General features: G+C 39.7%; 2 protein-coding genes and 1 long non-coding RNA gene across 5 annotated transcripts; 2 read left to right on the forward strand and 1 right to left on the reverse strand.

Annotated features, from left to right (window-relative positions):
• Positions 1-10,327: 10,327 nt before the first annotated feature.
• LOC311264384 (uncharacterized protein) lies at positions 10,328-150,935 on the reverse strand. Of its 3 annotated transcripts, none has more exons than XR_014623460.1 (7): positions 150,852-150,935; positions 150,589-150,641; positions 150,405-150,459; positions 97,324-97,420; positions 95,305-95,547; positions 94,643-94,703; positions 94,279-94,525 (listed from the first exon to the last, which is right to left on the reverse strand). XR_014623460.1 is itself a non-coding variant. In XM_084365217.1 (7 exons), the coding sequence occupies exons 5-7, from the start codon at positions 95,436-95,438 to the stop codon at positions 94,328-94,330; spliced, it is 384 nt and encodes a 127-aa protein (XP_084221343.1). In that variant the 5' UTR covers positions 95,439-95,547; positions 97,324-97,420; positions 150,405-150,459; positions 150,589-150,641; positions 150,852-150,935; the 3' UTR covers positions 94,279-94,327. The 3 variants fall into 3 exon arrangements, 1 of the variants encoding a protein (XP_084221343.1); XM_084365217.1 differs by having other exon boundaries at positions 95,314-95,547; XR_014623459.1 differs by lacking the exons at positions 94,279-94,525; positions 94,643-94,703; positions 95,305-95,547 and adding an exon at positions 10,328-10,541.
• Positions 150,936-153,836: 2,901 nt separating this feature from the next.
• lysmd4 (LysM, putative peptidoglycan-binding, domain containing 4) lies at positions 153,837-158,406 on the forward strand. Its single transcript, XM_084365216.1, has 3 exons — positions 153,837-154,019; positions 155,877-156,154; positions 156,261-158,406. The coding sequence occupies exons 2-3, from the start codon at positions 155,891-155,893 to the stop codon at positions 156,810-156,812; spliced, it is 816 nt and encodes a 271-aa protein (XP_084221342.1). The 5' UTR covers positions 153,837-154,019; positions 155,877-155,890; the 3' UTR covers positions 156,813-158,406.
• Positions 158,407-163,209: 4,803 nt separating this feature from the next.
• On the forward strand, positions 163,210-218,682 carry LOC311263660. Its single transcript, XR_014623378.1, has 5 exons — positions 163,210-163,541; positions 170,487-170,605; positions 175,585-175,710; positions 217,029-217,102; positions 217,323-218,682. It is a non-coding gene; the product is annotated as an uncharacterized lncRNA (long non-coding RNA).
• Positions 218,683-247,743: the final 29,061 nt, after the last annotated feature.

The following is a 247,743-nucleotide window of genomic DNA, read 5'->3' on the forward strand; positions in this document are numbered from 1 at the left end:
AAAGGTATGACTCTCTCCAACGACGCCCTAATCATTTCGTCGTGTTTGAGATAATGAAGGAATCAGTAGCAGATGGTTAGTGCACCATAAATAGCAAAGGTAATTAGAGAGCCTGTCAAAACAGAAATGTACTGTTGGTGCAGGTAAGAAAAAAAAATTGCAACCAATTCTATAACTGATGGCCCAAGTTTTCTCATGGGTGTTTCGCAGTATCCCTCAAAGAGCAGAACAGATGACTAGATTGTCTTTAGCAGGGAAATTGCTGGTAAGTTATTGTTTTTAAGAACGTTTCTCGGTGCCAGATGGAGTTATTGGACCCGATGCCAGACGTGGGAGTGTTATCGCACAGTTCAACAGGTAGAGAAATAAAATGTAAGTGTTTGCGGCAGTAAAGCGAGAAGAGTCTTTCAAACGAAATGCTAAGAGCAGCCATATGACTGCACGCTGCTGTATGGATGCAAAACATTTGTTCCAAAATTGTAGAGCAATACAAGTGATTACACGCTGACATTTCAAGCAAACAGTATAAATACAACATGATAATAATGCTTTGTAATCCTTTTGAAATGTCACGAGGAGTCATTCTTTGTTTATGTATGGGAGTGACTACGGAGCACTTCCCCGGTGAAGCTGAATGGACACCGTTTTGAAGTTTTGTTGAGATATTTTCCACATGTTGTATTGCAGCTAATGACCTTATAACTCAGGTTTGTGGACATTTTAAAACAGTACAGCCTGTGATTTATCTCGGTATAATGCACTTTAAACTTAACAAAACAGGCTTTAATAGAACTAAAGTACTTCTGTGCATGATCAACTTTAATCCCCGTTTGAACGTTGAGTAAAGTAAATAAACATGTATGTGGAGCTGCATGATTCATCGTTTAAATATGACGGCAGCTATTATTATTTCTGGGCTTTTTCTCCTGAATTGTTTTAATTGGACATTAGAATCTGGGTTACTGTTTTTCAGGTCATGCTCAGGGAGACTTGGGCCAAAATATCTTGGAGTAAAAGAGGGCCAAACTGTTTTTTCTGAATATTCCCTGTCCCCGTACAATGCGCCTGTGCTCTGCATAAACAGTATTGCTCCTGCAACATTTTTCAGTCCTCAGCCATTTCTGGGGCAAGCTCAGACCCCTGGGAGTTTACAGAAATATCCACAATATCAGTGTGTGAGTGGCTGTCTTATATTTTCTGAGGCTCACCTGTGTCGTCTCCACGGGCCACAAAAGTCAACCGGTGCTGCTCAACATCTGACAACATAAGGTTATGAAATCCGTCTTATTTGCAGGTTTTTCGAAAAGCTGTTGGAACATTTTTTTTAATCACACGTGTTGGCAATGTTTAGTTCAAATAATACAGTGTCTCTAACCCATAATACCCTGTAAATCAAAGCGATCTCATGACAGTTACACACATCATGTAAAAGTAACCAGATGTCACATAACGAGCAGCATTCACCCAAGTTCAAATCTACCTTAAAATCAAATTAAAGCTTTACATTCACACGATGCCGTTGCTGTAATCGGACATGAAAGCTGAAGGTGATTTTTCCAGGGACTTTGATACGCAATCCGATTCAGAGCATTCGACTGCTTTGCTGAAATTATGGATGGTAACTTTTAGAATGAGATGAACAAGCATACACTGTGGTTTCCCCGGGCTTTATTAAATTTCAGGGTCCATAAAAACTGAAATTAGATTTGCCTGTGTTAGCTTTGTACGTCTAATTCCACATGTTATATAGATCTCCTGTAATATGCAACAGTGGCAATGTGTTTCCTAAACATTGCTGACTAAGGACGTGTTTTTTTTTTGTTTTTTTTTAACAACAGTCATCTCATTAACCTACAGTAACAACACTGTGGGGCAAAGTTATGATCGTCACATATAAATGATTCAATTTGATTTTGATAAAATAAGTTTTCTGGTCAGTTTCGTAGGTCAAACTGCAAAAAATCCAAGCCACAGTTAAGAGTTTTAATGCTTTTGCTGCCATGCTTTTTAGACACTAAAGAAATACTTGTAACATTGTTGCTTAAATCCTCATACCTTCCCCTTTTCTCAGTTAACCATGTTTTTCAGTTGTGTCCATCCAAGTGTTAAATGCTGTTGCATAACACTGCCCATGAGAATTTAATTCCCAGAACCAACTGTTATGCTGTAACCAACCCTAATAGCTATTTTCTTCTATCTTTCTTTTATGCCGAAAACATTTACAATTAAAAAATAAATAAAAAATAAACAAAGAACTGGTTGAGCTTTGACACTAAACACTATCAACTCACTGCACAAGTTAATCTGTGTTGATAAGAGTCAGCCAAGACACGAGGAGACAGAAAGCTGTGTCTTTAAATCTTGGCAGGAACAGGATGTCATCAATTGTTGACAAAGGTTTTGACAGGTTGATAAGCAGAGCAGCAGTAATGCTTTATATCGGCCCTATCTGCAATATCAATTATTGTCAGATATATAGCTGCAATAGCACCATAACTAAAAATCAGAACTGAAGAAGCCTCTTAGATGAGAGGTGAAATGTCTTCAAAAACTAAAAAAAAAATTACTTTTTCAAATGGATCCACTGATTTCTAATGATCAGCAGTGACTGAAATCTTACAGTTGATCCCCCTTAACCTTTTTTCAAACATTTCTCATTGGTATTTGTGTCCTTTCAAAAAACCCAAAACTAAGCTAATAGTGAGTGCTGAAGCAAAGAAACTCTTACAGTCCTGCAGCATGTAACTTTGAACACTTGAAATGTCAGGCATAGCACAGCAAATTACTAATTTCCTGTCTGTGTGTATGGCAGCAGGAAGTTGGAGATACATCCTCCCCTCTGGCTGAAGGGAAGGAAACAGTGTGAATGGAGAGGGGATGTCACTGACTCCTCTGAAGAGAGTCAAGGCTTGACCTTGAAGCCTAGCTGACTAAACAGAGGACTTAAATCACTCAGGGCTGAACATGGACATCACTAGCACAGTCGCCTTATATAAGCTGGTCCTCTTATGGCTGATACTGTGTGTTTAATAGTCAAAACTATTTAAATACAGATTGCTGAAATAGTTTTTGTAAGTTGTACCAGCATGGATTTTACTGAAGACATTGTTTTGGATTTCATCAGCTGAAGCACATCTGTTGGTGTCACTTCATTGTCTAAACGGGGATTCTTTTAAATTAAATGCAGTAAGTAGGTTAATGCAGACAAAACAGTGACAGTGAACTGGATCTACATTAGGTGCTCATCCAGTTGAACAGACATGCTGTCTTAAAGTCAGTACTCATCCCACAAAACCTAACATGCTACATGTGTTGGATCATAAAGGAAAGAAGCAACTTCCTGGATTTATGAGCCTACAACATGGGATGAAACCATTTGGTTTTTATTATTCCATTTACTCTTAGCTGGACCACAAAGTGGTTCTGAGAGCCTGTTTTATGTATTCAGCTGCCTTCCCCTCAACAAGCATGTGGAGCCGCTTAAATAAACCATCAACCAGAGCACAGCTGCAACAACAACCGATCGATCGGAGGCAGGTTACCGTCTGAACACTGCGCCGCCAGCACGCTGGCTTCAGCAGGTGGGGTGGGAGTTGTAATTTGCTGCTGAAGGGCTTTTGTGCCTGCCTGACTTCAGAAAAACTGTAACTTGTGCCTCCCTTGATAGATAGCCATGAAGGCTGATAGAATGTGTGTGTTTGGGTGAGATTCGCCGCTGTATAAACAATCGACTCCCTACCTTCCACAACATCTGGGAACTCTCAAGTATTGAGGCAGAAACAAATAACCAGGGACTTGTTAGTTTCTGATTAGATTTTAAACAACTCATCATGGCTCATGGAGTTCCCCTCACTGCGCTGCGTGGCCAGTCAGACAGGAATACACGGGAAAGGAAAACAACGACAAGACTAAAACAAATGAACATGGAAGGCTCATCAGTATTCAGAAACGGCCGTTCATTAAATATCATAATTACACGCTCGTGTTTTTTTCTGCAAGCAGTCAAGAGTTTTCAACCAGTTTTAAAGAAAGCTTTTTCTAGTTACAATAAAGCAAACGCTTCAACCGCTGTAAAGACGGGGGCCTCACTGGCACGACAAAGATGGCAATCTCTCAGTAGTATTTAATTCCCTGAATTCTGTGTTCTCACTCTCCTTAATCTCCTCGTTCAAACAAACAAGCAGCATCAGATTCTTCTCCCCGTCGGTCAACTCAGTCATGTTTGCCAGCTCTCCTTGAATGAGGACTGTCCACATTATCAGTAATCCTCTTGTCTGTCTTCGTCTAAAGTCTGGGCGAGCATTGTGAGTAAAGTCTGGACCGTTCTTGGGCTTAGAAAAGAATAAAGGAATTCCCTTTTTTGCATTGAAGCTCACATAAACTGCATAAAGTTTTATCAGTTTGCAGAAGGAGACGTACACAGCGGTTTCAATTACAGCCAGAGACGGGACGTGTTGTAATGAAATCCATCCACAAGAACTGACTCCTAAGGCGAATCACTTATGATGCTTCAGTGGATTAAATATTGATATTGTTTTATTCTATTTAATGGTAACACATACTCTGAGTGTACATTTGCAGCCTTTGAAAATAACATCTTCATGCTTTCAAAACTTTTACCGGCGCAGATGTACAACCAACACGCCGCTGTTTAACACGATATCAAACAAACTCTCTCTGCCTCACACACCTTGTTGTACTCTAGCTGTGTATCTGCTGTCTGTGCATGCGTCTGACGTACGTTTACACTTTCTCTCGCACACACACACAGGCCCGCACAATCGTGTCGGCTGCAGCTGAACTTTTGCACTGCAGCATGGCGCAGGTTCTGCCCCTGCAAATCCGGTTGCTAGACAATCTAAGCCAATTACAGTACGAGGGCAAATGGTTAACCTCTATAATATACATTTCCCAGCCTCTGTCTCTGAGCTTGCTTGTCATCCCCCAGAGAAGAGTTATGCACCAGGGCCCAGTGTCCCAGGCGACCCAGTTTGAATTGGCTCAATTCATTAAGCCAGGACCCGTGCACAAGCCCGAGTTCACACGGCGAAGACACTTGCAGCAAACAGCTGCTGCACATTCCTGATGGGAGGGCCAGGCAGATGTCCAAGGAAAATCAAAGGGAGAGACAGGGGAAAGTTTATGAGCCAGCGTTTGCCAACCTCAATGAGAAGCTCTCCATCCCCTCCTCAAAGACAGGGTGCAGCTGGCGGAACTCGTGGCCCTGTCCTGTTTGCGGCTCCCCTGGTTCTGTCGCTCCCACTCAAAACACTGCAACAACTCAACATGCTGACAATATCAGTTGTCTCCTCAGTGCTCTCTATTTGAACCGCAACCACTTTGGCACATGCAGAGGTGGTCTGGCTCAGGGGTTGGAGTCATCATTAAATTTTATTTCTTTGACATTGTTACACTGAACCAATTCATTGCAACTTAAGATGAACAATAAAAGTTAAGAATTTGCAGCCGTTAGACGAAAGACTTACTGTACAAGGCGAATGCGAAACATGTTGTCTGTTGTCCTCTAAGAATTTGAAAATATTTAATTGAAATTTTTTAATTTCATTTTTCTCAGTAAAATTAAGTCAAGGATAAGATGGCATTGGGTTTTTAAAGAGGCAATCTGCAATTTTTTAAACCATATAAATTACAGGTATATGCTAAAATTAATGAGGATGGTACTGGATTTTAACATCTAAATTAGGGGTGTCGCGATATTGTGATATTTACGATTATCGTGATATCAAAAATGTAAATATCGATATTCTGTTAATAATACACATATGATGATATGTTATCATGTTATGGTTACAGACTCTCCGCCTCTCTACACTCGTATTTTGAGGTTAATTTATTTGCAAAAAAACACAAAGTTCAAGATAGATTTGACTGCTAGCATTTTTTGCCAAATTTCTATTGATATCGTGATAATATCGTTATCGCGCATTTGTCTGACCACAATAATCACGTTACAATATGATATTGTGACAACCCTAATCTAAATACAGATATATTTTATACATTGGTAAAGAACTTGCGTTTTGATAGGAAACAGCTGTTTTGTGTGCTCTTCAAATGATCATAATTGGAAACATGTGCCTGTGTTACTGCTGCATTTACAAAACCTACTAATACAAATTCTAAAGGAACATTTTTACAGTATCGCAGGAACAACTATTATAAAAGTGACAGTGGGCTGTGCTGTTGAATAACGTCGCCCTACCCTTGGATCATGGATGCCGCCTTTGAAGACAACTCTCAAATACCACAGTGCCTCCAGCACCGCACAGTCCTCCCATTCATCACTTCACAAACAAGGACAGGAGCATGGTCATGCTTACACTTCTCTCTCTGTGATACTTCTTCTTTGTCCTCCATGCCACCTCCTAACCCACTACTGTCTCAGCTCTATCCCTCTCCACCACCACCCCCCGCTCATCTCCACCCCTGCTCCATTGCACACAAACACAGCGTGATGCCAGTTGTAATCACTGTTGGACACAATTTCAGGGACAATTTGAAGACTATTTATTATCCTTGGTCAATAAAAAAAAAACAGGGGACAAGCATTTTCTGGATGTTCATTTGAAACCTATTGACAGGTTTATAAATGGATCACTGAGGTAGTAATTACTGTACATGTTTAGTCTATGTGTTTTTCAATTTCTATTAATTTTGGTTGCTTTTAATTTACACATCTAAAAGTCTCTCATATTCTCCTCTGATTTGTCACTCCAGTACAACCTGTATTACATTGCACACAGAGGTTTTTCATGTCCAAGAGTGAAACATACGCTCACTTTTTCCTGAAACATATAACCCCATACGGATAATTTAGCTGTAACACATAACCAGCATTTAATCTTCTTCTTCTGGTGAGTAAGCTCCTGCCTGCTTACTAAATTGAATATGAAGCCTGAGAGAGTTCCCCTGGGAAAAATAGTGATAAAACTACCGGTAAATGGTGCTGTATCCATTCGTGGCCTCTTCAGATTAGGTGGACGGGACAAACTCCCCTCCAGGGGAAAGTTCCTCAGCAGGGCTCCAGGTAACACAAACCTCTTAATCACACATGACCTGGCAGCTAAGCGAGAGTTAAGCAGCGGCATGGGGCCTCCCATAGTGTTCCCTCCCTTCCTACAACATCATTAGCAGAGGCACATGGTCCGCCTGCATCCATCCCAGTGTTTACAAACACCAGCAGCAGCAGCAAGCCAGGGAAACTGTGGCTTATTTTAGATATTTGCTTATGAGGAATTTGAAAGCCTCAGAGTCTATACTAAACTATCTGGATCAAGTAAATTCCATATCAAGCCAAGGCTTTGGTGTAAACATTTGTAATCTGTTGTGCCAAACCAGATTGCCACTGTTCGCTGCCAGTATGAGTCAGTTTTAACAAAATGGAATTATTGTTTTTCAGCAGCAAATAAAAATCATTACAAACACATAATGTTTAATGAGGCCTTTACAGCCTAACAATGGGGTGTTTATGTGTGTCTGTACAAGCTTGTATTGTATAGATCTCTCCGTCAGCACAGCGCACAGAAGTTCATTTATCAAAGCGAACTTTTAAGGGGAAAAATATCCTGAAGAGTGGTTGAAGGTTTATATGTCATCAGCCATTAGAGCGACCCGGGGTGGTGCTCATGTTAGAGGAACAGTCTGTGTGCCCTTGGAAGAAGCAGACAGAAGGTCCTCAAAATTTTGGTAGAAGGGTGTATAAATATAACATATATAACATAACATGTTCATCTGTGACCGGCGCGTGAAGGGCACCGCTATGTGTACAAATTGTATCAGCAGGGTAAGATCACAACCTTGGGTTAAATACTCACTATCCTCCATTATAAATTATTGGTAATTATATTGCTTGATTATTTTATGGATGAACAGGCTTCATGGCAGACAGGTTAACGATACTGATAGTGTTTTATCTTTTAGTGACCGCAAAATAAGGTGGTTTCTTTCCCTTTTTTTATCATGAATTTGAAGTACAATACGTATATACCAACAAATATTTACTAATTCAGTGACGTAGCTAACACTACAGTCATATAAAAACCAAATTATTCAATCAGCTTGGAAAGAGCAAGACAATCATCAACAATGCAGTTGGGAGTTGAGAAAGTTTCACCCAGTGATAGAAATCCTTGTTGTGTATTTAAAGCCTTTCAATGGGTGTGTTTAGTTTAATTTTCTCGAATTTTCTTTCCTGGATGTTTGTCAGTATATTAATTTGTGACAAATCTCTAAAAATAACCACACTTGTGGATCATCAATAGGGTCAACTAAATGTAATTATTATAAAAGATACAGTATGTAACACATGATCAATAGAGTAGTTCTAGAGATTCTATTATCTTTAGCAGCACTCTACTGTTCCCTAACCTATGTTAAATTATCTTTAAATCGAACTACAAAAGTCAGTGACTATTTCTGAGTGAAAGAGTTCACAATTTTGACTATTAGTATTAACGTGTCTCTATCACTGGTGATAAATCTTTTCGGGTCCTTGTCAACATCGTGCACTCCCTTATGTGAACAATCCACAAGAGCATCCACCTAAAACATGCTTTGACGTATTTGTGGTCACCTGCTTGTTGTGCTTGGGATACAGCATAAAATGAGTCTTTGCACTTATGATTGTTGGTGATATGTGAAATCAGGGTCTGCACCTGTGGTACATTTTTATGTGCAAAAAAAAATGTCACAAATGCCAAAAAATAAAAATAAAAATCTCCAAATATTGCAGAAAGGTTTTCACTTGGCTGATATAGAAAAGTTGGTGTGTCAACAACAGCAAAAAAGGGCAATGGAAACAGATTTTAGGTAGATAAAGCATCGGACTTAAACATCTGCAAGACTGCACCAAAAACATCAAAACATCAGATCTGTGTTGAGTGATGCGCAGACTTTACAACTAATGCATGAAACAAACAGACAAACAGATTCCCTCCATACATATTTTTTTTTCACCTCTTAAGGTTTCACTTGCGCTCATTGAATCACATCAACTTGTTGCACTCTCTTATTCTGTAATGGTTAAATGCACCCAACTGGAAAATTAGCGCCACCCGGGGCCAGATGCAAAAAACTCAGTGCAAACACACAGAGATAGAAATAGGGCATACGCATTATCTTCTTCAGATTTATAAAGCTGTGCAGACGTCTGAACACTATTTTGTAAACCACCACTTTTACCACATATTTCATATCCACCTCATCATTTCCCCCCCAGGTATCTATAGAAGACCATGTAAATACCAGGTCTGACATTTGTATGAGGTTATGCACATTCGGGCATGAATGCACATGGTTTTTGTCCATATGCATCGTTTATACACCTGGCCCTTGGTGATTCTCTTGATAAACCAACATGTAAGATCTGCATAACGGTAGTTGATAAGAAGCGCACATTAAGTTGCATTTCTTTTGCCGATTTTCTCAAAATTTGGTCCGAATTTTGCAATTGAAAAAATGCTAGTGCCATTCAAATGTTCATCAGCAAACTGTCAAAATGAAATACAATAAATATAGATTAAATCCCAGTGCCCTGAATATATTTTGAGGAAAAAGAGACCAAAAGTATATATGTTTTTCAGGCAACCTCTGCAGTAAATTCCTATAGCAGAGGTTTAATGGCTTCATGATGTAGTGGATACATAACAGTCGCTGCTTTCTTACTGACATCTGATGATTATTACATTAACATATATCATAATATCAAATAATAATGCATAATAGCGCTCCATAAAGATAATGTCTGAACATCAATTCTTTCAACAACACTGGAAGGTTGGACAACACTCCATAATGTAATTTGTAAATTTCAAAGTGCACAGGCTTTGGCAACAACTTTTGCAGAGGGCAAAGGCTAAAGGAGGTCTTTAAGACCTGGGGCAGTTGTTCCATGGGCTGGAATGCAGAGGGAGGCTTGTAAATTAGAGACCTAATGAAAACTCTCTGGTGTCCAACTGAAGCAATCATCTGGTTAGAATCAACCAGTTATTCCACTAATTTCCCCACCGCTCTCTCCATGCCCTGAATGCCTAATTTAGAAGAAAAGTGCATGTTCCATTTTACACACCTGCAGTTTGAACTCAGGACTGTGATCCCCTCTGCAAACTTTTACTTCACTTATTTTTAAAGCTTGGTAAAAACGGTAAATCAAAGTGAAGAAATCACATTTACCTAAAAACAGATGAATTGACCAACAAGTTGTATATAACCAGGGAACAAAATCTTTCTTATTTGTTTGATTTTAAAAGTTAATGATACAAATTATTTATCTACATCTTCTCACACAAACACAAACACTCAGACGATCAAAAATACAAAATGTTTTTATTTGAGATTTTAAATGATGAGATGGGTCATAGAATAAGTATTTGCCCCAAACAAGCTCTACAACGTCTCCCCAAAGACGTGGTCACTACCTTCCTTGGAGTTATTCAACCTTTCACCCACTGGGCCCCCCGAATCTGACCTTTAACCAGAAGTCATTTGCTGAAAATCTCCCTGCCAGTTTCAAACTCTGGAATCTGCAACACATTATAAGAGGAGAAGGGAACAAAGGCAGCAGATTAGAGGCCAGCCTGGTTATTAGTTTGCTGATACAGTTTTACAAGGGTCAAATGCAATGATAGGGAAAACAAGCTGAGGAAGAAAAGGTGTTTCAGCAGCTCAAACTAGAGGCTCCTAATAGAGCTGTAGAAAACGCTGTCATGGTACTGCAACATTTCTCTCCGAAGAAAAGGAAAACATATGTGTAGTTTACAGCTGGAAAGCTATGTTAATGTAAAATAAAACGGTTGTTTCAGAGAAATACAGTATACAATTTAAAGGTTTTTTTTATAATAAAAGCAGATTGTCTTTTAGTGCAGTTATGCTGCTGCATGCATGTGTTTTGTTTCCTTCCCTTCCTTCCGTTTTCAACATGTGGACTGAATATTAAATGTTAAATTTCTTCTGTTTTCACTGCTCATCTTTGCTTGCTTGAGACATCCTTGTGGATTTTGCTCCCCCTCAATCGGACATTATCTCAGTTAGAAAGTGTGTTTTTACCAGGGAGGGCGGCAGTGAGTGGAGGTGCTGATGTATTGAGCAAAGTTGCTTGTCTTTGCTGAAAGCTTTTGTTTCCTGGGGCTCTCTATTCATCACAAAGCCTTTGGTGGGAAGAGACATAAAGACAGGCTGTGACCCTGGTGTGAGCCCTTTGACCTCTGTGAACCCAAGGGGACAGATTTTCAGCAACTGTGCAATCACTATTAGTTGACCGCAGGGTCTGTAGTGGAAAATGGCTGGAGCCAGACAACGTGAATGGAGGGACATGGTGGGAAAATCTGGTAATTTATAGAAGTTGAGAGTCTATTTCAAAAGAGGTGATGGTGGATCAGCTGACATGTGGGGTCAAAGGTGATGTTTGGCCATGATTTCCTGTCTGTGTTACAGTAACATCTGTGTGTAAAGAGACGCCTGAGACTAAAGTATTTTGACCCTCAGGGGCATGATCGTGAAAAAAAAAAAAAAAGAAAGAAAAAAAAAGTAAACGCTACAGTTAAGAGTGGTGATGTCAATGACCGTGTTTGACATGAAGCCCTCTGGAGCTGCTTTTGGCAGGATAAAATCCTCACCCCACTGGAAAAAAAAAATCTGTTGTTTGCCTTGAACGATTGCAGCGCATTAACACATTATGATAGTTAATGTAGCATTAAATCTCAATGTAAACAGTTTGGGATAACTTACCATCGCAACTTTCAACACTTCACTTCATTAAATTCACTTTGAAAGACAAAGGACGCTCCTGTAAAATGGCTCTGGTCATGGCTCTCCTATGAGACCGGCTGTGATAAAGTGGATCGTTTTGGCTCTTGCACTGTCATCTACAAGTGTCCAAGTAAAGAAATACTGGGAGTCCCCAGCCCCAGGGCTAGCCATTAAGTAAATTGGCCTCTCTAGACCTATAGCTGTGTCACTGTCTGTGACGAGCTGCCACCTATTTGACCCATGGATAGGAGTCCAGTGCTGACCAGCAGCTGTTCTGTGGGCTTGTCTATCCAAGCCTGGGAAGTGGTTCCTAATTAGCCTCCCACACCCATAAATGTGTCCAGTAGGTCAGTCACTCCGCGCTCATTGATCGCTCTGATGTGTTCCGTGCTGAGGTTTGACTTAAGCGCCTTCATCAAAACGAATGAGAGGCAGTAGGTGACACAAGCGGTCTGTATGTGTCAATAAAACCCTCAGAGGTAAACATCTTATTGGAGGAAAATAGATGAGTTAGCTGGCACAGGTTTTTTATAGGTTTATAACATCGAAAAGTGTACAAAAAAAATGGTGTTGATTAATTTCATACGAGATGTGATATGTGATTGTAAAGGTGAAACAGGATGAAAATAGAATATTACATCTACGTTTCTATCGTCACCGGTGTCCCCTTCAGATTTATCTCTAATGTCCTATTACAGACATCATGACCGGGTCAATACTTCAGCAGTAGCGACCGCTGGTTATGACGGTAATGATAAATGGATGGAGCTACACTCAGCCCGAGCACAATATCATCTCTGGCGTGTCAGACACAGGGTTCTCTTCTACCGAAGTCACAGGAAACAACTCTTGAGGGCCTGCCCTCCACAATCAGTCCTCCAGATATTTTTCTCGTCCTTTCCTACCCTCCATGAGTTGTTTTTCTTTCATTTAGCTGGCCTCCACCAATAAAAATGCAAGCCAATTTTCCAGCGCATTAACCCAAGAGATCTTTAATACACAAGAGTTTTGGTGCAAAGGGGACGGCAAGGCCTCATGGAAAGATGGATGGGCCTGCCGACTAAGAGTGGGCAGTTTTCCCACTGCCCTGGTCTCAGCCTGGGACAAAGGCCTCATTGAGTGTGATGCTTGACATCAGCATCATAAACTAGTCATTGCTACAAAGACTCTGACACTTTAAAGTACCAGCTACTGCCGCTTTCTTTTCTCTCCTTGTTACAGCATTGCCTAGGCCAATCACGTCACTGGCAGTTGTTCTTTTTTTTTCTGTTTACGCCAGTACAAAGACTTTAAATGTAAAATAACGTCAGGAGGATTTTCTCTTCCCTTTCTTTGCAGTTCTTTCTACACTATTACGTAAATACACAATGTGCCACATTCCACTTAATCTTGATTTTGGTGACATCCTTGTTGATAAGCAGTCATTGCTGTGGTTTAGTGCCCAAACTGGCCAAACATACAGTAATGATGATTCATTACTAAAAAAAAAAACTATCCATGTATAGAAAATGTATAATGAAGGAATTTATGGGCATATGCAGGTTTGGCTTGAGGCTACATGCCAATGGGAATTATGTATTATGTGTAGAGATGGGACAATAAAAGATATTACTGCAGATCTCGATAAAGAAATCTCTATTGTTATTGGAATAATCGTAGATATCTTCACATGGATGACTTGAAAAAGCTGTCTAGCTTGCTAACTAGCTGATTTGCTGCAAGGGTGGAGCCCGCATCTTTCCAGTCATTGCAAAATCCTAAACCTGTCACCATGACTGACGGCACGGCTGGCCCATGGTGCCCCCTGACAAAAAAAGTTAAATCGTGTGGAAATGTATTCAACACTTCCACTTTGCACTCCCATCTCCATCAGCACAATATTCTTTCTTCACAAAATGCAAGGTCATGGGATTAAAGTACGTTCTAATCCCATTTCAAAGGTTTTAAGCACATTTTTGATGATTGCCAGTATAATATTGTTTATTGCAATTATTTTGTCCAGGATAATGGTGATGATGCATTTTCATATCGTCCCATGCCTAATTGTAAAAAGCAAAAGAGCCATTTATTTTCCAATTTCTCTTACTTCATTGCATCATTTACATCCAACAGCCTGATCACACTGGATCAGAATTTTCTGACCATATTTATTTTGAATATGTTGCTGATCAACATTAGTTCAACCAACTGAATAAATACAATACAATACATAATTGTCTTGATTATGGGTTCATTACAAGCCCTTACATTCCTCTAATTAGATTACTGTTTGCATTGGTTACATGAACATTATGGGCTCGTTCGATGTCTCTTACTGTTACACTGTAAAACAACTGCAGCATTATTTTAACAGAAGAGGATTATGCAACTAAAACAAAACAAAACAAACAAAAAAACCAAAACAGCTCCATAACCTTAAAGTCGTGGCATCAATAAGACAAGGAGATATGAGTATGCCCGTGTCGATGGAAGTCTGATCCTCAAACATGATGTCAGCTCAAAGCCAGTTTCAGATTCTCAATGTCATGGAAAAAGGCAAGGGTGCACTTTAATAGATTAAACACCAAGAGCCAGACAACTGTGCTGCCAGGGAGGTGCTGATGGATGCAGTCACATTTAATATGAATTCATGCTGGATTGCAACAAAAAGTAAGGACAGCACTGTATGAAACATAAACAGCATGGAGCAAATCTTTTCACATGGATATCTGAGAGAGAAAAAAAACACTGTTCTTGGAAAATATCAACAACAGTTAGCGGCTACTATAAAAACATCTGCAGACATGGGAAGTAAATATGAATGTAAAATTGTATTATGATACGCGCAATAATTACTCATATTTAAATTGTAATATTAAAATCGGACATTTGTATAAATAGAAAGGCAGAAAAATAAAAACAACCCTTATGATTGCCTGCAAATTTTAACTGAAATCATCAGCCCTGTGTCCACAATTCACTCTTTTACATTTATCTACATTGTCTTCATTGATCAAGTCATAATGATGTTTGACTTGAGGCAATAATTGCTCTCGAAGGCCATAGCTGCAGTACATTAGAAGAAAAAGCCTCTTAATAGAGAGGAGTGTGTGAGAAAGGCAGCAACTGTGTTTTTGTGTGTTTGTATCTGTTTGTGTGTGAGACAGAAAATGGGGGAGGGGGGCTGGCTGTTGCAGGGTGAAGCTCAAACTGAACTCATATACAGGGAAACAGCTGCTTCACATTGCTAACCCCTGGAACAATGTGAAGATAGTATGTTTAGACAGGTTTGGGCAAGAATGGAGGTCACCAAACCTTTAGGGGAGATGTCAGTCGTAGCTGTCAGCCATTGGAAACACACAGCACAATTACATTAGTCCTCACTGGCGTGTACTGCAGTTTTACTGTGCTCTAATCCTGCAGGGTAACGTAAGAAGAATTTGAACAAGAAATGAAATTTTCCTCCACTGGCTCCTGTTTATTTCCTCAGTGAGTTTGTTACAGGGAAGCAATTCACACTAAAGTGGCAGGCCACCTGTCACTGATGTTATTCTGCATGGATACAGAGGGATCCAAGTTGGTCTGATCACGGAGGCCTTACAGAAGGCAAAGACCTCAAAGAAGTGTGACACTATTCATCGTTGTGACCGACAACCTCGCAGCTGCCCCGTCGATCTATAGGGCGAAGTACTCCACTGTGTTTTTGTCACCTATTTACTCAGGCATGTGTAATAGATCCTTCATGCGTTTGGAAGAAAACTTCAAGGTCTGGAGATTATCACCCTTGCCAGCTGGCTCACATGTGCATTTGAGTCTATATTTAAATACAGTAAAATGATGAAGAATGAGTCGACAAAGAAACCATTACACATTGGCAAGCCAGTGGCAGCTTAAACATACTGTTCTGAGTGGGTCAGTTCAATATATTATCTCTGAAACAGTGTACTATCACTGTCCTGCCATGATTTATGTATCAAGTTCTGGTCTGTGAATTAATGCCTTTAAGTTGCTCATAATTTGAAATACTAAGTTATTTTATTATTAAAGTTTCACTTTTAATTAATCTTTTTATTGTCTAATTCTTAATAATAATAATTTAACTGTTATAATGAACTGATGAAGTGTGATAATCTTCTGAGATTCTTTTCGCCTTCACTCTAATGCTGTCCCGTCTTTTGAGTGACTGTGGCATTATTCTGTTAATAGTTATCTGTCCTCAAGTCCTTGACCTCCTCGAATTGTAAACACGTTTTTTACACCACTCTCAGCACTCTTTGACCAAAGGAGTTTTGTCGACAGTGGGGCCCAGAGATAAGCAAGCAGGGGCTGAACCTGTTCCGGCCTGCACTGCCCTCTGCAGCACCTCTGCTCCACACTCAGTCAAATTTCTCCCAGCGCTGCCGGATCACATGGGTTAATCTCTCCTGACCCCGACTCCTCAAAAGCACAAGCCTGGCTCTTTTGGACTCAGTCCCGGTGAGAGCGCAATGCAGTATGCCGTGGAAGCAGACCCCACACACATCCCCCTTGTTCACTGGCACCAGTTTGCGGACTTCAGAGTAGTGAAGATAAGGTACAAGAATGTCAGGAAGTCTGACACCAATGAGCGGTATGGTAAACAAACAGTTGCAGACGTCTGCCCGCACCCCCTGCTCCTTAACGACCTTCAATTCCACCCTTTTAAATGTCAAGATGTGAAATATGGTTCTTTGGTGGGACTATTAGTTAAACAAATCATGGTGCATTAACTGAACTGCCAAATATTTAACCATTAAAAACTAGTGTAACAATTACCAACATTTATTTTAGAACTATGTCATACTTTTTTCCTGTTTTTATTTAATATCATACACCACAGTTTAAATCTAGAACAACAAATAATTAATATTTTGAAAACAAAAATCTACTGAAAAATAATATAATACTTACATAACATATAATAAGATATACAGACAGCATTATGGTAAGATATACATTAAATATCAACAATAGTAAATCCGGTATTTTCTGCTTCAGTGTCATTTTAAAAAGGGCAGGTGTTAATTATACGTTACAAAGCTATAGTATGTCCACGAACTCATTTATATACATTGTGCATACATAGTCCAACAGTCCCACTGCAGCCCCTTGCCAAAAGCACTTAGTACATATCACACAATATTGTGTGTGATACATCCACAGAGGTTGCAGGTAGCGCTGAGAGGGAACACTGATAATTATATATGCATGGACGGTAAAAGGAATGGAGCGGGATTTCTATTGGGAGACCAACACTCTGATATCCTTCCTGGGTACTTTTGATCCCTCTGGTGTAGTGAAGCAAAAAGCCAATCATTCTTAACCACATAAAAGTTAACAGAGCATGGCCTGGTATTTAGCTTTATGTTTATCTATGTTATTAATGTGGGCAAGAGGAGCGTGGCCTGTCACTGCGGGTCAGATTGGCAGGTGTTGAGCTGTTCTGACGCTGTGATTTCACAGCCTCTTTGCTCTCTGCTTCAGGTGAGTGAAATGATGCTTGCTTTAATAGGGGACTTCAGACTGACATGTGTAGGAGTATCATATGCCTCAACAACAACAATTGCCACACCGGAATCGCCGCTTTACACTTTTACGTTCAAAGAATAAATAAAGCTGTGATGAATTGAAATTAGTGCTTTGAGTGCTGAAAAAAGATAATTCGTTGATCTGCTAAATGGACAGCGCTTTGAGACGAGATAGCATCTGGGGGACAAGTGAGTGGCGGTGGGAGAAAGGCAGATAAAGAAATGTGAGCACGTTTTTACGCATTCTCCGAAACCACAGGCAATCCTGATGAAGATGATAGAGGGAGTCTCTGATTAACCATCCGGTAAGCAGGATGTATGTCCCTGCCAAGGCAGACAAATGGAACTATTGTAGTGCTATGACAGTCTTTGATCATTTCTGTGTTCAGGGAGATATCTTCATCAGAAGTGCTCCTTGTTAAAGCTGTCACAGGCTAGCGGGCATAAATATTTGCACCGTATTAGATTCCATGGGCCATCAATATACAATAATTACATTGAACATATGTGCACCCTGAGGGAATTTTCAACATTAAAGCACATGATTTGTCTTACAACTTATTTCAATCTATGTTTTATTAAATCTCTTTTAAGATCTGAGGGAAGGGCTTACAAGTATAATTTTCAATTTAAATAGCACCTAATGTAAAAATGTGAGTATATTAATTTCTTATAATATCGTGTTGGATTCATATTATCATAAATTTGTGCTACTAAGGTGATTTGTCTGTGCTGTTTTATGTTGATTTTTGAGGCTGACGGACAAAAATGAAGATGTTGAACTGTGGACTAATTGACCTATAGCAGACAGCAGAAAACTTTTCACAGCCAGGAGCCCATCTGTATGGTTCCACTGAATATGCATGGGGCTAAGTACGATCTAGCCTGAGCCATTAATAATCTTGTCATCACAGCCTGGAACTCCAGTTATTCACTCATAGTCTAACTTATTTCCCAATCCTCTGGATTCTGACTACCCATTACGCTCCCACTACAAATGTCACAGTCGGAGTCAAAAAAGCAAAAACATACCTAAATGAAATCTGTGTTTCATTTTTCTTTAGTGGGATTAAATGCTCAAATACTTTGGAAGAGATTTACCCACATACATACAAAACAACTCCTGGCTGTGTGCAGAGAAGACTTTTTTTGTTTTCTCTTTTTTTTTTTTACTGATGCTGGTATGTGACTGTGTGTGAATGTGCATGTGGGAGCTGCCCTGGCCCTATAGTAAGCAACTATCAGAAGTGAGAAAGAAAGCAGGGGGGGTAAGAAGACTGACGCAAGGTAGCATTTGCAATTGGGAGGTTTTGGTTTCAGGCTCTCCAGTCATCAATCATCCCGGGCCTATTCTGTTCTTTGACAGCTCAGTACAAGGCTTGACATTTAACACTCACGACCCTGGACCAGGCTGTGCTCGAGACCAGAGACTTCAGAAACACAAAAATTGAATAGAATGACACTTTTCCCCTCTTCACTAAGTGGTAGAACTGAGGCAAAGCAGATACAAATTAATAATTCCCATCTGCAATACACTTCACTCTGGTGAAATTACTGTTTAAGGCCCCGTGTTCCCCCCTTGCCCCTTACTCTGACATACACAAAAGAGCTAAATGAGAAAGTCAAGAGGCCTCTAGGCCTATTAGAGTAAATGCTAGTATGTTTTTCTATGTGTGGATGGACTCTGTGAACTTTGTGAGAGGCAGCTTTGAAACTTACAACTCACAGGAGAGCTAAGATGTTTTCATAGCTCAATGTTTCAGTTAGCAATGCAGCATGGTGGAATCTGGATTAATTGTACACATTTCAAATTATGCGGGAAAATTTCTCTGCCCTTAAGCTAGCGCTGATATTACACTCAGCCAAATTTCCAAGGGGAAATGAGCTTATGTTTTGTGACCACATTTGGATTTCTGCCTTTCGGGGTCAGTAGGTCACTGAAAACAGAGTAATAATGTTGAAAAAACACTGCTCTGGTGATAACCCCACATGACCTGACATGAACTGGATAACCCAACACTATAGCCTAAAAAATACCAGATTTACCAAATTTGAACAGGCTTTATCTTCACAATAAGCACATCTGTCAGTCCAGAGATGTCACAATGTGACCTAGCGTACACTACTGAAACTGGTTCAGCAGCATTATATAACAAACTCCACGAACCCTCTCTCTCTCTCTGTCTCTCTCTGTCTGTCTCTCTTTCCCTCCATAACACACACATACACGTCCATGACCTGCGATAACTCGACAAAGCTCATGCTTTCATTTACACTGTTTTCTCTCAGGCCATACAAGCATGGACCTCACTGTCTTTCCTCCCTTCATGGATTTAGTGTGTGGAAGGCGATAACATCACCTGGACATCAACCATATCCATTCACTCTTATGTCAGGGAATTGATAGCTTCTTTTGGATTGTGTGAGCCACAGAAAATCTCTTCCATCTTTGTGTGCGATACGCTCTGCTTGCTGCATACTAAACATGTTGCCAGACAACTGGTCATGTCTTAACTGTGAAACTGGCAACTATTGTTCGTGCTGCTATTGAACATGCCTCTAACGACTCCAAGGGCAACCTTTCATCTTGCACAAGGTACCAGAGGTCTTAAACAGTTTCATATGTTCTTGAAGGCATTTGACTTTGTAATATAAGTCTTGAGAAAGAAAATTACAGGAACAATAAAAAAACATTAAAGTAAAAAAGTGTTGCAAAAAAGTTATTTTTTTTAAATTCTAATAAATAATGTTGTGCTTTACAATTTATCCACAGGAATATGTAGCGCAAATTTAGTCCTGCAGTACGTCACTTGTGCGTCTCTTGAGTGTTTCTGTCATGATTCTTAATTTGTCACTTCTTAATACATTCTGAGAGCCTACATACATGCATGACACACAAAATATGCAAGAGGCACACATGCATGCATGCACAAACATACAAACACACCACTGCACACTCTTTTCCAGATGATTGGTTGTGATGTCATCATAGAAAACCTCTTTTCTGAGAAAGATTCATCAGATTATGACCAAAGCCAAGCCTTTCTTGCAACACTCCACTAGCTGCACCATATGGTTAGGTCCTAAAGCCATGGGTGGAGGGTTTAATGACAGAGCGGATGTGCAGTGCACATGCCGAGGGATGTTGGGGGATGGGCTAAAAAAACACTCATCAAGTCTTTGGCCTGGAAAGGCTGCACAAGGTCAGCTGTGCGGCGGGGCAGGGGGGGTGGGGTGTTGGGGGGGGCCTAGTGTGAGGGAGCCAGACACATGTCTACAACAAAAGGCAGGTGACCAGGGCAAAACTTTGTATATGGGAAATGCAAGAGTGAACAATAAAATATTTTTTCCATGTAGTTTCTTTCAAAAAGCTATTCTTTATTTAGTATCCCATTATTTAATGTCCCTCATGGTGCTGACCTGTTTAGCAATTAATAACAACGTGTTTCCTCAAATACACGGGGTCGATAGTATAGGCACATCACCAAAATATAGAGACATGGAGATCCAATCCTCTTGGCAAATATGCACAGCTGCCAGTGAGGGGTGTAGGGATGAGTAAACAAAGATGGACTCATAATTAATGTTTACTAAGGCTGATGCAACTGCATGACATTTCTAGTACTGCACGACTTCTCTGCTGACCACAAATGATCTCTATAAACACTTTCTTAGTCAGACATCTCTCCGTCAGAGCTGAAAACATGTTTAAACACAGATTCTTAATTCTCTTTCCAAATGTGGCCGCCTTACACCTCATTTCAGCGGCTACATCGATCTGATGTCAGGAAAAAATATATAATTTGTAGAACAATACTGAGGTTGATTTGACAACATCTGATTCTCTGCCCTCTAAACATTATGAATATGTATATTTTAAACCCCCAAGTTTCAGAGGAAGAAATCACTTTGTTTTTTTTTTATTCGGTGCATACCACTACAGACACAGCTTTAGGTAATATTAGCCCAGCAGTGGTGAGGTGGGACATGGGGCAGCCTAAAGTGTAAGAAGGCAGGGCAAATGATTGATGGAGTTGTGGTTGGTCTATAAAGGTCTGCAAAGAGTGCTTGGAGATAATCAGAGAGAGGGTGTCTGCAGGCCTCATAACCCCCTCCCGCCCCACACACCTCCACCGCACACAAACATTCGCACACCCACCAACGCACACATACGCTGACTCAAGAGAGATGAGACGGGAGCTTCCGAATTATTAAGCAGACCGAAGCACTGATGATGAAATTCTGAAGGTTGGGCGTAACAAGAGGCACCTTACAAGGGTCACAACCTTTTCCTTGCTGGGTGTTTTGTTCTTTGTACCCCCCTCACAACATCACCTTCGCACCTCTGTGTTCACTGGGGGGCAGGTGAGTGGGGGAGTTGTGTTACATCCCTGTTTATCTGTTCATGACCTCTAGCCAGCAATTCTGCACTTGATAAGAGGAGGGCTCGCCTCATAATGTGCACGGCAGCTGATATCAGCCCTGTATCCTTGTGAAATTGATTACCAAGGCCCAGGGAGCGTGCAGAATATAATAAATAGAGATGACACATAAGGCACACATGGACTTGTAGGCTGATGGGTAACACTGCCTCAGCAATTACCTGCTACCCACTTAAAACAGGGGTCATGCAGGGCAGGCTGGCAGTGGAAGGAGTTATGGTTATTTCTTATTTTCTCTGCAGGGTAAGACTCTCTCTCTCTCTCCTTCTGTGTGTGTATGAGTCTCAAAGGTTGGGTGTAAAGACCTGGACAAGCTGTGGTTAATAACATTATTTCCATTGTGTATGATATATTATGAAGCATAACAAAAAATGTATGTTCATTACCAGTAAAAAAAATAGACTTATTGTAGATCGTAGATAATTTGGACTGCAGCCTGGCTCATCTCTCAACACCGCTGAAATATTATGTTGGTATTGATTCCATTATTTTTGTGTTTTTGCCTGTTTGATAATTTTTTTATGTTGTTTTTGTCATCATGAGTATGCTATAAATAAAACATGGCTCCACTGTGAACGGGCAAAGATCCTGAAAACCTGAATAACTGAGGCTTAATGGTAGAAGCACTTTAGTGGGAGTGAACAGGTGTCACGGAGCAGTGATAAATACGCTGTAAAAGGAGGCTCCATGCTTGTCCTTTCACCTGACCCCACAATTAGGTCTAGAGCAATTAAATCATTTGGGCCTCTTTATGATACAACTAACATACAGTACTTTTATCAATTAGTCCAATTACACCGGTAGCTTTCAACATGTTCTTTCTTACAGGCAGCTCCTTATAGTAGATGAGATTTAATTTGATTTCAGTGAAATGTTTATACATGTTAAGTTGTAAACTTTGTGATAATGTACAGACAGACAGACAGACAGACAGATTAGATAGACAGACAGACAGATTAGATAGATAGATAGATAGATAGATAGATAGATAGATAGATAGATAGATAGATAGATAGAGTCGTCAACATCATTATCAGAGCATCATTATGTAACTAGACAGCACAGTCATAATTATCATTGTAAGATTACAATGACTTTCAATATCTCAATATCATCTCATAACATTTACAGTTGAGACATTTTCTTAATCATCTTTAATCTGCATGCCCTTTATTATGCCACCAGCCGTCTAGTTACTGTTCCCACATCCGCAGAGAGACCATAATCACTGTGGTGGTCCTCCGACTTCAAGATGCCAGGGCTGTTTTCTTGTCATCAGCGACTGCTAATAATTAGTTCTATCACACCCCTCAAAACAAAAAAACAATTCATTTTTTCGTGACTAAATGATCTGCAGTTTTGATCGATGTAGTTTGCACCATGGTCAGTGAGAAGTTTGTCATTGCATAGTTATGTTCCACCATGTTCAATCAAATGTTTTATTGATGTCTATCCAATATGGTAATTCATTCCAATTAAATTAGAAAGAACTTTATTAATCCCGCATGGGGAAAATTCCATTTTTGCACTCTGTTATGAATTACACACATAGTCCCACGAACACAAACCCATGCACACAAACAAACACGTGACCTATAAGCACAAGCTATAAGTGGCATGTCTTACCAAACAATTTGCAAATCTAACTTATCTTTGACAACTCATTGAGAGAATATAGCAAACGTTGTTTCTCTCTGGTTACAAAACATCTGATTGATGCGTCTTATTCCTACTTGTTTATTGCATAATAACAAATAAAACAATCCATTACATGATCCTTGCCTTTTCAAATAACACCTATCTGACTATCATTTAAAAAGACAGGGGGGGTGTTGACAGGATGTAAGTATTCCAAAATAATTACCATAAAACAGGTTGGAAACACAAACAGGGTTATGAAAAACAGGCCAACCTGTTGTGATTTTGAGGAATTGTGGGAAAAAGAGAGAAATGCTAATTTCTCTTTTGTTAAAATTCTAATATTTTGGCTGATTGGTTGCAAAAGTTAACACTTTTTTGACTGGTAATCTTGTTTTTATTCAAATTAATACAGTAACAAAGTAACACTGTGATGAATAACAAAAAACTAGCCAACGCTGCAAACAACACATTGTGCTTTCAGGCTGGTGTTGGTTTTCAAAAGAAATCGACAACATTACAGCTGATTGTCTACTGCACATTCAATTGGCCCCCCTAAAAAACCCTGCATCTATTTGAGGTCTTAAAGTTTCCACCTGAGATATCTTAGCCAGTGTGGTGCATAATGTATGGTTCATTTCAAAACAGGCACTCCAGTTGCTTAATGTTAGCATAAAGCAGGCCATGTAGATGTGGTGCTTGCCGTTTCAATGAAGAAATCTGAATGGCTGTAAGCTGCCTGGCAAACCTTTATATCTATTTGTTCCACTTGTCTGGCTCTCAATGAGTTTAATCAGCTGAGAAGAAGCCGTGAGGGGGGTGTTGCCTTGCCCGCCCATACATTAGAGAGCCCCCCTCGCACCACACACTCACACTCAAATACACACAACCCCACAGCCCCATTCTCTGTGCATCGATGTGAGAGTTGAGGGTCTCCCTCTCCCCTGTTGCCTTACGGATTATCAAGTACACTTCAATTACTGCCGATCGATACACTTCTGGCTGCAAAAGGGAGTGTGAGGGAAATTAGACAGACTTTGGGTATGGCCGTGACTACAAAGCAATGGATTAACACTGATATGCATCTCTTCATTTACATCAGGAATGGGCCCATTCTCCATCAGCATACTGCACTCTCCTCTGCACGGACGTACATTCACATAGGCTTTAAGGGGACTTTTTGAAAGATTGCTTCTTTAAGTGCTGGGCAAGGTGAGGGCAAGCCTGTCATATACTGTAGGAGGATTAAAACCTACTGTAGTCACTTTGGGAAAAGAGCTACTGTAACCGGGCTTTTCTAACTGAATACAAGAAAAGAGGTCTTGTGTAGAACCATTAATGTCATCATGATAATACTATGTCTTTGTAGGTCTGTCTTGGGTGTGTATGTGTGTGTTGTGCTCCAAATTGGCCAGGACTCATTAAATGATTAAAGACACACTAATCCCAGAGTGCTTCAACACTAAGATTTATAATCCAGCCAGGTTCAAATATTTGTGGTAAAAGAGAAGAAAGGAGCATTTCCACCCTTAGAAAACGCGTGTCAGCAGATAATACAATGGCTGGCATTCGTAGGAAATAATGCCGGAGTACTCGTCCTCCCAAACTGAGAGGAAAGGGAAATGAAAGCAGTACTGTGGAAGAGGATAAAAAAGAAGTAAAAGTGTAGGAAGAGATAAGCAGTGGCTGTATCCCCCTGAGGGAGACTGTGAAGGTCTCCCAAGCACGGCCCCTGCCTCTGAACCCCCTCCAGGTCATCTGCCCTCGCTCTCCCACCCTTCCTCTCTACAGAGGCAGTAAAAACACTCCAACACCTGGGTTCCCCCTCAGCTCTGCGCGAGCTACAGTACAACGCACCTCCGACTACATTTTTCATCTGCAGAACAACACAAGCTCCAAAGAGCAAAGAGGGCTTTGTGATTATGTCTTGAAATAAAAACAAAATCTCATCTCTGATAGGTTATTGTGAAGGCCAAGTTATAATGACAGCCATTACAACATCCGTAAAGAGATTATTATTGACTGACCTTCAAACATTCCTCAAACATAATGTCATGGATGGTTTTTATTTAAAGACTACAAAGGCTACGGGGTTTAATCCAGACTTAAAAAAATTAGCCGTATGTTTTCATGTTTCAAATAAATTAGTGTTACAAAAATGATCATGTGTTCTCTGAAGCTTGTGAGCCACACAGTTTGTTTTGGTCGCGATAATTTGGATTTGTGTCCATCACCAAAAGCCTGCATTTACAAGGCCCGCTGAACCACGTCCACTTCTCTCATCTCAGGGTCAGAGTCACATTACACATTACTACCCAGAGTGGGAGTTCAGTTTTGCGTCTAAAATGGCCTCCCTCTCCAAATAAAGATGCCTCTCTATTGAAAGCTCCTCACTCCACCATGAATTTGGTCTCCCCACTCCCTCCCTCCTTCCCTCCCACTGCAATCTGTCCTGCCAGCTCCCACGGTTTGTCTTTGGAAGTGATCCGTCCCTGAGCGTTGAGCAGAGCCACTTCATGTTCACATCGGCCCCAGAGGCATTCCTGCCTGCCCACTACTCCTGCTTTCTTTTGTCAGCCAAATGGATACCAATTAAATCAACTGTTCTCCAATTAGAATTTGGAAGAATCTGTCTTGTTCAGTGTTCTAAATCCCACTGCTTGACTTCTTTCTCTCATGTAGCTCCTTTCCTGGAATCAGTTACAGAGAAAATGAGACTAGTTATTTCCTGCAATAGGATACTCCTGGGTTTCTTTGTTTTTTTCTGTGTGTTCAATATGTTAAAAGTGCATTTAGTCAAATGTTTACAGGCCTGTACACAAGGGACATTATTATGGTGCAAGTTAGGTTCGGGGCAATGGTCAATTGTGGAATAACAAATCGGGACTTTGTTACAAAAAAATTTAAAAAATCCCCAGACTATGGCAGTCATTAACAACAGTGATTTACCTGTACAATTTAACAACAGAAGTTTCTGTTTCCCTAACTGGTGAAAAATAGGATAAAGCAACTACAATTCTGCCCCTGGAAACATGCATATAAACTTCAGAAACATTTACTCATATACTGGCCTCACACAGAGCCCACTATTTGATTAATACAAGGAGGGGCATATCTTAATCTGCAGACACGGACAGCGAATGGCTTGGACTTGAGCCACGTCATTATTGCCTAATAGTCGTGTTCAGAAAGTATGCCCCATTGTGTTTCATACGACCAGGCAACACCCCCTCCTGCCACTCGAAATCACATCCAGCTAAACAAACCAGCAGGCCTGCTTCCTGTGGAGCAGCGATTCAAATCCCAGGCACTGGTTGAGCCCTGTGCAGCCTGCAGCATGCCACCATCCACATGTGGACCTCTCACCCTGTTACTTACTCCTCCAGCCTCAAATTAATATAACGTCAGTAAGTTCAGTTGTGCGGAACAGAGATTTGATTTTCAAATCCTAACTATGTTTAGATCACCTTCCTCGGTTTACAATACCCAGTTGTTAGCTTTAGAGTACTGTTAGGTAATCAGCCCCCTGCAGTGATTCAGCAGTAGAAATACCAATCAAGACCTCTCGCAATGTAAAGACAATAAAGCGAGTTAGTAAATGAGGCCAATGTGTTCTCCCTGATTTGCTTGTAATTTATTGAAACAATAATAGTCCCGATGGAACAACAAAAAGCTCAATCAACAAGTGGCAAAGCCAATAATGATAATTTAGGAATAGTTTCATGTCAAAGTAGCGAGTACATGAACCTTTTAGTTCAAACATTCAATCGTTCCTTATATAATTAAGCAGTTCAACAATTAATATTTTTATTATTATTTTATCTGAGAATAATTTAAAATCAGAAAAGGGTAATTGTGAGTGACTGTCAGGAGACTTATTTAATCAGTACAACTTATTCAGCTATACCCTCCATGAGAATAGCCAATATGTAAATAGTGTTCCTTGGACACTTCTAGTTTTGGATGTTTGACGGCCCCCTACTTTTACTTTGTTATGCTTATCTGCTTTAAGAATGGAGGCTCATTGTGTCTGAACAAAGGAAGCCCTTTTATGTCCATCACCGAACAAAGATGGTAACTGACATTGTGCAACAACTCAGTGAACCATTTCAAACTGTTTGCAGACTTGAGATTAAACAGCATTTGTGATTTCTGCATCCATCTCTTAAAACTTCTGTGGTTACATACGTTCATAATTGTGATGCTACCAGATCAGTAAAACATAAAAAATGTGCATTTTGTTCAGTAAAAATCTGATTGCCAATCAACAAAGAAGTAAACAAAATGTAAGCACTGTCTTTCCATGTATTTTTTTACCGGTGAATGTATTTATTTTTTTATTGTATGCATATTTGTGAAAACTGTAATCATTACGTATAGCAAAACACCTTATTTGGTCTTTATTTTGTATTGTTATGTACCATTACCCTCTTGTCAGTAATCACATCTGGCACTAACCATGTTGAAGGCAAATTTTTCTTCAGTACATAATTTGTTGTAGAGATAACACATCTTATGTCAAACATTAACTGATAGATGAACTAAATATGTGATATGCTGAACCCCCAGTTTGTACAATTTCACAAAAGAAAATATTGAAATTGACTATTTTCCAAAAAACTATCTACTACTAGAAATATTTTACTGTATGAAAACATTTATATTTTCCTCTTTGATACACAGCCTTTTGTAATGACACAATATATTTTTCATGGGTCAGTTTGTGAACCCAAGGAACTACATCAGAAATGAACTGAAATCCAAATAAAAACATGAAAGCAGTAGAGCAAACTTCAACAGAAAAAAAGACGGCAGTGCAGTAGACCACAACAGACTAAAATATAACCTACTGGCCATAATGTCATCTGCAATTTAATATGATTTTTTTCTGACCATCATTATTATTGTAATGTTTTATGCTTGTCAGTGGATTTTCAAACAATGCCCTGAATGTTAAGTTGACAAATTAGGATATTTCCTCCTATCCAGATAAAACATTGTCGGTCGGTTTATAAATATACTCGCTCCTTTTTCAACACTTTCCGACCCTCAACCTCAGAGCTGAACTTTAAAATGCCTCCAGTTGGGAAACCATCTGAGCTGAGCTCTTAATGAACGCAAAAATACAGCACTTGTTATTCCAGCTGTTGATACAGGCAGGTTACAGAGTGTGTAAACACAGGGAGTACATAATTTTCACTCTTCAAAGTAGCTTGATTTATATCATACAAAACATGTGCATAATTTGTATCGCATGGAGGACATTTGAAAACATTAGTGCTACAGTTACACTAGAATAGTATGCTATTTTGTCTCCTATAAGCAGTCACTGCCACCCACAGTTTAAAACCTTATTCACTGTAAGGTAAATAAAGCTACAATCACAGATTTTTTTTTTCCACTGACTAATTCCAGAAGAAGAAAAAAAGAAAAACAATTAAAAGTCCCTTCCCCTTCCCATCCAGACTATTCCCACGCATTTTTTGGCAGAGCTCTGCTGATGATCTCCAGAGGCTTTGCTTCTTGAGGAACTTGTCAGGAAAAGATCTACATTTCCCAGGGATGAGTGTGGGTGAAAGTGAGAAGGAAACTGCAAGAAAGAGCAGAAGTTTGAGTACAAGCCAAAAAGCGAGAATTAAAAGTGAAAAGAGGAGTTCATGTATTGACAGGGGGAGACATGGGGTTAAGAATTTGAGGACTGGGCTCAGGGAGCGGGGGGATTTGTGATATCCTCAGAGAAAGGAAAGAAAAGGCTAAACTGAATAGAAAAAATGGCACCTATCTGTCAGGGATCTCAAGCTGACTTTTGTATGTTAAAAGAGCTGATGGCATTAAGGCACCAAGGGAGAAATATAGATCCTTTAATATCACTTTTGTTCTTCAAACTGTGACCCACTGAACACAAGTGCATCCCTAATCAGTTTAACCCTGTTATACTAATTCAACTCTGTAGTTTCACATGATGTGCAGCTGACACAAGTGCCAGGCCCACTCTAGAGTCAGTGTGGCCTAAAGCCCAGGCTGGGGCAAAAGCCCCGACCTCAGAGGCATACTGACCTGGCAGGGGGACACCTCTCGTGGCATTTTGACATCAGGTTCAGAGACAATAGAAATCTTTCCAACAGCATCTTATAGACTCCTCAACCTGCCACTATTATGATATTATCCTTATTCAAATGAGGGTTCATTTCTTTTGTTTTTTGATTTGTCTTCGGTGACATTTTGTTGATGGACTGGGTCAGTCCTGTGAGTAGTGGGTCACAAGCTGACAGAAATGTCAAAACTGGTTTCCTTGGCTTTTCAAACACACACACACACACACACACAAACACAAACACACACCATGCCTGTTTGCATTATCTCTTTAAGCAAAGAGACAGTTGAATGACTGAAACCTGACATACCCAAACAAAAAACAGTTTATATGGCTTAACTTCTAGATTAAACTGAATATTTGTAACTGTTTCAAACTGAAATCATGAATGTTTACACATACTGTGGTTGAAAAAAAAATGGAAAATCATTTCTGCAGAGTTTAATACCATTTTGTTCTTCCCTTGTGGTTAATAACCCAACTCAAGGATTACTATCTTGTTTTCTTTCAGTCGGTCCAGTTCATCTCAGGGGATCTCAAAACTTCACAAGCCTAACAGGAAGTCACTGATGTCACGCCCGTTAAGTCAATAAGCGTTTGTGCATCAGAAGAGGCCCCTGCTCTCAGCTGTGGACATATTTATATAATGTAGACATGATGATTCCTCTTACTTAATGTGCTCTTTATCTTATTTAATGCTTTGATACAACAAAGCTTTTTAAAGTTTTATGTGTTACTGTGAGAATCTTTAGTTGGGCTTTGCTGAAAAGAAGGATTTGTTCCTGTTTGTTCTCAGCTTGTTGTGCTTGAGAATCTGGCTAAAGCCACTTAGGCTCAATGTTAGCATCACATCTCTCAGCAAGAACAAAACCATAATGGCAGACAGTATCTCAGAAACCTTCACCAACTGTAATTTTAACTTGGATTCAAACATCGACACTTGAGGTTGTGCCTGTTATCTCACGACTGGATCAGTGCCTTTTATTGTCTTTACCCTGAGATTTATACAAGTCAGAGTCATAGGCAGCCTTACTCATTTATCCTGTTCTTTTAAAAATGTGTGCCAGACGTGCCTGCAAGCTGAAGGCAAGAGGGAATTTTCAGTGTCATATAATTTTACAATCTTCTATTTTTGCATGTGGCTTCACCTCAAAACAAGAACTGCTTTAACTGTGATATCAAATAACACACATTGGCAGGACGATACCTAAACAATTTGGTCAAATATGCTTTCCATAAAAAAAAATGAACAAGCTCTCCCTTGAGACACATGGTCTGTTTTTTTAAACTGCCCATGGGCAAGCAAAATCACCCACTGAATAAGATCTCCTTACAGCGGCTGTCCTCAAAAATGTTGATGTTTGATGTGCTACACGTCATGCCGACAGTGTCAGAGCCTCATTACAGACCAATACATCCCCATCACTACGCTGCTGTTGTCAACTGAATGACTCAGAACATCAGTGAACAGGCAAACAGCTGGAGTTCGCAGACGGCCAGCAACTAGTATAGCCATACAAAAACATAGATGCCAGTGGATCATTAGGTTCTTGAGTCACACAAGGCTAAAGTACTTTACATGGGAAAACCGGATGTTCTTTAGCTCATCTCGAGGTACAATGAAGCAAAGTCATAGTCAGTGCTCAGTGGATGGACCACTACTCAACCAAGATAGGGAAGGTCATGTGTTCATAAAAAAAAACACAAACAGTCTACAATGACGTTAGCAACTCTGTGAGGCTCTACTTGGATACACGGCTGCATGCTACCATGCCCACAATGACAATCCTAACATGCTGCTGTTTAGCAGGTTTACTGTTTACCATGCTCACCATCTTAGTTTAGCATATTAGAATGCTAACATTTGCCAATTAGCACAAAACACCAAGGACATTTGGTAATGATGGTAATAACATTACGCATAGTATGCAGTGTTTCTCACACATTGACTAATTTGTGGCGCCACAGAATCAACACCGACCGCCACATATTGCGTTTAGTTTTTTTTTGCTTTTTTTAACGCTACTTTTTTTAAGGTTCAACCTTCAATTCAGCATACAACTGAAAATGGACAACATGACCCTGAGATCCACAGGTTACTCTAATGTATCCAAACAGATTTAGAGATTTAAAACCCATACTCAGAACTTGATACTCATCTGCTTTATTTATTAAATGCTTGAGAATTTTTTTTTCATTACTTTATGATGTCAGAGGGGAGATATCAGACATGATATATCTTATATATGTCTAATTATAATCACTGTATGATGAGGATGTCAGAGTATTGGATGCTGCACGCACATTTGTATTGGAAAGCAATGCTACAGCTGAACCAAAGCTTTCTAAAGCTCTACATAAAATTAACATTTGATAAAATTTTAACTAACTCTAACTAAAAATGTCAAAGAGGCAGTTCTGGTTGAGAACTAAGTGTTCAAGCTTTGGGAATTGTGTGTTGAAGTTAGGTTGTATTTTAGGTTTTTGGACACCTTGGCTTCTTTTTCTTTTGTGTGGTAAAAAAAACCTGGACACTCACTTCTTAGGTTTTCATATGTGTCTGCTGAGACAATCATTTTAAATAGTCCATTTAATTCAGTTTTCTTTATGACTAAATTGGTGACTTAACGTTGAACTATTTACTGGATGACAAACAACATCACAAAAAAATCTGAGATGAAATTTTGAAATTATTAAGGCTACTGCTTTTTTTTTTTTTAAATAAATGACTGGATGAATGAAAAATCAATGCACTGCAACCTGCATTGGAATCAGTTACATGCAAACCATCTGAGAATCAGTGAAATCTCATTGTTTTACATGATATGGGTCTTATGTCTCTACTTGGTCACAGGCCACCAAAGTGTAGTGCATGTCAGTTTGTCTTTATTAAGCAACAAGCAAGTTTAATCAATACTGGGGAAACTGTATGCTTTCTTTTCTCTAATGTGCCATTAAGAGCCATTCAGAGTGACTGAACAGTTGTCACAGAAAGTGGAGAAACACTGAGCAATCAATGATAGTTAAGAACTGTAATTTATCACCTTGCCACAACTGAGGGTTTGCAAAATGAGCCCTCCTGCTTGTAGGAGAGAATGTGTTGGGGGAAGCTTAGGCGATATGGTGGCCGAGGCTCACAAGGGTCAGGGCCCAATTACTCTTCATCTACTGCTCCTCATCACCACTGGCAGAAGCACAGTTCAATTGCTGCATTATCTAAGCATATCAATAGTGCGGAATTAAAAGTCATTGATTTTTTGCAAGTTTCTTTTTTTTCCCTTTGGTCAAAAGAAGGTAGAAGGACTGTTACACTGAACTGATGTCTTTAAATGAGTAAACGCTAGAGACATTGAAAATTGAGTGGGGGGAGCAAGTTCTGTTGTTCTTTTTTAAATATACTCTTAAATATGTGCAGAGTCAAAGTGAGTAAAAAGTCAGCTTTTTGGGTGACATGTCTGCCAATAATTTAATGCAAAAATACAATTTAAATTAATTACAAAAGTCCGTTCAGCTGGGCTTTAGTATACAAATAATATAGAAAAGCAAGATTGCATCTTTTATACTTTTTTTTATTTTGTTACACCCTCCTGGCTATGAAGTAAGTGAGAGTTCACTGTATGCTGGAGTCTCTATCATAGCCAGAGTAGACCTCGCTGTGAAAATGACCCAATAGACATAAATAAAGACGCTAGCAATCACACATCAATCACACTGTGCATGAACAGTCAGAATGACCATAGCAGGAAAGGGTTGAAAGGGCCAAAAAAAAGAGAGAAAAATTTCAATTTCAAGAGCATTATTATTTTCATTAATCATAGCCCTGCCATCAACCTATCCTTATGCCTTAGTGAGAGATCTATTATACGCTCCATTTAGCCTCAGCCATATTACCTCATATGTTTTCCTGGCTGACCAAATAAGACTTAAGAGATAAAACAATTTACTGTTCATTATGAGCCATGTCACTGGAATCAATCTATTAACCTGTGTTAACTGGGATGGCTGGCAAGATCACATGGACTGTATTGAAGAAAAGAAAATGGATATTTATGTTTTGTATGTCTACGGTCATAAAATGACTGGGCATTTAATTTGCCCCCTCCAACTCGGTGGATGGCTTTATTTTTCCGGTGGCCAAGGCGCCCTCCTCGCCTTTAAGCAGCCCCTGACCTGTGAAAGATTCTAACAAATTAGCTTCTATTGTGAAGCCAAAGGTGCCATCAATGAGGAGACGCTCCAATGCACCTAAAGTATGATGGTAGAGGCAAGCAACAGAGCAGAGAACCTTGACATGATTGAATTAACCCTTTGTAGGAAACGTGCTGATAAGGATGGTGTTGGAGGGTGGGTTAAAGGGCTGAATTGTTTGCCTCTTATGACAAGAAACAGGTGCCACGCCTGAATCTTACTTTCTAAACACAATGACTGGCAACAGATCCTGTAATTAGCTTCAAGGGATATTCCAAGTGTGATAATCCAGTTATTTTCTGTTCATGCTGTCATCAAAAACAGATCTGTGGAACGTCTGAGAAAAACAAGTCAGTAGTTAACAGTTATGCTAGCGCCTCTGTGAGACTGCAACATGCCCACAATAGCTATGCTAACATGTTGATGTTGACTAGGTATAATGTTTACCATGTTTGCCATCTTAGATTACCATGTAAGCAAAAAAAGTAAAACCAAATTTTGCGGCACTCCATCAAAAAGTTGTTCAGATGTTTCACAGCAAAAAATGTTAACCTGCTGGTGGCACCAGAGGAAAAGTCAGGGGATCACCAAAATAAGTAGGCTTCATCCTCTTGGTAGCATAAATGTTTATACAAAATGTCACTGCAATCTATATAACAAAAGTAGAGGACGAACCAACCAACAGACATTGTAATCCCTCCAAATGATAGCTAATAATACCTTGTGCATTCCATGAATGTGCTAAATCACGTTTTTGCAAACATAAAAAGCACACTACATAATATAGTGATGCTAAAACTAAATGGAAAGATTGCACAATTAAAGTATGACATTTTTCAAACCTTCAAAACTATGTCCTTAAATTTAGAAAGAAAAAAAGATGGACTTGCAATCTCTTTTACCAAGGTCTCTTTCCCCGCTCACTGTGGCATCACCATGTGTCATTCAACCTTGTATCTTAATTTACCTTTTGCTACCTTCATGGTCCCATCAAGGATACACATTGGCGCTACTGGAAGAGAAGTACAAATGATTCAAACCAACATTTGAAGCTTTTACAATCCATGCAAATTACTGTCAGGGAGCCTGATTGGAAAGTGCATGACAGCATAACTTCTGCATGTAACTTCTGAGCTTAACGTCCAACAAACAGACAGTAAGTTAACTGGAACTACCGGAGCCCAAGAGAAGCAACAAAACAAACAGGAATTAATGACCACTCATCTAGTGGTCAGGAAAGATCTGAAGGTTTATGTTTGTTTCCATTTAAGGAATTACTGATTCTTACTTTAAAACTCAAGACAAACCTACATTTTGTTTTAGCTTCTCACTACTAGTACAATAGGGATGGTCCAAGGAGGCATAAACTTTGGTCTGACAAAACTATGACAAATCTCCTTTTGAAAACAGGAAACAGGTCTACAGTACATGTTCTGAACATATGAGGAGGGTGGAAAAACAAAGCAAATTGTTACTAACCAGTTGCATTACCATATTACACACATGTTAGTTTAGCATTAATAAAATGTTTGTTCACGGTAATAGATTATCTATTTCAAGCAAGTAGGTACTAAAGTGAATGGAAATGAATGAGTGCCTGCATGGTGGAAGATTGAAAAACATTTGAACACTGATAAACATTTTTTAAAGTGAAGTTGGTAAAATGACAGGTAGTAATGTTAAGTATTGTAAATATGGCATGTTCTTACCCCTATGCTCAGTATGGGGCTATGGCCAGGGCACAGCTATAGGCAAAGAATACATCAAAGGCTCACAATGTGTTTTTGGCTATCGACTGGTTATGGCTAACCCATTTCTGAACAGTAAAAGGTTAAGACAGCTCCAAAAAAGGTGCCAACATACATTATATCACAATGCCAAAAAAATAATGACACTGGACTGGAATAGATTCATAAATATCCTTCTAAAATATATTAGATTCTGTTTGGATTCCTGTTTTTGTTTCATTGGATTGTCAAAGGATTTTTGAACCAGGATATTTAAATTATCATATTTTTAATCAGACTTCAACACCTGTGACACTTCCCATCATGGAAAGAGGGTGCCACCTATGAATTTATGTTTGGACAGAAAATTAAGTTCAAAGGTCACTGGCATGATCTGCAGGCTAACAGGGGGTGAAATGTGCTTATTTGCTTTTAAGTCAAGACTGATTTCATTAAGACTGGGAAAGGTCAGCATGACATGAAGAAGAGATTCAGCCTCTCTGGTGAGATCAAACCACACATCACTGAGTGAGCCACTGCTGCTTGAGGATGGTAAGTTGTTTAGGAATCTGGGTTTACTGGTTTGCATAAGGCCATAATTCACTCACCATGACTTCCTTACGAGTACATGACAACTGTTAAGTCACTAGTAGAGGATAGGTTTTTTTAAAGACTGATGTGATTAAAAGGGAGAACGTCTAAAAACAAAATGTTGTGTCTGACTATAAATCAAAAATAGGTGTTCATTTATATGGAAACGGAACGAAATAACCTGGCCTGCTGATTATTAAGCTATCACAAGGGGTAAACACCATTTAAAATCAAAATGTTAGCTGACTCTGGGCCTGAATGTCAGATGGTTTACCCAAGGAAATGTATGTACTTTATGGCTTTAGCAGCAACCATACAAAGGGAAAAAAATAAATAAAGAGAAGAAAGGATCCCATACCACGGTATTGCCTTTAGGGGACTAGGAGTGTGGAGAGGACAATGGGGTCAAAGCAACTTGATTTGTATCTTATGTCCTGTGGGACAAGAGAATACACCAGTCAAATCCAAGTTACCTGGCCTCTGGCTACCCCTTTGCTCCTAAACAATAAGCTGGGATACTAGTGGATGTCTAACCCAGAGGTGGAACAAAATGGTATGTGTAAGAAACAGAGGGATGGGGTAAGAGAGAGAGAGGGGGGAATAGGGGTTATGAGAGGTATGATTACCAAATAATTGTGAAGCTACTGAGGACCATTTTACAGTCAGAATGAAATATTTCAATGGTTGGTCATTGTCTTTGCAATGAACACATACTGTACATTTCCAAAAAGTCAGCAAGACAACTTGCAAATTAATGTAATGCCGAAACAAATAACCCCTTCTCCTATAAATTACACTTACAAAGAACAACTTCGCAACAGCAATTTGCCAAACTAATTTACAGCACGTCTAAAAGAAATCGTGCAGAAAGGATTAGGGTTTTTTTTAATCAACATATTGTCATTTTTTTGATAAACGCATCTGTAAAGCTGCAAAATGCTCGACGCTGAACCTATTAACAAAATATTCACCGACACCATATTTTGTTTTTGCTACACTAACCACTTTAATATTGATGCCTCTATATGACCAACATTAGCAAACGTGACCATCAGTGACAAGACAAGCTTTTTCTATAGTTATTCTTAATGCCTGCCTGAGTTTCACAACCTGAGGGAAGAAGCTACTCTGTAGTCCGGTGTTATGGCAGCAGATACTTCTGTTTTGCCAAACGGCAGCAGAGCAACCGGCTTGAAAAATTACATTTTATGTTGGTATTGGAACCAAGCTGTATCAGGCAGCTGGCTTATTATTGCGAAAACATTATATTTCAATGTTGATACCTTTAGCTGTACCTCAACAAAATGACTACTGACCCCAACCAAAGGGATATATTGGCCTAAATCCTATATCACAAAGGATGCAAACCAAACTCTCCATTGTCAAAGTCTTGCACTTTGCAAGAAATTGACTAATTGTCATACATTTCATATGTAGTGTTTTGAATTTGGTATTTTTGGTTGAAATTTAACAGTGTTACATTAAGTTCTGGGAAGTGTTAGTGGTTATTATCATTGTTGTTTGACATTGCATAATAAAAAGATTGATCAATTAATTGAATAAAATTATTCATAGATAGCGTAAATAATCGTTGCAGCTCTACATAAATAATCGTTGCAGCTCTACATTTGAGGTGCTGGTAAAGTGGACCCGTGATAGTGGGAGGCAAAGTTAATTGATAATACCTCAACGCAACTTGTCTCAGCTAAGCATCAAAATATTTTGCAACATTTAGTTTTGGAATTCTCCATTCGGTTGTTTAAAAATGAAAAAATGTGAATAAAAACAAGTAGATGGACCATAATGTCAAGCGGATGTGTTCTTTGAAGAAGGTAATGATGTCAAACTGTTAGGCTGTCATCATCATGGGCACTTTACTAATCAGATTGTGATCACTAGAGTGTTTTTGGTATCTGAACATTTCACTTGTTCACATAGTATTTCACAGTATTCAGAATAACAAAGCTACATTGTTGTGATAATTGTACATCTAATTCACTCTCCTTAAGCCTTTGTGTTATATACTTACGTATGCAGGGACGAACGAGCAAAGAATCAGAGAAACAGAGAAAATATGTGCAGTATTTCAAGCATGAATGACCTGATAAAAACACATTGTATATCCTTTTTTTCTTCATAATCCCTGCTCAACAGACAAACAAAAAATAAACAGATGAGGACTAAGATACCAATGTGTCTTAAAACACAGAAAGCAAATCTAGGCCAGGCTTGGTGAGGAGTGATTTGGCACATAAGCTCCTTGTAAGATATGCTCCAAAATATGCAGCCAAACATTTCATCTCTTGTGTTTCATCATTATCAGGTACAGTAATCAGATGCTGTTTAGTAGCACACTGACCATCACCCAACAGCATCCCCACTCTTGGCACAGCACCAAACATCTTTAATATTGTGAGTGAATTTATTGGACATCCCTGTCATCAAACAAGGGAATAATTAACAGAATAAAGAGGAACCCCACTCCAGGGGTATCATATTATGTCTAGAAATCACCAGATAGCAACAGTAACTGCAAAAACAACAAATACACTGTTGTTATTGGATATTTGGAAGTAATTGGTTTGGCCATTTCATGGATCTGACAGAAAAAATTTCACTTCCCCTTTTCGGCGCAGATATTTTTTGATAAAATCATGCTTCAATATACTGTCTGTCTATATATGAGAGCAAAGAGAATTGAAAATAGAAGTAATATAACTAAAAGAAAACTGTCTGAATTGAGGTTGTGTTTTTTCTTGTACCAGCACCCCAATATAACCTTAGTAAAAAAAAGTTATTATGCTAGTAATCTGCACCAGCTAGTGGCTTCAGTTTTTCTCAACATAATGAAATGTTGTATTAACATATTTGCAAAGTCACTCGCATACTGTATAAAATCTGCGAAATGTATTATCCTAGATTTTTCCACAAAAACACAATTAATGGTTTCATGGCCAAAGGTTGTTAGATTAGGAAACCAAGACACCTTTTTTTGTTGAGTTTCCATTTACCTAATGGAAACTTAATGAACTGTTGAACAACGTGGGGACTGAAGTGGGCATTTATGGTTTTAAAGATAATTCCACTGACAGATGACTGGGATATTTCAAGTTCATCAGCACTGCGTGACTGCATTTTCTTGCAGACAAGGAGCAGATTTTTGTACAAACCTTGATCTCCAGGGGTTATTGGATTGTTTCAATTTTTTGGTGAGGTGACTGCATCCAATCTTAGCTCCACCAGCATCAAAATATCCTTTGAGACTGATTTAATCCACTGATAGCTGTGTGAATTTTTACAAAACACTGATGTGATGAGGTACGTCACAAGAGGCAGACAACTTAAAATTATTAGGTCTACCAAATAGCAGATAAAGTTAGCATATACTGTATCTGGTGGACCATTTAGCAGCTTAAGCGCTAGATATTGTCCTTAGAAAACAGAGGAGACCTTGCCACCTTTGCCAGGTGGCCAGAGACATAACTCCAAATGAATGACAATGTTGCTCAATGTCTGCCAAATGTCTACATAGGCAACTGTGACCATGTTGACATTACAGGTCTATAAGGTGTTAATTTGTCTATTGTGTACCTACAGCGTGTTTCACTGCCCCCAATTGTCCAAAACAAAAATAAAAAACAGTCAGGTTTAACATGCAGTAGCAATAAATACATATATTTTTAGTGGTAGGGTAATGCCACCAATTAAATTTGTTTACAAGTCTTGGGGAGTACTACTGCATATGTGAAAAAAAGTAGAATAAAGCCTTTTTTTCTCCAGAGCAAGTTGCATGTAAACTAATCACTCCAGTGATGTCACTCAGTGGCTACATTGCAATGTGGGTAATGTAGGTGCCATGTTTTGACAAGCAGCCCACTGGTTGACCTTTGTACTCCTATATCACTGTTGGACTCACTATGGACAGTTTAAAAACAAATTACCAAAATCAATACAGCAGAACCAGAGATATCACCTTTTTTATTCCAGTCATTCTTCTTCCTTACCAAAACATAGCACCTACATTACCCACAATACAACTTAGCCATTGAGTGACATCACTGGAGTGATCAGATTACACGCAGCTTCCTCTGGAGCCACAAAAGGCTTTATGTTACTTTTTTCACATTTGCAATAGTACTCCCCAAGACCTGTAAACACACTTGAATGTGTAAAGTTGGTGGACTTACCCTTTAAATAAAATCTGCTTATCAACAGCAGTGCATTGCAGGGATCGACTGCGGTAGCTTGTCGAAACAAATTTTCTATGGACACAGGTGTAGCAGTAAATTGGTAACACCGCCAGTCAGTTAGCTGAACCCCAGAGGTAATTAAATGTCGAGATTCTCTTCACACTCTCCTAACCCATAGAGGGGAAATGGCTCTGGTAGCCTATTATCAAGCTATGATATGACATGACTCACATAAATAACAACCTCAACTAATGTATTTCTTTGCTTTCCTCTGCCATAAGACTTCATCAACTGTGTATTGATATGTTTTGGCTTCCAATGAAAGCATAATTGAAAGCATGGTGGAAAATCAATACAAAAAATATTACCTAGTTCAGATGAGGTTGTGAGGTCACTGCGGTAAGATCATGGAGCGACAAACCAACACCTAGGTTCATATCATCGATAGAGTGCAGGATAGAAAATTGGTAAAGAAAGAGATAATTACAGGACATCATGCACAAGGTAATCCTAATGTTATGGCGCATGATCATAGCAGATGTTACAAAGCAATATTTGTTTAAATGATCAAAACATCATGTTATCTGTCTTTTAGCAATATACTCCCCGTCTGGTTCATCCCTGTTACAGTTCTGTCTCCAACCAGTTACACTTGATCAGGAGCTTATTTATTCATGTCAAATTGAATCATAGACAAATTAGCTCCCATCATACCCTATTATCATTCATTTTGCTGTTCAATTGCTATTATTTCCAAAAGTGCAACACTTCATGACATTATATTTCCTTAGATTTCTACTAAATTGCTGGTACAGTACATTATCTTCCATTTCTGCTTCTAAATTGCCACTCTTCCTTCCACTTCAACTGGTCATTCCCTGACTGACTTTCTATTTTTGCTTGGGTTTATTCAAAAGTAAATTACTAGGGCAGTAACCAGTGCTGGACTCACCTATTTGTGTGTTTAATTGGCCATGTTGTCGCTGGAGTTAATTGGTTCTCTGAGTCCAGGTAGTTACTAAATGTTTGGCAGCATTAGAACCTCAGCACTTTTCCATTAATGGTGCGTGAAATGAAATGTTTGATACTGCAAATAAAATCAGTGATATTCAAGGATGTTATGGTTGGTAATGTGTTGAAACTGCCATTTAATGGGTCCTGGAAGATTGGGGTAGTGTCAGCCGGAACCGCCTGGGCCCTCTCCTGACATTGCTAGTTGCCTCTCCATTCCCTTAACGACTGTCTACACTGATTACACAGACCCCCCAAAAGCTTAAAGCTGGGGAAACAGTCTCTATTAGTAGTCCAATTAGAATCATTAGCATATTCTACTTCATTTTGATGCAATGATTATGCTGCACAAAATATAAACCTTATATGGAGGAAAATTACAGTCAATAAGAACTTTAAAGAAGAAAAAATAACAGGTCTGTTGAAGAAATTGGGAAAAACTCTCCAATAGTAACAAAACTTCTTCATCTTTCATACTGTAATGAAAGCTTAGGCTGAAAACAAACATTTTTCATCCGGGAAGCAGTGAAATCCGTGAAAGACTGACAGGGGTAAATGGTATGGTAAAATAAGTGGAATTATGCTTCTAAGGTTCAAACATAGTGGATATTGTCTTTAACGGTTGTTCCAATTATTATAATGTATAAAATAAGTCTTTTATCATAGCTTGTGATTGATAATGAATATATAAAAAGAACATGAATAAATACAACTGTGAATATATGTCTTTAAAGTGCTGCCCATTAAAATATCTGAGCAAAGGGATATGTAAAAATGCACACATGCACGAAAAGTAAAGACTTGGCCAAAAGGTGTCTTTTTTCAATTGGATATAAGATAATGAAAATATAAGATTTGCGTTGATTCTCCTTGTTTCATTGAATTTACCAATCAATATCTAATGAAAGAGAGAACTCAATGTTGAGTATAACCAAAGGCAACCTTTTGAGAAAATGTATCTCCACAGGTGGTTACATGGTGGTTACTTGCAGACCACATGTCAATAAGGAAATGCAATGATCAGTGTAAAAGTAACCGAGGTATAATTTTTCTTTAAAGGCAATAACAAATATGGATACTATAAGATGTAAACTGTGATACCGTCACTCAACATTTTCACCCAGCATCAGCACCACTCTTTAATATGTATATCAAACATTGCTCTGTGGCATTCTTTGCCAATACTGCTTGAAATGAGTTGGTGTCATCAGTCAACATGATATTGATTGATCTTTACAAATAATGAACAATTAGTATATAGATATACAGTAATCTGACTATTCCTTGCACTGGAATCAAGAACCGAGTAATGTAAAGATGTGAGTAATTCTGATTCTCATGACAACTCTGACAATGATAAATGGTGAAAACAATGCAGGGCTATTTGTGAGGGAGAAGGGTGACAGACAGGTTTTAATGAGCACAGCGGTGTGACAGTATCAGGTGAGAATGGAAATGAGGCCTCAATCTATCTTTGCAAAGGTTATGTCCCTATTTCATAAGAACACAGTACAACCAGACAGTCTTTTGCTCTGTAATTGATTTCCTATTTTTGTGCCACTAAATGGACACTGTCACAAGGAAAATCAGCCTCTTCCAGTTTAAATCAAGTCTTTTGTGTTTTCTAACAGGACTACAAATTGACATGTTTTTCTCTCTTTTTTTTTCCCTTTTTTTTTTACTGTGTTAATAGAGAAATTACATTTTAACATGCATATAATGCTCGTTTTATGAATTAGAGTGCTCAGTATTCAGGTTAATTTTACTTTTTACCCCAAAATGTATAAATTCATAGTTTATATACAAGTTCAATCTTGAGCTATGTTACCCAGTGGATATTTCTAGTCCACAATATAGCTAATAGTTAATCCATTCAGAAGAACAAGCTATGTGACATAGAATATGTGTCATGGGAATCAATGTAAAATGTTAAATTTATGACTCATAATTCCTGGGTCATTCATAATTAAGTTGAATGCCATTGATAAGGTAATGCAGCATGTCACCCATTGAAAAACCATAAATTAGTGGACCTATGTGCACTCAAACTCACATCCATGCAGACATGTAACTTTGAACTGCAACTGCACCAAGGTGTAGTTAAGGTGTAGTACAAACTCTGACAGAGAAACAGTAGGATCAAGTATGACAAGTACAAATGCTGACATTATTAACACAATTAGCAAGTGCCTGTTTATCGATAACAGAACTGAAACACCTTCCAATTAATCCACAGAAATAAATCGCGCCTACGTTAATAATCGCTCAAGTCATTTTTTTAATCAAAAATGCCAAACATTCCTTGGCTCTAGCCTATCAAGTGTAATGATTTGCTGTTTGTCTTTGTCTGATGTGACAGTAACGTGAGTATCTATACATTTTGTATCATGTGTTAGAACTTTACGAGATTACAATAGGTTATTTACACTGTTTTCTTTTAAATGTCATAGTCTGGCTTAATCTGAGAAATAGCTTGTAAATTAATCAATAATTAATAATTTGTTATACATTTGCTAGTTTCAGCCTTAATTAAGAACCAACATCACTGTTATTCATTCAGTTTTCAGGTTACAAATAGGGTAGAAAAGAAAAGCAATATCGAGAAGAACTACTATTTCACAAAAATGTACGCCACTATGCATCTATTCTACTGATAAAGTGTATTAATAATAAGGTTACAAACAAGATGCATGCAACATCTACTGGCATTGCCGTAGAAGTTAAATATATACCACAGTGTAGATGTGTTGATTTGGAAATTAAAATGAATGAATGAATAAATAAATACATAAATGAGTCTTTGGTAGTTAAATCTGATAAGAGCCTTATCACACCTTTGGGTTGCCTATGAAGTAAAGCCAAGGAAATACAGGTTAAAGAACACAGTGAACAAATAAAACACACCTACCGCCTCCCCTAGGGTTTCACCATCTATATAAACCGTATAAGACTTTTTAAACCCTAAACTGTGTTTAATTGGTCCAACACATCTGTCTTGTTTATTTGTACTTGGGTAGGTGAAGGGCTTTACATGATTCTGGTTCAAATATCAGCTGATATTTATTGAGAGAAAGGACCTCTAACTTGTGTATAAACTGGTAAACATGCAGGCAGGAACACGGGTCTGTTCTTTGCGATAAATATTCAGTTGCTGATGACTGGACAAGATAACCAACGTGTCTTCAGAGGTTATCAGGGAGGCTGCCACATTTGGATATATTTTATCAGAGTTTATCTGTTATCTGTTTAGCTAGTGGCTACCACAGAAATCAGAACAGGGGAGATTTTGAATCAAAATGAGATTGTACTTAGTGAAATCAATATATATCTCTCTACTTAACCTTTTGTGTAATGCATGGACAATGATGCTACATTTTCGTCTGCTTTTTAAATGTTAATTGAGCATTTTGTAAATGGTTTGAAAGTAGTAAGCAATGGTCATCTCGCTAAAATGTCTTGCTTATTTGTATTAAAGAAATGTCAATTATGCCTTACCAAATAGTGTCATCAACATCAATATGTTGTATTATATATCAATAAAATACATATACAAGGACCTAAAGGTTGAAAGCTGGAGACTATGAGATTACCAACATCATATTTAATAAAAGTCATTTGTATATCCCCACTGATCTGCTTGATGAAAAAACACATCAGATCTGTTTCCATCGATAAATAAGTGAATGAAGTAGATACAAATTCTATTTTCTATCACCTACGCTTGGTGAGAGAATAAAATTGTAATTAATAACACATCCAAGAGCCAACATCTCAGATTTATTCTATACCTTTTTGCCAATTAGGCCTTTGAAGGTGGGACCTCTTTTGAAAGAGGCTTTTAGATTAATCATATTATCTGCAGGTTCTGAAACAAGAATGGTTCTTGACCTCCTCTTCCATAAGAATCCATTATCTTAAACTATCACAGTAATCCTGGCTTTGGGAGGGGAGAGAAGGAAGCAAGAATCAAGCCTAATAGATAGCAAATAAGATTAATCTATGATCTAAGTGCCGATTACACTTGGACCTGCCCTTGAACACTCAGGTGTAACCTTGAGATCTGCATCCACTCTTAACCGGCAATTGGATTGAAAGTCCCTTAAGGGCCTCGGGTGGTGGAGGGGCACTTTGCCAAGACCTTACCCCTGAGAGATCAAAGGCCAGGCAGCTTAACCCTTACAAAACCGAAGGTGTTAAATATCATAGGTAATGGCTGGTTATAACAAAGCTATGGAAACCATTCATTGGTGTACGCCCACTCTGTGTTATTGGGCGCTACTTAAAGCATATTTCGAATGCCATTATGTACAGTATCTATTCCCATTAAGTGGGATATAAAAAATGATAATACCCTACTGGAATTGTATGGGATTGTTTTATTTGTAAACAGGAATATACAAATTTAAGTACATTAAATTTATATGAATTGCAATGATAATGATGATATTTTGCGAAATCTTAAACATGCTGCTTGGATGTATTCTTTATTAACCACAGAAAAAGAACAGGTAGTAGTAGGTAGACATTTGCCTCTGCTCTGAATTAATTGTTTTGTGATGGACTGTACATGTTTAACATATGGAGATCAATATGTAAGACTTTCACTCAAGGTTCAGATCAGCAGCACGAACGAACCGTAGACAAACACAGACTTGCGGATCGATGCTCCTCTCAGTTTGACTCTGAGGCTGACTATTTGATTAATCTGCCGGGGCGGCCGGGGAAGAGAGACCAGGCATACAACAGCTGATAGTTTCATGCCATTAGGATGGCTAGAGTAATGAAATTTCATTTAATTTGTCAGGAAGAGAGTGCTAATGTTAAAAAGCTTTTGGGTAATAAAAAAAGTCTTGAGAGATGTGAAGGAAAGCCTTAAGTAATTACTCTGTGTATCTTGGGTCCTCATGATGGAATATTTACATTACTGTCATGGAGGTCCTAAGAGTAATTAAATTAGTGAGGTGGGTAAGCTCTTTATTCCTACATTTTTCTAGCCTTTTTGTGAAAGAAAAGACTAATATGTGGACAAAGCCACTTTTCCTCATGATGGAATTGCTTTGCAGTCGAGCCATGGCATGCAGGCTTAGTGAATGACTGTTATTTTATCGCATATAAAGTGAATACCACCTTTCCCCTTTTGAACTTGAGTGTGTGCAGTAGTACAAACCTTTGACAGTGCAGAATAAGCTTCAATAAACCTATCAAGGTTTTCCGAGAGATGTGACGCTGACTGTGTTCCCTTAGTATGCAGTATAGTATTTCAATTTGTGTTATTTTGTTGGAGAATGTCAAATTAGTACACAATGCTCATCTGTTAAACCTCAAGATTGAAGGCATAAGATAAAACTGCTGTCGTCGTGTTAGGAAGCATGCTGCCACTGACAACTGCAGAAGTTAAGAAAACAAATTGTACGATGTAACAATGAATGATATGTATTAGAGCGGGAACAAGGTTAAGCGTAATGCTATTCCAGTTTACATTCCAAGGGTACAGGCTTCATGATGGTGTTAAAAAAGGTCTTCAGAACAAAATAATCATAAATCCAGCATGCTGTGTGTTGCGTCTGACATCTCTATCAGGGTATATCAGCATCCTTTCTCACTCTGTTCGAGTCTTACCAAGACAGATGTGTGAAAGGGCCTGGAAATGTATCTGACCGCTGGCTTACTCTAATGAATAACTTCCACTTTAGGTCTTGCAATGTAAGCAGAAAATCCACCTTGCAGACGCTGGAGCCCTGTCATGAATCTAACCCGACAGCCGACATAATATAAAGGCGACAACACTTGTATGACTTCCATTTTCTTTGCTATCTATTGATTTTCAGTTAATAACGGAGGGAAATACTAAACGTCCGTGCTGAGTACCTAATAAATCCTGTCTGAGCTTTTTTATTGAGGCGAATTTAATAAAAGCAGTGGGCTAGGCATAGGGATTTGTCTCAGTGAGAGCAGACAAAAAATAGGGATGAGTGGGGAAGGGTAAATCCAGATACTAAACACTCATTCAAGTCTGATAACCATGGCAATTTATCCATCCATTTTATGACTCTAAGTTCTCCTTTGACATTTAAGTAAATCCTACATTAGCTATCAAAAAAGTACATTAAAAAATATATATCCAGATCAGGTATTGTTGATATTGTTTCTATGACACTATAAAGGCAGTTCATGTTAAGTTTAAAGGCTATGGCCTGATTGTGTGCAGCCACAAATGACTATGATGTCTCGTCAAATTCCTGCAGGCCTGAGTGATAGCAAATACGCTATTAACAATAAACAACTAATGACATCATGCAAATAGAAACTAAGTGGTGAAAAACATCTTCCCTCAGGGTGAAGCATGTCATCCGATGCATAATTTGTCCTTCGCAAACATCAAAACATTTCATTAACTCAGATATCCGTGTATTTAAAATGAAAATGAAAAAGAAAATGTCCATTTAATTTATATCAAGGTAAGAGGACTACAGCGCTACCTCTTTATTCACCCCCAGGTAATAAGTAATAGACATCCCAGTTAGGTCGTATGAAGGTAGAACATCAGCATTGTAGTCATGATGTCAATTAGTTAAGGCAGGGGTTCATTGAGCCAAAGGTCTCTATTAGGGCTAATTATGTGCCTTTAAGGAATAATTTAGAGTACAGCACATCAGAGCTTTCAACGCATACATCAGAACAAAAATAACATGTGAAGGGGAGGTTGATAATATTTTGCAGTTTTACATTCAGGTTCATTACTAGTGCTTATGTCAATGTCAGTGACTTCTTGACCATTTAATGCCACCCTATTACATTTATAAATGTAGTAACTGCCTCATGACTTCAGTCAATCGGCTATTTTATATTGTGTATAATTGATTTTAAAAAGATGGGGGGGAAAAGACTTCTTCCCCATCTCAACTGAGGACAACAACGATATAAACCCACTCACAAATGGAGGTCCTTAAAACAATGAGCACAAACATCGCCTCTGATAAAGACAACTCTACTGTGGACACCATTGCATCAACACTTAAATGGAGCTATTCCACAGGACTTCACAACAAGTGTGGATACTTAATTATAAGGATTTTAGTACTCCATTAGGCAGTACCCAAAATGCATTATTGCATTGCAACACCACCATCACCAATCACATAATCGTTTACCCAAATTGAAAAACAGTGTTACAACACATCCACCTGTGACTATGGCAATGCTATCTCTTCACACTGTTTTAGTCTGAGATTAACAGGAGTGGTAAAGTCCCATATTCAGTTTCCACTGTTGATTACCTTTGTTGTAGCTATTTAAGTCATCAGCATATTTTAAAACACAGTAAAAAAAGAAAGAAAACCAAAACATATCCCAGTCTCCATCCTTCCATACAATAAGATTTATCAAATCAAAATTCAACTTTTGATTTGAGTCCTTACCTCATTAAAGGGATATTCCAGAAATTTAGATTTGCACTTCGAAGCGAAAAGAGCCACAGAAGACATGATACAACTGTTAACTGACCGAGTGGTACACAACCAGTAAACTGATGTGTACATGTAAAATCAGTCATTTGTCATGATGTTACTTCAAAGTGCATACATCTCATTCATCCAAGATGCATGTTTGAAGTTTTCATATCTCATTGATGACAACAATTTCACAAACGTTAGATCGGAGACCTAATTTACCTGTAAAAGAAAATGACAGCTTCAGTTTACCCCAAACTAACAGTTAGTCAGAGATATCACTGTTGTATAGATATCAAAGACAAAAGCATAGCATCACAATAGATCAAATTAGCGCAGCAGAAAAATCAGAACCATCTTGTTTTACTATATATCTTTAAGTGTTACAGTTACAGCTGAACATGACAACAGAAATTAATAAGTTTGCACATATATCTGCAGCGCAATTCAACCACCAGTTTTCTACCCAGAAGTAGCTGTTGTTACCGCTATGTCACAGTGATTTGGTCAAGTGCACCTCATACATCACATACTAAAAATCCATTGCAGTAGTGTGGATTCACTACACTATGTCCCTTTCCAAACGCACCTTTCAAGCTGACGGGATGAGTTTTTGACCCTAAAAAATAGCTTGTGACTGGATATTCAAGGTACCTAAGAGCTAAGTAGTTTTGCTAACACTATATCAATAAACACTGCAGTGTCATTGGGGTGATGTGCTATTTGTGCTATTTGCATCCCTGGTTTGGCAGTCTAAATGTTATCTTGCAAAAACAATGAACTAACAGAAATACCTGTCATTAGCTTTCTGCAAGTGATGGATGGCCAGCAGAAGCTTGACTTTACTGTTTTTACTCCCTGAATCCCTGTGGTATGTTACTGTTCCCTACATTACTGTCACGGTAATGGCCTCCTGGGAGAAAGACAGATGGACGATAGTTTTGGGGATATTTCAGTGGATAAATATAAACTCTGATCTGCTGGTGGATCACAAGTTAGGTGACCCCCAAAGTTATTATGGTTTACCTTTGTTACCAGCTGTACTGGGCTGGCAGAGGGTAAATAAACTATTCTTCAAAACTTATCATTATACTGAATAACTACTATAACAGTTTTTAGTAGTCATAAAAAATAATGAGTTGTATAGAGCTATCTCCAAATCCAAGTTCAGGGTTTGGCTTGGGACCTCACTCCAAAGCTAAGAGTTGAGTCATGCTTGTGATTTGCAAAACAATGTGTCTCACCTCAACTTTGATAAATCAGTGCATTCAGTATTTCAATATGGGAATGCCTTTGACACTGATTGAAATGTAGACTTAATATCAACGTGTACCTTTGACATGTATCAGTTTGTTTAAAAGTAGACTTAATAAAAGTCAGCATTTGCAGCAGTTGCAGCATTTTTAAATTTTTTGACTTGAAATTTATCAACCATTACTAAAGTTTTTGGAGGCTGTTTGTTTACAAAGATTGTAAATTTATGTCAAAACATTGCAACTACATTGCCTTTCCAAGCCCCCGCACCACAGAGTTCTCAACATATACTGTACTATGTGTCTCTTTGATTCCCTTACCGCCCTTTTGTCTGTATGAGAAAAAGCCACTCCGGGTCAAGCCATGAAAGGACTACCCTTGCAGTGGCTACATTTTCTCACCATTGAAAGCTAAAGCAAGAGATTAACACACAATTGATTCAGGGGAAGAGGGAAACCAGGTATGCAGCCATGATAACCTGCACAGGTCAAGTATCAACATCAGTGACGGTTACGATTATCTGCAGTTACAATTCTATGCCAAGTGCAAAAGAATGAGCGAGTACTGTTTAGACTAAGTGGTTTAGACTAAAACAATTACAAAGCAACACAAATGGTTAAAAACCATGTGCTCTTTGACCTTTTGTCTGAATACTTTTCATGCTCAGTGATAACATTGTCTTCATCAGTGGTTCTCAACCCTCTGGGTTATGGAACCAAGGCACGCTTTCGGAAAAAGAAAAAAAAAAAATCCCTGACACACCAGGTTTGTGCCAGCTTACAATAATGTAAAGTCTATTTTTGTTACCATTTAAAGTATGCTCTTCAGGGTGAGGGAGGGAGGCTGAAGCCTATCCAAGTAAGCACTAGGTGGGAAGCAGAGTACAATATACAGTCTATCACATTGACAGGCAAATGTACACTTATATTCATAATTTGGCAGTTTCATTTCATTTTAAGTGCATGTCTTTGGACAGTGGGAGGAAACTGGAGAACTGGAAGAACCTTGTTTGATGATGGAGGAAACATACAGTAATCTACATACAAAAAAACAGCCAACTGGTTTACAAACCCTTCTTGCTGTGAGGATTTGGTGCTAACTACAGAGCCGCAAGCCTAATTTTGAGAAATGTAATTATAGTACAACAATTTATGAAATATGGAATTTTAACCCCATATTTATCCTCATTGAATCTGTTTTTTTCTTTATATGTATACCAAAACTCACTTTTGTTATAGAGTCTGTGGCTTTAGCAGTCTTTACACTGTGTGCAGAGATTGTGAAGCAAAAAAACAATAGGTCAAGTCTTGATCTGCACAGAGAGCAGTCTCAAGTAATTGAGTGGAGACATTTTAATAATCCAAGTTATAAACATCAAGTACATCGGTTTACAGGACTCACAAACATATGGTAATTAACTTTTACTACACTGATATAATATATCGACCCCCTTCTGAATACACACATGTTTATGCACAGTCTCTCACGCACACACACACACAAACACACACACATTACCATATTGCATGAGAGGAATCATTTGCTTGATTGGACGTAGCTTTTAAATACTGAAGAGGTCCAGGACACAAGTGGAGGTCTCTTAATGTCCTCGGTCATGAGCAACCTACAAATTAGTATCTATGACAGATTCACAGCATGTCTTCAACTGAAGCAGCAAGTGTCAACTTTAAGTACCCAAAAAAAGCAAACATCTGTAAGCTCTACTATAATTATGACAATGTTGATTCAAAGGCCATATTACAATTGTACCTCAGTGAAACATTTTCCTCAAACTAGTGATTATCCATGAGTCTTCACAGTATGCAGGACTGACAGTTCTGAATGCCACTATATTTTTATCATTTATTTGGAGTCTTGTTTTTGGCCACTTCATGAATTTAAGTTCAATGTCACTCTCATTTTAGATCTGTTTTTGGTCTCCACCAACTCTGAATGGAAATATCTTGCAACTGGAGTCCAGTTGTCTACGATATAGCACCTAGAATTAACATGACTGGGATGACTGAGAACCTCTATCAACAATATCTTCTTATGTTTAGCTGTCAAATGCTTCACTTTGTTCACCAACTACTTGCGACATGTGTCTGTTTGCTAAGCATGTAGTGTTGTGTTTTAAAGCTTGTGAAAAAAGCTGCCTGCTGCAGTCAAACTGTCACTGGTGAGAGCAGTGAGACAGTACCACAAATGTAAAGTTGTGGGCCAGAGAGAAGGTGATCTGATCAACCCCTCTATTGCCAAGTTTTTCTATGCTTCATTTAGACTAAAAGTGAAAAATTGTATTATTTCTTAAATTTAACGCATTTCAAATTAAATTAATTGAGGTAACTCAGCAAGTTGTTAGGTAACAACTGCAGTTAACTTATATTAGTTTGCTCAACTCAGTACATCTTAGAAATCTTACAAATATAGACTCGTTAGTTTGTGGCTCTCAAACTATCAAGCTTTGGTTAAAAGTTCTATGAACAAAATCATATTAAACGACAGATCTTCTGGTATTTAGTTATATTTTGAAAATCTTAATTGTCCAAGTCCAATTTTCTGAGTCAAAAACAAAGTCAAAGGGTTAGGGTTAGGGTTTTGTACTCTCTCCACTTTTATGTTTTTACACCGCAGTCACAGAATGTGAAAGTCAAATTCTGAGCAACAATGTCCTGGTCATGATTCTGTCTACAAGTTTTTTGTTTTTTTTTACTTCCACCAACACACTCAAAACAAATCATTTTCACACCTTCAAGAGATTCAGTCATCGGTGCTACATCAACTTCAAATTGATAAATAAATCTGTCACAACAAAATTTCACTTAAAAAAAACAAGAACTTTAAAATACTGTAAAATCCTGACAATGATAAAAATCATTTGCGCAGGAACTTGCTTTTGTTTTAGGGAGTGTGTCTGTTCACTTTTAATAAGGCAAGCAGGCAGCACAACAGTTTCCTGTGTTTTAGAGCTAGTAGTGCAAGACCTTCTCCATCTACTCAGCTGCTATTATTCTGTCAAGAGCTGCTGTGTTTTCCCGACGAAAGGAAGTTATTTCATTTCCACCTTTTGTCTGTGTCTGAATGTGAGCGTCGCTCTTTCAGCAATATTCACTTGTTTCAACTCCGCTCTCCATCCTAACTAAAATATACAACCTTTCGTTGCCCCATAACTGTCGTTGGTCCCAGAAAAATAGGAATTTCCTCAATTGGTGTAATTCCCCACACCAGATTTCAGCAGTTTTTTCTCTTAGCTTCAGCTCATTCCTGCCTTTCCAGCAGACTGCCTGCAGAGTGACTGTAAGATGAGAGGAAACACAACAAAGTAGATGCCAACAAAATATCTGCAATGTTGAATGAAATGTCATAAAAACCATGTTGTTTTAGACGTGACTCTTTAAAATGCGAAAAATGTGTTTTTGAAGAAGTGCATATCTAGTAGATGTGCATCCTGAACACCAATATTTAAAAAAAAGGCATACTGATAGGTATTTGTGATATTTGTGCAACAGCATCTGTAAGATTCACTTAAAAGTTAACAGTCATCATATCGGTATCCTCTGTATAGCAAGTGGTCTAAAGCTGTTATTAATTTGAAATAACTATAGCAAGATTGCTAAAATGGGCCATGTATCGTCATGCAATACTGCAGGGTTCTCTGATTTCATTGCAATGTGTAAAATTTTAAACATGCCATGAAATAGCAACCACCAAGGATTGGTGAAGTCAACGTAGAGGTGTCTAAAGTTGCAGTTTATCTGATGGTTGCTGTGAAAGTGAGTGAAAAAATCACAACAATCATGAAATACAGAGTAAACTGGTCGAAGTCTAAATAATCGTTAGCTATGCAGATCAAACATGAGTGAAAGTGATTCTGCACAGAGTTGTTATTTTTGCCAGGTCTCCTCAAAAATGTCATTCAAAGATAAAATATAGCCATCAAGTCAATTCTATACATATGGTCTGGGACAGTAGCTGTTGTCTTTGGGGTATAGTATGTTAGCTTCCTTAACCACTCATCTAACAAGAGTGAGTGTTTTCTCAGTTGGCTGATTTTGGAGGCACTTTGGTCTCCCCTTGGAAGCCAACCAACGAAAAAAGAGAAAATACAGCCTGTAATTCAGGCCAGGCCACATGATGGGAAATGTTTCACCCAGCAGCAGAGACACATGCTGCCAAGCTCTGCAGAAAAAAACGACAGTTGCAAATCTTTCAGATTTTCAGGTCTGCTCAACTTTAGAATCAAGGGAGGGAGAAAATTGGTGAAGTGGCCCTTTAAGAAAATTAGCCTCGAGCCTTCTGCTTTGGACTTAGTCCAAATCGAGCAGGTCAGTTACAAGCAATCATTGCCGTCATCAATGATATCAATTGTTATGTGCCACTGGAATGCTAGGGACACTCCCGGTATACTACACCTTGTGTCTTGCACTACAGAACGCACCTGCGAGATATATAACTAGCTGTTCGTGCTCCAAAGATTACTAATCTAAAAGTCACCAGTGTCCTTCACATCCCACCACTCCTGTTATTGTTGCTGCCTGACCTAGGTGGCCTCCCCAAAAGATACACTTTGCTTTGCAGGACTGCTGTTAATCCTTTAATAGAGATATGAGCTTACCCATCTGCTCCTACATAACCTGTAATAAAAACGGCAGTCTATTTCACAGTAATGTGCTTCATATTTTATCATCTTAAATGTTATCTAAGGTGTAATCAACTGGTATCTAAATCTGAACTAAAAAACACCAGTTATGTTTAATTCCCATGAAGCATGTTTTTTTTTCCCCTCTCCGACTGAGAAAGCGTTTATCCAGTAATCTCGCTTTTGGCTTTTGTCCACTGATGTGCACAATATATGACCTGTCCTCCTGCTGTAGGGAGCCGACACATTAGGAGCAATGAAGCTAATGATATCAGAGCACTCTATAGAGCACATCAGTGCACAGGGATGACAAACCTGTCAGAAAGCATAATCTAGGAGGAGGTCGTAACATCCTCAGAAAACCGTAGCGATTTGCACTTCTTTCTCTGCCATCCCCTAATAATGGAGCACCAATAAATTCCTTACCTGCCAAGAGGCAGCAAGTTCACAGGTAATAGCCAATGGCATTAAGGGATGAAACATATCAAGGAAAATGGTTGTCTTGCTACTCGGCTAGGACCTTGTTTGACTCTTAATTTTAGAGATAGCCTGAAACCTTTTCTCACTGGCTTGTTTTGAGGTGATATCTCTTTTTACTTTCTTTAGTAACAGAGTCTGCATGTCACCAGATGTCTCAAAACAACAAAAAATTCCTCTGACATTCTCCAGAGGTAGCTACGCAGATTTTTTTAAGGAGAACTAGTGTGTTTGATGATGGTGTGGGCTTGCAGTTGCCCCTTCTTAAAAGTAATTGTCAACAAGTATTTAAACCAGCTATCATAGGTATAAAAGAAAAGAATGATTCTGCAACTGCATGAAGTTTTCTTTTTCTTTTATTCAGAAATTTTGCTTGATTATTTGACCTTCTTAGAAAAGCTGACAATAGAAAGTATTCTGACTGGAAAAATCACAAACTGATGTGGTTTTTCACGGCCCAGGAGAGGAAGGCTCTGAGGCGGGTGACTAAAACCACCCAGAACACCACTGGTACCCATTTATCAAGCATTAGTGTTACCGGTCAAGTGAGGTCTACACAGAGCCCAAAAGACAGTTAAAGACAACGACCACCCCAGCCACAGTCTGGCAAAAGATACAGAAGTATCCACTAACAAACTATGAAGAAGCTTCTTTCCTCAGGCTGTGAGACTCCTGTACTCATCATCAACACTCCACCATAAAAATGGGTCTTTTATGTCTTTTGTAGCACAACAGGAGTACAACTTACATTTTGTTGTCCAACATGTTTTATAAAATTACAATTAAATGAACCGTTGAACATTTTGTGATTCCCAAACAGGGGTACATGTACCACAGGGGCCTCATTAGCAGTTACCAGGAGAGACTTTGTGAAATAGCGTAGCTAATCAATGATAGAAGCAGCTTTAGGATAGTTAAACATAAGCTATTGAGTACATTTTTAGTCACAATGACTGATAAAATATCAGCTATGATACGCCAACAACACAGGAGACATCTCCATCGAACCTGACATGGCTCTATCGCTTTAGTGTTGCCGTTTAGAGTGAGTGAAAATAGTAAGTAAAAGAACAGAATAGTCCAAATGGAGTAATAATAAAAGTAATGGTTCAAATTTGAAAAAATCAATTCAAATGAACACATTTGGAACATGCCTGCTGTTGATGAAGGGGTACTTGAGTACATCTGATGGGGCTGTCAGGATAAAAGGTTGGATACGTCTGGAAAATAGGTTGGGAACGACTATTTTGGACCATTCTAGCTCAGTGATTTGAACTATGAAATATCTTCTGAAATCACTACTTATCACTCCTGAAATATGTATTAATATTTAGTTATTGGGCGAAAATTATTATAGAAATTCATTGTGTCAATACCTCCTAACACCTACTGCTCACGTAAGACTCCAACAATAGTGCCTTGTTTGTTAACAAAATGGAAGATAAATCTCTTGGAAGATAAATCTTGTTTGTAAGAGGTGTGTTGTGACAAGATGTATGTATCTGGATCAGGAGAAAGGAAAGGGATGTTTTCTTTCTCCAACATAGGTTGGATGTCAAAGATAATAGAAAAGATTGGTGAATAGGTCTGAATTTTGAAGCATACCTGTGTTAATCCTGCTCTAGATTGCTGTGCTGAGACTGCTTGTATTTACATATGCAGAGGATCCCGCTGTTTTGAGCACACCATTGACAAGACAGAGCAATTAATCATCCCCAAATACTCCCGCCGTGCAACAGACGACCCTTGCAGAACATGCTGCCACAGAGGGTGTGCAGGTGTGAATCAAGCTGGAAGAAAGATTTTCAGAGCCAGCCTCTTCCTCAATCTTACTTGTTTGTCACGACTATCTCTACATTCAACAGAAATCATACATCTAATGTTTATTCCTGCCCCGTTTTAGAATGAAAGATATTTTCTACTGCTAAATCAAGCTGAATTACAGGGATACTCACTGCAATAAAGAAAAACTATAATACCATCATGTTTGTTACATGGTGATGTTAGACAGTATTAGTAAAAGGGCCTTTAGATGTTTTGCTCTACTCCACTCAAATAAAACAACACTGAGGATTAAATATTGATTTAATTAGCAGTTTTAAACATTTCGGTATCTTATAGTTAGATCTGAGAAGTGTCAATCTATAAAATCATTAATGTCATGTCTCTGGCCAACTGAAAAATGTATGTCCACTATTTCAAACAACAAATTAGTTGGTTGTCCTCAGAAAAATATCTGGAACCCTAGCATGCTAGATGTTTGGCCTTCTTCTCCAGCTATTTGGGAGTTTTTGTTTTTTTTATTTGCAGAGTTTTGTACTCTGGCACTTGGCGCTGAACAGGTCGCTAATGGATGGTTTATCAGAGTTTGTTTGCTGAAAATGGCCATATAAGCACAAAAAGGCTAGGTGACAATTCTGTGATACACTGCCATGAGCAACCCCTTTTACACAAATTGCTGTTAATATATGTAGGAATACTAAAAAAAAATTGTATTCTAAAAATATTGAAAAAAGTTGCACTAAAATAATATCTGGTAAAGATAACTATCTACTTTTCTGACTATGTTGCTGGTCTGCAATGGAAAATATAAAACTTAAATGAGTCTGCAGCTTACAACTGTCCATGCCAGCAAATCAGATAGGAGGTTGTCTTATTTTATATCAAGAGACATTGACTCCCAATCGTTTCCAAACCCCTGGAGCAAGGAAAGATTGTTGAATTTCACGGAAAACCATCTGCTTGTTCTGAACAACAGGGGATAAGAACATGCTGAGGAGTAAGCTCTCCAGATAGCTTGCATTGGCTTCTGATTCTTTTGCCTTTAACGTTCCTTCTGGCATCCTGTCTTTGGAGATACAACATCCACAGGCCTCTGGGATGTTCGACTTGTTGATGAGTTGATATATCTGCTGTCCATACTTTGTATTTAAGGGTAACATCTAATGTTAACCACTGTGTCTGAGAATTGCATTTTTCCACAGTTTGCGCAAAAACAGCAGCAGTCACCACAATCACGTTCACTGTGATAATTGTTTTAATTTTTTTCTTCTTCAAACTAAGGGTGTCCAGCACAATGTGTTCCAGGTCAAGGTAGACAAATGACACACCTTATATTTGAATGCTGCCCCTACATCCAAGGGCAATTTGAAGTACAGAAAATAACACCATTGGTTGTATGAACATCTGCTCCCTGGGTATTTGATTTCCCAGGCAGATGTTAGACCCCAGCTGCTATCACAAGATAATTTGTATGTTTGTGGAGAGAGCTCCCATTTGGCTGTTCGGTTGATGGTTATGTCTTCCTTTTGTGAATCAGCCAGCATCATTGTTAAGTATGTTTTACAGTCTCTTCCACCCCGGTGCCCTCTATGCCCCTGACTGTACGAATCCACCTTAACATTTTTTAAATATTTTGTCAGACTAAAGGTCGGGTGAAATATTTCCCTCCCATACACTGTATACACAGAAAATACTGTATGTGTGTGCAGTTAATGCATGCTGTACATTGAACTATGATTTAAGTAGAGCAAGGAAGATAAATCAGCCCATATTAGTTTATTGCAAATATATCATATCCATGTATAAATCAGCTAAGTAACCAAAATAGGACACTGTGTATTTCTCTACTGTAAAATGTCCTGCCTGGTACAGACAGTGGTTACAATTCTTTATTAACAAATATCGAAATCATCAGAAATGTTTGGGTCTTCTTTAAGGTATGTGTTGATTTTTTTAAAAATGTATTGGTAGATATATTGTCAAATGTAAGTGTTCACACGGATATCAGCTTAAAAATTCCACTCAGTCAGGCTATAGATTTGAGTATTCTCCTAAGAACAAACTTCAAATTTGACACGTATATTTATTTTCCGTACAGCTGTGTGTAACGGACTAGCAGCTATGTCACCAAAGGTTAACAATTGCTTAACATTTCATGTTTTTGAGATCACTCGGTGACCTTGTCCCAGTCACGATGACAGCACTGAAGACAAAATGATACTCCCACAGAAACCAAAATCAACAATTTCATTGATCTCGTCATGTTAAGAGCTCAGCAAAGGTTGTAAATCCCTTCTGAGGCTATTGTACCTGTAACATTATCTGCAGCCATGAAGAATGTGGGGCTTTCTCTCTACATTATCTACCGAATATATGGTGAACCTTGTTCTTTTGGTTAAATTGTTTCAAATTAAATGTATTTGATCAAAATAATAAGATCCAAACCTGCAGCTTTCCATGTAATCAAACCCGCCCTTCTGTATCAACACTATAGCATTATAACAACAGAATTCCACAAATGTACGTCCTTTACAGAACGGCTGCACCTCATCCTCACACGTCCCGGTGCAGGTAATGTCATCATCTGTGACATGTGAAAGAGTAGGCGGTCTACGGAAAAAGATAACTCAAAGAAGATTAGTCCCACACCTGACCCAGGAAGAAAAATGTAGCATTATCTGCTAGAAGAGAAGCATGTCAGAGTGTCACAGGTCTTAACTGACCCCACCAGTCCCCACTTTTGTTGAAGGCTTTAAATTCTCCCCTCCCAAGTTCAGAGTCGATTTGTTATCAAATCAAGCGTCGAGCGTCTGATTCATTGCTATTCAGCACTCTGGCTGATTTATATGCAGAATGTAAAACAGATGCCTTATGCGATACATATTTATGGTGAGCCCTGCTCTCACAAGATTTATTATAGGTTCTTTCATCGGGGTGTGCATGAGCTGTGCTATGATGACTTGTATTTCCTCTCAGCTGCCAATGCCAAACTCATTAAAAAGAGGTGTGACTATTAATATACATTGTAATACTGACAGCTCCTAATTTATAACCCAAGTGCATGTTTGGGGTTTCTTCTTTCCAAGCCTCTCATTGTTGGGGTGGGGGTAGTGATCTTTTTGTATCTATATTCGTGTGTACGTCCTCACGTGTGTATGTGCTGCTAGACGTGCACACATGAGCCATGCAAGCACATGCACCATGCAAATGCAGACACCATTTTTCAAATGCCTTTTTTGTTGTCTTATTATACCTCATATTGATTTAGTTGGTGTAGTCCCTTGACCCTTATATACTCTGCTCTTGGCAATATGAAACCTAAACCATATCATGTATAGTTCCAACTTACTACAGTAAAAGCTCTTACTAACCAATATTTTGTCTAGAGAAGCACATCCACGTAAACATTTATAATTATTTATTTAACCTCAGCTATTGGTCCACCTAGTGAACAGAGCAATAGATTTAGACAGACTGTTTCCTCACTCTTTCTCTCATCGTGTAATCTTTTTTGTTTTAGGAAAAATTAGCTTTCAGACTCAAATTGTTTTATTAATTTCAACTAAACTAGAATGATAAAGCTTCACATTATCTTCTATACAGTACATATTCACATGATGATACAGGCATGCACTCATACATGCAAACGTGTACACACGCACACAATATATGAGACAGTTTACTCTAACTGATTATTAGTCATCTCACTTAAGATTACAAGTGGTTTCTATGCGGGCACATCAACAATATGTTATCATAGTGCAGTGAAACCAGGTCATGGGAAGTTTAAGCGTTTAACTACAATTTTTTTTCATCACTGGTAAGATATTTTTACAATATGCACAGTAAGTGTTAAGTGATCTCCTGTCTTTTAAAGGGAAAAAGGGAATCACACATACACTTTCCAATGAGTTGTCTTTTCTTTTCTGTTTTATCGTATTTGGAGCAGGGCTAACAACAAGTGACAGCCTATTTTACATAGAACAGCAAACGATAAAAGACAGGGTGGACAAAAAAGTACAAACAAGTCAGCAAGATTATTGAAGAGCTTCAACAGACATGTTGGCCCACAGCGCATGTTTGACAGCACAATACAGCTTAAATCCACCTAAAGTGGAGCAAAATTATTAAAAAATGAATTCACAATTTAGCTCTGACGAAGTGGCTAATCAAATTAATAAGGAAACAAAATTAATTGACCAACCAGTATTTAAAAATATACATATTGTATATTGAACACTTGAAATCATCAGAGCTGGTTCCTAATGTTTAGAAGAAGTAGGACTTCATTGTTTATGTTTTCCTGCCTCTCCTCAAACTTTTGTTGCATTGTTGTAATGACATGTTCATATCATCTGGGAGTTGCTGTAATCACCAGTTTCCTATTTGTAAATACTGTTAATGAAGTCTAAGTCATAATTACAAGAGTGGAACTCAGATTCTTCTGAAAGCTCTAATATATGAGACTTGGCATCAATAATATGGAAGTGCATGAAACAACAAACACATATGGACATCTCACCTCAGCCAAAGTCTGTTGTTCAATAAAATTAAATGCTAATGGATGCATTGACCATGTACAACATTTTTTAATCATCATGCAACTAGAGTGGTGAACTTCCCATCAGTATCCTCCGCCCCATAAGCTGGGAAGTTAATCCTCATCAGACATCAGTGATGGAACAGCAGGGGTACCAAAGCAAAGGGCTCCAGCAACAGACTGCATTGACCGATCAAATACATAATATAAAAGTGCAGATTCCTGGTAGATTATGTAACGTAAACTTTGAAACTCTATTGATTACCTTACAGCCATCAATGAGAATAACACCATTACCTCTGTGGTATGTTTTCGGAGTTGTAAGAGTCGGTCTTATGTTATTATAAACTGTTGTGCAAGATGTTATTTTCAAACTGGACTTTCTCGACCGTATTTCATCTTCACACGTTACCTGTAGCAACACACCCACAGCAATGCCATCCCCTGCTTTGCCTTTAATCACAGTGGTTATTCAGTCTGAAGAACTTCTTTTAACATTTTTAGGGAGGGCCCACTGACATCCTGCTCTAATTGTGTCACCCCAAACTTTGTGCTTGCATGATACCACCGTACTAGGTAATTTCAGCATATTAATTAGCAAATCAAATGATCCAATCAATCTAAATAGCTAAATCCCTTATTGGAATTTTGGCATGTTTATAAACAGTACAAGTGCGAATGCAGGATTCTAATTTTTTGATTTTCAGAGAGAAACACTACTCTCTCATTTTAATATTTTCAAACAAAGGCTAGTGTCTTTTTGCTGTCCATTTGGAGCAACAGAATGGTGAGACCTTGTTACAGACACAATCTAACTGATCGTGTCACATCATTTTCAGACAGCTCAGTCAGAAGCTGACAGTTTATCTTTTAAGAATAGCTTCTCAAACTTAAGTGTTCAGAGTCAGGACCTCAGTATTATGGAGCTGTGAAGTGGCTAATACTGGCAGTCTGAAAAAGGTTTTTCATTACAATAATAATGCAACAGTTTGGGCACTACTACCTTCATTCCCTTTCTTGTTGAGAGTCAGACAACATGATCGATATCACTTATTGTCATCGCTCATATTTGTCAACTAAATATGACGCTACAACCAGCAGACAGTTGGCTTATCTTAACACAAAGACTGGAAACAGGAGAAAAAGGCTTGCCGAGCTCTGTCCAACAGTAACAAAATCTATACAAACTAAAAGTCCTTCTCAGTTTATTGCATACAAAAGATGAAGTCAAGATGTGGTTTCATGGTTAGTTACATGTTGGAAGATTTCTTGGCTGGACGCAGTAACTTCCAAGTGTTTAGCTTTTGTCTGCCAATCTCACGGTAATGACGAGACTTAAAGGTGTTATTGATGGCATCCTATTTTCCCCCTACCATTGAAGTTCACGTTACAAGACCGATGTTGTTGCCCCCTCGAGTGGTTGCCAGTTAGCTAGCTAACATTGATATCGCTATAGTTAGCTAACGTTAAGGCAGTATGGTATGCTGGGCACAAACTATAACTCCGCCATTTTTACGTTTTTTCCACAAACTACCGAGACTCTTGATACTGACGAAACATGGATACCACATGATACCAACGGTGTGATACTATTGGCTCAAAAACCTTGTTCAAAGCTAGAACCAACTGTTAGCGCTCTTGTACAGAGGTAAATAAAACAATCATTTTGGAAACAAGAAACATTTATTAATTATTAATTCACAGTCACACTAATGTTTTCAAGGAAAAGAGATGACATTGACATTAATTTTGTTTTTATTATGATCCAGTGGATTATGAATATAATGGCCTGTAGCCCATCTGAAGGACTTTGTGCCAAGTGACCAGATGTCATGGAATTTGTGCAAGATCTTCTCTCAAGAGAAAGGGCAAGAGAAGAGAAGAGAAGAGAAGAGAAGAGAAGAGATGAAGAGAAATCCTCTAAAATATTAACTTGGCAAATATAAACCAATACAAAAGTGAGAGCCAGCAAGGAAAATCAAGGTATAACAGGTAGCAAATGCAGCTCAGAATGGTGTCTGAGAATCATTTAACGCTCGCTGAACATTTACTTACAACAGATTTTCTTTACCAAGAACTCTTGATGGTTGTAATCTCAACAGTGTATACTATTTCACTATGATATTTAAATCTTTATGGAAATGTGACATTCCTTAAAGTGATTGCAATTATCAATCTATCAAAATGCTCAAACTTGAGGTAAATCTGATGGTACGTTTTGCTTATTGAAATAGAACTGTTGCATGATCAATGTCTTGTTAGGACAAATTGTTTAACATGAACGGTCTGAAATAGATTATCAATAAGGACATACTGAAGAACAGTATATTTTAATGAACTGGCTTTATAGCTGCTATTACTGCGAATAGGACTAGTAATCTTTAACGTTATACATCACTATTAAGGATTTCATACAATTTAATGAATTAAGACATTTTAATTATTTTAAATACTTAATTTAATGTTAAGAGTTAAATCTTTAAACACTCTTACTCTTACTTGAAATACAAATATAAATGGTGTTTTGCTTTTCGAAACCATCACAAACAATATCTCACCTAGTGAAAGCTAGCAAAGAAAAGAGTAAAATGATTATGTGCACATATCACTTCATGTTCCAAATGCATCCCAGCCATTTATTCCAATTTCTGGCTGTCTGCGTCTCTCCCTCAGCCCACACTTGAGGTGCTTTTATGTTACACGACCACTCGAATTTGAGCCCAGGGGGACTCGATGGGTCCCTGAGCAAGAAAGCCCCAAAAAATCTATAGACCAGATGTATGATGTTATATGGTCAAACTGGCAAACACAAAAGGTCTTAAAACAAAAGCCATGAATTAACCGAGGGCTTTCAACAGTGTGTTTTCAAAACAGCCCAGCTGAGAGCTCAGATGCCTCTCCTCCCTCTCAGTCACTCCCTCGCTCCAGTCTTGCTCTCAGCATTACCCCATCTCTCCTTTCTCCCTCACCCACTATCTGCCCCCCCTCTTTCTCTTTTGCCTCCTCTCTGTCTTATTCTCTCTCTCTCTGCCACCCCCCGAGACTAAATGCTTAAAAAGAAAAGAAAGGACACCATTTTTGCTAATTAGTTGAGGACTTAACAGGCGCAGGATATGCTGCCTTAGTTTTTCATCTGCTGTCCACGGGCTGTCGACTGTCCTGTGAAGTTGAGCCTGTGTGGCTAAGAGTAGAAGAAAGAAGCAGGGTAGACACACACAAATGCCTCAGTGGAGATCCTGAACAGGCCTCCGGTGGGGGTTGAGCTCAAAATGGGGGCCAATCATTAGTATTTAACATTTGGGAAAAAAGAAGCCTTAAATAAGAAGTGTAAACGGCTCTGTGCCCCACCTCCATCTTTAGAAATGTTCACAGGCTTCTTTAAATCAGAGGGTTTTTTTCTTCTTCTTTTTTGTATGTTTGTATGTGTGGACCCTAATCAGCCTAAACACAAATTAATTCTGCATTAGAATTTAAAGCAAAATTATGGTTTGTTCGCACAACTCTTTTCGCTTATTCACTATTTCTGTACTAATTTGAGAGATTTCTAATTTATATCATACATTTTTTCCAGACGTATTTTTAGTCAAGAGCATTACTCTCCTAATCAAAAATAAAGCTATGTTTTGAACACAGACTTTTCTCTGAATTTAAAATTAATTTACATGACAAATTGTGCCAACTCTACTTTGCACAGCAATATATCAAAGACTCACATACAGTAGCAATTCTGAGACAATGTTGGGACCACACACTCTGCAGACACAGAAGGATCGGTAGACAGTGATATATGTTTTTCACTGCTAAATGTTACATAACAAATGTTTACGGACATGACAGGGATTGACAAGGCGATTGATCTTGGTCTATATGTAAAAAGTAGTTTCACATATTTTCAAAATATATATGTTGCTTTTCTAGTTGAGGAAAAGACTCCAAATCATCACCATGTTTCCATCTATTCTGCACAGTTGCATGCAGTCGACCAAAACCATGTCCAGCGGATGAAAACGAAAAAATAAAAAAAATAACAACAACAATGCAAACAGAGCCGAGAAAAAGTTCACACTTCAAGCTTTTAAGTTCAAGGCAAAACCTTGATTTACATTTCAAAAACCACCAGGTCAGATACAAGGTTATTCTAAAAATATGTATTCATAATCACATTAACATACGCAGGACTATAGCTTTCAACTGTAAACCCTCTTAAAACCCATAACGTATTTCATGTCATTGAGTTTAGGGGGGGGTGAGGAAACCGGCGGGGTAAACCGGAGCGTCTGAGGTTTAGAGAAGCACAACAAAGTGGAAAATTAACAGAGTGGAAACTTAATAAACAGTTGTTTCAGTGCAGCACAACTTAGGGTAATTCCCGCAGGAAGAGAAAGGCCAAGAGCGGAGGAATGGCAATGAGACTCGCAGCAGAGGAGCTAAGACAGGAAGTCAGGGGTGAGGAGAGGGATCCTGAGAGTCAGAGTTCAGCAATCACTTTTAAAAAGGGGCAGAGTGTCTCTGGCTTGTAACAGCCTTTCAGCGTTGCTGCGTTAAAACTGATGTTGCAAATACCCTGATAAGTGAATCAGATAAAGCATCTGCCAGAGGTAGAATTGGTAGTTTTGTTGTCATGTCCTAAAACACTTGCACTGAGATCTCTGAGTGGTTGTTATATTGCTCGCTAAAAGGAACAGGATAAAGCGGCATAGGCTGCTAGCATTCTCAGCTACTTTGCTCAAATGGGTGTATTTATCAGAGATGTAAGACACACATCCTATAAAACCAAGGGCACCAGAGAAATTCCTCACATGATCACCACAGCCCCATAACTGTCTGGGACAAAAATGGAGGCTGCGCCGTATGTCAGTTATATGGAGCAATAACCAACTTAAAGAAGTGTGGTAATAGAGCCATTTACCTGATCCTGAAAAATGAAGAGAGAGGACCCCCACCACCCCCCAACCCCCAACACACACATACACACACATACACCAAGAGCTGCACAAGCACACAAACACATGTTTAAAGTTTATTTAGATGGTTACTTTTGTTTTTTAAGTTTGAATTCATGTACACTGTAAGAAATGTGATAAAATAATCCCCCAAATGAGATAAACATTTTATTTTAAGATACAGAGAATATTAAACAAAAAATGTAAATTAAAAGTACTGAATGGTCAGTAAGAAATAAGATATTTATATGTATTTGTTTTTTTATTAAACGTTGTGCTGACAGTGTGAGGCAATCAAAACCTCCTGTGCACATTCCTGCTGGATGTGTACTGCACAGCACTGAAAAAATGTGAAAGTGACGGATATGAATCCAACTGTTAATACAACATAAATTGTATCATATTAAATACAGAGCAAGTTGACATTACTTGAGATTACATGGCACTTATTTTTGCCAAAAGACCCAAGATATGCAGCTGATGTAATGAAGAAGAACAAATTAAATTATTTTAATACAGACAAAATTATCAAGTCATCACATATTAGTGTTCTGTAGAGTATATGTACAACAAAGGCAAACGCATAATGAGAAGCTGTATCTCCAACCACTGACACAACTGCTTGTCATGATGTATTGCCAGTGTGTGAATAAATGTTTTGTTGTTGATGTTGTGGTTTGTTTTCATTGTGATGGCTGTTCCTGTCACACGCAAATGCATATCAGCGCAGCACATTGACTTCTGTTCTTGAAATTGTTAAAGATTGCTGATGCAGGGAAGTGAACATACAGTGGCTTAGCTCATTTTGCTTCTTTCTCTTTTTTTTTGAAAGGCAGCATGGAAGTGCTGAGTAACGTGACTGCATTAAGCTACAGGGGTGCACACCAGCTCACGTAGATGGCTGAAAAGTGGAGTACAAAATACGACAAACAACAACTGCTATTATTTGACATTAAATCTGTGGCAGAAAGAGCATATCATCAATGGCAGCTTAATAATTATTGTGAACAAGGGAGCAGAACTAACAAAGATTAATTGAGGGACCGTACAGTATCTGTATCCTGGGGAGATCTTTTTTGTTTCTATCATTTATGATCGTAGCCGCAGACACAGAGCACAGTTTTAACAGTACAAGCCAGGGGAGTGTGTGAACGAGCATGTTGTTCAGGAGTCAGGCAGGATTATGCTCTGAAATCCTCTGAAACGGGAGCAGCGGGGGCCACTTGAGGCAGGGCAATTGTGCAGACTGTGAAGCAGGTCTTCAGTAGAAATGTGCTTATTTATGTAATCATGCAAGAAATATCTATTCTATTGCTTGTGAAAGCATCTAAGATGGGAACTCCAAGCTCCTCTTTTCTCTGATTCAGGATCAAAATAACAGTATAACTGCTCCCCCTGGTGTGCTTAACACTGCATTGCCTGGGAGAATAATCTGTGGTGTAATTAGTATGCACCCTTAGGTCAAAGTACTGACTTGGTAGGAGTGCGTTTTCACATAATGCTCTAGCTCTGTAGCCTTTCATTCACCTCTCCTGACAGCCAGAAAATATTGCGCCATATTCGTCCATTCACTGAATAAAAATGAGAAAAGATATTATACAAAAAACTTTCACTTCTCAATTAGAACATCTGATATCACAGCCAAAATGTCACAGTATTGTCTCTTAAGCTAATTTCTAAGTCTTGAGTGTTAATCCTTGATGTTGAAGAATTAAGATTTATATCTCTGTCAGGGGTTCCTTAATGGAAAAGAGCTACATGGAGCGACTCACTTTCTTCCTCGCTTTCTCTCGCCTTCCCACACACACATACACATACTGTATACGCTCACACAAACTCGTGTAAAGACAAAATGTACTCCTCATAATTCAGTAAGCTCATAAATCACAGCAGGTTAATGCTCCACCAAACCCCTTCAACATCCTTTAAGTGTTAAATCATCACTTTGTGGAGGGAGTAGGAAAGAAGACAGGAGAAGGGGCAGGCAAGCAAAAGAGATAGTGCTGTACTTTTTCAAGTATGAAGTCTAGGAGTGTGTAGATCCAGCCCTTCAGTCAAATATGTTGCCATGCAAGGGATTAGAGGTCTGTGAAGCACTAGGTCTTGACCTGCAAGCCTTAGAGCCTGGCTGAAACCTGACCCAATACCAGGTGTATGCCTGTGGGTCAAAGGGTTGGAAAGCATGCAACAAAAGACAGCTCCTCAATAAAACCCTCACTGCTCCAATTAACCATTTTAAACCTTGTTTTCGAGCCTTCAAATAGCTCCTGCAGTGTACGAGCATGGGTTCACAAAGTGTGGTGGAAAGCCTCATATTTCCTTAATTGTAGAAGCCCACACAAATGTCAACTAAATGAAATGTGTAGTGTGTATATCCTAATAGAGAGAATGTTAATGGCATGCTTACTCCCTGCACCCGCCCGGCTTTGCTTTTACTTTCAAAATAATTTACTGCGCCTTTAAAGCACCCCGTCATCTGCAGCCAGAGACCCATAACTGTCATGTGAGTCGATCATTTACCCAGCGATCTCCTAAGTGTTACGTGTTAATGGGTAGAAGCTGTAGAAAACATAGGGAAATAACTAACACCTACAGAACCAACAGATCATCTCTGTAGAGAGGAAAGCTGTATCATTTCATAACACATTCAGGACTGCAGCGGTTAATCAAGCTACCTGCCAAGAGGACTGCCATATCTCAAGAACATGTCAGAGGAGAAGTCTTTAAGTATGCTCATATGGGACTGTATAACTGAGTGGGATTCTTCTTTCACTTACATTAGTTGTTGACACTAGGGAATTGGAAACATTATATTTAGTGGTGACAAGGTTAATGTAACATAATGTAGGCCTCTGGTATTTGGTGCTTAATTCTGGCCATAAAGGATACCTGGAGTCGTATTTATTTATGTCTAATTGTTTAAATTGAGAATTTCAAAGATTAAACAATAATACACGCATAAACATGCTGACACAGTTCCATACTGAACCACTTCCAGACACGAACGTGATGAATTTTCTGCATGTGTTCTGAGATCTACAATAACACAAATACCTCAGTAATTATAGTCCTGATTATTTCAATATTTATTAGGCATTCCAGGCTGGCTTGACCTATCGGCTGAAATTGACTACACTTGAACAAGCCTACGACTGGCTGGCCTCAGAGGGTTATTAATTGCTCCAGCATGCCCTTGCACAATGTGTTTGGATAGGTGTTTCTTGTAGCTAACAAAAAAGCCTTTGTATTGCTTCACTTTAGTCTGCGACTCAATTAGGGAAGGAAATGAGAGTACATACAAAAAGCCATTGTCTTTCTTCCAGCCACGGCTTGAGCTGAAGATGTTACATAACTTTACAGTATCTTGTCTGTTATATGTATTATAACTTTTAGCTGTAATGAAGGAGACTCGAAGGATTGGAGAGTAGCTTAAGGTAATGATGCAATACTGGGGATACAAGAGGTAAGCGAGCAGCGTTGATGATAATCCTAACATACACACATGCTGCTCGTGCCGTCTGACAGTGAATTCATCGGTGTTCTTACTGCAGATTCATAGTCTAGAGTCATAAAAAAAACATGCAAATTCAACATTAAGTGGAGAAGCATGTGAACATCAGTACATCCAAATAATGAAACAGTAAAGAGTCTTCACGTTTGAGGCTCTGGCAAGCACATTTTTGGGCATTTTTGCTTGAAAAATTACTTGATTATCCAATTATCAAAATAGCTGCAGATTAATTTAATGTCAATTAATCGATTAATCCACTAATGGTTTCAGCTCTAATACAGTACAACCTCAGGTTCAAGTTAGTTAAGACATCTCAATACAAAGCAACAACACAAAGCAATTTAAAATAAAAATGTTTTAGAGTACAGACAGTGTCAACACAGAGATACACCACTTCAACCTGAAAAACACACAAGCCTTTCAGTCTCCTTTGTAGCACTGTGTTCACAGTCTGCTTTGTCTCACTCTTTCACCTCTGCGTGTCTCTCCCTGCCCAGCTCCTCTCATTCATTCTACTCGTCTTGGAAAGGGGTTTCCTAGTGAGGCGAATTCCAACGTGCACTTGCCAAGTGACCCATGACCATGGGCGGACAAGGTTACCAGTCATGACTTTTACAGCCGTTTCTGCCTCCACACGAGTCTCTGTGTCGCCCTGGCCTGAAATAGCAAGTCGGATACTGTCGTAATGAAAAGCGCAGAGCTGAGAGGCTCAGGACAAACCTGCTGCTCTGATGCCCTCCAGGCTCAAGCTGACAAAAATATCAAGACAATGACAGCAAAGTATGAGAGGTGAACAAAACCCCAAAGGATGTTAGAGAGAGAGGGGAGCAAAAGGTGACGGAGCAGTGGAATCTACACGCTAAATAAAAATGTCTTTTACGGCGCACCTGTGTGGTAGAACTAATAGCCGCAGTGTAGAACATGTTTTGATGTGGAGCATTTTATACAATACAAATAAAACACTGCACACAATACTGTAGATCTTAAATACAGTGAAGCAGTTTCATACTTCCAAGTCTTCAGCTGTTCTTGGTTAATTACATGAGTTGAAACACACGACACTTGAAACTTAAAAAAAAAAAATCACATTCCAATCATCGTATCAGCGCTTTAACATATTAGGATAATTTATTTTTTGGTGGATTAAAGGTGCCATCTACTCTTTGCTCCAATTTCTGACCGTTTTGAGATAAATGTGTAAGCAATTGTATGTCCCAATAACAAGATTGTGTGATACAGACCTGCAAATCAATGTTTAGTGGCTGATGAAGCCATTAGAATTGCATCCAATTACAGTCACATTTCATTAGCTTTTAGAAAAAATGAGCAAAACAGCATTTTGTTTTCTGTACAGTAAATGGTTGCAACAAGTAGAGCCCGACTGACATTTCAGTGCTCCAGTTGTATCGGTCACCATTAGCCTATATCAGATATATCCTACTTAACCTACTTTAATTATTATGCTTTAGTATACTATATTCGTTTTTGCATCAGAGAATACTCAAATCTAATTGGTCAAGACTTACCTAAACAGGTGCTTGTGAGCGCACTGTATTGCTACTATAGGACTTGGACGACCTCTTTCCTGTTTAGTGGTCTTTGTTTTCATTTTATTGCCAAAAAACGAGCCAACTTCTCAGTGCTATCACACGCAAGAGACAGCATGTCCTCCCCATTGTTTACTACAAGAAAAATAATGCTGCACTACAAAGGGATGTCCCCTGTTGACATGCACTGTAGTCTAAAATTTTTTGTCTGAGTAACACAATGTGACAGCATGGTCAGTAAAGGCTGATGTGAACTTCAGTCATGCAGGACACTACACACTGTGCTAGAGATATATATAGTCCAGTAAAATAATCCCATCTCATGCAATAAAATGTGCTTTAAAATATTATGGGAAATACGGGTATACTCAGTGTGCAAGAAATACTGAACACGGGGTGTATAACAATTTTATGGCATAATATTTAAATCTTATGTCGGCAGTATTAGTGAATGGTGTAACTCAGTCATCCTGAATCCTCCTGTGGCAGGTTTCTAGTCGAGCTATCCTGCTGCAGACCATTGCATGATTTTGCAAGGCATGATGCTTCCTATATTTCTATGACCTCATGCAGTAAATAAGTATACACCAGTCATCATTCCGGAAACAGTTATACATAAGGAAACGAATGTAACAGAGAGGAGGTTAAGATCCTATTTATACATATACAGTACAGGCTAAAGCTAATATCATTATGTGTTAAATAAACATAAAAATGTGTTGCTGTTGCAAAGCATTGAAATATTGGGGTATCTAGGTGTACATTATCTCATCGCATTAGAGCTCTGGCACTGCTAACCAAACAAAGACAGAGCAAGAGGCATCACTGTCTTGCTTTTATACGACCACCAGGGGTGCCAGCGCAACCCCCAGATTCCACAGGGCACATCCTCATCGCATTCAAGCCACGTCAGGGACGCCTGACCTGATTTCAGCCATTTTGAAAAATGCTTATGGTTCGACCAGGCGCACCACGGCAAGTTTTAGAAGGATACTATAAGCGGTTGTCCGCTCTTCTCCACAGAGAATACGCGCTGAGTCTATTTTTGACGGAAGTGGACAGAAGCCACGTTAAAACTGCACAGAGCCAGAGTCAGGCAGGAAGGCAGACACAGAAGGGCATCGAGCATCCAGTCAATTTTCAAAATAAAATACCCTGCTAAGACTTGCGCAACAAAGTCGGAAGAAATAAATATCACAATTAAAACAGAACACCTTACTACGCAGCCTACTCAGTCATAGTAGAAGCTCAAAAACAATGGAAAAATAACAAAACAAACACAACCTGAGCAAGTAAACAACATCAGGCAGGAATGATGCTCCATTTCTGAAGTGGTTCTGGTGTGGTATGAAGACGCATGGAGGGCATGTTATATGGTTAGTTGTGACATTGGCTTCGGGTCACAGTGGGTCTACTGGCATTTTGCACCGGGCTTTGGATGTCTCTACCCTGGGTAAATGTGTACCTCTCTACCAGAGAAAGATGCTCTAGAACTCCATCATATACTAAATGTAAATACCTGAGTCCCATTATCATATAAGTGTCTCAGTGGATTCAAAAATATGCCATAAAATAAAGGACAAACTGGAGAAGAAGGCAGATAAAGGTAATGAACAAGCTGCAGAATATGATCAGTTAAGTCAATGTGTACATTTATACCACAAACTTTACAACCATAAAATAAGAGAATAAGAGACAATAAAAATGTCACCCCATTGAACCATGCAGTACTTATTTCTGTCTGGGGGTTTTGTGTACGCACTGTATGTATATTTGTCTGTGAAGATGCATTAAGAGGGTGAAAGAGGACCAAAAGGGAACAGGGTTGTTTTTTTTTTAAGAATTGGATGAAGAGTGAACAAGGAAATGGGAGAGAAAGGCATGCATGAATGGCAGTCAGTGGAGGGATGGCATAGTAAGTAAGAGTGTGTGTGTGTGTGTGTGTGTGTGTGTGTGTGTGTGTGTGTGTGTGTGTGTGTGTGTGTGTGCATGAGAGTACGAGCTCCTAGTCCCCCAGGGTGCACACCCTGTCAGAGAGATCATAATAAACTGTCATCTGTACAGCCAGGGGCTAAAGTTCCATGCTGGTGCTGAGACCACAGGAAGACTGAAACACTAACTGATGCCATGCCTTAGAAGGTTTCTGTACTGTGAACACACAAGCCTGAAGACAAGTGTGAATATATATTTTTTTTCACCTAAATAACAATGACGCAGGATCAGACACACTCTCTCTCTCTCTCTTTACACACACAAAGCTTATTCCTTCATACAGCTCCATGAAGGTTCGAATATTCACCTGCTGAATCATATTGTGTTACACTGACTGACTATACTTTCTTTATATTGTTTTATCAGTCATGTTTATACCAATGATGTCAAGCTAGGCAACAGAAACACCTCTCTGTATAGTGCAATACAGTTCAACAGCACCACAGACCATATTCTCCAAAATGATCATAAAGTTGAATCAACACGCCTCTCAAACACTTTTGACAAACAACTGAATGTGCAGGGCTGCTGTATTAGACTGCATTAGTTTTGGCTTGGTGTACCTGATAAAATAGCAACTGCAAGTGTGTGTGTTGATATATGGTACATCTCATTTATTTACTGTATAAATGGTGCATCGTATAATGCATATGCAATACAATTCGACAAACTACAGCTTTTAAAATAGTCATAAAGATGAGTCAACACCCCTCTTAAGTAGAGTAAACAAAAACAGGACAGTAGAATCTAGTTTTAACCTAGTTTTAACCAGATGTACCTAACAAATTGTTGAGGTTATATACAGCGTATTCTGAGTATGCTGTTCAGGATGTGAGGCGACATCTTCGTCTCATAGAAATTTAACTTCTAATGCTACCAATTTGATTCACCAAACAGGTTTTGAGGAGAAATGCAATTGCCGCCGGATTATATTCAGCTGCAACATTTTATCCAGTGACTGAAGTGTTATGTTCTTTCAGTGCATGCAAGTTGTACAGAGTTGGTCAGGGGTGATGGTGGGCGTATAAGGGGCAGGACTTTGACAGCGGAGGCTGAGGTTCGCATCCCAAGACCAAGTGTGTGGTTACGTTAAGCCAGTGAAAGAAAAGATTGTTGTTTCAGTTAAATATTAGTTATGTTATGTGAGTAAACACATCGCATCTTGTGCTTCAGGCAGTGTCGACTTTTCCAGTATCAATCCAAGACGACAATCTTTGCCTAACCTTAACTGAATGCTGCGAGTGTCAAACACAAACTTAGTTTCTTCATGCTATAGTTCCTATAAGTGGATATTGAGTTGCAAAAAAGACAAAAAAATATATATTGTCCATGAACATGTTACTCTAACATTCAGTGTGAACATTTTGTTACTTTCCAGATATGTTAATTAAAATAAAAAATTAAAAAATAAAAATATGTTATCCAGGCAGCATTATGTTTCCTTCAAAGCATTTTTGTTGCAAATGAATACTTTATAAACATAATTCATATGAAACAGGGTTTGTCTATAACACTTTCAACAAAATATTAAATATTACAATCTTTTATTTTTAGGCTGTTGTATTAGACTGCATTACTTCTTGCTTAGTCTACTTACTAAACTAGCAACAGAGCGTATATATACACACTATATACAGTAAATGCTGTGTATTCAGGATGTGAGGCTCAGCTTCTGCTGTTTAACCACATAACTCAGTGAGGGTCAATTATAATTGCCTAATTCCTGACCTTTTAGTCCCAGTCACTCATGCTCTACAAGGTGGTGATCAGTACTGTAGGTAGTATCACAACCATATATACTTTGTAATACTACTCAGAAACTTAACATGGATTTAGTGAAGCCGACATATGAGCTCTCATGGCCCACCCACTCTCACTCTATAACAAAAACTAGGAATGTCACTTGCAGGCATGGGGGTCAATTGTACATGCTCAGTCACTGCAGTGTCATGTGAGGAATTCTTCACCAACCAGCTCTCAATTTCATGGCAAATTTCCACCCCGGACTACATCTGTGTGGGGAATGTAAAGTGAAGCGGCAGGGGGCAGTTCTCCTGGATTAAGTCTGCTCATCAGTTTATCATTCATCAGACAGCAGGAGTTTCAGTACAGAAGAGAAAGGGAGGAGGAAAAAATCCCTAATTTTCAACAGCCATACCTTTCTTTGTACTTCAGGATTAACGACAGGGCTGAGAGAACCTGATGAGTTTAAAGCTTCAGAGGAGAGCAGGGTGAAAGAAAGCCAGATCAGAACAGAGATACCATTAGAGAATCTCATAAATCAAGAGTGCTTATGGCGGGGGAATACACTCTTAAAGACCATCTGGACTTGCCAACCTTAACATTTATTTTGAGCTGTCTCCATTGGGAATATGCTCTAAAGGACAGAGTTTTCTCTAGTATCACTACACTTAAGGAGGCTCACTTTATTTTGTCTTCACATCTATTTTCTGTCAGTGATTAATAAAGAATTGTCACGTAGTAGTTCAACACATAAACCCTACTGTACATCAATTTAACTTCAAGGACCAGGGGCTAAACAGCAGCACTGATGTCCAAAGTACTGTATGCAGCAGTGTGATGAGGACCTGTCAGCCCCTTCCAACATGAACATTATGTTAGTCAGGGTGACACCCAGGCTTCTCAGTAAGATAAGTGTGATTCTCTCTGAGGCCTTCACAGGCAGGCCAGCTTCCTGCAGACACCTCTTCCTCTCTGCGCTTCCTGATGTTATCATAATCCGGGACCCAGCGTGGACCTTTGTGGCTCATGGCCTCGTCTTCCGTTAGCACACGTGTGCGTCACATTATCTGCTGAGAGGCCAGACTTTGCATCCTGTCAGGTGGGGGAGGGCTCGTACAGCAATGTCGGGAACAGGAAAAGGAAGTGGACATGACCAGGATTAGGTGAGAGAATGGAAGGAACAGAGTACAATATCTATCCCCCGTCTCCCTTCAATAATTTATAAACAACCCTGTCATATCTTCAAAACCGTAAAAAAACAGGTTTCGCACTGTGTCAGCATGGTTAAAAGCATCTATTAGGAATCAAACTGACTGACCCCAAGGCGAACAGTCTCATACTGGCATCATTTCAGCGTCAGTCTACTGCTACAGTCTGACAGAGCTAGTTCTTAAGTCCGATAGGCTGAAAAATTACAAGAAAAAATATGCTTCTTTGTTGTGTCTGTGTGTGTGTGTTTGCGTGCGTGTGTGTGTGTGTGTGTGCTTGCATGCGCCTAGTTGGCCCACCACTTGGCTGCAGTGTGAGTGAAAGTCAAGCCATGAGCTTGGTCTGGCTCTGTACACTTAACTGGGCTTGGAGCTCTTATTTCAATGGAAGCCTAAGTAGAGTTTGACTTTGAAGGCTTTGATCCGGAGGCAATGCTATGGCATTTGACTTCTAGCTAAAAAAAAGCCGTGTGTCAGACCTCTGGGGTCACTGGGATCACTTATCGCTGCTGAAAATAACCAATGGCAAGCCACGATTTGGGGAATCTAAAAGAGGGCTGACATTAGCAGGTGCCCTGAGGTGGAATAGAGACAGCTACAGAGCAGGTCACTGACCTTGGACCACAGAGAACTTCTTTTTCTTTTTCTATCCTTTTTTTTTTTTTTCAAACCCGAGGGCCTGGTTTCACTTAGCGAAAAGGTTCTTCAGCTGAAAATGGTGAACAACAGCACTACTTCACCAAGTGTATAAACCGGTGCAAAAAAAAAAAAAAAAGAGTACTAAAACACTAATAAGGTTCAATTTTTCAGAAGCTTTGCTGTGCCCTTATGTTAAGCATTATCATAAAAGCCATCATCAAAAGTAGCTTTTAGGTAACTTGCAATTTTAAAAGTAAAGTTAAACAAATATAAAATATGAAATATTGTTGTTTGATAATAGGCACAACCAATAAATAAACAGGTAGTTGTGTTGGAAAGGATATAAATAGAGAACACATCGTAACTTAGGCAGGACATTTACACTTCAAATCACCTGCACACTGTTGTCTATTATGGCTTCTTGTCATTTGCTTCTAAAGGGTGTAGTTATCTAATGTACATACAATATTTTAGTACAAAAAAATACTTTTTATCTTAGGGTGCAGTGTAGATATATTGACAGGTTTAGAAACAGTTTTGATGGATATGCAAGTCTTTCTTCTATATTGAACAGCTCTAGTGCAAACCATTGTTGAACTTTCCAAGTCATGGCAGACATCAGTTGAAATAGTTAGTTTTAACAATGCTGAGCCTTTTTAATCAGACTTGCAGTGGTAAATACTGCAGTAGAATTTGAATTAAGAAAACAGTGTAAACAGTGTTAAAACAGATGTTAAGTGATCATGTATCTTTGGCCACCGAGTTCATATGTGCGACAAAATCTCTGTGTCAGATGCATTATATTTAATCTTATCACCTGAATTCTGTGTCTTTTATGCATACATAGTGCTTGCAGTGCTTCATTTGCTGGTTCAGAGATACAGGTTATATAAATGTGGTGCTTATTGATTTTTACTTTAGTGGTCATTCTACTCACAATCACACAAAGAGAAAGACAACTTGTTTGATGAGTAAACCCATGGGAACAGAGAAGAAAATCGACTACTGCCAGAGACGTTTTCTGTTCTTATTTGTTAGCAAAAAGAAAACTTTGAAAGTAAATTCTTTAAGTATTTAACCACATAAAACCTTAAAACCTGTTTGCATCAGGGAAGAATATTTCTGTAAAAATAAAAACAAAACACACAATAGTGAATCTCCTAATCAATACATCAACTCCCTGTGGATAAGTAGGCCAAAGGATAAAAAATGTATGTCTAGACATCTGGAAAAACTACAAAAACTAGTTACATGTTGTACGAGTGAAGTAACTCCAGACACTAGCAGTTGCTTTTTACTACTGGACCTTTCACACTAATCTCAAGACTTCTGAGTTGTTTTGTTTATCTTAGTTGAATATCACTGCTTGAGTGCCGGCCAATATTGGTAATAAGAATGGAGGTCATGTCTTTGCATTCCTAAGAGATAGATAAGATGGACAGTGTGATTGTCTCCAACGCCGCAACTGGACTTAGTGATTCCAAAATGATCATCTGGACTAGAGAATCATTCAAAGAGGTTATGGGTTTCCAGTCCCAAAGGGAAATTCAGGGCTTTTGTAGCACAAGGGCATGAACATGTATACTGCTGTTCAACCTCCGTCTCGCCCCTTTCCCTGTCCCCTGTTTTTGCTTGTGAAAAATCAATGGAGCACAGATGTACACAACTGTGTTTACAAGTTCATCTGAGGACATAATGCCACAGAGGATTAACCCACGGACAAGCAGTAGTTAGGATTTCTAGCTGCTGTATTCATGAAATTTAAAATGATAAAAAAAAAAGTCTCCAAAACAAGTCAGTATATAGAGACAATTCACTCCTCTGACCCACTGTATCACTAAATGGTAAAAACACATTTCTACAGGTCATGTCTGTTCTTATATTCTAATAATATTTAATTTAATAACATAAACGTAATATGGTACGTAAGTTTTTGGTTAACTTCTAGACTTTTGCCATCTGGGCAGAAATTTACAATTATAACATGTTAATAAAGCATCCTGGTGCAGACGATGATCTGAGCACATACATGCTCCCAAGAGGACAAGCCCATTTCATTTCAATGACCCTGTGGCCTTTTCTCCTTTTCCACCATCAGGAAAGTCCAACAATGGTAAAGCTCTAGGAACAGCGAAATTGCCAGTGCGTTGTTTGTTTAGTCAAATGCTTTTGTGTTTAATGGTGTAATGAATATTGCAGGCTGCTAGAGAGGTTTTATACTTTTACTCTTGTTAATCCCTAAACCACACACTACCACTGACTCAGCTGCTGCTCACCCAAATAAGAATGGTGTCCTAATAATGGTAATGATTGTGCCAATGGAGCCCTTGGAGCTCAATTATACAGACTCCCACACGCATTAGACTTGCTGTTAGAAAAAAGAGGATCTTGACCAATGTGCTTGAAGGTTTCAGCCAGTGATTATTTTCATTGTTGTCCATTTTATTGTTTGTTTGGGTTTTTGGCTGATCGATTGTTTCTTCAATGAAATATTAAGAAAATCTAACCACAAACTCATCTTCACATGACTTGTTGACACCATTACAGTTTTTACAATATACAATTCAAGCTGCATGATTCAATTTCTAGTGATCAAACAATTATTATGTGTTTGGGTATTTTGTTGGAGCCCATTAACAATTCTTTGGTTCACTTTAATGAATTCTATTGATTGGTTGGATTGGTAATCACTTCACATGAATGCTGTGATTTGTCTTTCAAAAATATGAATAAATACATACTGCATATGTTTTGATTTCTGGATAGGCAACTTTGTATGTTTCTGATTAACCTTTCAAAATAAAAGGAACAAAGAGAAGTTACCCTCTTAAAGTATTCTTTCACAAAACTCAAAGCAAGGCCATATAAAAAAAGCTGTCTGCCTTATTGTTTGTGTGTTCTATTAAGATTGCACAAACTGAAAAAAAATGCTGCTTTTCATTGTTAACAACATATTAAAAGGGTGGAAAAGTCATGAAAGGGGAAAGTGAGGAGGCATGTGAAGGAACAGAGTGCACAAGGCAGACAGAGAAAGGAGAGACAGATCTATACACGTCAGGAAATAAGGTAGAAAAGGTTATTAACTTGACATTGATCTGTTGTAGCGGCGGCAGAGCTTGCCCTGTTTCTCTTTTGTTAACCTTTAAGCCCGAGTATACTCACAAATGACGGGGGAGTCAACTAACAGGTGTAAATTATGGATCGAAGGAGATCGCACTACCTCTGTCAATGACTGTTGCTGACGTGATTCCAGCCATGAAAACATTCAAACATCAGTAAGGAAACAAAGTCCAATTTTACTATGGACTGATGATTGAGTTTCCTTCTAAAAATCACAGCCAGTTGTGACACATAATACTTAACTAATTTTGGATGTATTATTAATGTGCAGTACATTTGTGTAATTATGATATCGTATGAGTCCTATGTCAGAAGCTGAACAGAAATAACTAGACTCTCACAAGTCCAGTGTTCCTGTAGTAGTGTCATATCAAACAGATCTGCTTTACATGATTTACATATTGAATGTACAATGTACAAAGTATAGTGTCTATGTGAAACGTAAATATACATAACCAAAACCCCATAATCTCAATCTTCACCTTAACCAAAGGTTTTATTAGCCTAGCCGTGACCACATTTTAATCATACTGTTGTTGCCATGTACAGATATAATACATATCATTGATATTACAATAAACAAGGTTGACTGAGGCTGTATCTAATGGTGGCTTCTGGCGTTCTATGACTTTTAAGCTGAGGTAGACAATTTTGGAGAATGATAGTTAATTACTGAGTTGGGCTGGCCAACCCAAAGCGTCAGTATTTGACGACCCGGGAATGAGACTCAATAATCAACTCTCTTTCTCTAGAATTGTCTACTTTAACTTTAATGACAATAATTGTCTATATAGTAAGGGGTTTTAAGACAATGGATCTTTGAATACTGACCAGAATTGGGAAAATATTCATCATGACCTAATTGGAGTACTTCTGCCTCTCTAATAAAAAAAGAGTTGCTAATATCCATTACATTAGATGTCTGAAGATTGCCAAAACTATGAAAAGCGTCTTACTTGTGTCTCTTACGCTTCATTTGTATATGACCTTCATCTTTTTGCACAAAAACCAAAGCTGAAATGCTTATTGGAGTGCATGGTTTTTCACAAGAAAAAAGGCTCATCACAGCCATCATGATAAAATGTGTTTCTTGTGAAACACAAACAGGAAGTGATGAGTTAGTATCAACATTATGTATAAGAATCAATAGTATCTTATGAGAGTTAATTAAAGGATCACAAACTAAAACACTGAGGCTCCCACGATGATGCTGGTTTCAGTTATATAGGACTGTTATGGAAACCTGGTGATTGTGGATAAAGTATTATTATTCAAGCAACAGCCACTAACCACATTGACAACTAGTTATTTAAGTAGTTGACCTGTACAAAGTTATTGTAAAATGATTTGAAATTTGGGTAATTCTGTAAAAATTAAAGTAACATCATGGAAGTAAGTATCATGGAAACAGGCTATATAGATGCACTAGTGTAATATATAACTCTCAGTTAAAAAGGCAAACAATCTTGAATGTGGATATGAGCTTTACATGAACACTCAAGAGGAAAGTGAATGTAAACTAATCTTGATTTACATAAAACGACGTTCACTGCAGACAGACGGGTCATGTAGTACTCTTGTGCTGCACATCAGCAGTAGCTGGCCACAGCCCAGTGAGCACTTCTAGGCATCAATCATGTCTCTTTTTTAGTCCATGAAGATGGCACAGACCTGATGCACTGAATGAGGAACTATTTGTTCTTCCATATGCCAGTACTTGTAATCGGTTTCTCAGGATCCTGCCAAATGTTGCCCTTTGCCAACTAGGGCCACATGTTTCCACAAAGGAAAGTCTGGCAAATAGTGTGCTGATGATTTTGTAATTTGGGCATCAGTAGGAAAAGTCCTGATACCACCAAAGTCAGCTTAAGCATACTCTTGTTAAATCTTACTTTGTTTGTTCTGTTCTTCCTGCGTTTTTTTTTTTTATGTTGATTTTTTAGACAAATGAAACTCATTAAGAAGACAAATTAAGTGTTCAAGGCCTGTAAAAAGATGTTTAAAATATCAAAGCTACTGTATGTATATATATATATACATATAGACACACAAAGTAAATTATTTTTTCTTTCTTCCTGCCTGTATTAGATGCCAGCCCACCTTAGGGCATGTTACTCTGACTGCTGACACCAACAACCTCACACGTCCTTCTACTTACGCTGTTAAGGCATTGTAATTTCAAGATGTGGGATTTTTTCATTGGCCACACTAACTGACTGAAACTTAGCCAGTCTCACAGGGTTGGCAGGGCTGCTAAATAAACATGCATTGGTTGCTCAGGTTCACAACCTTTCCACAAGGCACAACCATGGGCTCTAATGGAAACATTCAATGTTGCGCTAAAGGCTGTTTTTTCCCCTTTGTCACACTCCTGAATTTCATTTACAAAGAAAAAAAAATGGCTGCAAACAGAAGCCAAATGTAGGTAAACATTTATGGTAAACTATGAATATTTGAGTAAATACATGTCTTGCCTTGTCCCAAGGGTCATGCACCAATATAAAAAAAAAAGAAAAGTTAAACATATACATATTATAATGTCCTTACACAGGTGTATGTGGAGGCACTTCTCAGAAATCAGTCCATTGTGTATTCTGGTGACTCATTTTCGGAGAGGAAGTAGACCCCAGGGGTGAGTTGACCCGAAAACAGCCAGGAAATTTGTTTTTTTTTCCTCCTGAACTTGGCTATATCTCACTTTCTAGAGGTGCCTGTCCCACTCACTCACTCTCAAGGACCAAGCCAATCTCCCTTTGTAAATAGAACTATGTTTTATAATTCCCCCTCTCTCTCAGATGACCATATCAATAATGCAGAGGAACCGCATCTGTCCAGGGCCATGAGATTATTTCTCTGATTTGGGCTGACAGTTATGGTAATAGTTTGGCAAACAATCTACTCTAGCAACAATGACCACAGATTACAGCTGTTTTCAGATCAAAGAGACTGCAGAGAGGCCCATGATTGATTGCTCACCAAGAGACAGAGTCAGGCAGTTCAGCCCCCCACATCTCACTTTTGCCTCTCTGCTCTGATAATGGAAAAATTCCTTTATTTCTAATCTTCCTGGGAATTCTGCTATCCATTAGATACCAGAGGCCCCCCCTCTTAAAAATCTTAACACTTCAACAGGTCCCATTCTATGAAACACTTTTTTATGTATGAGTAAATTGTCAAAAAATATTTTTTAGTTAATGTCAGGCAAGTGCACCAATACCACTTTTACTAATGTTTACATTGCCACATTTAATTATATTGAAGAAGTTGCTAGCTTGCAATTTGTATGAGACCTATGAGTGGCACAAGAAACAATGCTTATTCAAACTGTCAACAAATGGTGTAAGGTGTAAGGTATCCAAATTACTCTCATCGGGGAATTTCCTTACATCAAATCCAAAAGGCTGAGAACCTACATCCAATTTCTTGCAAAAGATTTATATTCCCCGCACCACAGTAGCGCACTGCTTATTTATGGTTTCATCTGCTTTTCATTTGCTTTCCATTGTTTACAAGCATTTTGATATTATGTAATTATTACATATATGCCATTAGGTTTTGTTTATATAATTTATATATTTGTTTATATAAAACCCACGTAAACACATCCTACTTCTATTGCTTTTGCCAGGTGTTAACAGGCCATCACCAGACTTTTTTACAGCGTACACGCTAATAATACTTTTTGAAAGTAGTTTAGCTCTGAAAATGTTGGCAAGGTTAACTGTGATAACATGTCAAAGGCAGTGTTGTGCTGCACAAGAAAGAAAGTGGGAGCATTTTTAATCATACTTTTAATCACCTCACCAGTGTTCACATCTTTCTGGCACCATTTCTTTGGATATGATCTCCCTTTTATGTGGCCACCAGTCTATGCTTGATAACTAGAAACCTAGTTAAAAACATGTTGGATGAGGATGTTACAGTTTAGTCCTTGTTCTTTCTACCACCATTGTGTTAGTGTGCTCTTAGACTTCTATACAGTTTTTAGTGCTTGACAAAAATATCCAATAGAAGCTAGCATATGGGGGTCCTTTGGTTATCTCAAGAACTATGAATATTGTCTGAGGAAAAATAACTATTTTATTATTTCAGGATGTATCCTATAGAAAATATATGCTGTACGCTGAAGTGTATTTCATGGTCATCCAGTACCAAGCTCTTCCAACATAAAACATGGCAGATAGTATTTAAAATTCTATTACCTGGTGTCATACTCTCTCTTTCTCTTCACCTTTAACATGGTGACTTATCTGTTTACTTTAGACTTAATGCTTGATTAAGACTAACTACATGGCCAAAAATAGATCATGATTTTGGTCATTATGATTTGGTCATGATGTCGCTATGACTTCAGATGCCCTTGCATGTATACAGCATAGCCCTATAACGAATAATATCACAATAAAACTGAGTCAGACACGTTTGCGGTGCATCATTGTTTTTTAGTATGAGCAGTTTGTATCTAAATACCTCAGATATCCAACAAAGAAGCTCATTATTTATTAATGACACAAAAGCTGTAACACCATTTGGCTAATATAAATTTGCATATTTATTAAAAAGGCGACATTTGTGATTAATGGCATCCAGCCATGTCACATGTGGATGAGGAGAAAATCATGGATCCTTGATCATGTTCAGCCCTGATCAGTGCACTAGTCTATGCAGTAGTACACAGTATTGTTATGGCACACTGTTTCATGTACAAGTACTGCACAAGCACTGATCTTGTGTTTTGAGCAACACATGACATCAACAGTAACTGCAGGTTAGTAGACTGTAGTGAACTGTAAAATACTGGGTGGAAATACTGGCTTGTCTACCCTTGATTCAAAGGGGAAAAATAAAAAAGAGAATAAAAAATTGTCTTGACGACAAGGACATTGTCAGATAAGTGGAGAAGGGCAGTCAGAGAGCTATTTAGAGTGACGGTAAATGGCCTTTTTACCATTCCAGCTACCCCTGCCCCCCTTCCCCCGTTTAGGGATGGCATTAGAGACTGCAGACTGACATACATTTTTTATAGCTTCATAAAGTCGTCCAATGACCAGGTCACCCTTCTCATAACTAGGGAGCAGAACGCTTGAAAAAAGCCATTCATCACCATGAAAGGGCCTGCTTGTCCAAGCGCCTTCAAACATGCACACAGTCTGGCAAGAGACGCTCAGCACAAATGCTAACGTACTTCTGCCACTAATGCCAGATGACCTTCTCACATCTATTAGCGGGCTGGCTGACGCAGAGGGCAGACACGAGCCCCTCTTGTCTCCTGCAAAGATTTCAATGACAAGGAATAGAAAATATCATGCATGTTAATGGCTGTTGCCACCAACAAAGCAATCTCTGCCATTTTTTTAAAACAATACAAGGTAATGTCAGGTGAATATTAAATTATCTGTGATTAATCACACGCGCAAGAAATCTTTGTCTCCAAATATATTGCCCTGTAAATTAGATGTTATTGTAGAGGTGCAGTTAGAGGTAATATAACAGAATAACATGACATGCTTTTTTAAATGTGTCCCCTTTGATTTGGCAAGCCAGAAGGACCTCCAGTGCAGAATTGGAACGCCCCTCACAGACAAACCATCAGACCACCAAACCCCATTAGTGGGCAATTAGTGACAGCTGGTGGGTTGTCAGCTTGGTAATGGCCTCAAAAGGGGTACCCATGGAATACAAAAACTACCAGCAATGCAACGGTTTACACCTTAGCGGTAAAAGTCAAAACAAATAGCTTGCAGTATGGAAACCTATGTCCATCGATCTCCATTTTCAGATCTACAAAATGTACAATGACTTTTAAGTGAATACTATCAACCTGAGTTATCACCATTTTAAAAGGCATGGCACTATTACAAGCAAAAAATGTCTAGGAAGACAGCTTTCTAACGTTGAGCCTTGTAAATGTAGATATATTCGGCTAATCTCATTTCAGCCAAAGGTGTGCTATTTTAGTGCTCTACCAGTTCCTCCTCTTACTGGCCTTTCATTTCAAAAGCAAGGGCTAAGCTGTGAGAGGCACCCGAGGTGGACGGGCAGAGAAGAAGGAGGAGGAGGAGGCGGAGGAGGAGGAGGGGGTTGAAGTAGTTTAATAATTTATTTAAGAGGGAAAGAAGGCAGCCAAGGGGAACAAATAGTGTTTCTCCCAGAACCAAGCCCTTCTGACCCCAGCCCTGCGTACCTGAAGCCCAAGCCCCATCGCATTAGTGAAATTCTTATTTGATGGCATTTTAATATTCTGCCTTGATGACTTTTTAGCAACATTTACTTTCGGAGGTCTCGAGCGCTTCCCCCAGAGGAAATGAAACATGTCAAAACCCATTACGAAAAAATCAAAATTTAAATACCTCAGCCGTGTTAGCGGTAATACACACAATCCCCACCGCTCAGAGGCAAGGCTCACAAACACTCATCTGCTTGCCGGCTCGTAATGAGTCTGTTTGATGGGTAAGCGATTTGTGGGTCACAGAGCATACGTTACAGATCCAATTTAACCCTTGATTGCTTGTACTCTGGAGGACCTGGGAAAACGTGTTATTGAAATTTAATACCAGATCATTTCTTCTTCCTCCCATGCAGGGACAAAGGTATGCTTACATGACTCCTTCGATGGCCTGTGCAGATGGGGGAGGCAGTGGGAAAAGCAACCAAGGAGGAAAAGGGAGCGACAAGACAATGGAGAAAAACAAAGACAATTTTATGCATGAAGGTAATCTTTGCCTCATCTGCAGGTCTTGCTAAACACCAATCCAATTAGCCCCTGAAGGCGCAACACTGAGCACCAACTCAATTGAGTGTGGGTTTTCTGTCATGTGATATATCGCTTTTATAAAAATGTTTATTGCAGTTTGCTGTCAATTGTCAGTGTCGACACTCAAAAAAGATGATGAGTGATTCAAGGAAGCAGTTTCTTCTCTTCTACAAGGACATAGCCATGTTATTTGGCAGAGTAGCCCAAGATGACAATCATTCACACCAAAAGCATTGAGTGTATCCTTGAGGCCAAACAAACATGTTAAATGTGTTTCCTTTACAAAAACATTAGCAAGGCCATTTTTTCTTTCAATATTTCAGATCCTGCAATGTTTACATCCATGCTTTAATCAGTTAGCTGCTTTGCTCCTTGTCTCCGTACAGCCGACAACTGTTGATCAGTGAAACAGTTTGAAGCCAAGAGGCGTAGTGCAGCTTGCACATTGGCATGACTGCCCTCTGCAGTCCGTGGGAATGTGTATCATGTTTCCCACATGCTTGTGCACTTTCTAGTAAAGCACAGAAATTACCAAAGATGCGATAATCAAAACATTATGGCGCCACTAGTAGCCAAAAACTCAGTTACCTTTCATCCCAAAGTAAAATGGATAGAAACTTTTAAAACAGTGTACCACGCAACCAATGCAGAGGCATCATAAAGGTCTTTAGAGGCCATATGTGTACAGTATCCTCATCCATGAATCTATTTATCATCCAAATTACCCATCTTTCATTCACTCACTTTCAAATCAAATGCATTCGATAGCCAGATCAAGATTTTAATCACAGAGGGCGGTGGTGCTAATGCCACATTTGTCCACAGGAGGTGCCAGAATCAACACAAAAATAATTTCCTTCTAGCTGCTTTAACAAAAAACACTTTGATTTGCATAGACCAATAACTGGACTGCATCCCAGACAAAAAAGCCCATAAATAAAGTCAAAAAAGTGATTTTTTTTTTTGGACTTGCTACAACCATTCAGTTTAAAGTTCACGACAATTAACACATTGCCATTCTTTTGTATTTTTTTACATGCTTGTGGTAGTTAGAGAGAGGAGTTACGTGTGCCACTGAAGCATCCTTCAGCAACCTACTGAGCTTGTTCATGATGAGTCACCATTAGTCACTCTGAATAACATCTTTAGCCAACAGCTTAATATGTAAATAGCCAGTCATGAAAAGTTCTGGGCTGGAACCAAAATCTCTTCATGTTTAGAGGTGTTCTTTAGTTGGCAAAGGAAACTCTTTAGTTTTGACTATGACTAAATATGACCCATACTATGGAGAGGTACAGTACATATTAAATAATGGTAATGTTTTTGTTACATTTCATTTTGGGAAATCTGAATAATACTAGAGCTCTGAATGGACTAGAGACTTACTGGTAAGGGGGCTAATTGAGAGCTCAAGTGAGCAGTCGGCGGGCTGGCATGGCTCATTCACAGTATTTGTCATTAGACCCGACTGCAGGGAGAGAATAGAGTGCACTGCACCATTCGTGTGTAACCAAGATTTATGCTAATGTCTCCCTGCATATGCTTATTCTACATATCTATATTAAACTTAATAGACTGTTACATTGCTTCTTAACCTCGGCTTCCATACATGATTACCTTTTCTGATTTCTTTGCAAAATGGCATATAAACACGGGGCAGGGATTTTATCAGCGTGTCAGTGAGTTTGTTTCCAGTGGCAGCCCATGGTTCTCATAATCGTTTTGATACTTCAGGGACTCTATCGAGAATGCTTGCCTTGGAGGCCACAGTTAATATGTCACTGTAAATCTACCAGAAAGCTGAGAGGACCTCTGTCTTACTTACTCATTTGCCCAGAAGATGTCTGTGATTAATAATAATTTGACAACAACTACTATTCTTCAACAAATTATGAAACATTATTACAGCATATTTTTGTGTTACATGAATTCTGCATCACACTCAGTTGACAAGGTGGTTGCTAAGATGAACACACACACACACAAACAGATATTTCAAATTTAAATGTAATTCAGGTAAAACTGATATATGGTAAAACAATAAAATAATAAATCAAACTGTGATTATGTTGACATATATTGTGATAGTTTTTCATGTCAACATGAAAGCTGTGATGCAAAAATGGTAATTTCCACTATGAAAATCACAATGTCGAATTTGTTCGGGTCTGTACTAAACAAACATGTTTTCTTACATCTGGAGAACAAAATGTGTAGGTCAGGGTATCTCAGCAGCACTGCAGTACTTCATAACAATGCTGTTGGGTCACATGTTTTACCTTTATTGAAGAAACGGCAGCTTTGATTAATTGTGCAGCCCTAGTTAGCCGTACAGACATTCCTCTCAAGTCTACCAAATCTTACAATGTGGCCACATCGTCAATTAAATATCAAGGGCTAAAAACTATGATATATGTTGGACTGTTGTTAAATGTAAAACTGTCAGACTAAGGGCTCAGACTTGTTTTACTGTGGGTGTATTTTTGGAGCATCTTAATGGTGAAATGACATTTTCCAGAGGTGCAGAGAGGAGGATTCATCACCCGCGCCCATTTGGCATTTTGGTGACTCGTCCTGTGCTGAATTTGGTGGAGAGCCACAGCAGGGGTGTGTCATTGGCAAGCAAGCTCTGCAATTTTGGTGTCAAGGATGACAATGTTTAGCACTGTTCACCATCTGCCAATTAGGCAAGCTCAACAGCATAGAATTTCAGCAGAAAATACAGTTTTAATCAGGCTATGGCTATACCGTCAGCCAGGCAGAATATAGACTGATGGGTGATTCATGACGCACAGAGGACATGGCTTGGTCCAAAGGTGCATTTATATTTTCTCTGCACATTGTGCATCTGATTCTGTTTGTGCTTTCCAGACAGCTAAATGTCTTCTACTGTATGACGTGTGAGATTTATTCAGACAGATCGAGCATCACTTGACCAGTCGAAAACAAACTGAACACTAGAGACCACCTTGCGAAGGGATCACAGCAGCCATGATGCCCATCAACACGCTGGTGTTTCGACACATGAGTACTAAGTACTAAACTACTCTTTGACTAAATCTAAATAAATCTAATTTTCTTATGTATTCCACTAAATCCTATTTTTCTTTATAAGAGAACTGATGCTCATATTTCCAAGTGTGTGAAAATACTCAAAATACAGTGAACCAGCTAAAGAAATCAACACTAACAACTAAGCTGTGACTAAAAAAATCATTTTGTACAATTCTTTTGTAATCTGTTTGTATGTCCAAACACAATTACATGTCAAATGTTATTCTAAGAGGCTGACGTCTCACTGACATAATTTGTAGTATCTAACAACATTAACAGTAAGTGATGTAAATATGCATAAAAAGGGTTTGAATACAGTGTTGCTGGTGTCCTTACAGCAAGCTGCAGGAAGCCACTTAAGCAGCATGCAAAGCTGACCAGAGCTCCACTTGCCCTATACAGACCCTAGGCTCTCACTTTACACACCATACACTTTCAACTCCCTTTCCCTCCACACTGCCCATTTTGCCAGGCTCTTGACTTACAAATTGCTGCTTTAGACTTGGTTTCATTGTAGCAGCTTTCTAGGGAGATGGAAAGAAACATTTGAAAAAAGCCTACTCAGGACACTCATGTCGCTATGCAATACAGCAGAGCTGGTCCTTGGCTAACAGTCAGCACATTGTTTCCGCTTGTCCCTCAAAGTACTAACCTCAGCGCTGTCAATAACCTCTCTATCCATTCTCTAACCTTCCCATCTTTTCAATCTACTTGGACGACTTCCAAGAACCATGAAAAAAGTTAAAATGCCCTGGACATAAGCCCTCAATAGCTCAGCGTAATTCCCTCTTTAAATGTAAGACAAAAATATCAAGGCTCTTTAGCATGCCAATGAGACTGCACAGAGAGCAGTGTTCCCAGTGGACGGGTGACAGGAAGAAGGGCAAGTCCTTCCTTGGCATAAAGAGGCCCTGTGTTGAGGAAAGACATTCAGCAAAGGAACCATTTGAGTAGATACAATTGCATGCAATCACCCACACAGTATGCTAAAACAGAGATATTTAAACTCAAAAGGCAGACATGCACTGAAACCTACATGTGTTCATTCTACTGCAAAGCGTCCAGTACATAATAATATGCTTTATCATATAACGTATCTCAGCACCAAGAGTCAAGGTCTCATCTTGTAAATGTTTTTAATCACCTGCAGAACATTTACCCTTTGGTTCAGATTTGGTTTCATAACAGCAACCTTTTAAAACTCCAATCTCATTGAAAGCAGCACAAGCTTTTTGTGTGTCTGTGTGTGTGCATGTGTGAATGTGTGTGCGCGCGCGAGTGTGTGTTCTACCTAAAACCTAAAACACCACTCCACTCAACAGCCTCGTACATTCCATCACACTCACCATGGCTAGGAATTAAAAGAGTAATCCAATGAAATATTAATTAAATTATTGTGGGGTTTTCACTTAAGCGCACCATTTTCATAATTGTTCCATAAATTATATTTTCCAGTACATTTGCTTTAGATGGATAATTAATTTCTGGCTTTACCCGTTTCAATTTGATTTTGTTTATGGAAAATGCAGAATGCAAATGTGTGTATGTGTGTATTCTTACACAAACTTAGCAGAGCTTTTAGCCCTGCTGAAATGTGATACATTGATTTTCTCTACTGTCTATTCAACTGTATATTTTCACACAGAAGTTAGGAGAATCTAGATGGCCAAAGAGATGCATATTACAGTGATAAGGAGGATTGCAGGCTTCAAGATGAACCATAGTTTGGTGCCGCCACACAGCTTCTGACCAAGCTCATTATACATTATAATAACAATTAAAACAATATAAACGCAATACATTATTTTCAAGCACATACACAAGGATATAAGTGAGGTTAGGATATCTATCTGTGTCTTTGCGTAACCTGATAACAACGTTGAACGTAGCTGAACAACATCGTTCAGCATATTGTTTTGGTTTTACACCTTTTAACTTTTTTGACAAAACCCACTGGATGCTACCTGCATAATACCTTGGGAGTTGGTGGAGACTGTTAGACTTATATTCATCAGGTGGACAGAAACCAAACTCCAAATTAATGTTAATGTTGTGCCATGTCTGCTAGATGTGTAAATAGGAGACTGTTTGCAATACATAAGTGATAAATGCACAAGTTACACATAACTAAACTGAAGCATGTCTAACCTAAATCAAATCCTAGTATATACTTAATGTTACATATTTTGTTGGTCAGCCACCGTGCTGAAATTTACATTAAACACAAATATTGTAGCCTTGTAAAAAATATGAGCATCCTAATTTAAGTTAAATAAATCAACTCAACTCTCACACAACAATTATGAAAGGCGAGAACACAGTGAATTGGACATCGGCAACTCATGTAAAAATACAAACATACATCTTCATATACACACACGTAGCCAGTTCCTCCGTGTTTGTCCTATGATATTTCTTGTTGCTAAAAATGGCAGCTCAGTCGCTTCAGAATCTTTTTTTTTTTTCAAGCGAGGCCACATTATCATTTCACAAGGCAAAGACAGAAGGCAACATATGCCAGGCACTGTCCTTTGGTCCCACAGACTCAAAGTATTCATCAAAAAGCTGTGCTCTCCCATGAGCTTGCTGCCATATGCCGCTGGAAAATGTCACCAGTAAAAGTCATAATACTTCACCAGCTTCAGATCCGCATTTGATATTCCTGTTTTTCAAATATTGGACTCCGCATCTCATACTTTGGAGATATATGCTGCCCAGCAGCGAATATAAAACAATTGTAATCATTGGCCTTTACATCTTGCAGGTGCAATATTGGCGTGTCTATGTAAACTTGGATTGACATGCATCAGCTGACCCTGGGTTTAGATGTGATATTATTGGGCCTTTGTATTATAAGGTGACTACAAATCTGCGTGAAGTAACTTGATAACCGTTTAATAGATATCGTTACAACGTCTGGCCTTTTCAGCTATAACTCTTTAAAAGAGGTAGGTGAATATGAGAGTGTAGATCTTTAACTTTCAACTTTAAAATTAACTTGGACTTTGACAAGGCTGTTGGTGGTAAGTAATAGAAGAAACAAAACTTGCTAACAGGAACTAAGAACTTGATTTTATGGTTTACTTAGTACCCTCAGACCAAACATCTGTCAAACTGTAATTATTCACAACAAAGAAGGCATTGGAAGAGCTGAAATTGAGTATAGACAACCAATTAAGATTAAATTGTACGTGTAGCTCGCAGATATAATTCTCAGCATTGGAGTGTTCCTTCATTGACTTTGTCTATCCAGTGCAACAATTCTAATTCAGATGGGTTAGGGTTAGGGTTAGTCTTGAAATGTAATGATTGTTGCAATCTTTCAGGAGGAAAAATATTGCAACAGTTACATCAGTTGTCTTAGCTGACCTAAACCGGGGAACAGGTGAACAATAATACACCGTCTAAGGTAAGGTAACCGGCTGAGAACATGTGAGAAAATCTGAAATTCTGTGATGTCGCCAATGAGCAACATCCTACAGTGTCCTTGAAAAATCCCCGACATGTCAGTGACTGCTCGAATAACCGGAAATGTTAAATAGAAGTGACATCTACAGATTATTATTTTATAATTGGTTTTGAATACCAGGACATGGGTCCTTTGTGACCACTCTTCTCAGATAGCACTAAAAACCTGCTTACATTTGAAAAGAGGGCTACAGTTTGCATGATGGCCCACTGTGGAGTACAGAATTCAGGTGGGAGGGATAAAAGTCTGTTTTAATCACAAAACTGGCAACCCAGAGCAGACAGTGCAATGCAAAAGGTAGAGCAATGTACATGTTATGATAGTATTTTCTCTTTAAGCTGTATTCAGCTTTGTAAAAATAAATGTTCAATTATATGTAATTATCCACATTTTGGGAAATAGTATTGTTATACACGCACTTTAAAGGTTTAAAGGAAATTATGGGGTTTTCCAAAGGAGACCATTTGGCAGTCAGGAGCTTTGAATAATGGAATTTTTTTAACGGTTAAAATCGGTGTTTTCCTTATTCATGCATGGGCAGAGGGACAGAGAGAGGCAACACTATTCTGCGTGTTAGATGAGGGAGCTGTGCTGTTATCTGCTGATCCCAGAACTTCCCTTGGAGCACCGGAGTGGGTCTGTATCACGTAGTGCACCCTGCACTGGGACCGTGCAGCCTGCTGACAGGAAAGCTCGATTAGCGAGCCACAAAGAGGCCAATATAGAGGAGCACTTCCTCAGCCAAAGGGGGTTCGTCCGGAGAACACGCTCCAACCCTCTTTCCTGACAGGGGACAGTGACAAACACACACACTGGCTGGCCCACCTTGGGGAATGCATGATGGATTGGGATTTGGTTTCTCCAACACACGTGCATGCAGGAATCCCCACATACAACATGACACGTACACACAGTATAAGTCATCTGAGTAAATACATACACCCTTTTTTTTACTGGCAAAGAGACTTTCATCTTTGTTCCACTACTAAAACACAACTGTTTAATGGATTTGGAAAGTAACAAAGTTTACATTTTTCAAAGAATACTGGCAGTCTTCCAGAGAAAGAGATGAGTATGTTTGGACTGGCCCCAGCCCTGCGCGTGCTGCCTTCGCTCAGACAATGGGATGTAGATGTGGAAGTGGGCCTGGGCCAGATGAGGAAAACGAGATAGCAAGGGTGGGATGACGGGTGGAGGTGCGCTGAACACAGACTGGTAGGCTGTTATGGGACCCTGTGGCGGAAGGGCATTGTTCAGCAAAGGAAAAACACAACAACAATAAAAAACAACTCTTCCTGAATCTTTTTATATGATTATGTAGAGAACAATTGAGTGGGTGGGATCCGCTACTTTGAGGATATTGAAAGAAGCCTCTCCTTTGAGACCTGGAATGATCCTTTCACACCTTACTCTGGAACACAAGCAGGAAAATAAAACAATGTGAGTTGCTGAGCAAGAAGCATATTGATCAAGAACAGCGTGTCCATTGAGAGAGATTACAATGGCCTTTGGCCTGTGACACATTAAGCAATGAACCAAAGGTTAATGAGGGGAAAATTGAATGATAATGGATCTTTTTTTTCAAAGATACAGCACATTATGCACTATGCCTTGGCATAATGCAAAGTCAATCAGTATTAAATCAAATTTAACTTAAACTTAGCTCATCCCAGGCAAGAAGTAGCTAGAAGGTAGCAAAACTTTTTCTAGTTCGTAACACTTGTGTGCATAGTTCATTTTCCATTGTAAATCTATGTACCCATCTATCTATCTATCTATCTATCTATCTATCTATCCATCGAGGAAAGGACAAATCTGAATTGAATGTATGACAGTATATACCGTGTACTGTAGTACTGTATCACTGAGCGCGTAACAGAAAGAACAGTAAGTTGGGTGTGTGCGTGCGTGTATATAATTGTATGCTGGCCACATGGTGTCTAGCTCTGTGTCCGACTTTTTTCAGCTAATACTGCTTGGCTGTAGATTTCACTAACCCTAAGGTCATGCACCTGATATACCTTTGAATCCCGCTGTTTGCTGGAGTGTAGAATCCTCTCAGGGGAAAGACGCGTCCACAGATAAGAGTCTGGTGTGATGTTGCGAATCTTGGCCCTGAAGGCCCAGACATTGGTTTTCTCTTCATCTCGCTTTCACATTTTTGCAGCTTTCCATTGATTTAGTACGAGCTCAATTCATGGGCTGTTCAAGCCAGAGTTGTATTAGCCGGGGTGCTATTGTCTGTACACAGACAGCTGGGGATACAAACATTCAAGATAAGTCCACATTTTATCAGTGTAGGTCAATGTAGACACAGTCTACCTGTTATCCCCTTCACATACTCGATTTATCAGGATTCCATTAAGATCCTTGAACAATGTCTACACAGCTGAGAGCTCTTACAAGAGTAATTATCACAGAAAGGATAACATACTGGCAACACGCTGAAAAATAAATATTCAAAGTGTCTGCAGAGATTACCTTCTTACAACTTTATAGTCTGCTCCATTAGGAACAATACTCAAGGCCAGTAGTTTTATCCTTAATTAATGTTTGGTGCACTTGCTGTTCATCAATTTACAAGACCATCAGTTATGAGTACAGTTATGATCCTCAGGTGAGACTGTTGTACTGTACATAGTGTAGTGTTTTGGCTGTTTTACTGGTTTGGCTGACATGGGTAAGGACTTACCATTATGCAACACTCAAACAATGTAAATAATGTATTATTATTTAGGTATTTGTATTTGATTCGACTATCACTTGCTGTTAGTTTGCAATACATGTGCCTTACCTCAAAACCTTTGCCATTTTTGTTTTGTGTAATAGGTGAAATATGGTAAACAAGTTGGATACTGATATCTACATTAGCCTCTTGTAACTCATCTATGTCTCTTCTACAATATTTTTAACATGTCATAACTGGTCAATAATGGACTTCATCACATTCAGGCAAATATAATACCACTTAAGTATATTTAATTAGTATTTTATTGCAATGTCCAACTGAATAGAATTGTGGCAAATTGCAATTCTAAACATGTCTAAAGCAGCTAATGTGAATAGACATTACAACATTTAACTAATATTTTTCAGCTCAGTGTAAATTTCAAATAATAACAGTAGTGGAAATACTGCCATTTGTCTATTTGACAAATTAAGTGAAAGGTGGAGAAAATAAGAACCCAGTGTGTAAAGGAACCTTCTCACTTCTAAAGAGAAAACCTGAACCCATAGACCTCTTTCTTAAAGGTAAACATTTATTACTTCAGGGGTGCCTGATGGGCGGTGAGGCCCGCACTTCACCAGGCTGTAAATGTCACCTTCTCTTTGACATGTTAGTGACAAATGAGTCAAAGCTCTAGTGGCAAGAAAGATGCTTTGCCCTTCCTCTCTCTGGTCCAGGCGACTAGCTGGTGAAAATCAAAAGCAGTGCTTCACAGCATACTGAAGTACATATTTGCAAAATCATATTACGTTGATTGGACTAGTCCTCCAAATTGTTGCCTTGTTATTACAGAGTGGGTGGAATGTTTTTTCCTGCTTTGTTTGTTGTTGTTTTTCATTTTTAATGAGGTTTTTAAATGGCTGAAGGCATGATTCCTATTTATGTAAAAAATATTCAAAGATACATAAAGGCGAGAAGACCCCTAATCATTTATGACATGAAGTAAATAAACTGTGATAACCATGGTGAGAAGCATTGTTTGAGAGTTGCAGTATGTGATGCCATCCAACAGCCTGAACAACAGTGATAGATCTTCAGGGCAGCTGAGCAGTTGTGTATAAACTGCATAGTTATGATTTTTTGTTTTATTTTCATTATTTTAAAATGAAGTAATGGATGTATACGATATCCTTTTTAAGGCTTTCAAATCCCTTTGTCCATTAATGACTTTGTATAGGTAACTTTTTATTGTCAGAACTAAAACCTAGGTAGGTCCTGCTCATTATAAAAGAGCACAATAATCTCTGAGGCTTTTTTTTTCTTCTCTTGGACTAACATTAGGTTGCCTTCTGGAAGTACTGACCTGGGCCAGACAGCGAGGCTTCAGAACTGGCAACTGTCTCTCCACGCCATTAATCAGGCACACAGAGGACTGTCTTCCATCCAGATGGGGAGCCTCTCTACAACCAGAGAAAAATAAGCAGGCTAATTAATTCTTATTGTTATAGACAGAGGGAGATTAGATGGAGAGAAATTGAGAGGGGAACAAGGAGAGAGAGCGGAGACTAAGTCACCTTTAACGAAGCCCTGAATTCAAAATATATTCTACCTACATGGTCATTGTTTCTTCAGCAAAATATATCAATGACTTCAAATGCTGTATGACTGAATGAAGAGGGCAGAGCGACATCACGGCTAGAGGTTAATGAATGATAAGAAGCCTGGAGCACTCTGGGACACAGTGTGGCAGTGATTAGACAGGACCAATAGGACGCAATCAAACTTTGAGTCCACTTTACAAGGATAAGTGATATAACAGCGGATAATTCCCACTGGTTAAATTACTATGCAACGACACTAAATACTTATCCACACTGATACCTAAAGATAAATGTGGCAGACTACTACATCATAGAATTCAAGGGGATATCTGCAGATTTGTGAAAGTATAGTTTTATTTATTGTCATGGCAATTTGCACAAAAGGGTAAACATTAAGCCTAAAGTTAAAAAAAACTTCATATCGTGCACGTCCAACCTTAGTAAGGGCTTTTGTTTCTCCACCGCTATGTCTGCATACACATTAGACAAGGTAATGAATAAGAAGATAACACAATTACTAAAAGAACAAAGTCAACTAATAGGATTTCTATCAACTTAAATTACAATAGTGTTTCCAAAGAATTAATTCAGACAGGGTGGGCTGCTACGGTAATCAATGCTCTTATTATTCATCTTCAAACAGCCAGCCGTAATTTCAATAATAATATGGCAAGTGAAAGTTATATTTTTTTTTATACGTGGGTAGGAGAAGACAGGTGCTCATTCTTCATCAGTATGCAGCTCTTACGGGTGCTCACGTGGATCCGTCTACATTTTCTGGGCTTGCTTTCATGACAGCATTACTACAAAACAACTTTTGAATAAGTATTTTTGGAGCACATGAGAAGGACAAAATACTCTCTTAAAAATGTAAATAAGTCATTATTTTATATAATTGTTTTGCAAAGACATCTTTTTAATTGGGTATTAGATATGACAGAAACCAACAATAACCTGTGTAGCACTTGATGAGTCTGATGCGCCGGGCTAATCCGCCAGTATTTACACAAAACCATCTAAAACTAAGAAAGGAACTCTGTGTAGGTATTACACACAGTGTTTGTGTGCTTTCCCTAGAGTCACGACAGGATAATAAAAACTGAAGCTGAAGTCAAGTTTCACAGCCTTTCCAGATGGCTCTGTTTACATGGGGCAACAACTTATTGGTTTTCTTATCAAACGTGAATTACAGAGAGGATATGAGCTCCTGTTTCACAATAATGAGGCAGCAAGTTAAAATGTGAAATCAATTTTGTTAATATAAATACATGAAGGGAACACTCAGACATAAGAGGAAAATATACTTATTTGCTGTTTTACTAAGAATGACATGAAAAGGTCAAGTTAGGGTTTTCAACATGTTTAAGTCTGGCTTTGCACAAATAGCTGGGAGTAAGGGGAGACAGTTTGACTCGCTCAGTCAAAAGTAAATAAATACACAACACACACTACTGTATGTCCAAGTACTTCGCTAACACCTTACTATTAAAACTGAACTTTGCGACTTTACCCAACAGCACAGACCAGATGAATTGTGTTATGTTTCAAAACAAAATAATGGGGAATTATAAAGGGGAATTTCATGTTCATCTGGGGCAAACGTACTGCAGTAAAAAACAGTGGATAATGATGGAGGATGTCTCCAGTGTACTTGCACAATTATCTCATCTACCCTGAAGCCTCAAGTGGCATCTGTGGTTCGCCACCTGTAAATATGGCACAAATGGAAAGATAGGATAGTGACAGAATGACGCCACGGTGCTTTGGTGATACAGCATACAGTACTGCTAGTGTTTTATGGGTACACACATGTGCTTGATATCATCCATTAGCTGTGAGTGGGACCGCACCATTTAATCAAATTAACACAGTCAAGCAACCTTTCTGGGCAATAACTCTTACTTTGTTCATTTTTTGTTTAGTTTAATTCAGCACAAATGTTATTTTTTGTGTTTTAAGAAATGATTAATATCAATTATTATCATTATTATTGTACAGTTTTAAGCCAGGGTCAGTGCCATGTCACCTCTGTCTTAATTTCAATGAACTGGGTTGACTTATCACAGGCATTGGCAAACACACCAACTCTTACAACTTAAGACACCTTTTTAAAAAAAACTAAAAGTAAATCATATCATAGCACGTTGGAGGAAGGCAGCTGGAGTTTCCCAGCATGCTTTGAGACAATGTGTTTGGGCCATAACCCTCAATAAAGCGTGTTTGGATGTGTTGTAAATCACCACAAATGTTACCTGGTACACCGTCATTAGTGTTGCTTTCCGTCACGCTAATTCTACAAATGTTTCTAGTAGCTTTTTGTGGTAAATGACATATTTGAGTGAAGTGGATAGAGTGACTATGGAGATTAGCTTGGATTAACGTTAGATTCCCGGCCTGAACTATTATCCTAGTTCACCCCCAATATTAGGTCTCCAACCACAGCTAACAGTCTAAGTTTTATCATTGTATTCCTCACAACAATTGCCAGATTTAAACAGGTCTGCAAAAGCAAATCTGCCGCACTGTTTTTGGGAGCTGTATAAGCCTTTCTATTCAACAGTGCTGTTCGGTAGAATTGAGATTTCTATTGTATGTTTATTTGCATAAATATGTCTCTTGCTTTCAGTGTGTTCATTAACTAAAACTAACTCACCTAATGGCCCGTTTTATGTATGCAGCGATGGTGTATGGGCCAGGGACACTTGCTCTCTTTCTTGTGAAGACATTGTCCCTCGTGAACCTGCGAGCATGCTCCTCAACCCCATGTGAGGCTGTGAAGGAATCTATTATTTTTTCAATCCTGGGGGAAGGAGAAAGGTCTCCAGCATCATTATTTTCCTTCAAAATGTAACTGACTTTACTGCACACCCTAATTTGCTTGCCGTAATTATAGGTCATGCTCCCCTTTTGTAATTTATAAAACCTTTTGTTCTTATCAATAATGAATGGGCTTTAGCAAATCATGGTGCTATAATATTTTGATATTATGAAAATGCTAATGCGTCAGGGACCTTAAGCCTTATCGGCCAGGTCCGATGCTCTATTAAACAGCCAGCAGAAGAAGTTGGACGCAAATTGCTTATGTTAATGCCCCAGTTGTACCCAGACAGCATGAGGAGTCTGCAATTAATTTCATCCAGGCGGTGGATGGACAGGCAAATTTATTTCCCTTCCACAGGATGGAGGCTCCCCCTCCTTTCTCAAAAGGTCTCCATGCATAGAATTGGAAAGGCTGTGAGAACAAGAGATAGAGGGTAAAAGGGAAAGTGAGAGGGGAGCGGTAACTTAGGAGCAATCTGTGACCTAATTGAACAGCAGCAAAAAAGGGAGGGCAGCATCAGGGAGACAAGAGGCGAAATCTTCATTCATTCCGCTGACAAGTGTTTTCAGAACTTAAACCTGTTTTATTAATTATGTTTGACATTTCCCTAATTACTTTCATTTACATCACATCAGCTCCTAGCAGATGATTAGACTGCATATCAATGTAGTGCGGTGTGAGAGCACAGGGAGAGGACTGGATAGTGACTGAGTTATAAAGTGTTATTTTATTAGGAGTAGTCTGATATGATAAGATCTCACACACTCAATGACAATGTAGCTCACTTCTCTGTCAACTTGCTGGGTATTTGTAGAGTGTAAATAAAGAATATAAAGTTTCAGCATGGTAGATACTTGAATAGAGTAATCAACATACAAGTCCGCCCATGTTTCAAATAGCCATCTCTGCTGAGAGCAGTAAACTTTGATGTCTTGTAGAGCACGGCCTATAAACACTTGATTAATTGACACCACTGTTTCCAGTTGTATGAGCCCCTGCCTTCCAAAAGCTAAACTATGACAGAAACACACACAAAGTATGTTATTTTTATCCTGCCTTGAGATAAAAAAAAAAAAAAAAAAAGGGAATCTTCTCACAGGAATATGTAGAGGGAGAGCGCTTACGTATAGTAAGTCTAGCTTCACTGCTCATCTTGTTAAAAACCTATGTCGGGATCCTCACAGGAGCCTTCAACTGGAGACCCCACACCTTCTCCTTCACTGTCCTTCTATTTGTAATCGCACACTCCCTGGGCAATTCCCACTGCTGTGATGACAGCATTTTTAAAAGGATTTCCCTCAATAGGTTGTGGGACATCGGCTACAGACAATGATGCCTCCAAGCCAGAGCTTCTCTACTGTATGTCATAACCTGCATAGAAATAATAACATTAAAATGCTTGTAGAACAGTAACAAATGGTTGATGCCATACGCAGTAAATGTGGGGCTGCAACTTAGATCAAAAGAATTAGCACAATTGTTTATCCAAGTGCCAAACATGGAAATCTTTGGTACTGTTTCATAAATGTTGATTGATAAGTGTCTGGAATGATCAAAATATTTGCCAATTATTCTTCTGTCAATCATCTAACGATTAATCAACTAATCCTTCCAGTTCTAAATAAAAAACTGAGCTAAGCTAACAGCTAAGCTAAACAAAAAAACATTTTGTAGTGTACTGTAGTTTTCATTAACTGCATTTTCTGCGAAGCTGTCTGAGGAAAACTCAAGATTCCCGAATGCACCTTCAACCTTCAATCTGTCTGCTTGAAGGGATGCAGTGTAGGATTGTCTGTTTAATCCAAATAACAGTGATTCTTTCATTTTTAAATACATAATGGAAATAGATGAGGACGACTCATAAAAATTTATACCTCAATTCTCCATTTTAATTTATAGCCCACCCTCCAGGCACATATTATTCAAACATTAATATAAAAAAGAACTATGCATCAAAAGGTGTCAGCCTTCACTTTTACTTCCATTCATAGTCATGCATATTATATGTAGACTAGGCTTGACTGCTGCCCGTCTTACAACAATTATACATTAAGTAACTACCAGATTGATGGATTGATAGATAATGTCCATATTCTGTATTCAATATACTTAAATTTTAATGACCTTTTCAACACCCTTACTTTACACTTATATGTTTAGATAATACACTTTATGCAAATTGTGGAATTCTATAAATTTTAGATTTATCTCTATTCATCTTTCTCTGTGTCTGTGAGAGACGTTCATTGTGAAATGTGATTAAAATCAAGTATAAACCATTCATTTTCTTGGTGGGAATAACAGCTCCCTGTGTATAGTCTCATAGCTTTATCCACACACACATACACACACACAGAGAAAAAAATCAAAGCTTGTGTGGAAATGGAAACAAATGTCACCAATCCATCAAAAATAACTTATGTCAAGTACAGTATAATACTTCCTTATCTCTGTAATCAGTATCAATACTATTGAGATCAACCTCTAGATGCAGGCTAATCATCCTGTATAATGTATTGATGCAGAATGCTCTAGTTACATTAGCAATCATTAACAAGCCACTCATGTGATGTGATGCTAACAAACTGTTTGCCTTAGCTACAGGGGGCTAGGTAAACACCCAAATGGCATTTTTTTTTTTTTCCCTGCATTTTTGTCCTCACTGGTTTCAGTCCCGTATGTTTGGTAATCGGCATTGGTAAGTCAGAAGACATCAGCTTGACTCTATTAATTACCACCTGATCCTTTCTTCCTGGATAATTAGGTACCCATTAGTTCTAATCAAGTAGTTACTTAATTATTGCAGTAATTAGTCTAATGGTCTAGCAAATTGAAGCTTTATCACTTTCGGATACTTAATGTTCTTGGCAGAGTACATCACAAGTGTCAAGGCTTGGGCTTCAGCAATCAAGCAGCAGAAAACAAAGTTTATACCGTGGCATAAATGATATTGGTCTCTTCACGCTTTAATATACATATTCCACAATTTCATGTTAACATGCTGTGTCTAAAAATTGGAACTCGAAAAAGAAAATTGATTTTAGCGCGACAAAACATCCATAAAAGCCCAGAGAGGAAGGGATGGATTGTGTTGTTGTGATACACTCACATTAACCTGCTTGAACAAGGGGAATACCTTTGATACCGCTGGAAGAGGGCAAGGTAACCAGCGAGGCTAATCTAACAACACTTTTTTTTTAAAGAATGCATGGTATTCAGTTCATTCATTTTCTTTATGGGTTGTTTCAGTGGTCCGTCACACAGTGGAGACATCAGACGCCAAGTATATTCTTTGGGGTCGGTGAAAACATTGCTCCAACATTAGGACTCGCCCGGGCCACAGAGGGAAAGTGAATGGGTTGTCTTCAAACTGCAATAAATTGGGCCTGGCTTGTCTGTCATCACCTTCCAATTAGCTGCGGTTTATTGAGTCTGCCAGAGATGGAGGATGTTGGCAGGTGAAGAGAGGTGTCTAAAAGGTGCCTGCGCCAGTATGCCGAAAATTGGACAGAGCTCACTTGTGACCTAGACATCGCCCACCACCTTGACCAACACACCTTACAGGCAAGACAAAATACATGTACACGAACAAACTGCTGACAAAATACAGAAGGAACAAGCATGAAACCTGTCCAGGCGCAGACATGCTCGTGCTTATTTAAAATTACAGATCTTAACTTCATGAATGTAGCTATTATTGCAGAAATGTTGTCTTGGACTGCATTAGCTTTAGCTAGGTGAACCAAATAAACTGGCAACTTAGGTCTACTAGCCCTTAAATAAAGTTGCATTCACAGACAATTACAAACATTTTAACAGTGAAGATTATTAGGACTTTCTACAAATAGTTTTGCTACACAATAAATGTAAATTTAGAGATAAATTGTTCTGGATGAAAAGCATCATGGCACTGCAATAGGAGTAGCTGAACAAATTTGATGCGGTAAAAACAATTAAGGGGGGACTCGGTAAAGACTGTAGTCATATGCAGATTTGCGCTGGCACCTTGGCCGAAAAAATAACGTAAAATAAATAAAAAGAAAAAAGAAAAAGAGAAGTGAAAATGAAGGAAAAAGCCCACACTGACCAGGAGTCCAGCACAGGGCCAACTAAAACCTGCATCAGTGTAGACCTGTAAAGATTATTAGCGGACATGACCCACTACCTACAGTTTTCTCTAAATTAAATCAAACCTAAAGTTGTAATCAAACAGGCTTAGAGCTAGTGGTTAGAAAGAAAATAAACATCACTGGAAAAAATTCTGGGTCAAAAAATATTCAACTTTCTACAGAGATCATTTAGAGAATCCTGTCGTCGACAAACCTTTAACTCTAACCACATGTCCAAATTTTTGCACTGACTAGTAGGATTAATAAAAGTATGCAGGTGAAGTTGACCTTACAAGACTGCAACAACGGAATCATTTTATTTTCTATTTGTGTATTTCTCGCTCTCTTGTTTATCTCACCCAAAATCAGCCCGCAGTCCTGATCATTTTTACCTGTATTTCAACATTGAAGTATCAACATTTTTTTACTTATTACGAAACTTTTTGTGAGTTGGCCGTTCGGGAGCAGGATTCAGTGCACTACAGGTGTGAAAACATAAAAACCACCCAGCCTAATCATAACTTCTTTTAATCAGAAGAAATCAGAACCTCTCATATACAAATAATGCACTGGCAAAAGTTTCATGAATTTTCAAAGCACAAATAAACTTGTCATCTTTATTTGACCTATTTGTCACTAAACGCAGAATGCCCCACAAGATGCCTTCACAGAATAAAGTAAAAGGCAAAACTCTGCAGTGCTCCCTGCCATATGACAGGAGTGTGTGAAAACTGACACACAAGAGTTTTCAAATTGGGGCCCGGGGAGCCGAAGCATAAAATAACTTCAATCTCAGCAGCTCTCCCAGGAATAGAGCAGAAGTGCGACCAACAACAACACAACAACAGAGAGGCAGGAAGGGGTGAAGGTAGGAGTTATTAGAGAATAAAACATGCCTCTCCATCTCACTCCCTCTCTCTCAGGAAACCCAAGGATGATCAATGGATTTAGTCAGAGAGATATTCAAGCAGAAAATTGCTGCCTTTTTGCTTTTCTTTGAAGTATTTCCAGAATACATACCGAAGCCCCTGTCCACCAAGGTTGAAAATAACAGCACAAGTGCAGTCTCTACCAGTAATCCTGGAAAAAGGAGAAGAAGGTGGGGGAGGGTGCTGGTGCGGGCACCGTATGTTAAAGGACGCAGGGAGGGCCGAGATTGAAACTTTGCAGGTATAAAATTGAAAGCAGCCAGCTGAACAGACATAGTCAAACTATGGCTATTTTTCAAAAGGGAACCTCAATGACCAACATGGAAACTTAAAAAATAAATAAAAAAGGAGCCGTCCCAGGGCCACAGGCACAGGGCAAAGCTATGCAGATACGGCTGCATGATTTATTACGTCCAGTTCACATCTATTTACTTTGAACATCCAGTTTAACTTTACTGTAAAAATTTTTGCTTTTCCAGAAAATTGTAACTTTTGTGTCTTACAAAAAAAAAAAAAAGGACTGAATGATGGTTGCTCTTTATTATTTAATGAGCAGCAGATTTTTAGGGTCACTGGGATGTTGAAGGTTTTCTAAATGAGTGAATGAGCCCAGAACTCAAGTGCTGGATAGCGAGGACCTCCTTGGCCCCTGGGGGCCCCCGGTGGCTCCGTGCAGATGACAGCAGAGGCATGTGGCATACTCGTGGCATTATGGATAGGACACAGCTATGGGGGACCAGACTCCTCAGCTCCCTGCTGTGTGGTGTGATGGCCTCATCCGTTTTCCCATCGCTACTCTAATACATCTGCGGCGCATTCCCTCCTAATTAAGATTCCACTGTTCTATTTGTCATAGGATGGAAAGGATATCACAGAGGGTAGTTTAGCCACAGTTTTTGGATTAATTGCTGGGCAAATCACCACACGCAAGAATGCTCAGTGAGCCTTAGCAAGATTACCAGTGACAATAAGTCTGCTTTTTTTTTTTTTTTTGCTTTGTTAGTGTTACAGATAAGCCTCCGTGGGGAATTGGATCTAAAAACTATTTATTACAGCCTGTTCCTAACTTGCATTATTAATGCTCAATAGTGTCCTGTCATTGTTTAAAGGCAAGGTTGTTCAATATTGAGCATGTATTAGCCCAGATAGACACAGGCACAGTTCTGCTCCACATTATGTGGCTTGCTGTATTTTAAGTGCGCTATATTTGTAGTACATGGAGTTCCCTAAAAAATGGCATTGATTTTCAGTGCAGTCAAATAATAGTAAAGTGAGTGAAATGTGCAATGATAGTGGCAGTTATTGGTGGTGAGTTTAGTTCCTATCACACTCCTGAGCATTTAAACAGCAACTGCAACGTCTCTGGTTTGTCAATGTGATCACAAAAAGGAAAACGGTATTTCATGTTTATTTAAAAACAAGGAGGCATGACAGTAAGCCAAATATGCCATGGATGGGTCGCTGTAAAATGTGTTGAGAAAAATACTTCTAATGTGATTTCATTACCTCATTTTGGAAATCAAAACTGTTTCAGAGACATTGTACTATAATATAACAATTCTCAACATACTAAACGAGTTGGTCTCAGGCCTGCCGACAAGTCAAACGGCTATTTGGCCAACTGGCACACATTAACAGGCCCAGATCATCCTGCTATCCTTCGACTGAGATGTGCTTTGCTTTGTGATTTGTAATTTATGGGATCATTGTATACACAGTCAATCATGTTATATCATATCAATCATAGGAGCAATAAGAAAGTAGACCAGAATTTGTGAATTGGAACACAAAGTATCAGCAAATAAAGGTTTGCCATTGTGTCCAATCTAATCCATTGTATCCAATCAAACTACCTTTGTAACTGTGATGATATTCAGGTAATCTTCTGACTTTCATTCATAAGGCAAATCTCCTCATGTTATGTAGAATTCGAGCAGGTAGGGGTTAAGAAACGGTATATGGCTTATGCTCAAAAGGAAGATTAATCAATAGGCAACACTCATATTAACAGTATTAACTTCATTTTCCACTTGAGAAATCTGTCTTTGGTATGACATATTTTGCACTTTGTAGCAGTCAAAGCTTAGTAGCTACTACACAGAACTCTGCTGATATGAGATATTATACTTCTCTAGATGTGACATCTCATTTGAGAATATCGTAAATTATTTTTTCTTTTTAGTTTTAACATGCAAAGCCTTCATAATAATGCCATACATCTAAGTAAACATATAGTGTCATGCACTTTCTTATGTCCTCTCTTTCATGCACGCAGGCATGCTCCGCTGTTCATAAGCCAAAGTACTACAGGTAAATCCTGGAGAGAATAAAAACATTTCTCCATTTTCAGCATTGTTCCTATCATGTCAAGGGGGAAGGATTTCTTTTTATGGTTTAATTCAACAATAGCATTTGCGATTGGGGTTTTGGCCATCTCAAGGGCATTCCTGGTGAAATTACTGAGACTCTGCACCATTTATCACAGCCTGACATGTGTCATGTTCCAGATTCTGGTGCAGAAAGGTTACAGCTGAAGACAGCTCTCTCTTTGTTGAGCAGCCATCAAAGACAACATCTCGTATTTATCAAAAAAAGGAACCTGACAAGAGGATAGGAACTACAAAAGTGCTGTCATATGTTCGCAAATGCCCTCATATTCAGACATATTAATCTGATACAATATAGAAGAAATCGGAGCACCAGTTATTAGAATGTATCCAAACATAACCCCAGAAAAACACGAGTTCATTTGTTTGTTTACAATCTAGTAAGCGATACACCACATGGTGCACTTTTCAGATCAAAAGATGATTATCTGAAATACAATAAATACATTTTTCATGGAATATGGACATGATCCAAACAGGACTCGAAGAGATCACATGTTAATAAACTATACTATATATTGTTACATTAATTACTTGATTTCACTTTGTATTATATTTATACTATATGATATATTGCAATGTACTGTATTGTATTAATATGCTATAGTGTTTTATTACATAATATACCACGTCATATTTATAGATTAATAAAAGATCACTAAGTATATATATTTAATCATGTTATATATAATTCTGGTGTTACACTATAATTCCCTCCTATACTATACTTTGCTGATGGTAATGCACTATTAGTTTAGGATGTTCTGAATGTACGCTGCTTACCCAGTCAGTTTTAGTTGAAGTGCTCTTGTGTTTATTTGTATTTCTATTCTTTATAATTTTATGCTTCTAATTATTCTCTACTTATTTTTTTATTTTCTCTATTAATCTATTCTTATCTCTTTCTGTGTGCTGCCACCTGTATTTCCCCTTTGGGGACCAAGTAAGGCTCACGTTATCTTCTCTTAAATGTGAATTTGACCAAAAAAATAATTGTCTGGCCCTGAAAGCATATTTCTGTGGTGGTGTATATTAATGTGTGGGGTGCGTTGTGGAGTGAGTCCAGTCAGTACAAACATATATTCCCAAATTGGGAGAAAAATAAGGGAACTAAATGAAATTCCCTATACTATAATGGTTGTCATGATCAAAGTCAGTATGATGTTAATGTCCCCATCATTACTTTTACCAGTACAACACAAAAATGCCACACTCACCACTCTTTAGCTTTTTTCTCCTTTGAACCAACTAAATTTGTTCTGTTTTGTCACCTTTGTCACTCTTCTTTTTATTTACCAGTTTGGCTGTAGCTCTTTGATTAAGTCAAGGACAGATTCTGATTCCCATCCACACAATACTCACACGCCATTTTATATACGCCATTTTATATCCGCCATTTTAACACTGACGGTTTGATTCCATCGGGCGCAGCTGCATTGTGTTGTGGCCGGAGCACAACCGCAGGAACTGATGGCGACTGTTATAGAAAACGCTTGCCATTCTAACAGATGCGCCGTAGCACATTTCAGAAGTGTCCTGCAGCTTTCCGCTCTGCTCTGCTTAAAATACGCGCCTTGTCTATTTTTGATAGATGCTGTGTCAAGCTGCACAGAGCAGATCAAGCTGGACAGGAAGTCAGACACAGGAATGGCAAAGAGTATCAGGTCAATTTTCAAAATAAAACACCCTGTGCAGACTTTTGATCGGATATCACATGAAAAAAATGATTTCAATACATAGCCCACTAAGACATGGTCGAAGCAAAAAGTGAAATAAAAATGACCAATGCATAAGAAACTGATCAAGTCAACAAACTCTGGCAGGCATAAAGCTCTGCTACTGAAGGACGCAGCATCATAGAGCTGTGGAATCAAGGTGTGACAGTTAGTCGCATTGCTCTTATCATACAATTATTAACATCATGTTAATTAAACACATATGATAATATTGTGTAAATCATACATTTCATACGTTTCTTTTCTCTCGCTTTGTCATAGTACAGTAGCTGGCGGTTATACATCTTAATACTGGTTGCCACCCGCTATTAATCAGAAAATACCCAAGGTGTATTGTTCTTTTTGTACACTTTTGTACAGTTATGGTTACAGACACTCTCTCCATCTCACTACACTTTGACTTTTGATAATTTGCAAAAATGTTGCAATAATATGGCTATTGTGAATTCTTCAGGCCATAATCATGTAGTGAAAATCAGATATTGTAACATCCCTAGCTCTTGTCTTCACTGGCAGTGAAGTGATCCCTTTTTGTAGCATGAATATACTGTAAGAAATAGGACACAGAAGCCACAGTCCTCGTTTATCCCATAAATGCACAGAGGCAATGAGGAATTATTACAGCAACCAATAACTCTTTTAACGTACATCTGGGCTTGTAAGTATCGTATTAAGGTGGACTTGTACCCATTGGTGATTTATAACTTTATTATGTGTATAATCAGTGATCATGTATCTATATCTATAACTTGTCCTTTTTTGGGTAATTGGCTAATAAGCTGATTAATCTTTACATACTGGCACTTAATGAATGTATCCAACACCACCCTGCTGTGAGCACGTATCCCAAAGAAGGCTTAAACATTCAGGTAAAATATTGTTATACATATGCTTGTATCGTATATATCGGACATTTAAGCAACAGACATATGACTAAAACTAAAAACAACTAAATCTGTAGAGGTGTGTTGTAAGAAAATAATTTTTGAAATGTGAATCGTTCAAACCTATTTGCTATGCAAACTCCTCAAGTTATCTCGGAAGAAATTTTACAAACACCATCAGCGCCTCACAAAATAGCTCCCTTTAAAAAGGCATGTAAAATGTCATTGTTTAAAGAGTGCATCAATAACTGCTGACATCGTTAAATGTAAAGTACCACGTAAGGGGGAGGGGTGCGTATAAAATTAATTAATTCTACTGGCACATTATTTATGACTTAATATGATATACTGGTGTGCTTTATAATAACACTGAATGTGCATATTTCTGGAGGAGACAGTGGAGTAATTATGCAGAATGCCTTTTACCATGAATGTACAATATTAATTACAGGCGCGGTTGTTTATCAATTGTGAAACACTGTTTAAAAGCTGTTTGGAAGATTGCCATGATGACCCAGGCTTGTCTCCTATCTTTTACTTTCAGCTGTTTATAATGTGACACAAGGCATTCCTTTTCAAAGCGCCGATATCCAGGTTAATAGATGAGGCAGTGATGAAGGAGAATCAAAGATTCAAACGCACGATAACCCTGACAAAGGCACAGGAATAAGTGAGATAAGAATATTAAAACGTTAGTGTCAAAGTAATATCTTATATGCATCAAGGCTACAAGACATAACCTTGCTGTTTGTTGACCATGCCCATTGTAGGAGACGGGCAGCCAGATTACTATGAAATACTGTAAAAACTGAACTGTATAAAGTGTGCAACTTCTATCTGTTGCTTCTGCTCATCTGCTGCACTTACCTCTTCAAAACAGCCAGGTCAGGAAGCAATTTGGACCATGTGTCACTGATGTGCCATCACAGGCATTACCCGCCTAATCCTCTACATTATGTTGGATGAGAATCTGCACTCTGATAGTCTAAAGCACCAAGGAGGATTTGATCCGAAGGCCGTCTGTCTCAGAGTGGCATGTAATAATCATCTGACGTAAGTGGCCAAGCGCTGACAAGTACACTGGTAGAATTGTTTGTTTTCATATGTGCAGTGCCTACTGAGGCCTGATATTTTTACAGCAGAACTAGATATGGTGTGAGTTTGGAGGATGCGGGCTGGGATTTGAAAAACAGAGAAAAAAGACTTCCTGTGAAAAATATCCTCGACTCCAGTTTTTGCCCTAATTCCAAAAAAGAATATTCCTAGTTAGCTAAATGGCTGATGAAAATGCATATTCCACTAATACTCCCATTTACATGCAGGTGCATACTCGATTTATGTGGCCCAGTCTCAAACCAGAGCGTGTAATAGACCCGCTGATCCACTATAGGACAGCGTGCGGGTGTCAAGGTGTTCCTCGGCAAGGCGTGAAAAGTACACATGTATGAAAGTACAGGACCAGCAGCAGGCAAAAACTGAAGGGATCAATTGACAAATGTATTAAAACAACCAGAGTCTGCATAGGGAGTAGGTTGGGGTGTGTGGTTGTGTCAGTCACAGGATTTTAAGTGTTAAGCCACTAGTGGGTGGTGCCTGTTTAAAGGAAGTAGTTATCTTAAGCCAAACCATGAACCTTTCTTAACCTAACCAAGTACTTTTGGTGCCTTTATTTTGACTGTGTAACTGGATTTGCATATTTATTATCGCTACATTGACCACCAAAAGAGAATGTGTTGTTTCCACGGGAAAGTGAGGCCAAATGCGACAGTGACATGGTGGACCAGCAGATATATTAAACATTATAGAGATCTAAATCAAATAATTAGACAACCAACATCAGCAACAAATAAAGTGAGTAAAAAATCACAATGAAAAAGTCATTATCTGTCCAGGTAACTCAGTTGGCATTAAGGCACATTTTTCCTTTTTCCTTACTTAATGCTGTCCAGTAAAGCAGAAATTGCATTAAGACTTAAGTAGATTTTTCTAAAAAGCTCATGCAGCATACAGTAACCCAAGTGTTTTGTAGTCAGACAATAACGATCCAAAAGATCAATATTTACCAGATTATATCCCTCACTGAAAATGGCCCCAAACTTTCAGAGTGACTCGGTTTCAGAATGCCTTCATGCCTGCAATATTTTGATAAATTATCATAATGGTTTCACAGCAGAAATGATAAGGAAAGCAGAACACCCAACAACTGTGTCAGAGGGTGAAAAAGATGAATTTTCACGGAAACAAAGATTGAGTGGATGCTTAAATCTCTCTACTGGAACAAATGTATTATTAAGTGGCTGAGGAATTTTGTGATAGTGATACAAGACAGAACACTTTATTTATCAAAAAGTCAGATGCAACAGTCACAAGTAACCAGCAAAGGAAACCCCCAAGTCAATGGTACATATCAAATTCTCTTTAGGAAAGGACATCAATGACTGAGCTGAAAAAAATAGAAGTCTATAGCTGCTACACTCACTGTGTTTTAATTTACTGTAGAAACTCAGTTAAGTCTGAATAAGCTGAAAAAGACTAACTCTCAAGGCGTAACTTAATAATCTAAAATATCATCTACTCATATTTTATGACTCTCTAGAGCTGGAACGTTAACCAAATTGGTAAATGATGTCCATAGTGAAACATTACAATGGACAACGTTTTCATTCATTCGCAATCATTACTGTTCTTTGTTAACTGTTTTTTGTATTTGAGGTAGTGTGTCCCCTTAGAGTTGGTGTAAGGCAGGAGTTGTTCTGTTTTTGACTGTATCAGGAAGGCTGTCACATAGCAGAGAAGCCGACTAGCTCAAGCGAATAGAAAGAATCCTCCCTAGCTCAACACTGTAGTCACCACTGCTTCCCACTGTCAATCTCACAATAACCTCCACCTGTCTTACCCAGGGAAAACTATGGCTCCATCATTGGTGAAGGGAGCAGGCAGCGTATCCAACATGGACCCCTGTGCCGCGTTTAGAAGTATTTTTGTCTCTGCACCAAATGTCCGTAACTTAGTTGTGGTCAGCCTCTGAAGCTTGAAACAGAGTAGGCAGGCTAGCTAAACTAAGAAGGTAAGAAAACAATAGCACAAGTAGCAATGGCCCAATGAAAGAAATGCACTTAAAAGAAAAACAGCCACCACTGTAACCGAGCATCTTAGGTTCACCTAGCTGGGCAGAAAATAAATAATGGAGACAAGAAGACGTAGGACCTTGATGAGCAACAACAGCTGGCTTTTACAATCAGGATGTTACAATGGTAGACGGCTCAGTGGTCTATGACTTTCAGCCATCAGTGATCAACGGGTTGTGTAAGTTCCAAAAAGTGATATTTTTAAAGCACATGACTGCTTTAATTGTGAAAGGGTTGCTATAACTGCTGAACCCACTAAGAATCAACAACCGTGTCTGCAGATTTATGCAGTTTCAGCCACCAAGTAACTGGTTGTACATGTTTGTCAGTCAGTATGGTTAACTCTAAACAGTGCTCACCAAAGCCTTCATGTAAAGCTCGATCCACAAGCTGATGGCAGCACTAAAAGTAGGAGTGAATGGCTTGTCAAGAGTTTGACACATCTAGTATGTTTGGGCTGAGGTATTTGACTAAATTGTATTGGCTAATAGGCATTTTGTACTTATTTTTCACTGTTAAAGGGGCATTCCACTGGTTTTGCAAGTAAAGATCCATTTACTCGTCACAATGAGTACAAGTCATTCTGTGAAAACAGATGTGTAATATATTCTACAACTTCTGTATGCTCCCTACAAGAAGCTTTACTCTGTAGGGAGCTTTCTGTCTGAGAAGTCTGAGAAAATAACGTCATCTAGGTTACCTCAAATGGCCTAAGACTTTATAACGCAGGCTTTCTGTTAAATACTTAGAGTGGTGGCTTTAAGATTGAAAGACATGGGCATCTAACGAAAAAGATACTATCCAGCTGCACTATAGTGTGTGTCGGATCCAGTGCTTTTGAAGCTTGACCCACCAAAATACAAGATATTTCGGCATCTCCTTAATTTGGACCATACGTTTTAAAACATCTAATCAGTCCTTTATGCAAGTGAAACTGGAAATCACCGGAGTACTCATTTAAAAATAAAAAATACCCACCTGCTTGCTATCTTTTTGAAAAAACAAGTCAGTGAATTATGGGGGGGTCAATATGCAGAACTATATACCAAATAATACATATATTTAAGATTAATTTAATAATAAAAATAATAATCTGCATTATTATTAGGTTATATAGTTGTAATTCTAACTTAACTCAAAATGAATAAATAAAATAAAATAAAATATATATAATAAATACAAAATAACTACTTTTACCTGGGTTAGAGATATTTTTTTTTCAGCCAACTAGCAGCATTATCACTGGCAGTTTCATGTTGCAGATCAGTGGCTCTAAAAAGGTTTCATTTATTACATGTCACTACTGCATGTATGTGTTGTGTTGATGTTAGATGTGCCATGCTTGGAGAACATTACATGTACTGCTTTGAGAGGACAGGACAGAAACCACTGTGCCATGTGTCTTCACTGCCCTCTACAGGATAAAGACTACCTTATGATCTTCTGATCTTGTCCTTGTGCCCCCCCCTCCCCCAACACCATTTTTACAACCACCCTTTGCTGCACTCAAGAGTCTTTGCTTTACTTCCACTATACAGAACAGGCCGTATATATCGATATAATCTAATTAAGAAGAGTTCATTAAGGTGTTCGAAACAACATTTTAACCGTTAGTGTATGAAAGATTTGTTTGCCCTTGCATCCTCTCAAAGGTTTAAAAATTATGATTTATTCCATACCTTAGAGGACCAGGTTAGTTTTAGGTGGGCTGCTGTGTGTGTTTTCGGTCACTTGCTGCACTTCTCAAAGAGCACAAAGTAAGATTATCTGAAACTAAGGTCATTGAACTGAGTGGCTGGGAGCTTAACCAGCAGAACAATTATCTCACACACAAATCCGAACCATCCAGTTGTCCGGGTAAATCTATACAAACCTGCTTATTGTGACGGACAAGCATTTGTCAGAATCATAATAACCTTATCCTGAAACTTACAAATACAGCTCTAGTACAGGAAAATGAAAACGATTTAAATACATGCTGGATGATGCACCGTGACTCATATTAGATGAGACAGGAGCCTTCTTTTTCTAAGTTGCCTTACCATTTATTGTAATTATGTACAGTAAATTTAGTGACATTTAAATAAACCATCAAAGAACTGAAAGTTTCACAGTTTTGATGATCAAAGTTCATTTCCACTGTAGTTTATCAAAGTTTTCAAAGCTGTGGCACGTAAAACAAATTTCTCAAACTTTGAAACTTCGAGTCGATGCTATTGCACCACCAGGAGAATATTTGATTATATATTTTAACCCCATTGGACCTCGACACCTGACATATTTGATGACATTGCTTATGATAAATTATCGCAGGCGTTAGAGACAAAAAGTAAAATTGCACAGTATTTACAGTAAATTCATGACAGCTTGAAGTCCAATCTAAAAACTGTTTGTAATGTGACTACATAAATATACAACACAATGCAGTAGAATGGACTACAGTGCATCAACGCAAGACATTCACTAACAACATGTTAACATAAATATTAATGAATAGGTAATAAAATGTTTCAAATATTAGTTTTTCATCGTTACTTCATTCTTTTAAATAAAGGGATCTATCAACAAGGTTGTCATACATTAATTTTCTCCCTCCTGTCCTTGAAAATATTTCTTAAGGATGACACTCCCATAAATGTTATGCGGTAGAGTCAAATACCAGAAATGACCTTGGATATAACATTCATACAATGCCTGATGCACATTCCTTGCGAGCCAAATGTCGAGGTGATGTTAGACCACTGTACTGTTTATCTATCCTCGCATTTCTTCACAATTTAATACATCAATACAATCTATGAATGATGTCTCTTGCAGTAGACCAACAGGTAAAAGTACGAATTACTTCAGCTCATTAATGTACAAGTGTAGATCTATAAGAAATCACCACATGTGATTTGTTCTGCCATGGTATTGATCCATACGTTGCACTTACATTACCTCTTTAATCAAATTAGTCATTACAGCCATACCTTTGAAAATAGTGCATGACCCATCAGATTTAAAGTACAGAGAGGTGATAATGTGACATTCATATAAATGAATTAAGAATGATGATTTAAGCTTTGAAGCATAGCTTTTTGTTTTTTTTAAAAGCATTACTGTTGCAAGTATCCTTAAGGAACCTCACCCCAGCATTATGCCACGACTATATGCATGTGCGTGCTCTCACACTTTGTTGAGCCCACTAGCTCTCTCTCTCTCACAGCCTCTCCTGTCGCAACCTCATGTCTCCTCTGCACCCTATCCCCTTCCTCTGTCTCTGTGTGGGGCAACTGAGGTAAATGTGCCAAACTGCCCTATTTAGGTCACACTAACAACAGTAGCACAGTTCACTTGGGATTCCACCCGGCCAACTTTGACATCATAGCAATAGGGCAATCCAGGGCATGGCATACTCTATGTGAATTCATCACCATGTATAGAGGGCAAGTGCAGATGTGCCATCTGCAAGACAAAATATTTAAGCAGATTTACTATTCTGCTATCCATCTTCACCACTCCAAGAAGCTTTCTTAAAACCAGGCCATCATGTTGCCTCTGAGCACTCTCACAGGTATAAGGGCACTTGGGTCAATAGGGGTAAAAGTGACCTGGCTCTTTAAGAAGTGGCAGAGGGAATTACTGATACTGTGCACAAGGACAGACAGAGCAGCTGCTGTCACTTTTAATGGCATCACAGATTGCTTCAGAAGCACCACCACTGGCTTTTGGTTCTTCTGTGATTTTAAGAGCTGGACAGAGTAGCCCAAGCCTCGCTGCTTTCTCCGCATTTCCACCCAAATGGGTGTCACACATTCTCAGGGGTAGGATGTTATTTTATAAATCTTTGAAAATATGTCTCACAGTGAGCCATATTTTCATGTCGCGACACCGTTCTTGCAGTTCATTGCTCGAATTTGATAAAAACGTAATCTTTCTAACTATCTGATCTGAATATGACAGTAAGTCACATCACTTTTATACATAGAGCTCACTATTTTTCTTGCATGGGTGAACAACGCCTGAGCCTGAGCCCAACCACAGCCACAAATGTGATCCCATGGTCTCTGAGTATGTTATTTCCTCTTCCCTCTGCCTTTCATAAAAAAAGATGGTTTCTCCAAAATATTTATCTCCATGGTCCGACTGTCATATCTCACACTCATCACCGCAGTACACAACAAGAGTTGCGCTGTGTTCTCCTGCCACTCATTCCTCATCTGTCAAAATACACTTGCTTCCACATTAAGAGGGCAGCAGTGACAAGCTGGCAGTGTGTGCGCCTGTGTGTGTGTTTGTGTGTGTGTATGCGAGGCATGGGGGCTTCAACCGCCAAAGCAAAGCAAAACAAGCTGCACTAATCTGGCATGATCTGTGACTCCCCCTCATCATCTCATTGGGTGTTAGGTCTTGGGTGTGGTTATTAAGGACACTGATCTTAAATGGGCCTTCTGCTTGCTCTCTGATTATTACTCAAGGGGCAGCTGTGGACGGGATCACCGAGCTGTTAGTCCTTGTTCAAGTGATGCAAGTTTAAATATTGCATGGGAAATTCTGCACGGAAAGTAAAACAAACTAAAAAAAATAAATAAAAAAACACACACAAACATTTTTTTTTTTAAACGTAGACTGTAACTGAGAAAACTACTGTTTTCCAGGCACCCAACATGGGTTGAAGTCCAAAGTTCAACGGACAGCAAGAACATTTTTTTTTATGTAACAGAGTAAAACATTTTTAAAGTTTAATTCTTTTTCACATGCTAAACAGGGAATCTAATAGCACAGCAAAGTGTGGAGCTTACTATAATGCAGCTTAATACTGAAGTGAGGAAGTAAGGGTCAGTGTGTGTGGAGTGTACAGTAACAACTTCCTAAGTTGATGCTGGAGGGAAGCAGACATGTTCAAGCTCTGCGAATAAGCAGGAGCTGAGTGTCAGGACCTGTTAGAGGTTTAGAGGTACTATCCACAGTTTACACCCATGTCCAGGGGTGCCTGAAGTCCCACCCCCAACCTACCCTTCGAAAAACCTTTGCCCTATCCAGTTTAGCTGCTCTGGGGTTAATTCCATGTCCTGGAGCTGAAACAACAGGATCACAGCCGCAGCACTAATACTCAATAGACACTGACCTACTTTGTTGGATTATACGGGGAAAAAAAACTGATCCGCTGCCCTAATGCCAGCAATGAAAACGATCTAATGGTCCTAACTGCTCTGTTTAATCTGAAAGCATGCTCATGTTATTAATTTCTCATTATGGGAATGCAGTTCTGCTGATGGGATTAAATGCCCTGCTCTGTCTCTCTTTCATTCTGTGACCTCCCCACAAAAACACAAAGGCTAAAAACCATCTGGCTGGACGCTCCCTCATGTCCCTTGTTTATTTGTTTATGTCCCTTATGTGTTTGAATGTGTGTGTGCGAGGCTCTGGGTTACTCACCCACGTTAAGACTCAAAACAATTTGAATCTAAGAAAGCAGAGGGAATCTTTGTGAGTATGCTTTGAAAATAAAACAGAAAGTGTGACTGCGTAACAAATCTCTGCTTTGTCTCTCAAAGAATTCTGTACAAATTTTGAATATTAAAATATTGAATATATTATTCTTGTTTTATATTATTGTTATACGTATCTGCCAAAAGGAGAAAATATTACATCGTTTGAGGCTGTTATAAATGGCTTTACAAGTTGTTTCCTTCTGTACAAATTAATGCTCAAATGGACGTGGAGTGCCCTTGGCTGGTTGTACATCCAATTTGAACAATCAAAATCTATTTTTCTGGTCCATTACATCACCACCAGGGGGCACTTGATTCCTCAAGCATGCAGTGTTGTGTTTGACAAATTGCCATAGAGGTAACACATGTATTCAGCAAGGGAATTAGGGAATAGGACTGGGTTTACAACCAGCCTCCCAGCCTCCCACCCTCCCACCCAGCCATGATTTCCTTTCTGTATAATCTGCTATATCACAACAGCCAGAAGCTGCAGAAGAAGAGATAATTAAATAATATTATGTCTGGTTCATAACTCAGTAACAACAAGTTAATGGCCAGGGAGGTAAGAGATATTTTAAATAAATGATTTGCATGTACATTTACAGTTTATATCCTTAATTAAGCATAAAACTGGTGGAACTCCATATCTCCCTTATCTATAGCTCCATTATTGGTGGTAAACCTTACAAACTTTAGTATGTAAAACAGGGGTGAAGTAATTCTTGCGAACTTAAAATACAACTACAGGATTAAATTGTCATGTTTTTACACAGTAATGCAAGCGGACTGCACATACACTTGTTCAGTGATCAGTTCTGAAGAATTCATATTGAACGTACTGTTCTATATTTACCTTCAACAACAACAAAAAAACAAACATCTTTGATAAACATATGCAGAGAAGCTTGTAGTCTTTGCATTTTCGCCAATCTATCATGGCAAATTTGGATATGAAAGGCAACAATTCAAATGGCTGAATAAGCATAAAATATGTCTAAACCTGAGGCTTTCAGTACACCTAATAACACAAACATGACATGCAATATATCATATCACCCATTACCAGTTAGCCGTATAAAACAAGATGAAAATATGCAGGCTGTTGACAGATCAGAAAAGGCATCTGCATTACCCAGTGGTATTTCTATTCAGTTGTTCCACTCGCGGCAGTTGTAACAGTGCATGTAAGATGTTTTCAAACACGACGTTTTAAAGGAAATCCTTCTTTACTGCTCTGTAATTTAAGTGCATAAAATTAAACATCAAAATGTCTTCTGGAATATTAAATGTGATGTTTGTCTCCAAATGCACAAAATATACAAATTAGTCAATTTGTCGTAACAAATTCCAAATGTGACATTTTTAAAAGCGCAGCTGACACAACTATATTTAAAGCTTGTACCTTTAAGTTCAAAGAGTAAACCCTGGGGGTAGAGAGTGCTATAAATTATTTGCAAGGGAAAAGGCATGATGCATCTTTTAACATGTGCAGTCATTTCAGAGTGCAAAGCCTACAAATGTCATGTCCTCTTAAGATCAAAAGTAATTGGTCAGGCTGCACAACAAGGCACAGGGGTAACGAGGCAGTTTGCCACTGTAACAGACTCAAATGACATACTGTGTAGCATGTCGGTGAGCTAATAGACCCCATCGCACAACGAGAGACCACAGTTTCACTCTGTCTTATCAAATTAAGCTAAAGAGGTGCACTACTTTTTTCAGCCATAAGCTGCATTATTCTGCTGTACCAAGTCATTTTTCAAAGCTACTATGGTTTGATAGTCATTAGTATGTATGCCTCCATTAGAACTAAATATTAATTCTATCACCAGGCGTGAAAAGTATAAATAAATACTACTCTGGTTATGATGAGGCACCATTTTTCATCTCACAATATGTTATCCTACTAATACTAAAAGACACCTGCATTATCTACAAAAAAGAGGGATCTATGAACATGACAAGGGACAATTCATTGACGTAAAGAGACAAGTAATTGCGTTCTAGTGTTCGGGGTGAGCTGATGAGTGACAGTGAAGTGTAAAGGCCATTAAGAGGGCAAAGAGGGGGATGGTGTGCATTTGCTCACGGAGCAGTGACCAGGCCCTGTGGTGCCCTCTCAGCTGCAAGACAGTGACGACAAGGGAAGCAGGTGATGTGCTCCAAGAGGCCCTCCACCACTTTGCAGCCTGCAGTGTGCTCCTTTACACCCGTAAGATATCAGATGTCAGATCTAATGAATATGGTTCAGATAACATTAGGTCTATACCAACCTTAAAACTGGGGTTTCAAGCAGAAATGAAAAATCTAATCCAAACAAACGCAGTCATGTGACATTTACATACCCCAGGTTATAAAACTGATTAAGATGTTATATCTACAAAAGATATAGTAAAATAATATTACATCTTGTTTATTATTATTTGAAAAATTTATAAAATAACAAGAATTACAAGAAAGCACTGTATTGCTGTCAAGTATAGACACTGGATTATGGTTTTTTTTTAACTTGTATGTATTTGAAACGGCCGCTGAGTAGCTTGATTATGAAGGAAAAAAACGTGTTGCACTGTAACTGCCAGCAGATCCTAAATACCCACTTGACTCCATTTAATGTTCAGGACAAACAAACCTTGTACAGCTATAATAGCAATTAAATAAGGCAGACCAATGGCCTATGGTAGAATGTAAACTATATACCCCTTGTGCTGGTTGCTAATTTTCAAATGTAAGCTTTTATAAAAGAAGTCAAAACCTTTTTATTCTACTTTACTTTTGTACTTACTAAGTGTTGTGTAACTGAGAAAACAGTAGGTAAAAACTCTCCCTTAAAGAGAACAGATGCCAACTAATGGGAGTAAAAATTGCATATTTCTGGTCATCGTGGGGACAGGAACACATGTCACCATGTGGGGTCAATCTGTCCATCTGGATACATAATTTTTATGATAAAATGGTAAAAATTGGTAAACAAAATAACTCAGTATTGGGAGAGAGGCTCCAACAGTGACTTAGATTTGAAGCCATATTTTTCTGAAACAAAAAAATCTGTCAAACAAGTCGTGACTTGGAGGGACTACAAGTTAACAATGTCAACAGTGGAACTACTGTTTGAAGGTGAAGTTGATGCTGCTTTATACGTAAGAACATGACTGTCACCCTCCCATCAGTTGGTAAGTGGGTCACAGGACTGTACGTGACCCAGACATGGGTCTCGCCCCGCAGGGTCATGGGCCATTCAGGCATGAGGTGCCAACTGAGCGCCTCTGATTTGACTCCCAGTTAGGTGGCCTGAGCCGAGCCCCTGAGTTGAGCCCCTGGCTCGTTTTACTGACACAAGGCACGGTCTGTAAGGAACCGCAGGGTTCACACAGTCACAGTCACATGTCTTCAGCAGGACACTGTGGTAGTATGCTTGGACTGACTCCTCTAACCCCTCACTCAGTCTCCCCCTTCTCCCTCTGTCTGTCTTACAATAACTAGTATGGAATTATGTTTTAATAAACATATAACATCATTGTTACGTCCTTTATGTGCTTCATATTTAACTAAATGCAACCACTGAAAAACAGATTTTATCCATATTCAAGTTTTAAAATGTTATACAATAAAATAAGGACAACGTAAAACAGAATCTCAGGAGAGTCAGAGTCAGTAATCTTTGCCAACAGAATTTAACACAGCAGAGAGCGCCCACCTTGACAAGACTCTTCTCAGACCATGTACAAAGCATTCTGCTAGGCACAAAAGACAACACTTTCTTCAGTATTGAGCACTTTTATGTGGCCCAAAAAATGTTCTTTTAGCCAAGACAAGTGAAAAAGAAAAAAAAAAAGCAATTCATTTTTACCTGCCCAGGGCCTGCTGATTGAAATCACAGTATTACAAATAGGGCAGACATCAGTCTGTCGGTGAGACCCCCTGCAGTGACAGAAAAGCTTTTCCCAGAACTGGTTGATGGACATGATTTATAAAGCTGTTGAAAGAAAAAAAAAACTGGGCCAAAATGGACAAGAGGACGTACAACATCCAGAATACAGTAGAGAAGGCTTGAAAATAACTGTATAGAATAAAATGTCAGATTTTGAGCAACATCCACATACATTTATGTCTAGAAACGAACACATGCCAGATTAATCTCCTTAATGAAGCTACCCAACAGCAAATATAATAGAGTCAGAGGCTAGAAGCATCCAGCACCCCACCACATGCTGCTTGGTCAGAAAGTTTGAGTGGGGGATATTAAAACGCAATACTAATTAATTCAACTGACCTAAGTAACCCTGAGACAGTTCGTACTCTAGACTGTAACATCTTTATTGATCTTGGGAATGCTTCAGTGGACTCCCCGCGCTTATCTCACCATTAAAAGCATCTCTTGTGACGAACCATGATTTAATTAGATGACAATCACTGTTAACAATGCGCGGCTAACATCACAAAATTTGCACATTAGTGCTGGCAGTGATAAATTTCAGCACCTCAGCAGAGCCAACTCACATCATTCACTTAACCCGCTCTTTACAAGATAGTGTAGTTTTATAACTTCATAATAAAGAATGACATGCAGGAACTTTAAAAATATCAACTATCATGACAACAGATTTTTGCACATATGTAATTATAAGATTTTATTGCTGTAAAAATGAAAAGACTCACCTGTGAGGTTCTGGTAACAATACCAGAGTTACATCTCTCACCACTTTCAGACCTGCAGTCTGGCTATAAGAGCAATGTATGAAAATAACCACTGGAGGGCAGTAAACAGTTTAAGCACCATGGACTTGTAAATTTACACACAGGGATATTATACAATGAAAGGGGAAAGGGGGGATAGGGAAAAGCTTCGGGTATTTTCCAAAAATAGAGAGTGTCAAAAAAAGAATTCAAGCCAGTCATATTGGCTTTCTGGAACATGACTGAAACTGGCACTGTGGTGAGACGTCAAACTACACATTATTGAATCTTTTGGACACAGCTACAAAAATGTAAAGAACTCTGGAGTAAACAGAGAGATGCATTAGCTCCTATTACACTGATATTTATTGGATGTTTTTGTCAATATCATGTTTGCCACTTCACAATCAAGAACAGGGAATATTTGACCTGTAAAGCCCATTCTTAATAGAAAGGGTCATCAAGACAATAATAGGAAGACACGGCATTTTTGGCAAGGAGCATAGGTGGAGGCCAGGGGCTAATAGCAATGAGGGATTTGTCAGTCATCCCTGTATTTAATAATCCCTAGCTCTCCATTTTCTGCTGTTTGTTTATATTAACCTCTGGTTGAACCCTCTTTAGTGGCAGCCTCTTTTGCCAGAAAGTTCAGTGAACATTCAGCTCGGAAGCGGAGAGCATGTCATCTCGAATCTATTAGCCCACAGGGGAGATTGCAGCGCCTCTCTCTCTCTCTCTCTCTCTCCCCATCTCTCTCTCTCCATCTCTCTCTCTGAGACTCTCTCTCCATATCTCTCTCTCTCTCTCTCTCTCTCTCTCTGACTCACTCTCTCCCTCTCCCTGTTTTCTCTCTCACACATAAACATGCACACAAATCACACACGCACATTAACACACACTAGGTGAGTTTTAACCCACACATTTGCCACACTGATGGTGAATGTAACTGAGATTATTGCATACAATGACCTGGTACTAACCTCGCCTCTTCACTCATGCCTAATAATCTCATCACACCATGCACTACATCACTCTGCCACAGAGCTGCACCAAGCTAAGAAACTAAAGCTCAAGAAACAGAACAGAGCAGATAAAGTTTATAATTATCGATTTTGTTCATAATCTTTACTTTATGTAGAATCTTGTAGATATAGAGAGGAAAGACAGAGAATTATGTGTGACAGAGTGTACTTGCATGCATTTCCCAAGCCAAATTTAAACAGCAATTAAGTCTAGTACAAGTTCTGCAAGCAAAATTATACCTTTGAAGCTATTTATAACTTGTATTTTTGGATTGTTGAATCAAATTTTAAGCATGTTCTGCAAAGTAATGATATATTGTTGGATAAATGTAATGGAGAAGAAACTATTATAATTTTCATATTTTTCTTTCAAATGTAGAAGATTGGAAATACACATGAACAAAAGATAGATTACAAAATGTACACTACTAGAGTACAAGTAGTTAGTTACTTTCCACCACTGCTGCCAATATGAATTTCCTCAGCACCTAACCTGATGCATAGGTCATTTACCAAAAAATATTTGATTATTGGAAAAAAATAGTTACAACAGCACAACAGCTTGTCTGAGTGTAGCATATAGATGTGCAATAACTTCTGTCTTAAGCATCTGGCTCATTTCTTTTAATATCAACTGAACTCATGAGGTAGACAAAAGTCACATTATTCAAAAATATATATATTTCAAGTTTAAATCAAGTTAAATATCTGTCAGGCCACAATATTTTGTGAAATTATGATACAGTGTTTCTACACTTTGAGAGAAGTCATCTCACGGGGCATCCACAGAATATTGTTTGCTTTAATATACTTCAGACATTAAAACACTATCATTCTACAGAGGCCTTTAGTGTAGTACAAAATGCACTTTGAAACTTCATTAAAGCAAATAACTCTGCTGATTAACAACAGCTTTGTGCAGACTTTTGTTTGCTCTCATACCAGCTGTTTTTTTTCTTGTAATTGAGGGTTGTTGGTTTAATATCAAGAGGATCTTTAACTGATTCAGATGTGTGTTTACAACAGCTGTGCTTTTAAAAATCTAACGGTAAGATAAACATCATCAGTTTAGCCAGTTTATTGTCATGGTATGAGAATAAGCTACTGTTACTGAAAGCTGAAGAAAAGCTTTTGTTTGTTTATGTACAATTTGTATGTACGAAACTTTTTAATATAACAAACGACTTGATGCAATCATGAGCTCAGAGATGGTTAGAGATCAGCATAAATACATTTCCAGCAGGTGACAACTTGTGACAAGTTGCATTACAAAAATCGATTCTCACTGTACTTTAGCATTGCAGTTATGAGGCCATTTGTGTGACACGTGTTTTAGCTCCATTATCTTTTATTTTATTGCCAATGTGAAGGACTGTGTTATTTTTGGAATACAGCTCAGGCTGTATAAATCACAGTTTGGCTTTATGCCTCATTGATACATATGAACATCACCCTTATATAATGGCATTACTGTTTTTTTTCAGATCTGTGTTGGAGACACGGTGTTAAAAGACTGGCACTTTGAGCAAATTTAGTCACATGGAGATCATCAGAGGGTGACAGTCTTGTTTCTGGGCCAGTGCACATCTGATTTAGTCACCTCCTTGTTACCTCTGCAGATGACAGATTCTTATCCCCTGTCACTATGATGTGTGAGGACATGAGATTAGATGCAGGTTTCCAGTTTCTAGTTCAAGTTCATATTCTTACTTGAAAAGCAGTCAGTCTACCTTAAAGAATAAGTTTAAGGTGATTTTAATGCACTACGTCTGTCCAGAGGGCCCTATGCAACACAGGGTTGCAATTTGATAGAAAGTATACCTTCGCTGTAGATGCTTTTCCTTTTCCCCCAGAACACAGTTAGAGTTTGAGGACTGCATACAGATTAGGGCTTTAGTACTGTGATATTTGAGTGATATACGTCAGTTGTAGAAGTCTTTCCTCTTTACTAAACTGCATTGTATTGTTTTGGTAAAAGTCCACTGCAGGACAAAAAATTAGACATTTTGGTACAAAGAATGACTGGAAGAGAAAAAAGACTATTCATGGTTTGGCTGCATCTATTTTAGTACTACTTTAAAAACAGTCAGGAGTGCAGTGCTAAATCGGTGGAGTACTGTTTCTGAGACCTGACCTGACTTAACCCATCTGGTACTGCCAAATTTTAGACCTGAAAGTCATCCAAAGCTGTACACTTGCTTTTTTTGCCAATTGGCAACATCGGTCAGATTAAAAATAGACTCTTTCAAAAAGTCACTGAAACACATACTGACGTAGATGCTATTTTGTTGTTGTTATTGTTTTTGGGACCGGTTTGTTTTTACTTCTTTTTTTGCTGTCTTTGGTTTGTGACAGTTTTATTTTTGTTCCAACTGTGGGTTGCTGCTGTTTGCAGTTAAGCTTAGAGAGTCGGTTAAATTGTTTTGTTGTTCTATATATTGGGCTTGTGTTGCATTTTGCATTGTCTTGTTGATACTATGGAATGTTTATGAGATTGTTGTTTTGTGTTGTCGTTTTAAAAATAAGCACATCTGAACTTGACCTGAATTTAAAGCTTTACGCAACTGAACTGCGAGGAAGTATCTTTATGACATAAAACATTACAGGAGCTTGGTTATTGCTATTAGTTTTATTTCATTAAGTGCCTTTGGTATCCTACGTATGACGCCTAATGGCACATCCTATTGAATCAACCAAAATCTGTGACAGAATGCCATTTTTTAAGTAACACGTCTTGAAATTTTAACACTCATACGCTGTCTTTCCTTGATCACTATGTAAAGTAATTTGTGTAGCTCTTGATCACATTTACGTGTTCAGAGGGATTGAATCATAACTTTAGGAAACAACAAGCAAACATTATAAGCGGATGTAAAGATGCTGCTTTATATTCCACACATGCATTAAAGTTGACTCTGACATCTTTTCCTGGACTGTAAGAAACATATATGCATATCAAAATATTCAACGATAACTGGATGTCCTACTGATTGCATAATGTCATTCATATAAAATTGGATTACATTTTCTTGTTTTCCACTGATTCTTACATCCTTTCCCTGCATCAACAACCCTTTGAACTATTACTTGGTCTTACGTTCCCACAGTCATTACATAATAAACAGAAACATCTGACATTCTTATTCTTACAAATTCACAACTTGGCAAGACCTGTAAATCTCCTCTTAGGGTGGAGGGTAGAACTCATTAAGCATGAGCACATCCTTGTGGGAGAAGTCGATTTCATCCTCATTAAATACATTTCAATGTCCCCATTTATCTTGCTGGCCCATTTTCCTCAAAAACATGCAGCTTAACCTGGGCCAGCTTCTGAACATGAGATAACCGCGAGCAAATACCCATAGCATCACTACGCTTGATCATATTTAAACAGCCAACTCTCTCTCTTAATTTCCAGAGGCGTGTTCAGATTAGTATCCCACCAACTGCTTAGCCAGTCACACTCTGGGACTCTAGAGATTTAATAAAGCACCTTTTATGAGAACAGCATTAAGATTCATGAAGGTGGAGCAGGCTACAGTAGTTTAACATACACTCAGTTAACATATACCCTCCGAGGCTGAAGAAAGTAATTAGAAGAACTTCCTATGCATCTTCAGGTAAAAGGGTATGTGTGACTTCCAATGGTGCTGCTCAGAGAAGAAGGTCCAACTCCACACCATTAACTAATGCATATCTTAGAGACACAGGCATCATTAATGTTCAACTGACATCATGTGCCTGGTTACCAAAGTACAATACTTTTACAGTACATTTGTAGTACTTGCTTAAATCTAAACCTCCCCTAAAAATCTGAGTTTTTGCAGCCTCAGATTATAGCCGCACTTATCTACAGTTTGTGTGGTAGCTAATGTAGGGTTGGGCATCAAAAGTAGGGATGCCACGGTGATGAAACTTCCTCACCAGCTGATAAGCTTTTGATGCTCATTGTCTGAGCCACTTTTTAAAATAAAAGATGCTTACTGTCTAAACCTTGCATTAAGTTTCTGCTAATGCAAACTGAACATTTCCCACTGCTGTAGCTTCACATTTAAAGCATTTAACTGGTGAAACACAAATTGACTTTTATCATGAAGTAGGATACTCACCGGAAATGTAATGTTAAGTGAGTTTAGCACTTGCTGCTGCCCTTCAGCAAAAATATATGTACCGGCTCCTACACACATTTTACCCATTCTAGTTTCGAATAAACATGTACTGCAAACACATTGCTTGAGACTAACAACTAAACGAGTGACTCATTGCTGATCTGCCACTCCAGCTGTTTTTGTGGACAGAGCAACAGTAATGAGTTACAATACTGACTTTCAGGAAACTTTCAGTGGAAAAGTACAGTAAGTGCATATATATATGATGTATGTACTAAGTTATTAAGATGAAACAGAGAGGACATATATTTTGTCACAGAACCAACAGTATATTAAATCTTTTGTGACAGCCTCACAAAACAGCGGTTGCAATAAAACAACAGTTAACAGTTACTGCTAAAAACAAAAATAAATGAAGTCTGTAAACTACTTCAGAGACGTGTAACTGTGTTTAATGCGCACACCCTCATCCCTGTATAAATTCAATTGGATATCTTTTAGGATGAGTGTCCTGCGCAAAACCCAGGGGCGATGTTACATGTTTTGATGCCAGTATTTCCCCTGTACTTGTATGAGGGGTTAAGTGAAGGCAGTAAAGGTTTGTTTGCTTCCATATTGCTCCCTGTCGTCAGCAGTAAGCAGCTGCAGTGTGTCTTGAAAGTCAACTTATAAAAGTTTTATGGAACTCAGAGAGCTTAAGTGATCTTCCCAAGCTCTGCAGTAGCCTGCAGCGTGCAGGATGTCTGCTTATATTAATTTCATGGAGTTTAAGAGGTCACCAAACTCATTTGGAGATTCTTACTCATTTATGAACTCTGCAACCCTTCTGTTCTGCAGTGCTCTAAGCTACTGGTCTTGAGATGCTTAAATTTACATGGAATATTATATGGCTAGGTGGCAAAAAATATAGTGCATTCAGAGTTTAAAGTACATAGTGCTGAATGAAAATGCACTTTGAAATGACATTTACCTGAGTTTTAATGAAAAGTAAGGTGAGCAAGCTGCTGTTTTATCTGTCTTGTGTGTTGGGAATTGGGCATCTAGAGCAGGAGAGGAAGGGTTGGGGAAAGGGGCTTTGGGGAAATTGGTTTATCCAATATTCAGAAGATTCCAATAAGACAATAGACTTCTCAGAAAGCTGCTTAGGTGGAGAGCAGTGAAAACCCTGAGGATGAAACTGAGTAAATGAGCTCACTGGCTGGTCTTAAGTCTTGGAGCAGGCATACCGACAACGATACAGAAAAAATAGAGCATTCCTTTCAATTAAAATGAAGTTAAGATTCTAAAGCGGGACTATAAGAAGGAAGCAGTTAAATCGAAGCTTAAAGGTTAATCTGATGGTGCTCTCACGCACTGACCTCCCCTCAGAGCAGCCTGACTCCCATATTGCGAACAGCTTCACTGTCCACACAAGCCCTTTGACAAAGCCAGTTTGTGGCAGCCTTTCGTCTGCAGCAGATCTCCCAGTGAGAGTGTTTAAAACCAATGAGGCCTCACATCTGTGCAGGGACTGAGCTTGGTCAGGGGGGTAGCGGGTGATTAATTGATGGTCACATCTCGCTGACTGCTGCCCACACCGCTTTGATGAAGAGGGATTAGGTTGTGCACCACAGGCTCAGCTGATAATAGGAGAACAGAAAGGAAATGCTCATGTCACGCTCCATGGCAAGGATTTCAATCAAAGAACCACTTCATTCAGAGAGCCAAGACTTTTTAAAACAAGTAAAACCCTTAGCTTCCTGCAGCCTTTTTTTTTTTTTTTTTAGAAAGTAGGTGTGTCGCGATTTAAAGTTGGCCCCTTTCTAATTGGCTGTATGATTTGAAGGGGTAAGCAGATGCAATATCAATGGAGTTACAGGCTGACTGATAAAGAGTTTTGACTAGTCTTTAATTTAACATCCAGTTTTATATCCTTGTGTTTTCAGTTGTCATTACAGTACCAATAATACTAGCCTAATTCACATTAAACCTAAGTTAATCTCAGTTATAAAGACATTCACTGTTTGGAAAGCTTAGCATCAGTATTAAAGCTTGCAATAAACTATTGAAATTAGCATCAAAACTATAAATTATAGAAATTGAGTAAAGCATCCATGCTCATACAAAGGAGTATTTTCTAGCAACAATGTTATGATGAACATGGACATCAGAGAGGGTTGAGGAAAATGATTGTCTTGGGGTTGTAAGGTTTAGGTACAGTTTCATCTATCTGAGCCTTTATTTAGCCCCCTATCCTGTCTCACTACTGGCTGAACCGAGATCAGTCTGCAGTTTTCCCTAGAGACAACACTAATGTCACATACTGACTTGGCACACTAATATTTCACATCCAAACCAAACCTATTAAGGATGACTACTTACCATAGACAAGATATGTCCTTCACAGCAGCAACCTTCACATTCAGTGTTTTCTCAATCTACACACAACCGCACAGACACATACATGTACACACACATGGAGCGCGCACACACACACACACACACACACACAGACTGCTGTGCATATTTTTTGTGTGTGTTATATTTCATCTACTGCCACATGTGATGGTGTTGTCCTTCCTACAAACACCCTTGAAATCTTTAAATGTACCCGGACCAGTATTTTCTGATAACAATGAAAATGTGGCACAGGACACAGTGAAAATTCTCTCATATTACTTGGGTTTGTGCATTAACTACTAATTCATGCTCTCATCTTAAACCACAAGACAGATTTAATGAAACTGTATGTGCTGACAAATTATTACTTTTGTAATTTCTCTTTTAATACTCTCAAATGAACAACCTGCTACTGAGACTGAAATCCAGACTTTAATTGTTTCTACAGTATAATGCCTGGTGTTGTTTGCAAACAGTGCATGGGGACCTCATTTCTTTCAGAATCTTTGTCACTTTGGACTTTGCTGAACCCTTTTAGTCGTATCAAACACCAGAGAGCATGCAATGTGTAACAATCACACATAAAATATACACACAGGGGCTAGGATAGTGTTGCAGTTGAACAACTACCATTAAGTAAAGCTAGGAAAATTACCTGCATTTGCAATAAGAGGTGGTTAGAGCAGGGAATGATAAGTGCCATTTTGTGCCAAAATCAGTCCCAAGATTGCATTATTCCGCGTGATCTGAATAAACGTTACCTCAGCTGCACCACTACACCCAAACAGTCAATACAAATAGGTTCACTTGAACCCAGAAAATTACCCAGGTGCACAACCCAATCACTTTTTAAGTAGATATGGCAAACTTGTTAGCAAACAGTTGCCAGCATATATTGAGCCACAATAGCATTCTCTTGGAGACATGTTTTGTCCACCTGGTGAATGTCCAATATTTGTTCTCCTTTTAGCTCTGACTTTGGTCTCCACCAATTCTTGAGAGAAATATATGGCTCCTTAGCTGCTAAAGGCTCTGCTACTTTCACCAGCTAGCTGCTAACAGTGTCCGTCTATCATTTGGTGCTGAGAATGTGGCAAACAGTGGGTCTTAAGAGGGTCTTTGCTGAAAAAATCTGCCTGCTGTGATGATGATGTGAGAGCATTGAGAATGAACTTAAACAGTAGCCTCATGTCACAGACTGGACACGAAAACGTTGAGCTGAGAATACGCTGTAAAGCTCTGAAGAACTGAGGGTTCATTAGTCATTTTATCCACTGTTATTATAAAAAACATTGATTATAGCCACTTTATTGCAGATTAGCTTTATGAATGTATATTGACTAGAATGACAATACATGATTTGAGAGATTATAGACTACAGTGTGTCTGATTCCAGTGGCTAAGAACAGAGGAGTTTGATTTATGTTCTCCTCTATTCTATTGAACTATACAAAGGAACTCTCCACCTTGACCGCTCTATTAAAGTAAGAAGCCAAAGTTATCAATCGAGGTGGTGAAAGGAGGGGTTGTCTTCACAACAAGCCATGCTATCTCAGCCTAATGGATCACACTATGCTGCAGAGAGCAAAAGAGAGAGAGAGAGAGACAGAGACCGAGTGAGTGAGACAGGGAGAGGAAGATGTTGCTTCTACTGTATGGTTTTGACTGATTATGCATTTTTTTCTTAAGCTATTCATAGAAGATAGATTCATCATTCCAATTTGTCAAGCTAGCAAAGATTTCAATTAATTATGTGCAGCGAAAGACTGGGTGTATTAGGCCTCTCTGTCAGCACTAGTCTGAGTCCCCATTTACCGGACTCAAAATAAAGAGGTATCAGAGAGGTGCTTGGATCCACCAGTAATTAATTTGATGAATGCCTTAGCGGCACAAATAGTGGCAGCCGTGCATCTTTTCATCAGACACCGGCAGCAGTCTCCATGCTCGGTGCTAATTTGAAGGGGGCAGCTCATCTGTATAGTGGATGTGTTTGTGGCGGGGACTATTCTTCAACCCATGTACTCACAGCCTCCTGCTGTCCAGACAGTGTGTGGGGGCCTTATGTTTTCTGTCAACTTTGTCCTTGTGCCAAGCAACTTGCTCCACTTAGTGCCCAGTTTTTTGACTTTGTGGCTTGAACTTGATAATGGGGGGCCTTCTGGATTAATGGAAGGTGCAGTCATGTTGTTTCCCGGCTGCTGCTCTTGTGGTTTTCCAGACACAGTGTTGGTGTAATGACCATCATATCATATACGGTACCTGGCAGGTGTGAAATTGATAAACATTGTGATGAAAACTCCAATCTGATGAACTACCAATAATCCATTAAAGGAAAATGTCTGATTACAATCTTAAGGGATAAGGGTGCATCTACACAATGATAGATGAAGTAGGTAACATGGAGGGAGGTGTGATTGGGCCAATCTAAAATGATGGATCATATTATTGTTATTAGGTGAAAGCTTCAATGGCAGCTATTTGTGATGCACACCGTCAATGTCGACAGGAGCCTCAGCCGAACAAAGAAATAATTGGACTGGTGCCACATAATTCAGGTTCATATTTTCACAAGTGGGGGAACCTCATTATAAATCAGGTCAGCCACTGATACAAGACCATAAATCAAAGAAAGACATAGCTCGAACAATTAGATAATTACTAGACCACCGTGTCACCACTGCTGAGATGTTTTGCTGTGCCACTGAGAGGGAGTGGAGAAAGTAACGAACGGCGCTAAGAGCCCACAATCACACTGTCTGCATCAAATCAGACAGTGGAGAAGAGATGAAGATTTAAAAAACAAAAAAAGCACAAAAATAAATGTATGAAAGTAGGACATGCTTTAAATGGTGGTCTGGTAATTAACCTTTAGCAGTAGTTGCTGTCTAGTTCAAATATAAACTCTTACTACTTTTAAGTTTGTGTAAATGATTCAACTGTCACCTTTGGTCAGCCACTAAAAAATCTGTCCTCTGATCATACCTAAAAGTGATGATATACATGGGTCTCTTCACTACATGATTGCATGGACTGCCACTGACCCCTAGTGTTGCTCAAACGTTCAGTTGCACTGCTTGAACTACAGTATGAAAGCCTGTTACTCTAATTATATCTACGGCCCTTGATTACCCCTAGGCAGGGAAGCTGCCTGAAATCCAGAGGCAGGGGTCCAATTGACCCCAATTGAAAGTGTCATTTCACAGGATTGCCAAGTTGGAGATGCTCTTGCAGCCCAGAATAAGCGAATGTTAATTCAATGTTCCTCCTCAGCTTCATTGTTTGATATTCGAGCAGCTCTTCCACTCTGCCGACCTCTGCTAGGCTGGGCGGGTGTAGAGCTGCCTGTGCTGTTTCTTGTGTCAAACCAGAGTGCAAGGAAGCTCCAACAGCAGTCAAAAATTGAGGTCACAGCACAAGAGTGAACCAACTGGAACAGATTGTTGTGGAACCTCCAGGCTTTTGCGGACACGTGTTGATCCCAGCACAGCATGTCCTAGCTTTTACCTTCCCAACCCTGTCTTCACAACTCTCTTGACAGCAGCTTATGATAGCAGGAATACCCAGGCCGTTCAACTTTACAGCAGCCTTTTATCATCACTTGTAAGGAACAGGTCCATCAGTGTGTAAACTATTTGACAAAAATCCTTATAATCAATTGCTAAAAATCAAATGTTAGACTACATGTTTTTTATGGCACGGAATTACATGTATTCTAATATTACGGTTCATCATTGTCCTTTATATTTTTCAAACTATGGAAATCTGGGAGCATGACTGCTGGTCATTTAAATATAAAAATGATGCAAAAATGTGGGTGAAAATAGATTTTTAGAAATATCTTTTGAAGCGCAAACACCCTGGAGTTTACCCATTAATGGTTTATTAATCAAGAGGGATTCTGGTGCATAATCAGGAGCTAATCTGCATTTTCTCTCCAATTTTCTCTTCACCATTTTTAGAAGCATTTAATGAGCAAAAGCACGTTGTATACTGTTTACTACAGCAGCAAAAAAACAAGAACTTTTGAATGTGTGAAGACAAAAATTCCAGGTGTAAAATCAGTTTAGTTTGGGATATTTATATTACTAAAAACAGACAAAATTACCTGCATCCAAATTTAAGTCTATACACTGCATGTGTATCAACAACATATAAGGACATTCATGTTGGTAGTATCACATGGCAATTGCTTTGGCCTAAGCTTTCTCAACACAGCTGAACAAAATGTAAATGTCTCATTAGATCATTGTCTCTAAAGCACTTTAAATAGATATTAAAGCCGCTCTGCATAAGCCCCATCTGTTCTACTACATATCCCCATGGAGGACAGGCAGTGTTTTAAGGCACAATTGATCCTTTTATAATGTCATGACCATTGTATGACCCATAGCAGGGGGTGTGGTTTTTGTAGAGGGAGTGGCTTGATTCCACACACACACACAAACACACATCGTGTTAAGAGATACAAGAAGAGTGTGTTAAAGGTCTGGTGATGGATGATGGGAGGGGGACAGGTACGATGTCTCAGTTTTATTCAAAGTGTCGTCTTGTGTTAACTGGCTACATTTGGCAACGTTTCTGACATTCTGTCATTATTGTCACTTTACATGAGAGCTGGGACAGCAAAGAGGGAGCACTGACAGCAGATTGACCCCAGATGCTGTTCATTTGATTGATATCTCTACAGACAATGATCCTTTTCTGCACTGCAGTGGTGGTTACATAGGGAGGCGATGGGAGGGGGCAAATACAGGAGAAATGTCACACCAGGGAAGTCAGCGAGGCGTAAAGCCCTGCCTGACGAGTGCAGGGTCAGTGGCTCCTCTCTGCCCCCTTTGTGCCCCGGGTAAAATGATCTAAGTGGCTCTGGACCTCTGCCACCGATCCGCTGGAGTGCAGGAGTCAACCGCGTAGGCATGGCAGAGTGAAGGCTGGCAAAGGATTAGCTGGTAAAACTGCAAGTAGTGTGCTATTGCCTAGAGGACAAACTCATTCCTTTATTGGTGGTTTCATTATATGCTTTTCCATAACTATGACATATTCTAATAACACGCAAAGTCTTTACACGATTGTGTCAATAAGTAAAGCAACTGGTGCATTTCACACCATATATAGAAGTCCTCCTGATGCTGACGGTGGTTCTTTATTTATAGCTGGGTAGTTGAGCCTCCCAGATGATGAATAAAGGGGAGAGGTTAAGATTACATTGTTCTGGTAAATTACTTGCACAGAATGGCTGCAAGGCGGAAGCCATATCAGCGGATATATCCTTAAAGACTGCAGCACAGAGCGTACAATATGTCTGAGCTAGCTTCTGGTTGTAAGCTGTCTGTGTTTGATGATTGTGATCAACCTTAATTAAATGCGCTAATACTGTCTCTGTCTCTGTTCATTTAGGGAAGAGGAGACTGCAACACATGCACGCAAAACAAACAGCATCTTTTCTCTCTCATCTCTCTACTCATATGTCTGATGACAAGATCCATGCATTTATTTAAATCTAGTTATTTAATGAAAGTGTTGGCATTACAAGTTCTGTGATAAATTATGCAAGCCTAGGGATTAATGTGAATAAAGTCAATATGTTTCAAAATTATCAAAAAAAATTTTTATGGATGTTAACAATTAACGAATAAAGTATCCTCATCTAGATATGTTTGTGTCAGAGGGAGCAAGTGTGGCAAGCTCGTCACTGTGCAGGGTAATAAGGTCAATGCAAAAAAATAACCCACAGGCACATTTCCCAGCAAATGTGGAGAAACACACACATACACACAAATAAACACACACACACACACACACACACACACACACACACCCACCACTGTCCCGGCCTTATGTTGCAGAATCCAAACCAATCGAGTCAATTGCCAGAAAACATGACATGACCTTTCAGATTCACTGAGCATCAACCGTGAGTGGGACTGGCGTGCTTTCCGTTTCAGCGCACCCTCTGCCCCTCCCGCCCACTCCGTCACCCCCAGGGCCCTAAACCCTCCACAAATAATTACTCTCGGTGGAGTCTGTACTCCACAAGACAGAGCCAAAAAAACTTGACTCTGATCTTGACCCATACTTAGGGTACTCTCACTATTAAATCATCCCTCACAGGGGTTTTACTATTTGAACAATTCAGTCACCATAAATTGAAAATGAGTAAGGTCAAGTTCATGTTTAGACACATTCTAGTCCAAATATGTATATGTTATGGACTACACAGCATCCAAAGTATAAAGTCAGACTTTTTTTCCTAAAAGGTAAGCTGTGCAGGATTTCTATTAACTGTCATTTTTAAACCAAAATGTCAAATGTCAATTGTTGTATTGAGCACAAGCTCCTCTATTGGCTTAGTGCATAACCTTCAGTTAGCGATGATAGTTGTTGTTTTTTATTTTACCAGGGATATAAACTCAAATCTCCCAAAAGAATAATCAAAGTATTTACTCGTGCATTTCTAAGTTTAAGTTGTAGATGGTGAGACATACAGTGATGCAGATTTCAGTCACAGCACAGATGCAGACCAGGCAGGGATGGCTTCCCTCCTAAAAGCATTTTTACCGCCTTTAAATGAATACACAACACTGATGTAATATGACTACCACCTACTGGTTGAGAAACAGACTCTGCCATTCAACCCTCCTGTCTCTTTCAGTACTTTTGGATGTCACTGCCTTATAGTGCAAGACATAATTATAGCCTTACCAAAAAATGCATAGCATAAACATATGCCTATGGGATTTTTTGTTTGTTTTTGTTGGACCAAGATACATACTGAGTGGAGTTAGGGTTAAAAGTCTAAAAATCTACATGTTAGTGCTCTCTGACGGACTCACTATGAAATGGATATAGGGTTTCTTAATTACCTCAAACCTAGTTTTGAATTTCTTGATTTTCAAGCTCTTGTTACCTTCATGTACAACTATACAGATGTATCTTCAATAAGATAATTTCAGCAGAGATATCAACAATATATGGACGATACTGTGTTATGTTCTCTAACTTTCTGTTTACTGTCAAATACGTTTTCTGGGACATTTTATAGCACGGTTATCGTTGGTAACTATGTACAACAAACCAAGCCAGAGAGAAGAAATAGCACAATGTTGGCAATATGTGCACCACTGCTCACTTCAGGGCACTCACAGGTTCTGCTGCTACTAGCCCTTTTCACACAGAGATGCATTATCAGCGCAGTGAAGGCTCGCCATTTCTCCGCCTTTGTTTGTGCACACTGAACCAAGCAGCTCCGGCGAAAAAGCCACACCACTGTGTCAATTCATACAGTACACCAGGATCCAAAAGAAGCGTGGTGGTACACGTCATAACGTTTATAATCATATGGATGCATCTATATTGTGTTGCAATTGAGATCCTGATCCACCACGCACCCTGAAAAGTGACAACGTTACGTTTTTCACTCAAAATTACATAATTACATAACCGTCATCAGTAAACAGTGAACCCTGTCTGACTCTCTCACTCACGGGGAGGGATGCTGTTTTCTGGGGGAAAGTTCACTGAAGTCTCGGTCGGGAGGGCTGACGGTCAAGGTCATTTTTCAATACAAGTTTCCAGAGACAGTAACTACAACAACACAATAGTAGAAGGAGGTTTAGGAAGTTTTTTGTTCTGAATCACGTCACATAATCAAAGCCATTTCTGGGCAGAAATGTGACAAAGAGTCAGTAGGACAGACAGGATGAAAGAGGATTTTCTATGTATAACTGCAGTATTTTTTTCCTCGTATAAGTTGCCCTGATCTGTGCCTCCAGTTTTTCCATTTACACAGACGCCGGCTCACCTCTGCTGCGGCTCTGATTCTACCTCCGGAGGCGCATCAGAGCCGCAGCGAAACTGTCCCTCCTCTCTGCATCTAAATCTTTCACACAGACGGCGATGTAGAGAATCGGCGCATGATTCCCGCACTGAATGGGCAGTGTGAATGGGGCTACAGTCTTAGTTCGTCTGATATATCCAGTAGTTTTGCTGACTGAATGACTCTCCTCTTGTACTACTTTTATAATTACTTAGCACTTTAGCTTAATGGTAAACAGTAGGGGAGAGACACCTTAAATGTTACATTTTACTGCTGTAACACGCATGCACTCTCTTGTTACACTAATATCATCATGACATCATCATGTCGGCATGTGGCCAGCACAGAAAAAAATCCATACAGTTGTCTGCATGTTTTTTTTTTTCATCAGTTAGCATAGTTTTTTGCACATCATGAACGCTAGTACTAGACTGTAAGGAAAACCAAAGACATGGGCACAACCAGCGGCGCATTTGTAACACATGATATATTTGTAACTGCCTAGATTTGCGAACACAGCTTGATTAATTAATTTGTAAACATATATAATAGAGGCCATAGCAGACTGAAACCTAGTGACTTGGGGTGTTTCTACAATTTTGACCATCCAGGGTCAGTGCGCAATTACATACGGGCCTCCCTAAAATGCAGCGTATTGGACAGTATTCAGTGAAATGTTTTTCAATTAAAATGTAAATCAGATGATGGTTGCTTTGTATCAAATTTGCTAAAGAAGTAGGTGTATTCATTGTACCGGCCAACAAGGAAGGACACCAATATACCAACTGGAATAGCCAGAAGGTACTAATAATATCATTATGATTCATACATTATCTGATCACATCCTTAGAATAAAATCAACGTCTAAACACTGAAATACTGTTGAGTTGCTATGAAAACTGTTTGTTTAACGCTGTTTTTGGCTATGTTTCAAATGTAGCTCACGCAGTTAAAATTAACACTTTCATTTGTAACATTGGAAGCATTCCCTTTTGGTTCAATTCATCATGACTCATTTTCTCTATTGATAAACTTTAAGTGGTTTGTGATAGCAGACACATGTAGGTAGTTTGCCCGTAAATATATACATATGTAGGTAAAAATAAAGAAGAGTGAAAAGTGAAACATGTGACAATTATGGCAACTCTCCCCTAGGTACACTTCATAGTAGTTTCACATTTGGCTTTATCTTATAAAGGTAACTGTTCAGTAAAAGTTACAAAGTGTGAATTATGCATGTGGTGTGAAATGTCTTTGAAATGTCTTTCAAAACATTATCACGCCAAAACAAACAACACTTTCAATGACCATTAAGACCATGAAAATATAAATTTTGAGCTACCCCACAATACTATTTATATATTGATTGATATCAAATAATTTGTTTTTGGTTTAAGGTCAAAGCTGCCACCACCATTTATTTATTTATCTATTGTTATTCTGTTTCTCAATGTTAAATATGGGACCAGTTGTATTTCAATTGAACTGTAAGTGAAGCAAAGCCAAACTGTAAGTTAAACAAGTCCTCCTTGAAATATTTTTATTATTATTGTTATAAAAAATTAGACATCAAAACACGTATTTCTGTCAAATTCTGTAGTTTCTGCATTCTAGCAGCAAATGTCCAAAATGTCAGGGGTCAAACAACCAGGTTGGGGCAGTGAGTGAACTAATTCCTGGGTTGTACCACCGTTCTGCATGGCAGCACCTGATAAAGTCATGGATCAATGAGGATTGTAGCTACTGACACTCAACAGTGAACTTAAACAATGTCATAATGGTTAGTCACTGAGCTGTAACCAAGAGTCTGTTACTCACCAATGCTCAAAACTGCCCTCTTCACAATTCAGCCGAGCAAAACCGATTCTCTTTGTGTGTTCAAGATATTTAAAGTATAGGCCCATTTTACAGCTGAGTTTACGTAAATTAGAATCAATTTTGCAAGTGTCAGTATGTTTCGGTCTTGTGTTACAAATGGTGGTATGGCTAAACTATTGTTTACTTTTGGATTACTTTTTCAAAGCATATGTACATTCAAAGATAATTTTTCTATTTGCTCGTCAACTATTGTTTTCTGTTCATTTCACAACAGGATTAAATATGTCCCCCTTAATAATGACATCTCAGTGATTTTTTCTCAGGATTTTGATCAGTGTGTATTTTTATTTGTCTTTATTGTGACTGGCTTCTTTGTTGTCATCTTTCTTGCAAAATAGATTTAAAGCCTGCTACAGTACAAGGTCAAGCACATTTAACCCTAAACATTTAGCTTATTCCACTGTCACATCTGCATCATCAAATTAGTGTCAAGCTTCTTTTTCCCCTCTGAGAGGGCAAACCACTGTGACACACAGCAGGGAGGATCCAACAAGTCTCTTTTCATTTACCTCAAAATGAGGAAGGCAGAATGATGTGGGGCCAAAAGTCTTAATACAACAATCTTATTTCATGGATGATACTGCCCTTTCCCCCCTTTGTGTGCCTGTGAAGTTGATTTGAAGTCATGGTTAGTCCTTTTGATACGCAGCTGGGTCAGACCAATTTGCCACCTGGTGAGGAGGGGGAAGTAGGGAGGTACATTTTTTAATTGTCAGGTCACTTGGTGCAGGGACAGAAGATCCTTTGGGCACATTGTCTGTCTTTGTGTGAAGGACCAGCCATGTGAAATCCCCCACCTCATTATGAGAGCGGGAAGATTAATTGACCAGTTCACTAACTGGCAGCCTCAAGACTAGATCAACTTAGCAAGGGAACTCACCAATTAAGACTGGACTACTGCACCTTTTCTAATACCAAGAGTAATCCTTTTTATTATCATTAGTCTCTGTAGTCCTGTGAGGAAGATCAAGGCTAAGTTGCCCTTTGTCAAAGGCACAAAAACGACTAAAGGGTGTGACAGGATGATATAATGCTTGTGGTAGCATGGGTTACTCCAAGTACCGGAGAGCACAGCTTAATAAGGTTGCAATAAACATGCATTTGCATAAGCTAATCAATTTGATTAACAACACTGTGATGGAAATGGACCAAATCAGTCGTAAATGTCAATGCAGTGGGTTGGGGTTTTTTTCCTGAGAGATATCAGGTTTTTCCCAATTCCTAAATATTGTAATATTTTAAACAATAAAACAAAAACAAAAACGTTATACATTGTATAAGGCTTATCATTCAACAGATACACAAATTTCATTCAATCTTTACAATTATTCCATTACATCCATTACCAGAACTACAGTCCTAGATTACACTGTACATGAAATTGGTCCAGGTCAAAGAAAATGTTAACCCATTACAAACATAACAGCTGTGTGTAAAAAAAAAAAAAAAAAAAAACCTGAGGCGATTTGTTTCACAGGCAGTTGAAGTCACACCTGTGTGTTTTAAAAAGCTGCCATGATGAAAGCTTTTCAAAACAGCTTTAAAGTCTTCAGTTAAGCTCAATAAAATGCACTTCATATAAGGCATATCAGGCCATATCACACTGTTTATATCATTCAGCAGAGAGGTTGATGTTATTAAACCACAATGTGTTACGGTTAAACTGACTGGAGGGGATGGATATGTCATGACCACAGAGGTGTCAGAGATCTGGTGCCAACACCTGTCGGTTCCCAGGGAGCTTGCATCTTCAATAACAATACTGACTTTGACATAAAGCATACAACACATCCTCACATATACACATACTCGAATACACACACAGTCTCGCTTTGTCTTTTGTGTACACACAAATGCTTTGAGGGGGAACAGAGTGCTGAAAAGATGTCATCATCACTCTCTTCAGGAGGCCATTATGGATAGGAAGCTAATATGCCGCACAGATATTCCAGCATCTTTTTCACCAAGGGCTACATATCCCTTGTGGGTGATCGGTAAAATTGGTTGACATTTTTCTGGCTCCAATTAACCTTCGATTTGACTCTCAGTTTTGCCTGTCTTCTTTTATTGTCTTCTTGAAAAAGTGGCAAAGGGAAAGCACAGTTGGAAACAGTGCATTGTTTCCTGATGTTGACCATTTCCTTTTTTGGCCTAATTGTTCCCTTTCCCTGTGGATGACCACCAAATGGAGAGGAGATGTACTTCATCAGTAGGTCATGGCATTCTCTACAGAAGGTTAATATGGGACTGCTCTTTATTGAATAGTACCTCTAGAAATGGAAGATGAGTGCCACTATGTTTTGTTCATGATAAAACTAGCACACATGTATAACACTACATAATAATATCAAGAGTGACAATTTTGTCCTTTTGTGTAAATTAGATTTTTGTCTTTATCCTTTGAATACTTGAGTCTTATCTTATCTCTATAGATCACGAGGAATTCCATTTACTCTCAAACTATATTAGTTGTGGTTTAATGGGTCAGTGACCTGTGTATGTCAGGATTACAGCGATTAAAATCATGTTGTGTTTAGCTCCATAGCACCCCTCCCCCATGTCGCTTTTTCTATCCTTTAGTTCATTCAGGGGTCATTGACTGTTTATATTTTCTCATGTGAAAACCAATTTGACAATTTACATATTCTTTCATCCTTTACACTTCCTCGTTCCCTTTGGTCACCAGATCTTCTCAAATGAGATAAAGGCGTTTCAGGATGATCGAAAAAAAGCTGACTAGATTTCATCTCCTTTTTTTTTCATCATTCTGGTTTTAATCATCAGATCCATTATGGCATTTTACATGTTCTATCCACTCTATACAGTTGTAACACAACTGCATAAAGAGTACAGTCTTCTATACAACGATCAATATTTCAATGCATCTCATTTTCCCCAGTCGTCAGTGATGATTTAATGGCAGGAAAGTTGAGCTCATTTGGTGGTTCAACTAAGACATAAAACCACAGTGCAGTGCCTGAACACAACTGGCATACATTATTAAAAAATCCACAGTCACAAGGGAGCTCACATTCTACCCAGCTACATAGCAAAGGTAGTGACGCTCGTGACTGCAGTTTGAACTCGCTCTGAGGATACCAAGCATTACAAGGCAGTCCCCTCACAGATGGGGAGTGTTTTCCCTTTTTAGCCCTTTCAACTCAATGTTTGCATGCAGGTGTAGTGAAAAAATGACCCAGACATGCGTGAATTAACAGTCTACTCAGTTAAAAATCAGCATGCGTTCATGCAATTCGCCAAATATTTCTTGCTTTAGACTCCCTGAATTGTTTTTGTGACATAAGATGTAATACGATTTCTTGTAGCTTATCTATTATGTAGCTGAATATTTTTCCTTTTGCACTATGGTGAGACTGTTTTGAACAGTATCACTGCTGCATTCATCTGTAATGAAATTAGGTTAAGTAGACACATAACCTACAGCTGCCACTCAAGCTAGACTCTTGATGCTTCTGCATCAAGGTGCATGGCGGTCAGGCTGTAGATAGCTCTGGCATCAGACCTGATTCATCGTTCAGCATCAACTCTCACCTGAGGATTACCTCACACTAATGCTGTATATCATTCAGCCATGGTATGCAAAATTTTATACCCAAAAGTAATTTACATTTTGTCATGCAGTTTGTAAGAGGATCAATGAGTATGTTTGCATTTAGCTACGGTGTATGAAGCGTGCAAGGGGCAGGAAATAGGATTAATGAGAGTCTGGTGGCACTATACCTACAGATACGTCAAAGCTAGTAACTGATCTAGTCACTTACAGGCCAGGGGTAATAAATTAGAGAAGATTAGAAGTCACTAACATTCCTTAGCTGGTAACACGCTTGCCGCTAGATTTGTAAAACTGCATTACATCATGATTAGGAAACTCAGATGGACAGCTCAGCAGTCCAACAGACTGATAATTACCTTGGCTTTTACAAGCTTCTGTAGGTTCGTAACCTTCATATAGGTCTTAGCATCATAGTATTCCTCAGCTGGTGGGTTACCAGCTGACATGCATCAGGCACATCTAGAGGTCATTTTATTAGGTGACGTGTATCTTTCACAGGGGAGGAGCCTCAAAGCACACACAGTGATTTACAGGCACTGATCAAAACTTTGTTATCAAGCCTGAAGACAACCTTCTATACTGGCTTTTCTAATTATCCTAACTAAGCGATTCGTCAACACCAACAATGTGACTTGATTTTCACCTGATGAGGTTCAAGTCACAGGTCAAGTGCGTACAACTAATTAGCAACCAGGATTGTAAAAAAAGTCATGATCAGCTCCCTCCAAAAAACAAGATTCTTATTACAGTATTTTGCACTGTGATGTAGTTTCTGTTGAATCACTGCTCAAATAACTTACATACTCATCTCTATTGTAAACGGTTACCTGCACTTTTGTTTGTTTCATTTACAGGATGCTATAGCTGCTGATATGGCTCAAGGAGAGAATATATTGTTTCATTTCCTGCCTGTCACTGATAATCCTCAATGTGAGAATATATAGATTTTCCCTTATAGTTAAAGCACAATGTTAACGTGTTACTTTTCTGTGCAAGTAATTATTCTTTAGTCTGTCTGTAAGAGAGTCAGACTTCACAATAAAACATTTTGGCTGAGATAACACTATGAATGAAGCTCCGATCTAAACAAGGTTACAAAGACTTTTGCCCTTGTTTAACAGAGGTACAGGCAACAAACACAGATGGCATCATGATCCAGTACCATGCCCCAAATGTCCTAGCCCTGGTACACAGCTAGGGCGAGGTTATACAGAGCCTCAGATCTCGAAGGGCTTGAGTGCTGGCTCAACGTCAATCACAGTAATGTTGGCTGACACACTGGTGAGGGTGGTGACAGGGCAAGGTTATGTGTCACTGTACGCTCATGGCCTGCATGAAGACCAGCACTGCCAGAGCTCTGTCTCATGTGAAGGGTCACCCTTAGGGTTTTGGATCAAAATTAATATACCCCACTACAGTTGCACTGCACCTATCAGCAAACTGCTCTGCCAGTCCCCTGGCTGAAGGCCTTCCTTAACTGAAATTGTACCCATAGCAGCCTGAAATACACCATCATTAACACGTCATTATAATATACTGTACAAGGATGCTTGCTTTTTTAGGCAGTATGTTTACTAACAATTCATGTCCTCACAGAGACATAGTTAACCTTACATTCTGTTGTCTAATACTCAATTACACACTGAATACTATTATATTAACAGAGTCTCTATTTACGATTGAGAATGGGGCTGCAACTAACGACTATTTTCATTAAGCATCCATTGTTTGGTTTTAAAAAACATGAGAAAATATTGGAAATGATTGACTCTCCAAGATGACTTCTTTAAATTGCTTCTTTTGTCCAAACAAGAATCCAAAACCTAAAATATTCCGTTTACAATGTCATTAAATAATCTGAATAGTGCTGATTAATTTTTTGTTGATCAACTCTAATCAAACAATCCACTAATCATTGCAGCTTTGGTTTAATGACCATTGAGCTAATAAAGACTTCTTAAAAACCAAATGGAAATAATGAAAAATGCACATTGGTCAATCTAAAATCCAAACCGTTCCTCTTAGTCAAAAAAACGTGGCCTCATGAAACATACAACAAGCTCATTTGTCATAATCTTGAACCAAAGCTTAGTTGTACATTTATCTGACTCAACATTAAGTCTTTACAGATATTCTAACTGTCTGACTTATAGACAGCATTTTTGCCGACCGAGCTATTCCAGCACAATAGCCATCGCTACTTTTTCGTATTGGAGTAAAACATGAGATCTAAACATGCAGTGATGATGTGTTGGTTTGAATGTTCCTCTACTAGTGATGGATTGTTGAATTAGGCCCCTCTGAGTTGTGAATCACATTCACCTGGGCAGTTGACATTTAATCAATAAACATCTGAACTGTTGCCATGACCCTGAGCCATAGGGATTTAATTTGGTTTCCCAACACCAACTGCTGCTGCAGGACCCCCGCGGATTTCCGAGACAAACCTCCCGTCACCTGTGGTTCATTTCAACGTCCACCCAGCAGAAGAAAACAAAAATCTTATGCTCTATTTTTTGCAAGACAAATAATCAAATGTTTCTCACAGTGTATGGCAAGAGGGTGTAATCAGGCCTGTGTCAACACTTCAATAACAATGCAAAGAATTACTGTGATATGCCAATGATGACAAGAAAGTTTTCCCCTCGTTTTCACTTCGATTCACTTGCCTTCAATACCACCCTTACCATCTTTAAAAAACACAAGACTTCCTGTAATCTGAGCCAAAATTTTGGAGAGAAACAGAAAAGGTGTTCAAATACTTGCCCTAATGAAGAATTTTATTTAGGGATGCAGTATACGGATTAAGCCGATAATAACCTGCTTCTTATGGCAGATACCAATAAGATATCCAATATACTTAACATTTTTGTACTTTAAAAAGAAGCTCATAATCTTTGTTCATGAAAACCTTCAGGTAAGAAAGGCTAAGATGTAGTGAGCAGAGATGGATAATTTAATGTCCCATAGCTCTAATAAGATCTGTTGTGTCAAAAAGGGCTTTGTCCCTCCTCTCTGAACCCTTGAAAAACATTTGTTCTCAAACCAACTTTCAGGGTGCAAGCAGCCACCTGCTGTGTAAAAGTTTGTAAATGCAACACTTGTTATGTCAATAAAAGCAATATGGCTTCATATTAATGGCTCTATTTAACAGCTAGAATTTCAACAATATCAATAAATAGCCGATTATATACATTTCCCAATATCAGGCCAATAATTTATCTGTGAAATATACATGTATATTTTTCATCACTAATATTATTTATATATCTGCAGCTGAACTGTTACCTCACATTCATCAAAACTGCAGTGACAACACAAAAATGTTGCATTTAAAAAAGTTGTACTCTATCAAATACAGTACATACTGCACACTTGAACCCAGCTTGTGTGCATACATAATGCAACATCAACATGTGTTTTGTTTTTTTTGTTGTATTTCAGATGAAGCAGTTCAGTCAGTTGGCTTTATAAATGCTTGTAAAAGGAGGAATCTCTCACAATTTTTTTTATATCTAACACAGGACACAGGACCATGATATAATATGGCCACACAGCAATGAGTTCATAGATGAGGCATACATGAATGTTTCACCTCAATAAATATTTAATCTTTGCTCTGAATCATTTAAAGCAAAGCCCTTTCTGTTGTTCTTCGGGCAACATGTGCATGCAGTGTACACGGTTTTATCCCCACTTCTCAGTCCCTACCTCCCTCTCTTTCCGCTCTCTCTCTCCATCTCTCTCTCTCTCACCACACAGTCTCCTTCCCTCTCTCTATCTCTCTCCGTCAGTTGGACAAGCTGCTCAGTGGCCCTGAAATATGGCACATTATGCCGCTCTGCTGATCATCGTTCAGCGTTACACCCTGAATCTGAATGCAATGTAAATGATATGATGATTCCCTCTAAGGCAACATTAACTTTACTATCGTTAAGCTTTTTCAAGTGCAAAGGTTGACTTCATGAGACAATGAAGCAAACAGCAAGGTTCACTTTAACTGAGCGCAGTGGCAGTGCTGGCAAATGATCATACAATAACGAAAGCAATTCCTGAGCAATCATGGTTAAAAGGGGCAACAAGTCACACGTGAGATCAACAACTATTATATGATTCTTTTAATTAAGAGACTGGTTTATATCCTTTAACACAAAATCAGATTTGCCAGTGAATCGACTTTGCTATCTAGTTAAAGAAGTCAACTGGAGGTCATTTGTGGTTTCCGGCTGAATGGGTATGCATATGTGGAAGAAATGCTAGAATATGCATGACTGCTATTAACTTCATGTTTAACCAGTCTTGCTTGTAGCTTAGCCCTGTATCATATGTGACTTAAAATAATATGCACATAATGTATTTCCTAAAAAACAAGACTCTAAGGGCTGAATATATGAAATATGCTGTAATCCTGATCCATTTATTGTTCAAGCCACAACAGCTTTAAGTGTATTTTCACAAATTCATTCAATCCAAAAATGTGTCCCCTGCTGTGGAAGATATTGTATATCAATAGGTCAACTACAAAGATCTGCACACACATTTTTCCAGTGCAAGAAAATGCACAGTTCGACTCATGAAAACCAAGAATCTTACAGCTTTTCAAATCTTTAACGCTTCACTCAAAACCCTGTAATTTCTTGTCACAGAACGTATTACTTACATCTTCCAATTTCACCTCACAGAACTGAGTGCCATTTATTATGTCTCTGTAGACTGTCCACTATTATTTCTCCATTAAGCTGCATACTATACTAATATCTCTATTACCGTTTCATTTTACAACACACTGCACATGTTAAACATACTACTATTTGTCCCTAGAGGAGAATTTCTTCACTCCTGTTGTACATTACAGCTTTACTAGTAATAAATGATTAACACAGATGACAAACTTGTGAAGTGCATTTTGTCAGCGGACCCTTCTCCCTGTCCACTTCAATCCTACTTTACTACGCCACAACAAAAAGCCTGATAATGTGTTTTACAGTTTCCACTTTTACTTCATTCATTTAACCCGAGATTGTGCTCATGTTTGCTTGGGGGGCAGTTATCTTCGTTTTGTAATAATACATGAGTAGCATGTGATGTATCTGAGCCCTCAAATGTCATTTAAGTCAACCCAGATGCTACAGTAGTTGTTACTAGGAGCAGTTACTCTGACATTTATTATGACAATCTCTAAAATATGCAGATGTTAGAGTTCATTTGTAAGTCGACTTACAAAAACTTGTATAGCTGCTTCAAACTCTTCCATGCTTATCGCTGTTTTGGATGTAGCTACCGTGCGACATACAAAGAAGTCGTCCCAATTCTAAATCCTCACAACAAAGCTCTGGTCAATTGTTTCCCAAGCCAATGGAAACAGTTGACATTAAGCAAAACACCAGTCTATTTGAATGAGTCCATGTGTGCATCCGAAGTTGAAAGTTAACTGCCAAAAAAGACAGAAGAGGAATAAAGCTTGGTTTATGCTTCTGCACTGAATCTACGTCGTACTGCATAGATGCATGACTTCGGCCATAGCCTGGCGTGCACCTCCCAAGAACTGTAACTGCACATTGCAGCAACGCAACGCTGTGATTAGTCTGATTGGTAGCAACGCATTTGCGGCCTCTCCTCCGGTGCCTAGCAGCGGTACTAGTACAGGGGACTGTGACCTGTAGTTCCCCCAGTAAACACACCGCTGCTCTTCTTTGGTTATACTCAGCCGCTCTTCGCTGTCAGAGTGTCTCTGAGCTCGAGAGAGAGGACAGCCCATATGTCTGAAGGCTGGACACTTAAAACTTATATAAAGTGTTTTCTTCAATGTCTGTGGACTGGTTTTTGCACAATTCAATAAGCCAATGTGCAAAATGTTCCACAAGAGCACCCATCACTGTACCAATGTCATGGTCTGTGTGACTGTAATACAACTTACCTCCTCATCTCTCTTTCTGCTGTAGGTGCACTTTCTCCATCTGAACCTCTGATGCCTGTTTGACAATTTTTCAAATTTTTATTTTTTCACAACAAAAGATGACACATATTGCAGCTACTCACAGCTATCAAATCACACATATTTGTCATATTTGATAATAACACAGTCCAGTCAAAGTTCTCACCTGTTCCACCTTCTCTCCCTCCCAACAGCTCTGCATCACCTTCCCCACTGAACCTGTAAAGACCACAGGTGTAAATGTATGCTAACGTTTTTGAGCTAAGTTTGAGTTTCTAAGCTAGGCTAGGTTAAGTTACCTGGGCTAACGTTTCTTGATATTTGGTTTTAAGTAGCTTTTTAGTCATACTTTATATATCTGCTATCTAAAAAGGTTACAACATTAAAGCTAAGTTGACATACAGCTACCTACTACCACAACTTACTCACCATTATCGTCTTGCGCCGGTCACTTTTTTTGTGCGGTAAATTCGCACATCTCACGGAAGGATTAGCAGCTAAACTACAGCGAGGCAAACGACCAATCAAATGAATCCTGACTACTCAAGCTTGACCAATCAGGTTCCTTGTAAACACGACGTAGCCAATCAGGCTCCAGACACACACTGAGGACATTGATTAGTATTAATAGCAATGATGAAGAATAGAGGAGGCATTTTAAACAGTTAGTGTACATTTATTTATATTTTATCCATCCATACAGTACAATAACATGTTTTCTATGTATCCTGTAAACTCAAACTTAAGTGTAAGTAGTTGTAGTGTATAAGTAATGAACATCGTGTTGATAATTGTCACTTTCTTTATTATAGTTAGGCATTTACTTATAGTCTATTGTAACAACAGCAGGCTATTCACTGTTAAATCAAATTTGCATCACTGTTTGGCTTTTAAACAATTTGTATCAATTTGAATCTACTGGTTTATCATTTTTAAACAGGTGACTTGAGATCATTGTTTTAAGATAAAAAAAATATATATATGTATTTCCACAGGCACTGTCTTTATTTCAATGTGTGGCAAAAACTATGCATTTACCAAACCAAACGCTCAGCAGCAACTGAACTGGCACGTCCATGGTTATCCAGCTTACAGCGAGCGTACACTAAGTACGTTCTCATGTAGACATATTAAAGGGCATCTATCATTACAATCACTGTACCTATGTCACGTTGAAGCAGAGAAGGGGGACCCAAATGCACGAGACGTCAGGCAGCAATATCAATGGATGAAGTTTATTCAGGACCAATGGCTGGGACAGGCAAACATGGCAGGATCGGAGAAACACAACAGGAACAGGCAAACATGGCAGGATTGGAGAAACACAACAGAAACAGGCAAACATGGCAGGATCAGGGAAGCACAACAGGATCAGGGAAACACAACAGACAGCAGATTCGTGGAAACTCAGCATTTGACTTGGCAATAACTGAACAAAAGACTGGACCTAAATACAAACTAAACTAACAAGGGAATCAGGTGCAGTTGGAGTAAGGTGGAGAAACACAGGTGGAAGTAATGAATGGAAAAACACTACAAACAGGGAAGGAGCTGATTAACTGAAAATACAGTGGGAAGAGGTAAGAGCTAACTAGGAAGATGTAGTGCAGGTGTGGAGGGACAGCAGACTGGGGAAGTACTCAGGTAACAGGGCTGGGCTAATTAAACATACAAGACAGGTGTTGTTGGAGGAGAACAAGAAAACAAAAGGGAAAACCAGGGCCAGGGCACAAAGGAAAAGCTATTTCTGAGCAGTTACATATATACTTAAGAGAAGTTACTGAGAGCCTCAGTCAGTTATCTCTTTGTTGGAATGTTTCAAAACTATAATCCCTCAAATCCTTTGCAAAAATTGACATTTTTCATGAGCTGGACCTCGACTCCTGGATAACAAATGGCTTTCACTCAAGATAAACTTTAGGCTATTGTGGAGAAAATTGAATTGGTCAAAGCTCCTCGCAGGGCAAAAACAGTCTTGCACAGGCCAGAAGAAAATGTCAAAACCACGGACACAGCTTCATGGAACCATATCATGCTGACCATGGTTGTAGCTCGTCCTGGTGTTTAGCGCTGTAATTGAACTGACTGAATTATTTTTATTGATTGGATATATGCTGTAGGGCTCATACTTATCTTTTGAGCCTTGCTTGCATATTGCTCATATACAGCATGATCTGTCAGGTCCTTTTTTATTTTTGTCGTGGCATGCACCAGGCAGTCCACCACACTGCTGTAGTATTTTTGGACAAACTACCATTCGAACATTACATACCAGTTAACAATAGCCATCAATAACACAATGGGATGAAAATAATGATTTGCCCAACACCAAAAACCCCCCTCTGCATCAATTTCATCTCATGACTGGATGTACGGTTGTAAACAAACGACAGGAGAAATGAAAGAGCAATAGCCCCATCTAGTGGTTACATAAGATACAACCAGTGACCTTTCTCAGACCTCTTTGGTTTGGACCCAGGAACTGATACTCACTTTCTGGCATCATCTCAGCCTAAGGCTGTGTGCTGCTGCTGTTCTCACCACAAATTGTCTTGTACTGGGAAACTTACAGAGGGACTGAGGAGAGGAGGAAAATCCACACGCTTCCATGGCTTCGATGAGATGTAATGATGTGTTTCAACCAACAGATGTCAGACATAGTGGAGCTTTTTGGTTACCAAATATGAATTTTAAGGCATATACACATGTACTACTTTTGTATTCTACAGTAGTTTTAAGTTGTAGGTTTGAATAAATCTAGCATGTATTGTGCACATCTTATATATTCTCTGATATCTCGTGGTTTCTTTGTTTGTTATTGTTTTCAGGCTGTTCATATTCTCAAATCCCCCTTCTCCAACACTCTCACAACATTAAATTCATTAACTCATTGCAAAACAGACATTTTACTCAACCATGACCTCAGCTTCTCAGTTAGTTTTGATCCTAAATGGATTCATTACACACACCACTTGCCTAATTTTGAGGTTTCCATGCACCAAAGCATCATTTCATATAAAATCATTGGTCTCACACCTCACTGTCGCTCTATTTCTTATTATGCTCCATGATCCTGCTTGGATTCATGCCAAATGACAAGACTGACAACTGTCACATGAATTTCTATTTCATTACGACACAAGATATGTATCACATTTAGGAACACAAACAGTATGATAGTGGCGAAATCAGGATTGAAAATGGTTCAGTGTGTGAATGTGAACAAATAGGCTATTGGTGACATAAAAGAAAACCAAAATTACACAAAAAAATGAATTAGTAAAATAAATGAATGAATAAATAATAATAATAATAATAATAATAATAATAATAAGTCGGATAGTCATTTGGAAATGTCAAAACCAAGATTGTTAATGTAGTAAGTGTTATGTCACCTTCCAACAGTGTGTGGCAGTAGTGCGTCTTCTGAGCTAACTTCTTCTTCTTCTAAGGGCACGAAGAAGAAGTCGGCTAACAGTAGCAGCTAGCGCCACCAGTTGCTGTCGTTATGTTAGCGAGCCTACCCTCAGTCAACCTGGGGAGGACAGCTCGGGAAGGCGGTGGCTTTCACTACTGTCGTCGAAGCATTTGGATAAGGTAACTAAACTGTCAGATGGAGACAGCGCGGTCTGAGTTTAAAGCGTCTGTGAAACCGCATTTCCTGTGAGTGGCGCTCTCTGCCACACGGGCTAGCTAGCTAACTGTAGCTGGAGTGAGACAGTTCGCTGACTTGCTCTCTGCCACGGTGTCGTTACTTGAGAGAACACATGCTAAACGCCACAGCTAACCTGCTAGCCTCTTTGCTAGGTGGCTAACGTCAATGCTGCTTTCAAGTGCTCCGTGAGAGAGTCGTCCACCGTTTACATGGTAAATAACGATACGGCTTGCTTTGCGGTCCAAATAAAGTAGTATCACTATAAGACGGGAGAATTAATAGTTTAAAAACCAACTAGAGCGAAAACGGCTGGATTAATGTAGTAAAATATTTAAGTAGGAAATTTGTGTCGGTTTGAGATAAATCACAAATCAGCTGTGAGGCAACGCAACATTAAAGTTAACTTAAGTTAGCATTAATAACTAGTATGCTTAGTAAAATACTGTAAAAGAAATAATAATGTAATATTCAGTGAAGTGCGACTTAAAAGACTTCGTTCAGGCAGGTGTGAATGCTGTAATTCAGTATCAAACAGAACAGCCGTGCCTGGACTTCAACTACTCTTTCCTTTTTTTCTAACGGAGCTGATCGGAACCGCAAGTCAAATCTGTTGCGGTTTGTTTGCGGTGCCAACGCTAAGCAGACCAATCCAAGTCAATGAAATCCAGACATAAACACCTCAAGTTTATGCGATCAATTATCAAGCAACACCCCCTGATTTGTTTAATCATACGTTATAAGGTGAATCTGGTCAGAGATGTGTTGTGTTTGTGTCCTGCTCCTCTTTAAAAAGTGAGCAAAACATAGCAATTACACTTTTATCTGACAGCAGCTGTCATCCAGGAAACTCTTGACGACATACAAGACTAATGTTTTAACCACCAGTGACTGAGAGGCTGCCCACTGGATGACCCGGTGACCTTTCAGCACTCTTATACAATTTCATTTTTAAGGCAGGCCAAAGAACATGACTCATGAAAAGTTTGTCATACCAATAGTGTGACGAGCTAACTGGTGGCTTTTAGTAAGACCAGTGCGAGGACATTAACATTTATTGTGGTTGGACAATTTAATTGGCTGTGGCATTCAGATGAAGCTGCCTACTCAAGTCCATTTGGGTCTGCCACTGCAGTTTAGTGTAAGCAGATACAATGTAGATTAGATTTAAAGGCTAGGTTAAGCCACTCGTTATCTGCTCTTTGCTTTGGAGAGCGTAGGATCCTAAGGCACATTAAAAGTTCATTAGGTCATTGGTAAAAAATGGTGTCATCTGTCATTGGGTCCAGTAGATTTATAGTGACACTGCCCAATACCCACTGTGGAGCCTGATGATGGGGCAAAACTTCATTGAACATGAATACGGGGCTTCCACAGGAATGGTCACCCCCCCCCCTTTTGGCATATTTTTCTGTACATTTACAAGTGTAGTTTTATGTGACACAGATTGTCAGTTGCTGGACTCCCATTGCTACAGGAGAGATAAAACTACTATTTGGTATTCAACAACTACACCTCCTGTTAGGCCATGACAGTGCCTCTTGGGAAATATTGTAAATTGCTAACAAAACTTTGAAAATCTTGATTCATGAGGTGCTTATATTTTACTCTAAAAGACTAAAAGAAACCCACTCTAAAAGATGCCATTTAGTTGTACAAGGTAGTGGAGTGGATGCTAACTAGATGTACAATGTATGTATGAATATGTCTAACTGTGATGTACATATCTGAGTCTTGCGTGTGATTTTTTTTTAAAAAGTTTTTGATTGTATCCTTCCTTTAATGCCGGACATTCTTCACAGGCTAGTGTTTGACTATGCGGCGGGGGGAGCAGGGTCCACGGGCTTTCCAGGCCCCGGTGGATGTTCATGCCAGTGCAGATGGCCAGGTTTACATGTTCAGGAGGAGGCCGAATGAGTCCGCTGGATCCTCCGACGATGAGGAGCTCAATGTCATTGAGATGCAGCCGCGGGTTTACCAAGAGCTGGAGCAGGACAGACTGAGGAACGTCCAGCTGCTGGAGCGGGAGGTGTTAGATGGTGACAACCTCAACAAGCTTGCACTGCAGTATGGCTGCAAGGTAAAGATTTCTGATAGTAGCTGATGTTCTTTGTATATTTCTGGTGTTGTTCTCTTCAGTAGCAGTGATGACATTTATGTATCTTTATTTGTGTTTCTGTCCACAGGTGGCTGATATAAAACGGGTGAACAATCTTATGCAGGAACAAGATCTTTTTGCACTGAAATCTATCAAAATACCTGTTCAGAAGCACAGCATTTTAACTGAGACTTACACCGACCGAAGTGACCCTGTACAAGAAATGCCACATTCATCTGCAGCACCAGCAAATCCTCAGGACAGAGCCAGAGCCCAACCACATCTACAGGAGGTCACAGACTTTCTAATGGAGGTGGACCACGACATTGAGAAACTGATTCAGACCACGAATGATCAAGATGACGATTTCTTGGATAACTCGGACAAACGGCAAAGGTTTGGTTTCAGAGGAAAGCGCCTGACCAGTCACGGTGCAGACTGGGGCATCCAGTGGTGGAACGCTGTAGTTGCCATGCTTCTGATTGGCATCGTCCTGCCATTATTTTATGTCATTTATTTCAAAACAAAAGATAATGGAGTAGTTTCACCAACAGATGGTACTGGTGCTGCACAATCAGCCAGCACGTCTTCGAATGCCTCAGTGACAACAGATGTGGCGCATTCTCAAAGCCAAGGATAGCTCAGACTAACCTGAATTTTTATTGAAGAATGTTTGGTTAGATGGTCTCAGAAGTAGGTGACAGTCATGTTGAATCCAAATATCATTTCAGTGCAATACCATCATGTGTGTAGCTTCCACCAGCGAATGTTACCTTTTATTTTCCACTATAACTGTGATGCTTGAGGCAAACACTTCAGTGATTGTCTTGAAGTGTAATGAAATAGCTGCAAATTCGTTTTTGTGACATTTAAGACACTAACATTTGGTCAAACAGCTTTCATACGGAGTACAGTTAGCTGAAATATTACTTTTGGTACTGTTTATTTTGGGATTTCACTTCATTGTTCTATATTTGAAGTATTAGGGTGTATTCAGACCAAATCAGGCGTTGCAGAGAATAAGCGCTGGGTTGTACAGCAGCGTGGGAAGACACAACTGGGAGAGTATCATTATTTGGTCTGTGAACTCCGTCTGGATAGCATTCAGCTGCCGGCTTGGGAGCAACATCTTAAAGGCAGGTGTTCTCCATCCGCAACAAGTCTGCAGAATATTCTTCTTTCCCTGACGGTGCAGTGTCCTGGAAGTGTAATGTTGTTTGAGGCACCAAGCAACATAATAGAAATTGTGGACCTCTGATTGTTTGTCATATAGGCTAAAAAAGGTACATGCACAGTCTTTCTTTCACTTGTTTCATTTGTTTTCGCCACAAGGCCTCTGTGTTCGCACTGCCTAAACGCACTACACACATTCAGGTTGAAAGGGTGGACTGGCGTTTTCACTGCAGTGCCTGATTTGGTCTGAAGGCCTTAAATGGTCATGCAAGCACTATGCAAACATCCACCCGGTAGATATTTCTTTGTAGGCTTTACCACAACTTTTCTTTCCAGCAGTGCCTGTTGCCAGTATCAACACATCAAGTGACATAAAATCCGTGTTTATGTATCAGGCATAATCTTGATATCTGTCCCAATACAGTAATATATTTTTAGACTTTGACCTAAAAACGACAACATTGGAAATGTATGGTTACTGTTTGAGGGTAAACTGTATTTGACATCGGTCTGAACATTATTTGTGTGCCTTATTTGATGTAACTTATTTTTTTGTGTTTGTGTGTTTATTGTTAAGTTATTGCCATGCACGTCATGCCTTTTCTCTGGGTCTGAATACAGTGCCAAAAGTGTAAATTGTGTTTACAGTAAGAATTTGGTGCAATATACTTTGCCATGTTAGATTGTATCAGTTCATTTGACAACTTAGTCTTGAAAATACATGGTGTTACAGTTTGAAAATGTAATTTACTCATCTATAAGTTCTGTGAGTGAGCTCTGCGATACAGGAAAGTGCCTTAAACCTTCATTGTCAGGTTTGTATTGTATAGCACACGTTATCTTACATTGTTTGATGGGTACCTGGGTCCACCATGAACAATTGGTGAATTTTTGGCTTGTCCAATGCACTTTTTAAAAATCTGAAGTATTTCAATTTAATGAAACTGGAAAATGTATTATTGACACATTTTTCCAACGTTTAAGTCAATTTGACGTTGATGGATGTGCAAGAATGTTTTTATTCAGCATGTAGCTATTTGAATACAAACTTTATAGTGTGAGTGTGTCTCTGACGTGTACTCATTCACTTCATTTGTTAGGATCAGACATACAATTTACTGGGATGAAAATACTCACTAGGACAGCAAATATACAACTAGATACACATACAGCATTTTGTGTAGTATGTATTATGGAGTACCTCTTAATGCAAAGTTTAGTTTTTGATTAGTTGCAGTACTGACAGTCACCAAAGGATGGCAGCATGCACAAATATTTGTGTTTTTGCAGTGTGTGTTAATTATTGGAGAGATGGAGTCAGACAAACTTACTTCCTATAGCTCCTGAGTAAGACTGCATGCAGGACGGGCATATGGTTTATTACATCCTTTTTAAATACAAATGATTAAAATAGTCAAAATATTAATAAAATATAAAAGTTTATTCCTTCTCCCACATCATCTTAACTTGATAACAAAAGTTTCTCCATCCATAGCAGTGTTATTTTACTTTCTCATGATTATCCAAGAACCACAGGTATTAATTTGGGAGAACAACAGCCCTTACACTCTTTTCAAGAGGCAACACGATGCTTTGAGCTGCTCATGTCAGTCTCTGAATGCTTGATGTACAATAAGAGAATACCCACTGTTTCAGACCTCAAAATGTCACCTTCATGATCAGATCTGAAAAGCCGCAGCAGGTGTAACCACATTGGATGTGAAGCTCTGAAGCCAAAACATGTGCACGAGGTGAGGATGAGAGTGCGAAGAGGGAAATCACAGCAATCTGACAGGGATTTTGAAACATTTGCTAAAGAGTTACAGGACCCAAACACCATACAGAGGTTCTAGATTGACTGCCAGTTTTCAAACTCTTGCTTAATTTATTAATGCTATTAATGCTAAACTTCTGAGTCTTCAGAACTTGTTAGCCATCAAGCCTGTCAGCCCGCTCTACCCTTTCAAGTGAACGAGTGAACTTAAAGGTGCTATATACATCATTCATATTGGTAAAAGCTAATTAACTATCACGTCTATTGTAGCCTGTAGCATTAACCCATCAAGTTACTTACTTATGCGAGAAGAAAATCAGCTCAGAGTCGAGTTGGAGCCCTCTAGCAGCCTGTAAGACATAACTCATGTGCACGTAGCCAGCCCAGCTACCAAAACAAAGACCAGAGAAGATGGATAACTACATACAGGAAGTGTGACGTTATTCTCTAGTCAGGATGCCATTGCTACACTATATCTTTATATTACATAGTGATTGGCTGCTATCTTAATGTTTAAAATCTCATATATAAAGCCTTTAAGTTACAGTATATAGACTGAGTTAAAAACATGAATACCCATAAAACACAAAGTAGAAATGAAGTATGATTTCACACAGTGACACAAGCAGCAGGACAGAAGGTGAATTTAAAGGCAAAATGAATTGTTTTGTTTTCCCCATCTGTGCAGAAGTCAAAGCACAAGGTCAGCAATGCTCGCTGTGATGGTGACTGAACCTGGATATTCTGGATGAAAGACAGCGTACCCAAAACACTGCTGTCCAAACTTTTTGTACCCTAAATTTAAAGCCAAAAAACATCCCTGAGAAACATATTAATGAGATTCTAAGTGCTGTATCGCAGGGACCTGGACCGCTGAACAGATCAGGACGTTTTTGAATATGTAAAAATGTCCTTTAACCACTGAACATGCACGTTTAGGTCCTCCACGTCAAACAGTAGTGCTGTCACCCGCAACACAAGTGCAGGGGAAAACAAGCTTCATAAGGACTTTCTGAGACTTGAGAACAAAAGTTGTAGTTTAGCTCTTTTACTGCAGAGGCTCTATGCCTTTTATTATTCCATGACCTGAGACCCTCATCTCATAACTGCAGCTCACGAACCCTGCTCTGATGTAGCTCCAGGCCGCAGAGCTCTGGCGTCCTGCCAGCTCCCAGGCTGAGTCTTATCCTACTGTTGATACATGGCCCCCCACCCACCAACCCACCCACCCCAACCCCTCCGCCAACCTGGACACTTCTACTCCCTGCCTTTCTTTATTTGATGAAATCCATATCAAGTCTGCTCCTGAAGAAGACAGATTTACTTAATGTAATCACATTCTCACTGTCAACAATCCAAATATGGTGTGAATGATTGGTATGAATGCGATCAGGTTTTTTTTCTTCTTCTAGTGGACTTTGGCTTGAAAATAAATGAATCTACTTAAACCATATGTGTGCACGCTCTGTGCATGGGTGTGCTTTTGATGGTGGTGGCACAGAAAAGGCTGGTTTTGGATCCAGCACATTTTTTTAGGGGTAGATCTTGGCCTTATGGAGGTGGGGGCAGAAGCGGAGGGGGCTTTCCCCTTGAACAAAGCACAGCCATCCATCCAGTCTTGGGTGGAGGGTAAATAGAGTGAAAAAGATTCACGACCAACCCGCAGCTCTGCAGCTTTAAGAAGTTTGCACACTTGAGCAGCTGGCAGTGGGCCACTTGGCCAACATAAACAGCCGTAATCCTTTTTCCAAGGAGCTTTCAACACTCATCTCTCTGGCACATCGGCCACTGACTCACTCTCTCGCTCTCTCTTTCTCGCTGACATTCTTGTCTCATTGCAGCTCTGCAGAGTGGTCACCAGGAGGCACTGTGGCCCTTGCAATATAAAGGCTGTTAGGTTCATGCTGTTGATCATTATTCACTGCTAAGGTATGTGCCTTCCTTTGATTTTCCCCTGAAGCGAAACAGGTCTCAGTTTTCACTCTTTCTTAGTGGGAACGGAGGCTTAGTTTCACGATGCCTTGTTGACCTGAAGCCCACAGAAGTAGGGGTTGTTCTTCAAATTGGTGTTGACAAAAGCAAACTGGGAACATTCATATGGTTCCTGTTCCTCACCTCCGGACACTCTCATTCACATCAGCTTTTTCTGGTGAAAGATTTGCAGTAGCTCTTTAAAGCTTGTCCTCACTTTTACTGCCAGATATAAACTCAAAGATAAGAATTAAAACTTTAAATTTCAGCCCAACAAGAACATCTAAACCGTCCTTTATGTATTAATTTAATTAAAAGAGAACATAATTGTTAGGATTATAAAACAAAAAAACAATCCACAGGACTTCTGTGCGAGTGAGGCTCAGGTTTGTGTCTGTGGGGGCAGGGAGATCCAGGGTTTTGATTTCCTCTGCTCCCGGGGGGATTTGGCAGACACAGGGTAATTTGTAGTGAAATTTCCAGCACAGTTTGTTTTGCAGGTGGCTGAGAACGAAGGCAGGGCGTGGTGGGGAATGAGAGAAGCAATTTGCTGTCTGTGGGCTGTGAATGTGTGTATTGTTGCACAGCAGTAGGTTCAGTGTAGTGCTGGTATGTGCTATGGTCAGGGCTGGACTGATGGAAGGGAGGCAGCAGCAGCAGACATTCAGGGACAAACCAAAAGCACAGCTAGTATGTATGTTCAAAAGGTTTTAATTAAAATAGCTTTTTACATTTGGGGAATTGTTGACAGCAAAGTTAAATTCATCAAAGTCACTGTCTTCGTTCTGCAAATACAAGTCACTCTTCACTCTTCTGAGCATGGAAGGACTATGTCAGATTGACACAGGCGTCACAAATCAGGAGGGGGGAAAAATACAACGATTTCAATCTGCGAAAGAGGTCACATGACAAAGCAACATGAGTATGTATTTGGAGCTTCTTTGCCAGAATACATTTCAGTCTCACAGTCTTCGGGGTGGATTCAATTAAAAACTCTTCTCTTTGAATCCCCAGCCAGGATTTCAATGTATAAATCCATGCCAGATGTTAGAGCGCCACTTGAAGAACACACAAGGTGTTAAAGAAAGAGCTCAGATGGTTTAAATTGTTTGGGTTTCTTTCCCAGCATACCTTTAGTACTATGACAAACACGTAACATATATCAGATAAAACATTATCCTATCAAGGTATTTGTAATATTCCTCGATAGGATTTTTTTTTTTAATGATAGGGGACTTGTTGAATATTGAAGAATGCATAATACATTGCACGCATGCTGTATGTTATCCCTTAAGTCTGACTGTGTAGGGAAGGGATCATCTGGAGACACAGCTGGCTGGAGAATGTGATGTTCTGTCAGTCATGTTCCTGCAGGGGCGGCTGTTTTTCTTTCGCCCCCGCTGTGGAGGAACCAATTGTGCAGCACCTGTTTTGCATTCCACCCGGGGTTTGAGGGCTCTTCACTCGAGGGACGGCTCCGGTCAAACTACACAGACACAGTATATGAAGGGAGGAAAGTTATATAGTCTTTCATTTATTGTTGAATCCTTGAGACACTTTGTAGATATCAGTATGTATGAGCTGCACCAACCACATTATAAACATCTTTGCAGATGATTTAAAAATATATATATATAAATGTATTTCTGTCAGTCATCCATCTAGTCATTGTCTTTAGCAGTGGTTACTCAACTTTAAATATTGGCAGACATGAACATTAAATTAGTTGGTTAATTTACTGTAGTTAAAACTTTAATAACACATTAAACGATAGATAGATAGACAGATAGATAGATAGATAGATAGATAGATAGATCTCCTCATTCCCCAACTGATCTCCCAACAATCTCTAAAACAATGTAATAACAAGGCTGGGCGATGTGGCCTTAAAATAATATTACAATATTTTTAAAGGTCCCATATTATGAAAAACACGTTTTCTCTGGTCTCTACATATAAACTGGTCCTCCCTGAGCCTACCAACTCCCAAAACGACCCACTGGTAAAACGAGGCTCCTACAGGCTGTTCAGATTCAGCTCCTGTCGTGACGTAACGACAGGAGTGATTTTCATAGGCCGAAAACACTCCACCTCTCCCCGGAGACATCCGAGAGGGGGGCGTTCATCCCCGAGGTGAAGGTCGGTGTGTCCAGCGGTAAGCTACTGTAGCAGTGTTTAGCAAAGTCGTCGCTCAGAGCTAGATACGCAAATTGCTCTGTTGTTGGTTGTAAAAATCAACATAAGTGCCTATACTCTGTCCCAGCTACAGAAGAACAGAAAAGACGGTGGCTGCGTTTCATTTTTAACAACAACGTGCCGGCTACGGTTCCTGTAAGTCTGTCTGTGTGGGCTAACCGCTTCACACCGGACTGCTTCAGTAACGAGGGTCAGACCCTCGTAAAAGGATCAGTCCCAACCATACGGGACCCGGCAACTGCACCCGAGCCACAGGTAAGTGTCGCCACGTTTTGATAGTATTTACAGTTGCCTACGAGTTTGGTGAAGTCAGCTTGAAATTGGCTAACTAGTTGGCTAACTAGCTTGAAATTGGCTAACTAGAAATAGGCTAACTGGTGGCTAACGGTCCGCTATGCAACGGCGTTTGAAGCGAGTTTAATGTTAATATTATTAGGAGGGAGCTTGGTTGTCACAGTGAAAAGTCTGGAAACATGTGCAGACTGGAGACAGAGGCTATGCGAACGGTGTCCAAGAGTTTGGAGACTGTGTTGGAGACAAACACAGCTTTCGCTAACTGTTTTTAGACGTTACCTGTTGCAGGTCAGTGGGGGATGGGAGCCGGGTGGTTGTGTTGGGGAGTGGGGAGTCTCTCATGTAAGTATATCTCATTCTGGGTCAAACTGGTGTGGTTGAACGACAGCATCTCGGCGAGCTATAGATACATCCACTGTAAACATTAGCACATGCTACTGCTAGCGTCAGCAGCATTCTCTCCCTGAGAGGGGCGCGTAGCAGGACGGACCTCATTGGCATTAAAGGTGCAGGCACAGAAACAGCTGCTCTCAGTAGAGCGACTTTTAGACAGCTGAAGTTCAGGACCAGGATGGGTTTGGGGCAATACATTTCGAATACAGTGTTGTTGGACCTCTGACAGCTGTGTGAAATTGATGAAAAACAGTGTAATATGGGAACTTTAAGCTATATTACCATACATGATATATATCTTGATATTTTGAAGTCTCCTCAAAAGCATTTTATAAATGCTAGGACTGGGCGACTCAAATCTTACAATAGTTTTTGACCACATACCTTGATATTGATATTGACCACAACGACTGCTGGTATTTTCACAAAATATCAAAATATCATATTAAAACCAGGAAAAGATAATATAATGACGCCCTAAATCTAAGATGATATCTAGTCTCATATCACGATAATATCGATACATTTCTCACTCCTATGTAATGAGATGTTGAGCATGTCTTTTCTATACAGTCGTCTTATTTATCCTGAAAAATACAGTACATCCTATATAGAAATCCAATTATAAGATATACCATTAGGCTATAGGCATGTTTGTGACAGTTTTAAATAAAGTAGATGAATTTGAGTAATTCACACACATACAAATACTTCTTACTCGTACAGGCTGTGTAAAATTGCCAGCATCTTTTCCCTCATTCTACAACTCCGGTAGTTTATCGAGTAGAATAAGAGAATAGATGACTTATCAATGTGATAGTTTTACAGCTTCAACAGCTTTTTTGTCACAACTATCACCTAAATCTATAATTCAGCTTTACTTGGTACTTACATGGTTAAGAATTCACAAGGTTTTTATTACTGTACATCAACACTTTAGATAACAGTTTAGAAAAAAGAGTCTAACTGCATCTTATCATAAGTGATGTTGCTCACGCTCTCATATAAACTTGCACACCATTGTGTCCTTGTTAGCTGCAGAGGACAATGTGAAATGTTGGCAGGAAGGAAGAATCCATAGAGACAAGCATGGATGAGGAGAGGATAATGGTTTGGACATGCTTCTCGAAAGCACTGGATGCAACTCAACTGAGCACCTGCTTGGCTTGAAGGAGCCCAACAAGACATTAACATGAGGAGGAATATGGGCTCAGTGCTCTGGTCGTATATTACACCTGCACTGCTGAGGAAATTAACCCTTTAGCTGCAATGTTTAAAATGTATGCCCCAGAACTGACCGTAGCTTCGCTTGCAGGAGCACCAAGAAGAGGCAAACATTTTCAAAAGACTGAAGAGTCAAACGCCTCCTTGCGCAACAAAACACAATAACATTTCAGCAAACACAACAGCATTTCTAAGAACACAACAACACTTTACAAAACATGGCAGCACAACAAAAAAAAAAAACACAACATTTCAGAAACATAACATTTCAGAAACACAACAACATTTTAGAAAACAACATTTCGGTAACACAACAACATTTCAGATTACTGAAAATGTATAACAACACTTCTTGTGTCGTTTTCTGCAATACTGTTGTGTTTTGACCCTCAGGGGCCACCATACTACAAACTCCCTCCAGAGATAATGACACACACTGCACCAAGAGAATCCACAATAAGCATTTAAATGCTGCGATTAGGACACTGCGAGACTTAATCAGTTGTAAATTGGCTGAAAAAAGAAACTGAGTGAATTAGTTCATTTTCATTTCCTCTTTGAGGCGAATGAATGGTTTTCCTCATATATTTCTCCTCCATTAGCTTGTAGATGCCAAATGAAACACTAGCTGGTTTTTTAAACAACTGGCCAAAGAGACCATTTTCCCTTTCTATTTTCAGCCCTTGAAACATTTTCAAGGCCTCAACACAAAATCAGGCCTCTTGATCTAAACTGCAGAGCTCTGTGTGTGAAGCAGCTGTGTCAGACCAGGTGCAGTCTGTTCACTTCTCCAGGCTCAGGCACAATTTATACCTTAATTCCTGGCGGAAAATTCGTAGCTCCTCACTGCCAGATGAACACTATTAAAACTGGATGGTTTTTAAACTGGAACTGGAATGCCCACTCAAATTAGTGGGGGATTCCTTCAGACATTTCTATGCTCTGTGGTTTTTTATTCTGCACGAGGACCTTTGTGAAATAAAAAGGAGGATAATGTACTATAGCGTGCGTTAATGATTTGAAAACCCTCCTCCGTCGCCTCATGCAAGTCACATCACGCCAAGAGTATTGTTAACAACAACTAGAACAATCCTGTGGACATATTGTGAAAACACAATATTATAGTAATTATGCCAGGAGACAGACAGCACCCAACCCAGCTGTGAGCCCAATACAGCAATTTGTATGAAAGATGACATGGGTAATGAGAACCACTTGCTGCTGGACTCCATAAATTCTGTCAGGGTTTGGAGGTTGCAGGGCTCAATACTCTGCTCATCCCTCTGAAGCACTTGAAAAACATTAGTTGCACGTCACGCTGAGAGATGCCGAATTTCCTGCCATTCCCAGATGTTCTCGTGCAGATGTTCTCAGAGGAGTCGTTCAAAGGAAAAGTTACTTGCCTGCGAAAAGCCGCGCTGATGTTTGCACGGCCATGAAAAAGTCGGCGTTTGCAAATCTTTTCAACCGAAAGTCCTGTCTGAGAAAAACAGCAAAGATTACACAAATGCCATGTGAAATTAATTAAAAGAAGAACAAATAGAGTAGAAATGTTCTATTTCCATTTCATGTAAATAAGAAGTGGTGAAGAAATGCTCTTTTTAATACGTCTGATTGTTTTTCAGCATAAATAGATGGATAGAACAGGATAATAGATCCAAAATTAATAGTTTTTACAAGACTACATCTCATCCTGCAGCTGCATTTTACACTTAACTGACACAAGTCGAGACGGTCAAGTGGAGCACCGCTGAACGGTGAGGTCAAACGAAGTTGATCGAAACATGATAGAGGACTTGGTCGACAATGAGAACGGACACGAGGAACAAGCATCTATCTCTCATCACAGGGCTCACAAAGCTGCCACACATGGGAGAGCACTCGTCAGCCTGTTCCCTTCGGCGAACGGCTCCTGATCCAAGGTCAGATAAAGACACAGCGACAGACCCCTTTATACCTCAACACTGGCTTGTAGCCTTGAAGATTATTTGACACTGGGGAGACGGACAAAAACTGTGGAGGGACCGATGTTAGACCTGACCCTGAATCACTTCTCTTATTCTGAAATGCTGTATTGATGCCAGAATATGCAGGCTTGAGAGAAGTAAACCGGTGTGTGTGTTTGTGTGTCCACAGTCAGGTTGATCGGTCATTAATTGTGTCTACGGCGTACAGACGCAGGCAGATCTTTGAGCAGACAACAACAAATCGAAGCCAGTAGATGTACTGAGGGCGGTGGGTTTCAATTGTGTGTGTTTTTCTGCATGTGAAATGGGAACAATAACGGGGAAATCACAGATCGAGGATGTGCAGTCTGGTTTCTAAGTCGTTCTTGTTGTCAGTGCTCTGTCAGTATAAATCAGAGCTGTCCACATATGTTCTGTCACTTGAATTGGACAGAGGTGCAGCAGGAATATTGGCTTTGTTGTTCTTATCGACAGCAGGTCATGACGCTCAAAAAGTCTATCTCAAGAAATGGACGTTATCCACCACATCAGAGCTTCACACGTTAAAAGAAACAACAGCCTCTCTTGCCAAAGACTTTTCATTGTTCTTGATTCCACAAGACGAAGAGTCCATGCCTGTGTTAGCATGTCTGTGCTGTATTTAGGGAAAGGGCAGTTAATGTTGCGTACAATAAACATTATCACATGCTAAAGTTTTGCAGGTATAAAGTTTGCCATGTTCTCCATCACAGTGTCTTAGCATGCTAACATCTGCTAACTGGCACTAAATTCAACATAAAAATGAGGCTGCGGGGAATGAAAACTCTGTCTTGCTTGCACGGCTACATGTACTGAATTGTGGATACTGTTACTGTATTATCGTCCTAATGTTTTGCTCTGCATTAATTGTGCACTGTCTGAAGAACGCTTATTGTGTTCGTTTGTTTCTTTATGGCGTCTTGTCGTCTTCTTTCTACATTTTAACCATCACCTTGTCGGTTTATTTGGCCAAAGCGCTGCAGTTGAAAATGAGCCATCTGGCGAACACTTGTACATTTACAGAAATCTTAATTGATGCGTGTTTTCCTTGAATAAATGAATTAACTTCTGTTAATCTGGACCAAATTGGTGGATCGATAAACTTCTTCCCTGACATTGCCATGCTTGCTAGCTAAAAACACATAGCATCCCTACTTTGATTACCACTGTGCCAGGAGAATCTGGGTGAACTGTCTGACTGAGATATAGAGTAGAAATACTTTAAGTAGGTCACGGATGTGCAGCGTGTCAAACATTGCTGGAGCAAGTTATTACAGGATAATAATATCCTTTCCTTTTTGTGATCACGGGACACAAAATGTAGCGAAGCGCCTTTCCTCCACATTATGAGAGTGTTTTATCAGCTCTAATGAAGGCTGTCACATCTGCATCAGTAAACTCAGATAGAAACCGATGTGCACCACTTCAATAGCGCCATGATAGCAATCAGGATTAGTGGAATATGCCCCTTGAGAAATGAAAGCACACTCTTCTCCTTGTGCCTCTCAGCTCTGTGATAAACACACGAGCAGCCACAGACTTGTGTACAGAGAAAGATCACACACCGTTGAGCTTGAGGCTTGCTGTGGTCTGTCTGTAGATACTGTAGATGCTGCTAAATGTTCAGTCGAGCATGCACAGGCTTTTTTTTCTTTTTCTTTTTTTAAGCGCATATGAAAGATTTACAAACTTGCAAAAATATTTTACAGAGAGCGTTTTCTTCTCATGCACATTAAAGAATAAATTAAGACAGACAGTCTTTATCGTCCCCGCAAGAAAATATGTGTTTAGAGCCTGAACATGAACGTCTCAGATGAAAAATAAACAAAAAAAACCTTCAGAAGTTTGATGAAAACAGTCAAAAGTGGAAGCTGATTTGATTGAATCTGATTGGAGGAGGCAGTAACACGACATGCTTGTACTGAAGTCTGTTTATAGTCATAATTTCGCTGACATCAGATTTTATACATTGGGAAACACTCTACTTGCCTAATTCATGTCTCCAACCACTCATAAATTTGATTGTTGCTTTATGAATCGATTATGAGTGACACTGAGTCATTCTCTCCTCGCTCTGGAACTGATACGGCCTTCCTCGTGTCGATATGTTTTCCTGACCTGATTTGTGCTCCCATGGATACAGCTGCAGCGGTGGAAGAGTGGGGGAATGGAAAACATGATTCCTTTCTATGCTTGGAGGTAGTACACAGAGTGTGTGTATCTGTGTGTGTGTGTGTGTGTGTGTGTCAAAGTGATGACAATGAAGCCTCCTAACATACTGTAACCTGATGCAAAAGGTCAGACTTTGTTCTACACTTGAAAACACGGTAAGCCACTCAGATGGGTGGGTAGGTGTTGCTTCTAGCTTTTAGTTCCATGTACTGTAGCCGCCATTCTGTGGTGCTTTTATATCAGGCAGTAACTGAGTCTGTTCATAAGTGAAACTCTGACTGGCAGGTAGTAATTGAGGGAGTTTGAGGCTGTCGTCTTTGAAGATTGTGCAGAAAAAAGTCAGCAGGAAATAAACAGAAGTATGAGGCAGGCTGGCTGTTAACTCTCAGTCCAGTATCTCAGTGATAAAACGTGACATTCCTTTTATCAATATAAATAATGCGGTGTTGAACCTTGGCTTGGAAGGGTCCGGCTCGAGACTTGAAAAGAAGGACCTGGGACTACTTCTGAGACTTTGACTTCATGACGTAGTTGACTTTGAACTCGAGGTTGCTTTATTTATTTAGAGAGGTGTTTTCTTTTCCTTTCCTTTTGTCCATGCCAGCTGTGTGGCTCGAGGGATGGCAATTCCCAGCTCAGTCCCCCAGACTGAAATGTTGGTATTTGATGTTTCTGAGAAAAAAAACACACAGATACGTTCAAATGCGTGCTTTTAATATGTAGCAAATCAACATTTCTGCTGTATGTGGCATATCATGTTATATGGATACAAGCTGACTTTCATGTCAAGACACCAGGGGATGGTGGTGGCTCAGTGAGCACTGAGCAAGACCAGCAAGCCGAAAACCACTGTTCAAGATGGCATTTCAACATTTCAAGTGTGAAATCACAGTATATTTTTTTTAACAGCGATGTCGGGACATTTTCGTGCTGCGTCTGTGGAAAAAATGGATATTTATTTTTTATTTATATTTTATACGCTGGGACAGTTGTCGAAAACCCCTCCGGACCATATCCACGGCGTTGTCACAACATAAACCAGAAAATTGATCATAAAGGTTTTCAACATATCGGTGGTTTTCAAAATAAATCTTCACGCTCATCCAGAATAAACAGATCTGTCTGTTCACAGCTTGTTCGAGCGGCGGACAGAGGCGGCGCTGAGCGGGCTCCTGCTCCCGTGGCCTCTTCATTGTCCTCATCTGGTTCTCCTTGACAACCGAGAGGTTTTCCGAGGTGTTCTCTCATCAGGTGAGACCATTGAAGCCCCTCTCAGCACAGCAATGAGTGAGTGACAACAGCCTCCCTGAGATAACAGCGGAGTGAGAGAAAGACCTCTGGATAGCCCCCTCGGTGTGTGTGTGTGTGGGCATTGTGCACGTGTTTGTCTGTGCGTGCACATGTCCCTGTATCTGCCTGTGGAGGTGATGAGTGAGAATCAGGCCCAAGGGGGATCACGTCACCACAGAGATAGCCACCATTGCCTAGCAACCTCAGCCCTAGGGCTCACTGACGGAAGTCCAAAGTGAAAACTGATCCTCTTTAAAAATGTGCTAATAATGGATCTTTTCAAGCAGGCAGAAAACCTGACGTGTCACCAACACTTTATCTTTGTTTGTCTTTGTCTTTAAAGGACGTGTCTGACGATATCCTTTTATTTGAATGGTTGTAAACAAATCCCATGAACAAACAACACATTGATCCAAGTATTGTCTGTGCGGCCACAGCCTGATATAGCTTATTCCTCTGTGCCATAGACCTCTATTGTTGTTCACAAACTATTTAAAGCGCAACAATGAGCCACAGCATTGAATGACAAATTCCTTCATTATGATGAACGTGACCACTGTGCTGTACTCTATTTTGAGTCTGTTCCATACATGCCATCCTGCTGCTGTAAATACAATATGTGCTAGCGCAACAAATCTGCAGCTCAAAATAGTCCTCAGCAAGTTCACAAGTTACAGAAAATTACTGAGTCTTTTTTAAAAATAAATATATGTTTGTGATTTACGTCTTCAGAACAACTTTGGTTTTGGCCTTTTTTTTTTTTGGCAATTTGTTGACAATAACAAAAATACAGAATATCACCGGCCTTCTTCTTTAATGATCCCAGTGTTTTAATTAATCTTAGTCAACTAACACCTTCGTTTGTGTGTCAGCTCTAAATCACTGCCTAATATGAGATGTCCTCTCTGAAGTGAGCCTCTAACTAGCTGTCACTGCCCCTCAGCCAACAGCATCCAGGCTCAGGGGCTCATTTCAATCGTGCTACTAGACAAATGATTGTCTTCCTGCTAGACACCCCTGACGAGGCGTGTCAATACTGCAGGTGCAGTTGGGCCTGAAATTGCTTTGTTTAAACTTGTCAGGTTGGAATGAGGATTTCCAAGAAGGATCTGTCCTCATTTGCACGGCTAAGGCGCAGCGCAAACCCGCAAAGATTCACACTTCCAACTGAAAAACAAACATTTTTAGAATCAGGAGTCTGATAAGCTGATAACTTCGGTTTCTTTTTTCACGCTGCCTTTCAGCAGTTTTAACTTTGTTCGCTCTCCATTAAGTAAGCTTGTAATGTTTATTTCTCTTTTCTCCTGCTGTGTTACAGTGATTGACTGGAGATGTTAAAAGTGGAATGTGAAGGGAAATTGAAAACTAGAGTAAATCACATTAATGTCTGAGGATATTCAAAATTCAGCATATGAAATGTCCGTCCTCCCCGAATATTTGCGGTATTAACACATTTCTTCACTTCATGTTTGCCTGTGTCAAAACATTTTATCTTGATATATTCTCTAATGACTTTTTTTCAAATTATTATTCATGTTTCCTTAAACACTGCATTAAATATGCAGTAATATACTGTATCCTCATCATGCGTAAAGTGTGCTATATTTCTTATCTATACTGCGCGTCTCTTCTTGTGCTTCCTTTGGCTGCTGTGACACTTCAATTTTGCGGCCTGGGATTACAAACCAACTGACATTTCACCACAGCCCTTTCATTTCACTCGCATTTACCTTTTTCTTTTCAGCTGACATTTCAACTCCTTTCAATGCTCGTACTGTGACTGACACTTCAAAACCTTTCAGGTCTTAAGTCTTCACCTTTTTAACAGCAACCAAAAAAAAAAAAAAGGCTTCTTCCGCTCCTCGAACTCACACAACTTTCACTGTTGATACCTGATTTACTTCAACTGGTTGCAGTGTTTACAGCTCAGCTGACACTGACATGCACAGTTTTATACCTGTGAAATGACACTTTTCTTTCTTCCAGGAATTCCACTTCTATGCATCTACTCACTCATCGACTCACATTTGACGCCTTTTAATTCACCAGATTTTTGACACGTCTTCACTGCTTGCACCTAAACTGACAGTTCGAATCCTTTCGGCACTTTAACTTCGAACTTCCTTGAGTTTTTTTGTATTTCGACTGCCACTACAACTTCAATTCAGCCTTTTCCAGTCTAATCTTAAAGGTGCAATATGTAAGAATTTGCATTTAAAACATTCAAAATGTAACTAAAATTATTAACAGAAAGTGAAGAAATAACAGTCTTGACATTATGTCAAAGATGTATTGTGTTGCAGAGATATCTAATGAAGTTAGCATGCTAACCAGCTAGCCCCTAGCAACTCTATACCTCTAAAGATGATAGTCTGACAGTAAACAAGAACAACACTCCCTCGGTGCTGTGAGCTAATAGGATCGCCTGCTAGCTGCACAGTTCACTGAGCTTACTAGCTAATAGCAGCTACAGTTGGCAGCAGTTAGCGGCTATGTCTGGAGTTGTTCGGAGTATGAATTCAGCACATTTAAGGTTTTATCTTAAGGCGGCTCAAACTTTGGTAACACATGTATTTACTCTCATATCTAAACTGAACAATGTAAAAAAAAAAGAGTGTTTTGACGTTTTCACAGGTGTCAGGATGGGGCTAACTCAGAAGAATGTCAAGTATGACCGCTTGAAAACACCTCTAATGCACGGATTATACCGGCTTGAATAGTCTTTTCCCCCCAATTTGTTCGGAGGACAAAGGGCAATGATGCACATTCCTGAGAGCAGCAGCGGAGAAGCATTCCATCCACTGTTTGTAATTGTTCACAGCTGCGAGCGGAGTCTGCTTCCTATTTGTCACATTCACGGGTCAAGCGTTCCCATATTTTTCATAATCACTCGAAAAATAGAAGTAAAGCTCCAGAAGGAGAAGATTGTTTATGTACACTCACTGCAGTAGGTGAAGCAGTGCAGCTGTTAGCCTCGCTGCACCTCCGCCGTACTCTGTTCATCTTCAAATCTTTGTTATTGTGAGGAAGTACCCGCCATTTATCTATCGGAGCAGAGGAGTGTGAATAAGACCCCGTCAAGTGTTTTTTTTTGTAGGATTTTTCCCCGCCATGTCACACCCTTAGGTTTTCATTTTGTGAAAGGTGTCGTCAGCATGTCACTATCGGAGCATCTGTGGTTGGAGTAAAATGTCTGAAAGCAACTGCTGATTTGACTCTTTGCGTGCAAAATGGCCTCACATTGAAATACTCTCGTTTTTTATCAGATATGTCAAGGATGTCTTCATTTCGGTATGTTGCAGATGCAAAAAAAAAAAAAAATGGATGGATCACAAACTGTCTTTTCACACTGCTCTTTCTGTTTGAGCTTCTCCAGAGCCACGCTATTAAAAATAGGTGTTATGATTGTGTACGTGTGTGTGTGTGTGTGTGTGTGTGTGCAAGAGTGTGTATGTGTGTTTGCACAGGTGCCAGAAAAATCCAGCTCTGTGTACAACATGTGCTTGTGCTGAGAGCGAACGCGAGTGGCTCTCCACTTGAGAACAGAGCGGCACCACAGTCAGCTTATTGTTTATAATCACAGTCTGAAACAAAGCGTGGATCATGCAGACAGCAGGAACACGGCTTAAGTGTGAAGGTAGCCGCTTTCTAATCGGCCGAGGCCAAAAACACAATAATGTGTTTGCTTTGTTTAACACACGGACTGCAATTTTTTTTTTATGCCCATTGTTTCAAAGTCCAACAACAAACACGACACATTCATGCTGAGGAACTGACATCAGCTGAAGCAGAAAACCTCAGTCAGCCTGTCCAAGTAAATCACTTTGCCCAAGCCACGAAATTATAGTTTCTAAGCTTGTGGGCGAGGGAATGTCAGTGACGGTTTTTCTTGTGGACCTTGGGTATGTTTTCAGGAACCACAGATACCTAAAAAAGACATCTGCTGCCGCCGGTAGAGGGCACTGTAGCTCCTGAAGTCTCCGTAAGGAGAGATTCTGGTTCTTGTGCCCACAAGTACAGAGTGAAAATGAGAAACTGCAGCAATATCTGTGCTTAACTACATGCAGCATGCTGGTGCATTTGGATTCAATATTTGTGGCCATTCCTCATCTGTCATGTGTTTAATTATTAGTGATGAGTGACAAAGGTTTCAGCAGCCAGTGACCTCAACTCCACACAATCCCATGGTGTTGTTGAAGAATTTTATGTTTTCTTGTTTTGACTGTGTGATAAAATCTGCCTTCTCTCTGTACCTCTGCTGATGCTCATCCTCTAAATTAAACACAGAGTAACATTTGTGGCCGCCTCTGCTTTGTTTTCTTTTAAAAGCAGCAGTTTTACTATTTTACTACTGAGTGTGATATTTGCTTACTAAAATACATGTGTTTGTGTGGGTACGATGAGCTTTATGCTAATGCAGTGCTGTGGTTTGCAGCGCTCCCCCCCCCCCCTCTCTCTCCGCTGGTCTGAGCTGAAACAGCTGCCTCGGCTGCTTTGCCTCCAGCTGCTTCCAAATTGTCCCGCCATTAAGCTATTATATGTTTACAACCACAGCACCGAGCAAGCCCACTAGGTGCTAGAAATCCCGATGATCCTCCTGTGTTGTAATGGATCATTATCCTGGTTTCTTATTACGCAGCTTTTGCCACGGCTGTAATTAGCTGTGATACAATTAGGCACACTATCTTAACTGAGCTGTAAAGGTATTAGGCGATACTTTGTACTATCCTAACAGCCTGGATATATCACTGTCAAGATTAAACAGGAAAAAAAATATAAAAACTCCTTAAAATGAATTCACTGAATCGTGCATATCTCCATGATGCGATATATTCTGCCGTTAAATTGATGTGATGCATCTGAATGATGGCCCGTGATACATAAACAAGATTTTTGCTCTCTAACATAAGCTGCTAACTCTCTTTTATTCCTCCTGTCAGGCTCTGGAGCTGTGGGAGAGTACCCACTCAGAGGAGAGGAGCACGAACACATTGATCTTATTTGGACAGGCTTTTGTCTGGGACGCATCCAAACCCAAACAGCCAGGGGAAGTACCACAACAGGGTGTAAGTAATTCTCCTGCAATCCAGACACACTCTGCATAGGTTACAGACAGAGCACAGCCACTTGTATCATTCACAACAGTGTTATTTCTTTATTCGGTGTGTAATGATTTTCTTTAGCTGGTACGCTCCGGCCATTCTTAGCTCTCCCGTTCGGCTTTAAGGAGCAAGTTGTGCTGTTGTTCAGCCATCGATGCTACTTCAAACTGGGCTAACAGTGAGATGGCAGAGAGGTGTTTCTCTGTCAGAAAGTGTAGCCCAAAAAGACATCTGGTTTATGTTATGACAACACTGCTCTAAGACGCAGCTCGTATACAACTGAACCAGTTAGCAGCTCTCAAGAATTGGAAGCATTCACTGTATGCATGTTTCTCATTAACTACAAATAGGGAATAATACTGTACCTCAGTATATTGCACATATTCAAGACAAGCTTATTTCACAATAACTCGAGTCTGTTTAGTGAAGCAAGACATTTCTCTTTTCTGTTTCTCAGTTTAACATCCATTGCCTTTAAATTCTGATGAGCCACTTACGTTGATATTTTTGGCCTGTAAACACAATAATTTTAATTCAAACAGTACAAAAACAATGGAGATGTTCATGCTGGCATTTCGCACAAGAGAGGTTTCCATGTCTGCAGTTGTTGGTCAAAAACAAGCTCTTGAGGAAGCTGAGGATGGAGGATGACTGCTCATCGACTGACACCATAAATAATAGAAATGCTGCTTTAAGGGTAAAAGTGTGGTGGCCAAGTGAGGTTCTGTGATAGACAGGTAGACAACTCAACACCATCTGTATGCACTTACTGCACACTATAAACAACGCTAGGGCTGCAGCTGCCAATCATTTTCACTATCAAATAATCTGCATATTCTTTTCTCAATTCATTGATTCATTTCTGCTATAAAAAATGCACCTGTTAATTTGCTAACAGCTAATATGACATCTTTACATATAACAAACAGTCCAACATTAAAAGATATTAAATATACAGTGTTTTAAAACAGAGAAAATGAGCAAATGATCACATCTTACAAGCTTGAACCGAAGAACGAAACGATGAATCCATGATTTACAAACTTGCTGATCATTCTCTGTTGATTGACTCTCTTGGAAGACGCTGTCATTCAATTACACAGATAAGTAGTAATAGTAATGAATAGTGATGAATGGAACAAACATTTTACCAGTAGTGAGGTTAAAAAAGATGGATTTATCTAGAGGTTGGTGGTGACTGAAATCAAAAAGGGTTTATCCCCCTGGGAACATGAATGTGTTTAGCCAGAATCATGGCAATCAGCCTTTTAGATGATGAGATCTTTTGTACAAGTTGGTATTTTAGCATGACGGCAGCGCTAGGGGTGGAAGCTCAGGCTGTACTCAAAATGGAAATGATTCATCCTCTGGGGATCATGAATATCCTCAGTAAATTTCTTGGCACGCTTCATTTAAATATTACTCTGTGTAAGAGGAAATTCTGTTCTGGTTTGGCACTACTGTAGACGGAGGGTCGAGAGATCTATAAAAGTGAACCATCCTATGGGGACCATGAATATATAACACACATCAGATTTCATGGACAGGACTCGTTGATATACAGGATCTTGTTCTGAAAACAGATGGACTGTTGCAAGGCACGAGATGCAAAGAAAAATGGTATTTGGCAACAAAACATTTACAAACAAATGATCTCTGACCCTCTTCCTGTCGTGATGGGTTTCATCTGTTGAGGATGTGTGAGATAAAATCATTCAGTACAATTTTCAAGGATCACTCTTGTCAAAAGGATTTGGACTCCTGCAGTAAAATGTTTGAAAAATTCAACATTTTCTGAGGGAATTGTCTTCCCATGTGTTTGTTTCACTCCATGGAAAGACTGCAAAGCAACAGGTTCCTGCCTTTATCTACCATCTGTTTAGAATAAGGCAGCAGAAAATACTAGTTGGAATCACAGAGCCAAGTTTACGCTCAACTGGTTGCACAGATATGCCGTGCTGCAGCTTTATGGCTTATTGGCTGATTTGGTTTTGACTGGATCGCTATCTTTGGCTGCATCAAATAAGCTCTTACCGGGATTAAAGAAACTGTGTTATGCCTCGAAAGAATCAATTGATGCCTTTAAAATGATTCAAAATTAAAAAGTAATTAGTATTTCCTTTTCTATCAGCCATTTGTTATCAGTGTAAAATGTAGACTTTGGGTATTCATTCATCTGTTTTGCTTTGTTCTGATTATCCCAAATATTCACAGTATTGGGAAAAAGGCCTTAATAAGTCCCTCTAGAAAACAAAACGTTTACGAGGTTACAAGATAAGTTTGTGCTGCATCTATTCTATAAAGAGGAGTGTTGATCATGAATCGAGGAGTCAAACAGCCTGGGGAGTGAAGCTGCTACGTAGTCTGGTGTTACAGCAGCGGATACTTCTGGCAGCAGGGTGACCAGACTGTGGATCGGGTGGGTAGTCTCGTAGTCAATGTGTGTGTGTGATCACTTAACATGCACAAAGCTTCTTGTATTCTTCAGACTGACCAAGCAGCCGAGTTATATAAAGTAATATTGTAGATAATATTTTGCCTTAAATTGCAAATCATTCCTTAATAAACACTGTGATTAAAACAAGTGATCTGCTGCATCTAGATTAGGATGCAGTCCAGAGCTGAGCGACTAACTGACGCAGAAAACATACTAAAATATTAAAGTGAGACTGTGTAACTTTAAAGAGAAGCAATAACACATTCAATCTCTTACACATTAAATACATTCAGTGTTTTAGAATGAGCTATGGTGGCTAAATATTCCTCTGCAACATTAACTCACTGAGTCTATGATCCGTTAAGATTTGTCCTAATGTTTCTTATCCAATAATTGTCACATCGCTCACTTGGTTATTTAGATTCTGTGAAGCATTTAAAAATAACAACCTCATAACTGGAATTAATAAAGAAAGCAAACTTGCATAATAAGTTCAATGGCTCATGCGTCACAAAAAAACAGAATGTCATCAGGTTCAGAAAATACGATCAAAACCTGAGTCGCTTGTTTTATTAAACATTCCTGGTAGCAAACTCGCACAGTTGGCTCATCAGTATGAGTCACTGTTTGCAGAAAGCCTCTCTTTATTATTGCCTCTTTCTTTTCCCAGGTGTCTTATTGAAAGAGGATCAACATGCTCGAGGTAAATCGCGTTTAGTGCTCTGCTGTAGGATGTGATCGGTGATAGATCAGACTGTATTAGGTAACAAAAGACTTGAATTAACTGGCTGTCGAATCAATAGCAGCATCTCTCTCTCTCCCCTCTCTGTCTTTCTCACTCAGCCTATGTGTGTGTGCATTTATACTTTATATAAGTACATTTGAAAACATATACTTTGGTTAAAAAAATATATTTCCAGAGCACACGGTTCTTGGCTGACTATTCGACACAGCAAAGCCCATCTTGAGGGTCAGTAAACCCCAAGGTGTCTAAGAGGATTAACCAGGTAGGCACGCAGAAAAAACACATACACACATTTCTCTAAACATTGTGCTTTCCTAACAAATCACTGAGTCATTTTACCTTCAGACGCTTCTCAAAATTACTTAAAAGAAAAAAAGAAAAAAAGGAAAACATTCTTCGGGTGACAGCTGATGATGGATCATATGTGAACCCTCTTCCTGTCACGGGGTCAAAAGTCAAAATGTTGCAAAAAGTAAACCCCTGTTGTAGTAGACAGGGTATTATATACATTTACTCCACTGGTGAACACCTACTATTGTGGCTTAAAGGGCCACTCCACCAATTTTCCACATTGAAGTGTGTTTACAGGTCTTGGGGAGTACTACTGCATATGTGGAAAAGGTAGTTTAAAGCCTTTTGGGGCTCCAGAAGAAGCTGCATGTAAACTCATGAATTGCCTCCAGTGATTTCACTCAGTGGCTAAGTTGCATTGTGGGTAATGTAGGTTTTGAAAAGCAGTCCACTGCTAAAACATTGCACTCCTTTATAGATATCACCTTTTTCATTTCACATATTCTTCTTCCTTTCAAAACCTGGCATTACCTACATTACCCACAATGCAAGTGAGCCACTGAGTGACATCACCGGAGGCAGTTTTTTGGAATACATGCAGCTTCATCTGGAGCCACAAAAGACTTTATAGGAATGACTTAATGCAGCCTGGGATTTTGTTAGTAGCCTGTTTAAAGGTGTAAAGAAGAAAGAGCCAGGAACAAATAAAACACGTACACAGAGTGCACAAATAAATGACAACAATTTCATGCTGAACACAAATTGCCTTTGTAGATTTTCTTTGAAAATGTGTGCTCGGCCCGCTAATTTGTGAATTTGCAGGGTCCATTGTTGTCCCTTGATTCACACATGTGCTTCATTCAAACGGTGTTTCATTTTGTAAAACAGATGCCTGTTTGAGATAAGACTACAGAATAACACGCTCCTCTCTGGAGGCTAACGGGCAAATATTAACATTTTCCTTCCTGACATTACACAATACCCTCAGTATTTTTCTGTGACCATGCATCCAATTCATGCAGCACACACAGCACAGCCCTTTCTATATGTCTCCTTTTCCCTCGCTCTTTATCTGTTTGCATGGCAGATAATGTGTGCGTGTAGGTGTGTGCTCAGTTTGTGCATTTAGTGTGTATCTGTGTGTACTCTTGAGGTGTGGTATTTTTGTCAGAGTTGACGGCCTGTTTGGTGAGATAAATAATCTGAAGCTCTGAGTCTCTCTGCCAAGCTCCAAAATGTGCATTACCTTGTTAGAAAGGAGACTTTGCTAGTTTTGATGTAAAGGCACATAAAGTTTAGTTGAGAAAAAATGTGTCATTCAGGGTTCACAGATTATGTCTCATTTGGAAAAATGTTGTTTATTAATAGTATACTCTATAACTGAATGTCTAAACTTTGTTTATCCCCTGAGATTAACAAGAGTAGTCAAGGACATTTTGGGGTTGAGGATATTTTGAGAAACTGAACCTCATCAGTTAAAGACCGTTTGAACAAACTGGTTCAGTCAGCTATTGGCACTGGCTTAACAAGAAGCATTAGACTCAAATAACCTAACCACACCTGACACATTTTTCTAGACTGGTTAAACCCCTAATGATGAAAGTCCAAGCAATTTCCAGGTGTCAGATGAGTCTGAGCTCGGCTGATTGGACTTCTTTTATTGTGAAAATGTCTTAAACAACAAACAAGATGACTTAAACAAACACAATCAAGGCTTTAGAAGTTTAATCTCAACTTCTGTGTGGTACATAAACTGTAATCCGTAATACATGTTGTGTGATCCTGCCTTACTCACTGGGTTGTTGAATTAGATGGATGAAACACATGATTTGTGCTAGTAAGTGCTAATGCTATGCACTATACTATAGAATATATGATGCCTTTCTGATTGAGTGTGATCGAACTGAAACAAAAATGAATATAGAAGGAAGGTTTTTTGTTTTAGCTTTTGAGATGTTGAACAGGACATTCATCATCAGGCTTAAGATACTCATGTAAAAATGGGTCTTCACACTGTGGTTTAACCAGTTATTGTATATTCTTTCTGTTCCAGATTTATTTTCCTCACAAAAGTCATTTGTTAACATAAATTGATGCAACAGCTGCACCGGACTCTCCAGACTGCTGGTTGTGTATAGAGGTCGGTTCCTTTCATCTGGCCTCATGATTTCACTGATTTCACACATCTGTGAGTAGTACCCAGGTGTGCCTTCTCAGCCACCTGAACCCCTCTTGATATCTCCTCTTCACCAAAACCCGAGCCCTGTCCGCCACAGCCTATATTTCATATCCGTCTGCGTGTACAGGAGCTCCTATATCTAGAATATCTGTGGTCAGTTTCAATCTGCTGTCTGCCGATCGGTCACGAACCTGTTATCTGACACACTGTAGTCATGCAGGTACACTACACAGTCATACAGTATGTGTTAGTGGCTTAACAGTAGCAGAGAAGATTATGTTTATCCAACAATTTTTTATGAGATGAAGAGTCAAGTGCAAATAAAAAGAGAGGATTATATGGCCAACAAGCCCTGCGAGAAAAGTTTATGGTTGCACGCTGTGCTGCAGTGCAACAAGCAGTCTCCATTACATCACAACAAGCTAGTTAAATGTTTTCCTCTTAAGGTATATTCTTAATGACAATGTCTTCATTTTCACAGTGTAATAAATGTGATTAAGTGTCTTCTATTATGGTGCTCTGGCAGTAGTTTTAGCTCTCCTTGGAGGGCGGTATGACATTTTCCTCTCATTTCTGTGTGACAACCCTCCCATAGTGCGATTACAGTCTGATACACGGGGAGAATATTAAGTTGTTTGAGCAGCAAGTATTGTATGATGGCTTTTATTCCCATTTTTTTCGAACCCAGTGAACTGAGATAAGTAAAAAAAGAAAGCAAAAGAAAGAAAGAAAAACAAATTAATTTATCACTTCAGACTGTTGTGGACTATATCAGAAGCTCTGCACAGCAGTAGGACTTAGATTAAAGCAAAGGCCAAAAAGACAGAGAGAGCAGCTGTGTAAAGGATGAACACTATTTGATGTCAATATTCAGAGGAGTCTTGCACATATCCACTTGATTATTCAGCTACAAAGAGATCAGGATCACAAAGATATTAGATATTCACACCTCAGATTTTAGAAGGAGAGTTAACACAACCAAACGCTATCATCAGAGGTGTATTGCAATCTGAAACACTACTTGCATAATAAAACCAAAAATACTTATTGTGCACATGATATAGTTTGACATTTTGGAAAATGTGCTTATTCACTTCGCCATCCTCATATATCAACTCTAAATGTTAAGTTATAGTCAGCAGGTTATTAGCTAAGCTTAGCATATAATGCCCCTGTAAAACCACAAATTGTTGTTTTTCCAGCCCATTCTCCCTCCCAGTTCATCAAATACAGCAGCCTGCTCAAAGGCCCAATGTTCGACCCCTCTTGTGTAGTACTAGAAAAAGTAAGACAGTCAAAAACAAACAAGGGAAGGCTAGGGTGGTTGGATGGGTAATACATTACCCAAGTAGTTTTTGTGCCTAAACCTACCAAGTAGTTTAGGAGACTAAACCTAACCACGTAGTTTTGGAGACTAAACCTAACCACGTAGTTTTGTAGACTGAATCTAACCACGTAGTTTTGGAGACTGAATCTAACCACGTAGTTTTGGAGACTAAACCTAACCACGTAGTTTTGGAGACTAAACCTGACCAAGTGCTTTTGGAGACTAAACCTAACCAAGTCCTTTCGGAGACTAAACCTAACCAAACTGCAACTGTTTGACAACATTAATAACCAAAAGTCATATGTCATACAGTGTGTGTCAGCAGGCTTCATTTTGAAAGTACAACCGAATGTTGCATATTATGTATTATTTCTTCACTAACTTCACTGTGGAGCAGTACATTCAAAACTGACAATAGAGGGATGGCAGAGCGTCATGTTTTGAAGCTCAAGGCCATAGACCAAGCTGTTGTATTTGTCATTAATGGGAGTGAGAACGTGTTGGCTTTTCATACTCATGATTTTATTCAAATTGTAGTGAGTCTGAGAGGTGCTGGTTTCAGCAGGACTAGCTGTTTTCCCCTGTATACAGTGTTTGTGCTATGCTTAGCTACAGTAACTGACTGTTGGTTGTAGCCTTATATTTACCATATAGACATGAAAGTGGTGTCTATCTTTTCATCTCTGGACAACAAAGTAAATTAGTGTCCCTTCAATTTATAAAAATTAATGATTAATGACAAAAATGAACTTGTTTGCTTCAAAGTGCTGGCCAGTGTTGGCGTCTGTAGCTCAGATGTGGCAGACACGATGAAGGTTTGACATGTGTGTGGTATTTATGACTCCTTTCAGGCGAGACGGCCTACGTTGACTTGCACTCTGCAATATTTAAAACTCTGACACAGGGTTTTTTCAAGTTTTTCCAACTTTTTTTCTCCCCTTTTTTCCCCTCTAGCTTTACGTTTGTGTTGAACTGGGTGCCAAAATGTGGCTGTGTGCAGCAGTGCTGGAATATATCGCTCTCTGTGTGTGGCAAAGGTCTACACTTGGATTAATTTGTGTGATGTGAATTAATGGCTCACTGGAGTGTGGCTGACGCCCTACAGTATCACCCACAAACTAGCAGCGCAGCTCTGGATGAGATCCCTGCAGCATTAGATCACCCACCAAGCTGTGCGGTGATGGTAGATGCAGAACCGAATGAAATGATCTTGTCACCTAAATCTGTTTTCCTCTGTCTGATGAAATCCTCACCGGGAAAGTACTTCAGTTACAACTTCTGCTCCCTCTGATTGGACTGGAAATTGTCTCATCTCTCATGATTAACCCGAGTTCAAATCAGGAAAAAGACCTAGAACCATCAGACGCTCATCATCACCAAAGCTCTCATCCAGCCAAAAATCTGCTATTCTGGGCGCCTGCTATCTTTCTTTGTCACACACTGTACTATACTTGCTTTTTCTTCCAGAGAAAGAAATTATTCCTTTTATGTGTAGCCTGTCATTGTACCTGGGGAATGGAGACTGAGAATGAAATGCTCGGATGGTGTCCTTCGCTTCCCGAATTTGATTAATGCATTCTGTTGGTTTCAGGCTTGCCGTGAGATTACAACCACACTTTGCCCCCAAACACAAATATGGGTTCCTTTCAGAAAAGCCACTTTGGTCAAGTAGCACACTTCTTATTTTAAAGCGACGGGCATTATTGCCTGTATCCCTCGGTGGCGAGCGAGGAATCAATCACGCTCTTATTCCTGTAATTCCAGGTTTAGACCACTTAAGGAACAACTCTGTATGAGCACAACATAGCAATTGGCAGTGTGACGGTACCCTGCTTAGGTATTGATTTTAGCTTTGTGTTGTTGGCTGTGGTATTTTCAAATTGTTGTTTTTCCTCTGCTTCTGCTTCTGCTGGGGACAACAACACAGTTGAGGTAATAGGCTGCCTTAATGGTATACCTTCGAGGGCCTAGAGAGTCTAATGAGACCGGGGCACTGAGTTTAGCACCAGCTGAGCTACAGGAACAACTTTATCTGGTTTTCCAGCTTAACAGAAGTCAAATAGTAAAAAGCCTTATTTCAGTATTTTCACCTGAAGGAGCAATGATTAAAGCGTATTAAATCTCTTAAGCATCATTGCTTCTGTCAGCTCTTAAATATTGTAGCATTTTAGCATCAATAAAACTAACACGGACGAGGCTGGCATCGTCTGCGTGGTGCTCCACTTTATGTACCACCTGGTGAAATGTTTTTGGAAATCTGCTACAACATAAAACAGAAGGAAGCTGATGTACTCCCAGCTCTAATGAAGCATTCAGATATTCTCACAATGGCAGATGGAGCGAGAGAAACGCCGGTGGAATAATCATGTTTATCCGTTTAACGGAAGCAAAACAGAGTCATTTAGACAAACTGAATTCATGAGGTGTTAATGCTGTCAAACGCAAGTGCCAGCAGTATCACAGCAGAGCTAAATGATCGTCTTAACTTGGGTCTGATTTCTTGAATTAATTGTTTGAGATTTCCAAAGAACACAGGCTTGCATGATTTTATGAGTAATAATTCGGTATTAATGTTTTGAGGCCTTAATGACCCCAGTCCAACATTACTCAAAGTGTTCATAGCTGTGCACCTACACTCACAGTGAGGGCAGAACAGCACCAGCAATGCATTTGAACCACCTTCCAGTCATTAAATGTGTTTCCACCTGCGCTGCTGCCTTCCACATAGAGTTGACATAAATCAATATGGCTGCCATTTGAAGAACGATGGCATTTTGAATAGCCAAAAAAAGAAGATACAGCAGATGTAATTAAAGATTTGTGTACAAAACATGAGGGTTACAAATTAACCATTTATTACAGTAAAAAGGACCTTTGGATGGGTCTTCAATTAAGATCACGTCTGACAGCAATTGCATCACATGTATCTACAAAGCAGTGACCTTGAAACAAGGTGGGGCTGTGTATTCTGAGCTCCGGACAATTTGTCTCTCCAATTTCTCTGCAATTCCTGCAGTCCATCACTGTCATAAGCTCATTATTGATCAGAGACTGATGCGTCTCATGTTCACAGTTAGTTGTCTCCTACTGTATCCTCATCACTCATATGTGAGCTTTGCACAGTGATATGTGCTGCATCAGAACTGTAAAATAAAACAGGATCTTCAAGTAGGATTTCCAGTAACAATATCAACATAAGTACTATCATATTGAATGAACTCTGAAGTTCAGATGTCTTTATTTATGGGTATTTGGGAGAAGGAACAGATACATTATTTTCATTTAACTCCAGTGGTTCAAATAGGAAGACACAACGTAAATTCAGCGGTCTGATTTGCCACGCCTGGCACACCAGTATCAGATGGCGATCAGATGGTGATGTCTGGTTAATATCACAGATGGTGGATCACTGAATGGGACTGTCAGATACAGGCCAAGGACCGGTACTATAGACAGGAGCCTGTGTGCGAAGTAACTGCAAACATTTATAGCTGGAAAGTCAATCAAACAACTACAAAGAGAAACAAAACATCTTCAAAGAGATGCAAAACGACTACAAAGAGATGCAAAACGACTACAAAGAGGTGCAATATGACAACAAATAGATTAAAAATGACTACAAAGAGGCACAAAATGACGATAGAGGATCACAAGACAACTACAAATAGAAATAAAGCAACCTGAGAGAAGCAAAAAATTACCACAAAGTGACACAAAACGAGTATCTTGGTCGTGGTCTGGGTATGAGCTCTGCTCTGAGTTTGCTGTTGGCTGAAGGCTATTTTGAAGTTACAAATAGCAGCTGTGTCATATTGGAAAATTTAAAGATGTTTATTTGGCATCATTACACTGAATGAGCAATGCAACTATCAAGTACAGTTTATTATTTCCAAGAAGGGCTTCAGTAGTTACACAATTTTACCAATATTACAAATTCCTGAAAACTGTGTCTTTGAATGAGGGGATCCCACCTCTATTAGGGATTGAAAGTTTAATATTTAAAGCGAAAGCTGTGGCAGTAATGGTAGCTCCCGCTCAATAAGACGGATATATTGTAAGCTTTCCAACAAAACCTCCTAAACGCAGCCCGGAGCGCTTCACTGTACAAACAGCAGCAGGAAATTACTCCAAATTGTACCCAGAAATGTGAGCATGTGAACAAAATGCCCCATGCGAGTGTCTGAAATCATCCTGCAAATGTCTGAGGACCGCTGTGTAGCATGAAAGGAACATCCATCTCATTTAAATAAGTCAACAACTCCAGAGTATTTAGATTTCAGGCTCAGTAGACACGGGGTGCCTCCACGGGAGACGCCCACCGGCATGTTAGCTTTCTGCTGATTGACTCAGCGGGCTCTCATTATCACGAGGAGAATGAGCTGTAAATGTTCTCAGTCCCCCTCCTGTTTATTTTCAGGTTACACTGTGGTTGGGGAATGTCACTTCAATGACAGTTTTGTTTTTCTCTCAAACTGAAAGGATCTGTTACCACATTATTTATAGCCTGACATGCTTTATTCACTATTCCCACTAAAATAATCCCTAAGCCTCTTTGTTTGCAAAGTCGGTGAAACACTGGCTCTACAGTATATATACTGCACTCTCCCTTTCATTATCTACGCGACACCTCACAGGATGTAAGAGTACACACCGGTTTTATAATGTTTGTCTTCAGGGTGCAATCACTCTCAATGATGTCAGGAGCAGGGAACAGCCGAGGAGCTAAAGAGGTTTGAAGCTGAAGAGAAGCCTCGAATGGTTTCACACATCAAAGAGCTCGGAGAAATGTTTTCTCATCCCAGCTCGAACAGCAATCAATACCGCTCTCCTCTAACTAACAGGTAGAGCCGAGCACAGGTGGTATTCCAAGAACACGGCCTCTGCTTCTGCTGAGGATTATCTGCTTATCCAGTTACACATATTTATGTGTGTGAAGAAATAAGCAGCGCTCAGGGTTCAGGCGTTTGCTCTAGACTATTTTGAGAAGGTAATTGGTCAGCAGTTGCATTGATTGATTGGACAAAAGCTACAGAGACTTGTTATTTGTTAACATAATACATTAATCCTTACAGATTGCAATCTTGTGATTCTTGAGGCTTTTTCTTGGACCGCAGTCAAGAAGCAACTCAATTTAGCATTGCACATTAAGGGGATGGTGAGGAATGTAAATGTTGTAAATGACTCGCACATTAAATATGTCTGGGCCTCTAAAGCACTGGGAATAAATTATGCATTGCATCTACAGTATATCCATCCAAAGCTTCATGTCTGTATTCTGCTGCTTTGCATTTCAGATTATTCTGATAACTACATTTTTCCTGACGGCTTCTTTGAGAAATGTAGAGAGCTGTAAAGTTCGGACGGTTCAGATTTACGACACCTTGGAAACATGTGTGTTCAAAGGATTCAATCTTTATCCAAGAAAAGAAGGAAAACCCCAAACAGAAAAGTACAGAATTTCAACCCCTTGCAGTGCCGTCTGAGCTTCCAGCACTTTACATTAATTAACGTGCCATACAGCTGAGCTTGCTTCTTGAATGACAATGTTTTCCTCATTTGCCTCAGAAGCTCTTATCAAAAGTGATAGACCTGGCCAGATCAAAGTGCAGCCTCGTGGTTTTCCCTCTGGCACTTTTTAGACTGGGCGAGTGAGCTTTTAAAGGACTTGTGACAAGCACATTGCCTTTGAAGCGGATTAGTATTGTTACCGTCTCATGTTGCACAATGATGTTCGCAGCATACTGTCCCCAGAAGTCGGCGGTTTAAACCTACTGGCCGACAGAACCCCACACAAATTTCCCAGATGTGAAATATTTGTTCTCACAATTTCAAAGCGGCCCCTTGAGCCCTATAGTGCTGCACTATAATCATAATTAACAGGACCTCTATGGGCCCCAAAAGCTGCTGCTGATAAAACTTATTAAGCTTCTTTTTTTTCATTTCCCTAAGGAAAGATTGATTGCACTGAGAGCCTTTTAATATAAATATATTATCTCCCAACAGTGATATGAAATCTCTCTCGGAAAAATGCTGCTCCAACACTTTATCAATGGAAACGTGATCAGATGCAATCCAAGGCTGCAGCAGCACATTTTAAATCCTGCAGCTACAGAACGGCTCAATGTTTTCTGCCTCGTTATAACAAAAGAAATGGTTTGTTTCTCTCACCTTGAATATTGTCATTACATTATCTATGTTGCTTCTTTGAATTTCTTTCAGTTTCAAACAAAGGAAGTATTGAAGGACAGCTCATCCTTCACAGATAGACACTTGGAGCAATGGAGCTTTGTGCAGCTACCACAGGTGTTGTGTCACTCATCAACAAATGAGATTTATGGACGACAAAACAATAGTGCCACAAGGTCGGTTTAGCAGCTGTACAAGAGATTTTCATCATCAGTCTTCCTCTCCTGGTCAACTGTAGATATTCAAATTTGAGCATTTTTAGAGGATGCATTTCTCAAAGACTGGAGCCAGAAGATGGTTGGCTTAGCTTAGCATAAAGACTGACAACAGGCGGAAACGGCTAGTCTGGCTTTGTCCACAAGTAACAAAATAAGGCTACGAGCACCTCTAAAGCTGAGTGATTATCTCCGCCAAGTTTTCACCTGTGTCGTTTGTTGGTTTGTCATCAGGATTACACAAAAAATACTGAATGGATATCCAGGAAACTTGGATTGACCCCATTAACTTTTGATGCAGATCCAGGAATTTGTTCTCACTGTCTTTAACATTGCGAGACAGGGTGTTTTTTTTTGGACATTTTTGTTTATTTCTCAGGGAATAAAGCATGGATCTTCATGAGAAAAAAAAATCAGGCTTATTCAGGTTGCTGGTATCTATGAGTTAGAACAATTTGATGTGGATAAAGGGGGCTGTTGAGCCTCGGCGGAGGTAGACGCTGTACTGATGGCTATTCTAGTTCCCTGAGAAATTAACAAAAATGCTGAAAAAAAACCTGTATCGTGCAATGACAAAGAGAATGAGAAAAATTTCCTGGATCTGCAACAAAAGTTAATGAGGTCTATTCTGCCACCCTCCATCCAAGTTTCATGGAAGATTCATGCATTATTCCCTGGGAAATAAAAACAAATGTAGAAAAACATTTTGAGAAATCTCACAAGTTAAAGAAAGTGAGAATCCCTGGATCTCTCCCTTTATCAAGATTGACACCAAAAGTTGATAGGGTCTATTCTGGGCCAAGATTCCTGGTAATCTGTTCAGTAGTTTTTGTTTAATCCTGCTGACAAACCAACCGACTGACCGACCGACCGATGGTGAAAACATAACCTCCTTGGCTGAGGTAATTAATTCATTGAGCACAAAACCCTCGGTAGAACCACAGCTTATTGTTTTCACACTTTGTTTTTGATGCTGACAGGAAGGATTTTTATAACCTTTGGAAACGGCTCATGTAGTCGTCCCCTGGCTGTAGCCTGGTATTCAGCAGACAGATATGAGAGTTTTATCAATCTTCGCAACCAACTCAGCAGAGAGGCGATTGAGTTTATTTCCCCAAATGTCAAACTATCCCCTTGAGGACTTCTCAGTCATGTTGGCATAAAGGTTGAGACAACCACAAGATCATTTAAGTAGCTCTACTGGAGTTAAGACTTTCCAATGTCATGATTTAACTTCATATTTTTTAGGTTTAAAATGATTGCTGATCATGATTTGTAACAAAGAGACAGGCTGAAAGTTCTTCTTCCTTTCATATCCAGGAAGCTTTCAAGTCACAGTAACACAAACTGATTCCCATCAATCAGTCTTATTGATTAAACCCTCCCTTCTCAAATAGGAAAATGTTCAAGAGCTGAAATTGATGAATAAACACTTGGCTACATGGCTCGCCTCCTTTTTTAAAAGTTGTGTGAGTGAAGCAGGGTCTAGGATTAACAAGGACAGGTTGAATTACAGCTTGAGTTTGGGGGCAATTCAATAGGAAGTGAATCAATCTGAGGATTAATTGTTGCACCACATCCTGAGCAGCAGACACTCGATACAGCCAGAGGGAGACGGCTATAATGGAGGTGAAATACAGACAGCACACAGCGATAGCAGCTTAACCCTTCTCAGCTCCCACTACTTGTCTTGTGTCTTATTAAAAGGCTGAGAGAAGAAATAGGGATTGGAGATCAGCTACAGTGTTACAGTAAATGACTCACCATCATCACAGGTTTCTTTCTCCTCTGAATATATTGATGATGATGTTTCCTGTCTATTACCATTTTTACCTCCCGAACTGCATGTGTTATGACTAAAAGCTAAAAATATGCACACTGTGAATACTGCATTATTGTCACACATGGATTATCTTCTCAAGCAAGCCAGCTCTGTCCTTACTCTGCCACCACACTGAATATTACTGCCATATTTTTGTCTAAAAAGGCTGCTGAAAAAAAGCCCGGCGGGATTATTAGATATTTGATGAGGCGCACGAGCCGTTGTTTGTATCTCATGGTAAATGGTGTCATTCTGTGTGGCTCGCTTTGCATCACAATAGTCTGAAGGAGCAGCGGAGGTGAAGGTTACTCCAAATGAAATGCTGCAGTCACGTTTAGCAAAGATCTCCAGAGAGTGGAACATAATACACGGAGGGATCAAGGCAATATTGTGTTTATTTGTGCATACAATATTTAGTTTTACTGGATTTTAGATGTTAGATGATTTTAGTATGTTTTATTTTTTATTCTCTTATTTTTCAAGTTTAACAATTTGGAGCTGTCAGTCATGTTCAGTCACCTTTCAGGACTTCTGGTTCTCATTCAAGCATGCTGTATTTGGTAGGGACAGTTTGGACATTTGCCAATATCCAGCGACTGAGTTGTCCTCGAGAATAATTTTGATTTAAAAAAAGATCAAATTTAACCCCTGCTGTCCATCGGTATCTAGTCAACGTATCTGAATAGTAAACGGTTCACATTCTCCCACTTCCTTTTACCCAGTATCGCTAACAGGATTTGATTTGCTGTTTCTTGCTAGCGTGTAGATGTGCATGTAGGCTGAGTAACGAAAAAATACCAAGGCTGAATCAAAATTTCCACCCTCTAGACTTGCAGACTGAGCCCACGCGGGCTTCAGTCGGATGTGCCGTGATGTGTTCAATGTCATCACATCAAGTCAGGTGCATTGAGACGGCAAGGCAAATATAAGCCACTGACAGACAGTCCAAAAGACTTTTGAATACCTCTACAGTCCACACGACTCAAGTAACATTATAATAAAGTAATTGTTTTACACATATAGTTAGTTCTACAACATCACATCCATATTGCAATGAATTGTGGGTAATTAAATCAGTGAAGTCTGGTTTAGTCTAAGTGCGGTGAAGTCTGAACACTTGGATACAGCCAGTAACAGTAAGTAAGTTGCGGATGTGGCATTCATTCATAATAATTATTACATTATATTATATGGTATTATTATAATAATTAACATGTTTTGTATTCAGTGTGGAGTAAAAACCTTAATGTCAATCCCTGAATAACATTTTTTTCAATTAAGAACATTTGTTTCCTTACATGTTCTATCATGAAGTACAGAAGCTAAACTGTAATGTTGTTCATGTGTTTGTTGGCTATTTAGATAAATAAAGGCTCCAGGAGTAAATCATTTTGTACTGTTTCAACTTAAAAGTTTAAGTTCAGTTGCTGCATTAAATGTTTAAGTTAACTTGACTTGAGGTTGAAAAGTTAGTTTCAAGTCCTCTTTTAAATTAACTTTTTTGTTTAACACAATCAACAAATTATCAAACCAAAGATTGACAAAATAATCTAATCTTTAGTATTAGATTAGTAGCTGTTCTGGAGCTTTCACTCGGATCGGATGATTTGAGTGAAACAGGAAGTAAGTAATGTGTTTTTGGTTCTTTGATCCACAAAAGTTTTGTTTCTGAAGGTCTGCTATGGTGTTGTAAGGTGTAATATTTTTAAATGGAGCCTTTAGGTGACACTGACTGGATGGTTTTTGTTTTCCTTTGTTCTGAGTGTGATTTAAAACGAGAAGAAAAATGGCCGAGCGGCCTCTGTTTTATTTTATTGAAAGTCTTTCAGTGATGTCCCCACTGATACGTTTTTATTGAATGACATAATCTGACCCACATCTATTGTTGCACATATTACATTCTCTCTCCATCTGAGCTTGACTTCTTGTCAGACCATATTTGTAAACATATTGCCATAAACATCTTGCAGATTTTTGTCTCGCGCTCAGATTCATTGCAGGAAATTGATTCCTCTTGGACATTATTCTTCCTAAGAGACGCTGCTACCATCTGAGGCAGGTATACACTGTCATTTGTCAGGTGTCTCTGCGAGCGCTCCTACGCTTTGACTCATCGCATCTGGGTTGGCTGGAGAGCAGATAGGCTCTTAAACAAATGGCTGCTGTCACACGAGGGGAGGCAGCCTTTAATGAGCCTGTCTGCACAATTGGCACGGTCCATGTCAAGCTCCGAAGCAGTTCTGAGCCAAAAACTTAAACACAACACAGTCTACTGATGAATAAGTGGAGCTCACCATGCCAATATGTGTTCCCGTGAACAAAACTAATTTGTGCTATTTGTGAACTCAAGGCAGGAATCAGTATTTTTGGATGCTTTAGGCTAGTAGCATTTCATTTGTCACTAAAATAAGAACACCGACCTTTGAAATAGAGCAGACAAAAAATGCCTTAAAAGAGCTTAAAAATACTGTGCATGATTTAAGAAAAATAGTACGACCTCTGTTATGTTGACCAGACATCACAGTTTCAAGCTTGGTAGCCAGTGTCCTGACAAATATCTGTAAAACACTAAAACGTCCTGGTTTTCACCACAATTAAACCAATATTATGATGTTTTACTTGTTTATCATGATCTGGTCCACTCTTTATTCCTTAATCCAATAACTAAAAAACAAAATGCACCATGAGTCTGACTTTTACAATGACTTGTCTGCATGTTTGTCCATCAATCAATGTGTCATTGGCACATGAGTCATAGAGAAGTGTCTCAGGCTACGACACTTACGGCTCTGTCTGACAAAACCTGTCAGCATGCTAATGGTCAGCTGTCATGCCGGAGAGAAAGTCATACTTGCTGACCCTCGCAAATTTTTCCCGGGAGACAATTCTCTGTTATTTCTCCTGATTTATGACAACTTATTTCCCCCAGTGTTTCCCCCTTTCAGTTATCATAACCTGTTTTCTGGCACTGCACAGCGTGAAGTCTGTTGCACCGCTGGACCTCATCCTCCTCAGTGAGTGAGAGACCGACAGAGAAACGGAGAGGAGAACGAATATTTTAAACAAATTTCAGACGCCCTGGAGAGAAGAAATCCCGTTTCTTAAGTGAAGAAAAGGGACTATAAAATCTGCCATGTCAATTTTTCTATCAGTCACGGGGGTCACACCGTGTCAATCGCCATTGAAAGGCAGACGAACATAAGGCAGCCGTGTGCACAGACTCTCTCAAGGGCAGAGGCAATAAAAGAAAAGAAATGAAAAATGATAAATATTACTTTATGCCACATATTAAACCAAGTTGATGCTAGAGGGTGAATTATTCTGTGGTGTTTTCTGAGAATTAAAGTACAATTAAAATGAATTGACATAGAAATGCTCTTGCTTATTATTCTGTTATTTTTCATTCTTGAAATGTCACGAAACACAGTCATGTAATAGTCCCTATTCTTAAGGTCGCAAGGTTGGCAAGTATAGAGAAAGTCAGTCTTCTAAAGAAAGACAAAGTAAGGAAGAAGAAAGAGCTGTGTTCATGGCGGTCACGCTTTTGAAAAGTGTGATCGGTAGGTGTACTGTTAAATAATTGCTCACCATCCTGATGAAAATGCCTATGGTGTGTGCTTGAACCTATAAGGTTATGGTGACCTCTGTAACATGTATTAAGTGGATTCAAACTTAAATGAAAAAAAGCATATGTGAAAAGCTTGACACAGTCACTGTGTTGGAAAATGTGTTTTTGTCTAACCTTGGCTAATAAATAATTGGATTGCAATCTTTTCTTTGCTTTTAAAGGTGAACAATTTTGACATAATGTCAAAGACGTCAATGTATTGTGTTGCAGAGATACCTACTGAACTTAGCATGTCAACCAGCTAGCCTCGGGCCTGAAAACCTACTTCTCGCAGGGGTCCAAAGGTCCGGTGTAAACACTAACACTCCTGCTAGCTGCACGGCTAGCTGAGCTAACAAGCTAAGAATAGCTACAGTCATAAACAGCAAAGAGCACAGTATAGTAAATTGGAAATGTTGGGGAAAATAAACCTTTTGTTGTTCGGTTTATGGTCTTTTTTGCAATATGAGCCTGTCAATCATCACCACATCAAACATCATAAGATGCGTCATGCATTGCTCAGGTGAGGTTTGTCATTTTGATATCTGTTTAATTAAATATTAATAAAGACAAACAGATTTGAAAAAGTAGCCTTTGTACATCAAGGTAAATAATATGTTAAAGAAAAAGCCAAAGTCTGAGTATATAATACTGTGTATGAAGAGTTTACAGGTGCAGAAGCTTCACGGTGGTGAATTTTAATGATAATATAAGAGCAGGTCATTTAACGTGCCCGTGGTTGACAGCCACACTGAGCACGTCCGGGTTAAAATCTATTTCTCTTCATAGTTTAATCTCACACAATTATTCTGTGTTTTTCGACGCACAGGTGGATCCATGCATTGTCCGTCCGTAACAAAGGATCTTCAGCACCACTAAGTAATACAGTCGTCTTATCTGGAAGCCTTTCAGATGAAGATAAATGGGTCAATTTGAAAAGTAATTAGCCAACCTAAAGCCAATGTGTGTTTCTTGAATATCTGCTCTTTATCACCGTGTGCGCCAATTGTGCGATTGGCTCTCGTTTCATTTGTTCTCCGGAAAGTGAATCTGTTTGGAGACAATAGAAATGATTGATTTGCAATGCTGCCTCCTCTCTGTCCCTGACATTACTAAAATACCTGTTAAGTAAAACGCCCCGAACACAATGAGGGTAGTTGATCGTAAAATCTGGAAGATATTTAGCTGTTAGAATCTCAATTACTTTATCTCACAAAGGTTAAGGAAACAATTAAAGACTGTGAGTCTGTGAGTCAGACAAAGCCTGTATGAAGGTCTGGAGGCTTCACACTGACAGAACATGTTCCACAGAGACTGTATTGTCTTTTTGAAGGCTGCAGACGGATTTATTGCAAAGGAGTATCAAAGCCTCTCAGACATAAATACCTCCATCGTTTTTTTTTTCTCTCCGAGAGATAAGGACCCAAGCTGATGATCCCGCGTTGCATTTTAGACGGCATGTTTTCTTTCTCAGAACAGAGTCTGAAATATTCCCAGTGGTTGTCCACGCCAAAAGGCTGTTTCTCTACGTCTCTTACTCCTTTTAATTAAATTAAATAAAAGTTCAAATGGAGAGGACAGAATCCGAACCAACTTTACCGTGTTTGCTTTGTGTACAAGGAGTCTGACCTGCTGACGCCGGCACTGAGAAACATGCAGCTGAGGTGCCAAACACAACAACACAGGACATCTTGTGCAAACGGCCAAACACTGGATATTAGACATGTAAATGCATATAAGCAATAATCAACGGTCCAACCAATTGTCATCACCAGAAAAATACTGCTTATACATAACTTTCAGCATTATCTGCCATTATTTCTAACAGTTGTCGATGCTGTGAGATGTTTATCTGTGATATCTTTGTTCACTGTGCATACCAGCAGATAGCATGGTATAAAGAAAGATGGACATGAAGCCCAGTCGCCGGATTTAAATGTTGTCATTGTATGTTTCTGCAAATGACTGATACATTAAATTTGAACATTTTATATGTATAATATCAACAATATTCTACAATACAAAATCATACTACCTTCATATTACATGTATATGAGATTACTTTCCTGTAGGGAGGAAGAGGGGACGGAGGTGGTGCACAGCCAGACAGCTGCAGACATGAAGACAAAATGTAATCCTATCTTAATTCCAACCAAGGGATTTTTACCATAACCACACCAGACCTCTAACAGATAATATGTAAGAATTCTGCATTAAAGTGTCTTAAAACATCTCGACCTTTGTTTGTAATATTAGGTCAACTCCACGGATTGCTGCTACAGTCAGGCTGATAAACAGGAGTGAAGATAAATCAAATGTTTAATCCCAAAAGTTTAAAAGTAATCTCTGCACTCTCCTCCTTTTGGTAAACGGCTCAGAATCATCAGAGTACAATCCGGGTGTTTATTCCTCCAGAGGGTCTGTCTCTATACCCGACTCTCTCCTGACCAGCTCTGTCCCGGCTCTGCCCGGCCCTCCCCAGACAACACTGGAAAAATACAGCAGGTTTGTAAATAGTACATGCAGCTATCATGCAGGGAAGTACTGTGCAGTGTTAATCAAGAGCAGCTTTGTTCAGAGACAAAGACTGATGCCACCTAACACAGGATGTTTTTAATTAAAGGAAATTAAACCATTAACAAGAAGTTTAACCATACAAATCTCCTTTTCTGGTGTTTGGACACAGTGTCCTAAATGGTTTTGTGGGATCACAGCTTATATAATTTTATGTTTTACGCTGTCAAAGTCAAGTCAAGATTTGAATTTTGAACATCGTAATGACTCAGCTCTGCATAAATTGGCAGAGAAGCAATTTTCAAACATTCGTCTGTCAGCAGGGTAATGTGAAAACAGCGGCGGAGATTTCTTTTCTGCCTCTGTATGGAAATAAGGGCGGTGTTTCGCTTCACACCATTAAACTCTCCCAGTGGGAAGAACTGTGTTAAACAGTCATTTACATTTTAAAGTGCTTTATGAAGAGTCAACTGAGAATTGCAAATGCATTGTATGTGTGAGTGTCAGAATAATAAATCCCCCGTTTCATTAAGGTTCGCTGGGAAAGTCACAAGCACAGAGGAAGGCTTGAGGGTCACAGTGTAAACTATATACAGTATAACTCCCAATATAAGCGAATAAGTCCATCTATAAGTCCACAATATACATCTTTCTCATACCCACCATCGTTACTGGCTTTTGCGGTTTAGTCGAGGCAATCAATTTCCTCCATGCTGCAATAATAAAAATCTACTTTTTTGGCTTCTTTTTCTCACTATGAGATGAAAAATAAATGGATTCTCTATATAAGTCAGAGCTCTGTGAACTGAATAGTTTACAAAGATATCAAAAAACCCCTTGAAGCGAGCAATTACCAAAGCAATTTGGTCCAACTGATTGCAATTACCTGCGCCTGCACGCCAAAGAGCTGAAGGTACAAGATGATTTGGGGTTGTATCTGCTATTATTTGTAATCTCCAGTGACGGCAGAGATGACGAGGCAATTTGGAATTATAGTCTATTTACAGTCGGCGCAGGTAATATTTGTATTTACTATTATTATGTATGAGCACAAACACCATTTATCCCTAAGTAGTTGGCATACACTACTTTTGTTGTTCCTCTTTCCCTCAATAATATACTTTAACCTAGAAAAAACAACATGATTCAGACACCAAATGTTTTAATTATATTTGAAATAAAGAATATTATATGATATTTCACATAAGACTCTCTTTTGTAATAAGCACCCTTCAGACCAACAAGTGTCACTATAAAGTATCTCTTTTCTCTCACATGGCTCATTAATTAAATAACGTTTCTGTGATTCGTTCGTCGCTGGAAATGTTCCAGCAAATCATGAATAAACGCCTCAGATCACTTTATCTATTTTTGACACTGATATCAGCAGCTTTTCCTCCCATTTTTCCCTGCCTGTCACACTTTAATATAAAAGTGAAGGGCTGTGGGGTTGATTAACAAGCACATGTTCTCTCTGCAGATGAAAGCTCGTGGCTGTCTGTCATCTCATCCTCTGCTGTGCTTCAAAGTGGCGTGAAAACAAGTCATTTTCAGTCATTTTGTTTTGCACTTTGTCTCATATATGCTGCTTATATCTAACGACAGGAGCCGTATAGATTCAGACATATAGCCAGTTGTTTTTTTGTCCTCTGGAGTGGCTCTCAGGCTGCAGCTCACTCAGCCTGCTGGTGCAGAGCTGCGCATAATAGTCGGCTCTGTGTTCCCGACTGTCAGCCGGGCTCTTAAAAGTCAAGCACAGATTGGAGGGCACTTCAAATAGATTAAAAGAGATGCCTTGTTGTTTATGCAGGCCGGGAAAATAGTGCTGATGAAAAACACCGCTGATGTTTAAGTTCATCTACATTCGCGCCAACTGAGGGATCATTTTATCGCACGCTGAGATCCATTTGATGCTTCACTGGATGTAATGGGAAAAGGCAGCTCGTCCAATCTCTGAGGGCACCTGAGCTGCATCCAGCACGTCTGCACTTCATCACACTGCTCGTACTTCCTGAGAGATGATAACTTCATCTCACTGAGGCACTTTTGATATTTTCCCCCAGCATAAACATTCACTTCTGGTTATAGTTTCTCATTTGTTTGTTGTTAGCAGGAAATAGAAATGTATTCAATCTAAATTGTGATGTCCAATTACTAGCCTTTTCTGAAAGCTTTTTTCTTCCTTACATCATATTATTATTGCTTTATGTCCTTAAAACAGAAAACACTGTAACAAGACAATATCACATTGCCATATAACAACATACACATGAGATGTCTTCTCATAGTGCAGCATATCTTTGCTTTCCAACCCCACTCCCTCCTTCTCATAACCAAATTTCTCCACCCTATAGCCTCGAAATAAAATACAAAATATCTAGGAGAGGGTAAAGAGGAAATCAAATTATAGAGAAATATTTAAAGCAGAAATAGACAACTTTTCAACTTTCTCTGTGACATTACTGCTGGCGCCACTGTCAAACAGCGTTAGCTAGCAGCCTGGCTACTCAAAGCAAAAAAGTACAGCAAGAATCCCAATTTAACCAAGAAACCCCAATCTTCAATCAGAGAAAAACATCTGGGTGTATTAATAAGGAGGCATGTTTTGAAATTGAGGGAAAAAATTGTGAATGGACAGGAATTGATTCAGTGGAGAGCGACGGTGTTGTGTCACCAAGATCAGGGTTTCTAGGTCTAATTGGAGTTTTTGTGGTTGGTTTATGTTGTGGACAGTACAACGAAATTTTACAGTAAGACCACAGGGAAACACTAACACACACAAAGTTGTCCATTTCCACTTTAAGAATTCAAATCAAAAGCTTGTCCTCAATAAACTCCATCTGCGGATGAAGACCATGTGATACGGTTGAAACATCTCCTGGTAAAGTGATGGTTTTACTGTTCATTCGCAGATACTATTTCATATTTCATGTAGTTCTGGATATCTGTCTCAACAAAAGCAAACGTAGTCTCACATACAAAAAAGAGGCAAAATAAAACAAAGTTAAGGACTAGTGAGTAAAACATTCATCGGGATTGCAGCATCCTACATTACAATCACATGTTGTCGTGGTTAAACAAAGGGGACACAAACACAAGACACACAAGCAGACAAGTAACTAGAAGAAACCAAAGGCAGGTAGTAAAACCCCAGAGATCCAGGAACAAAAGCAAAAACAAAGTACAAACCAGGACAACACGAGGACACAGGTGGCAGGTCAAACATGAGGAGAAGACAGGGAACCGATGATAGACGCAGGACTGACGTGAGGAAACTTACAAAGAGAGGAGGGGAAGAACGGGACTTAAATACACAAGGGGTGATTAACTCTAATACAATGCAGGTGAGGAGCAAAAAGGGGTGGGAAAACAGACAAAGGGAGGAAGTAGAAAGTGAGAGAAGACACAGGAAATAACAGAACCACAACTAAAACCATGACATGCCACTGACTACCCAGCAAACAAACACAACAGAAAACATTTTTCCCTCACTATTATTGTCTTAAAAGTAATTAAATTCAGAGATTTTCTGCATAAAAATGGTGAATTATTCCACTAAACGGCTGCCCTGTAGACAACAGTTTTGTTTAAAGCTTTAGTTAAGGGTTATGTAAGAGTTACCGTATCAATTACAGCGTAATTCACATTACTGAATACAGTCCATTTGTCAGCAACCACTTAGGTAAGATGTTTTGTGTGCACATATTATGCAAAAATGCTTTAAATGAAAAGAGAGCAAAGGTGCAGCCGTTTATTCCCCAGCGATGTCTTTCACCACCTCGTTCAACCTGCTGTCAGCCGCAGCTCAACATCTTGACAGGAGTCACATTCACCACACAGCTTACAGCATGACTGACACCTCATGTGATTATCTTGAACCAGTAGTTTCCGTTTCAGCAACAGTTTCACATTCTTCTTCTTCTTCTTCTTCTACAGTGTTATTAACATTATTAGGGTAAAGCAGTTCCTCCCTGCAGTCAGAGCTGCCGATGCAGATATTGACTCCTTTAAGCGGTAATCATTTTATAAATTAAATCAAACATATAAGGCGGCGGTGAAGCCACAACAGTTCAGCTGAAGAGGCAAAACTCATTAACATGGCTAAGCGCTGCAACACTACTCTCCAAGGCACTGCTCTCTGGTATTAATTAGGTCACAGCTAAGCTGACAAGCTCTGCTGAAAGTGAGTGAGTTTATTTCTCACTATAATGATGTGAGGGCAGATGAGTGATGGTTCTCTATTTAATCCTCTGCTCTTTGATTGGCTGCCGTTTCAATATTCAAATCCCAGCTTCTTGTTGGTTAATTTCTACACTTCAGTTATTGATTGACTGATCTTCTGTCACCTGTTGCCACAGAGATGACTGCACACGTGTCAATCCCACTGCAGGTGAGAGCAGGTTTTAGTGTTGGTGTCAACATGTCACATGTGACTTCTATTTAAATGTAAAAACAATAACCACAAACTGTCACCGTGTCATCTGGAGGAAAGGATTAGGACGATCGTGTGTCATGCGGAAGTTACGACGGTTTGAAGCGGACAGACAAGTGCCGCTTCATTTATCGTTGAGATGGAGATTTGTGGAGAGTATTTTAACTTTCTGCTTCATTCTGTGGTATTTTTCACTGTCTATAGTTAACAACAACACTGCTTTGAGAAAGCTGAGTGGCAAAGGAAAGGACGGGCAGTCCTCAGTGATGTATCACACCCTCTCGATAGGAGCCCTTCCTCATCAGAAAAAAAACATATAGGTCGACAATGAAAGAAGTTTAATACGACCCATATTTATGTTTGTTGTTTGGTGGCGAGCTATAGTGAAATTACAGCTAGAAAGAAGAAAGTGAGGAGGAGTAGTGTAAAGACTGAGAAGTCCTCAAAGGGAGGAGACTGGGGATGGATGGTTGGGTAAAAAACAAGCACAGCACTTATATTCAGGAGACTGTTCGTGTCATCTTAGTTACAACACGTACATAATGTAATGTAAGTCTGGTAGCGTAGTTACATTTATAACAGAAGTTACAGAAATAACCCTTTTGTGACATTAGTACAAAGGCCCAGTGCGTGTGATGCTGCAAAGCTTGTTGTTTTACAAAAGTTGATGTATGTTGCTTTGGGAGATGCTGACAATCAACGTATTTAGTCGTTCAGCTATGAGGATGCGTTGCTGGCGAATGCGAGTTGTAACCCCAGGACGGAGGTAAAGGGTACAACCTTTGCTGAGATCCTTCCAGTACAGCTTTGTCAAAGAAATCTGATATGAGGGGTGTGTCACTTGCATTTTGGTTCAGTTATATTCTCTATTGGAGATGGTGTTGTGAAGCACTTTGTCGTTAAATGTCTGTATTTGATTGTAATTGTTGTAGTGCGTTGGTTGTTCTTCCTGACACACTGACACAAAAACATTTTCTGAAAGGATGAAAAAAGAAATGAACAAATCACAGTGTGACTCAAACTTTTCCAACATCACATCTCTTTACGTTGCTCTGGTGCTGTGGTGACATACAACATTTCCAACAGGACAAACAGGTTGTGGATGTGTGGGTACATGCACCTAAAGCCTATGAAGTATTCATGTTTCCCTCTGTCAAATGTGTCACCAGAGACACAGTATCAGTCTCATGGTCACGTCAATAAAGTGAAATTAATACCACTTTAAGTATCTTTAGGGCAATCTATCTTTTTCAGAGGCAATGAAATTACATGTATCTCTATTGACTCGGTGTTATACAGCACGTGGGCGATCTATTTTAATAGGATTAAGGCATGTTGTGCGAGCGCCAGGACTTGTAATGTGCGAGCAACAGTGTGTCCACCGAGTTTTAACGTCTGAACCTTTTGACTCGACAGCTAATGTTGTCTACTCATGATGAGCCTGAGCTTCATGAGCTGCACAGCAGCAGCAGACAGCCAATCGAATCATACTGCGCTAATTAACTTTCACGACTATGCAGAGTCATTTCATTACCAATGCTGTTTCCCTTCATCATATCTCTGCTGCTGTGTTTCAGCAGTCAGTCTCTGGAAGATAGAAGACTAAATTGAGTTTGTGTGCAATGCACATCAGCCGTCGGCAAATGCTAATTTTGCTATCAGGGGGTAAAACAACACTGAGTGAAAAAACGCCGGCTGTGCAGCAGCACTGATATGAATATTCTTTTCATGGTACACAGGGCACCGACGCCGCTTCGATTTACTTATCAGGACACTGCTGCATTCATCATTTTATTCTTTCATACAAAATTACATTTGCAAATCAAACCCGTCTCCTTGAATTTAAATTTATAAAAATCAAAAAGTTCTGACTGCAGAGCCCATAAAGTCCTGTAATGTGATATTTTGTTATGATAAGAAAATTTAACTTTCCAGAGCTTCAGGGTCTCTGTATCATACTGACCTTCAAAATGTCCACTGGTAACTAACTCCAACCCAATCAGCAGAATTTATGTGGGGACTGTTTATGCATATTTCTTTATGTTGCAGCTTCACGTTTCTTTAGGTTAAATATTCAATTTGATCTTGTGACAGCGCTGTGCTTATGCTTTGTCTAGGTTTAGGCGTAGGCCTAGGTTTAGGGTTAGGATAGAGCATGTTTTGGACAGCACAAACACAGCTGGATATCATAGCTATATCCTGAGGACTTTCCAGTGTCAGTAGCGTATGTAGCCCACGACACGTACAAACGTTGTAGAAATGTTAACTGCGAACATTTTATCCTGGCGACTGGGCTGCGTAGTCAATTTGTTTTTCCTAATATCCGCTCAAATGAACTTTACACCGTGACTAACATCTTCATGGTTAAGTTTAGCCTCTCATAAGACTTGGTTAGGGATAGGAAAACGCATTTTGTTGTGGTTTAAAAGACAAGAACAAGTCAATGTTCCCCAAAAGCACAAACAAGATGCCTTTACTTTTTCTGTAATTTATTTAAACCTGGTTTAAATACGAGTAAACAATCATGATGTTGGAAACAGGTGGCTGCAAAGCTGATAAACGGGGCTGCTTTAGATTCATTTTTGTACTGAATGTGACAGGAAGAACCAAAAACTACTGAACTGAAGACTGAACTGAAGACAGAATCAGTGAGACGAAGTGGCATGTGAGTGATGGTGCGTTCACAGACAGCAGTGTGTGTATGAATACAGTCATAAAGCATTATAATTGACTATAAATGCCCCCATAATGCACCAAATTAACGATCTATGTCGTCAGTGACTGTTCAGCGGCAATTTAGGTTCCACTAAAAGATAAACAGGAAGAATATAAAGATTATTTCTAGGACACACTGTAATCTAGAGACGCAGAGCTTTGTGATCTTCTATAGCAGAAGCTGTTTTTGTGTCCTTTTAGCGCTGAGGGGACGATGTGACTGAGCATCCTGACCGCCGGTCAAGTAGCCGAGTCTGATGACTTAATTAAGGTCACAGGCTGAGAGCACAGTTTGCCCATCATCCTCTGCCTCATTAACATATCTCTTTGTCCAATATGTTGATGTGAGTGCAGTGATTTACAGTTAATCAGCTTCGCGGCGTCACACCTCTGATTACGCCGCGGTGTGTTGAAACAGGCTGATTTGAGGTTTAATTTAGTTGGATGTTTTGGTTTCGTGATGCCAGAAAGGGTTCAAACTGCGGCTTATTTTCCCATAACGCTCTCACAATCGGCTTGCACTCTCCGTCGCCGTTGTGTTGAGCTCATTTACCCAGCACTGAGAGAAAGGTGATAGCTGACAGTGTGAAGTAATCTGCTCTATTGATCATGCTGTCAGAGAGCGACTTCAGCGACTGCAAAGGCAAACACAGCGAGCGTTAACCCTTTACTCGGAGAGGCAGACAAACAACGCAACGAGGACGCACGAAGACAACAATATTTAAGTGTTGCTTTCATAACATCACACTCCCCTCTCCCTCTCTCACTCTCTCTCGCTGTGTGAATTTTGGTTTGCAGCTTGCTTTTACCTGTAAGGAGAGGAGTGTGCTGCGGGGATCATTTACTGACACTGGCGTCTACGGTTTTGGAGATCAGAGGGTGAATCCCGAGGGGGTGTTGATGCAGACTCGCGCTTTGGTTTGAGGATCTGTATTACGTTGCTCCGTCATCCCCTCTTCCATCAAGTTCAGGGAAACGGAGCCCGTTGTTACCCATAAGCCCATGTGTCATTGAATATTTATCATGTATCTGATTTGAGGGGGGGAGAGATTCCTGGGATGTGGCAGCCCCCTCCCCCGAGGCCTGCAACTCAACACCCTGTAATAGAAGCCCCGAAAATGTGGCTGTCATTTTCTGCCTCTGGGACATGGTTAATTAATTACACGTTGGCCTCTGCACTTAACTCTCTGAACAAACCTCTCCACATTATTTCACAAGTTTATCCCAACTCTGCAATGATACTGTATGTGTTCATCTGAGAGAATATGGAAGAGGACGCACAGCAGCTCGAACATTTCCTTTGACCGTCAGCCAGCGTGCGGTATCCGTCTCTGTGGCATTATTATGTAAACGAGTCTGTCAGATGACGGAGAAATTCAGCATGCAAACAAAAAAATCAGCTTTCAGCTTTGTTTGTTAGCTTGTTTACCAGAGGCAGTTAAGAAAAACAATGTTGATATAGGCTAATGCGTATACGGCGTTTAACGGCCTTTGCTGCTCATTAGCTTTTCAAATTGAGTTTGAAACAAGAAAACAAACAAATCAGATTTAGCATAACAGGAAGTTTAAAGTCATGCTAGCAGCTCTGGGAGGGTTTACTGAGGCATAGCAGTGTTTTGAGCTAATGCTAATGTCTACATGCTAACATGCTGATGTGAAGCAGGTAATGATTATAGTTTATAGACTTATAATGTGTCTTTATTTACAGTTTACCATGTTCTTTATCATATGCTGCGTTCCAGACACCAAGAAGTCAAAATCTCCTAGTTTAAGCATCCACCAAGCATTCCAGGTGCCAAAAGTGAACGAAAGACACGGCTGAATGTTACAAAATGGTGCCTCTTTGGCAAGTGCACACAGAATCGAACCCTCAGCAGTGCAGCCTCCCTGCATTATAAAGAGGAAAACAACACATGAGGTAACAGACGCCATTATACATCTTATTTTACGGCACTTTCATAATTTGAAACGTGTCTAAACATTTCATTCACGAGCCTTTTGCAAATGCTGTCCTCTTCAAATACATCCTACCCACATCCCTAGGGTGCTGCCATTGTTGTGTGACGTCTGACAACCGCTCCCTCGTGAAGTCGTGGGAGATGGATTTGCCCCGAGTTTACACGAAGGGACTCTGACTTCGAGTGGCGTTCCAATGTACCTTTTCTCGTAGGTGGTTACTCGAGTTACAAGCTGAAAAGTTTTAACTTAAAAATTATTAGTTTACTTTATTTGGTCATTTTGAGGTAATCGGTTTTGTCAGATTTTACACTATATTGCATATTAGCATGCTTATATCTGCTAATTAGCACAATACAAACAACAAAGTACAGCTGAGGCTGATGGGAATGTCAATATTTTGCAGATATTTCTAAATATTGGACAAAATGACATTTGGACCTGTTGATGGCAAGACATTTTACTCAAAACCAAAAATATGGTAGATGGACTTGCATTTCTATAGCGCTTTTTCCGGTCTACCGACCGCTCAAAACACTTTACAGCACTTGTCACATTCACACACACATTCATACACTGATGGCAGAGGCTGCAAGGTGCTGACCTGCTCATCAGGACCCACACTTCCTCCTGAGCTACAGCTGCCCTTTCATCTCACCTATCCACCTCACAAAGACCCCTATAGCTTCCATACACAGTGACACTACAGAGAGTTTCAGGAGAAAAACGAAAGCCCTCTTAATTCATCATCTGGGAACCACGGATGTGCTCATCTATCCACTAGATGTTGAGATATTTCAATAGATGAGGGGAAACGTCTGCTGCTGGTGGTGCTGGATGAAAAGTCAGGGGTCATCGAAGTCATCGCGTTTCATCCTCTGGGGAACGCGAACGTCTGTACGAAATGTCACGGCATATTGATCCAAATGTTGTTGAGAAGAATCAGTCAGGAGCAAAGTGGTGGAGCGACAGTTACGCCACAAGCGTGTGTGTCTGTTAAAATCACAACTCAAAGCAACAACAACAATTTGAGGCGATAACCCAAAAAGTGTTGATCTGGCCCGCTGATTTAAATGCCAGAAATTCAACCATATAAGAGATTTCTTTGTTCGGCGTATTGTTTTCACTTATTCACAGCACGACTCCCAGAAAGGCAGTAAATAACCCAGTGTGTACGAGTGTGTAGCGGTTGCATGCTAACGTGACACTGCATGTGCGGCACACAGTTAACTCTGCACGTGTTTGATGTACTTTCACTCCTTTCTGCTCTGTGCGTTCTCGGTTAGAGCCGCCGCGATGCTGAGGAGATCGATTTTCTGCAACAGGAACATTAGTGATTCTCGAGCCAAGGGTATTAAACTCAAATCATTGTGTTCTATTGTTTGGCATGTCATATTGATTATCTCCTGGGTTTCACTGGCGAGAGTGAAATATTGTCGCCTCAACAGTCTTGCACACAAAGAACTGGATCCATTTGAAAACAAATAACTTGTGCAAAGTGATACAAAATATCTGTTTAGATTTAATCTTCTCATTTGTTGGTGAACAAATAGAAAAATGTAAGTGGCAGAATGTGAAACCAGGCCTATAGGCGAGGTGGGTATGGACTGCATTAGATGGCAATGTAGTCACCCCGTGTGTTGCTGCCCTGCGGCTGCCCTGTGGTCAGACTTAAAGTGGGAGGAACAAACTGAGAGCAGCGTCACTGCAACATGTTAATACAGCATTTTGCAGGCAGACGATGACAGAACAAAAGAGAGAGAGAGAAAAAAACTGTTCAATTATTGATCCGCCGGCTCAAATCCTTCATTATTTCATCGTACCTGTTGGAGGACGGTCCCCGAGGAGGCGGCGGCAGAGTCTTCACAGCAGACCGGCTCTCAGAGACGCGTCGTGCATGATAACAACGATGAAGCCCCTGTTTCTAGTAAAATCAATATTCCGATCCATGAGTCACTTTTGCTGTTCTCTCGCTTGAATTAGACACGGCGGGAACAGAGAGAAAAGGTCCTTTTTCTGTGGCGCAATCAGTCTCCCTGAGAACAAAGATTTTTCAGAAATAACGTGTCGTTGCATCATCTCGGTGAATTTGATGAAACTGACCTTTGTCATGAATGCAAATAAGAAGCAAACACACTTCACCGTTTTAAATTGTGTAACTATCGCCTCCCTAAAAATACTGTTATTTGTCTCATTATCTTACAGCATCTAATTATGCAGATTTCATTGCGGCAAACAGCAGTTTCGTCTTTTGTGTCAACACTCACCGCCCGACTCATTGTTTTAAATGAATTTTAAATGCGAACCTGTCGATACTCTGTGAATCTGCCGGGAGGAAAGATAAGCAGAAGAGCTCAGTCCCTATTGTGGCACAAACAAAAGCAGAAAAAGCCAATTATTCAACACAAAAGTTAAAACAATAAACTTTATATAGAATCTACAGATTGGTGGCTCTATTCATCTGATGTGCTTTGTTTTCTTTTACCAGTGTGACATTTACTGTATGGGGCTCATTGAATGTGTCACTCAGAGACACTGTTTCTGTGACTGATGAATTTCAGATCACAATGAAGCATGAATTCATTACCCCGGGCGCTGATATTACAGTGCAAACAACACGTTCACTTGACAGTCAACACTGGATCTCCTTGGTTAGATCTGAGCCAGGGGAGTGTGGCGCGGAAAATATGGTTATTTGCCCTCGATTCAAATGCATCGCTAAGCCTTGTTTTGTTTAGGCCCGTTGAATTCGCCATTGAAGACTGAAACCTACCATTATCCTCTGCTCCCCCGGCTGAGTTATTCATCTGGGTCTCCTGTCGTGTCTCCTAAATAAAAAGCCTGTAGCGCCTCGCCAACCTCCCGCTCTCCGAGCACCGCAGGGTCTCTCGCAGAGCTAATGGTCACACCGGGGCCTGTCAGCCCTCGCCAAAGCCCATCCTTTGTACACGCTCTGCTCCAGTCTCACCCCTGCTGCCCTGCACCTTACTACAAATGTCAAAGAATATTGATTTGGCTCAGAGTGACAAAGTCTTCACTGAGATAGCTGCCTTTGTACTCCTGCAATAAAGGAAAAGTCCTGACCTTCATACAAGCTGCGGCTAGACCATCAATATTTCATCTCAAACTGTAAATTTCCTGTTGAATTTGAATGATATCCAGAAGCATATCTGCTGACTGCCAGCTGAAACGCCACAGTGGGACGGTAATTGCAAAAAAGACGCTGCCAGGTTGTGAGCAACCCTCATAAATGCTGCTCCTCTGATGAACACGCTTGTCTCTTTTAGAAACAAGCTTCTGAGCCAGCGCAAAAATTCCTATGGGCCTCTTAGACTCTTAGCACGGCTGATGTATACAGCGAGGGGAGAGGAAGATATCATCTAAATTTCTGACTGATATCGGCTTCAAAAGAACGTCAGAGGGGCGCGGTAGACAAACAAACCCGAGGAGGAACAGACGGAAACAAGAGGACAACAAGTGGTTGTTTTGAAAAAGCACACGTGGTGCCAACCTTCTTCAAGATTTGTGAAATATCTCAGCCATGATTTCATAGACGACAGCCATTTCTCGGACACCTTAATGCGTCACGGCTGCAGAAACGCCACGTAACGTCCGATAAACTGTCCAATCATTCGTCAGCGTGAAACAAAAGAACGACATTTATCCGAAATGTAAGTTGTTGCACTGAATCAATGTGGCGTGATGCCCAGTTTCTTATGTCTTGCATGGCTGCTATCTAATTGTTTCTGCAGAAAAACTCATTAGGACTCAGTTGACTGGAAATTCTCGCAGGAGAATCACCGCAGTCATCTGATAACCTCCACGTTCCCTTTCAGAGGAGTTTATTCGAAATCCTCTTACAGAGACAGCGAGAACAAAAAGCCTCTGATTTCCCCGAGGTGTAATGATATTAGTCTACCTGATTATATTGTTGGAAGTCGCACGCAAAAAAACACCGTGTGGAGAATATGCTGCTTAATAAGCGTGTTGTTCAGCGTCACCTAGATGACTTTCCACTCAGAGTAATAAATCTGGGCTGCAAACAAACGGCTGATCCTTTATCAATAACCCCACGTATATCACGCAGCTAATTAAATAAGTCAATAAGTTTCAACCTTTTTGGGCGTAAAGAACAGTTTCAACTGTCTGACTTTAGGACTCTGTGATGTCTTTGTAATCCTCTAATGAATGAGAACACTTAAATGCCTCATCAGGTTTTTCCTGCAGTCATCAGTCTGAGTTCAGGGGCACTTTGCCCTTTGCCTGTACTTGTACATGTGCTGGTCCCTCTCCTCTTGCCCTGGTCGCTCAGGGGAGCACTTCTCTGTAACGCTAGATGCATCCGTTGCATCTTCATCCCTCATTATTTTACCCCTCAAAGACCTTTGGCTGGAAACAGGAGATGCTGCAATCTGAAAGAAAGGTTTAACTCTTTGTTGTGTCACACTGTGAGCTGTGTTGTCTCATTTTAGGTCTAAATGCACTTTGATAAACTCGCCCGGTGCTCAGCAAAGAAAATACACTGACAATCTTAAAATGGGGGGAAATTAAATACAAACCTCTCAGAGGTGTCACTAATAAATCAATTACATGGGGATCGTTAAATGTTTTTGTAAAAACAACGATCAAATGACAACTTGACTGTGAAAGGTGTCGCTCATACAGGGGTGACGCACTGACTGTATAAAATATGGACGGGTTTGAAAAGTGAAGCCAGTGCTTAAGTGTCTCATACCTGCAGTCTTCCTACTGACCAGCAGGGGGCTCCTCCACTGGTTTAAAAAAGATTGTATGTAAGCTTATGAGAAAATAAACTTTCTTCTTACTTGATTTGTTACCTCAGTAAACAGTTTTTGGTCTCAATCTCTAGTTTCAAGTCTTCTTCAGTACAGCATGATGTTCACTTTGTAAATTATGGTCCCATTTAGAGTAAAACAGACGATAAAGCAGGGTATGCTTCAGGGCGTGGATTCTTTGTGATTGACAAGTCTCTACTTCCTCAGGTTTTCAGTCAGATCCAGTCAGGATATCCTCCAAATCTCCACCCTCTTGTCTGGTTGCCTATAACTCCAAAAACAAGATGGCGATGGTGTAATGCCAAACTTGTGGCTTATGAGTGGTAGTCCACAAACCAGCGGGTGATGTCATAGTGGGTTTACAGTTGGAATGAACCCACAGAGAATGATCAACTGCAATTATACGCATTATCTCCGCAGCCTCACCTCGGACTGTCTTCACGTCTTTCAGATCTTTGCTTTGGTTTCCACTCACAACTTTACTGTTCTGGCTCACTGTCGTCGCTCTAATCAGTGTCATGATGCAGCAGCAGATGTTTTTTGTCCCAGCACCAAACAACATACAAACTTAGCAACTAGTCTGAACAAAATGTAGTATTCAGCTGCAACATAGACAGTAGAATCAAAAAAAAAAGAATCATCATTTGGTTTAAAATACCTGTTTTGGTCGCCACAATCATGGATGGAGATACAAAACAGCTAGTTTTGATCACCACAAAAGCTAAAAAATATCCCCATCACCTCAAAAACAGATAAAAATGTCCCCTGATGTCCTTAAAAAAATCGTGTGGTGTGATTCAAACTGCAGTCGGCCTTTTTGCAGCCTTGTTGGCTTGTAATAACTCATAACTCTCATTATAAGGCTCCTTTTGGCCCAATCCAACCATGTTTTCAGTGTCCACTCTCAACCATTTTTCCCACATTTATTGAAAATATTGTCTTGTATATACAAACATAGTTATCAGTTTTGCTACAAACATTTCCTTTCATTCCCCCCCTGCTAAATACAAGATGTGATCAAAGTCAGAGAGAACAGAAACTCATTTAAAATCCTCCTCGAGGCTTAAAGAAATCGATTGCAGACGTAGTCAGAGTTGCCTTGCTTACATCTACTTGAATAAATCTGTCTGATTGCACCACTAACAGCTAAAACTCAGTTGCCCGGCTGATGGTTTCTCTCTGTACTTTACCGCCTGATCTATTCCACCTTTCAAAGACTGGGCCTGTCTGTCCCCAGAGGCTTTCACCCTGCTACATTATGATTGATTGCCATTTCTATTTCATTTGGGAGGCAGGCCATAGAACAGGTAAATGAATTGTGGGGTGGGCGCATCTATTCTGTGAGCGGGGTGTTGAATACAACGTATAAATTATCACAGTTTGACTGACATTTAATACCCCGACATTATTTCAACTGACAGACCTGAAATATTAGCGTCGCTCCGGGACGTCAGCTCAGTTTGATTCTGTCAAAGAAGACGGCGAAACACCAGGAAATAGAAATGGATGTCCAAATTCTTGTAAATTAAATATTATTTTATCATTTTTATATTGTTTTTGGCCAAATATAATTTTTTCGAGATAATGAAACATCAAGAAAAGTCTCCTCAATGCTACACAGGGGAAATGTCCAGCGACAATCTATTGAAAACACCAGGAACATCGTTCATTTGTAGTGAGGCTTCAGGATTGCAGGTCATTCCAGGTGGAATGCCAAATAAATCCATCACGTGATTACACTGTGAGGTAAAATCAATGGTGCGTTAGATAAATGGTGTTGTTAAGTCGAAGGCGCGTTAAATAAATGGTGTGAAGTGTGATGTTGGAATTAGTTCTAATCTAATCCGACAAGATGCCGCAGTCCTCTAAAGTGACGCTGATCCGAGCTCAGCCTTTTAATTGAAACTGAATATCGGTAATGCCTATTTTTCGACAAAATTTTCAGTCACCGCTCATGAGGTTTGTTTTGTGATTAAATTCAAAATGAACATGCAAATGCCACAGGAACGCCAATTATCGACCGACTTGCTGTTGTGAAAACGAATGCTAAAGCCCAAAACCTAAACCTTCTGATACCTGCAGGTTAGTTGCAGGTCGGTGTCACTCCAGAAGCCGTGTGTATACGGGAGCTTGCAGTCGGCAGGAGGAAGTCGGCAAGGAAGTAAAAACTGCAGCCATTATTAATTGTCAGAGCTCGTTGTGCTGAGTGATCAATCTGCTGCTGAAGTTGGACTGGAGGGAGGTCGGTAATGGAGTTGGCCATCTGACTTCTACACTGACTCTCTGCAGCCCGGCTCACATATTGATGAGGAACTGCTGCACAGGCTGGAGAGTTACTTACCTCACTGCAGCTCAAAGGATCAGTCCGGCTTGTTACAACTGTTTTGTTGTAATGTCGCCTTTATTTTATGTAGACCTAAATATTCAAGTTTGTTTTGTCACGTTTGTTCTTGTATCTTTCTGTAAATGGCTTCTGTTTGTGTGAGAGCAATGAGAACAAGATCCCATGGTGTCAAAATCATTATGTCTTGCTCTATATCTCACCTACATGACGATATCAGGCCCAATAATGGCAGAAAATGTCGTTTTGTAGGTATTCTTAATGATGTTTTAGAGACTTTCTGGAAACTGACAAAAAAAATGTCGATGACTCATCCTGCACTCAGAGGTGTTTAATAATTTATCGTCCAATGAATTTTCTCTTAACGGTTTCACTGATAACTGTACAAAAACACATAACTTTATTTACTGTCATGGGTGAAACTGGATCTTATTTTGTGGAGAAAGTATTTTCTGATATTCTCTTCGATATCCTCTGTGGACAAATAGCTGTCTTGTTGCTAAAGTGCTAACAGCAGCCTCCAAAAACAACAACAGAGGCCAGTTTCAGTACCAATAGACAGATACAAGTCACTTTGTTACTACAGTAAGCGCTAACTGCTGTTAAATGTCGCTGCTGGGTCGCGCCATTAGCCCAGCGGCTAAAGCCAAACCACTAAAACCGCCTTGGTATTGTATTCCCTGTCATCAAACTGGCCACTGTCTTCTTTAGAGGCTGTGTTGTTCTGTTCAAGTCTCGTACCACCGGAAGTTGCCAGTATGCAGAGTCGAAACTCTGCACCATGACAAAGCAAATATCACTCAACTAGCTGTTTCATTGGATCTTTAAATTGAGTTAAAGAAGCTAGTAGGACAGCAACTTTATAGCCCCACAAGCTAGTTGGCTCGCTGACTGTCAGTCATCAAGCTCGCAAGCTGTGTTGGATAATATGTCAAAGAAATCGCATGAAAAAAACAAAACCAACAGTCGAACATATCGGTGTAGGTTTTAGTTACAGACAGTACTTGTTAATGGGATGAATTAATGGTTGGTTTTGGTGTTTTTGTGGACATGTTTTCTCTGTGGAGCAACGTTGGATGGCGCAGGAGAAAACAGGACTCCAGATTTTCCATTCTGCTAAAGGTCAGCACTGTCAGAACAGTTTGCAGTTGGTTAACGGTACAAATAAGCATGTTCATGTTCACCGAAGTAGAACTCAACAACAAAAGCTCTGCGCTGACTTACTTCACCTCAGCAAGCGAACCCAAGTTAATGCTTTGAAGTTATTTGGGTTTTGTTCTGAAAGCGTCTCTGTAAATGCTGGTGTGACATGAAACATGTGGCAAAAAAAGCATGAAAACGGCAATAAAGACAGATTTTTTTTTTACATTTTATGTTTAAATACAAAATAATAACACTTGATCTTGATTTGGCTCAACTTAAGGTGTCACATGCACAAGTACTCACATCATGCAGATCAGCTCGGTGTCAGGGGATAAAGAGGCAGTGGCTGCAGGAAACAGGTGGCTCTCTCTCTTTCTGACCAAATGAGAATACTTTGGTCGTCCGCCACTGGACTGAGCTAAAGTTGGCAGTTTTGACCGCTCTGGTTGGCTTCTGGGCTTAGTTTCGCTAGGCGCAGGGTCAGCGTACCACAGTGCCATAATTACATTTGGCTCCCACTCCCACAACAGGATTAGGTGATTTGTGGCCAAGAGGCCTTTATAATTGCCCCTGATTACCAGTTGCCAGAGCAGTGTAGGGAAAGGTCAGCCGGTCTGCCGTTCAGACACCCTTTGGACTCATAATCCCTCAACGCCCCGTGTCTGTGTCGCCCCCTCCCCCCTCCACACCTCCGAGCATGGATCATCACTTTTGTCTGTTATTGTCTGAATCCTAATTGTTACTCGTCTCCCTTCGCTGTTCAGCAGATAGGAAACAGAAAACAAAGCAGCGCGGCGGCGGACGTCGGAGCAGTACCTCCATGTATGTGGTCTGCGTTCCTTTGCGGGGAGACGTGGGTTGCTCATTATCTGTGGCTGGAAGTATGTGACCTTGTTTGCAACCACAAGAACAGACATCGCAGAGTTGCATTGTCTGAAAGCAATTGTGCCTTTTCTCATTTTCGCCTCTCGTTAAGCTTCGTAAGGGCTTTGAAAAATTCCCTCAAGCCCCCTCAGTGTTTTTCCCTCTAACTGAGGGATTCCTCTCCTTTTTTTTTAATTCCAGCTTTTGTTAGACCCGCTGAAAAGGAGCCGCTTGTACGGAAATAATTAGCTGTATTATGCGTGGAGATACTGGCATCTCCCTTCTGAGGTGAAAATCCTCTTATTCATCTTACTTCATGAAAGTCCAACATATCTCTACACTTCAGCTCGTCAGCGCTGGAGGTTTTTTTACTGCACTGAGGGCGAATTTAGTGAGAGTGTGAGGCAAACTGAGATAATCTGATATTATTCCACTGGCTTTGTTCAAGACAATTTTGCATAATGCGTTATCTACTGTGTTTCTGCTGAATATCATGGAAGCATTGCTGCGGTGTCCCATTTTTCCCGCTGCTGCTGTTTTATATTAACTCCACAAGCGTTTTCTTATTTAAACACCATGAAAAAGCCTCGGTGGTTGTTGTGGCAGAGGTTAATACTCTCAGGAAGATTACAACATTGGCTAATCCATCTGAAAAAAAACAAACAGGCGTACTTTTGCAATCACCTACAGAGATTGTGGATGAGCTTAAAAAATACAAATTGTGATTTTTATAGCCACATATTTTTAACTCGGAGTGAAACAAAAACACATTTTTTACCAACCCCAGTCAGATTTAACACCTTAGAACTGATTGTTGCGATTAAAGACCTTTTTACACTGAAATCCCAAAACATTAACACAACAAAGACTCACCATTGAGCCGGCTCTACGTTTTAACACCGAACCAACACCAGCATAAACAGTGTCGGTCTCTAGCGTGGCTCCAGACATGCCTGCTTGCTCCTTTTATACAGACGTATCTGTGCTTCTGCTATCTCGATTTTGATAATTTACTACTGAGTGACATCACTGGACTCAATTCAACATATTACAGCTTCCTCTGGAGCCACAGAAGGCTTAATACTACTGTTTCACATATGCAGTAGTACTCCCCAAGACCTGTAAACACACTTTTATGTCTAAAATTGGTGGAGTTACCATTTTTTACTTAAAAAGTCGTTGGCAAGTAAACAGAAAAATCAAAATGTATGGCTAAAAATAATGCATAAATGGTCAAATTAAACTTAAACAGACATTTCCACACACATCACTTGTATGAATTCACATGTGAAGCACGGTGAAGTATTATTCTGCAGTAGTGCCGATCAGTAGCACATCTGATTGGGCTCCAGGGGTAAAATTGTCAGGAACCACTGGAGACGTCGTTTTGCAGCGCAGCCAAAGACATTTGGAAATTGTCCTCCGCTCTCACTGAGGCTAATATTTTCAGTCTCGACACAAAGCCCTTTGACTCGTCTGTGATGACGACTTTGTTCCGCTGTAAAACCATTTTAGCTGCCTGTGGACGGAGGGCTTATAAAAGATTTATGTGAGAAATGCCGTTTGCAAAGGTGTTAGTGCAGTATCACAACATGTGTGTTATTGTTCATTGTTGGGTGCAGGCAGCCCACCTCCCAAGGTCCTTGGCTTTTCAGATAAAGGATGATGTGAATGACCCAGTGTGACTGTTTGTTCTCCAATTTGTTCTGCAGTTTCTCTTGATCCTGAAAGGTGCCTTTGGCTTGGAGCAGCGCTGCCTCTAAGGCTGACTGAATTGCTTAACTGGGTGAGAAATGAAGATTTATCTGCACATCTGCGAGGCGCTCCGAGTCCTCAGTCACACAATGTATCTGAACTTCTCGCTCATACACCAACTGAAGAGCAGATACACATTTTAAGCTTTTGTTCGAGTTTATTTCTATAGTTTTTTATATACACATTTGCAGTATAAACTAGTGGCTCAACTTATTCTGTGCTTATTTGGGCTTTTTTTTTCATTTATCCAGGCTCCAGCCCCACACTATCGCCCAAACTGCCACACCACCTTCATTTCCTGCCAGGCCCCAGCGCGGGCTCTCCCTCATCTGACCTCTCACACAGTGAACCCCATGAATGGACAATAGTGCCCTTCAGTGGGGCCCCACGACCATAGCAAAAGCCTGCAGCTGGAGCGCATAGCGAGGCCGCCCTGGCCTGAGGGTATGCTAACAGCTGAGAGAGATCACTGAACTGCCAAGGGGATTTTTGGAAATGCTCGGGGAAATCACAGATGTTAGGGATGAAAAGTGGCCTCTACGCCATGCGAGAGGATCAAGAGTTGGAGCTGTTTATTAGATGCAGTGGAGAAGCGGCCTTTAACAGGTGCTCAGGGGCTGGATGGTGGATCTGGGGCTGAGCTGCACAAGGACGAACCTCTGGAAAGCCCCTGGCTATTTTTCATCAGACAACGGAAGTGGGGGATTAAGGCGGTTGCGACAAAATCCACCAGATTCCTCGCTGGATGTAAAAAATAATTAAAGAAAATTATGATTTTTGATGAAACAATGAAAGCAAATTCAGTTTATACCAGTCACATTACTTAATAAACCACATTCAGAGGGTAGTACTTTAGATAGAAAGTCTAAAGTACTATCATCAAACTTGTTTTCACATGAATCTGCTGAAAGTGTACATTTTCTCTGCTCTGATTTGAAGAGGCAGGCCTACGAGCATGACTAGTCTGGAAGTTCATCCTGGTCCAATATTCAGCATACACAAGTGTGATGTGGAAACCTCGTCCAGCAGCTAAACTTGTGAGATGAAAAAACATTCGCCTATTCACAAACTAACATACATATTTGAATATCTTCTGGATTTTTCAACGAGGGAGAAGGAATAGATGCCATTTTAAGGACTTTAATGTGGTAATCATGTTTTTCAACCGTGTGTCAGACACATATTAGAGAATTTTTATGTATGCCTTAACACATGTGTAGAGGGGAATTTAAAGTATTTGTAACATAAAATATTCATGAATGAAAGACAAAAATCAAAGTTGAAGCTGGTAAGGATCATCCTCGGTAATCACATGAATTTAGGGTGTAACGCTCAAAAACTAAGCAAACATCAACAAACAACAGTCATCACATGGGTTCAGTAAGTGTGCAACACCTTTTTACAACTTCAAACCAGTGAGAAACGCCAAAAACATGAAAATACAGAAATCCCTCATGAGAAAGTTGTGTGTTTTTGTAGGACTCGAACATAACTCGAACATACATAGAACCAGTAGCTGTGGTTGCATGGACGATATCTCTCCATTCTACGCTGTAGAAAGTCATCCACTATGTGCATTTACATGGCTCAAAACAAGTGCTATATTTTTATCAAAATAATTATTAAGTAGCTCTATATTGCAAAAGTAATGAATGCTGTGTGTGAGTGTTTTAGTCAGAAGAAGAAGAAGAAGACACTTTATCCCGGGGCAACCCTTCGGTCCCCAAGCCAAGTCCCTGCAGACTGAGCTACTGGCACCAGTAACCCATGTCTCTCCTCACCCCCTCTCATGCAGAAACAGGGAAAATTTATTTTCCAGTATCCCTGCCCACTTTATCCAATCAGGACAGAGATCACCATGAAGAGGCGGTCCTGTCTGCTTGTGAATGCGTAGAGAGCAGGATCCTCCTGTTTGCTGACATGCCATGTCTGGCGGTTACCTCTCCGCATTCATGTGGTGACATAGAGAGGAAGGCAGCAATTCCTAACTGCAAAACAACAACAATGCCTACAGCAGCTTTAACTTTTTCTAAATGTGCAAAGTGGCTCTAATCTTCCAGGAGGAGGGAAAGAGAAAGACACTTTGACCAACTTGTAGTGTTGAGCATTTCAACCATGGAGGTGTTCAACAGTCCTGAAATCTTTTAAGCTCTTCAACAAAGTGTATCGGCCACGGATCGTGTTCCTGCCAGTCGTTTAAATGGTTATTAGGAGCTCATATTTTCCTAATGAATAGATCATCAAAGGTTTACGCCAACCCTCTCAATCTGATTGAAAATTCATTCACAGTAGGCCAGGTCGGATCAGTTTCTTCTGGTTGAAGTGGTTACATAATACATCTTATTCTGATTGGGGTATTATTCTGCTTATTAGTGAAATAATAGGCTCGAGATTTTATGCTCATGTAGCTCTCAGAGAGCTGGTTTAATGGTTTCATGGAGCTCACTGATGGAGTATTGACCTTTACTTTGCTTGTGTAATGAATGATCAATGTCTCTTAGTGAACACGTGTCCGTAACACGCTGTCATGTGCAGCACGGCTCCTTCTGACGTCTTTGTATCGCAACACACTGGCACCAAAGCAATCAGCCGCTCGGTGCGTTTAGCTTTTGGTTTCTTGTTCTTCCCCCTGAAGGGTTTCTAATTAGACGAGAAAATCAATTATGTCTAAAACACACCAAACATGTCTTATCGTCTGTTGCCAGGGAGTTATTTGGTAGTTTGTGCTACGGGGCAAGTGCAGACGAAAAATATAAATGCAAATGAGAGGCGGGGAAGGGAATAAAGTCAGTGTGGGAATGAATCCATGAGTGTGGTCTTTGGACAAGATAAATATGATAAAAAATCTGCAATCATCATCGTCATCATCATCACAAGGCTTCTTTCTCCTCCAGCCCCGTAATGATATTCTGTCCAAGAAGCCATTTACTCCAGCCAGCCCTGCTGCACCGAGAAGTCGTCCAAATACTTGCCAGCGCTCCCCCGCCCTGCCTCTCCAAATGAGACTTCATTAGCATAATGGTGTGTGCTGCTGCTTGGTGATTTCTTTTAATCAACCCCGGAGTCACTGGTAATTAGTAACAGACGACTAATGGATTCTGATGGACACTCTTGGCATCCTCTGACTTGTCGTCTGCTGATTTGATACGAAGAGAAATCTCAATGGCAGCTGCGTGTGACAAATGTATTCCCGTCCTGGGATTGTAGGCGAATTAAAATAGGTTGATTTTAAAACAGCTGTCTGCCGGTGAATTCAGCGACGTTTTGAGCTTCGCTCCCACCTCAGCCATTGTCAGGTTTTCTCCAGCACATTTTAACTCATTGGATCTCAGGTTTGACATCACCCTAATCTTCACTCGCTGGAAGAGGAAAAAAAAAGCCCTTCCTCTGAGCCGATTGGAGGAAATTGACATTCCCTCCGCCGTTTCCATCTTTGACTGTGACTCGCAGCTTTGTTTCTCCACAGGACATGTGGCGATTGCAGTTCTGAAAGGTAATAGGAGGAATAATATCCCGCGGTGCAAAGACACAGAGTGAGAGACTCAGTGCTTCTGGCGAGAGGACAGAAAAAAGTTGTTAAAATTCATAGGACGAGAAAAGGAATCAACTGCAGAATACATTACACAGCATCAACTGTTCCAAGGACAGGAAAGGTCAGACTGCTCGTCTGGCACGCTGTCTAGCAGTCAATGGGACTGGTGGGACTACATTGTACAAGAAAAATCGAGGATTAAAGCCGCAGAATGGCAAGCTCCAAATCCATACACCCAATCTGCGATGGCTTCCCTGCATCACTGTCCACACATATATACGTGTCCCCTGACAGCATGTGTGGGCTTGTGTTTGTGGCACAAGCAATCCACAGCAGCCACTGACCCATTTCTTATTTCAAATTTACCAGCCACGCAACGCCCCGACGCTCGCCTTCACTCGGCTGCCCCGACCTTTGATAGAGAAGACTTAGGGATCATGTACCCTGCAGACAGAGAGCTTGTCTCCAACCTAATCTGTCCCGAGGCTGAGATTGATGCCGTCCAGGGCTTAGAGGGGTTCAATACAGACATGTTGTTTCAAAAGAAATTCACCAGGATGTGTTACAGCAAGATTGCAAATTACCAGAGTTGTTTAATCGCGGATTGATAAGAACAATAGTTTCCCAGGAGACCAGACTACGACGCATTTAGCGCCCAGACATGCAACCTCCCCAACGTCATTCTTTGTCGTTCTGTTTGCTCATGGCCCTGCTGTTTCTTGGATATACACAGATCACTCACGCCTACACACATAGAAACAGGCAGAGTGCCCAAACATGAACGAAAAATTTAAAAAACCTGTGCTCTCCCCTCCTTTTTTCTCCCCCTCTCCACGCATACACTTTTCTTGTTCAAAGTTATGGCAATGTGAGATTACATTTATGCAGAAGCCCCACCCAGCCCACCTCTACCTCCTTCCCAGGGAGTCAGTATTTCAACACAGGCCGGGAGCCTGGGTGTATGTATGACTGTGAGCCACACCCCGCAGCTGTGCACCTGGAACTGCTCCCATTCCAGCATGGCAGTGAACCCACACACCTGTTCACACCTGAGGCCTGCGCCTCTGGACCGCCACCTCCTCGACTGCCTTTGTTTCATCCATCAACTCAAGAGACTGACACGAGCTGAAAGAGAGCAGGCGGTAAAAAAAAAAACTAAAAAAACTATCAGTGTCCCATCAGAGAAACGTCAGGTATGTAACAGTCTGAGAGAACGTTATACGAAGCTGTCGATGTCTGATTCGATTAGACGTTTGCACTATTTTTCACATCTCTGTGTAATCTCATCCAGCCAGTTCAGCCGGTGCCTAACACAACACGTTAACATGATGAAATGGTTGACCCATTTCTGGAGTTCAGGAGAGAAACGGTTGTGTAATTTTTTATTAACAACATTCACAGTGAAAGCAACAGGTGTTGTGTGATCTGTTGCAGCTGCGTGTCCTTTATCTCATCTCTGATGTACATTGACTGTACGTCTGTGTGCTGTCGGTTATTTGCAAGAAAGATATGAGAACAGGTTCACTGAGGAGGACTGGAGTCAGATCTATTAGGGCTGTGGAGAAACACCCCATACAAAAATGTAATATATGACATACCCTATATCAAGAGTGATGCTGCCATATGTTACATTATATGTTATGTTAGGCAATATATGATTATTACATACACTCATCCTTGGATTTATGGAGATATATGTTTATAGCATATATGAAATACCCATATTAAAATTTGTGAATGTTGAATTTTGATTTTTTTATTGGTATTGAATGCTGCAGACCTTCATGTTAACAATATATATGTAATCATAAATGTAAATATATAAGTTAATAACATGTATATTTAAAAAGCCATAGTAGAATGTGTATATGTACATATATTGATGAACATTTCATATATATGTCCATTATATTCTATGCATATATGTTATATGTATGAATAATTATATATGTGACATATATGTATTTACATACCTATATATAGATATAGATGTAGCACATATATGAAATACCCATAGTAGAATCTGTAAATGCACATATATGAAAAGATGTCTATATGCTGAATTTTTAAATGGTATTACATGTTGCGGCTGTAATGTGTTGACAATATATACAGTATATAATTGTATATTGAAACACATTTGAAATACCATAGTAAACTTTGTATATGTACATGTATGAAAATAAACATATATAATTAACTTTTCATGTATATGTCAATATATGAAATTGGTCCAATTTCTAAAAGGCTTCACATATGGTTTGTACATATAGTTCATATATGAGAATTGCATTTATGTACACACTGCACATTTGCATATGGGAGTCTTTCTTGGAACGTCTCCTATTCTACTGCCGTATTACTGGCTCTAAAATACATGATGCAGTAAATATTACAGGCAATTATAGATTCGACAAAGTCACAATTGTCTTTAGACATTTAGAGTTTTACATTTTTACATAAATCCTTTAAAAATGCATGCAAACTTTAGATTTATTGATGATCTTAAGAACACATTTGTGGTAAAGCATCCTAAAGTCATCTTTCCCTTACTTGGCTTTTCATTGAGCGCCTGATGATATTTCAGGACCGTCTTTAGTGAATGGATCTTTGTAAGGTGTCATCAAATGGCCGAAAGCTCTCTGAAAAGAAAAGTGATAAACATTTTCCACATTTTGATAACTTTGTTTCAAATCTATTTCTCTAAATATAACATGTAAATGTATATAATAATCAATAATCAATGTAAAAGTTAGAAAATAACCCAAAATTTCTGATATCATACGTGACTCATGTTAAAAAACTCATGACTCAAATGACTTTGGCTTCATGTGGACTGTGTGGGTGTGGTGTGATTTACTTTGACTGACAGCATCATCACCCTGCCAACATAAACAAACAACCCAACAGCTGTCATCAGAGATCTTTACTGTATATTGTTCGATCCTGATTTGCATTGAAAATACATGACATCACTTTTTCCAACACAGATGCACCTCTTAAACCAGAGGAGTTAACACAAATAAGGACCTACCACATGAGAAATAAAACTGATTGATGATTAATACATTAATGTGCATCACTGATTATTTGCTAGCATTCCTAAAAATATAATTATTCAAGTACAAACAAATATTCCGGGAACGAAAACAACAAAAACCTCAGTTAAAGTTCACCAGCTTTGAACATGACGGTTAAACAACAAGGGTTTTGTTTCTGTTTGACAGGTGGTCAGAGGATGAATAAAAACAGTGTCACATATGTGTGACTGTGTCACTTTGCAGAAACAGCACAAACACTCTTTACTAATGACTTCACCACTGCAAACAAATGTGGGAGGTCTGAGCGCGCTCAGTTGCTCCACAGCGGGGCTGCCTGCTCTCCCTCATGCCTGCTGACAGGTACCGTATTAGACCATCTGTCGTGCTCTCTCACTGCTGTTTAACCTCAACAAACCGACCAGATTTAACAGGGGAATCACCTGTGAGGGCTGACCACCAGCTTACACAGAGAAAACAAGTGGATCCAAGGAAAAACACAACTGTGGATACTCCGTATACCATCAGCCTGATTTATGTTTTATTTATCTATTTCACCAGGAAGTCCCATTGAGATCAAGAGAGACCTGTCCAAGGTGGCAGCCGTAGAAAATAACAACATGCCTCCTTCAACACATTCCTAATGATGCCCTTAAAGTCATCAATGCACATAAATGTGTCTAATTTCAGATCTCTTTGCAAGTTATTCCATGACCAAGGTGCAAAGTATGACAATGCAGTTTTCCCTAAATCTGTCAAGACATTAAGAAAGCAGCCACTGGGAGGAGCGTACACAGAGGTCATTTGGAAGTTTACCGGGTGTCGTTTTATAGATTCAAAAAAATATACTTGTGCCGTCGTCTGCGGGTGGTCAATGATGTCCAACCCCCCAAATTGTAAAGAATACAATGGTGAGTAAGTGACTAAAGATGAATGGTACAATGAGACAAAGCTTGTTAAAATGGCTGCATGCATATACAATATGTCGTCTCCTTCAACCCGCCTCATCAGTTAGTTTCCTACATGTCCCAGAATGACTTTCAACGACTCCGAGAAACAAGTGAACTTTTCGCATGAATCTGATGCTTATATGCGACATAGTTAGCTTCTTCCACTGTTATGTATTTTGTTTTCATTAGTGTCATCTCACAGGTTTGATTCATATGGTTTTGAAGGCAGAGAAATACATATCTAAAATCTCACTTTGCTCCAGTTTCTAGTCTCTGTCTTTGGCTTTGAACTACAGAGGCTGACAGGGAAAAAAGCAAAAAGTGTCCAAAATTATCTGCAGTTATCACACTTGTTCGTATAAAATGAGGAGGTTCTCTCATGTCAGTGCAAACAACTTCAAGTAATGTCCATATTAATAGTAACACATGCATATGCAGGTCCATTTTATGCTTGATTTGAAACCAGTATGCTCCTGCTGATGTGGTAAGCCTCACAAATCTTAACACATTTTGTGTGTATTATAAGCTGAATTAGTGGAACAGCTAACAATAGCAATGCTAAAAATAACAGCTTTTGAAATGTGAAATAGCACCTGTGTGCTGAGGCTTAGTGTTATATTTAGAAACAGTGAGTTGCTTTTTATGGTGTCAGCAGAGACTGTTGCTGTTTCATGTGAGCTGGCTCGTCTCTGCTGCAAAACACTGTGAGAAAGCATTGATGTTTATAAAGTCAGATCGTAACACCATGATTGACTGAATACTGAGGCCACATAATTATTGTTTGGTCTGTGTGAAACTAGTCTGTGTCATTCTGGACATAATGTGACGTGTTCACAGTTTGTTTTCTATTAAACTCTTTTGTAGCTTCTTCGAAAATCTCCTGACGTGACATTAGATCGACAGTGTCTGCTAACTCTGTGACACTGAAAAACAACAATACTGAACCAAGGTCTGAACAGACATCGCCAATATCTGTTTTCATTTATTCTTTAATCTTCCAAGACGGACATATTGGTTTAATTATCCTCTTGTTTCTAAGTTTATTAGAGAATAAAGCTTTGTGCCTGAGAAAACAATAACGCCAACTGCGCTGAAATGTCTCAACAATGAGCGCTGCTGTCAGTCTGAATGTCAGCCATGCGTCTCTGCTGGGAACGGATGTATCTTTCCAGTTTGGCATGAGGCACCTCCAAAAAAGAGGCTACCTTTCATCCTCCTCAGTCTCTAAGAATAATAAACTTTCCCTCTCCTCTCTATTTGTATCTGACCAGTGCGGAGTATTAGTCAAGGCTGTCACTGGTGAGAGCCCAATTAGAGGTCTGAGACCGCCCTGAGGGCTTATTTTCTGCCCTGTGTTTTGGGGACTCAGTTGCCAAGCACTGCCATGTGCGCTGAAATCGTTAGCAGCTCTCTGGCACGTCACCCTGGGACTCTAAATACTTTAATTCTCTATGGTTGTCTCTGAATTGATTAATTGGTTGTCTACACACATACACAAGCTTCTCTGTCTGAACAGCATCCAGTGTGTCGATACCGAGCTCTGTTTTTCCGTCCGTGTTGCTGTCAAATGTAAACTTCCGCTGCTCACGTCTAATTGGCTAAAGCATTATTTTTATAAGCCTTTATATTTTTATTTGTCTCTTTACAAGTTACCTCTAAAGCTGTCTCTGAAGAGAGGATATTTAACCTTCATTTGCTTACCCTGAATACAAAAACCTAACCAGACGTGTTTTTCTCTCTCGTAATGTATTCAAGAATTATTTTTAAATCCTGACCACGTTCAGCTCCAACAGTATCTTTCTCAAAGCTGCGAGTAATTGAGGAAGAGGAGGCAAAGTCTAGTAACTCAGATGTATAAATCAAGGCACATACAATACCAGATAAAAGCAACAGAGACTACCAAAATGTAAAATGTCGGTATTTCAGTGAGTAGTCAGCAAGACAGCTGGACTAATCAAAACAGACCAAAAACTCGTGTGGTCTCCTGCAACAAGTGTTAATGGTGCAAGACCACCCACATAGTCTGCACACTATGACAAAATCACATTTTTTATTGTTTCAATATCTGCTCAGATTCAGCTGCTGCAAGATATATGAACGTTTGCAACATGGCTTCAAATCGTTTCCAAGCCTTTGGTTTCTGAGGTCAGATTTATGATGATTGGTGACAGTACTGTACTATAGCTAAAGACTGGAATCACAACAATGTCACAGCTACTTGCAGCATAAAGTTGCAATGTTATTGCCGAGAAACTGGAAATACGTGTTCTGTGATTGTTTTGTAGGAGCAGCAAAAAGTAGTTATTAGGTACATAATAAGGAAATGTTGTTCATTAACTCACCTGGCAAGACGCAGAAATGTCTCTACAGAATGTACCGGTAAGATGTTCGCTGACAGAAGAGCATTTTTCATTTGTTTTCTACCAAAACAGGCAATCTTGCAATAAACCATCCTTTCCCAGTGGCCACAGCATTATTCGGTTATTTGGGAGGGTTATGTTTAGGCATGGCAGGTTCCTTTGTTGAGCTTAACGAAAGACCAAGGTCTGTTTTAATCCAGGAAAAAGTCAGCAATAACTTTGGATGTAAGGTTTTCTATTAACATTTAATCACTGTCTCTCCCTATAACCTTACCAGAAGTTCTTATGTTGCCTAAACTTAAACACAGACTGCTGGATGCAAACCCTGGACCTTGGTAAACCCTCATCCACCCCAACTTCCCAAATCAAATAAACATTCTGATGTATATTGATTCAGAAGCTTTTTCCACTAACCATATCTATATAAAATAACAATAATGAGCATGAGAGGATTTATCTTTGTTATGAATTTGCTGCATGGAGCCGCAGACCTTGTGGAAGTTTTGTGAGAAACTGATAATTAGGGTATGTGTCCTCTGCGGCTTTCTGTTTGGTCCACTGTGGCCTGAGCTGTTCCTGTAGGTTTGATGCAAGCCTGTGAAATTCTTGCTCTCACACTCACCTCACACATGAGGGGGGCTCCACCTCCTGGACTCGCCTGTGGGGCTTCAACAGCCACGACCTGAAAGGTGCAGAGCATGTGGTGTGTGGTGATCCGGCCGATCACCACACAGTATGAGGCATTAGGAGACATGGCGCTCAAAGAAAATGTATCATCCTTGCATCACTAACATGGTCACTGATCTTTGCTCGAAAATTACACACATACGAATAGTACTTGAGCACAAGTGTCTAATATTTGATGTACTTAAATATCAGATACTTGATACAATAAACATATTTAAGTATTAAAAGTACAAGTAAAAGTGAACTATACATATAGAATTTACTGTATACTATTGGTTTTACCATCTGGCAGATTATAAGATTGGATTTTCGGCGGTTCTTTAATTATCTGAATCACTTTTTTTAATATAATTGCAGAAAAAGCAAATTAATTCATTTGATGCAGCTCGAATCTGCAATGTAACTAGTTACTAAAGTTAGCAAATAAATGCAGTTGAGTCAAAAGTACAATATTTGCCTCCCAAATGTTGTGGAGTGAAAGTATAAAGTAGCAGGAAATGGAAGTCACTGGTTACTGGTCATAGTTTTATTGTATTATGCAGCAGCATAATGTTGGAGCGGATCGTCACTCGTGATGTCATGATGATGACAGTGGTGGTGTTAATAATGACGATGATCCAGTCGATGTTGCTACATGCATTTTGGTTTATGGCAGCAAAACATTGCTTTAACTGTCTGTATTGATTTCCTTCTGAAAAACACTTGATTAATATTTGATGACATGCAAATAAAGGTGGAATTGCATTGTAAAAAGAAAAGAAAAAAAAGGACGTGTGTGTTAATAGCTTTTAAAACACGAACAACGTGGAGGTCCTCTAAATGTACCATATGGTCCCGGCAACAAAACCACACAGTCTGAGAGGAGGGGGGCGGAAGAAAAGCTCTGACCTTTGGCTGTCTACAAAGCATTCCCTAGACTATGGACCCATTGAACTGAGCTTCTTCAGAGGTTTCATATAAAGAGCATCTCTAATGTGACCGCCATGCACAACTCACCGCAAACACCAACATCACCCAGGAAACTGATTCTCTGTGCAGCCTGCCAATGAGCTGTCTTTACTCTTCAACCGTGTGGATGAGTCCGCTGCATCCACGGCCTCGTTTGTCGAGGTGCTTTGTTCGTATGTAAAACACGCACTCTGTGTTTTCTCTCTTTGTCTCACACATGCACACGCACATGAAGCCAGAGTGTCATGTGTCCGTCAGTGCAGTTTGTAAATCCGGTCGGTATTCTTGGCTTCGCTCTGCGGAGGATATCTGTCTCCAACTCAACATCTGTTTAGCAGTCCTGTCAGCTGGAACAGTGGATAATCTCTAATTCTTCCAAATGTGGCACGAGTCGTGCATAATGCTGGCTCCATGTCAGGGAGTATAAGAAAATAAATGCACATCCAAGCAGCTCTGCCAGGATATAGATTAAGTGCAACTGGGTCTTATTTATGCACTTGGTTGGCCCTATCTGAATATTACAGCATCGCTGTGCCTCCAGGAGCCCAAAATATAAACACTGAAGCTCATATTTAATTTATTGGCTGGAAATTTAACTTTTAGGTTCGTCTATATTTTGTTGTTTTTCAAACCACCAGGCTGTCGGTTACTTCAGATGTTGTAGAAAACGGCTGTTAGAAACGCTCAACACATTTTAAAAAAAAAGCCTCTTATCTGCTCATTGTGTTTGCTCAGCCTGTATACTCCATGTTGGATTTGGTTGGTGTTTTTATGATGCTTATCAGGTGTGACAGCTCTTTGTCGTGACGATCTTCATGCTTCATAATGTCTTCAGTGTAATCTACCGCAGAGTCAAAGTAAAAAGAATAAAATAAAAAAAAGATGGAAGGGGGACCGTAGCTGCAAAAAGAATGATTTGTCATTCATGCCTCTTATGAATGGCTTGATTAAGATCTCGCAACAGCCGCATTTCCGCACTTTCAGCCAGGACTTATGTTGTTATTCCTTCGCTCCGCTGGGAAGGCAGAGGAGGGCTTGGTGTAAACACCTCGAGAGGGCTTTCGCTCTCTTTCTTGTGCAGGTGAGAAGCAGCCCCTCGCTCCACAATGCACCTCTGCAGCCCGAGCCCCCCAGCACAGCAGCTATCTTTTCAGCGGGTTCGGGGGGTCACTATTTTCCCACCGGGGGGAAACTTTCTGTTTTTTTTCAGCTCATATACGACGGATGCATTATGGCCTTCTGAATGAGAATCGTAGCTTTTCAATGTGCATTCCTCTGGGTTTCTGCTCATACAGAGGGCCAGTGAATGAGAAATCAGCATCTCTATAAAACGCTCTTTTTGGCACACAGTCCCCCCTTCTCCCTCCTCCTCCTCCTCCCTCCTAACTCCGTCCCTTCCCCCCGCTGCCATTCTGTTGAAGTTGAGGAATCCATAGGAGGTTTATTTGAGATGCAAGCGCAAGTGTGAGAACACTGGGCTTGGGAAAAATCCCTTCCTTTGGCCCTGAATGGGGGCATTTGAAAAACCGGACGTTTTTTCAGGAACTCCTTCAGCAGCAGGCCTCGTCGTCTGTCAGCGGGACAAAACACTGCTGCCATTCAGGGAAAATAAAGCTTCATTACCGCCTAATTTGATTGAGTTTCGTTTTAAAAGTCTTTTGTTTCTGTTTTTGTCATATCGGGATGATAACTGTAACAACCCAATCTAGTAAACACATTAGAGACCCGGACAATGTTTTGGGGGCAAGGATCGGATGCTTTTTCCATAGCTGAGGCTCTGCTTAGCTACTGGTGTTGAGCAATGAAAAGAGAAGTCAGTCACACAGTGATACCCAGCCGCTTCATTCAACCCTGCTCCCATTTACACTTTCTGAAAACATCAAAGTCGCTCGCTGTCGGAGTCGAATCAGAGCAAAAGGGACACAGAAGGGATGAAAATTCAGAAGTCTCTTTAAACTCGACATCAAAATTGGCTTTCATGAGGACCAGTTCAACTGTCAGACGCATGAATAATGCATTTCACTCAGGGGTTATTGGGTTAATTTGTTCCTCTTATTTTACAACACAATCATTTATAGGATTTTATCGTCTACTGTACATTTCCAATACAACCTCCCATGCATCCATAGTTCTGCTGCTAAACAAAAGCTGCACACCCTCATAATAAAGATTTTTCTGCTGACACCCTGATGGTATTTTCAGTGAGGAAGTGGCACTATGACATGGATCAAAGGATGATATTTGCAGAGGCATCGCCGGCGCAGCATAATGAGATGAATCCAATAACAATGTTGTAAAAAACCATCCATAATGTCGACTAATGCACAGATACGGACGGCTGCGGGAGGCTGGCTGTGAATACAAACTCTGTCTTGGCTCTCGTCAACAGACTCTTTGGGGTTTTTTTTCCCTCCTGCTGGCGTTTCTGCACACAACGTACTTCTAATGACACTGCTCGGGCTTTTTCACTGATGGCAGGGAGGCTTTTTAGAAACCTCGTTGCATAACCGCCCACAGGCTTTACATATTAATGCTGCTGAAGTTGAAAATTAGTATGCGGCTATTTTTATTTTTAGCCAAATAGCCTAATACTGGAAGTATTCTTGACAAAACCACACCGCAAACCTTTTATTTCGCTGCCCAGACTTTCTCTCGGTGAGACTACGCCGATTTTGAAAATGATCTACAGAAAGAAATGTGCTTGTGTTTACTTCCAAATGGGCCTCTAGTGCCTGGATGAATTGGATCAATGCGTTGTAACTGACGCTGTCTCATTGTGCTGAATATTACAGCTTTCTGGGAACAAAAGTCCCCGGAGATGAAGTTGACACAAATCCAATTGTGCAGGGACGTAGCACATTTGTGTTTCATTCAGTCTGCTGTGGCTGATTTGTGTCTGCACGACGGCTGGAGCTCCAACGTTCTGGAGTAATGTCATGAAAGCTCCCAGAGGAAAGTGTGTGAAATGACAAATGAAAAAGTCTTTTCCTCCATCCAAAAATTGATGCCATTCTACTCGGGCTTCAACTAAGGCTTTTTTTTTTCATTGTTAATGAGTCAGTTGATTTGCTCAAAGGTGTCTAAAGTGACGTGTTTGAAGACCAAAATAAAAAAATAGTCACTTATTTATGAAGTATGATATAGAAAGGCGTTAAATTTGGATATTTGAGAAACTGGAGCCAGCGAGTTTTTAGCATTTTGGCTCGATGAATCCCTGAAACGATTGATTGATACCCAAAATTGTTTCTGTCATTTATCTAATTGACTGGTCGACTCATTGTTTCACGTCACATGTATCTTGGTTAACCTCGATCCACCAAGCACAGCTCTATATACACCTAAATGCGTCACACACTGTTCCTTAATATTTGTTCTCCTCACACTTTGGGCTGAAACCCACCAAGCTGTTAGAATAAACAGCTTTTTGGGAGGTCTATCACTTTAATTAACACTGAGGGGGTGAGGCTGACAGCTGTGATGGCAATAGGCGAGCCAATCGCAGGTGCTGTGAGGGGCACAGGGAGGAATGCGAGGGAGTGTTTGACAGAAGAGGCCATGTGCAGAAATAAGATGACAGGTGGTTGGTCTGATCCAACGCCAGGCTGCCAAAACGAGTTTGCCTCTGGGAGCTCCGGAGAAACATGACAGTGTTAATGAAAATGGCAGCGCCTAAATGTGTTACGCTCCACAACAGCAGCCCATCCCAAGGTTAGGAGAGTTTGGAATAAAGCCTTAGATAACCTGGAATAGAAATTCATGAGCGCTATGAGAGGAAGGTATTTTTTCCACTCGACTTGTGGACTGAATTGAACTTTACTGGAAATATTTTGCTCCATAAAAGTTTCTAGTTAAGGTTTCCAACTCTTAACTGGGTCTCTTAATACAGTATGGCTGTGATCCATCTCTGAATATCATGTTGGATACTGAACTTCATTTAACCGAATCTTCGGTTCGCTCTACATATTAGACTCACTTTGATGTGTGTAGATGACTTAAATCTGATTTTTTTGTTGCTCCGTCGTTCGAAATCAAACATTTAAAAGTTGCTCCTCTGTGTGTTTTGTAAGTCTCTGTGGGAGCTGCTCTAAAAAAACCTCACGGCTTACAGGAAGTAGAAACAGACGCCCCTCAGGTGCAACGCAAGATTGACACACATGTGAGCACTGAAATATTTTTTTAAGGAAAGGCTTTTTCGTTGGTGTCTGCACACGTAGAAACATTTGTCACTCAACATAGTATTGTATTGTATTAGCTGCTTTTACATATCAGCCAACAAAACACTCCCTGCATCGGAGTGGTGCAAGATCCTTTACTGAAGTAAAAGTATTACTCACATTGTACGAAACAAATGTACCTTACAGTTAATGTTTCTGCAAACCACTAATACTTTCAGATATGTCTTATGCACCATATTGACATATCTATAATACGTGTCATATCACGTTCACGTTTCATGTTTATGTCCTGAGTGTCTCATCAGGAGGTGAAGCGGGCGGCGGTGGACTGCAAGGCGAGAAGGCTTCCAAATATTAGTTGGTTGACGAGGGACCGCAGTGTTTCAGCTGGACTTTTTTAATGAGACCTCAGGACAGTTTGTAGCCTTGTTTGTCTGGCAGCAAAAAAATATATATTTTTGACAAGAAGTCGCAACTTCTCCAGCCATGTTTGTGGTATTTTAAGCCAAAACACGATGTTTTCCAAACCCCAAGCCAAGTGGTTTTTGTGCCTTAACCTAAGCAGATGATAAGCACAGTGTTGTCACAGCATGAAATAGAAAAATGTAACATTTATAATGGAGATAGAGTTGAAATCTGGGTGGTCAACAGAGGTTCTGCTACACAAGCGTTTTGGGACATAGATCTCTGCTTCTTTGAGAGATTTTGGGAAATATTTCCTTCAAACAGTTGTTTAAATGAAATATTAAAGTACTTTTACTGAAGTACTGTTTGTATAAGTACAATTTTGTGGTATATTACTTGAGTATTTCCATCTTATGCTACTGCTCTACTTCTACTTCCACTACATTTTGAAGGCAAATATTGCACTTTTTACCTCACTACATTTATTTGACAACTTTGATGACTCTACTAGTTAATTTTGCAGATTTCGATGATTAAATTAGTTTAATTAAATGGTTAATTAAACTTTGGTTTATTGTTATTTCAGTGATAACATTGGAATGCTTTATAAAACATTTATCAAGCAATTGTAAGTTGCAACTAAATAAATGGTTTATAACACGTCATTATGTTTATTTACCTATAAACGGTAATTGATGGAAGCGTTACCTGAAGTAATTAGTCCCACCTGCAATGAACACATTCATGCATCATAAATTACAATCCAGTGACATATATTGTTCTGAAATGATCAGTTCTGCATAATGATGTTCATGTTTGGTATTTCGATGCTAATATTTGCACATTTATTTAAGTAAGACTTTTGATTGTACGACTCTCACAGTAAGTCAGTAAAAGATCTGAGTACTTCTTCCATCACTGGTTTGGAGCCACTGGTTTCATCCTTAATAATCTATTTATAATCTAAAATCTTAATGAAACAAATGAATTTTTGCCTGATTAATGTGAATGATAAATGAAAAATGTAGTAAAGTAGACGTAGAAAATAGTAGAAATTGAAATACTCAGGCGAGTACAGATACCTCATGATCTGCCAGACTCGAACTAAATCAAGTTTTCTCCCCAAACATGATGCAACTACTACCCTCACCAGCAATTTCATGCAGGAATAAACACATCCACATACACTTAGCACGAATCCCTCTTTTCTATCTTTCTCTACCAACCAAAACATTAATTCCAAGTTCAGTGTCTGTACTGAGCTGAATTTACTGCTGGAAAAAACTGCTAAGCACGTACACAAAACATTCACAGCAGTAAACAGCCGGTATGTATTTGTCTTGTGGGCGTACACGCTTGTGTACATATGGATGTGTTTTTTATCCCTGCCAGCATTATTCCACCGTATCACTGTAGATGTTCTCAGTGTCAGCTAAGTTTCCACCGCGTTGCTGCTGCGCGAGGCGCCGAGCATGCCGGGGCCTGTTTCTTAAGCCTGCCATTCTGACACACACAAAGTGCTGCTCATCCAGGCTTTGTGTCGGAGATTAGGAGAGCAGATACGCTGCAGCCACAGAGAGACACATTCAAAATTGCTGCTTCCGTTTTCTCACATATACCCCGGTAGGTTCCTGAGAACACGACGCAGGATTTGTCCCAGGTGGAGCAGTGAAAGTCTCAGCGGCAGCCCCCGTGATGTCACAGCTTAAAAAGTGAAATCTAACTACAGTACAAGGAATTAGCGAGTCGCCGCGAGGAAAAAAAACGGTTAAACCGATAATCTGGAGTGTTATTAGCAAACACAGTAGACTTTTGGAAAGTAAGTTAACTAGCCTGACAAGTTAAGGGTTTTAACGCTGAGCTCACAGCGCAGCACAAAGGACGTCCAGTTGTTTCTAACTGCTTTTCAACCAAAGAACAGCACGAGCCATCATGTCCAATTAGTGTTGCGCTCTTATGTCACAACCCAGAGGTTCAGAGCCGCACTGAGAGCAGCAGGAAAGGATTAATGGCCCCTGAAGCATGTTGAGGTAGTTAGAAATATACTGTAGAAATGGGTGCAATTGTTGGACTGAACCGTCTTTTTATCCGTCATCCAATCATCTTTTGGAACCAAATGTTTTTTTTTTAATCTTTGCTTTCTCAGAGCTTTTTATTTGTCCACTTAATAAACTGTTTGCAATTGTTCTCACAGTTTTATGGAAGACGCTTCATTGTCTGTTCGATCGTATATCAACCTCTGATGTTTGCTCGCAAGACAAGCTTGAGAAAAAGAAAAAAGGGAAAAGAGTTTGAAACACGGCATGAAAGCGCTGATTAAGCGAGAATAAAGACTGACGTTGCCACTGCATGCATGGCTGTCAAAATAATGGATGATTTTTAATGTGCGCGCCAAATAAACCTTTCTCTCCGACGTGTTTGCTTTGCTTTCAGTCGATGGCGATAAAAGCGGGAATCCAGCTGCATGGATGTCAGCGGCGCAGCAGATTGCTGTGAGGCCTGTCTACGCTCATCTCTGGATCCTCCAGCTCCCTTTTCACACACCCTTCATGCTTTCTGTATCTGTCTGAGTCTCCCTGCATGGTTTTGTTTGAGCTGGGTTTGCCTGGGTGGTTCCAATCGGATGCCTTAGACGAGAGTTTTTTTCTTTCTTACCCGCCATTCTGTTAAAACCATACCGGCTGACAGTTGCCTCTGTGAAACCGCAGCTTCGGTTCTTTGTCAGCCTGCTGCATTGTGACAGAAGAACCGCAGGTGCAAAAAAGAAGGAATGGTTAAATGAATAGAAGAAAAAAAAAAAAATGTGGGAGAGGTATGTGAGCGCACATGCAAAAGAAAGCAGGAGGAAGTAAAATACCAAGTCCTGTGGGTGCGAATGTATCTGCGTTTGTCATGGGTGAAGATTTTTGAGACACGTATGAGGCTATTTAATACAGACAAAGGAGACAACACTGATGGAAAAAACTGGCGTCTACATTCTTGAACAGCTCTCTTACTACAAATGCCTTAAATCTACTTGGATAAGCAGTCGATGGCGTCAATCAATACTCTTAAAATGCAGCAGAGGACAAGCACGGGCAGATTCTCTGGATTTCGCGTGGCAGAATTCTTGGCTCTGGGATCTGACAGAAATTGAGTTTCTTATCTAAAATGGCAGAGTGATTTCAGATTTCCTCTGCGTAGGCTGCATTGAATTCTTTCCAGCTCTCCACAGACTGACGGTAATGCCAATGTGTCAGATTTAAAACCTCGAGTGGGCTGTATTTAAAGATACTACAGGTAAACGTGAGCAAAAATGGCTTCACATTGGGTCTCATCTTTGTTTATTTTTGATCCCATCACATGTCTGTTGTATTCCCCCGTGTGTAGGGTGTGGCTGTGTTTTCCATATGGGGCAAAGTTGGGTCTGAGATGAGAGGCGCTGAGAGCGTTTGACTGCTGATACCCTGGAATTCGCTGCAAATACAGCTGGGATCACGAGCGCAGATCACCTTACTGTGAAAAAGAGACTGATAGCAGCTGGAAAGCAAATGAGCATGTGTCAGCCATCTGGAAAAGTCACCCAAAGCACTATACATCCTCTGTGCTGAGACAAAGGAGTCATTTTACTTTATGAAAAGACTTGTTCTCCCTTTTCCACTGCAGATGAAGCAGAATACTTGAGCTCCTTTTTAGTCATATACAACAAATTTGGGATTTAGTGCTCCCTGAAGTCTCTTACAAGTTCACTCTTACATTCAACAGCACGTCCAGTCCCACATTTGATGTGCTGAAAGCCTCTCCCACAGACTCCACCGCACTTTGATTGTTCTGAAGGCCAAACGTGCTCCATGCGAGCCGCACCTGCTGCTGTTAAGCTCTAAAGCAGTTAGCTAAATTTGGCAGGAATGAGAACTAGCTAGTGGAGTTCATGTTTGTTTGTCCATGCAGGCCAGAAACACCACAAACAGCAAATCTTAAAAAGGGCTTAGATGTGGTGCGTGGGCGGCTGACATCTTGTGTGGCAACCATATGTTTCAGTCAGGAGACGACTGAGGTTGAATGCTCTCTCCAGGTGGGACTACAAAGAGAAGTTTGTATGAGGTGTCATCCAAATACATATGAACAAAAAGGGGCTATAGCTTTTGGATGTTTTGGATGAAATTTTATTGTAATTATCGTATGAGTTCTTGAGTTATGGCCAAAAATGTGTTATTCTAGGTCACAGTTACCTTCACCTTTGACCTTTGGCAACCAAATTCGAATCAGTTCATCCTTGAGTCATACTTGACACTTGCACCAAATTTGAAGAAATCCCCTTGAGGTGTTCTTGAGATATCACGTTAACATGAACGATGGTCGGACGACCCAACCCAAAAACATAAAGTAGGGAAAACAAAAATATCGAAATTCAAACCCTGCTTATTTTCTTACTTCCACACATCTGGCCAATTCCTAGATGAACTTAACATTTCTTGACGGATTACCGCTTTCAGAAAGTTACGATGGGGAAGCTGTGGTCCAACAAGCACTTCAGTGAAGCTAACGGACTACATTACAGTGAACAGCTGGCTGAAGACACGCCTCACAACACCACTCGCTAGGTTATAAAAGCTGGTTGGTTAGGGCCTCAAAGTCTCTCCTGGACCGACCACTCGGCCATGACCAAAACCACCATTCTGCTGACAGGCTTGAACAGCATACATCGACTTACGAACACGGTGGGGGAAAACATTCATGTTCGCCTGTACTGCAATAAAATACAATATCTCCCACTGCTGAGGAAGAAACTACAGGACTGGCAGTACACCTGTGTCTCCTTTACTAACAGTTACCTCTAAAGAGTCAGCCTGACCTTAACGGAAAAAAAGGCTTTATAAGTTGTTTCTGCAAGCAGTTTAGTTCGACCCGCATTTACGGTTATTGTTCAGCTGCGACCACTAATGGCTGCAATAAAATTAATGAGAACAAGAGAAGAAAACGGTCAGGTTGGTGGTTGAGACCGCTGTTTATGTCCTGAGCAAAACCAAAAGTCATCAGTGAGTTCTTTGACTTGTAAGGCGCTTAAACTACATCATATATGTAACGTGTCTTTTACGTAAAGTACAGAACTTAGTTATTTGAACCCATAACGTGATCTTTTCCTAAACCTAACCAAGGTTAACCACGTGACAACGAAGGTCCGGTTTGGTTCGCCAGGGATCAGAAAAGTATTTCTGATTCCTTTCTTTTATTTTCACATTTAATCAATGAAACGTTCGGTCCAAAACATTTTCAAAATAAAAGTCATGATAAAAATGCTCATCACAACGAGAGTGACATTGTCAAAATTGCTTCTTTTGTCCAACCAACAGTCCAAAACCCAAAGACTCTTGTTTTTACTATCATGTATGACTTTTTTTTAAGAAGCTAGAACACCAGATTTACATTTTTGCTTGGGCGACCATATTGGACTCATGCATGAACACTCCCAAGTCAGAATAAACAGGGGGTTTCCCTCAGTCTTCCTGTTCTACTGATACTGTGTGAATGCAGCGTTACAAGTCGCTCCTCAGATGAGATCTGTGGGCTGCTGACAACCATTAACTTCAGATGATTGAGGTTGAATGCTCACTTTTTCTGTAATGAGACTTTAACTACGGCAAAACAGCTCAAAGTGCTGCAATGGTGTTGGCGTGTAGCTGCAGGGTAGAAGCTGATATCTGAACCCACAAGTCAAGATTAAAGGTTCACCAAAAGACACTTCAGAGTGGTTCTGTACATCTTAGAGGCCAGATTGTATAACTTGGGGAAGCTAATCACAGCAACAAAAAATGTTCCCCCTCAATCTAAATCTCACAGCATGAGGTATTCTTGCTTGCTGGTATTTCATTCGTCAGTGCAGGTTGTCTCACGATGACACTGCACTTGCTCCAACTTTCTAGGTGTGCCATCTTGAGTTTTGCCCGAGGCTTCTTCAACATTAAACCCCCCGTTGTGCCGACGCAGTGGTCTCATTAAAACGAATGAGGAAGCCAGCGTTTTTCACCGCTGTGTTATTGTCAGAGCGAAAAGGGCCCTGAGGCTGTGGAAACCAGTTATACTCCGACTGGCCCTTGAGCTCATCCAGGTGTGGTTTGATATTCAGACGGAACAGGAAGCCCGTGTATTTTCCACCTCGGCCCTCAGCAACTCGGGAACTTAAGGTCTTGTTACCTCTTTGCTGCTAGTTTGCGACAGGTACAAGATATTTAATCACGTCCACAAATGAAAGGGAAGCTTGTTTTCATGTTCTTGTTCAGCTCCTCCACAGAAACCAACTTTCTCGCCTCTGAATGTGCAGCTCAGCAGTACAAAGAGCTCATTTTCAGCCTCTCCCAGACTCCTCACACCTTCAGTAGAGCTGAAGTGGCAGCTCCAGCTCCTATCAGGCTGCTGGACATAATAGCCGTGTACTAAGTGGACGGCCGGGTGCTTCCAGCTGACTAACAAGAGGCAGCAGCACGGCCGTGGGCTCTCCCACTGGCAAAGACCTGTCGACTGTGGCTTCAGGGTAAATTTCATGTTGTTTTCTGTGCATTTGATCTTTTTTAAAAACAACCATTTAATCTGGCATTATTTTTTACTTGATGTGGATGAGCAAGAACACCACTATGCGTGTCTGTTCAACCAATTAAATTATCTATATCTGTTTGTACACAGAATGGGCGGGGTTTAAAACAGAAGTGGGTGGGGCTTGTCGAAAGTTGTTGACTTAAACGCAAAAATTGATGTGGGTTGATCAGAAGTCGCTATATTCATTATTTGTTAGAAAACTTGTTCCAGGACAGGCTTTGTTAAAATACGTTTATTATATGTCTGGGCAAAATATCTACATTTTATCGCTGTCAGATATGACACACCATATCGTCTTAGATTTTGTAATAATAATGATATGGCATTAGTGTTGTCTTTTCCTGGTATTAAAGGCTGCGTTGGTAACGAGATGTCATTTTCTAAACTTATCAGATTGTTGGATTTCATTAAAAAATCTAATCAGTTCATCATTGAGTGAACATTTCTACCAAATTTTAAAGAAATTCCCTCAAGGGTTTCTTGAGATATTGCATTCACAAGAATTGGACGAACAACTTTAAAACATTATAAAAATAATGCTAAATTATTTTAAGGCCATATCTCGCAGCTCTACTTTTTAATAAACTCAAATGAATAAACTTCAGTCAGCTGCCACAATGAGGATTTTCGGAGTACGAGTATTGACTGACTTTACTCAGATGATACACCTAAATAGTAAATTATCTGTACCAGACGCTTGTTTCAGGCGAGTCCTCGCGCAACCCTTATAATTCACCATTTATTGTGGTTGTGCTTCTTCGCTCAAGTAGTGTACCTTTAACTAATGCTGCGAGGCGTGTGTTATCACAGTTTCCTGTCATGGATATTCTCTGTTACTGTACCTACATGCCTTTTTGGACTCTTTTTCTACCCTCAAAGCTAATTTGGCATCCAAGTGTCTCAATGGTTGCACAGGTCAACGAGAGCATCAGGGGGCTTTTTTTGTTTGATACAGTAGCCCACATATCTATACCGGAGTTTTCACATACTACAGTTTATCACACCCTTCTGAACAACTGATTTACAGTGGGTATTAAAGTGCTTTTCATTGAGATTCTTCTGCTTTCTTCTCTCTTTCTTGCAGCCAATGGTTTGGGTGATTTACATGTCCTGACAGTTACAGTAAATGTCTGTCAGGACACGTCACCGCTCCTCATAAAAGGTAACCTATTTTACCTAATATGTCACTTGTCATATCATTGAATTTTTATTGGCCAGAGGTATGTTTCTTCTTCGGTTTTTGCTTTGATTGGCACAAACGAGAGGAAATGTAGACAATACCTGGGCGAGTAGAGGCAAAAAGACTCAGCCAGACTTTTCCTATATTAGTCATGAAAACCACCATTCACTTTTCACTATAACTCAAACGCCACGTCACAATGAGAGGTTGCAAATCTCTCGCTAATATACTTTCAGTTGTGCTACACAATGGTGGCACCTTATTTGAATGTAGCGTTTAACATACATAAATCTCGATCTTAATAACTGGCCGTGGATCACAAAGAAAAGTGGAAGACTTTTTTAAATCGAGCCGTTTAACAGACACATTACGATGAGGTTAAATATGCGGCGACTCCTACTTGAGCTTTAATTAAAGTTACTGGTGAGAGGACCATCCTGCGTGTTGAGACAGAGGAGATAAAGTCAACGTGGCCTGAAGGCAACTATGACTCACTGATGTTATTTTGGCTCTGGCATTGGGATTTTTTTCCTGAGGGGTGCTCGAGTCTCCTCCTGTTTCACAACTTTTCAGGAGAGCCGCGCTGTGTGAGGCGCAGCTCGCCACGAACAGCCGTCAGGAAAACATCAACAGCCGCCGCCGTCATTCCACTGTTCGGCAAACACCTGACCAAACACAAGACGCCCCAAGACTGTGGAGCTCCGAAACCCACTCGACTCACTGTTAATTAACCTCATTGCATATTAAGCACGATCCGCGAGCTAGAGCATCTCCATAACGAATCAAATCTTTAGAGCTGGTTCAGCACCAATGTTTTTTTTCCCCCTTTTCAGGGTCTGATTCAATTAACCTGCTTCTATTGCAGCAGACGAGCCGGAGAAATTACAGTATCATTTTACATATAATGATCAATAACAGCATCATTTGGCCCAGGGGAGAGGCCCACTGTCTCCGAGGGCTGCACGTCTTTATCCTGTAATTAGACGTCCGTGGTCTCTTCAATTAATCTGAACCCAGAGCGCTGACATTTCCACATCTCATTAATGAACAACAGCACACTTCACAAAGATGGAGTGGACTACACGGCTGCACAGGGATATGAACATGGATGACATATAGTGGCTGCGGACTCGCTGTCTGCAGTAACAATGCGAGAGGCAGCTCCGAATGTTTGGGAGCGTCTAATGGGAAATAGCTCCTATTTGGCCTGCTGACGAGATAGCATACATCTTAATGAGTTTCAAATTAATCTGTTCTTTCAGCCACCAATGAATTCCACTCTTCAACAGTTTTAAGGAGACTATAAATATTTCAGCATGGAAATGATCTTCATCTACTGCCCTAGAATTGCAAATTCATTTCCCTCCACCAGCAGAGGATAAAATGACTGCTTTTGCAAGGATTGCTCTGAAATTTTATCGCGGAACTGACCCATGATAATGGTTTAAAGCTTAATAGGGCTGCCAATTTATATTGCAAATGAAATCTACTTTGCTGCGCAGATACTGCAGGGAATGACTCCAAACTTTCAAGCATCCAATAATGGTAGTATTTGCTTGAAATAATGACAATTTCGAAAGGAATTAGGAGTATTAAAATGTGAAATGGAGCGAGTTGTGGGATTTGTAGGAGCAGCTCTCCTGGCTGGGGAACTTTAAAGTCAATGTGTGTGGTCAGAGTAATAAAGAGAGAGAGCTAGAGGGTGAACAATGAAAAAGTTGCGAGCCAACTGTGCCATAATGCTGAAGATTTACTGGCTAGACTGGGTAGAAATTAATTTTGGATTGCGTCTTATTGGATTTCGGTCTTGTGATGTTTCCTAAAACCAAAATGCAGGTTGATTTGTATGATAAACATCCAAGTGTTTGTCTGCAGGAGGCAACAGCAAACATGCATCTGATTCCACCCCCCCACCCCCCGTGCAGCTTAGAAGAATTAGCCCGATTCCTGTTTCTCACTATCGGCAGAGCATGAAAGCTGCAAAGTGATTTCGGGGCTGCGGATAATTTGCTTGCACCTGCAAAAACTTGAGCTTCTCGCTGCAGCTATTGTGGCGAGATGGGACAAAAGGAAGGGCAGGACGTAGCCCCTGCAGCTGTGCATACAGGACAACACTGCACAACACCAGTAAAGTTCAACAACCGAGCAGACGAAGCCAAGACATAAAAGAGCTGCGAGGAATTCAGACCGGTTGCTTATTTTCCAACACCCAGACAGTGCGAGCATTCACCTTGATAAAAGTCGACATTTTGTCTGTGCTTGGATTCCTGTGACTGACTCTGCATTTACACAGGTCGAGGAGCTTAAATGGAGGGAAGAAATTGGGTCTGATAGTAAGATGTTTGCAGACAGAGAGAGTTGACTGGAGTTGAATATTTGTCTGGCACATGTTTCAGCTATTAGCGTAGTAAACTGCGGCAAATGTGGCAGCGACAGTGAAGAATTAAAAAAATTAAAAGTGCCATTTTCATGAATCCATTTAGTCTGAGGGATAAATGCGTCGCAGTTAATTCCATTGTCCGTGCAAAATGCAAAAACAAAAAGAAGCGATGATTGTTTTTTTTATGGCAGTGAAGACAAATAAAGGCACAATGCCAAAATCTCTGAGACTGATTAGCTGGGAATTACTATAAATTAAATTGCAGGAAAGGCATTTCACACCGCGTGGAGAAAATCCTTATCTAATTCTATTTTCATAAACCGAATGTCGAGATGGTCTTTCACTTTTTGCGCCGAATTTCAGAAGCAGGAAATTAAAAAGGCAGCTGTTTTATTGAGATAAGCCACAGTCTTCTTTGCGTGCATTTATGGCATCTTGCATGCTAATGGAGTCGTGGCTGCTCACCAACATGTGCTGATGTTAAACCCTGTCAGGTGCAAAATTGCGATGATCATTCATGGTCTAAAACAGTTATTCACTGGCTAATGTTCCTCCCTAAAATTTGGCTTGATGGCGTTGTGTCTTCCATTGAGATCGCTTCTGTTTAGCGGCGGAGCTAATTATTTGTCTTGCAGTCTGTACACACTCTGTCTACTTCTGTCCATGTCTGGAATTAAACAGTGTGCATAATTCTCACTGGATCGCAGTCTGGCTTTAGAAAGAAGGAGAAAATAAGGGGGGGCAGAAAAAGAAGAAACTCACCTTCTCTGCTTAAAAATGAGAAAGAGGAGTCTGTAATGAGGGTTTACACATTCAAGCCCATTCCTCTGTGTGCACCAACGGACCAATTTGCAAGCTTCCTGCATTCATATTGTTACTGACTGTGGCAGTAATTCCACACAGTGTCTGAGCCCCACATATCACCTCTTAATAGAATTTCTTGCATTCATGCTCACACCTGATTACCAAAGACAGTGCTGCTAGATGAACCACCCCCTTCGCTTTAAATGTCAATCATGTACATGCAACATACATCTCAGTCTAGTTGAACGAACCGCTGAATACCAAGGGACTCCCCCGGTTAACTGGGTAATATTTCTCTCATTGACTCGCCTTTAGAGGAAGAAGAAAACCTTTGGCAGTAACAGAAGGTCATTCTTAACACTAAACGCGGCTCTTCTATTATATTTGATACACTTCTACGAGACGTGTTTCAACACCATGTCGGCAACAGAGGAGTACAAATTGAAGGATATGCATATATAGTGTGATATATTCATAAATGGATATTATTTCACACTGGGCTCAAGTCTTACGATGTGTGGAGAATACAAGTAAAGGCCTGTGTCATTACAAGGAGCAGAGATTTGCATTTGCTACGGTTGATCTTCAGTCAACATGGCAGTTTCTCCGACAAATCAGAAACTCAAAGCAGTACATGAGCCACAATATGATATGGCACTGATATGTCAGCATATAATGTATATGCTGACAATACTGCCACATCTTGTATGTATTTTTTAATTTAAAAATGTTTTAACTTGACTAATCCGGCAGCACAATCACTTTCTAAATTCAAAATAGCTTTTGTTTCTTGCAAATCTGAAATATTACTTTAAATATAATTAGCTTATTTAGTTCTTTAAAGCCATAATTGTAAAGAAAACACATTCAGAACATTAGAGCTGCAACTATAGCTGTTATTTTCTGAATTCATGTTTTCCTGTTTGGTCTATAAATGTCAGAAAATGCCCCACGTGATGTCATCAAACATCTTGTGACCAAAAGTAGGGCTGGGCAATATATTGATATCAGATCATTATCATGACATAAGACCAGACATTGTTATATCCTGATATGGCATGAGTGTTGTGTTTTCCTGGTTTTAAAGGCTGCAGTAAAGTGATAGATAACATCCTGAACTTACTGACTGTGCTACTGGTTCTAATACTTGCCTTTATCTACGTCGTCATTATATGCACAGTACTGATGATTATTTATCATAAATCTCATTGTGTTAACATTTTGTCAACGTAAAAGTCGTCCCTACGACACTGTTACAATATTGATATCAGGGTTTTGGTTTAAGATATTGGGATATTCGATTTTGTCACCCAGTCCCACAATTTATGAGGCGCTTTTAAGGAGATTTCAAAAGAATATTGCAATATGAATCATATATCAGGATAAAGCCCCCCCCCAAAAAATCACAATATTATTTCAAGGACATATCACCCAGCACTCAACAATGGTGTCTAATGTATTCTGTGTTTTTCAAGTATTGTGTATTGTTATTTTTAATGTTTCTGTTTTTGTTACCTTCTGAGGGACTACAAATTAGCATTCTTGCTAAAAACCTGCATGTTTACATTGTGTATTTTTATACTGATGTGCATTAATGTGCTCCATCCCAATCAAACAAACAAACGAACAAACAAATAAATAAAAAAAACACCTAAAAGATATTCAGATTTTATCACCTAAGGCAAAGAAAAGCAGCAAGTCCTCACAGCTAAGAGGACAAAAACCAGGCAATGCATTTTTTATGTATTCCTGCACATGTTCTGTCAGCTGACACGATGATCACAGCGGATGTGTCTGTATACTGTATCTCAAACAGCCCTTCAGATCTTTCAGTGTGACACCACAGGAATAAGAGGCGCAACACACTGTGACGAGCTAATTGTTATGCTGCAGGAGTTCAAAAGCCAACTGGAAGGTCAGTAGGAGCATACTATGTTTACTAATCCATGTCTGACTCAGAAATAACTGCAACCGCTGACTCGTTTCCCGCATGTCTTTCATAACATCTTCCACTCCCGACATGTGGTCAGTTATTGAGACACATTTTTTTTTCAACACCTCAAGTCCCACGTAATCATTATTTCACCTGGTATGATCTCGATGGAGATATAAAGCTTTGACTGAGAATAAAAACAAACAAACCGCCATCAGTAAACTGGGTTTATAATACACTGATGATCACAATCTCTCCTTCAACAAGAGGACAACAGTTGGATCCTGCAGTCGGGGGAAGCGCAGCATGTGATGATCTGAATGACTCCTCTGCAGTTGTTGATCTTACAGTATGTAAGTTTAGTGAATCCAGAAACATATAACTGTCTGTCAGGAAAGTTAGAGGCAAAAACAATCAGTAAGCTTGTCTTCTCAGGATATACACTATACTCTTTCTCTGACAAGGTTTGAAAAATAAATGCTTCTGTGGCTTATAATCTTTATTACATCAGTCTCGCAGGAATTTTCTTCTCTCTGGCAGATTTTTCGTCAGTTTCTGTCTCTGTATAGCTTCTGTTTTATTTCCTGAGACCGCCTGAGCTTAACGGATTTTTATAATGGACTAAATCGCAGGCTACCACCACACAGACCCAAGAGCGTTACTCACCGCTCCTTTCATTTGGCCCTATAGCAGTGACATGGCTGACTGTCACTGATTCGTTCTGTAAAAGAAAGCAGAAACTGAACTGCGCTGTTTCTTAATCCAGTGATATGTAAAGCAGATCTGTTGTGTTCACTCACCATAATACCTCAGCGAGGCAGCGCTGTACACCAGCTGTGTTTGAGATGGGGCCGGCATCCGGCACCTCTACAACCATTCTTTTCACACCGGGGTGTCACTCTTTCATGTTCTTATGTTACATCGATGTAAAATATGCTGCCTCTCAGTGGCCATCTGGGGAGGGCCGGGTCTGGGCTGTGATAGTAAACGAGTGGATTACAGGGGTCAGTTTCTTGCTGGATGCACAAAGGGATGATGTAATGTGTCCGGCAGCCACATGCAAATGACATCTCCTGCATCAGCGTTAATAAAAGGGACAATCACAGGCCGGTTAGCGAAAGGTTTTAACTATCATCTCGGCGTTTCTGTCGGATTGTGCCAATTATCGTCCTGACATGGTGTAAGAACAGTGAACTGTTCGATGTGCTGCTTCAGGCAGCCTCCCCGGTGTGGTGGATTTTCCTGATCACAGGGAAACTGGAGCAGAGAGAACCAGTTAGGAGGAGTGGAGGCTTGAAAAAGCTGAAGAGGAAAGGGGGTGGGGGGACTGTGGTGGTATTTTCCTGCATGCAGCCTGATCCTAAAACACAGGTGCAGCCTCTCTGCAGTCCTTTCTGCCTTTAAGCATTCCCCACCCCCCTCCTGCAGGGCTGCAAAGTGTTTGTCCATCTGATCCTCCATTAAATCCTGATTATTATGGATTTGTCTTCTTCCAACCTGTCATTTGCAAAGATGAGGGACTGCTAAAGGTTACCCGACGAGGGCGTAGATCTGACAATGGAGCTATTTGTTGGAAACTAACGTTCAGAATTAATGAAGTAAAGTTTAGCGGCTCAATTCAAGTTTGAACTCTTATTTCTGTTGCCAAAGGTGCAGAAACTCATATGCAAACTCTGCAGAAAAGACAATTATTATTCCAACCCCAGT

Source organism: Pagrus pagrus (genome assembly GCF_965226575.1).
Source record: "Pagrus pagrus genome assembly, chromosome: 10".
In the NCBI taxonomy this organism is placed as follows: domain Eukaryota; kingdom Metazoa; phylum Chordata; class Actinopteri; order Spariformes; family Sparidae; genus Pagrus; species Pagrus pagrus.

Excerpts from the sequence above, each read along its gene's own strand:
- LOC311264384 (XM_084365217.1), bottom strand. The coding sequence starts at position 95,438 with ATGAAGAGAAAACCAATGTCTGGGCCTTCAGGGCCAAGATTCGCAACA. Across the intron at positions 94,704-95,313 it reads GCAAACAGCGGGATTCAAAG|AGTAAGGTGTGAAAGGATCA; the intron begins GTATATCAGGTG and ends CTTGTGTTCCAG. Across the intron at positions 94,526-94,642 it reads CTTCTTTCAATATCCTCAAA|GGTCCCATAACAGCCTACCA; the intron begins GTAGCGGATCCC and ends CTTCCGCCACAG.
- lysmd4 (XM_084365216.1), top strand. The coding sequence starts at position 155,891 with ATGCGGCGGGGGGAGCAGGGTCCACGGGCTTTCCAGGCCCCGGTGGAT. Across the intron at positions 156,155-156,260 it reads CACTGCAGTATGGCTGCAAG|GTGGCTGATATAAAACGGGT; the intron begins GTAAAGATTTCT and ends TTCTGTCCACAG.